The sequence below is a fragment of the Homo sapiens genome, chromosome 6 (assembly GCF_000001405.40).
Source record: "Homo sapiens chromosome 6, GRCh38.p14 Primary Assembly".
Lineage (NCBI taxonomy): Eukaryota > Metazoa > Chordata > Mammalia > Primates > Hominidae > Homo > Homo sapiens.
This window is the reverse complement of record NC_000006.12, coordinates 2,610,538-2,819,787: the sequence shown is the minus strand read 5'-3', so window position 1 is coordinate 2,819,787 and position 209,250 is coordinate 2,610,538. Positions and strand designations below refer to the sequence as shown.

The 209,250-nt window shown below is 43.4% G+C and overlaps 2 protein-coding genes and 4 long non-coding RNA genes across 16 annotated transcripts, besides 19 other annotated features; 4 read left to right on the top strand and 2 right to left on the bottom strand.

The window, feature by feature from the left end:
• The first annotated feature begins 7,033 nt into the window (after positions 1-7,033).
• On the top strand, positions 7,034-28,597 carry LOC124901241 (uncharacterized). Of its 2 annotated transcripts, XR_007059408.1 has the most exons (3): positions 7,034-15,191; positions 17,456-17,557; positions 28,302-28,597. It is a non-coding gene; the product is annotated as an uncharacterized LOC124901241 (long non-coding RNA). The 2 variants fall into 2 exon arrangements; XR_007059407.1 differs by having other exon boundaries at positions 7,034-17,557.
• Positions 8,916-10,115: an enhancer, noted in NCBI's record as "P300/CBP strongly-dependent group 1 enhancer chr6:2809907-2811106 (GRCh37/hg19 assembly coordinates)". NCBI's record gives its function as "activates an origin of replication core promoter dependent on BRD2, BRD4, P300/CBP, MED14 and CDK7 cofactors, with strong dependence on P300/CBP, by STARR-seq in HCT116 cells {active_cell/tissue: HCT116}" and the evidence as "EXISTENCE:reporter gene assay evidence [ECO:0000049][PMID:35650434]".
• Positions 17,192-17,692: an enhancer, noted in NCBI's record as "H3K4me1 hESC enhancer chr6:2802330-2802830 (GRCh37/hg19 assembly coordinates)". NCBI's record gives its function as "activates a minimal SCP1, AML or CMV promoter by ChIP-STARR-seq in naive H9 embryonic stem cells {active_cell/tissue: H9 hESC(naive)}" and the evidence as "EXISTENCE:reporter gene assay evidence [ECO:0000049][PMID:30033119]".
• Positions 21,884-21,988: a silencer, noted in NCBI's record as "fragment chr6:2798034-2798138 (GRCh37/hg19 assembly coordinates)". NCBI's record gives its function as "represses an EF-1alpha promoter that drives an FKBP-Casp9 reporter gene in an ReSE screen in K562 erythroleukemia cells {active_cell/tissue: K562}" and the evidence as "EXISTENCE:reporter gene assay evidence [ECO:0000049][PMID:32094911]".
• Positions 28,259-28,553: an enhancer, noted in NCBI's record as "tiled region #6984; HepG2 Activating DNase unmatched - State 12:CtcfO". NCBI's record gives its function as "activates a minimal TATA promoter and a strong SV40 promoter by Sharpr-MPRA in HepG2 cells {active_cell/tissue: HepG2}" and the evidence as "EXISTENCE:reporter gene assay evidence [ECO:0000049][PMID:27701403]".
• Positions 28,259-28,553: a silencer, noted in NCBI's record as "tiled region #6984; K562 Repressive DNase unmatched - State 12:CtcfO". NCBI's record gives its function as "weakly represses a minimal TATA promoter and a strong SV40 promoter by Sharpr-MPRA in K562 cells {active_cell/tissue: K562}" and the evidence as "EXISTENCE:reporter gene assay evidence [ECO:0000049][PMID:27701403]".
• Positions 32,836-54,395, bottom strand: WRNIP1 (WRN helicase interacting protein 1). 5 transcript variants are annotated; one of them, NM_020135.3, is made up of 7 exons: positions 53,344-54,395; positions 50,906-51,097; positions 49,427-49,668; positions 40,296-40,525; positions 36,227-36,382; positions 35,385-35,464; positions 32,836-34,781 (listed from the first exon to the last, which is right to left on the bottom strand). In NM_020135.3, the coding sequence occupies exons 1-7, from the start codon at positions 54,163-54,165 to the stop codon at positions 34,506-34,508; spliced, it is 1,998 nt and encodes a 665-aa protein (NP_064520.2). In that variant the 5' UTR covers positions 54,166-54,395; the 3' UTR covers positions 32,836-34,505. The 5 variants fall into 5 exon arrangements, with proteins under 5 accessions (NP_064520.2, NP_569079.1, XP_047275034.1 ...); NM_130395.3 differs by having other exon boundaries at positions 49,427-49,593; XM_047419078.1 differs by lacking the exons at positions 49,427-49,668; positions 50,906-51,097.
• MYLK4 (myosin light chain kinase family member 4) lies at positions 49,412-156,151 on the top strand. Of its 5 annotated transcripts, none has more exons than NM_001347872.2 (13): positions 49,412-49,730; positions 70,382-70,652; positions 126,929-127,004; positions 130,832-130,937; positions 134,212-134,305; positions 134,383-134,492; positions 136,626-136,767; positions 139,497-139,567; positions 140,380-140,508; positions 141,416-141,568; positions 144,663-144,741; positions 148,440-148,512; positions 151,889-156,151. In NM_001347872.2, the coding sequence occupies exons 1-12, from the start codon at positions 49,675-49,677 to the stop codon at positions 148,485-148,487; spliced, it is 1,335 nt and encodes a 444-aa protein (NP_001334801.1). In that variant the 5' UTR covers positions 49,412-49,674; the 3' UTR covers positions 148,488-148,512; positions 151,889-156,151. The 5 variants fall into 5 exon arrangements, 4 of the variants coding, with proteins under 4 accessions (NP_001334801.1, XP_005249135.2, NP_001012418.2 ...); XM_005249078.5 differs by lacking the exon at positions 49,412-49,730 and adding an exon at positions 53,890-54,445; NM_001012418.5 differs by lacking the exon at positions 49,412-49,730 and adding an exon at positions 68,866-69,052.
• Positions 53,475-53,794: a silencer, noted in NCBI's record as "silent region_16831". NCBI's record gives its function as "represses an Ori minimal core promoter by ATAC-STARR-seq in GM12878 lymphoblastoid cells {active_cell/tissue: GM12878}" and the evidence as "EXISTENCE:reporter gene assay evidence [ECO:0000049][PMID:35858748]".
• Positions 53,965-54,424: a silencer, noted in NCBI's record as "silent region_16830". NCBI's record gives its function as "represses an Ori minimal core promoter by ATAC-STARR-seq in GM12878 lymphoblastoid cells {active_cell/tissue: GM12878}" and the evidence as "EXISTENCE:reporter gene assay evidence [ECO:0000049][PMID:35858748]".
• Positions 54,559-54,853: an enhancer, noted in NCBI's record as "tiled region #3960; HepG2 Activating DNase unmatched - State 1:Tss, and K562 Activating DNase matched - State 1:Tss". NCBI's record gives its function as "activates a minimal TATA promoter and a strong SV40 promoter by Sharpr-MPRA in HepG2 and K562 cells {active_cell/tissue: HepG2 | K562}" and the evidence as "EXISTENCE:reporter gene assay evidence [ECO:0000049][PMID:27701403]".
• Positions 54,585-54,634: a silencer, noted in NCBI's record as "silent region_16829". NCBI's record gives its function as "represses an Ori minimal core promoter by ATAC-STARR-seq in GM12878 lymphoblastoid cells {active_cell/tissue: GM12878}" and the evidence as "EXISTENCE:reporter gene assay evidence [ECO:0000049][PMID:35858748]".
• Positions 54,951-55,830: an enhancer, noted in NCBI's record as "H3K27ac-H3K4me1 hESC enhancer chr6:2764192-2765071 (GRCh37/hg19 assembly coordinates)". NCBI's record gives its function as "activates a minimal SCP1, AML or CMV promoter by ChIP-STARR-seq in naive H9 embryonic stem cells {active_cell/tissue: H9 hESC(naive)}" and the evidence as "EXISTENCE:reporter gene assay evidence [ECO:0000049][PMID:30033119]".
• Positions 55,015-55,104: a silencer, noted in NCBI's record as "silent region_16828". NCBI's record gives its function as "represses an Ori minimal core promoter by ATAC-STARR-seq in GM12878 lymphoblastoid cells {active_cell/tissue: GM12878}" and the evidence as "EXISTENCE:reporter gene assay evidence [ECO:0000049][PMID:35858748]".
• Positions 62,659-62,953: an enhancer, noted in NCBI's record as "tiled region #3200; HepG2 Activating DNase matched - State 8:EnhW". NCBI's record gives its function as "activates a minimal TATA promoter and a strong SV40 promoter by Sharpr-MPRA in HepG2 cells {active_cell/tissue: HepG2}" and the evidence as "EXISTENCE:reporter gene assay evidence [ECO:0000049][PMID:27701403]".
• Positions 62,659-62,953: a silencer, noted in NCBI's record as "tiled region #3200; K562 Repressive non-DNase unmatched - State 7:EnhWF". NCBI's record gives its function as "weakly represses a minimal TATA promoter and a strong SV40 promoter by Sharpr-MPRA in K562 cells {active_cell/tissue: K562}" and the evidence as "EXISTENCE:reporter gene assay evidence [ECO:0000049][PMID:27701403]".
• Positions 66,999-67,293: a silencer, noted in NCBI's record as "tiled region #12436; HepG2 Repressive non-DNase unmatched - State 20:ReprD, and K562 Repressive DNase matched - State 5:Enh". NCBI's record gives its function as "represses a minimal TATA promoter and a strong SV40 promoter by Sharpr-MPRA in HepG2 and K562 cells {active_cell/tissue: HepG2 | K562}" and the evidence as "EXISTENCE:reporter gene assay evidence [ECO:0000049][PMID:27701403]".
• Positions 85,328-86,018: an enhancer, noted in NCBI's record as "H3K27ac-H3K4me1 hESC enhancer chr6:2734004-2734694 (GRCh37/hg19 assembly coordinates)". NCBI's record gives its function as "activates a minimal SCP1, AML or CMV promoter by ChIP-STARR-seq in primed H9 embryonic stem cells {active_cell/tissue: H9 hESC(primed)}" and the evidence as "EXISTENCE:reporter gene assay evidence [ECO:0000049][PMID:30033119]".
• Positions 85,439-85,733: a silencer, noted in NCBI's record as "tiled region #934; K562 Repressive non-DNase unmatched - State 6:EnhF". NCBI's record gives its function as "represses a minimal TATA promoter and a strong SV40 promoter by Sharpr-MPRA in K562 cells {active_cell/tissue: K562}" and the evidence as "EXISTENCE:reporter gene assay evidence [ECO:0000049][PMID:27701403]".
• Positions 86,241-86,430: an enhancer, noted in NCBI's record as "active region_23872". NCBI's record gives its function as "activates an Ori minimal core promoter by ATAC-STARR-seq in GM12878 lymphoblastoid cells {active_cell/tissue: GM12878}" and the evidence as "EXISTENCE:reporter gene assay evidence [ECO:0000049][PMID:35858748]".
• On the top strand, positions 95,875-98,669 carry LOC124901240 (uncharacterized). Its single transcript, XR_007059406.1, has 3 exons — positions 95,875-96,144; positions 97,925-98,072; positions 98,635-98,669. It is a non-coding gene; the product is annotated as an uncharacterized LOC124901240 (long non-coding RNA).
• Positions 154,075-154,641: an enhancer, noted in NCBI's record as "NANOG hESC enhancer chr6:2665381-2665947 (GRCh37/hg19 assembly coordinates)". NCBI's record gives its function as "activates a minimal SCP1, AML or CMV promoter by ChIP-STARR-seq in naive H9 embryonic stem cells {active_cell/tissue: H9 hESC(naive)}" and the evidence as "EXISTENCE:reporter gene assay evidence [ECO:0000049][PMID:30033119]".
• On the bottom strand, positions 179,229-185,288 carry LINC02521 (long intergenic non-protein coding RNA 2521). 2 transcript variants are annotated; one of them, NR_149118.1, is made up of 4 exons: positions 185,033-185,288; positions 183,192-183,265; positions 182,333-182,851; positions 179,229-180,100 (listed from the first exon to the last, which is right to left on the bottom strand). It is a non-coding gene; the product is annotated as a long intergenic non-protein coding RNA 2521 (long non-coding RNA). The 2 variants fall into 2 exon arrangements; NR_149119.1 differs by lacking the exon at positions 183,192-183,265.
• Positions 179,856-180,371: an enhancer, noted in NCBI's record as "NANOG-H3K4me1 hESC enhancer chr6:2639651-2640166 (GRCh37/hg19 assembly coordinates)". NCBI's record gives its function as "activates a minimal SCP1, AML or CMV promoter by ChIP-STARR-seq in naive H9 embryonic stem cells {active_cell/tissue: H9 hESC(naive)}" and the evidence as "EXISTENCE:reporter gene assay evidence [ECO:0000049][PMID:30033119]".
• On the top strand, positions 185,185-197,875 carry LINC01600 (long intergenic non-protein coding RNA 1600). The gene is made up of 3 exons (NR_131168.1): positions 185,185-185,223; positions 185,996-186,183; positions 195,669-197,875. It is a non-coding gene; the product is annotated as a long intergenic non-protein coding RNA 1600 (long non-coding RNA).
• Positions 197,876-209,250: the final 11,375 nt, after the last annotated feature.

Here is a 209,250-nt window from a genome sequence, read left to right as displayed (position 1 = left end):
CGAGAGCACGTGTCTGTCTTATAGATTGATTTGTTTTCCTTTGGGTATATACCCATTAATGGGATTGCTGGGTCACTTGGTAGTTCTGTTTTAGGTTCTTTGAGAAGTCTCCAAGCTGCTTTCTACAGTGGCTGAACTAATACACATTCTCACCAGCAGTGTATAAATTTTCCCTTTTCTCCTCAGCCTCACCAGCATTAGTTGTTTTTTGCAAAGTCTGTGCTCTTACCCACTTTACTGCCCCCAGCATAACTCAGGCTGGTGAGGGAGGTGTGACACTTCTTCATGTGCTTAAGGCAGCCTGTGGCAGACCAAAATCTACTACGCATCTTGAAGATTGTTGCTCAGATCCACGTATTAATGTTTCTGAATACTGGAAACTGTGCTCGTGGCTGGGGACCAGGAATAAGTATAGTGGAGTCCTTGCTGGCAAGGAGTCCTTTAACAGAGGAAAAAGACAGGGCAGGGTATGACATAAAGACCAGATTCTATTTGGAGCTGTTGACTCAAAGAGCAAAAGGAGATGGCCGTTAGCGTATCAGACATAGAAGCCATATTCCCCATGGGCAAAAATGAAGAATGTTCTGTAAGGGTCCTTCAAGCTATACCACCCTGTGGTCCTCACTAGTGTTCATGGTCCTGTTAAGGGATGGGACACACTGGCCAAATGCTGGTGATCAAGCCAGCAAAGCTTCACCAGGCAGGCAAAACAAGGTATCTGGCATAATTTGGATACATCACATCACTGCAGTTCATTGTGCTGAGTAAAAATATTACACACAGACCAGGTTTGTAATAAAAACAAAATATAAAAATACAAAAGCCACAAAATGTCCCAGCTGGCAGAGACTGCACTCCAAATGGGAGGGATCCTAGGCAGGAAGCACAGTTCATATTTATGGAACAGAACGGGACAGCTAGATGCTTTGGTTCTTTGGGGGAAGTATTTAGCCTAACCCAATCACAACATATATATTTTCTAACTCAGGGATTCATGAGTTATTTTCATAGATTGCTCATGGTTATTACCGAAGGTTGCTCTGTCTCTTTGAAACCAACCATGTTGCCGGGCAACAGCTTCCTTGTTGATTTCATTTCTCCTCTTATCATTGTCTCAGTAACTTCAGCAAATCTATCCATATTCTGCTCTCTCCCACACAAAATAAAGTCCCTTTACATTCCTGAATTATGAGGCAGCAGAAGTAAAAAGTGATAGATTCATCAAGCTTAATTATAAGATAAGATGCTGGATATTTTACTGCTATTTCTGCAGTCTCAGCTTTGGTTTGAGTTTGAAGCATTATGGGTCAAAATTCCTAATGATTTTTGAAAATGCCACCTGTGAGGTCTGTGGCAGAGCAAGCAGTTATACTGGGGGAAAGCAAAAATAAACTTTCAGCGTTCAGGTTCATGTGCTGTAAGTGATTTGGTCAGAACTGGATTTTCCTGGAGAGCAGGAAGGTTATGATAACCTTTGAATTTTCAACACAAATCAACAAGGCGTGTTTCCTTTTTATAGTGGTAAAAATGTTGGAGGATTTGGGAACACTGAGTGTTTATTGTACCTGAAACCAGGCTCATCTAAGCCAAGAAGAAATGTTGATAGTCTATAGCTGTTCCCGGAGGAGTCCAGTTCCTCTGCTTCCGGAGATCTTGCTTATGTAACTCTGACTAATGCCTGAAATTCCATGGCTAAGCTACACCCTGTTACCTTAAAATCTTGAGTCTTCTTTACTATAAAAATGCTTACTACAGGAATGATGGTCTTTAGCCACCTTTTACATCTTAGTAAAGATTAGTCATTTATATCTTTGTAGGAATGAAGAATCTGAGAGTGAAATATGAGTGGCAAGAAAGACAGAATGAAGGCACTGCACTCTGGATAAAATGACAAAATAACAGGCCTGAAGCACAGACTTTGGAGAAAACACTGGCCCTAAGACTGTCCCTAATTTGAGCACCCTAGTTTTCTAATGACTTACATAAATACCTGAATGCACAGATACCAGACAATACAGACTTATTTTGATTCCTCCTTCTTCTTCACCAGCACCCAATCCTCATCAACCACAAAGCTATAAAGAACTACAGATTCTCTTCCTCCTAAACCAATTCTAGTCCATGCACATAACAAAAGATCAAAATACATCGAGCAAAAACTGAAAGAACTGAAAGAAGAGACAGATAAACCCACTATTATAGTAAGAGATTGTAGTACATGTCTCTCAATAAATGAAAGAACAAACAGACAGAAAATCAGTAAAGATACAGAAGACTTGAACAACACTACCAACCAAATTGACCTCATTGACATGTATAGAACACTCTGTCTATCCAACAACAGCAGAATACACATTTTTCTCAAGGTACATGGGACACTGAGCAAGATACACCATATTTTGGACCACAAAACGAGTCTTAATACATTTAAAATTATACAAATCATAAAAAGTTTTTTCTGACCACAATAGAATTACAATAGAAATCAGTAACAGAAAGATATCTAGAAAAATCCTCTATGTAAAAACCAAACAATGCACTCTAAAGTAACCCACAGGAGAGGAAATGAAAATAAATCAAAAAGCACTTTGAAGTGAATTTAATTTTTAAAGTGAAAAAAATGACATATCAAAATTCATGGTATGCAGCTAAAGTAATGCTTAGAGGGAAATTAAAGTATCAAATGTCTATGATAGAAAAAAGAAAGGTCTCAAATTGATGATCTAAGCTTCTATGCTTAGAAGTTAGAAAAGAAAAATAATCCCAAAGTAAGGAGAAGAAGGAAATAATAAATATAAGAGCTGAAGTCAATCAAATAGAAAGCAGACTAAAAAAATAGAGAAAATCAACAAAGCTAGAAGCTGGTTCTCTAAGAATAGAAATAAAATTGATAAATCTCTAGCCAGATTGAACAGGAAAAAAAGACGCAAATTTCACATATCAGAAATGAAACAAAGGACATCACAAGATATTCTACAGACAATAAGAAAATATAATTACAAACTTTGTACTAACACTAATTCAACAACTTTGATGAATGAGTACATTTATTGAAATATAACTATCAAAGCTCACTAAAAATAAATCAATACCCTAACTATCAATTAAAGGAGTTGAATTTGTAACTAAACATCTTCCCATCAAGAGAACTCCAGGCCCAGATACTTTCATTGCTGAATTCTACTGAAAATTTAAAGAATAAATAATAATTTTATATAAACTCTCCCAGAAAGTTGAAAAGAATGAAACACTTCCCACTAATTATACAAGGCCAATATTACCATGATACCAAAACCAAAGACATTACAAGAAAGGAATACTAGACACTAAGATATATTATGATGCAGATGCAAAAATTATTAGTTAGATTTTAGCAAGTCAAACACAGCAATATACAAAAAGATAATACCTGGTGATCCAATGGGGTTTACCTCAGGAATGCAAGGTTGGTTTGACACTCAGAAATCAATCAAAGCACAATAAAAAAAATGAAGGCAATTCACCATATTGACAGATTAAAAACAAAATACTATGTTCATGACTATCTCAATATGATCATCTGGATACAGAAGAAGTGTTCAAAAATTAAACATCTATTCATACTAATACTCTACTTTCAACAATCTAGAAAGAGAAGAGAGGGCATCTCTTCTCTTTCTAGTGGCTCATACCTGTAACCTCAGCACTTTGAGAGGTGGAGGTAGGAGGATTGCTTGGGGACAGGAGTTGGAGACCAGCCTGGGCAACACAGTGAGACCCTCTCTTTACAAAAATTTTAAAAATTAGCCTGGCATGGTGGCTGCACCTGTAGTCCTACCTACTTGGGAATTTGATGTGGGAGGACTGCTTGAGCCCAGGAGTTCAAGGCTGCAGTGAGCTATGATTGCACTTCTGCATTCCACCCCGGATGACAGACTGAGACCCTGTCTCTAAATAAAAGAAAGAAAGAAAGAAAGAGAAGAGGACTTCCTAAACCTGATGAAGAACACCTACCAAAAAACCTACAACCTAACATACTTAATGGTGAAAGATTGAATACTTTCACCCTATGATCGAGAACAAGGCAAGGATATCTGTTCTCATCACTTCTATTCAACATCATATGGGGGGGTTTTAACCAGTGCCACAAAGCAAGAGAAAGAAATAAAGGCACCCAAATTGAATAGAAAGAATTAAAATAGCCTTTATTCATAAACAACATGACAATCTATGTAGAAAATCCTAAGGAATATACAAAAAGCTACTTAGCAAAGTTTCAGGATGAAAGGGCAATATGCAAAACATCAGTCATAGAATCATTATTTCTATACATTCACAATGAGCAGTCAGAAGTTGAAATTTAAAAATATCACTTGCACCAGCATCAATATAAGATACTTATTAAAAGTTTGACAAAATATATGTAAGATTTGTACACTGAAAACTGCAAAACAGCTCAAAGAAAGGAAAGAAAACAAAACAAAAATGATGAGAATTACCATGCCTGTTGACTGGAAGATTCAATACTGTTAACATGTGAATTCTCCCCAAATTGATCTGTTGATTAATACAATCCCAGTCAGAATCTCAGCAGGCTACTTGTGGAAACTGAAAAGCTACATCTAAAATTTACATGGAAATGCAAAAGACCTAGAATAATCATGTCAAAGCAACTTTGAAAAAGATGTAAAACGTTAGAGGCTTTAAAATATTTTATTATTATTATTTTTAGCAGAGGTGAGGTCTTGCTATGGCACCCAGGCTGGTCTCAAACTCCCAGGCTCAAGCAATCCTCTCATCTCGGCCTCCCCAGATGCTGGGATCACAAGCATGAGCCACTGTGCCCAGTCTAAAATGCCTTATTTTAAGACATGTTATAAAGATCCAGTAATCAAGGTAGTGTGATATTGAGATTAAGGATATATATATACACACATATATATATGTATTCTATATTATATATACACATGGGGCAGAATAGAGAGTCCAGAAATAGACCCACACATATACGGTCAATTGATTTTTAACAAATGTGCCAAGGCAATTCTATGGGGAAAGTAAAATCTTGTCAACAAATGGTTCTGGGACAATTTGACAGCCATATGCAAAAATATGAATCTCAACACTATTCCTTGTGTATAATTTTAATATGCAAAAATGAACTACAGAATGAAGCATAGACCCAAATGCAAGAGCTTAAAAAAGCATAACTTCTAGAATAAAATATATAAGAAAATCTTAGTGACACTGGGTTTGTCAAAGAAATCTTCAGTATGACATAAAACAATCAAACTATTTTTTTTAAAAACAGTATATTGGATTTTATCAGAACAAAAAAACTCTTTTCTCCTCAAAAGCAAGCCATAGACCAGGAGATAATATTTGCAAGACATATATTTGACAAAGGACTTGTATGTAGACTGTATAAAGAATACTACATAATAAGAAGACAAACAGCCCAATTTATTTATGTTTTTAATTTTTATTTTTATAGATGTATGGGGTACAAATGCAGTTGTGTGATACAGATTTATTGCATAGTGGTGAAGTGTGGGCTACTAGTGTACTCATCACCCGAATAGTGTCCATTATGCCCAATACGTGGTATTTCATTCCTCACACCCTTCCTACCTTCCACCTTTCTGAGTCTCCACTATCTATTACTCCACTCTGCATGTCAATGTATATGCACTTTTTAAAAAATGGCCAAAAGATGTGAACAGACACTGCATCAAAGAAGATATATAGATGGTAAATAAGCACATGAAAATATGTCCATACTTAATGGTACTTTACTTTCGTCCTATGATGCCCATACTTTCATCCTGTGATAAAAAACAAGGCAAGGACCATCATTAGTCATGTAATGATCGTCATTAGGGAAATGCAAATTAAAACCACCATGAGATGTATACCCACCAGAATAGTTAGAATTAAAAAGACTGATCACACTAAATGTATATTCTGGGGGCAATGTCAACTATTACACCACTTTGGAAAACAATTTCTTTTTTTTCTTTTAGAGATGGGGTCTTGCTATAGTGCCTAGGCTGGTCTTGGACTTCTGGCCTCAAGTGTTCCTCCTACCTCAGCCTCCCAAAGTTCTGGGATTACAGGCATGAGCCACTGTGCCTGGCTTGGAAAACAATTTACTAAAAAATTAAATATATACCTGACATGTGACCCGGTCATTCCACTTCTATTAATAGGTGTTTACCAGAAAAGAAAGCATAGACCCACACAAAGACTTGTATGCACAAATTAATAGTTTTATTTGCAATAGCCAAAAACCAAAAACAACCAAAATGTCAACCAATAGACGAATGAATAAACAAATTGTCATATATTCATACAGTGGAATACTACTTAGCAAAAAAAAAAATTATTGATAAACTTTACAACATGTGTGAATCCAAAAATACCTATGTTGAGTGAAAGAAGCAAGACAAGAAAACAGGTGGGGCGTGGTGGCTCATGCCTGTCATCCCAGCACTTTGGGAGGCCGAGGCAGGTGGATCACGAGGTCAGGAGATTGAGACCATCCTGGCTAACACGGTGAAACCCCATCTCTACTAAAAATGCAAAAAATTAGCCGGGCGTGGTGGCGGGCACCTGTAGTCCCAGCTACTCGGAAGGCTGAGGCAGGAGAATGGCGTGAACCCGGGAAGTGGAGCTTGCAGTGAGCTGAGATCGCGCCGCTGCACTCCAGCCTGGGTGACAGAGCAAGAATCCGTCTCAAAAAAAAAAAAAAAAAAAAGACTAGAAAAGAGTATATATTATAGAATTCTTGTAATTGCTAACTAGTCTGCAGTGACAGAAAGCAGGTCGATGATTGCCTGGACTGGGGAAGGGAGGGAGGGATTATAAAAGGGAATGAAGAAATTTGGGGGGCTAAGGGATATGTTTGCCATCTTGATTGTGATGATGATTTCACAGGTGTATACATATGTCAAAACTTAGCAAATATATACCTTAAATATGGGCAGTTTACGATATGTCAATATACCTCAACAAAGCTGTTAAAGAAATCTCTGTCTCCAACCCATTCCTTCTTTTTTTTTTTTTTTTTTTTTTTTTTTTTGAGATAGAGTCTTGCTCTGTGGCCCAGGCTCAAGTGCAGTGACGTGATCTCGGCCCATTGCAACCTCCGCCTTCCAGGTTCAAATGATTCTCCTGCCTCAGCCTCCTGAGTAGCTGGGATTACAGGACTGTGCCACCACACCTGGCTAATTTTTGTATTTTTAGTAGAGACAAGGTTTCCCCACGTTGGCCAGGCTGGTCTTGAACTCCTGACCTCAAGTGATCCACCCACCTCGGCCTCCCAAAGTGCTGGGATTACAGGCGTGAGCCACCATGCCCAGCCCATTCCTTCTTTTCCATTCCCACTGACACCATCCTATGTTCAGGCCCTAATTATACCCCACCTCTGTTAACATCTTCATTGTTGTTTACTGTTGCCCTAACACCCTCCAATCAACCATTCATCGATGCCACAAGATCCAGCTTCCTAAAATCCAGCCATACCAACATACCAGTACACCAACGGCCTGCTCCAAGATCTTCAACAACTCCTATTATCCACTGATTTAAGGAATGATGATAGCTCTATGTGCCAGAAACTTTACATACATTATCTTATTTAATCTTTTCAGTAATCTTTCAATGTAAGTGTTATTACCCTCATCCCCGTTTTCAGGCAGGACTTGCCCAGGTTTGCACAGCAGCACCAGAAAAACCCCGTGTCTGTCTGACTGTATGACCCTTCGTCACCTCTTTACAATACATCCTGCTGTAATCTAGGCCGCTGGACATTCACAATGGCTCTCTAGTTCATCTTTCTAGCTGTGTCTATCACTACCTATATCTTATAGGGTCTACATTGTTGAGCCATATAAAGGTGCCATTTTTGTAGGTCAAAAATGGTGAAGTGTGGACAATTTCAAGTGGTTCAACTATATATGTGTATATATATTGGTGTACATATACATTTATAAAGATACATGTACAGTTTTGCATATTACATATGCATACATATATGTGCAGTAAGTCTTCACTTCACCAATAGGTTTTTGGAAACTGCAATTTTAAGTGAAACAATGTATAACAAAATCATGTTTTTTTCTCCTTTACGTTATAACAAAATGATATGAATGAAATGATATTATTGGAGGACTTGCTGCACATTATCAGTTCTCTTGAAGTCAAAGTGCCGTGGACAGTTACTATATATATATATATATACACACACACATACCCTCATATACGTGTCTGTGCGTATATATATTCTGTATCAGTATCTCTCACCCAAGGTGATTTTTCCCCCAACCCCAAGGTCAATTGGCAATGTCTGGAGACATTCCGGGTTGTTACCACTGGGGTCGGAGTGTCACTAGCATCCAGTGGGTTGACAGCGAGATGCCGCTACACAGCCTACAGCTCACAGGACAGCCCCCACAACAAAGAATTATCCGGCCAAAATGTCAGTCATGCTGCAGCTGAGAAACCATTTCCTCTATTGAAGAAGAGCTGTGGATGCCCTGTCTTCTTTCTGGAATGCTGATTTCTGCCATCTCCACCTGTTGAAATACTGCTTACCCTCCAAGATGCCTTCAGTGCTCTTTGCACCTGGATCTTTTGCTGGTGGAGAGGCATCCTCGCTCATGTCCTTGGCCCTCCACTGCTATTTAACATGCACCACATATTACTTCTTTGAGTTACCATTAGCATTTCTGTCTTAAAGCTGAAAATATAATAGACTTACCGTAAACTCCACAAGGGCAAATACCCACTTCTTGCTTATCTTTGTACCTTCTTTAGATCCTAGTAATTTAACTAAAATACAAAGCAGACCATGAAAAGTAATGGAATATTAAAGATACTGTACTAGCCTTATTGGACTGTACAAAAAAATTAATTCTGGTCAGAAGACTTCTAGGAGATGGCGTTGAACCTGCCCTGTTCCTAGCAAATTTTCTCTCTGACAAAGTACCAACTCTTTTGCAATTATGTGTGAAAGTGTTTAAGCTTCCAACCTGTGTGAGTATTTAGGGATCCTTAAGACTGCTAAGTTAATTGGGGTGATGGCTTTTCTGAAATGCTAGGTTTTATAAAATTAAGGACCACACCTGAATTATACAGCACAGTGCAATGTCCGAATGATGACCGAAGCCTGCCTCTGTGGGTGATAAGGCATAGCATTGCCTAGGTGGGGAGTCACCGAGGCCTGCAGTATTGACTATGTTATGATGATTGTGAAACAGTCTCTACATATTTAAGAGGCACTCCTTTTCACAGAGTAAGAAAAGCTAACCCGTAGGACAGTCAGCCACCTCCATTACACAACTGTAACCTCAAGCATAAGTTTGTAGAGTTCCCAGAATTACCCTCACCATCCCTCTTGGGAGTTCCCCTCTTTCAAAAACCTCTGGACTCCTTTCTGTCTCAGCAGAGACTGAAGGGAGGGAGGGAGATGACCAAATCCTTAATCAGAAACTTCCTGACCACACCTGTGCCTTACCGGCTCATGAGTAGCACCTGTTCCCCAGGATAGACACCTGAGTCACCCTCTTACTAATTCTCCTCTGGCCAAACCCCAGAATCTGTCAATCCCGCTCTGTCCTCACCCGCCTTCATCGTGGGAGATTTCACCTTCTCTTGCCCAGCCCATGGGAACAGCCCATGATTCAACTCCACTGCAGCCGCAGTTCACAATACAGAATTCTAATCCAAGGAAGTCGCTCCTTTGACTGAAAACCTTCCATGACTCTCCATTACCTACCAATCACTAGAGCACAATTATAACTCCAAGTACTAATCTGTTTTCCCCACACCAGGTGTTCCTCTGTCTTCTCTCCCACCACACCCAGGGAAACCCCTGGTGTCCAGGAAACCAAAGCTAAAGATGAAAAACTTCTGACTTTGATGTCGTGGTTTCCAAGTGCAGCCTAAGGTAGAAAGATTTGGAGGCATATTTGAGCCTTTCTGATTGCAAACCCTTGCTAAGACTGGCCTGGGCTGCAAGACAAGATACTGTGAGTGGTGGGGGAGGAATTGGCACAACTGAGGAAGGCGAGAAAGGAGTCAGGTGAGTGAGGTCCTCGGTGCAGTAAAAATGGGTGGAGGAACAAGAGAGCAGAGATAACTTGGGCCCAGTTGTCCTCAGACTAGTCCATTGCCTTGGACAGCCTGTTCTCCCATAGTCCTGGGTGCATACAGAGTCCTGAATAGAGGGACTTATATGGGGAATCAGGCTTGAAGGGGAGGTTGTGCTCGTCAATGGAAGTTGAACAGAACGAAGTCGGTAGAGAATTGATTTTCACTTAGGATGGGTGAGGATTTAGCTCTCGGCTTCCACTATTCCCTTTGCTTCCTATCACCATCTTCTTTGGTTATAATTTTGGATTAAATAACATTTGGTATTAATATTTTTATAATCACACAAGGGTTATTCACAACTGAGCAGCATCATAAACTCTGATTGGTCCCTTCTTGCTTTGATGTTTTTCCTGAGGATAATAGTTGCCTTGTTTTTCATTGCTCAGTTTCTTTGTGCCTGTAATTTTCCCCATGCTTTTCAATAGCCTCTCAGTGCTATTCTCAGCAAGGTCAATAACCTCAGTTAATCAGCTGGGTCCACTTTGTTTGTGGAGATATCCTCCGCTGCAAACCTCTTTACTCTTCTGTCTGGAATGATTGCATAGGTCGTATCCTGGGACTTCCCTTTACATCCCCCCAACCCAGCTTTATTGAAGTATGATTGTCAAATAAAATAAAATATGTATATACTTAAAGTAAATAACATATGTATGCCTTGTATTCCTCAATCAAGCTAATATATTTATCACTTCACATAGTTATGTGTGTATGGAATTTCAAGTGTACAGTATATTATTAAGTGTAGTCACCATGCTGTACTTAGATTCCCAGAACATATTCATCTTACTACTGCAAGTTTGTACCCCTTGACCAACGTCTCACCATTCCTTTCCCTGCTTCCCAGCCCTTGTCCATCCCCATTCCACCTGCTGTTTCTAGGACTTCTTTAGGTTCCACATATAAATGAGATCATGCAGTACTTGTCTTTCTGTGTCTAGTTTATTTCACTTAATATTATGTCCTCCAGGCTTATCCATGTTGTCGCAAATGCAGGATTTTCTTTTCTTTTTTTAGGGATAAATCACATTTTATTGTATATATACCACATTTTTAATCCATTCGTCCATCACTGGATCCTTAGATTGTTTCATTATCTTGGCTATTGTGAGTAATGCAGCAATAAACATGGGGCTGCAGAGATCTTTTATATCCTTTGCATATATACACAGAAGAAGGATTGCTGGATTATATGGAATTTATTTCTTTTCTTTTCTTTTTTATTTTAAGAGACGACCTGTCACTCAGGTTGGAGTGCCATGGTGCAATCATAGTTCACTGCAGCCTCGACCTCTCAGGCTCAAGCAATCATCTTGCCTCAGCATCCTGAGTAGCTGGGACTACAGGTATGTGCCACCATGTCCAGCTAATATTTTTACTTTTTGTAGAGGTAGGGTCTCACTATGTTGCCCAGGCTGGTCTTGAACTCCTGGCCTCAAGCAATCCCTTCTGCCTCAGCCTCCCAAAGTGCTGGGATTACAGGCGTGGGCCACTGTGCCCAGCCTCTCATAAGGCAGTTTCATTTTTAGTTTTATTTTTGCAGAGCCTTCATACTGTCTTCCATAGTGGCTGTGCCAGTTTACATTCCCGTCAACCGTGGGAATGTTTCCTTTTCATCACATCTGGCCACTTGTTATCTTTTGATTTCCCCCCAGCTGTATTTAGATATGATGAACAAATCTTTTTACTTTAACTCATGGAATTCCTTCTGCCTTTTTCCTGCTTGGATTCTCTGTTTCCTGGATCTCACATCTTCCTATTTTTTGACTTTATCTCCTTGGTTGGTGGAGCACATCCTCCCATTGTTTCATCCCAGGGAGGAGGTGGCACGAGGCTGAGGAGGCAGTGACATCGATAGTGGCGTGCTGCCTCAGAGTCACACGGCCTGTTCTGGCTGGGGTGCCTGCTGTGCCCTACACTTATTTGTCATTGCAGAATTTTTTATTGTTGTTCAGCTGAAGATTTACATCATCCTAGAGATTTCCATTTCCTTCTAGGTTGGACTTCTTAATATTCTATATTCCATGTCTTCCTTTATCTTGGCTCATTCTCTTCTTTGGGGGAAGCTACCCTCTGGCTGCTTCCTGGAAAATGATATGGGCAATTACTTTTGTTGTTGTTGAGAACTTACATGTCTGCACCTGTTTTGTGCTGCCATCAGATCTGCTCGATAGTTGTGGTTAGAATTCTACTTGGGAAATCATTGTCCTTTTGGGTTTTGAAGGCAATACTCCATTGCCTTCTATTTTTCCAGTGTTGACATTTGCAAGTCCCCGATCCTTTGTATGTGACCTGTCTTTTTCTTCGGAAATTTGAAACACATTCTCTTTACGCTCGGTATTCTGAAATATCATTTTTCTTGGGCGTCTGACAATTGGTTTTCCTGGGGCTAAGAGTGGGGGACTAGACAACTGATTACAAGCTCTGTGCACCTAGGCGGTCATCGTCAGCTTGCAGCTTATTCTAGGATGGACCATTCTCAGGGTCTCTAGGTTTTTCCTCTTTCACTGATTAGAATCCCAGGGGAGACTTCCAATTTCCTGCCTAGATATTAAAGATCTGGCTGCCAATGTTCTGAGAAGCAAGTTAGGAAGAAGGAAGTGAGTTTCTGCATTGGTATTTATATGTACAGGTTCATTTAATCTCCACATAGGCCAAAGACCCTCTGTTCTACTCTTTCCAGACTTCTACTCTGGGCAGCCTTCCTGAGCCTTGGAGTTTAAGTGCCCAGTGGGTTCCTCTTGCCTGCTGTCCAGACAGAGTTGATTTATTAAGGCAAGGAAGTTGAAACAGAGAAAGAGTTTTGCACACGTAGAGCTGGCTGAATGGGAGGTCAAGGTTTTATTATTCCCCAAATCAACCTCCCTGAAAGTCGGGAGGTTAGGGTTTTTCAAAGATTGTTTGGGGTAAGAGAGGAGTGGTGGCTAGGCTGGGTGTTTCCTGCTGATTGGTCAAGGCTGCCATCACTGGGCTGTGGGAAATGGTTCTCCTGGCGCTGAGTCACTTCTGGTTGGGGCCACAGGAGGGGTTGGTGGGTCCAGGTGGGGTCATCAGTGTCAGACATGCAAAAAACCTGAAAAGACATCTTAAAAGGCCAATCTTAGGTTCTACAATAGTGATGTTATCTTCAGGAGTCATTGGGGAAGTTACACACCTTGTGAACTCCGCAATAATGTCTGGTAATAATTTATGTGTACACCTTAGCAGAATTTGGGCTCCTCTCATCCTCCCAGCTTGGTGGCCTTTCATTAGTTTTACAAAAGCAATTTTGTTTGGAGAAGGACTATTATCATTTAAACTATAAGCTAAATATCTCCCAAAGTTAGCTTGGCCCAAGCCCAGGAATAGTTAAGGGCAGTTTGAAGGCTAAAGGCAAGAAAGGAGTTGGCTAAACCAGATTTCTTTCACTGCCATGATTTTCTCACTGTTATAATTGTTGCAAAGGTGGTTTCAGGGGGACTGGCTCACAATGGACTCTGGGCTTCTGTTTTCTCTTGCCACCTATCTACAAGCAAGAATCCCACTTCATGTAACTAGATTTGGGGTGGGGTGGGGATGGCGTGTTCTGTCTCACCAGACTCAGACAAGTTGTTAACCAGTTCCCTGTGAACCTACTTCACAAAACTGGCCCAGTGAGCAGGGTCTGGTCTGACAGGACCATGGCTTCTTGGCAAAGTGGGAGGGTGGTACCCCTCAGTACCCAGCCCAGGCAGAGACATCAGCCTGGGGGTGCAGGGGGCTGGACATGAAGCTGGAAGTTTTATAGAGAAGGAAGGGTGATAAGTGGAACAGAGGTCACCCTCCCTACACACACAAACACACACACACACACACACACACACACACACACAGATGAGAGAGAGCTGGCTGTAGGGACTGACATGGGGAGAAAAGAATATGGAAATGAGAGCATGGCACACAACCCCCTGGTTGCTGGGCACTCATGTGATCACTCATTCCCGGGGCTGGAGAGTTCAGGAGTGGGTACGCAGGTGGACCCTGGGGTACCCGAGAGGGAACCCGCATGCACAATGTGGGTCTTCACAGAAAAGGAGAATTTGGATCTAAGGGACAGATGTGGGCAAAATGCAGGGGAGGCCATGTCGTGGCTCTCTGGGATAGCTGATGAGAGAGGACAGAAGAAATGGTGCAATTAAGGGTGGGGACAAGGTCTCCAGGCCCCCACCATGCTCCTGTCAAAGAAGAGAAAAATTAAACTGATGCCATCGGCAGGTTTGAGGACAGACATGGCGACTGACAGTGCCTATTTGCTGTGGGTGGGGCCCTTTGAGCCATTTTGGGCACAGTGACCACGGTTCCCACCTCTGCACTGTAGCAGGGGTCCCAACCCCCTGGGCCACAGACTGGTACTGACCTGTGGCCTGTTAGGAACCAGGTCGCACAGCAGGAGGTGAGCATGGACGAGGGAGTATCACCACCTGAGCTCCGCCTCCTGTCAGAACAGCGGCGGCATTAGATTCTCACAGGGGCACGAGCCCCACTGTGGACTGCGCATGCGAAGGACTTAGGTTGCGTGCACCTTACGAGAAGGTAATGGTAAATATAATGGGCTTGAATCGTCTTGAAAGCATCCACTCCCCTGTCTTGGAAAAACTGTCTTCCACAAAACCAGTCCCTGGTGCCAAAATGGTTGAGGACCTCTGCATTATAGGCATCGACACTTGGGCTGCTGTGGCACAGAACGTCACACCACCTAGACGGCATGCCCTCACAGCAACAGCGGCGCAGATCCACTCCTGCCTACCACCTAAGCTCCCCAAGCCCCAGTGGGGTGTTCAACAAAAGCAGTACTGAATGCAAAGTGGAGAACAGGACTTTGCGTTAATTCTGATAAAAATGTTACAAACCATTCTGTCGCAATGTGACGGTTGACTTTGGCTGGTCAAAAAGACCTTCAGGGGATGGAGACCAACAACAGACTGTTGCAGGCTGAACGCCAAGGCCACTTGGGCAGGAAGCCAAAGAAATATCCCAGATGCCATCAAGCAAAAACTGTTGGCCTGGCAGCATCCACTAATCAAGAGGAGGTTCCATAGCAGGTAGGTCTCTTTGAGTGCTGGAGACAGCATATACCCACCTTGTGTTCTTTTGCCCTCCTTAGTCAAGGTGACAGGCAAAGCTGCCAACTTTGAACAGGGCCCTTTGTAATAGCAGGACTTGGAAGTCACTTAACAACTTTTGTCTGGGGCACAGCCTTTAAAACTTTTAGAGTCTGCTAGCCCAATGGAATTATAGGTGTCTGCCATCTCCACACGTGCCAATTGGAGCCTCTTGCAACAGGAAACTGCCACTGGGGTGCACCGGCCTCAGGTTTTGGACACGTAATTCCTAAAGCAGCCCCCAGATGTACATCTATTGAATGGCAACTGCTTGATTGCTACTGGGCAGTGCAGGAAACTGGACATCCACATGTGATGTTGCAACCTGAACTGTCCAACTTGAATGCTTACAAATTCCACCAATAAAATCAAACAGGCTCATCAGAGCTCAACTGTTAAGTGAAAATAGTACCTTTAAGATTGGATCCAGCCAGTATCCAAGGGGCCGGTGGGCTTCATGAATAATGGCTAGCTTGACAGAAGGTACCATGTGAGCTGACAGGGGTGCTTCAGCTCCTCCTGGGGCTACCTGGGACCCAAGATTCAGATTCAGAGACTGGACTGCCTATGATATGGCATGGCTTACTGACAGCTCTGCAAAACAACGAGCAGACAGGGTCCACTGGGCTGCGGCCACTGTCCAGCCAGTGAATGGCTGTCTTTCAATTGAGACTGCACATGGATGTTCTGTCCAACGGGCTGGACCACAGGCAGGGGTGATGGCCATGCAAGCCACCACCATATCTTGTTAGATATTCACTGATTCATGGACTGTGGCTAACAGCCTACATGACTGTTCAGGAGAATGGCTACTGAGTGGCTGGACTATTAAAGGGTTTCCTGTTAAAGGACTATGACAATAGCTTGCTGCCTGGAAGGGACACAGAGATGTCACTCAAGTGGATGTTGAGACTACCATGGCCGCCCTTGAGAGGAGCTTCTGTCATGTTTTTGGATATCCCGGAACCTCACTCTGCCCAAGGAACATCCTTCACTGCCTTAGCAGTATAACAGTGGGTGCGTACTCACGAAATAGGATAGACTTTCCACGCGCGCTGTCACCTGCAGGCCAGCGGGGCTGCTGAATGATGGAACCATTGCCCACAACGAAACCGAAGACAGGACATCAAGATGGCCTGCTAGCGGGGTGACACCATCTGACTAGGGTATTATGGACCCTAAACTCTGTACTCCCGCACAAGGGAAGTGCCAAGACCAGCTCAGTCAGGGAGACCCTAACCCAGCGGCGCTAGAGGGAAGCGTGACACTGCAGGGCACATTGAGAGACACTGGGCTTGTAAGGGTGACGGTGATGGGGGGGCGGCAGGCAGCCACCTGATTAGGCTGCACCTGTGAAATCCCAATCTCAGCATTCCCAACCATTCTTTTTCCCTTCTCCCTTTAGAGTGCATGTCCTGAAGGTGGTTTGTGGTTCAGGCTGCCATAGTACCCCAGACAGGGCCCCCAACTTGAACCTGGACTCAATACTTCCCCTGGGGGTCTCCCCTCTATGGGGTCCCACAGGAGTGGGGATGGGACCAAGGAATACCAAAGCGCTAGGGTCTCTCTAGTGGCAGGGGGAACATCTGACTTTCCACTAGAATGGGCAACATTATCGGACATGTTGTTTGTACAGGACGTGATACCCTTTCCTGGACTAGATGACTGAGGCCTGAAGGTCTGAGTCATGCAACAGGGGCCATGGGTGCCACAGAGGTAGTGGCCTGGGCTGGGGCAGACAGACTTGGTCACTGCAGCAACTCAGCCCACCCTTGTCCACAGGTGGGGAACACCTGGAACTGCGAGTGGGGGAGGGGCACTAATGTGTCTGCTTTTCCACAAAGACGTGGGAGCAGACGCCCAGGAGCCCAATGCCTTTGTCAGGCTCTCTGAGCTGTAGCCCTCCCAGGCAACCTGGCAAACTGCTAGATCTGCCCTTCTGGACCTCGTTCTGTCCCTGACCAGAGCAACCCTCTCATCCCATCAGCGGTGAATGACATCTGTGTGTCTGACACCACCACACACCCAACGGGGCCTGAGCCCTGGCTGACGGAGGGAGGCTCTGGCACCCAGGCATGGGAGGGAGCTGGAGGTGCCATGTTTTAACTTAACCGATTCTGCAGCAAAATGGCATGAACACGACTAATAAGCCTCTCCATGGGCTGGTCCTTTGACACACCACACTCCTTTGTTTCCATGGACAGGAGGTGTCCCCATGCAATAAAGAAAATAAGAATTGGATTAGTAGCAGCCATCTGTGCAGGGGAGACTGAGCTCCGCAACTCTGTGTCCATGAGGCTTGGCTGGTGAGTGCCAGTGCCTCCACACCCCCAAGTAGGCACTGAGCAGTAACGTGGGGGAAGGGCTACACCTTTCTCTGTGGGCAGCCCTGGGATGGGCAATGTCATGCCAGCAAAGCTGGCAGATGGTGGGATCCTGTACACTGGGTGTGCTGGGAGCAACCTGGCTATCACCCCTGGGAATGGGCCATACCATTGGGCCAACAATCTGGGGCTTTACACCAGACTTGCTAGGGACCTGTCAGGAGGAGTAACAGACCGGGTTTATGTCCCCTAAGGGATCTCTGGTACCATCGTAGGAGTCAGTGCTCATGAAAAACAAAAGAAAATGTGGCACATATACACCATGGAATACTATGCAGCCATAAAAAATGATGAGTTCATGTCCTTTGTAGGGACATGGATGAAATTGGAAACCATCATTCTCAGTAAACTATCGCAAGAACAAAAAACCAAACACCGCATATTCTCACTCATAGGTGGGAATTGAACAATGAGATCACATGGACACAGGAAGGGGAATATCACACTCTGGGGACTGTGGTGGGGTCGGGGGAGGGGGGAGGGATAGCATTGGGAGATATACCTAATGCTAGATGACACGTTAGTGGGTGCAGCGCACCAGCATGGCACATGTATACATATGTAACTAACCTGCACAATGTGCACATGTACCCTAAAACTTAGAGTATAATAAAAAAAAAATTAAAAAAAAAAATTTAAAAAAAAAAAAGAAAAAAAAAAGACACCTGTCCCTGAGCATGGCAGGTATCACTGCCTCCACCGCCTCTGCCTGGGCAGCCAGCCGCCAGCCCTTGGCTCCTTCTGGAAGGCTGCTTCAGATGACAGGATTGTTCAAGACTGTCTTCCCTGACCAAGAAGAGTGTGCATGTCAGGGATTGCAGAGACACAAGGAGAGGAGATCTGGAGGCAGACCCACTGGGTCACAGTGGGGCCACCTAAGGACTCTTCTCCAACTTCGTTACCTGGATCACTGGGATCCTGGGCCAGACTGCTGCTCCCAGCAGGCCTGGCCATCCTGCTGTGGTTGTGGTCCCCCGGGCCTGGTGAAGTGTAACCTGGCTATGGCTCAATGACATTGCACTGAGCCTGTGTCCGTCAAGGTGTTACATCAACCTGACAAGACACGCCTCCGTCTCCAGATCTGGAGAGGTCGGAGGGCAGAGGCAATGGACTGGCTTTGTGGAAGGGGCTACCTGGGTTGGGAGGTGGACTGCAGGACAGCTCTCCAGGTGACCGTGGACTAACCCAGTTCTGCCCCACTTCTCACTCATAGCTGTCAAGAATAATCATAGAATATGCTGGAATGCTGCATCCCGAGATAGGGAGGGACTGACTGGGCCTGCCTGGGCTCTGTCCCAGTCTCCCCTAGAAACAGGACGTCCTTCAACACTGCAGCCCAGTGTGTCCTGTGACCCCAGGGTATAAAACCCAGGGCAGGCTGCTTTCTGGGGGTCCCTCAACTGTGGTGCAAGTAGGGTACACACAGATGAGACTCCACCCGCCCCGGGCAGCTTTCCTGAGCCTTGGGGACCGGCTTGCAATGGAGCCATGGCTTCTGCAGTCCCTTGCCGTTCATCTGTGAGTAAGAAATCCACTTCATGGTGTTTGTTGAATTTGACTGTGTTCTATCTCACCAGGCTCAGACACGTTCATAAACAGTGCCCAGTGACACTGCTTCACAAACCCCTTCTAGACCTTTCTCCAGTGAGCCTGGACCATCCACAGAAACTCCGAGGGAACTAAATGGAATATCACGGGAAGGCATAGGGTCAGCGGAGGAGCTACCTTGGTCTGTTACTCACGTACTTAGTGAAGGCAGTCAGGTTTCCAGTTAAATTCTCCATATCTGTAACCTATGGTCACTGTGCTAAAAATAATGTGCCATTTTTTATTTGCAGGCAGTGGTATTATCGAGCTGATTAGATTAGGGATTGGTGTTTACTAGCTATATTAATGGAAAAAGTTATGATCAGACACATTATCTGCCAAACTATCTTTGCTTTTGATCTTTCCTGTTCCCACCATGGTGTTTCGGTCACATTGTCAGTGGATGACACGTGGTTACTGTGGAAATTGGATTAAGTGACTCAGAAGTTCCTTTCCAGTGCTGTGATGCTATGTGACATGGTGTTGATTATCTGCAAGTGGTCTAGTCTTAGGGCTCGAACGCAGACCGTCACCCAGCTCCATTTACTTATGTATGTTCTAACAACACAGGAAAAAGGACCTCCAGAAGTGAATGCCCCAGAACGAGTGTTTGACACTCCTGACTTTGCAGGTGGACAGAAAAACCACATCTGTCCAGGCCCCAGCACAGGAGTATGATCCTGGCCACTTCTAAAAATACTCAGGATCAGAAAGAAAAATCTTTACTTTGACTAGAAAGTGTTATTATATAGGAGACTTTCAAGATCTGTAGCAAAACACCTTCTATGTGCCATGCATTTTGTATTCATTTTTGAACTCTCTGGTCCTACATGTAGGTGTCATTTGCTCAGTTTTACGAATGAAGGATGGAGGTTCAAGGTGTGGCTGCAATGAGCCAGGACTGGAAACCAGGCTTAAGTGCAAAGCCATGCTCTCTCCACAGCCTCTGCCCCTTAGTGAGGGATGTGGTATCAGGGGATGGGGCCTGATGGAGAGGGACAGAGGTAAGGGAGGAGCAGCTGCCAAGCCTGGCTGCTTCTGATTGAAATTGAAGCAAACAAACAAACAAAAACTAGAGTAAAAGGACGTTCCCACCAGACTTTTATAGTTCTTGAAGACAAAGACACTCTGCTTACCTCCATTTCAAAATACATTTTGAGTTTCCTTTTTCAATAGAAAATCCAGGCTGGCCACAATGGCTCACACCTGTAATCGCATTATTTTGGGAGGCCGAGGAGGGCGGATCACCTGAGGTCAGGAGTTTGAGACCAGCCTGGCCAACACGGTGAAACCCCCTCTCTACTAAAAATACAAGAATTAGCTGGCCTTGGTGGCGGGTGCCTGTAATCCCAGCTACTTGGGAGGCTGAGGCAGGAGAACTGCTTTAACCCAGGAGGCAGAGGTTGCAGTGAGCTGAGATCATGCCACTGCACTCCAGCCTGGGCGACAGAGTGAGACTCCATCTCAAAAAAAAGAAAAAAAAAAAAAAGAAAATCCAAATGCCCAAGTTCCCAATAAACCAAGGTACCCCAATGGGTATGAGGTTTCTGGGGCTGCGCTCCACCCACCCCGACAGCTACTGAACCCGTGGCCTCATGGGCCTCTGCACGGCTGGAACCCACCTGGCCCGGCTCCGCCCCCACACTAGCCCTGCTGTTCATTGGTCATAACTCCTCTTGGTTGCCAGTTATTGAAACCCAATTTAAACTGGATTAAGAGGAAACAAAAGAAGGGATTTTTGGAAGTTTCAAGCTACCACAGAAATGGCAGGGGTGTGGGGGGTGTCAGAAACACCTGTCACTAGGCCTGGCATGGGCCCTGGCTGTCTCCTCCTCTCGGCTGGGTTCTTCCCAGCCTTGTTTCCTCACACTGGCTTCTTCACGTAGCGGGAAACACATGTTCACATCTCTGAGCGTCATGACCAAAGAGTCAGGGCTTGCTCCTGTGTTCCCAGGGAAGAACTTAGACCAAGAGCCTGTCCTTGGACGGAGTGACTAGGGCCTGAGGAAGGGGCAGGAGAGGAGGCCACCTGGAGGGAGTGTTCCTCCCTGTGCTGGGCGGGGCAGCCTGGGCCTTGAGGAGTCCACAGCTCCCCTCACATCACACACTTGGAGGAAGAGTAAATGTCCCCGGAGGAAGAGTAAATGTCCCCGGAGAAAGGGGTTGCTGTCATGCGTACGCGAATCCTCCATGCCTGCGGTAGCCAAGCAAGCAGATCTCTGCAAATGTGTCTCCATCCACGGCCCAGGAGAGGGGCCACATCACCGGGCATGCAGCAGGAGCTATCTATTTAATATATTGCAACTCACTGCATGCAATGATTCCAATCAATAGGGGGCTTTCTGTGAATTTTGTTTAAAATAGTATTTATTTCAAAGTTATCACTACCTCACAAGTATTTTAGCAACTATTTATTTAAAAGTATCTTCTTGATGCAAAAAAAAAAAAAGACAAAGAAAAAGAAACTGTGAGCTTAAACATATTTGAATGGAGAGGAGGAATTCATTTGAAGTTAGTTTGATGGATTAGCTTGAAGTCACAGCAGAGGCTGATTTTAAAGTGACAGCAGCTCTCTCCCCATCTCCTCTCACAGCCTGCCCAGGGCAGCATGGAGGAAGGGGAGGAGTAGGAGCAGGGGAGGAGGAGGAGAAGGAGGAGGAGGAGGAAGAGGAGGAGGAGGAGGAGGAAGAGGAGGAGGAGGAGGAGGAGGAGGAGGAGATCTGCCTTGGGTGAGATCAGGCCAGGGCTGAACCTGTGAGATTCAAATTGGGGCTTCGTTGTTTGTGTACATTCTTGTGAAGTCATTTCTGGGACTTCGTCCCTCCCCACCTTGCTTGCTGTTGGCTGTCTCAAGGGATTTCAGGGACCTGGGAACTGTGAAGAATGTGCTGCTTGTGAACTTCACCTGTCACATGTTCTGGGAGGGGAGCAGGGAGGGAAGAACAGCTGCACAGTCCTGCCGAGGACACATTCATTCTCAGTTCTTGCCTAAGTTTCCAGGGACTACATCACTGAGGGCCACCCCCTTCTCTCCCACCCTTGCCACTGTAGGAAACTTCAGGTGTCTTGGTCCACCCAGCATTCAAACTCCTGGCTGGAAGGAGCTAGCGAAGGCCTGGGAAGCTGCAGGAAGGGATCTGGTGCTGAGCCTCCAGGCCACTGAGCCCAGAGTCACACCTGGCCAGCTTCCTCTCATTTCCTTCCTTCTGTGCTGAGGCCTCAGTTTCTCAATTCACCAAGACCACTTGCTGCCCCAAGGGGCTTCCCTTGTGTCCTTGGTCCTGCAGACAGAGCACAACCCTGGAGCTGCCCTTGCGGGCTCTACCATGTGTGGCTGTCCCACGCGGCTCTTCCCTACGCGAGGGCCCTAAATCCAGAAGGAATGGGTGGGCCCAGAGCAAAAGGTGTGATGGGATTTCCTCATAGACATCTGAATTGAGTAAGAGTCTTCTCAGTGGAGAGACATCCAGCCTTCAAGAGCTTTGGACATTTCCTTATGAAAGAGACTTGAAATTGAGGAACAGCAGGGAGATGAGAGAGGACTGGACTTGTTCTCTAGAGAGCAGCTTTTGGGTTGGTGACTGGAGGTGGGCACAGGGGAGGTGCAAGAGCAGCCCACCCCCTCCTCCTTCCTGCCCTTCAAAATGCCCAGTGCTGCCCTGCAAACGCTGGAACTGTGGGATGATCAGCCAGCCCTTGCAAGGCCTCTGCTTCCAGATAAAAGAGAAGGAGAGTCCCAGTGAGGCACTTGAGGAGAAAGAGAAGAGCCTGGGGAAGGTGATGTGCTGTTTTGAAATTATCTGACAGTTACTGAACCATGTGATCCATTTCCCTGACATTCTGACACAAAAGTCTTTGAGCATAACTTACAATATTGTTTCGTTTTTTTTTTTTTTTTTAGACGGAGTCTTGCTCTGTCGCCCAGGCTGGAGTGCAGTGGTGCAGTCTTGGCTCACTGCAAGCTCTGCCTCCTGGGTTCACGCCATTCTCCTGCCTCAGCCTCCCGAGTAGCTGGGACTACAGGCGCCCACCACCACGCCCGGCTAATTTTTTTGTATTTTTAGGAGAGATGGGGTTTCACCATATTAGCCAGGATGGTCTCGATCTCCTGACCTCGTGATCCACCCGCCTCGGCCTCCCAAAGTGCTGGGATTACAGGCGTGAGCCACGGCGCCCAGCCAATATTGTTTCTTAAAATGAAGGAGGCATAAAAAAATCTCTTGAGCTTTTGTTCACACAGATTCCTTAGCAATTCCAGCTGAGTTGGCCGAGCCTGGGCGTCGCGTTCTGCATTTCTCATGGGCTCAGGTTGCTGGCTGCTGGTCCGGGCACCGCACTCTGGGCAGCACTGGCTGAAAGCGTGGGGCTGGTGGTCCTGCGGGGTCGTAGATGTGTCACCCACCTGGAGGGCAGCTCGTACTCCTAGTTCAAGCCTGACTTGCGGAAAGTTTTGCAAAGATTTCATAAGCCTCGCTGTTGTGACACCCCGTCTGTTCTCTTTCCAGTTCTGTGTCACGGTGACAACCCACAGGTCAGAGGAAACTAGAAAAGAGGTTTCTGGTATGAACTGTCCTGAGGGCTCCTCTCCTCTGCTATTTCACGATTTCCGCACCATCACCGGGTTCAGCAGTATTCTTTGATGATCCTGAGTTCTCTAAATTTAGCTTCTCAATCAAGCCTGTTTCTGGTTACTGGAATGGGCAGATGGAGTGGGAAGACAGGCAGTAACAGACCCTTCTAAATCTACCAAAGGGGCCAAGACAACTCCTGCTTACAAAAGGCAGCACGTCCATCAAAATCTGTGGCCATCCAGGTCTGCTCTCTCCCAAGGAGGAAGGAGCCAAGGTTTCTCCAAAGAGGAAGAAAAGGAGACAGGGGGAGAGGAAGGCACAGGGCACACTGCTCACTTTCCCACTGGAGTTCATTCCATGCCCATTTGAATATCATGTGAGCTAATGAAACAATTCTGACTTCCATAGCATCTGGCTTCTGAAAACCGCTAATATTTCTTAATGCTTTCCCATGTAAACAGTCAAAATAATCGTGCCTTAATTTAAATAGCACTTGACAGTTGATAGTATATTTTTATCTGCATATCTTACTTGATTTTCATAAGAAACTTCCAGTGTAAAAGTGGCCCTGCCAAAAAATAAAAGTGAACCTAGAAGTCATTGTTATACCCACTTCCAAGCTGAGAAAATCGAGGCCTGAATGAGTGAAGTGACTTACCAGAGATTGAACAATGGCCTTGTCTCAAAAGCCAGTTTTCTCAACATGGAAGCTTGTTGGAAGGATGTAAAATATGTATTTAATGACTCATTAGCAAAATGGAGATTTTCCTTTAAGTAGTTCTTATGATACAGATAACAACTATGTTTTGTTGTTGTTGGTTTATTTATTTATTTATTTATTTATTTACTTACTTTTTTGAGATGGAGTCTCACTCTGTCGCCCAGGCTGGGGTGCAATGGCACAATCTTGGCTCACTGCAAGCTCCGCCTCCCAGGTTCAAGCAATTCTCCTGCCTCAACCTCCTGAGTAGCTGGGATTACAGGTGCACGCCACCATGGCTGGCTAATTTTCGTATTTTTAGTAGAGACAGGGTTTCACCATGTTGGTCAGGTTGGTCTCGAACTCCTGACCTCACGATCCACCCGCCTCAGCAACAACAATGTATTTTTAAACTGCATGAGTTTGTAGAGATTATTGTAATCTATCCTCCTTTAAGAGATAAGGAAACTGAGGCTTAGAGAGGCTGAAATACTATGATCCAGAAGTTGTCCAAATCTGTTTTATGATTTATGACCTTAAGCACGTTAATTATATTTTAAAATTCTACTTCATTAAAACATCATGGGAAGGTACAGCAACACGACATTTGCAATGAGGTTATTGCATAAACAATCATAAGGCAGAAGGGATGTGAATCCTGTTTTTAGTGCACTAGTAGGAAATTCATACCACATCCTAAGCTACTCCAGTCATTCCACTGTGCAAACCAGAGCATGAAAAATGATCTCGGCTCATGACTAATCCACTGCCCTGAGCCTGGGGACGTTCACACCTACACTATCTGTGACATGGAATTGTCTATTCTTGAAAAGCATCGTCTTCTGTAGCGGGGAAAGTCAGTTAAGCAATTACTTGCTGAAAAGCTACTAGGAGCCAAACATTGTGGAATGAACATGACTATGACTATGCTTGCCCTCAGAAGGCTTATAACCCACAGCCAAAAAGACAGAACCTATGCAGTGTGATGTGAGCAGAGGAAGGAGAGACTTAATGAAGTGGATGGTTAGGTGAAGACTTCACATTTTTTTTATAGATCATGGGGGCAGAATTTCAAAAAAATTAGAGAATGGAAGAAATATGGAATTCTAATTCAGATAGTTTCTGCTTCAAAGTTGGCTAGTCATACAGATGGCAGTTGAGTAACTTCATGCAGAGTAAAGAAATACCACACCCAGGACTTTGCAGGTTGCTCAAGCAGATGGCCACATGGACCCTGGCTTCCTCAGAGCCTACTGTGACTAGAGCACAACCAGTACAAGTGACAAGAGACCCGCCCCATGTGTGCACTTGCTACTCAAGCTTCTGACATTCACCATTCCCCACACTTGGGGAATCTCATACCAGAAAGTCTATTCTTGGCCCAACAGACTTTCTGTTCCACTGTACTTGTCTCAACTACCTGCAACAGTGAGGAGGCGATGAGACAGGTAGAGAATTTGCAGGCTACGGAGTGGAATTCGTATATTTTATTCCTCAGTAAGGAGCCAAATGAGTAAGAAGGCGTGTTTTCACCGGAAGCCACAAGCTAAAGCAAAATAGGCAAGAAGCATAAACGGACTTGCTCAAAAGCCTCTCTCTTTCCTCAGAGCCCAGCTAGCCCACGTGTGCCTTTGTGAGACAGAAAAAGACATCCTCTCCTCTGGATTTCTGCCTGCTCACTGTCGGCCCTCAGCCAGGCCCCCTGGGCCTTGCCCTGCCCACACAGCCACACAGCAGCCATGTTCCCCACCCATGCAGCAATTTCAAGTGTGGATGACAAACACCTGGAGAGAAGCAGCAGCTGGTGTCAGAAGGAATGACAGGGGAGGGGGACAAAGGAGGCAAGCCCAGGTGGCATGGAGACTCAGGACCTCCTTAAGGCCTCATAAGTCACTGAATGTGTTTAGAGCAAGGAAGAAAAGATAAATGACAGCTACAGGTAGAGAGGCAGGAGATGAGTCTGAAAAGAGCCTGTTTGCCACCAAAAACTTATTTCTAGGCTATTGATGGCAGGTCACATAGCACGGTGAAGTTGTTCTCAAAGTGTGGTCCGTGTGGACCAGCCCCGTTAGCACCACCTGAGAACTTATAGTTGGAAACACAAATTCTTAGGCCCCATTGAAGATGGACTGAATTAGAAATTCTGGGATTTTTAGCGAGTCCTCCAGGTGATTCTGATGCATGTAAGAACCTGGAGCCACTGGCAAGGTGGCCGGGCAGGGCCGGCTCTGGGGGTTTCCATCCTGCTGACTCTCAGGAAGTCACTTTGCCATCTTAAGTTGTGTGCGCCTTTTCTCCATGTAAAATAGACGTACTAACAGCACCGGCTTATATAGTCTTTTTGGAAATTGAGATCACATATGGAAAACATTTTGCATGGTGCCCAGCATATGGCAGGCAGGGAATACATGTTTGCAATTACTGCTGCCAGCCAAAATGAAGCAGCAAGTGTGCTTGGAAGACTGCAGGCCTCCGCAGTCCCCAAGTTCAGCCTGTCCCCTGAGCGAAGAAAATGAAAGAGATGCAGGCTGGCGTCCAGGGAGAGCCCAGAGGGAGAGAGCAGTGCCCGGTCCATAACCACCTAAGGCCCTGGAACACCACAATGGCTCAGAGCCCAGGTGAGCAATAGCACCTGGGGCTGCACAGCGCTGGGCTGGGAAGCTTAGCCTGAGGGCTCAGCGCAGGCTTTGAGAGGAAAGCGATGCTTGAACTGGGGTGGGGAGAATGAGTCATGGCAATACCCAGCATGTATGGACTGTGTGCCGGACATGACTTTGAGCAATGCCAGATTTGAATCATGTAATCTCCATTGTGATTAAGTAATATTTTGATACCCATTTTAAAGATGAGGGAAAAGAAAATAACCTTGACCAAGGTCACGGGGTGAGGTGGCTCAGATAGGATTTGAACCCGAGCAGACAGACTCCTGGACCCACGCACCTCACCAAGTGTGGTTGGCTAGCGAGCCGAAAGAACCCTGGAGGCAGGGTGCTGAAGGAGGGGAGAGTGGTGTGAGGCTCTCTGTTTCTCTTATTAAATCCAGTTCTAGGCCGGGCACGGTGGCTCATGCCTGTAATCCCAGCACTTTGGGAGGCTGAGGTGGGTGAATCACCTGAGGTCAGGAGTTCGAGACCAGCCTGACCAACATGGTGAAACCCTGTCTCTACTAAAAATACAAAAATGAGCTGGGCATGGTGGCAGGTGCCTGTAATTCCAGCTACTCGGGAGGCTGAGGCAGGAGAACTGCTTGAATCTGGGAGGCAGAGGTTGCAGTGAGCCGAGATTGCACCACTGCACTCTAGCCTGGGCGACAGAGTGAGACTCCATCTCAAAAATAAAATAAAATATAATAAATAAATCCAGCTACTAGGTGTCTGGTGTGTCCTACCCTCTGTGGATGGCACGGCTGGTGGGGTGCACCACCGGAAGGGTGCAGCTCCCTGGTGGTGGCTCCAACTCAACCATGAAAAGTCATACGCTAAGAGACTAATTCTGCATGTAAGAAATCATGTGAGGGGGTGAGAAACAGCAAGCTATAAACAGATGGTGTAGTCATACATACACACACACACACACACACACACACACACACTCATTGGAAAAAATTCCCAAAGGACATACACTAAAATGTTTACAGTGGTTATCACTGAGAAAAAATATTAAATGTTAAAGTTGATTTTTACTATCTTTTATCTGCTTTTTTTTTTTTTTGCATCTGCTCCTGTACCTATGTGCAATGATCATGTATTACTTTTGCAATCAGACAAATACATAAGCTCTACTTTAAAACTGTTTATTTATCTACCAGGTTAACGACAAATACTGAAACTCAGTCTTGGCCTGAACCTGGTGACCTGGAGCTGGTGGAAGGCCTGGTGAGAGACAGCTCAGACACTGGCTCACTCTTTCCTGGCTGAAGCCTGACTCCTGGTGGACAGAAACATCAGCGACAGACTTCTATTTTCAAACGTCTACATACACATCTTAGGGAAAGTTTATTTATCCCCTCATTTTGTCATTCAACAAATATGTACTGATCACATTCTACATGCCAAGCATGATGGGAATGTAAAAATAAATTTGAGATGACGTCTTTGAGGAAAACGGCTTCTCTCTACTTTCGTTCGCATTTTCTTGTGTTTCAATAGTAGGGTATAGTGTGGTAGTTTTCTTCATGTAAGTCCTACTCCTCAGTTACAATTCAGTTTCTTTCCAGGTTGCTACTGAGAATGGAATATTCTTCTTGGTGTCTTTTCTGATTACAGTAGTGGCCCGGAAGCTATGGATTTTCATGGGTTGTTTCCATGTGGCCACTTTACTGGACTGTTAGCTGTTCGGACTCTTCTTCTTGGCTCTCAAGGTATACAATCACACAGAAAGAATTTTGTTTCTCCTAAAATAGAGCAGTAGTAGTTCTCATTTCAGAGATCTGTGCACACTGGGTATTCTCCACCCTTCTCGCCTGGCTTTTTAACCAGGGAAACTTCTGGTTGGTCCTGCTAGTGGGAGGGACTGGCAGGAGATGAGGGCAAGAGAGAGAGGATTCAGACCATGCATTTCCTTCTCCTACCCCCAGGTTCCCTACTCAAGAGGTGCAGCAGCTGCTGAGTTCTTTGCCTCCACTCAGGGCCGCAGTTCCTGTCTGAAGGCTGCCGGCCACCTCCTGCTCTCCCAGGGCTCCCTGCCTGCTCCCACCCCTTGCCTCTCAGGCCTTGCCAGGGAATTGCTTCTCACCTTGTGTTGGTCCCCTGAACCTCCCCTATACCTCTCTAATACTTGTGATCCCTGATTAAAAGTTTCTCAGTGGCCTGAGGGGATCATCTGCATCCTCCCCGGAGCCTGACTGGCTTTAGAGCTTCAAAACATTTAGTTTTAAATGATTGGTTTTTATGAAGATTTGTTAACTCTATTAAAAATATTTACTTCTGTTTGGTTTCTGCTTAAGTTATAAATGCCTTTGTGGGCTCAAACTGCCTGGAACTGCATCTATGAATGTGTAGTAGTGCTTTCAAACTGTAGTCGCTACACAAAGGTTAATTCATCAAAAAGTAAGAGATCCATGGCATTTATATGAAAGTATAGGAAAATCATCCTTTCTAATATAACATCAGTATCAAAAGGCCGGTTCTCTCATTTGGAATTAATTGATAACATTGTCCAGGTTTGATGACTTGTATCTGGAAAAGATGAGTTAACATCCATTCTTGTTGTAACAATTGGAACAAATCTCTGCAAGTCACTATTCTTACTGTTCTTAAACTCAGGTTTGGCTGTTATGAGGGTGAACAAAACTACCAAATACACTTGGAACATAAGGAATAAATTGTGTTTGGTGGTTATGTTGCTTTTTCAGAATCAGTACATAACTTGTGATATTTATTTATTTACTTATTTATTATTATTTTTTAAGATGGAGTCTCACTCTGTCACCTAGCCTGGAGTGCAGTGGCGCGATCTCGGCTCACTGCAACCTCCACCTCCCAGGTTCAAGCGATTCTCCTGCCTCAGGCTCCTGAGTAGCTGAGATTACAGGTGTGCGCCACCACACCCAGCCAATTTTTATATACTTAATAGAAACGACGTTTCACCATGTTGCCCAGGCTGGTCTCAAACTCCTGATCTCAAGTGACCTGCCCGCCTCAGCCTCCCAAAGTGCTGGGATTACAGGTGTGTGCCACCGCACCTGGCCCATAACTTGTGGTATTTAAATGGCATCATATGGAAGGGCTGCCCCCAATTGTTGAATACTACTGTAAACAGGCAAGAGATGTGCCTCCCTCACCAGAAACTCTGACTCACTGCATTAGTTTTTCCCAGGGTTTAGCTAATGGTGTAAACTTTCAGTCATGCTCACTGTGGTATGTGAGAGGTATTCATTCAGGCAGTGAATATCTGCTTTAAAAACTTTAAAAATCTGCTTTCACAAAATAAGATTCTTTGAAACCAAAAAACAAGCATTTGCAAACTTTCAAGCTTGATTTTACAGTTACAGAAAGTTGGCTGCTCAGTGCCCCGCTGCTGGATACAGCAGAAAGTGTGCTGCAGGCTCTCCCCAGCACCGCGTGCTCCAGCACAGGCCCCGTGTCCGCGTTACACACTGTGTTCAGGGCCGCATGTCTAATAGGATGATGGATCTCAAAAAGCCCTCATCACTTATCTGTTGGCTTGAGTTACGATGCTCACATATCGTCCTGGCATAAATTCACACCTGTGCCTTGACCACCACTGGGATCCGTCCCTTGGGAAACTGGCAGGAGTGAGTCATGACGGAAAAGCTTGTTGAGGAGTTAATGTCACCTCCGGTTACATCACAAGCACACTTCTTATTTGGAAGTAACTCCATCCCCCAACAAAAATTTTTTTTTTTTTTTTTTTTTTGAGACGGAGTCTCGCTCTGTCGCCCAGGCTGGACTGCGGACTGCAGTGGCGCAATCTCGGCTCACTGCAAGCTCCGCTTCCCGGGTTCACGCCATTCTCCTGCCTTAGCCTCCCGAGTAGCTGGGACTACAGGCGCCCGCCACCGCGCCCGGCTAATTTTTTGTATTTTTAGTAGAGACGGGGTTTCACCTTGTTAGCCAGGATGGTCTCGATCTCCTGACCTCGTGATCCACCTGCCTTGGCCTCCCAAAGTGCTGGGATTACAGGTGTGAGCCACCACGCCTGGCCTGTAAAAATGTTATTTTTAAAGAATCAAAATTGGCCAGGCACAGTGGCTCATGCCTGTAATCCTAGCATTTTGGGAGGCTGAGGCAGGCGGATTGCCTGAGCTCAGGAGTTCGAGACCAGCCTGGGCAAGACAGTAAAACCTTGTCTTTACTAAAATACAAAAAAATTAGCCAGGCGTGGTGGTGTGTGCCTGTAGTCCCAGCTACTCAGGAGGCTGAGGCAGGAGAAGTGCTTGAACCCAGGAGGTGGAGGTTGCAGTGAGCCGAGATCGCGTCATTGCACTCCAGCCTGGGCAAAAGAGCACAAGCCTCCGTCTCCAAAAAAAAAAAAAAAAAAATCAAGAAAAAACTGGGCTATACATTTCTTAATGAAATACTAGTAAAGATAATGGATTGGACCCACATGTGATTTTATTTCCTCCTAAGCCTCCACCAAAAATACAGTAAAGGAATCCTTAAAATCCATCAATCCTTGAAAGTGAGGAGAACAAGTGAGATAATGGCAACATGATGCTGGAGGTGGAAACATGGCGGGCAAATGGTAACTGACCTGGCAAGTCGAGTGGGGAATGCCAAGGCATCAACGTGGCAGACGTCTCAGAGGCTTGGGAGGTGGCAGCAGGTAAGGAAGAGGAAGATGGGTCTCCAGACACCCTCTCCTACTCCAGGCCAGGGGAAGATCTCTGAACCAGAGGGGCCCAGATAGAGCCAGGGGCTTGGGTACCATTTCAGTCAGAAGATCAAAGTGGTAGGCACATACTGAGTGATGTATGACGACTTTCCTCTTTCCCCACCTGGCGCTGAGAACGCAGGGAGCCATGCCTTGACCTACTTGACTGAAAAGATGAGCCTGACCCTACCTACCGTCTAGTCCCAACACTGCGGCAAGGGATCCCTATAACATCAAAGTCTCATCATGACACTCTTTGAGGGAAACCTTGAGTAAAAGCCAAAGTCCTTCCCATGACCTAAAAGGTCCCACCTTATCTGAAGCTCCATGATCCTCGGCCTCGACTTCTACCACTCTTTCCTCCCCTCCGGCTAGACTGGTCTCCTTACTGGATGCTGAACCCACCCAGCCTTCCATCCTCCCTCGGCGCCTTTGCACTTGCTTTTCCCTCTGCCTGGGATGATCCTTTCCCGGGTGTCTGAAAGGCACATTCACTTCCTTGAAGTCTTGACTCAAACACTTTCTTGGTGAGATCCACCTTGGCTACTCTACTAAAACTGCACCCATACCTCCCCTTTCCATATTCAATCTTTCATTCATTTTCTCCTTAGCATAGCACTTATCACTATTTGGCATATTAACATATTATTTTTCATACCATAGGCTTTAAGAACACAGAATTTTTGGTCTCTTCTGCTCACTGATGTGTTTTAACATCAACAAGAATGCTCAGCATAAAACAGGCACTCAATATTTATTGAGGCCGGGCGCGGTGGCTCACGCCTGTCATCCCAGCACTTTGGGAGGCTGAGGTGGGTGGATCACCCGAGGTCAGGAGTTCGAGACCAGCCTGACCAACATGGTGAAACCCCCGTCTCTACTAAAAATACAAAAATTAGCCTTGTGTGGTGGTGTGCGCCTGTAATCCCAACTACTTGGGAGGCTGAGGCAGGAGAATCGCTTGAACCTGGGAGGTGGAGGTTGCAGTGAGCCGAGATCGCATCATTGCCCTCCAGCCTGGGAAAAAGAGCAAGAGTTGGTCTCATAAATAAATAAATTTATTGAATAAAAAAAGAAACTTCCCTAGAACTGAAAGGAGTTTCCAGATTGAAAGGCCCAACAAGTACCCAGTGCAGACTTTTAAAACACGGGGAGCAAAGACAGAAGAGTCTACAAGTTGATAGAGGTTACAAACAAAAGACCACACACATCAGGATGCCTTCAAACTTGACAACAATGTGGGAAAGTGTAAAACAATGCACAAGTAATTTCTTACCTACAATTTATTACTAGCCAAACCCTCAGACACGTCTGAAGGTACAATAAAAGCATTTTGAGTCTCCTGAGGTCTAAAAATACTTTTCCTCCACACACCCCTGCTCCATAAAGCTACTAGAGGGTACATGCCACCTGTGCCAGAAAGCAGTCAGTCCTGTCATCAGATGGGGTGCAGGGAGAAGCAGAGGAAAGCTCCAGGGTGATGATGAAGGGAGATTCTGGGGATGGCAACTGCACACTGCAGTGCAACCACTCCAGACAGAAGGAGGGAGGCCAGTCGGGCCAAGCCTCTGCAACATACAGTCCCTCCAGCCTGATAAAACTACTAGAGGATGGGTTGCACTGAAATAGCGGAATAAACCAGTAAGGCGGGATGGAGCATCCAGAAAATGGGCATCTCACTCAGAATAAAGGCAGAGGACGTCCCAGGCCAACAGCCGGCAGCCTTCCAGACATGGCAGGAGGACCCCAGGAGGGATCACGCAACAGCAGGAGGAGAACCGACTACCTGAAGGGGCCATCCTTGTGGGCATATGCACGACATGCAACTAAGGAGAGGGAGAGGAAGTAGCAGTAGGGACAAATAACTCTTAACTGAGCAGAAGGAGTGGCGTATTTTGTGTTCAGGACACACATAAAGTAAAAGAAAAACGACTGTTTAGAAATATGGAGCTGCAAGAAGAAACCAGGACAAGTGGGAAAAAATGGGCATGGGACTACTGGAGTCTTCCACAAGCCATTTAAAGAATTCCTTTATGTATTCCTTTAAAGAGATCAGAGTTAACTTTCAACAAGATAACACTGACTTCTTAACTTAAGCTCCCCACTCTTCCCATCTGGGGTGATTTCTCCTTCCCAGTATCCACCCACCAAATGCAATGGTGACAACGCTGGTACCTAGCATCCAGGCAGGAAAACCATGACAGAATCGAAGAGTACTTTGAAATAGTTTTATTGGCTCGTAAGACCTTTGCATATAAAAAAAATACCCAAAACACTATGCAGTATTAAATCACAATTACATTTTTTTACCAATTAAAACTACCCAGAATATACATTTTTTAAAGAAAAGAAAATCCTACAGAACTGAATTCTGAAATGACATTATGACTTAAATACTATGACAAAATAGATAATTCCTTATAACATTAATTCATTGCACAAAGCTGCCAGGTATTTTCATAAGCATAACCGCTGCACCGAGTGCAAATGAACACAATTTCAAAGTTACACATTTATTCGAAAGAACTGCGCCTCCACCTATGGAACTCTTAAATTTCTGGCACAAAATGTTGGTCTGTTCTAACTTCCACCAGGCAACCAACTTTGCAATCCACTAACTTTCTTTCTGGCCCTCCCTTAAAAAAGCAACATCCTTCTGCTGTCGTGCCCTGAGGAGTCAGCACCTCCTCTGCTTGAAGAAATCTACCCCCCTCAACTCTTCAGGCAGGTACTCCTGATCCACAGGCTCGCTGTACATGGGGTTGTACTTGTAGCCTTTGCCATAGCCCAAATCCTTCATCAGCCTAGTGGGCGCGTTCCTCAGGTGCAGGGGCACGGGGGGCAGTGGCCCCTGGTGGTTCCTCAGGCAGGCTTTGACGTTGTTGTAGGCGCTGTACACCTCAATGGACTTTGGGGCTCTGGCAAAGTAGACCACACACTGGGCCAGAAGCACCTACCAATGACACAGAGGACACATTTTACTAGCAAGATGCCAAGCTTCTGTTCTGCAGAGCCCCTTCTGATACACAGCTCTAGGTAATTCTGAGAAGATCCCCACATGCTTTTATTATCCCCCTTTTGCGCCTACAGTCTGGATAACCACCTACGACAGACAGAAGAAATTCTCATGAGGTGAAACGAGAGGCAAACCAGGTGAGTGGTTTTCATTTTTTTTTTTAACTGAAGGACTTTTTACTACATTAAATTTTTCTTAAGCCCCCAATATATAAAAGAGATGAATATGAAGCTGCTCTGGGGGCGAACTTGCAGAGGCTTTGCTGTTCAGCTCCTTTAACCTTTCTGCTCCCTGGAACATATGGAGCATGTGCTCTGAACCCCGGAATCCCGAGAACAGTTTGAAACATGACCTCGTTGACACAGAAGGTTTCCCTCTCTAGGAGTCTAAGAGTCTACAATTGGAATTCCAAAGCCAAGCAGCATACTCAGTGGGTCCAATACACCAATGGTGAAGGAGGGACATTTATTCAAATCTACAAAGGGACAGAGCACGAGAGAGAAAAGAAGTGATTTGCAAGAAATGAGCTGATTACTTTACCTCACATTCAGGCATGCCTATAAAATGACAGCCTTGGTAGGCAGCAACCGCTTGTGTTAACGCAGACGGGTCTGCCAGACCTGCCACACACAGAGACAAAGGAGAGTTTCAGTCATGACACACACTGTCCTCCTGGCCTATGTGCAGGCGACCACAGACCACCACTGCTTGTACACTTGGTGACCAAAACAATCCCATGTAGCAAAACAGCCTGACTTAGCTCTAGTCTCTGATCCCATGAACTTATGCAAGAAATATTGAGAGTGGTTACTGTGTGGTGTTAAGAACTGTTTCCTTGTGGATAAAAACTCTGCATCTAGAAAAACATGAGTCTCTGTATAACAAACATAAGAAGTGAAGGCTATGGAGACATTCACCAGGATGGAAACACTAAAAACAAAACATCCCCTAAGACCAAAGAAGAGGAGAGCTTTCCTGATCTTTTTCTTCATATAGTGTCTAGAGTCTTCCATTTCTACCTTGGGAGCTGTCCAAAGAAAACCTTGAACACCTGACTTAAAGCAAATTTAAAAGCAGCTCATCTATTGCAATACTCTGAATAGCCACTCATGTTAGTAAAAACATTCCCGAAGAGGAAACAGAAAATGGTGACTTTATGAACATAAACATTCAAAAGCACATACACCAGGAAATAAACGACTGAGCTCAGGCATAAAGTCTTATCTTCTCCTGCCAGTCTCACATAGCCCTGAGACATTCTTCCTGCTACCCCCGCCCACCCCGCCCTGCAAAAAAAAAAAAAAAAAAAGCCACGATGTAACTGTTAGCCATTTCCCCACCCTCATGGACATAGGACTCCGGGACCCTCCCATCACACTCACCTATGTCCTCGCTGGCAAACCTGACAAGCCTCCGTGCCACGTAGAGTGGGTCCTCTCCTCCCTCGAGCATGCGAGCCAGCCAGTAGAGGGAGGCGTTCTGGTCTGAGCCCCGCATGGACTTGTGCAGGGCGGAGATGCAGTTGTAATGCTCCTCACCTGACATCACAAAGAGCACCACTCACACAGAGCTCACAGGAGGGGCGCCCAAGCCATCTTCACCTCCGCCAGCTGACTTCCAGAAAGCCTGAACGAATAAAGGCCCTGAGAAAGCCGAGGAGAGGTTTGGGCAGCTGCCTTAACCGTGCTCTGAGTGGGGTGCACCAGCTGCTGGGGCTTAATCCCAGTCCTATTCAGGGGAAGAGGCTGCTGCAGCAGAAACCTGTGGCTGTCGACATGGAGTGCACGCACACGCACAGAGGCAGGAGGGAGGAAAGGTGGTCCTCCCAGCTGGTGGATTTGCCAGAGACAAGAGTGGAGGGGGACGAGTCTTCTGTTCTGGCTCTATCCCGTGGCCCACCATCTACTGGAGGAAAAGCAACGGTGGGCCTGCTCGGAGCCAGGAGGATGTAGAGCCAAGTGGCAAGGGCAGCTGTTATAGCCCATCTGTTCCTCAGTGTCATTTCCAGCTGCCTTTCTGATATCCGAAGCCTGTGGTCATTTAAACCTCCTTCTGCCAGCCTTGGTGTGGGGACACCTGTGTGGCAGGGTCCCAGAAGGACCGACACGTGGACTAACCAGCTTCCGCCCTGAAGTGGACGGAAGCCCACTCTCTCACCGCCTGGTCTTACTACTCCATTTTTACCCTAGATTCACATGAAATCAGTGAAATGTGCTTTAAAAAAAGGCATATTTAAGGGCAAAAAAATGACAGCTAAACAGTTCTCAGGAACTAAGCAGTGGCACCTGCATACATTTCACTATTCTCTGGCCATCGTCCCTTAGGTAAGTTCAAGGAGGGGGCACCCTCCTCACGAGAAAGCGGAGGATGGTGTTCCCGTGAGTCTCACTCCTCCCAGAGGAGCACCTGGTCTGTGCTCAGCATAAGCCCATGTCCACAATACGACTGGCGCCAGCCACAAACCCTGGCAGCTGAGCTCGCTGGTAAGATGACAGTTGGTCTTCAGGTGGAGAAGAGAGCAAGCGAAGATGCTGGCCTCCCACAGGGGAAAGACCTGCAGGACCCACGGCTCAGCCTGAGTGATTCTGGTTTCTGAGAGCCAGGGCAGATGGATGGGTCAGCCCAGCTACTGGATTTCTGAGAACAAACTGAGTGTCTCCTGTGCAGGGCTCCCCTGGTGAAGTCAGAGTGCTATGGACACTGGCCGAGAGGGTGTCCTGGATGACATCTGCATGGTTCTGGCCCACTCCCTCACCCTGCTGGCCCAGGCACTCAGGCTACGCTCTGCTCCTCTGCAGGGTGGAGGAAGGCGGGGAAGAGGGTAGCAGGTAACAGGCCTGGCTAAACTCACGGGCATGGGGGCTGGAAGAAACTACCCACACCACTTTATGTCAAATTTAAACTCCCCCTACACAGGTTAGTCATCTTTTCCCACTTTGTCAATGCCAGGGGCAATACCACCAGTATAATGGACAAGAGCACAGGCTCTGGGACCAAACAGCCTGGGCTGGACCCCCAAGCTCATGGGCCATGGGCAAGTTCCTGATCCTCACTGTGCCTCAGGTTTCTCATCTGTAAAATGGGAAAAACGAGACCACTTACCTCACAGGGCTGTATTAAATAACACACGCCTGGCACAGAGCAGGCACTGTAAAAAGATTCTTTTGCATCAGTGATAGATACTAGTATTATTCTATGCTACCTTCCATGTTTGCTTTTATTACACACTGCTTTATAACCTGAAATCTGACGACTTCTATAGAACCCCGATGTCAATGCATGGCAGAGAGTTTGCTCTCATTTAGAAATTCCTTCACTCTGATGCAGAAACATCACTGGATCCTACTAGTGGGTAACTATGAACTAGGTGGCATATACAAAAATAATCACAACTCTGGGGGTGGGTCTTTGTCTCACTGGAGTTATAAAAAGGCCCAAGAGTATAAGCTAACAGGTTTCCAGGGCAATGCTTCCACTATCCCTATTTATAGAGCAAAGCCTGTAAAAGCAGCTTTCTCCAAGATCTGAATGATATTTATGTGTCTGCGGATCCACTGTGGGGCAGACATGTTGCACTGGGGTGGGGTGTGTAAACACACTCATACTGGGAAGATGTATAGGATGTGGGGTTCTTAAGGCGCTGGCACTAGGCAGCGGCACTAGGCAGCCTCCACCACCCCCCAGCTCCAAGCTATAGACAAGGTGATCCCCACTGTGCAGAGCTCTGCAACGTGGAGCTCAGGAAGTGGGATTCCTAGGACTGAACCCCTCCAAGATCCGCTCTGTATGTGCATGGACGGGTGACCCCTCTCAGGAGCATGATGTAATGGGTGAGATCAGTAACAGCATGGCAAGGCTGGTGTGGAGGCAAATGCGGACGGGGGGAAGGACAGTCTTGGGAACCAGTAAGACCTGGATTTACGGGTCAGTTTCACCACTTGCTTTGTTATCTTAAAATGGGGGTAATATTAATAGCTATCTCCATAAAGCAATTTTGAGAATTTAAAAAATGAATACACCTATAAAATACTCAATGGCTGAGTGTTAGTGAATGCCATGTTATATGGATCTCAAGTGACAGTCTGATAAAATGTCAAAGAACAGTCCTAGTCGTTCCAATCAAAACAAGGCAAATCCTTTGGGACACCTACAAGAAGAGAGAGAGAGACCGCTGCTGCTGCACTTCAGAAACAATGGCGATCCCGGCATGGTGAGATTTTTTTAATGTCTTAAAATCTTTTTTCTTGTTCATATCTACATTTTTTCTATTTGACCAAAAGTCAAGCAGGGCTCTACACACCTAGAATGTGTTGCTTTTCAGACTTTGCAAGCATTCACGTCATGCTCCAGAGCACTAGGGAGAGCCAGCCATCTGAGCAGGCCCCGCTGAGGCACATTCACGTCACAATGTAGACAGGATTATTTATTCAACTTGCCAGTGTGTCCTTAGCACTAATGAACACCCCTGAGCTACCATCAGCTGAGGCACGCTAAAGCCAAAAAGCTTTGGTCAGCCCCCCTAGGTCATGCAGCGAGTGTGCTCACCCACGAAGAGGCAGCGCTTGGAACCAAAGTCATTCTTAAGCCCCTCCACCCCTTCTCTAACCAGTAAGGACTCTCCATTGTCACGTGGCACAGCCTACGTGAGATCAGGAACATTCAATTATCAGCCTCCTTTTCTGGCAGAGCTTTGAAAAGTGTGGAAATTATATTCCACAGTTACTGCAACATGATTCCATCCAAAGTCCCACAAATGCTCAAGCAGCAGAAGTTTGCTAATCTACAGTATGTTATATTCATCTCCCACTTCTTTTATAAAAAGATGCAAATGTGCTGTGCTAATGACATTTAATATTGCTAAGTCACAGATTTAATAAGAGCTGGTATCAAATCTGCTATCTGTAAATGCAGTTCTACAAAAACAGATAAGTGCACACAGCAAAATTAAATTTTTGAAAAAGCTACTACATAAAATAAAAACTTCAAGATCCATGACTATTTTTTAGTATAGACTCTAGAAATAAAGCATTTTAATTCTCAATTAAAACTAATAAGTCATTATGACAAAAGTCCTCTTTTTATTTACTGCCGTTGTAAATGATCACAAAACATATTCATTGTCAAGTGAATGCACAGGCTTTCAAAGGTGATTGTATTCTGCAAGGTGGGGAATAGCCAACTACCTTCTAAGGTGAATGTGCAGCCTGCCATTTCCAACCCCAAAACTCCTCTAGATTCTCAACAGGGCAGCTTCTGCTTCATGCCTCTCTTCGGAAAGGTCAGCCCTGTGTAGAAGGCTTAATACCAACATGCAGATCCACCTGAGAATCACTGGAATGCTCTGGACCCAGCTGGAATGCTTCCGGAACCCAGTCAGGCTTCCGGAAATGAGAATGTGTGCACACACTTCTTTCCGTATGGTTTCACTCTTTCCACAGGTGAATTACTTACCTGCCCGGTCATATAAAATGTGGGATCGCTGTAGGCCCTCCTTCACGTCATTCTCTGTGATCAGAACTCTACTGGGAGAATAGGATTGCCCACTCTTCTTACAGAACATCTTCCTAGAGCTTAACCTAGCCAGCACCGCCAGCTGCAGTCCGTTCAACCCAGCTCGGGCGTCACCGTCACTGAGGTAAGCCAGGGTGTCTACTGCTTTATCCTCTATGAACATGGCGGGCCTGAAACACAAGCAGGGTTAGTTACGGTCACACTCAGGCTGCATACTTCTTGTTCTGCACATGTCTTAGAAACTCATACTTCTCAGCAAGGACACTGAAGAGTTCAAGGCCTTTGCCTCTTATTCTCACCTTTGTCAATGTGCTTAAGCATCATCAAGACTACGAACTGACTGGGGCTCCTAAGTCACCAGGTTATCGCCCTGTATCTTATGAGTGTCGAGGGTATCTCACTGCATAGGTTCATACATCTAAGTCTGTGTGAAACAGACACTGACTGGCCTGGAAAGTCACTGTTGACAGGTGGTCTCTCTGGTTCTACCCTGCACAACAGTGAAAACTTTATTAGAAATGCTAGCACCTCATTACCGTGTATGGAAAACATGTTCCAAATGCAGCCTACATCCGATGAGACAGATGTGCTTAGACCACTTTCCACACAGGGGAGAGTCAGCATTATATCTGAATATTAGCTCTGAAGGGCTCCAGATCATGCAGTTCAATTCCTTCATTTTAAAAACAACAAATTGGGTCCCTAGTTACTCTGAGCACAGCAGGTCCTAGAAGCAGGTCTCAGGATTCTCTTGGCCTGGGGAATCTTGGGATGCTGCAGTAGGTCATCTCATAGTGGACACTAATCATGCAAAATCCGCACAGGGTAGCAGAGAGGTCATTAGCCTGGGAAGCGACGAGAAGACTGCTGGTACATAGCCATGAGACCCTGGGTAAGCCACCTAACCTCTCTCTGAACATCAGGACTAAAACTTACAGTCACATTTCTAAATTTGGACCCTCATAAATAAGATCTAACTATGATCAGAAGGCTGACTCAGTAAAATTTTCTATCCCTAGTTGAGTTAAACAAGACATCTAACACATTTCATAACTTAGTGGGGTCTTATTCCTGGCTGAGCTGCTAGCTGCACATTTGTGAAGCAAAAAAATAAAATTTTTCAGTTACAGTTCACCCATGTCATCAACATTCAGCTGAGAACATCTACAGTAAATAATAAGCCCATTAGGACTGTCCGAATCAGCTACCTGGAAAACAATGTACAGGCACCAACGGGGCTGGGCCGGGGAGGGGTGGCAGTTTCCGAAGGGGACCCAGCTTGCCTGCTGGATCAATGCAGAACTCCTCAGCATACACCCACTCACTGACACTACTCTGCTCACTGAGTAACCCAAATAACACCAATCTGCATTTCATTCACGGAAGGATTTGTTCCCAATGCCTTAAAGATGCCTCATCTCACCCCCATATTTACCAAAGTTGATTTCCAGTTATTCCTTGTGGGTCTCTCACCACACCTAAGACAACTGGCCAGCCCCAGCTTTACAACAAATGACTCTCTCCTCACTCATGCCAACTGCCTGGGCCCCAGAGCCAGTGGTGCAGCCTGGAGACCCATCTTCCTCTCTCCTGATGGTAGCATTCTCTCAGCAGACCTCACCAGAACAACAAAAAAACAAACACCGAGGCCATGTCACTGGCACTCTATAAAGCCTGGGGATCACTGCTCAACCAGAAATTAGTTAGCAAGTCTTCTGGAAGATGATTTAGAAGATAATGATGGACAGAACATATACTAAAGAAAATGTATGGGGAAGGACCAGCATCACAGGGGTGTAGCAGTACGTGACATGCCTGAGAGGGAAGGGTGCACTCTCAGCCCCTTACTGCACTCAACCTGTGTGGGAAGACAGGTAGGGAGAACAGAAACTGCTTGGGCATCTCATTTCTGCCTCAGAACTAGTAAAAACAATGGATTCTCTCTCCTTGGAAAGCTGCCTAGCAACAAAAAGCCTTCAGGACAATTGAGGGAAGAAAAAGGAGTCAAAGCAGGAGCCCCATTGGATCCTAACGGACTGAACTAGCCTATATCCTGCACCATGGGTTGGATTGTGTGTTGATTACATTACATTCATCATCCCTACTATGCGGAGCACCTCAAGGAGAGGAATATTTTATTCTTTGTATTCCCAGACCTGGTAGATGATAGGCATCCAATATTTGCAAAATGAATGGACTAACTTCAGTTTTATCATAATCTCAGAGTGAAACCTTTACTTCTTATAAATTATATGGAAAGTATAGAGAAAACAAAAAGAATCCATATTTCCAGCACTGAGAGATAAAAATGTACTTGATATTTCCAGCAGAATGAAAGCTACTGTGCCAAGTGCTGACTTTACGATCCACTCACCCATGCAACCATCAACCTTACAGCTAACCTAAAACAAAAACTGGGACCATATTTTACATAGTTTTACATCCTTAACCATTAAATAATTGTTTGAAAAACAAGCTACTCAGACCTGTCAACATTTACTTTAAAAAAATTTACATTAAATTTTAAAAATAGACAAAGGGAGAAAATTCACCTTCTGCTAGACTACCTTGACGTTAGTATTTTGGTATGTATCCCTTCTCCATGAATTTGTCTTTTGTATGTATTTAGGGGCATGGCATGCTCTTTGGACAGTGACGAGATGGGCAGCCTTATATACCATGGTATTTACTAGTATAAACTGCCTCATTTCCATTAGTCCTCATATACAGACAGGGAGGCAGGCCTTATTAATTAGGACAGAAGCCAGCTAGCCGTCTACTCCATTGATTTATCAACAGTATGCTGTGAATAAGTCTTTAGCAATGATTATGTATTTTATGTGGTTGGAAAATAAGGTCTTCCTTTGGCTTTTAAACTCCTGACCAAAGTACAAGTGGTTCCACACTTCTGGTTTGGAGTCATGGGGAATGGAGGTGCTGCCACAACGAAAGCTACCTGAGCTCGCGCCACTCCCTTCTTCTTCCTCCCCTTGGGTATAATCCACATTTTAAATTTCACCCCGTCCAAAAGAAGAAAGTATTTCGAGGCCCAGATCAATCTGTCGGCAACTCTGTCCAAGTAATACAGGACCTGCTGACAGCACTCACAATGATCACACAAGAAAATTACAAAATGGAGATTCACTGTGAAGACGACTGAGCAGGGAAAGGTTCCACTTAAACACCCAATATATCTTGAACTCCCATTTACTAAGTTCTGAAGAACGAAGTAAGATATACTAAAATACCCTGAGATCTTAGAATGGGAAGCCCATGAGAGAACTCATGCCAAGAATGATGAAGGGATAGTTGTATTGATATTGGCAAAATCCCTCAGCAAACTGCGGCACAAACTATTTTGAAAGAGTGTTCCCAGTCTAGAGAATTTACAATTATTTTTAAATTTAAGCATATATTAAAATTAAGCATATATTTATAAAGTGTTTTGCACTTAAAAATAACCTTCCAAAGGTAGAATACAATAAAAAGAGGTAAAATCTATTCTGGGGATAGACTGCCCAAAATGTCATAACATCCTACATGGAAATAAACAATAGGAAGTAAATTATGTTGTTATAATAAAACACTATTTATAATAAGGGAAAATTGGTTAAAATAAATGCATTGGAAAAGATTCTATTTCTAGTTAACAAAACCTAGAGATAGAAACAGACTTAAGAGAGCTTGGCTTCTCCAACTGATGAGAAGGGCTTTAATTTTAACAGAAGAATATAGGAAGCTCTCTTCTTTCCTCTTCCAGGTGCCTAAATCCTGAAGCTTTCTACACATTGGGTAATACTGGAATTTGGAGGATACTACTTAGACAGCTGGATATGTAAGTTGGAGAAGGAGTGCAGTAAGTAAAAATGTACCTGTTATTTCAAGGCAGAATGAAAGAATATGCATGGCTTGGTTAAACTCTCCCTCTCTAAATTACAAACCAAACCCCACAAATCTCTTCCACTAAGGAAAAGGAACATTTCATGGTCAGGGTGATAACTGCTGTGTAGAAGTTTCAACCAGGGATATGCATCAAGTTAGACACAAATACAGCCACATGTACCTTACCTACCATAGACTGAGCTCAAATCTCCAGGGGCAGACCCTGGGCAAGGCATGTTTCTAAAATGTATCCCAGGGAAGTGTGATGTGCAGATCTGGTTAAAAGGCTCTCCTGCTGCTCTTACACAAAGAAGTGCCAAGAGAGAAAAGTCAGAACAGAAAAACCGAGCAGTGGGTCCATCCTCTGTAAACTTGGCACCTCCACCCCTTGTAGCACTTGAAGTCACTGAGAAGACAGAGACATGCCTTAAACACTGGCTCCATCACATTGAAGCTGGTTGGTCTTGGGCATGTTACTTAACCTTTTTGTGCCTCAGTTTCCTCATCTAGTAAATAGGAGGTAATGAGATCTACTTTGCAGAGCTGTATTGAGGACTGAATGAGATTAAGACATGTGGAATGCTTAGAGCAGTGCCTGCCATGTCATGAGACTCGACAAATACTGCTTTGGTATCAACAGCGAGGAGAATCACCCTCATCAGACTGTGCAACAGCATACTCTCCAGAACTGCACATATCCAAGGCAGAGCCCCAGATGCTGCCGCTTCCATAACATCAGAGTGAAAGCAAAGCAAAACAAAACTGACTTTCTCCACAAAGAGAGAAGGTACATTTCAGATGACGACGTCTTTCTGTTTAATCCCATGGAGGCACATGTCTTTCCAAATTACATTATACTTGGTAGGGGTCTGTAGTGGGTTGAATAGTGACCCCAAAAGATGTAAGTCCTAATCCCTGGAACCTGTGACTGTGACTTTATTTGGAAATAGGGTCTTTGTAGATGTAACTAAGGGTCTCAAGATGAAATCATCCTGGATTTAGAGTGTACCTTAAATCCAATGACAAATGTCCTTACAAAACACAGAAAAAGAGAAGACGTAAGGACACAGAGAAGAAGGCCACCATGTGAAGATGGATGTAGAGACTGGAGTGACATAGTCATAAGCCAAGGAATGCCAAGGGCCATCAGATGCTGGATGAGAGCATCGCCTTGTTGATACCTTGATTCTGGTCTTCTGGCTTTCAGAACTGTGAGGATAAAGCTCTGTGTTCTGAGCCACCCAGTTTGTGGCAATTGTTACAGCAGCCACAGGAAGTGCATCCAAGGACCATGAGATCTGTGGTTCTGGCTGCTGGTGCTTTTATGGCATTATTTTAATGCACCCTTGTATTAAAACAGCTATGTTAATGTACTGTATTAATGTACTTAAAAAATTTTTAAATAAAAAGATTGACATCTACTCTATACCAACCATTTATTCTGGCCAATCCCTTGTATTCTGGAGTTCCACTACCTTTCTTTCTATTCAATGGCACAAAAGGTTATTTAAGACACTTTAAACTTTTATAAAAAGAAGAATCCATAGCCACCTTGTTTGGGGGCCAGCTTGTCAGGGGCTCTCCTCTCCAGATGATTAGAGAAAAGCCCCACACCCAGTTACGCCACAGCCCTTACCCAGGGACAGACGCCACTTTCTGTCTTCCAACCACCTCTCGGAACTCAGCCTAGCTAGGCAGAGGGCAGTTATGGCTTCTCATTTCACTCTCTTGATCTCCAAAGACTTGTATACTCTATCTGGTTCACAAATAATTGATTCTTTAGGAGTGTTTTTGACTATGTATATATTCTATGACCTAGGAATCTATATTCCTTCAAAGCAGCAAGTAGTGCAGGATGACGAAATGCTAGCTTACTTTTTCATTTTCAGCAGCACAAGCTCATTCTTCGTATCATGAATCATGGACATTTTTTTCCTGGCCTCCAAAATTAACCCAGAGCAGACAGAATCTTCACTGTTTGTATCATGTGATCCAAATATTTTTGGGAGAGCAAAATACCTGAACACTACTGCTTAGCCATACAAACCAAAGCAACTATGGCGTAGACAATGAGCTTTCTATTTCACTCAGTTAAATTCTGCTTATCCTTCAAAACTCAACTCCGCATCCCCTCATCTAGGAGGTGAAATACTGGATTTCACATATTCTGAATGCTGCTTCTCTACGCCCACTGCACTTGGCGTATAAGCGTGGCACTGGAAGTGGACCTGCTCCCCTAGCCTTCATCATACTGCGCTCCCTCTGAAGGCACAGGAACAAGCTTTTCAACCCTCAGCCAATGCCTAGCATATGCAGGAGCTTCAATTTTGACTGAATAATAACTACAGGAGGGAATTTTTTTTTAAAAAAAGAACACTTATTTCACTTTAATGGGAATTTATCACTTACATGAGTATACTGTGTGACAACTCACAATTCCTCAAGTGCAATCAAGAACGGCTAAGCGGCAGCTTGATTAGTTTCCAAATCCAGTGCCCTGCTCACCTCCTCTCACGTGCAGTTCAACAGCCTGGGACTTCTCTGTAAATGTTCTAGTTGCTATCTAGGGCACCAAAACATGACACAAGAATACAAATGCACACCAATAGCTTCCTGGAGAGAGAAAGTAAGTATATGGGGTTGGAAGTCTTTTCTTTCAACTAGATTAGTGTCACCAAATCTGATTTATATGCACAAGGATGTATATAGAGCTGTCAACAGGGATTGGAAAGCAAAATTTTACCTAAAACAACTAAAAGACATCCCAATCCACTCTTAATTATCCCTGACAGTTGGGGTGGCAGGTACTTGTATTCGGAAATCACTTGTAAGAGTTCTTTCTGTGGCCTATGATATCTCCTAACTTAACTTCTTGTTAGAATTGCTAACAAGTTGACCAATTAATGGTTTTAAGCTTAACATTCTTTCATTTTACTCTGCTTGCTGCTGATGAAAAGGGCAATAGTATTAAAGAAAAAGGCTCTTGATACCTGGGTAATTATCCCTTATGCTGGATAATGCAAAACATATTAAACTACTTTTCTCATATCGAAAGCTAGGATTTATTCATTTCCAAACCATTCACAAAGCACATAATGTGTGCCAGGCACTGTGCTGGGGATATGAACAGGGACAAGCTCCTGTCCTCACAGTCTTCCCAGGAAAGCGGGGGACACAAGATAGCAAATATAATTGGGATCAAGTCTAAGCAAGCGGTAGTGGAAATAGTAAATCATTTACTGGATATGGGAAGTTTTCTCTGAAAAGCAATTTTAGCAGATAAACAATCTCTAGCTCATTGTTATATCAGTTTCAATAACTAAATCTTAATTATTTCACTTGATCTTCTCAAACTTTAATGTGCCTGCAAATCACCTGAGGATTTTTAATAATAAAATATAGAAATTCTTCTCACAAGGATGAGCTCCTTGGCTGCCGCCTTTCTCATTTCCTTTAAATTCCTGCACGGCAGTGACTGGGGAGAGGTGAAAAAACCTGAGGGTATCTGAGTAACAACTGATTATTATTGACTTCATGTCATCAATATTAATTATTGATTTCATGTTCTATTTCATGAACTGATGACATGAAATCAATAAAAATCACCCCAGACAAGTACACATGCAGAATATTAAGTTGCAGATACATTACGATAACCAGTACACAGAGCAAAGAACACACAGAAACATGAAACATGTTAGGATTTCCCCCCTTTTCTTTCAATTTGTCTTTACCATGTGGTTCTATGCGTCTGTAATGAGAATTCTGTTACGGGAAACCTACACATGAGTATCCCACATCTGAAGTGCCTGGGACCAGAAGTGGTCTGAATTTCCTATTTTTTTGATTTTAGAATATTTGCATTATATACTTACCAGATGAGCACCCAAAATCCAGAAATCTGAAGTGCTCCAATAAGCATTTCCTTTCACAGCATCATGAAGGTGCTCAAAAAGCTTTAGATTTGGGAGCATTTTGGATTTCAGATTTGGGATACTCAACCTGTACTACATATGAGGAGCTGGCAGCCCCCTTAGGCTCTGACAAATGCCCACCACATAAAGCACTTCTGAGTATGAGTCCATGTGGCTGATACCACAGGTTCCACACACTGCTTGTGGCCACAGATGTAATGGCTATCCCCATCACAACGGTATTCCAAAACAAGGCCACTCTGTCCTACCCAGTGGTCCACGGGCCAAATGTTTCAATGCTTTCATTAGACACAGCAGAATTCTCCCTCCATCTCAGACAGGAGCAAATGGGGCCAGACACATAGGGAGAGCCTGGTGAAACCTAAACCCTGAGCCTAAACTATGCCTTGTACTTTAATCCTCACAGAAAAGTGGCTCCAGAACTTGGCCTCAGGGCAGGCACGAGCAGCTGCAGAGTCCACAGCAGGAGGAGGTGGGCAATAGCCTCTCATCACACCAGATTATGTTCCATGGCAGTATTTCAGCCAACGTATGAACAAATACCATCTGAAGAATATGTTCTAATATTAAAAAAAAGGAAAACCCCTGACCCAAGAAATCAAATTATCTATGATATACACTTGGTGCATTAACGAGCTCATGTGGTACTCATGATGCAGAAATAGGTCACTAAAAGGATAGGGACAGCCTATAATGTCATATTCAGTTAACATTCCTTTACTTTCATGAAACTGAGTTTCAACTACACAAAAAGGATTACATAATTTTAAGGTTACAAGTTAATTTTTACTTGATTTTTTTTTTTTAACAAAATGCTAAACTGCAGGTTAAAAAGAAATTGAAACATGAGTACAATGCTCAAAAGAGTTGTATGGTAAGTCTAGAAAGTATTTATCTATCTATTTGTTCTATTCAATGAGGGACATAAAGCCTTTCAAATCATCAATAAGGCTTCCCATAGAAGCCTAAGCACAAAAGCAAACACCCAAGAACCAAAACAACAAAGCAAAGTTAAAGCTTGAAGAATTATAGAAACACATATTAGAGGCTGGAAAATGCATCTTCAAGTGTGCAGGGATAACTTTGTTAGGTATAATCGAACATTTCCCTCCTCTTTTATTTTCATTACGGGCGGATCAACATTTCTTCTCTGTCCCCACCCTCTCCTCACTGACGCCCGGCCCTTTCTGGCCCCCTGCCAGGAGACTCTCTGGGAGGTGTGTGCCCCCAGGACGCTGCACACTGTCAACTTACTCTGAGCTGCTGTTGCTGCTGTGGCTCAGAGGGTCAGTGGGACGGCTAGAGTCTAGGACGTGGATTCCCAGGGAGTTGATCGCTCGCATTAAAATAGTCACCATTGCCTCTACTGGAAGCTTCTCAAGAACAATCACTCGACAGCGGCTCAGAAGAGCAGCGTTGACCTGGAAGGAAGGGTTTTCAGTGGTTGCCCCAATCAGAGTGATCGTCCCACATTCCACGTGAGGAAGGAAAGTGTCCTAATCATGGGAGGAAAACAGAAAAAAGTGATTCCAGTCAACAGCCACCTGCAGAATCCTATGTAAGTTGGCTATCCCTTCCTTCCTTTTCCTCATTTTTATCTTTCGAGTTCAGGAATAGCAGCAGCCTTATATTCACTGAATATAGATGCAATATTTGGGGGAGTACAACTCTTGCTTTTAAGTCTGAAACACATCTTCTGGAATGCCCGTCCAAGCCTGATCTCTTGCTGGTAGACTAATAGCTTTAAGTAGAATTCTAGCTTAGTTTCAACATAAATGATTTCTTTACTCAGAAAACCATCTTCTACCAAAGGCTGAACTGGCACATAGCTTATATGTAACAGCTATTTATTTATAGACAAGAACACACAAAAACATTAACACTTCCAGAATCTTCTTCCACAGCAAGCACTCAATCATATTATTATTATTCCTATTATGCTGTTTTATGGGGAAAAAATACTAAGATGAGTCAGTGGTCCAATATGAAACCTAGAATGCTAACGCCTCGTCAGAACTTTAAAAGGGTCTTTTTATTCAAAAAGGTTCAAAAAAGGCTCAGTAGAGTTTTGTGAAATATTCTATGTATGATTAAAAAGTTACAAAAAAAAATTTTTTAAAGTTATGCCTAAAAATTTAATTTTTTTTTATTTAGAGTATAGCTCTCAGATCTCAGCCCAATAAAATTTTAATGTTTATTTTTTTTTAAATCCCTAAGTGGCTTTGTTTATAAAAATAGCTTGTGTCCTTTTATTTCAGAAACCCATTTAAATAAACAGTAATCATTAGCTCTTCCAACATTCACCTTGAAGACAGAGCCTGGAGTTACAGAAAATACCGATTGTTTAATTTTCAAAATAAAAATACTGTTAAAGTAATTTTTAAAAACCCATTAAAATAATGACCTTAAAATCATTATTTTACTGTTCACAATGACTCCTAGTATTTAGATTAAAAATTCCTAAAACTGGAAATTTGATTCAAAGGTGCTTTTCTGATACGTATAGCTCAGGGATATGCCAACCATTTCATTTATCAGATAGAGAAAGCATTTTCTTGTTATCAAAAAACACTAAGAAATGTATGGAGAAATAGGCTTGAAGGAGATGGGTTCACAAGCCTACGCTTCTTTGTAAACAAAGCTCGTAAGTCTCTAGCGTTTGTATAGTGATCTCACACACTTTATATTGTTTGATGTTCACAACGACCAAAAGGTAGAAGGAAGTTAATATACCTGCTGAGATTTATTGAACCGATGAATCTCATCAATAAAAAGGATGGTTTTCCTTTTGAAAAAGCTCTTTTCATTTTGAGCTTGTTTTATGACATCTCGCACATCATTTGTCTTGGCATTTGTTGCAGATAATGTCACAAACCTTATGCTATGTTTCTTGCTGTTGCTGGCTATGATGTGAGCCAGAGTGGTCTAGAAAAGATGACATACATGGAGTTTGAAAAGCTGGTAAGACACAGAGAGACCAGCACCCATGGGAACCACCACACGCAGCATCACTATTTACCAAAAGCAACTTGACCTCGGAAGAATGCTGAGCAGCACAGAAACAATCAAAAATACCACAGGACATTTAAAAACAACAACAACAAAAATATTATAAATAAAACAGGAAAGTAGCTAAACCTTAGGCTAATCCTGACCTTTTCTCCTCTGTCCCTAACCACCTTTGATTCCTTTTTGGGTGACTCTTTAAGATCTTTGGAATCCCAGTAAAGAACGGCTGTCTTGATTTAGCAGAGTGACAGCTGTGACCTCTCACCAAAGAGAAAATTCTCCCTCCTCTAGCCGAGACAGCACGGAAGGATCTAGGTGCAGAACTCATCGCAGAACCACAGCCCGAACTGGAAGCTCAGGACAGCTGAGAAAAGGAGAGTGAGGGAGCATTTGCCTTGAGACCAATGACATCCACCTAGCATTTGAGATGACTGTAGGCCACTTCTGCATGTTCACTCTGGTAGGAGATGAAGGGCAGCACTGTGGTCACATTAGCAATTACTAGAAAACCAAGGAGACCCAGGTAAAGCACTTCTTGGGTCCTCAACAAATATGTATATGCTGTTATTAATATGAATGTTGTTATTAGTACTAAAGGATGAGAAGAAAAACTGAAGACTGTTTAATGACTGTGACAAATCTGCACCTAAATGGAAAGGTGGTACTTTCTTTTCTAAAAGTTGTAGAGCACCCATTCTGTGGCTGCTTCTTTCAGAAATCCCCGCCTGCCTGCCTTTTGGAATCAGGCTCGCAAGTCACAGATGCCTAGGCTTGCAAATGACCAACGCCCATCTCACTGAGCAGCCTGGACCACCCAAACCTCTTGCCTGGCATTTGGTAGGTGGGATGAGCTCACCCACTCGTCTCCCTAAGGACCTTCTTGCTGTCTGGGGCCACCAACAGCTGATTATCCATTCTCATGATCTTATGTAAAGACTTCACAATTACTAAGAATGATACTGCTCAATCCCTTAAATGGGGTTAACAACTAAATCCATGGGGACAGACGTCAACAACTCGACCACCATCATCATAAGATGTTATTTGGGATAGATGTGGTTTATTCCTGGCCAAAGGGAAGGCATGAGTGCAAACAAGAAGGCACAAAAAGGGCAATTCATTCCAGGAACTGGAGTTAAAGGGGGTGTGCTTAAGTTGTGGGAGATAAAGCTAGAAAGAAAAATAGGAGAAAAATCATAAAAGCCTTGTGTGCAAACGAGTCTGAATCTCAAAGCTACAAGAACTCTTTACAGTTTGATCCCTGAATTCTCCCTTTCCCTTCCTGATGCTGGTTCTTCTCCCTTATTATGGATAAAAGCATCCTGTATTTAAGCACTTCTTAGCTTTCTCTGTTTTCTGGCTCACCTCCTCCATTTTTTTCTCAAGTGTTTTTCCAATGACATGCTTTCTAGACTCACAATATCCTAACTGCCCTCATCTGGAACGCTAACGCCTCACGAAGGGACACAGAACTGGACACCAAAATGCACGGATGTTTCTTCTCTAGAGTACAAGGCATTATGAGAAAAGTTACGGAAATACCGGATGAAAATGACTTGCAGATGAAAAAGTTTTTATGTTAGTTTTGTAAATACATGAGTATATTTAGTAAAATCAATATATTCTCAAGAATATAAGAATGTTAAATAAACTTATTCTTAAGAATAAATACCAGTCTGTTAAACCAACAACTAGTGGAAAAGGAAGGAAGCACAACAGAATTAATTTGATTTTTTTCAAAGCTGAATCCGTTATTATGTACAAACGGAATATACAAATGTTTCTTTACAATTTAAACATGCTGATTCCTTGCGAATTCGGTTACTAAATCAAAGTCTGGGGAGGGGGCGGGGAGACCGATGGAAGATAAAGGCAGATCAAATCTAAGAGTCCACATCTTGTAAAACTATGGATTCACAGACATCGTCCTTTTGCAAACCCGGCAAGCCTGCCTTACCAATCTGGGGGTGTGTGCCCTTTTCACACCCATCACAGACTCCACCTGTGGACCAGGCACTGCCCCAGCCCAGCCCAAGTCTGCACCCCCTTATCCAGGAGAGGCAGGCGGCTTCTTTCGAGGGCAGCACACCCGGCTCTCCGACCATCAGCTGCATCCACCGCCGAGATAACTACGGAAGCCCAACGGCCAAGGCCGCACTCACCTTGCCGCAGCCCGGCGGCCCCCACAGGATAAGCGAGGGGATTTCGTTGGTCTCCAGGAGCGAGCGCAGCAGGGTATCCTGGCCCACGGCCTTGCTCTGCCCGAAGTAATCCTGCAGCGTGTCAGGACGCATCGTGTCGGCCAGCGGCTTGCCCTGTAGCATCTGTCGGATCTCCTCGGCAGCCAGCGCCCGGGGGTGCGGGCGGCCCCCGCCACTGGCCCCGAAGGCGGTGGCGGCTTCGGCAGCGTCCGCGTCCCAGTGCCCCGGGTCGTCCTCGCCGTCCGCGTCCGCGTCCCCGTCGCCATCGCCGTCGCCCACGGCCTCCTCCTCCTCCTGCGCCTCCGCCTCGTCCCAGCTGCGCGGAGACGCGCTCCCCGCCGCGGCGGCGGCCGCCGGCCTCTTCCCCGACCCCTTCCTCCCGGGGCTGCTGGAGCGGGCCACCGGGAAGTCGGGGATAAGGCGGGCGCCGCTGGGTGTGGGCGGCGCGTCGTAGCTCTCGCGGCTCTCGGTCTCGCCGCCGTCGTCGCCCTCCTCACCCTCGCCCTCGCTGCTCTCGGCTGCCGTCGGGGTGGCTGGCTGCTTCAGCGCCGAGCTCTCCGACAGCCGCCGCCTCTTGGCGCCGGGCGGCGAGGGCCCCTTGGCCCGCTCCCCGGCGCGGTGCGACCCGGCCGCGGGCTCCGCGTGCCCCGCCGGGTGGAGCAGCAGACAGCGGTCCAGGTGCGAGTTGATGTGCGCGGCGGGCATCATCTGCTGGCACACGGGGCACTGCACCTGGTGCAGCTGCGAAAGGAAGGGGTCGTCTTCCGGCCCGCTCACCTCCATGGCGGCCGCCGCCCTCCCCGGCGCCCGGCGCGGCCGCAGCAACCCGTGCGCACGCGGAGGCCTTCGATGCCCTCCGCTAGGCCCCGCGCCGCGAGACCCTCGCTCGGGGAACCAGCAGGACGCTCGCGGGCCGGAGGAGGGCGCCGCTCATGCCTCACGTCCGCAGCTCCCGCGTCCGCCCGCCCTCGGCCGGCCGCTGGCAGCGCCTCACGCGGCGTGTCGGGAAGTGTAGTTCGTGGCCGTTTGCCCCGGCGGCGGAGGCGCCTCGCGCGGCATGTAAGTAAGTGTAGTCCGTGGCCGTTTGCCCCAATCACCGCCGAGAATACCTCGCGCGGCACTTCGGGAAGTGTAGTCCGCGGCCATTCGCCCCAGCTGCCGTGCGTCCATTTCCGACTCTGAGAACAGCCTTTGCGGGGGCGGGGGAGGGGCGGGGGGGGGGGTTGCGAGGCGAGCGTGGTGCGCGTGCGCGAGGTTGCGCGGTGGCGGACGCAGCCCTCCGCCCAGGCCTGCGAGTCGCGCGAGGGCAGGGAGGAGCCACGGACTGCGCGAGGTTGTTGGAGCGGCGAGCGCCGCTTTCCCGGCCTTCCGTGCTGGGCTGTTGAATGGGCCTGTGGGGACAAGCAGGAGGCGGCCGCAGCGGGTCGTTTGTAACGAAAGGGAAATGGGGGAAAAAACCCAAAAGCCTCCAATAGAAAACCAGTGTTCTATTGGACGTGAACAGCAGAAAAAATACAAACAAGTACGCGAGTGAAAGAAATGCTCACCTCAGTAGTGGTCAGGGAAATGAAAATAAAGCGTCCCTCGCCCCCTTTTAGATGTGTTGGCGTTTAAGTCAAGGGCGGTTCACCTACAGCGCGCTTCGAGCCAAGAGATGCTTCTCGCGGGCCGCTGTGTAATAGTGGCAAATCGGAAACACCAGCCTTCTGTCTCCTTAGCAACCAAATGATGGGAGGCGCCCGTGTGCAATTACGTCCTAGACGGATAGAAATGGAAAGAATATCAGATTAAAACAAGTGTGGTAGTCTGCATCTTTGAATGAATTACCATGTTATTTTTTGCTTTTGTCTAAGTCTCCCGTTTTAAAACATGTATCTCAAAACAGGCATTTTTGGTAACTAGAAGAGGTAAATGAATTGAGGGAGAATGAAGACTTTTCCGAAATTTGGCCAAAACTTGAATTTTTATTTCATCTGGGCAAGAGCACATTGAGGGTCTCACTCGTTCTGTCGCCCAGGCTGGAGTGCAGGGCCGCGACCAGAGCTCACAGCCTTGAACTCCTGGGCGCCCGGGACCCTTCCGCCTTAGCCTTTGGAGTCGTCCTGGGGTTACAGGCTGAGCCACCACGCCTGGCTGGCTGGTTAAGAGTTGTTTCTAACTAAAAAAGTTAGGCTCAAAAATAAGATTAATAGAAACGCTAGAGAAACAAGTTAAACTTTAATCATCATGTAACGTGAAACTACCAAAAGAGGATCGTGAGCTTTCATTATTTTTTTGAGACGCAGTTTCACTCTTGTCCAGGCTGGAGTGCAATGGCGCAATCTCAGCTCACGGCAACCTCCGCCTCCCGGGTTCCAGTGATTCTGCTGTCTCAGCCTCTCGAGTAGCTGGAATTACGGGCGTCCGCCACCACACCCAGGTAATTTTTTTGGATTTTTAGTACAGACGGGGTTTCTTCCTCGAACTCCCGACCTCAGGTGATCCGCCCACCTCGGTCTCCCAAAGTGCTGGGATTACAGGCATGAGCCACTGCGCCCGACCGTGAGCTTTTTTTTTTCATTTGTCCCTCAGCAGTGAGAGGTGACAGCATTCTGGCAGCCCTCTCAGTCCTCGCTCGCTCTCAGCGCCTCCTCTGCCTTGGCGTCCACTCCGGCCGTGGTTGCGAAACCCTTCAGCCTGCCGCTGTACTATGGGAGCTCTTTCCTGGGCGGGCCAAGGCCGGAGCTGGCTCCCTCAGCTTGTGGGGAAGTATGGTGGGAGAGGCGCGGGCGGGAACCGGGGCTGCGCGCGGTGCTTGCGGGCCAGCGCGAGTTCCGGGTGGGAGTAGGCTCAGATAAGCCTCGCGCTCGGAGCGGCCTGCACCACCGGCCCAGGACGGTGAGGAGCTTAGCACTTGGGACAGCACTTCTCGCCAGGCCGTAGTTGCCTCCACGCAGCGCAAGGCTCAGGCCTGCCATGCCTGAGCCTCCCCCCAACTGGGGACTCCTGCGCGGCCCAAGCCTCCCTGAGAAGCGCTGCTTACTGCCTCACGGCACCCAGGGCCGTTCACCACCCCAGAGCTGAGCAATGCAGGCTCATTACGTGGGACTAGCAAGCAACTCTATACTGCAGCCCCAGTTCAGAAATTAATGGGAGAAGCCAACTGGGTTTCTGAGTCTGGTGGGGACTTGGAGAACCTTTATGTCTAGCTAAGGGATTGTAAATACACCAATCGGCACTCTGTATCTAGCTCAAGGTTTGTAAACACACCAATCAGCACCCTGTCAAATCAGACCAATCAGCTCTCCGTAAAACAGACCAATGGGCTCTCTGTAAAATGGACCAATCAGCAGGTTGTGGGTGGGGCCAGATGAGAGAATAAAAGCAGGCTGCTAGAGCTGGCGATGGAGACCCGCTTGGCTTTCTTTTGCTTGTGTGGGTGTTTTGTTCTTTTATTTTTTGCATTAGCTGGTGTTTGGGTCTGAATTGTCTTAATGAGTGGTAATACTCACTGTGGAGACTTGTAGCTTTATTTCTGAAGGCAGTCAGACCACAAACCCACTGAACCCACTGGCAGGAACGGCTAACTTAAGAGATGCTGACCTAAGACCTCTAACGGTCTCCGGGAAGGTCTGCCAGTTGATTTCTGAGCCGGCGAGATCAGGAAGCTACCAGAAAGAAGAAACTCTGCACTGTGTTTAAGAACTGTTAACAGTTTCCGTGAGGGTCTATGCGTTTATTCATCAAGTTAATGAGAGTAAAAACTCATTGACTGCGAGCACATAAGGATTATTGCAGGAGCATCACAGAAGTGAATACTTGCAAAACAAGTTTTAGGGCTGATCTCAAAGCAAGGTTTTCAAGAAAAGTGTTACTAAATGTGGAAATACAGTACACTGATTTTAAACATTTATAGAGATAACGTGGCCACATGATCAATTAACCCATCCAAAAAATTTTAAAATGGAAACAAATTTCTTGAATCTCTTAATATAAGGCCTAAAATTTCTTTTTTCAGAAAATAATGCTGTGGAAAATCTACAAGTCTACTTGTAATCATTGTTAGTATTTTGGTACCTTAAGTCTCTTAGGACGTGTTTCAAGATTAGACAGTAGAGTTGCATATAGACCTAATTTTACGTCCAACTTTATTGTTAATAGGGTTTTCAAAAGTATTGTCATGGGAAACTTGTGTACTATGGGAGTAAAAATTAAGAGAGATAGAATTAATATAAACTCCGGTAATCCCAGCAGTTTGGGAGGCTGAGGCGGGCGAATCACAAAAGGACAGGAGTTGGGGACCATCGTGGCCAACATGGTGAAACCCTGTCTACTAAAAATACAAACATTAGCTGGGTGTGGCGGTGCGAGCCTGTAGTCCCAGCTACTTGCAAGGCTGAGGCAGGAGAATTACTTGAATCTAGGAGGTGGAGGTTGCAGTGAGCCGAAATCACAACACTGCATTCCAGCCTGGCGACAGAGCGAGAATCCGTCTCAAAAAATAAAAACAAAACCTAATGTATATAGTATAATGCCATTTCCTTTTTCTACTTGTGCTTTTCTATCCTATATTATGTAAATAATAAAAAGGAAAAATACAAAGCAAAGATTGTGTGTGTGTGTGCATGTCTCCCACAGCTACATACATGGATGAAGTTGAGCTATTTGGATGACCTATGAGGTGAAAATGACTCTAGACCTTGACTTCAAGAACCTGGGTTTTGAGCTGTCCATAGTGTGACCTTGGGCAAGCTACATAACTTCTCACACTCAGTTTCCAAATCTAAAGGAGGAATAAGAATGCCTACCTCACGGTCTGTCATGAGAATTAAGTGAACTTGTCAATGTGAAAGTATTTAGTAAAGTGCCTGGCACCCAGTAGGTCCTGTAGTAATATTTTTTCCTGAACCCTAGTCCCCTCTGTCTGAAGTTCAAGGTTTTCTCCACTAGGTGGTGATGGTAGAAAAATAAATGAAAAAAACGTACTTCAAAAATCACCCCTCCTCTTAGATTGCTTTGCCAATCAAATTTAAACTTTCTTTTCAGATCAGCATAAATACAAATAAATTTAAACTCGTATAGTATAAGGTCCCAGGAAATGAAATCAATGTAAAGCAGAAACCTAGGCTTCCATTTTCTCCTTTAATACCTCACTGTTTAATTGTCTGCAGCTGGCCTCGGTGGTTTACTTTTAAGTGTGTAACTATCTTCTCTGTCTTCCTTCCCCACAGTCAGAATGGGGAGGATAGATTCGGTGGTGACTCAAATAGACCTGTCAGTAACGACAAGTAGAGTCAGCCTGGCTGCAGTGCCTATGAGCAGGTATTTTATAAGCCATCTACTACTAGTGAACCTTTGGGCATGATCTTGCGCACCTTCATGTTCATACCTAAGGTATGCTGGACAGTTGAGTCCAGTTAATCCCACATGACTCACATCCCTGCCATCTTTAGTCAGCATCTTAAAAGTTAGTCGTATGGTTATCTATTCTTCCTACTCTGATTACTGCCCCCTAACCCAAACTCATGTTCCTCTCTCTTCTTGACTTTCCACTACATCTTCTGGAATCTATGCCACATTTCGTATTGTTTATTCTAACACATTTTATATATTTCCTTACTATTGTAAGTAGAACCTTTTATTTACTCTATTTTCTTACTGCCCTTTATTGGTATGAAAGAAATGCATTGATTTTTTGTTAATTTATTTCATACTTGGCCTTTTTGTGAACTCTTATTAGTTTTAGGTGATTTTCCATTGATATTCATAGTATAAAAAGGAGTATATACAGCCTTTCTCCCTGGCTCCTGGCAGAGATCTTCAGAATCCCGTGGGATTTCCTGAGTGCTAGGAGTGCCTATATAATGCTAATGAAGCAACTCCTAGTGGCTCCCTAAGGTTGGAACTTGGGACCAGCTCAATCTCAGGGGCTAGAAATTGAATTTGATTGCTTGGCCAACAATTTAATCAATCATGCCTACACAATGAAACCTCAATAAAAACTCTGGACATAGAAACTCAGTGGAGCTTCCTGGTTGTGAACATGATGATGTGCTGGGAGGGTGGTGTGCCTGGATTCTACAAGGAGAGGGCTTGGAAGCTCCATGTCTGGGACCCTCCTGCCCCTCACCCATGTGTCTCCTTTATAATAAAACTTATAAAACTATGCACATACTCCCATATATTTTAAGTCATCTCTAGATTACTTATGATACCTAATACAATGTAAATGCTATATAAGTAGTTATTATACTGTATTGCTTTTTTATTTGTATTATTTTTTGTAACCTATGCACATATGCTCATATATTTTAAATCATCTCTAGATTACTTGTGATACCTAATACAATGTAAATGCTATATAAATAGCTATTATACTGTATTGGTTTTTTATTTGTCCTATTTTTTATTAATTGTACTGCTGTTTCTTATTTTTTCCCAAATTTTTGATCCACTGTTGGTTGGATGAGAAGGTGCAGAACATGTGGAAATGGAGGGCCAACTGTATTGTCAAATTATTGGAAAGATCAGTTCTCTGTATCTTATAAAGTGGAATGTGAAAGGACATTTGACAAAAGTCTACTTCAATCATTGATTTTTAAAAATCTCTAGTAAAATAGAGAAAGTTATCTTCTTAACATGATGATTTTTGTTTTTGCCCTCAAACCAGCACCATTATCATGTTGAATGGTAAAAACATCATTGATGAGGGGAAAGGTTTATTTTTTAAAAAATAATGCACTAACCGTAAAAGGAAAAGATTAATACATCTTACTACATGAAAATGAACATCTATTTATTTAGCAGAAGATACTACAAGAGTGAAAATACAAGGAACAGAAAGGGAGAAGACATCTTAAACACACATTACTGTCAAGCACAGTGTGTAGGATGTAGAATAAGTCCTACATAATGATAAGAAAATAGGAGAAAATGTAATTAAAAGTGAGTAAAGAACATAAATATGTACTTCATGAAAAACAGAGACCAAGTGACCAAATATGTATTTGAGAACATCTTAGCTGGGCACAGTGGTTCATGTCTGTAATCCCAGCAGTTTGCGAGGCCAAGGCAGGAGGATCACTTGAACCCAGGAGTTCAAGACCAACCTGGGCAAAAAAGTGAGACCTCCATCTCTACAAAAATTTTTTAAACAATTAGCTTGGCGTGGTATTGTGCACCAGTGGTCCTCACTACTCGAGAGGATCACTTGAGGCCAGGAATTCAAGGCCACAGTGAGCTATAATTGTGCCACAGCACTCCAGCCTGGGTGACAGAGTAAGACCTGTCTCTAAAAATAACAACAAAAGAGAAACCCTTCAACTCTTTAGTAAGAGAAATGAAATTTAAATTTATAAATGATATGCTATTGCACACCCAATAGATTAGCAAAAACTAAGTGTTTTTAAAGCTATAGAGCAACAGGAGAATTCTTATAGTGCTGGTGGGAGTGTAAACTTGTGTATACATTTAAGTGTGTGTACTTCATGTGTGCACATTGGTGTTCATAGCAGCCCTAAATGGAAAACAGCCAAATGTCTCCATCAGTGAATAAACACATACATTTTGTAATATTCATACAACAAAATATTATATAATAATGAAAACTAAAGACATCTATACACACTATATACAACAATATGATGGGTTACAGACAGTTTTAACTGGGAAAAAAACTAAGAAAATAATACAAACAGTATGAATACATTCAAACAAACTAAAACTGCCAAAACGAAGCTATATATTTAGAGTGCACATGTAAATGGTAAAATTGCAAGGAAAATCAAGGAAATTATTGAAAAGATTTAGATTAGTGGTTAGCTTGGGAAGGACAAAAGGATGGGATTTTTGAATTTGGGGATTCTTGACCTGGTGGTGGCTTTATGAGTATTGCTTTTATAATTATTTATTAAATAGTGTATGGTTTTATATACTTTCCATATGTATATCTTTCAATAAAAGATACATATATCTTTTATTGTTATATATCTTACATATTATATGTCATGTATACTTATAACATTTTTGTTATTTATATTATCAAAAATATGTATTTCATATATACATATGTAATATATATGTAATATATATGTCCTGATAAAAGAAAAAATATTATAAATTACTGTGACTTCATTTCATAGTTGTTAAGGCCCTGGTATACAATAACAGTAAGTGATGTTACACTGTTGATTAAGAAAACTGAGCTACTCCAGAATATTTTTCGTCTTTAGAATCTTGGCTCTAAATTTTTCAGCCAAATAATCTTTTATTTCTTAGGAGATCTGATAACATGAATAACAATAATATTACCAATGATAACCATAAAGGCTATTATTTATTAAGTTTCTCTAATGCATCAACCATTTTTATCTCATTGTTTACCCCTCAACAACCCCATAAGGTAAATGTTGTTATCCTCACTTAACAAATAGGAAGCACTGAGTTTCGGGAAGACTGAGCAGCTCTTGAGTCAACACAGCTAGTAGAGCTTGAACTCAAGCCTAGGCTGTGTGTCTCCAATGCCCATGACTTTCCCACTAGGCTGGGAAATTTATTTTGGCAACCTTTTTACATTAAGAAGGAAATATATGTTTATTTTAGAAAAATGGATAACTCCAGGAAAGCACAAACCATATTTGGTATAGCAATCTTATCTATTTAGCTATGGATCTCTGTATTATCATTCATCTGCTATGTATTGACAGTGCATCTTTCTTTAGTTAAAATTCAGATCCTATTGCATCTACTGTGCCCGGATCTGTCCCTTTTTCCCTAACTATGAAATTGACACATAACCAATAACCCTAGTTTTTTTTTTTTTATGGAAGTATCCTATCTATAACTCTTGTACATAGGTTCTATTTCAGTGTTTTATATATAACAAATAATGTTATGATGATATCTTCAGAGATAATATTTTGTGTACTACTCTGTTTCTTTGAGGTAAACTTCTTAGAAATGTGATTGCAGGGTCAAAGGGCATGACCAAGTTGCCTTCCATAAAAATCAGAGCAATATGCATTTTAACCAGAAGTATACAAGGCTGCCTATCTGCCCTCTGCCTCCCAGGCTTCATTCACACTGAAGATGTTTTCCATACACTAACTGGTGCTTATAATGCTTTTTACCATTTTACGAGCTGCCATGGTCCTTTTGTACCCCAGATTCTTCAATACTTTTGGACATGTAGAATAAAAGCTCGCGACCTATTATGAGTCATTACATAATAGCTCAACTTATTTTCTACCTAAAAATACAACTTTTATCTTTAATTAAAAAAAAAAAAAGCACACCTCTGAGAGTTCACCAAACTGCCCATCAGCCATTAATGCACGCCCTATGGCAGTGTTTTTCCATGTGGAAAATTTCTCCTCTCAACCTTACCCTCTTGGGACAAGGAGGCCAACATTTGGTCAGAAGAGCATGACTTGGACTTTGCACTTCTGTAATTTCATGCCTTGTTACTATCATAAGCTTATTCTAGCTCTGAAATCTACTTCCAATTTAGAAGGTAGGAGAGCATTCCCGAGAACATAAACATAAACATTGTTCCTCCAGTTCCTAAAAGTAGAAAATGATGATTCATGCTGTAGCATGGGATTTTTAAATATTGGAAATGAATATCCTTAGACTTTCCTCAATTGTTTAGAATGGATAGTCACAACAGTAGTATGAATTTTACCTTGTAGCAAGCATTTTATTTTGTGTTTTCTCATGTTTAAAATTTTTAGGCTTAAAGTATCAGTGGGAGGGGGTTACATATGTGGTATAGGGAAAGGGCGGAAATAATCCTATGGTGTTGGTTTGGAAATAGAAATATATCAGTATGAGTGTGAACTCATGATTTTTTAGAAAGAATTATATTTCCTCTCTCTGTCCTCTGAAGTGTCTACAGTGACACCCCCGTAGCAAAAAACACTCCTGGTGCCCAGGGCTTGATTTCTAAATACCATTCTGCCTAAGAGGAAGGAGGGCTCCTTGAAGAAATGGCAGAATTCAGAAACAGGGTGAAAACAGTACTGAAAGTAAGGAAGTACTCAAAAAATAATAATGACATATCAAAAGTACATAGGAGCCAGCTTGAAGGCACTTCCGTTGGCCAATATGGGACAATTTGAGCTTCAAAATAAAGAATATAGGGAGTGTATGTCCATTTTTAAAAGGCCATAAGCTCATCCTGATACTAAAGAGAGTGAGGTTCAGGATGGGGATGGAAAGCTCTTCTTTATAAAAGAATACCAATTAATAAGTATAGAAGAAATGGCAGAATTAGAAAATCATTTCACAGTCTCTGTGGTAATCATTGATTCTCAAGAATAGATACTGAGAAACGTTGGGTGATGCATTGTTGGGGAACATGATACCTATAAATTCCCACAAGTTATTTATCAATCACAAAAATAAAAGGGTTAGTTTTACATTTGAGAAGTCTGGTGGACACAACCTTAATCAGATCACCAAATTTAATATCACGAATAATGGCACAAACCGACATCATGTGCCACCTTTTGTGATGTTCTGAAAAAGATACAGTGTCACTTCTGTAGTTTTCATGCTCAGGTATAACCTGGTTCCAAGCATGAAGACACAATCAGGAAATTAGAATTGAGAGACATTTTATGAAACAATTTGTCCAAAGACTTCAAAAATATCAATGTCATGAAGGATTACAAAAAAGAGAGAGAGACTAGGAAGCCTCATCTCCACAAAAAATACAAAACTTAGCCTGGTGTGGTGGTGCCTGCCAATAGTCCCAGCTACTTGGAGGGCTGAGGCAGGAGGATCACTTGAGCCAAGGTCAAGGCTGCAGTGAGCTGTGTTCACGCCACTGCACTCCAGCACAAGCAACAGAGTGAGACCTTGTCTCAAAAAGTAAAATAAAATAAAATAAACGGAATGACCATTTCCTAAATAGATAAAAGGAGACTAAGAAGACATGGTGATTAAATGCGCTATGTAATTTTTGAGTAGATTCTGTTATGTGAGAAAGTGTCTTTTTTCTCAAGAAACATACACCAATTCATATAGGGGTAAAGTTTCATGAGATATGCATCTTACTCGCAAAAGAGAGAGAGAGGGCAAACATGGAAAATGCTAACATTTGGTGAATATGGGTGAAGGATGTATAGGTATTCATTGTACTATGCTTGCAAATATCCCTTAGAAAGTTTAAGGGATATAATTAAAGGAACAATTTGTGTAGCCACTGTAGAGGTAATAAACTGAAACTTTATGTAATATTTCTGAAAAATATTAATTTTTAAATGATCCAATCCATATTTTTATCTAATTTTTAAAACCTGTTTTATTTTCATTTTTGTATTTCGTAATACTTAGCTAATTGCTGTCACTTAGAAGTTTTAGTGGTCTAATATCAAAATTTCCTGTAAAGAAATCTGGATATTCCATAACATCATTATCTTTCTTGCTCAAAGTATCCTATCTCCAAGCAGAAAATAAAAGATAGAAATTACTTTTAAAATTACTATTAATTTTTCTATTAATTACAAAATCTTATATTGCATGATATTCATGCCAGGAGAAGAAAAGCGTGAGACTCTTAACTGTCTCCTGCTCACCATTCCTTTTCTTTGGCCCTAGGTGACCTGGCAAGTGTGGAATATAATTTATGTTTCCCTGGATCCCAGCCTTGGTCACTGGGGACAGATGACCACAAAGTGTTCAGTTTTTTCCTCTCCTTTTAACAAGCTACTTTTTGTTAATCATATTATTGGGTTTTCTTTTTCTTAATGACTCTATTGAAGTATAATTTACATATTATAAAATTCACCCATCTCAAGTGCACAATTCTGCATTGTTTTAAGAAACTGAATGAGTTGTACAGTCATCACTACCACACATCATCGGGTAAGATTCTGTTTACAATTAACCCCCATTCCTGCACCCAGCCCCCGGCAACCACCAGTCTGCTTTCTACGTCTATAGATTTGTCTTTTCTGAGCATTTTATACAAATGGAATCATACAATCTGTGCTCTATGTTTCTGGCTTTTTTTTTTCAATTAGCACAGTGTTTTCGCTCATCCATATTGTAGTAGATACCAGTATTTCATTCCTTTTAATTACGTAGTATTCCATTTGTATGTGTATACCACATTATCTTTTCCCAGTCTCCAAATCATCCGATGGACATTTTGGTTGTTTTCAGTTTTTGGCTATTGTGAATAATGCTGCTGTGAACATTCATGTGCCATGGTTTCTGTGTTCATATGTTTTCATTTCTCTTGGGTAGATACCTAGGAGAAGAATTTCTAGGTCATATGGGAAATAACTTTTTAAGAAATTGCCAACCTCTTTTATAAGACACCTGTATCATTTTATATTCCCATCAACATATTTGGTGAGGGTTCCAGTTTTTCCACATCCTTGTCAACACTTGCTTTTCTCTGTCTTTTTTTTTTTTTTTTTGGTAGAGATGGGGTCTTGCTATGTTGCCCAGGCTGGTCTCAAACTCCTGGACTGAAGTGATCCTCCTGTCTTGGCCTCCCAAAGTGCTAGGATTACAGGTGTGAGCCACCACACCCAACCTATCTTTTATTTTTTTCATTATTATTACAGCTCTCCTAGTGGGTGTGAAATGATGTTTCCTTGTGGTTTTAATTTGCATCTCCCTGATGACTGATTTTGAGCATTTTTTTTCATGTGCTTATTAACCATTTTTATATCTTCTTTGGTGAGGTCTGTTTTAATCTTTTGTCCATTTAAAAAACTGGAATGTTTTGTCATATATTATTAAGTTGTATATGCTAGATGCAGTCCTTTGTCAAATATGTGACTTCACAGTATTTTCTATACATCTGTAGCTGGTCTTTTCATTTTCATAATAGTGTCTTTTCATTTTCCTAATAGTGTTTTTTCAAAGGCAAACGTTTTGAATTTTGAAGAAGTGCAATTTATCAATCTTCGTTTTTATGGGTCGTATTCAGTGGTGATTTTTGAAAGTAAGGAAGTTCTATTGTAATGTGGGTAACAGGGATGCAGTAGCTTTTTATTTGCATTTGGGTATTTGTACTGTTGCTCCGCTTTTGTGTGTAAACATTCAAGAGGTCTTGTTCTGGAAACATTCAGAACGCTGTGTAGAAACAAAAACTCTTAGTGTAATCCAGCCGGGTTTCAATGCCAACCCGTAGACAAGAGCTGTCGACGATGTTTCTTCATGTGGCTCCTTTGACAACACAGTCTCTTACTCAGCTAATGGAAATGTCCCTTGAAAAAAATCAAGGGATTCTTTTCCATGGCTCTGTAGGGTGCTGTTTTCCTGATGTTGGTATTTTTTAGAGAAGTATAACTCCAAAATATGGAAATACTGGAAAAGTGTTCCTGGGCCTGCTCATATTCCTCACTAATGAATTTTTCCGGGTATAAGAGCATCTTTAAGCATGCAGAACATTTTATGGGTATGGACTTAGGATCCTGAGGCTAGGCTGATAGACCAGAATGAGTATGCATGTATAACCTGTTTTTTTGTGGTCAAGGGTTGTGCCAGCAGTGTGCTTGTCCTGTATGCCATCGGAAGCTGGGAACAGTGTGATGCAGCAGAACCAGACAATCAGTCACTTTTAGCATGGATTATTTTAATTGACTTGCTTTTTAGGGCAAGTAGACACAATTAAAGATCATTCTATCTAGTCATTAATCAAATATGTATTGAATGTATATTGTGCATGGAAATGTCTATATGTGGATGCCTTCCAAATTCTTATCTCCAGCCTACACCCCTCCCCGGAACTCCAGTTTCTATCTCCACAGCCTATTCAACTTGAACGTTTAATGGACTTGCCAAAGACTTCATGCCTGACCTTTCCCTCCAGAGTTGCCCTTCCCACAGCCGTCTCCATCTCAGTTAATGTTCACTCTGTCTTTCAAGTGCTCAGAAGAAAATATGCAAAGGTGTCTACCATCTTTCTTTCATACCCCATACCCAATCTATCATAAATCCTACTGATTCTAAATGTACTGTGGAATCCTGCATGGGATTCTGGAACAGAAAAGGGGCATTTGGGGAAAAAAAAAACCCAGCAACAATAAAGTATTGAGTTTAGTTAATAATAACGTTCACCATGGTTCATTAATTGTGACAAGTATACCATACCAACGTAAGATGTTAAAAACAGAGGATTCGGGGTGCAGGGCAAGGGGAACTCTGAACTACCTTTGCACCTTTTCTGTAGATGTAAAACTACTCTAAAAGGAAAAGTTTATTACAAAAAAATAAGCTAAGGAGCAGATTCTCCTGGCCTCTGGCTCACTCAAGCCTGTGGTTGGTTTGCTGGAGCCAACGAGATAGGAAGTCTGCTTTTGCGTGGTGGTGGTCCGGGTGGAGGATGTGGTTGGATCAGCAGCAGCCCACACACATCTTGCCTCTGGCAGGGCATTTGTTGCCTTATCAGTACTTCTACACAATTTAATTATACTAACAAAATTGGTAACCTCAAACCAGCTTAGTCTTTGTATAATACTTTTGTCAGATAATTTATCTCCACAAATTTATAGTTCCACTTCATTACTTTTGCTGAAGAACAAAGCTCTCCAATCTGAAAAATAACAAGCGTTTTGTGTTTTAAAAAAGATTTTGCTGTAATTCATTAATACTACATAAAATGGAAAAATATGTATTTTTATTTCACATGGAATGCATCGATCTGAATTAAAAATAAGGTTTTTTTTTTAAAAGAAGCAGAAGAGCAGCAGAGGCTGGTGTTAGAATGGGGCATAGAGGGGCTAACACAGGCTCCAAATAAGAGGTGACAATTGGCCAGGCCCTGAAAAATTGCAGGGTTTTCAAGACTGCAAAGTCCAGCCTCTGGGCAATCAAAGTTTTATGCCACTTCAGTGAATCTAGGGATGCACTACTGTGAGAGTCGGGCAGGTGGGTTGAAATTCCCCTTTCTTGGTCTGTGCAGAAAACTACGGATGAAGTCCTAGTGTTGCTTAAGGAGAATTTATGAAAAATTTATTCCTGTTTCCTGGATGCCTGTGCCTTTGACCTTTCCCTAGAGCTAGAAATGGTTGGAGACTTTGCAAACATCTTTAAGAACTGAGAAAAATAAAACAAACTTGCTAACTGCTTTCAGAAGATCTTCTATATTGCAGTTGGATATGCTCAAAGCGTAAGATGGGCAAACAGAGGTGGCTGTGGGGTTGCCACACCTGGCATTTTCCCTACTGGGGGAAATTTAATGAGCACTTAAATAATCCTGAGTCTGAAAGGGGCAGAAGGTCCAGGCAGATGATTGCCGAGGACAAATCTAGCTTTGTAAATCCGAGAGTATTGACACAATGATACGAGGGAAAGGTGAAGGTGATATTTCATCCAGTGTTCCCGGTTCATCCTCTCCTTACCTGACCTCTGAAATGGAGCCATTGGCCTTGAAAAGCCTGGTGTCTAAAATTAATATTCTTCCCCATCTGACTAAGAAGGCAACAGCTGAGCAACGTGAGATCAAGAGCCATATTAATTTAAACAGGGGCTGAAAGTGGCATTTGAGAGAGAAGATACTTCCTCTCGTAGTGGACACTTGTCTTTTCAGAAGATTTATACGACTGAGAGTCAAAACTTTTACCAGAGACTTTCATAGTCAGTTTGAATTCTGCAAAATTTCTCTTTATCTTCTGGAATGTATGCTCTAGACTTGGAGTGGCTCAAGCTCTTCGATGTGATCCTATCAATGGTAATTATCTTTGTTTATTGTTATAACCTCTCAAATCTCCTCCCCTTTTTTCTAAGTTACCTTCAATAACAAATTGTACCAAACTTCAGGTAGAGCTTAATGTTTAATATTTCTTTGCAAAATTATTGTATCTTAATCCTAAGCTTTTGTTTTAATACATTAATTTTGTGTGGCTTCCTGATCCAACTTGAGTTTCATCTGCAATTAACCATAGTATTTTAGTCGTAGTTTGCCTTAGAAATAGCCATGCATTTGTTTCCTTATTTTAATAATTTTTTCAGGGCAATTTGAAAGAATGCTAAGAATGATCTGTAATATATCTGTAGAGCTCTGGTTGATAGTATTAATATTTGCATTTTTATTTGTTTGAATGTAAGCTCTTTATGTGGATAAGTATAATTTGTTAGAGCAGTGAATTTTAAACACTTTGGAACTCAAGAGTATCATTTTACTATAGGAACTGACAAAACAAAATATTAAGTTTTCTGATGAGAATCACAATACGGTTTTTAAGCGGAGAAAATGCTCGAAGAGGCGCTTTTCGGAAAATCTCCACCAGGGGGCCTCAGTTGTCAGCCATGCGGAACTAGCACAAATTCAAATGTCTCTCCCTCTCCCTGCCTCTCTATGCAATCAAGTGATGTGTACATATAGACATGCGTATATGTCTCTAGTATCAAAGCGAATTATGTATGCTGCATTACTTCATTTGCGAGGAAAGTATTTTAAGGAGAGTGAAAAGACTCTGAACTTCTCGGTACATAGCTGTTAATGCAGATGCAAGGAAAGGTATCTGGGAGTGCTGTCCACGTGAGAAGACTGTAAGGAAATAAATTTCTTTTCACAAATAAACACCACACATTTTAAGGCATAGGTAGAGAAGAGTTCTGGAAAAGGACTCATTCGGGAGCGATCCCTCTGCAGAGGGAGGCCAGGGGAAGCAGAGAGACCCCTTCTGTGATAAGCCCTTCCCACGGGGCTGCAAAACCTGCGGTTCCAATTAAACCCAAAGATACTTTATAATTTACATCCAAGCTGGCCACTTGATCTACGGCTTGTTTTGTGCAATAAGGAGCATATTTCATCACCAGTGAATCTTGACATTGCTTCTTACTGTTTGCTTTTGTAGTTTTAAAGTGAAAAAATTTTTTTTCCTTTTAAAGTTCCAATGTTGGAAACTCAATATGAATGTTAGTATTTCTTTTCCTGATTTTGGATCCTCTCTCCAGTTTAAACAGAAGGGACTTCCAAATTCTCACTGGTCATTTTCTCAAGAAGTCAAATGCATGAATACGTGATGAGAACTTTTTGTGTTTCCTTTCTTTGCAGTCAAGAGAAAGAAGCACTGAAGAGTCATAATTGTGTCCTGATTTATAAATCGGAGACAGAGGGAGACGAAAACCACACTCCAGAAAGTAGCTTAATCGGACTCACTACTAAGATGTTAAAAGTGAAGAGGCTGGAAGAATTCAACACGTGTTATAACAGCAACCAGCTGGAGAAAATGGCCTTTTTTCAGTGCAGGGAAGAGGTGGAGAAAGTGAAGTGTTTTCTGGAAAAAAATTCTGGGGACCAGGATTCAAGATCTGGACATAATGAGGTAATCATGTTCTAATTTAGTCTCCTAAAAAGTATTCATTCTATCTTATCTTTTCTAATGTCATGGAGCCGCTTGTGAGTACAATTAAGGAAAGTTTATGAATAGGCATCATTCCACTTTGCTTCAGTGAGAATTGTGTGTGTCGACTATACAATTGTGTTTGGTAAATAATTAGGAGGCCTTTGAAACTGCATTTCTGCCAGCAGTCGACTTCACTTTTAGTTAGTGGCTTAGGAGTTATACAGCCAGCTTGCAGAAATGAAGAAGAATCCTTTAGCATGATGGATTTGGGCTTGAAATTCAGAAAAGGGCTCTGAGAGGCACACTGTTCTGCAGAAAGAAGTTTCTCCTTTTTCCTTCAGATCTTGAGTTCCTCACGCGGTAGACAGCAGAGCTGTTGATAGTGAAGTCCAGAGAAGGGACAAGAAAGACTTGCTGATGGCACGACGGTGGGGCTTGTACCCTCCTCTGTGCAGAACGAGAGTTCTGAGCCCCATTCCAGCTGCTCGTTCTTGGGAAAAATATTAATTTAACCAAGGGCTTGCCACATCTGAATTAGTGAGATAATAGCAATTGTGAAAATTAAGTGTGATCACGTCTGTAAAGCACTCCGCCTAGTATCTGTCACTAGAGTCAGCATTTAATATGTGTTAGCGGCAGCAGCAATTACCTCCCCTGCCTTGGCCCAGTCAGTTCCTGCCCATCATCCGTTGGCTCCTTGCCCGGTGGGAGCATCAAGCATTTTGCCCGTGCCTTCATTCCAGCACATGTGGTGGTTTTGAACATGTTGATCACCTTTCTCTAGACAAGGCTCCTTAAGGTTGGGAAACCTCGTGTTATTTGTTCATGTTTCCTCAGTTGCTTTCCTAGTAACGGAAACAAATAGGCACCAAAAGTGTTTTTGGAATGCACAGATCTATTTAAGTGAATTCTGGTTGAGGGCTGGGAACCATTATTTTTGATAATCAGAGCAAGTGATTCTTATCAGGCAGGTTTGGAAAACATCCTTCTTTGCCCAGCTACTGTTCTAAAAAACACTATTCAGGTAGGAAGGGCGTTTCTAACAATGCAATAGACAATGAAATAGAGAGATTGTATATAAAAGGTCTAGGAGGCTTTTTATTGTAAGTGAATAAGAAATGACAAAATGTGCTGGAGAGAATAAATGAATCAGATTGAAACATTTTTTTGAGACCTCTGCTTTCCCCATGAGTTCAATATAGACCAAGGAGAAATATCTACAGGCAAAATTAAGTGAGACATGACTTTCTCATTAGGGTTTTCAGTGGTACAAACAGGATAATTTTTTCTGTTTATTAATTTCGGTAGGACAGAGAAGACAAAATATTCTTCTTGGAGAACTTTGAAATCATCAACTAACTGTAATAGTTTATATGAATTTCATTATCTTTCAAGTACTGTTTTTCTCCAAAATCTATGATACAATTTTTATAAATGGGCAACACTCTAAAGAGTGAGATAAGCAGGACACATGGCTCATACCTGTAATCCCAGCACTTTGGGAGGCTGGGGCAAGAGAATCACTGGAGGCCAGGAGTTTGAGACCAGCCCAGGTGACATGGTGAGATGTCTATTTCTACAAAAATAAAAAAATACAAATAAAATAGCGGGCATGGTGGCACACATCTGTAGTCCCAGCTACTTGGGAGGCTGAGGCAGGAGGATTGCTTGAGCCCGGGAGTTCAAGGATGCAGTGAGCTATGATCACACCACTGCACTCCAGCGTGGGCAACAGAGGAAGACCCTGTTTCTGAAGATAAAAAAAAAGAGTGCGATAGTGCTAAGTTGGAACATAAATATATGTAGGGATGTTACTTTTGTGCAGCCAACTACATCCAGAAGTTGATGATTTGGAAGTTAAATATTTTTAGGGTGTTTTTGAGGGAAAAATTGAGACTGCTATTTAACCCCTAGAAACCATCAGAGAATGTCCTTTATAGTAAGTCTCATATCCCTTCTGTAACTTGGGCCTCCTGGCTTCCGTCCTGCAGTTGACACCCTGTGGAAGGTGGGAAGGAATCACTAGGAGCTCCATGTGTCCCATTCAATTTCTTACTTGTAAATGGAGAAGGGCCTAGAGATGTCTGCAATAAATTTCCCTGTCTCTCTCCGTCCACGTGGAGAATGGATAGGTGCATGTGTCAGAGGCACAGAGTTCTCCTTTCCATGGCCTGGAGCCCCTGCCTGCCTAGTTGGTGGGTGCCAGGGCAGCCAGCAGGCTTGGCAGCGGGTGGGTGGAGAAGGACATTCCAGCAGCTCAGATGTCTTCAGGTATGCAGACAGAGCTAGATTAACACGTCTTCATCTTCTGCTGGGGCAGCAGTAAATCTTTAAAATGCCACGCTTTTCTCTCCAGGGACTATAAAAACATGCTTGTCGATTTTCTCCACCTATTCCCCTTTCTCTCTCATCCCTTCTCTCTTTGAGGGGATTAGCACGGCTAATCATAGTAGAAACATCCCCTGTGGTGCACTGGAAAGAATGTACTCTGAATTTCAGACTCTGGTGACATGAAAGCTTTGTTCTGGAAGCTTGCAGTGCAGTTTCTTTAGAGTCTGGAACTACTCTCCAGTCCCAATAGGGGAAGAATTTTATATAGATTTAACAACTTATATTTGTTAAAATAGTTTGATAAAACTCAGATTCTTTTTGTTTTCCTGCTCTTAATCAGATTTTTCTATTTCTTTTATTTTTCTTCTACTGAATTCATTTTTAGCCATCTTCCTTCTTTCCTCTATGTTTTACTGAGTTTATGAAACACTTCATAGCCTTCTTTTCTTCCTTCTACTTAAGTAGTTCTTGTTCTTTTAATTTTTCTTTCTTTCTTTTTTTCTTTTTTTCTTTTTTTGAGACGGAGTCTTGCTCTGTCACCCAGGCTGGAGTGCAGTGGTGCGATCTCAGCTCACTGCAACCTCCGTCTCCCAGGTTGAAGCAATTCTCCTGCCTTAGCCTCCTGAGTAGCCGGGATTACAGGCGCACGCAACCACGCCTGACTCATTTTTTTTTATATTTTTTTTTGTATTTTTAGTAGAGACGGGGTTTCACCACATTGGTCAGGCTGGTCTCAAACTCCTGACCTCATGATCCACCTGCCTTGGCCTCCCAAAGTGCTGAGATTACAGGCGTGAGCCACCGTGCCCGGCCTTGTTCTTTTAATTTTTCTTGTTTGTTTGTTTCTTTTTTTTTTTTTGAGACAGCTTCTCACTCTGTCGCCCAGGCTGGATTGCAGTGGTGTGATCTCAGCTCACTGCAGCTTTGACCTCCCTGGCTCAAGTGATTCTCCTGCCTCAGCCTCCCAAGTAGCTGGGACTAGGCATGCACCACCACCCATGGCTACTTTCTGTATTTTTTTGTAGAGACAGGGGTCTCCATGTGTTGCTCAGACTGGTCTTGAACTCCTGTGCTGAAGTGATCCTCCCACCTTGGCCTCCCAGAGTGCTGGAATTACAGGCATGAGCTGCTGTGTGTGGCCTATTTTTCCTACTTTCCTTTTTATTCTGTTTTCTAATGACTTTTCTTATTCTATTATGTTCCAAAGGCTGTTCAAAATCACCTAAATTCTACCTACTGTGTAAAATTTTAAAAGTTTTCAGCAGATAACCATATGCCATAATAAACTAGATCTAAACATACGTACACGGTGTGGTGTTGAAATCAAGTAAAATTTACAAGACCAAATTGGTCTGACTCATATGAGTGATGAGCTCGATAGCTACTGTGTCCATACCATTAAGTTATAAATGATGAACAGGTTTCATAACTATAATTAGTATTATTTTTGTACAGTTGAATCTGGGTTTTTTTTCTTTTGTCAGTTCTCTGTTATCTATATAGTAAATAGCCCTCGTGTTGTATTTCCCCCAGATTTACTTGAATATTTAGTAGGATCTCTGTCTCATATACACCCCCACACCCCTTTGCTTAATGAAACACAAATGTGCCTGGTGATATTCTCAGCCAACCATTCGGCCCTGCGTGCTTCTCACTGCTTTCCTCGGTGTACCACCCCCATCCCTGCTCCTGAGGCCCGGGGTTGTCTGTGCTCTCCTCCTCCTCCGTTGGTTTTCCCCACCTGCCTGTTCACCCCTAGTTACTCATCCTCCATCCAAAAGGCATGGTCCCAAGTATAAAAGTAGGACACAGGTTGTGAATGCTCACTCTACAAAAATATGTCAGCATAGCCCACCGTTCCACATCCGCGCCTGGAAGACCCCTAAGCAAATCATTTCTGAATTTATCCTAACCCTTGTTGATTTGTGTTTGAAAGCCTTCCTTCATAGGGAATAATTCCTTTTTAAAACCTGGCTTAAGTTCTTCCATATCCCAACCAGGGGGTATCCCAAAGCTGTGGGGGTAGAAACAAGCATGGCCCCAGCAGACTCGGGACCCCACTGTCCCTGGAGTGTTTAAATGCCCGGTACAAATGCTCCCAAGACCAAGCAAAGCAAAATATTTATTAACAGGATGTGCAGAGGGACAGTGGGTTGGAGTAAAGTGTGGATTTTCCTATTTTGATTGCAGTTGGTGGATTTAACACCAGGTGGCATTTCCTGACCATCTGCTGTGAAATTGTACCATCAGCACCATCCGTAATGACTATAACTTAGATCTCAAAATAACAAGGCTGAGGGCAGAGGTTTTGTGATTTTTCAAGTTGCATTTCGCCACCTCCATCCCTGTGCTCCTCACCCTGTAAGGGCAGGAGAAAGCTCCCTGGCAGTGGCCCAGCCTCGGCAGCCAGCAGTTGCCAGATACAGTGGTGCTAATTGTCCTTGAACTGGGAACAAATACGCATTCACAGCGTCGTAAATTATTGCCAGCAGTCTCCCAATGCCCCTACACCTGTTTCAGATCTGTCACACAAGGCCATCGTATTTTTCCTTTTAAAGAGGCAGATTATTTGCTGATCACGTAACTGGAGACGTCCAGTGCAGGACTCTGCAAGAACCCTCTGTAATTCGGTGACACCCACTCCTCAGGGCAGAGCAAAGGGTGACACTGCTTGAGAAGTGCTGGTGCTAGATCAGGGCAGGGAAGGAACATATAAGCCAAGCAACATCCACAGCTGCTCCCAAAGAATGGACTTCACACTCAGAAGAAAAGACGTCTGGGTTGTAGGTAGCGTGTGCCTTCTCTCGTCTTCAGTTCTCTGGTGCTTGATCCGGTTCGTGATGACCCGGGGAGGCCACTGGCAGACTCCTGCTCTTGAGGACGTGCAGGTAGTAAAATCACCTTTATCTAAGACAGATTCATTTTGTTCGAATGTTTCCAACCTGGGAGTGACGCTTGCCAAAGTAAATGGAATGCATGCCCTGGCTGAATCTTTGCCCAGGGCCCTGGTCTTAGGGGCAGTTGAGGTAATAATAGTGGCATGTGGCACATTTCAAACACTTGCACCAACTTTTGGGGAACCTCACGGGCAGGGATTCCCTGTGCATATTAAAGTTAGTGATCTGTTTTTGTTTGTGAGAGCTAAAAATAATGTCCGTATCTCTTCCTTCTCCTACTTCTTATATGACTTATGAAAAGAAAATAAAACAGAAGCAAAAGTGCTTCTACTCTTACTAAGAAATCGATTGCAAACACAGCACCTGCAGTGATCAGCCCTTCTGAGCATAGCCTTCTCTGCTTTCTCCTTTGAGCTGTCGCCTGATAATGCATTTCATGTAACACCATAGCTATTCCAGGAATGGAATTCAGTCAGAAGCGTAGCAGAATTCTGGAAGAAGACAAATAATTCCTATTCTAAGAATTTTAGCACTTTTCAAGAGAGGGTATTCATTTTGGGGAAGACAGCTCTTTGCACATATTTGACTCTCTTATCAATTAGCATATGATAAATTATTTTTAAAACAATATACAACAGTTTAGAAAGCACTATGGAAAACAGTCTGAATCATTGTTCCTGTCTGAAGGTGGGTTTATGGCGGTGTTTCTCAGCCTTGTTTTCATTATCATCCACCCCCTCCTAGACTTTTTAGGGTTTTTTCCCCTTAGTTGACTCCTCCCATTAAATTTTAATACCACATGTATACTGCATAGCTGTTGATGCATTGTTTGTACCTCTGTGCTTTATACGTAAAAAGAGTAAGATTTTCTTCACATGCCCCCAGAAGAACCAATTTTCATTCCTTTGGGGTGCTATTGCCCCATTGACAATGCATGCAGTTAAAAAAATTTCTCTAGGGGAGTTAGACAATCTATCCCTACACCTGTGTATAAATGCCTTATTTATTTATTTTTATTATTATACTTTAAGTTTTAGGGTACATGTGCACAATGTGCAGGTTTGTTACATATGTATACATGTGCCATGCTGGTGTGCTGCACCCATTAACTCGTCATTTAGCATTAGGTATATCTCCTAATGCTATCCCTCCCCCCTCCCCCCACCCCACAACAGTCCCCAGAGTGTGATGTTCCCCTTCCTGTGTCCACGTGTTCTCATTGTTCAATTCCCATCTATGAGTGAGAACATGCGGTGTTCGGTTTTTTGTCCTTGCGATAGTTTACTGAGAATGATGATTTCCAATTTCATCCATGTCCCTACAAAGGACATGAACTCATCATTTTTTATGGCTGCATAGTATTCCATGGTGTATATGTGCCACATTTTCTTAATCCAGTCTATCATTGTTGGACATTTGGGTTGGTTCCAAGTCTTTGCTATTGTGAATAGTGCCACAGTAAACATACGTGTGCATGTGTCTTTATAGCAGCATGATTTATAATCCTTTGGGTATATACCCAGTAATGGGATGGCTGGGTCAAATGCCTTATTTATTCTTATTCAACAAGAAGCCACCAACTCGGCATCTTGTTGGTGTTCAGAAGTCGGAGAGCTCTAGGAGTCAGCCTTTCCGCATGGCCTGCGCCTTTCCCGGGGACCTTTCCACAGCAAATATTTCTGGAGCATCAAGTTCATATGAAGAGGAATTGCCCAATCTTGGAATGGCTTGTCAATCATCTGATCTGTCTTAGTTGAGGACAAAGTGAAAGAGATGGAAGAAAGGAAGAGTTTTTTTTTTAAGTAAGCAATCATAAAACATTATAATTCTCTTTAGGTCTGACCTAACATCATAGTTAAGTCTGTGTTTTTAGGCAGTCACTGTTGCCCAAGTGTTAATCATTTTTCGCTGTTTATCGTATCTCCTGTGGGAGATGCCAAGAGGACTACATTTCTCCTATGGGAAATACTAAGGGCTTTCATCTTCCATGTGGAAAAGAATGTGTTACTCACTCAAGCTATGAGATTGTAGCCCTCAGAGCATTTCCCAGTGAAAAGGCCAACAAGTTGTGTGAGTTAATTAGGAGTATTGTGGATGTATATTTCAGAATGTTTTTGCAACTTTTTAGCCATGAAGAAAATCTCTCCTAAATTAGAGTGTACAACATGTCCTCATAGCTTTTCTTATTGCTAATGAATATTTAGAAATGTGAGCAAACTATTGTCTTTGAAATATCTACAAGCACAGCAGTTTTAAGAACTGTCTTTTCTAGAGGTATCAGTGAATCCTATTTATGATATGAATGTGCTCTATATCCATTCAAGACAGAGAGCAGTAAAAAGGTTTTCCAATGTACTGTGTATAGGTACCTGCCCATGTAAATTCTGAGTGTCCTTGACCAAATGCACAGATGAGTCAACTTATGTGTATGTTGTTTCAGCTTCTTAGAGTAATTAAAATTATGATAGTTTTATGCCATTTCTGTTGTTTTAATATGAGAAAAAGACCTTTATTTGCTCTCCCTGAAAGTTAGAACAACGTCGTCAAAAATACAAATGTGGCAAATCAAGTCTGTGTACCTAAGTAAGAGAATGGTTAGCATACTTGATAACAAAATTCCTAAATATAGATGCCCAAACTACGATCCTATCCACTTACCTAAAACATAATGGTTATAAAAGGCACATTTATCTATTAGTTTCCCAGATCTTTTTTTCACACACCACTATCATGATTTTTGCTATATTTACATGCTATCTTTATTCCTATTAATATTTTTCATATGAGTCATTTAAAACATTTTTAGCCAAAGCAAAAATAAAGTGAAATCATGGTTTTGATGTTTTATTTATAGATTTCTAATGCACAGTAACACACACATAAGTTTTAAAAACGGTTTGTTACTGTATGATCTAAAACCACCTAAAGTCTCTTGCAATGAAGTGGCCCAAAGTCAGTCTCTGGACATCCGACTCAGGAAGCTATTCCAGGTCTTTGCCCTGTGGTATTTGGCCCTTTCACTTATTTGTCATTTTCTGCCCACCACATGGTGACAACAACAAAGTCCACTTCCTTCAAGAGAGCAGACATGGAGAAGACTGATCGTAGGCAGCGTTTAGTATAGAAAATGAGGAACAGGTAAAGTTTATGTAGGATTTCTTATGTGCCCAGCACCATGTCTCTACGATGTCATTCCTGAGTTCCTACCAGAAAGCAGAGCCCAAGCATGCGTGAGGGTGGCTTGTTTTGTGAACTGACTCCAGGGAATAGGTGTGGGGGCTGGAGGAGTATGAAACAGGGAAGGAAAGAAGCCCCAACAAGGTTGAGTTGCCAAACTGGCTACTTCAGACAGGATGACCTCAGAGCCACCTGCCCATAGGACTGAAGCAGGCAATTGGCACTGATTCCCCGGGCGCCATCTCCACCATCGGGGGTCTTGTGGAGTGACTATCCCCCTGGCATTTTCAGTTGCATATGCATAAATGCCAGTTCCCAAGAAGGTCCCGCAGCAATGCCAGAGAACCCTGGGAAGAAGGCGTAATGCAGTGGCCTGAGGTGAAGCACTTTCAGACTAGACCTCTATGGAGCTGGTTGCCACAGTACTGGCTGGAGCAGAGGTGGGGGAGAGCATGCGCGGAGGACAAGGAGAGGTGCACCTATTCTGATGCCTTTAAAGTCTCACTGTCAGCCATGAGGTAGGTACTATTTCCTCCACTTTACAGTGGAGACCCAGGAAGGCTCACTGACCTGCCCAAAACCCACATGCAAAAGAGCTGGGCTTTGAACCCCATGGTGGGCACCTAGCTTGCACTCTATGCCACCATGAAGGATTGTCCTGCTATACCCAACTTCGTGCTTCACAGTTAAACATCCTGTTCAAGCTGAATCACTGGGGTCAGGAGATGCAGCTTCCAGTCCTGGCCCTGCCCTCCCAGTGGAGTTCTTTAAGTTCTTTACACAACAGTATATGCAGGTCAGTTTCTGCAGCCCCCTCTACTGCACAGGGTTGCTCTTAGGGCCAAATAAAGTACCATGCATGTGTGAAAGTTCTTTGTAAAATGTAAAATGCTGTATGTTAGTACTGCTATCAGTACATTTCTCTTATGTGCTTAAGTATATTTAGGCCCTAGGTCTTCTTAAATATGGAGATACAACCTGTACAGTGCCTCCTGGCATTTTGTATTAATTGTAATGATTTTTTAAAACCTCATTTGCCATTTTTAATGGGGAAAAGTATCTGATTTGCCAGTCCATTGAGGGTGATAGTATGCTATGTGCTCAATTGGATACCAGTATAAACATAATCCATGACTCATGGCTGCCTCCACTTGGGGTTTCAGATGCACACAGGTTGTCATGGCGTTTCCATAGTGAATGGGACACTGAAGGCTGTGCTCTGACCCACAGGTTGTAACTCAAAGATTAGGGACCTTAATGCGTAGGAACTTCGGGGGTCAGCTCATTCAAACCCTTCTCTGAAGAGAAACTGAAAGTCCGGGAAAAGTCAGATGGACTCACCCAAGATTCCTTAGTGTCTCAGCTTTCCTTTAAATATTTATGCCTAGATTCTGTATTAATTTACTCAGCAAATCATTACTGAGCCACCACTGCACAAAAGACACTGTGTTGGTTCTGGTCAGGCTCTCCAGTAGTGATCTGCCTGCCTTGGCCTCCCAAAGTGTTGGGATTCCAGGTGTGAGCCACTGTGCCTGGCCGAAGTTGGTAGAATTCTTATCTCTACCTTTTAGGTGAGCAAACTGAGGCTTAGTGAGGTCAGGAATTGGCTCAAAGTTATGAAGCTATATACCATCTGATCTTTGAATGCATTCGCTTGCCCAACATATGAAACAGGTGCTTGGGTCTCTTTGTAGAAATTTTAACTGAATTCAAAATATTTATCAACTATTAACAATCCCAATAGAGTGGGACATATTTTACAATGGATAAACTTACATTAACATATCATTATCACTCAGAGTCCATGGTTCACATTAGGGTTCACTCTTGTTGCTGCACATTCTGTGGGTTTGGACAAATATATAATAACATGTATCTACTGTTATAGTAACCTAAAAATTAAAAAGTGTCAAGATGAAACATTATTTGAAAACAAGCGCTATCAGTGATGAATTTTCTAAGGACAGTTTTTTGCCACATGATCTGAAGTATGTTTTAATGATTGTTGCTTTGGTTGGTTGGTTGATTTCTTTAAGCAACTACAGCCAGCCTAGATAGATGAAAACGTCCACTTTCTTTACCACCACAAATTGAGGTTCTTCTCTGCAACTGCAAGGTGACAGTGACCTCCAGTGGGGAAAAGCTGCAAAAGTTACTGCGGCAATGCAGTGAAGTCCCAGCATTTTAAGCTAATCCTAATTGTTGGAACGAATGTCAGGCCACTCTCAGCTCTCTGTTCGTAGACACAGAAGCTGCTAGGAAAGACTACACTGGAACTAATGATTCCCTCATGCATATAGAATAAGGCTGGAAGATTATAAACTAAATGCAGTTTGCCAGCATGCTCTAAAATACTTTGTTTCATTAAACAATGTATTAAGATGTTTCCTATGCTCAGTACTCTGTTAGTCATAAGTCTTGACTACAGAGTGGAACTGACATTTCACTAAAGATAGATCAGGAAGGTGGGTAATCCAAAATTTATCCTGTTTAGCTTTTTATAGTGTCACCCACTTGCTAGTTTTGCAGGGTTGCCTACTCACATGTTTTGCCTAATAATGAGAAGTTATAATGTGACACATTCTTACTGTGCAATCTAGTTTCACATAAGACCACCAGCTGGAATTTCGTTTCTGCCTCTTGCTACTTCTATGACATCAAGGATATTATTTAGCCTCTCTCAAGTATTTCCTCATCTGGGGTTAATAACATTGACCACCCCCCCCCCACCCGCCCCCGGCACCCCACCCCCAGCAGAGTTGTTGTATAAAGCAGTTAACACACTGCTTGGCTTAGAGAAAAAAAAAAAAGCTACATGAACAAAACAATACACTCTTACTACTAATGTAGCTAAACTTTACACCATCTACCATTCTAGTAATTTATAGGGCATATTGTCTGTGACCCAATATCTTTCCTGCTCAGAGTCCTACAGATCTAGTTTCCTGAAGGACATTTTCTTCTTTCATGTCTTTCCACACTTAATTTCTTTCTGTGGGTGATGCTGTCAGGTTTCTCAGGCACTGGCCTGGGATCCTAGCATCTTGATGCCACATTGCCTGGAGCTATGGACTCCCCCTCCCTCCCTGTCATATTCTGTCAGATACCAAATTCTGCACATGATTTCTTGAAATGTATCTTACATCTCTCCTTTTCATTCCTACTGGTATGACTGCAGAATGTGTTCGTTCCTCCCCACCCCAACTGTCCTCTAAGGATGTGAACAGATGAGTTACCATCAGAGACTGAAGAAGGAGAATGGAACTTCATCCAGTCCAGCAAGAATAAGATGCCCATGTACTACCAAGGTCACAGGTGTGAAAATGCCTTGGAAAATCAAAAGCATTAAGCAAGGCATAATGGTAGGATCGTTTTATTGTTATTTTTTGTTATTTTCTGAGATGGCGTCTCGCTCTGTCGCCAGGCTGGAGTGCGGTGGCACGATCTCGGCTCACTGCAACCTCCGCCTCCCGGGTTCAAGCGATTCTCCTGCCTTTGCCTCCCGAGTAGCTGGGACTACAGGCGGGCGCCACCACGCGCAGCTAGTTTTTGTATTTCTGGTAGAGATGGGGTTTCACCATGTTGGCCAGGATGGTCTCGATCTCTTGACCTCGTGATCTGCCCACCTCGGCCTCCCAAAGTGCTGGGATTACAGGTGTATTATTTGATGTGCATAAGAACTTAGCAACATAGGCTTCGTAGAACATGAGAGAAGGCAGAGACTATTTTATTGGAGGAACGCAACTCAGTATGTCATGAGAGCCAGGTGATGGATGGCTACTTTACACCTGATGCAGACAGTGTACAAAGATTTATAAATTAGGAAATTACAGCAGTTACTAACAAAAGGGGCAGGAGAGATTCCTTTGGTGTCTTGTCCAGAACCTTTGTGTCTTAATATGTCAAATGCCAAACCACCAGACCTGACTTACCTAGCTGTTAGATACCACAGCAGAAGCTGTGTTTCCACCTTCCAGTTTCTGTCCTTTTCCCCTGAGAATTGCCACAGTCTGTTAGAGTGTATTTTTAAATGAAATTAGCTGGGGATGTCAGGAAGAATGGAAAGCCACCAGGCATACAGTCTAGCTCTGAAGCTAGTTCACCATAACATAATGACTTATCATTGAAACCCATCAGAGTCTACTTCCCATTATCTATTTCAGTATTATGTTTTTGCATGATCAATATTCTCTTATGTGAGATTTTTAATATTATTCCAACACATAATATTAGAGATTTTCAATGCAGGTTAGAGTGTTAAAGGCCCTGAGAGGTTTCTGTTAAAAAATTAGCTGGGTGTGGTGGCAGGTGCCTGTAGTCCCAGCTACTTGGGAGGCCGAGGCAGGTGATTTGCTTGAACCTGGGAGGCGGAGGTTGCAGTGAGCCGAGATCGCGCCATTGCGCTGCAGCCTGGGTGACAGAGCGAGACTCCATCTCAAAAACAACAACAGCAACAGCAATAATAACAAATATTTTAAAGCAAGCACACGGGAAGCATGTAATAAATGTTAACTTATATCTGTAACAGTATTATTATTTATCCTGAGAGCTTTCAAAATTTATTTGACTTCTGACCTTTTCTTTTTCCTGACTCATTATTAACATTTTAGGGAGCTATGAGATGTGCTTTGGGGCGTGCTGGTTTAGGGTGGACTGATGATGGACTTTGATATCAAACAGGCCCAAATTCAAATCCCCTTGGAGACCACCTACCGGCTGTGTGACCTCAGTCATTTAGCTTTTCTGAGTTTCAGTTCTTGGTTCACCAAATTGGTGTAATAATGCCAACCTTGCAGGATTATTGGGAGGATTAAATTAGCAATTTGTCTGTTAGAGACATGATCCAAAACCTTAATTTCTGTTCCGCTTCATTGTTTCTCCCCAAACCTGCTCTCATTCTCTCTCCTCTTCTATGCCTTTTGAAATCCTTCAAGGCCAGATTTAAATCCCACCACAGTTGATTCTAATTTTACCTCCCCAGTTTGCATCGACTACATACGCTGAGCCAGGTGTGTGCATAGTTTTGGGGCCCTGTGTGATAAATACTATGTCATGGGTTTGGACCTCCATTCCTGAAAAGCTGCAGCTCCGTCCCCATGGGGATCATTCTCTGTATTTCTTTGTATCCTTCACATGAGACATGTCCATTCTCAATTGTGTACTAGTTATTACCAATACATTTTAGGCATAATTTTGTCTTTGATGTCTTAGAAGTGAGGATAATGATTAATGTACTTATTTCAAATATTTAAACAATGTGATGAATAGGGCCAGCCTTCATATAGCAGAATATTTGGAATAATATAGCGTTTGTATATTTTTCCCAAGAGCTTCCAAGATTGGAATTTTAATCATTTCTAGACTGGCAGAATCAATTTTAAGCAGTCAAAGTGGCCTGACATGCCCTGGCTTTCTTCATTTACCTTCAGATCAGAGTATCAAAAATGAGAGAAAAATACCTGTAGTTCTGGGTGCTTTCTGTCCCTTTATGAAGAAGAAGGCAACCTGATTCTTGTATGTCAGGACTTGTCTGTTATTACTGAAATGGCTCTAATACGGGAAGAATTGTTTGTAATGATGGCTAAGAGGCATTGCCCAAATTCTGAAGTTCCTTCTGAATCATCTAAGAAAGAGTGCCTTAATTTGAACTTAGTTTTGTTTGTTTTACATATTCTAAGCTTTGACAGGTGCTGTTTTATGTGTGATGCAAACATCATCACAAGCTGGAATCTGATTGCTCAGAGTGGCTCCTGCCTGGGCCTCAAGCATTCCCTGGGAGCTGGCTACAAATGCAGGCTCTCGGGCCCCATCCAACCTGCTGAATAGGAATCTGCATATCATCAGGGTTCCTGAATGACTCATGTATGTGCACATCAGAGTGTGAGAAGCACTAGAATATTCATTAACCCCTGCAGTCAGATGATGAAGTTTACTTCAAAAAACTGCTGAAAGAAAAATAAAGGTAACATACTACTGCAGTTGTGAATATATGCTTACCTAAGTAATATTCATATGCATATTACATTTAAATACACACACATATATACATGTATGTGTATGTGTGTGTATAATATGTATATGTGTATGAGTGTATATTATATATATATATAGTCTTTCAGGCTATTCCTTGGGAACCAGGCAGCATCCTTTCTTGAACATTTTAAGAGCATATTTTCCTTGATAAGATAAATATTTCTAATAATAGTCCTTTCCATTAGATTTCCCAGGCCGACAAAACACAGAACTTGTCCTGTGGCCAGTTAGATAAGCCCGGGTGAGAGGACGTGTGAAGTGGCAGCACTCCCTCTGCCCTGGGAGGGTCACATTGGTCTCCTGGAGGACAGGTCTCAGTTCCAAGTTCCTCGCCCAATCAAAGGGTGGTGGCCCTGTGACAGACGCTGACAGACCGCAGCATGGAAATTCCTTGGTCTGTCCTTGTCAGCAAAGCAGCAGATGGTTTAGCGAAAGCCGCATATGTGCTGGGTAGGGGAACAACCTGTGAGATTCCATCCTGTAACAGAGTTGCTTCTGGCAGGTGCCCGCTAGCAAGGGTTTGCAGACATGAGTACGTGTGGCATGGAGCAGCTGAATACCATTGCATTCTACTGTCGCTGGTTTTAGCATGTTTTTTGGCTCATACGTTCCCAGGGTTGAATGGAAAGGTCACTAGTGTCTGGAGTCTGTGGTCCGTTTGGGCTTTGGCACTCACGTTAGATAAGTGACCTTGACTTTGAGCAAGTTTTGGGATGCGCTGACATTTATTATTTATGTATCGGGGATGAGAACCACTGTAGATAAGAATCACCTGGGGTACTAGGTTAGCATCCAGATTGCGAGGTTCCCCTAGTGCCACCAAAGCAGCGTCTCCGCGGGCGAAGCTTGGGAATCTGTGCTTTGGATAACCCTCCAGGGGTCTCATGAGAAGTGTGGTTCGTGCTGTTGAAGGGAATCCACTTGATTGCTATCCTCTCACTTTCCTCCTTCATCCTTCTAAACTCACCCTACCAGGAGGTGCCAACTGAGAGCTGAGAGAGTGATATTGTGTCATTGCTAGGGATTGGTTAGACCTTATAATAAAAAACGTATTAAATTTTAAAACATTTGAGCTCTATCTGGGCTGACTACGCATTGCCCCTCCCTCTTACAGCTCAGTCTTGTGACCACGTAGGCTTCCTTCTCTGTGAGTGAGGCTGATGACGCACACCTCCTCGGTGGTTCCTCATTCTGAGTGAACACTCCATGCTCATTTTGGCTGATACCATTGAGTTTCTAGCTCCTCCCATTGCTTGGTTGGTTTCTGAGGTCTGCTGGTCTCTGGGGATTATGAATTCACAGAAAACTGTAGGGACTGTAGTTTTTACACATGTATTTCCATTTCCACCATAACTCTTCTGCCTTTGCATCAGCTGTGCTATGACTGAAATGGGAAAAATTTTATGGGGATAAAAATTTGGTTCTCTTATACCTAGTGAAGTCAGAAGCCTTTCTCTGACAGAAGGCTGGCTTCTTTTACAGTTTGCATAAAAGGCCTAATATGTGGTTGAAGTAGCAAAAGCCCATTTTTGCAGGGTAAAAACAACAGATTATAAATAATTCAAAAAGAAGAAGGATATAATTTGACAGTTTAAAGAAGAGCTGAGACCATTTTTGTTCTGTGTGAAAGCAGATAGAAGGGCCATTCTCTGCCTGAATAGTTATAATAAAGTCAACCTTCCTTGAATCGACTTGAGAAATTGAATGAAATCCAACTCCAGTGTTATTTAGCTCTAAGCACGTCCACAAATAGATCAAGGGAGCAGATGGGGACAGAGGGTCAAGGAAGGTTGTGAGTGAAAGAATGTTTGGAAGGAACAGCCAGGGCTAGGTGGAGTGAAGCCCAAACTCTCTGTGATGTAGGGTCACTCCCAGCAGAAACAAAGCACAGTGCAGTCCCTTTGGTCGTTCCTGCAAACCCTCTAGATTTTCAGTTTTAAGGCATCAGAGGAAACTACAGCAACCACCCAGGATGTTGGTCTGACACCCTCCTCAGGCTCTCTCAGCTCCAGTGGGTCTCGGGGGTCACTTGGCATGATAGGCACAGTGTGATGTTCCTAGGGCCACTGCAGAGCTGGCCGATAAACTCTGTCAGCCCAGGATCCACTCAGGCTGACTCTGTGGCTGTATGTGTAGACCCAGGTGGAAGCTTCTGTAAACAGAAATACAAGGACTTGTTCTACCCTGCTCTGGCTAAGTTGAGAGGATTTACTGAGTGCTTCCTGAGTGCTCAGGTATCCACTAGGATCTATAGAAGAGGCCAAAGAAATGGGGTTTCCAGTGCCCATCACGATGAGCTGTTGGACCTATGTAAATCTCTGCAGCTTGCTGAGTGGGTATTTGAAATATGGGGTTAGCGCCATTGTTCTCATCTGGGCTGCTGTGCAGGTAAATATATACTGTGCATAAAAGGCTTGGACTGTGCCTGGCTCAAGGTTAGCACTCACTAAAAGGTAGCTAAAATCATTATTAATGGTATTGTTACCATCACTCCAGAAGCTTATCATTTCGTGGAAGCTGGCATGTCTGATTACGTGAATCAGGAAGAAAACAAGGCTGGCCAAAGGCCAGCATACGTCTTAGAGGCTATGATCCTCCAGGTGCATTTTGCAGGTGTATGAGCAGGCTGGTCCAGGTCAATTTCCAGGTCTGTTTAGGCTTCCTCCCTCTCACTTAAGTTTGTGCAGAAATGGAGTGCACTCTCTGCTCCCTGGAGATGGTCAGACTGACTGCCTGTGGATGGCCTCCCCACTACTCAAAGAATGATGCCATGGTCACCTACTTGCTGCCACTTGCTCTTCCTCACCAGTCTCCTTAAAATGTCAACTTTGGAGCCAAATCTCCAGGTCCTTTTATAATAAAAGATAACCTACGCATATAAAACTGGACTCACAGAAAATAGCATTGATTCATTTTACCAGTATTCATTAAGCACCCAACGGGTGGGTGTGGGCTGGATGAGTAAGGGAGGTTGAATACAATGATTAATGAAAGAAACAGTCCCCTCCCCCACCAACCTTAGAGAGAATTCAGCAGTGGAAAAGTGTGCTCAGGGTTAAGACCAGAGCAGGTGCCATAGGAGTCCAGAGCAGGGGAATTTTATCTAATCTGTAGGGATTAAGGAAGGTATCTCTGAGCAGGTGAAGTTTCATCTGCACCTGAAGGATAGCAGGGACTAAAGCCAGGGCACATAGGAGGCGCTCAGCAAAGGCTCAGCATGGGGTGAAGGAATGCGGCCAGGCAGAGGGAGAAGCACCTCCAGCAGCCATGGCTCAGTGACCAGGTTTCAGACCTGCCTACCTAGAGTCCAGAGAAACTGGGGCCCCTTATCCAGCCCCAGAGCCGAGACACCAAGGTGCAGCCTGTTTCCATCCTCTTGTCAGTTCCCATTTCCTGATAATATTCCAACCATTTTTTTTGTCACCCCTAAAAGTTCATTCTAGCAGTTCCAGGATTCATTCCTGGGACTTCTTAGAAACGAAATTATGCTTGGTACCATTTCCCTTCCTTCTGAAATTACTGTTGCTGTATTTTTAGTATGTTTTGGGGGACTGAAAAGCATTACTTACCTCTAGTTTTCCATATAACCTCTTCTGATGACTACCCCTTTTAAATCTTTTTTTTAAAAAGGCTATCCAGCCTGAATTAGCTTTTCTGTAAGAAAAGGTCTTTCGTGGTTTATAAATTTTAATGCAGGATGCTAACTGCCAGGATATTTTTGGACCACAACCAGGGGTTTAAGCAGCCTCCCGTAACAGATGAAATGAGGCCAGGCTGAACTGCACCTGGACACAGTGGCCCTTTCATCCTTCACGTTCAAAGTCATGACACCTCCCGCTTTCAACCTTAGGATGTCAAGAATTTTCTTTTTAAAACTCGTTTCCTGGAAATAGGTCTTTGCTGTGCTAATGGATAATTTTTCACTTCGTATTTTTTTAAGATGAATAAATTCTATTTTTTTTCCTTTTGCAAATAAGAAAAAAAAACAGGGTATGAGGGGGCTGTGGTAAGCATCTCCTCTGTATTAAATAGCACAGGCCATTACTGTCCTGGATTTTTAAATGTTTCATTAGCAACAGGGGATTCCTACACTGCCCTATTCATTCCTCCTCAGACACTGGACTGATTATTTTGATTAAAAGTGCTGAGTAAGAGAATGTTGCCTGGAAATTCGCCTGTTAAGTGAATGCCAGGGCCTTTAACCACACGGGGACCTGCTCTTGTGGCTACTTACAGCCCCTCATTCAATGCTGCAATGAAGGAAAACTGGGAATTTTCAGGTTCAACCACTTGCCCCTGTTTCTGCATCCTTCCTCCCGCTATGCTGGACAATTCTCCAAGAATAATGTATCACTCCAAGCCAGCAGGCACAAAATTAAAAGAGGGGCTCCCTTGGGGGCAGTAGATTGGGAGGGATATCCTTCTACGTGCCCTGTTGGCTCACATCTTGGCCAGCTGACAGCGCTTCCCCTCCTTGGGTTTGGCCAAGGGAGCACACGCTTGCTTTCAGCCCCTCACCTCCCCAAAGGGCAGCTCCATGGAGGGTGTGAACTACATGCTGCAGGCAGATGGCCTGCGGAACGCTTCCCCAGCACGCTGTTCTTAGCTACCTGTCCATTCATTATTGTCGAACCACTGACATTTTATCTGAAAGACCCCAGATCATGAAGTTTTAAAGGAAGTATAGTGAGTTTTTCAGTAAGGCGATGTGCTTTAGGGAGAAAATCCAGCGTTTGAAGACCGCCAACTGTGTTTCTGTCTGGATGGAGGGAAGAAGTTGCTTTCGGCCCAGTGGCCCAGCTGGGAGGGATTGCTCCAGCCACCCTTCTTGCTTATATAAATGAAAAAAGATCACAGAAGCCACTGCCTTCATATAGGTCCTAACAGGGTTCTTTGTAGGTTGTCAGAAACTTCTCTCCCAATGGTCTTGGTGGGTAAATGCTGAAAAATGCCTCCTTGAGAGAAACAGCATGAGGCCTTCACCCCCTCCCCAGTGAGGTTCAAAGTCACTAAAACACATCTGATCCACTAAAGTCCAGTCTGGAAAGCATCCTGAGAGGCAGAAGAGAAACACTCCTTGAGGGAGCCTGGCCCCCTGCGGCAGGCAGGGTTTAGGGTTGGGGAACTAAGGGAAAAAATACAGGGCCCCTTGGTGAAACTGGAATATCAGATAATGGTGGATCGTGTTTAGTATAAGTTTGTAATAATCAGTACACAAACCAAAGTTATTTGTTGCGTATCTGGAGAGGTGCGAGCTCCTTTGCCACGATCTCTGTGTCCCACAGCCGACCTGCCTTGGCATCCTCGTCTCCTGCCACTTCCTGTTTTACCCCATGTGCTTGCTGGTCCCTGAATTCTCTTCCATCTGTCTTTCCTCATCCTCCTGGCCCCAGTGGCTCCCCAGCCATGCCCAGAGAGGTTGGCACTATAGCTGAGCAATAGAATGGAGTCTTTGAAATTTGCTGCATATCCTGTATTTTTATTTGCATGATAATAGGGGCATGGCCTGTAAGTGGGGCTGGCACATGAAGTGTGTGTCATAACTGTGGCTTTGCAGGAGTGTGAGCTAAAGAGCTGGAACCTTGGGATCCCAAGCGTGAGCACAGTTGGTGGACAGTGAGCCAGGAGGGAGTGGGTATCTCCTTGAACCATGGCATGTGTGTACACATAGCAACCAGCAAAGACTCCATTCTATTGCCAAGCCCTATGATAGCAAAATGGGGAGGTAGCAACAGAAGGCAGAGACACAGAAAGCCAGGATCTGCCATCCACCGTGGAGATTCTCAGCTCTCTTTCCTCTGAGGTCAGCAGCAGAGATAGCTTCTTGGGGTGGGTGTGGATGGAAGAAGAAAGAGATGCCAGGGACCCTGTTATTGGGAGGTGGGTGCTTGACAGATTGGTTTGACAGATCAAGTCAAAGCAGATGTAAATGTGCTTGGTTTCCAGGTTGGTGAAATTTTGGTCACTGTGATAACTAGGACAGAAGGACAGAAGGAAAACACATTCTGTGGCCTCCACGGGCCTCCCAGCTGCAGCCTCAGCTGGAGTGCCAACCTCTCTGGGCATGGCTGGGGAGCCACTGGGGCCAGGAGGATGAGGAAAGACAGATGGAAGAGAATTCAGGGACCAGCAAGCACATGGGGTAAAACAGGAAGTGGCAGGAGATGAGGATGCCAAGGCAGGTCGGCTGCGGGACACAGAGATCCTGGCAAAGGAGCTCCCACCTCTCCAGGGCTGGGCATCATCAGACTGTTTTGTTTTTTTTAATAAAACTCTTCAGACAATACATGATGAGTTAAATAAAAGACACAAAAGTGGTTTCTTCAGAGAGACGGGGACTCAGACCCCTCTCATTCTGTAGAAAACAGTAAGGTTCCCCTGCACTGCCTGTGTCTTACATACGAAAAACACCTAAAGACAAATAAGGAGAAACATATACAAAGTCCTGCAGCAGTATTTGCTGCCCAATGTCTGATGCCATTTGTTGGGACCTTTGTTTTTCAAACTGTGGTACCTGGATCACTTTTAAAAATAGAGATATCAGCTCTGCTACCTACTGCCTCAGTGACCTTGTACTCATTACTTATCCTTTCCGTGCCTCAGTTTAATTGTGTGTAGAATGGGGGAAAATGGAGCCCATACAAGGTTGAGGTGAGCATTAAATAAGGGCTATACCAGGGCTACTGTAAGCCCTAAGTAAATGATAGCATTTTTTTTTTTTTTTTTTTTTGAGACGGAGTCCTGCTCAGTCGCCCAGGCTGGAGCGCAGTGGCGTGATCTCGGCTCACTGCAACCTCTGCCTCCCGGGTTCAAGCGATTCTCCTGCCTCAGCCTCCTGAGTAGTTGGGATTACAGGCATGCGCCACCACACCCAGCTAATTTTTGTCTTTTTAGTAGAAACGGGGTTTTACCACATTGGCCAGGATGGTCTCTATCTCTTGACCTCGTGATCCGCCCACCTCGGCCTCCCAAAGTGCTGGGATTACAGGCGTGAATGATAGCTATTATTAATAATAATGATGATGATGAGATATGAACCGTCTTATTAGTTTTTATTTTAGAACCCTGTTCCAGGCCTATGAAATTAAAACTTCTGATCCTTCTGTCCAGATGCAACCTCGAGCGGTTTGTAGGCACTCTACAATTTTGAAGTATGACTGTCATTTTCTATGAAGAGCGGCTGTCTTTGGGGGGGTTCCCACTCACTTGTGCATGGGGGCAGGGATCAGGGCCCCTCCTGAGACTCTAGAGGAGAAGGCAGAGTTTTTCAGTGCCTCGGCCTCTAGCTCTGGGCAGCTCTTTCCGTGGCATTCCTCCAGCTCTCCCAACTTCCATTTAAGGCTGACAGCACTGCAGCGCTTTCCGGGGTCTTCTCTTTCCTTGTGGGCAGAATCTTACAGTAGTGGAATCCAGGTTTTTATGTTGAAGGCTGAGCAGTGGCTTCATTTTGCTTTAAAAGGGAGCAGGCTTTGATTGACTTAGTTAATGCAGCCACTTCTTTAAGATCTGTGAAAACTGACAGTGAGACCAGAAAGAGCAAATCCCCTAAGTTGGATTCCACCTGTTCTGCCCACATCTCTGAAGCCACACAGTGGGCTGAAAAAGGCCACCTTTCAGATGGCAGAATCTGACACGTTCACAATGTCAAAGTATTTTGTGTCACAAAACTGATCTCTCCCGCTGTGAGATAATAATACAGTTTTAAGATATTTACACAGAAATTTGTTTTAGCCCAGGTAATCATTTGGTTAATTATATAGTAGGTGCCCGGGCACGGTGGCTCACGCCTGTAATCCCAGCACTTTGGGAGGCTGAGGTGGTGGATCACCTGAGGTCAGGAGTTCAAGACCAGCCTGGCCAACATGGTGAAACCCCATCTCTACTAAAAATAAAAAAATTAGCCTGGCATGGTGGCGGGCGCCTGTAATCCCAGCTACTCAGGAGGCTGAGGCAGGAGAATTGCTGGAAGCCGGGAGGCAGAGGTTGCAGTGAGCCGAAATCCCGCCACTGCACTCCAGCCTGGGCAACAAGAGCAAAACTCTGTCTCAAAAAAAAAAAAAAAAAAAAAAAATTGTATAGTAGGCACACAGCTAAGGATGTGGGAGCTACTTTAGTTTGGAGTTCCCTGGCTTCTCACTTTGACTTCTCATATTTGGTAATGACCTAACAACTCTGGGCATGGTTTTTGTCTCCTCTAAGTTGGAGTGAGTAATTTTCTCAGTGACTGAAAGGATGCAATTTACGGAAGCAGCCCCTGCACGCTGAGATCTGGTTTCAGGCCAGCTACTCGCCTAACAGTCCAGAAACCCTTAAAGCTACTTCCTGGCAAAATGGCTACGACTCTGCTGGCCCTGGGCTCCTTCTCTCCTCTCACCTACTACATCTTTCTGCTTTTTATTACATTGGTCTATAACCCAAAACATTTTCCTTTTTTGCGATTTTGCTGTTAGAGAGTCTCAAGGTAATCTTTGGACTTTAATAACAGTATATGTTTTCCAAACACACTGGATATGTAGATTATTTCTCAGTCTTTTTAATGCCTTAACTCCATGAGATGTTTGCAACTGATAACGAGAGAAGTCAGCCAGACAAAGGGACGACTCAGCGCTGTTGGCCACTGCTTACTCCTTGGAAAACCCCTCAAAGTCTGTCTTAAAGATAAGAGACCAGGGTTATCTTACTCACCTTGTTATATAAAAACAGACCTTCCAAACACTGAGCTTGTTCCGTGCTAGAGCGCCTTATGAAATAGAGAGCTCGTGGCTGGATGATCGGTTATCAGGTATATTATTAATATCACAGAAGGCTGAGTGAGAGGCACTCACGTGTCCCTCCAAACTGCAGGATTCTTTGATTTTTAAAAATGTTAAATTTGGACGTACTTTGAATTCTGATGTATATTCTCCCAGAACACATGAGGTTATTTCAAGAAGTGCTCTGCCTATCGATAGTTAAAAGATAAGCTTTACATTCTACTTATCTACAGGATATTCTTTTTAAAATTTTTCTTTCTTTCTTTCTCTCTCTCTCTTTCCTTCTTTCTTTCTTTCCTTCTTTGTTTGTTTGTTTGTTTCTTTCTTTCTTTCTTTCTCTTTCTTTTTCTTTCTTTCTTTCTTTCTTTGTTTCTTTGTTTCTTTCTTTGTTTCTTTTTCTCTCTCTCTGTCTCTCTCTCTCTCCCCCTCTCTTTCTTCCTTTCTTTCTTGAGATGGGGCCTTACTGTGTCACCCAGGCTGGAGTGCAGTAGTGCAATCATTGCAATCATAGCTCATTGCAGCCTTGAACTTCTGAGCTCAAGCGATCCTCCTACCTTGGCCTCCCAAGTAGCTCAGACTGTAGGTGTGTACCACCATGCCATGCCTGGATAATTGTTTTAATTCTTTTTGTGGAGATGGAGTCTCCCTATCTTGCCCAGGTTGGTCTTGAAATCCTGGCCTCAAGCAATCCTCTCACTTTAGCCTCCCAAAGTGCTGGGATTATAGGCATGAGCCACCATGCTTAGCCCCATATTCTATTTTTGTTTGTTTTTGAGGCAGAGTCTCACTCTGCTGCCCAGGCTGGAGTGCAGTGGGGCTATCTCGGCTCACTGCCACCTCCGCCTCCCAGGTTCAAGTGATTCTTCTGCCTCAGCCTCTCGAGCAGCTGGAATTACAGGTGTGTGCCACCATGCCCAGCTAATTTTTCTATTTTTAGTAGAGACGGAGTTTCATCATGTTGGCCAGGCTGGTCTTAAACTCCTGACCTCAGGTGATCCGTCCACCTCGGCCTCCCAAAATGCCCAGCCTATTCTTAATTATATATAGTTTTACTATGCTTGAGTTGTGTTATGGGCTTTAACTTAGAAAATTGTGCTTCTTGAATTAATAGAATACGAGGTCTCCCTGTCACATGATCTTAATCATCAAGACATTCGCTAATTTTCTATTTGTGTGTTGCTGTGCTATGTACAATATTCAGAGACAGACCGGGCTGGGCTCTGTGTTCACCGCATCATTACAAAATGAATTCCCTCAAAATATCCTGCAAGAAATGCACTTTGGAGTAGGCTCAAATGTCTTGGACTTTTTAGCAACTGATCATAAAAGTCTGAAGGATGGATTTCTGTAGTGTGATTTTAACTTGGGAGTAAAAAGCTTTATCCTTCCCTTCATGATTTCCCTTTTGGCTTTTACCGACCCTTCACACTTCCTTTCTCCAGCACCAAGTGACGAAAGGTCCCTGCATACCTTTCCCCCTGCGTTAGTGATTGATTTCTCCCTGGCCGGATCCAGTTGGAGGAACCCTTTCATAGCTCCTATAGATCTGAACCCTCTGGGATTTCTTAATGTGCCCCTATCCAGGACAACTCCTTTTTGGAACCTCAGGAGCAGGAACACTGGGAGACATGGGTTTTTGGTGACAATGACTAAGCAGTCACTGGAAAGTCCTCTATGTGTATCGCCCATCTGTAGCAGATGCTGGGTAAGGGAGGGAAAACAAGGTCATCTTTAAAATAATCAATCAGCCAGGCATGGTGGCTCATGCCTGTAATCACGGCACTTTGGGAGGCTGAGGTGGGTGGATCATTTGAGGTCAGGAGTTCAAGACCAGCCTGGCCAACATGGTGAAACCCCGTCTCTACTAAAAATACAAAAATTATCCCAGTGGTAGTGGCACGCACCTGTAATCCCAGTTACTTGGGAGGCTGAGGCAGGAGAATCACTTGAGCCTGGGAGGCGGAGGTTGCCGTGAGCCGAGATCACGCCACTGCCCTCCAGTCTGGGTGACAGAGTGAGACCCTGTCTCAAAAATAAAAAATAAAATAAAATAAAATAAAATAATCAATCACCAAAGCCGTTGTGAAGGGCATTAGAAACTGACAAAATAACTGTGTAGAAGACAACCAAGTTGTCTTAGATCCCAGAAATAGTGGGGCTCCAAAGTGCTGCCAACCTAATGAAGGGTGTCTCTTTAGCCAGAGATGACTGGAGGCAGAGCTACCCACAGCCCGACCACTTCTACCTGAGCTCTTATTGAGGATGCAAAAAGCCAAAACCGTAAGTTTACAAGGTGCTCTGATGGGGCCATGAGTGAAAAGGAAATATGGAAAATTGATTCTAAGTGAAAGAGCAAACGCAGACCCTGGGGTGCCAGCGAGGGCGAGAGAACCTCAAGCTAACTCAGTGTGAGGGACGTCAGCAGTTTTTTTGAGAGATCTTTGCATCTGTTTTATTCCCCAATATTTGAATGCTCAATTGCTTCAGCAAATTTGTTTCAAATTAGAGCTTTAAAATAAACTCTTCCCCATGTTTCACAAATATGGAGAACAGAAAGTTTTCAGTTAGAACCTTACTGAATTATCTTAATAATTATCAGCACTCACATAACTTTTTCTTTTCTTTATTTTTGAGACAGGGTCTGACTCCGTCACCCAGGCTGGAGTGCGGTGACGTGATCTCAGCTCACTGCAGCCTTGACTTCCCAGGCTCAAGTGATCACTGCACCTCAGCCTCCTGATTAGCTGGGACTACAGGCATGCGCTACCATGCCCAGCTAATTTTTTTGAGTTTTTGTAGAGATGGGATCTCACTATGTTGCTCAGGCTGGGCTTGAATTCCTGAGCTCATGCAATCCTCCCCCCTCAGCCTCCCAAAGTGCTGGGATCGAAGGTGTGAGCCACCATGCCCAGACTCAGCTTTTTAAAAAAACTTAAAAAAGCAAAAATATGAGAAGCTGGTATATTATTGAAAAAATGCATATTAAGGTGATACAATAGGTTCTCAAATTGTCATGCTAAGAATTGGGGCAATTCATTCATAATTAAAACATTATATATAGGATGTATAAAATATTTTTACTTAAAAATCTTTGTATTTTTATATTCGTTATCCATTTACATAATTTGAAGAGTTATAATGTTTTACAAAGCCTTTGCTAAGACACAGCAGTTCCTACCCATTCTGTCTCCATTCCCCCTCACCAGAGGTAAACATTTTCATTTCCTTTATCTGATTCTTTTGTTATTTACCTCCATGTGTCTAAATAATATGCATGTGTTCGTTTTTCTTTTCATATTTGGGTTTTGAAAATTGACTTCTGTAGAGAGAAAGATGAGGATTAGGTCTCTTCTATTTTCCACCTCCAACACACACACACACACACACACACACACACACACACACACACACTCCTTTTATGTCCTACTTCCTGCTCTCATTCTCTCAACATAGTTATATTATAATTTTTGGTTAAATAAAAAGTGCTTCAATGATTGTGATTTTGAAAATGTTATTATTCATGGCTGAAAGCTATGTAAAGCACTACTATAAATTTTTATTTCTTGCTCAGCTTTTTCTTTTCCCTGGAGTTATTGGTTGCCTTGATTTTTAAAAACTTGCTTATTTTTGAAAGACGCATCTCATACTCTAAACCACACTGTATACTAATTGTCAAAATCCTTTCTACATGCCTTCAGATTTATTAAATATTCTATCAATTTTATCTTCTTGAAGAAATTTCTCCAAGAGACTTCTAACCAATCTGGGCTTTATTCTGTTCCACAGTAGTTGCCGTCTAAGTCTGAAGCACAGCTGGTATCTGAGGATTTCAACTCTCCAACAGTCTGGAAAGACCCTGTCTCTTTATGTTGCATCACCTCTGTTAGATATCTTTTGCGTTCCTTTCTTATTTTACTCCCTGTTTAGATGTCATACATCTTCCAGTAGTTTTCTGAGAATGATGGAGGATTGTATATTTTTGAGACCTTACATTTCTGAAAGTGTCTTAATTTTATATGTACACATTGATAGTTTGACTTTGTTTTCTATTGTCTTCTAGCTTTCATGCAGCTGTTGAGAAGTCCAAACAAGTTCAGAATCCTGATCTTTTGTGTGTGGCCTATATTTTCTCTCTCTAGCAACTTGGGAAACCTTCTATTTGTCCTTGTATTGGGAAAAGTTTCTGCCAGAACCAAGAACCACTGTCCGTAAGTGGAGGGAAGTTCAGACTGAAGAAAGAGGCAAAACCACTTTAGGTTGGTAGGTAGTCAAAGGTTTATTCAGGAGGAACTTACATATGAGGCAGTCTTGGGTAGCAGGAAGAAGGGGTAGATCTCTGAGCTTGCGATGCATGCCTCTCTAACCTTTTATAACACAAAAAGAAAAGGGAAAGAAAATAAAAGTCATAGACGGTGTGTTAAACCATCCAGTTGCTTTCTTAATCTATTTACTTTCTACTGAAAGAAATTGGATCCCCTACAATCTGGTCAACACTCCTAAAGCAGGGGCAGTTATTCCTGGCAGCAGCAGTTATCTTGGTCCCCCAGTCACTGTGTCCTGCAACTCACTTTGAGGTCACGTACCCAGAATGCATTTTCATAACATCTGGATTTTCTGAAATTTCACAGTGGTAGGCTTTGTATGAGTGTTTCATTCATTGTGCTGGACATTTGCTGGGTGCTCACATCCTTCAGTCTAGGAACCTTTCTTGGATAGTTTCATGTTCTCTTATTGTTTATTTATTTATGTATTTATTTATTTTTGAGACAGAGTCTTGCTCTGTCACCCAGGCTGGAGTGCGGTGGTGTGATCTTGGCTCACTGCAACCTCTGCCCCCCAAGTTCAAGCGATTCTCCTGCCTTGGCCTCCCGAGTAGCTGGGACTACAGGCAGGTGCCACCACGCCCGGCTAATTTTTGTATTTTTAGTAGAGACAGGGTTTCACCATGTTGGTCAGGCTGGTCTCCAACTCCTGACCTCGTGATCCACCCACCTCAACCTCCCAAAGTGCTGAGATTATAGGTGTGAGCCACCACGCCCAGCCCACATTCTCTTATTCTTGTTCTGGAACTCCTATTATTAATATTTGGATGTTAGATCTCTTAGTCTAGTCCTTTACGTTTCCTGTCTTTTTGCTTTTATTTTTCTTTTCTATATCTAGTGGCTCTGCTTTCAGGGAGACTTCTTTACTCTATTGTGGAAACTTTCTTTAAATTTTCTTATCTACTATCATAGTCTTAATTTCCAATAATTTCTTTTTATTCTCTGAATGTTTCTTTTACACGAATCCTATTCTTGTGACATAGATTTAATACATTTTCTTATTTCCCTGAAGATATTAGGTTGGTGCAAAGGTAACTGCAGTTTTTGCATGACTTTTAATGGCAAAAACTGCAATTTCCTTTGCACTAGCCTAATATCAATGAGTAATTTTTAAAGTTCTCATTTCCCTGCATAATCTCTGTTGTCTCCAACTTGCTTTGTTTCATTAGTTTTAGTCTCTGCTTTTTTTTTTTTGTTTTTAGATGGAATCTTGCTGTGTCTCCAGGCTGGAGTGTAGTGGCGCGATCTCGGCTCACTGCAACCTCTGCCTCCCGGGTTCAAGCAATTCTCCTGCCTCAGCCTCCCGAGTAGCTGGGACTACAGGTGCCAGCCATCACGCCCGGCTAATTTTTTGTATTTTTAGTAGAGATGGGGTTTCACCATGTTGGCCAGGATGGTCTCGATCTCCTGACCTCGTGATCTACCCGCCTCAGCCTCCCAAAGTGCTGGGATTATAGGCGTGAGCCACCGCGCCCAGCCTAGTCTCTGCTTTTTTAAAAAAAATGTTAGGACAGTGGTCCCTAAACTTGTCTGTGTATTAGAATCACCTGGGAAATCTTTAAAAATTCTAAGGACCAGGTAAATTAAATTATAATCTCTGGGAATAGGACTGATTTTTGTATTTTTAGTAGAGACGGGGTTTTGCCATGTTCACCAGGCTGGTCTCGAACTCCTGACCTCAGGTGATCCACCCGCCTCAGCCTCCCAAAGTGTTGGGATTACAGGTGTGAGCCACCACATCCAGCCCAGACTAATTTTTCTGATGACAAATGCTGCTTGTTGATGTGAATTCTGATATGGCACACACTTGAGCCTCACTTTGTTAGCTATTAATTTGTGTTACTGAATTTACAGGCCTGGAATACAATTTGTGCTTCTTTTTAAATAAATTTCATACTTTTTTTTTAATGGACTTGTAATCTACCTGAACTTGAATTTGTTGAGGGTTTACGCTAATGAAAATAACAGAAAGACAAACTGTGAGATATATCATGCCATTTATAATTAATAAATCACCAAACAGAGGCACAAACTTCAAGGGCTATAAAATGCCACACATTTTCACAGACAGTTAATAGTAAATTATTTGGCACAGACCCTTCTGTAGCTGGGTAGGAAGTTACTGTATTTAGTTGCTTTCAAACTCGTAATTTTACCTGTGGAAGGGTGGCCCTCTTTTGACTCTTTCAAGAACTATTATAAAACATGAGATGTTTGTGTGCATGTGTTGGGGGGATTATGCCTTACCCTTCCAGTTTACAGAAATGCTGCTGGTTTGTTTCTTTTTAATACCATTGGTCTGGTCCTCCTCCCCTCCCCACCTTTCTCACTGATAAAAATTCAATGTACTGGTCTTTATGAGTGAAGCTGACGGGAGTGTTTTTTCGTGTATGTGGGTGGATGTGATCCAGGAATGTAACCCAAGATTTAGCTGCATGTCCTGCCCTTTGAAGAGCCTTTTGTAGAGAGTTCTAGCTTTCCCTAAGAAGCCCTAGGACTTTTGTTCAAAATGAGCGCCCCGTTTTCCCTCATTCCTTGCTAATATGGTCTGTCTGCAAGAACAGTCCAAAGTAATGTCAGTGGGATGGTGGAAAGAGGACCACATCGTGAGTCCAGATAACTGGCCTTAGAAAGTTACTTTATGGATCAAAGGAGACTCGTGACTTCTAGCCATATCTAAAGGCGTTCTTAATGTAAAAGAAAAACATTCACAGACTTCCTTATCATAGCAGCCATACTTCTGTTATTTCCTGTTGAGAAATTACATGACTAGTAGCTATTTTTATTCAGTTGTTCTTTTGAATAAATTTGATTCTTACTAACCACACCAGTATAAACAAACATCTGAACAATGGTAATACATTCAGTAGTGCTAATATTTAGTTAGAAATTGTATGCAGCTTCTAGAAACAGAGCTCTATGCCTGGTGGATTAAATATTATACATAAAGATATCGGCCCTCACAATAAAGAAGTCCAGAGGTGTTGGTTTATAGCCAATGTCTCTGAAATTCTCTGACCTTTTCTTCATGGTCCCAAAGTGGCTGCTGGAGCTCCTACCATATCTGCTTTTCCTGCAGCTTGAAGAAGGAAGGATGATGGAAGGGCAAAGAGTTTTCCTTGAAAGGTTTTTATAATTTTTATGCTTATTTACCAATGGCTACCCCTTCTTCAAAAGAGGCTAAAGGATGTAGTTTTTTTGGAGAGCACATTATCCAGGTATCTGTTAGAATAGAAGAAGGGAGAAGGATATTGGCTAGGCTACTAGCAATCTATGACTCACTCAGTCTGTAGACAATGTTGGAAGTACATCTGGAATCATGAGCATGGTGGGGATTCTTGGTGTAGGTTTGGAGACCGCAGCACTAGATGTCTAGGATTTTCTTTTCTTTCTCTTTTTCTTTTTTTTTTTTTTTTTTTTTTGAGACAGAGTTTCACTCTGTTGACCAGACTGGAGTGCAATGGTGTGATCTCGGCTCACTGCAATCTCCACCTCCCAGGTTCAAATGATTCTCCTGCCTCAGCCTCCGTAGTAGCTGGAATTACAGGCATGCGCCACCACTCCCAGCTAATTTTGTATTTTTGGTAGAGACGGGGTTTCTCCATGTTGGTCAGGCTGATCTCGAACTCCCAACCTCAGGTGATCCGCCTGCCTCGGCCGCCCAAAGTGCTGGGATTACAGGCATGAGCCACTGCACCCGGCCGATGTCTAGGATTTCTTATATCTCTCACACAATGATTCTATGAAGCCGACATCCTGGAATGCTGAGTTTAAAGCACTTCTCAGAGGAGACAGCATGTAGCAGTGAAAAGAGCACTGAATGTGGAGTCAGAAGACATGGATCTAAATCCTGAACTATTATCAGGAACTCAGGCAAATTTCTGGACTTCTCAGAGGCCCAGTTTTTCTCCTATAAAAGGGAAAAAATAATGTCTACCCACAAGCTTCTGCTGAGGATTGGATGAGGGCGTCTTAGTGCACTATCTCAAACATATAGGTGTTTATTCAGTGTGACCTTAGGTTGAGAAGCCCAAGATTACAGTCTAATCCCAAATCTCGGGAGAGCCAGGGAAATGTGACCTTCAGGACCAGCCCCACTTAGGGGGTGCTGAACTGGATCTCCCAACGCCCAACAGCCATATTGTACGTTCCCTGGCCCCAGAAGCAGGTGTCAATTGGATTTCGAGAGGTGTGAGGCCTGCTGCATTCTGCATGTCTGCTCTGGAGGTCTGCTTAGGGACCTGCTTTATATTTCAGATTTTCATTTTTTATACTAGCTCATTTACAGATGTTTGATCAGGTGTGAACTTCTACCAAGAAGACCGTAAAAAGGAAATTTAACAAGTGAGTCTGAAATGGCATAGGAAGGGTCAGACTTTACACAAATTACGTACTGGACTTTCAAAACGAACAAAGCTGCTCTTTCTTTCTCATTTCCTCAAGACGTTCCTGGAAGGAAAGTTCAGGAGTTCACCTTGCCTGCAGTGGCTGCTAACCAGGCAGTCATACCAACCTGTTTCTGCTCATACTGTCCCCTTCTCTTGGAATGCCCTTTCCCTCCTCTTACCTGGCAGAACACCACTTCTCCATTAAGGCCTAGCTCAAGCAGCATCTCCACTTTAGAGCCTTGATACCCCAGGGCCCAGACTGAAGAAATCCTTCTTCTATTGGTGTAATGCCTGTCTCTTATCTTTACTATAGTAACATCAGGCATTATTGAGAGCTCACTATGTTCCAAGCACATCCTAACTGCTTTACATATTTTCATTCATTTTATATTCATAAAAACTCTGTCAGATAGGAACTACTATCCTCATTTTACAGGTGAAAATTGAGGTACAGAAAGGTATAGCTTGTCCAAGATCACATGGCTAAGAAATGGCCAAGTCAGGATTTGAACCTAGGTTCTTGACCAATTACAGTACACACATGGTAACTGATAATGTGTGGATCAGTTTCCCCTACTAGGTTGTAAGGAGTTTTCTGCCAGGGCTCTGTCTTACTCCTCTGAGCATAGCCAGGTCTTATCTTGAATGAATGAATGAATACCACATACTAGCATGTGGTAACAAATTCAAACTACAGAAAATAACTGAAATAGAATACTCGATGCCCCCGATTTAAGTTTCTATCTGCATAACAAACACAGTCAATAGCTTCTTGTGATTTCTTTGAGATGTTTTAATGCACACACCAGCATATATGTATTTTCCTTAAAGGATTTACCCAAACAGGATCACACTTAAACACATTCTGCTCCTAGCTACTACATACAGGTATAAAGATAATTTTCAACTTCTGACAAAGTGAAAACCCTATGAAGGGGTGATTTATGATGTTTTGGTTAACTATGATACTTGAAAATCCTTTGATTTTGTGTCCATAAAAATAGTTGTCCTGACCACATGGTAGTAACCTCAAATCCTTTGGTGATGAGGGAAAGAAATTAGGAAAGAGAGATAATTATCTGTCTTAACCAATGTGCTTGTCCACAATGTTCAGACTCATTAAAGGATTCTTCCTGTATTTTCTGTTACTCTGTATTTACAAAGAAACATTTACTAGAGTTTAAAAAAAAAATAGGCAGCAGAGAGCTTTGACCAGAGTGCAAAGGTTCTGGAATCCCTGGGGCAACAGTCGTGGTAGCCTGGGTGGTGGCAGTGCACGAGGAACCGTGGAATCCTGGTCAGCACGGAACAGGTCCCATAAATCTTGGACTTTCCAAGGGCCTGGAGTTTCACACGTGTTCTGAGTTATTTGACTATGCAAACATTTCATCTCCTCTGGCAGGGAAAACCCTTTCATATTCCATATGCTACAAATAGGCCCCTCTCTCAGAAATGGGGAGACAGCAAGAATTTCTGCATTCATGAACCTGAGACAAGCATGTTTGCTAGCGGTTTTGACCCTCACCTGTAAGCCAGACACGTGAAGCAGGACTAGCTAATTCTTGGAAGTCAACTTTGATTTAGATGTCTTGTAGGGAGATGCTCCTTTCCCCTAGATCCAACAAGTCCCCTGTACTCAGGTAGGAGGGAAAAACCTCCTGCTCATACAACAGGTAATGTTAACACCACGCTTTTCTCTGCCCAACATTGTTTGGATCAGCCAATTTTCTTCTCAGAAAGGTTCCAAACAGCAACATAGATGAAATTGGCTTTTATGACTTAAAAAAATTGTAGTAAAAGACACATAACATAAAATACCGTTTTAACCATTAAGTGTCCAATTCAATGATGCTAAGTACATTCACATTGTCGTGCAGCCCGTCAGCACCATCCATCTCCAGAACTCTTTTCTTCCTACAAAACTGCAACTCTGTACCCATTTTTTTTTTTTTTGAAACGGAGTCTTGCTCTTGTTGCCCAGGCCAGAGTACAATGGCAGGATCTCAGCTTACCGCAACCTCCGCCTCCCAGGTTCAAGTGATTCTCCTCAGCTTCCTGAGTAGCTGGGATCACAGGCGCCTGCCACCACACCTGGCCAATTTTGTATTTTTAGTAGAGACGGGGTTTCTCCATGTTGGTCAGGCTGGTCTAGAACTCCTGACCTCGGGTGATCTGCCCACCGTGGCCTCCCAGAGTGCTGGGATTATAGGAGTGAGCCACCACGCCCAGCCAACTCTGTACCCATTAAAGACCAACTTCCCATTCCCTGACCCCAGCCCCTGGCAACCACTGTTCTACTTTCTGTCTCTATGAATTTGACTACTGTAAATGGAATGACACAGTATTTATCTTTTTGTGTCTGGCTTATTTCACTGAGCATAAAGTCTTCAAGGTTCATCCATGTTGTAGCAGGGATCAGAATTTCCTTTCTTTTTAAGGCTGAATCATATTCTATTGTGTGTATATACCACATCTTGTTTATCCATTCAGCTGTCAGCGGACACTTGGTTTGTTTCCACCATTTGGCTATTGTGAGTAAGCTGCTATGAACACACGTGTACAAATAGCTCTTGAGATCCTTGCTTTCAGTTCTCATGGATCTATACTCAGAAGTGGAATTGCTGGGTCATATGATAATTCTGATGCAGGACAGGCGAGCCCCCAAATTGGGGCTATGCCCAGGAAAGAATTCAAGGATGAGCCAGTGACGTTAGTCAGCAATCTTTAATCAAATGGTACTGCTCTTTGCAGAGCAGGGCTGACTCATAGGCAGTGCATCCAGAGTGCAATGTGTGGGGTATTGGCAACTGTATTTACACTCATTCAAACCCACTTTCAATTACATGCAAATTAAGGGGTGAGTTAATGCAAATTGAGGGGCAGTTTACTTAGAACTTTCTAAGAAGCGGGGGTAACTTCTGGGACGTTGCCATTGCATTTGTGAACTGTCATGGAGTCATGGGCTGGTGAGATGTGTTATGCTAATGAGCAATGGGGCCAGCTGGGGATTCCTTTGGTTGCCATCTGCTGGTTTTGGCTGGTTTCTTCACTTCCTCTGACCGGGTCCTGGAAACAAGTCCTGCTGGTCTCCTACCTCAATTCCATGTTCAGTCTCTTGAGGAACTTCCACACTGCTTGCTGTAGCAGCTGCACTATTTTACATTCCAAACAACCGTGCACTAGGGTTCCCATTTTTCCACATCCTTGCCAACGCTTGCTATTTTCTTTGTCAGTAGACATCCTAATGGGTATAAGGTGTTATCTCATTGTGGTTTGGGCTTGTATTATTTTTCACCCAAGAAAAATCATTCTTCATCCTGGGTTTGAGTGGGAGTGGCCATGATTTATTTGTGTTTTGAAGAGGAATTTTTACCAAGCCGGTTTCTCTACTGAATGGGAGCTCAGGGCAGCTTTGCCAGCCTATGCGTAGGCCTAAATATGGGATACAACCTTTAAAAGGTACTGGCTGTACCACCTGGCCCTGCTGGTCCTCAATGACCTCCCCAGGGCATTGCTAACAGTTAAATCCTGCCCTGACTCATGGGATGGGGAGTGAGTTCTCTTTAACGTAATACCAGGGCAGCTTTGTGCCTCCTGTTACGTAAAGGGAGAGCGTTGTTCCAAGTATCAGGGCCATGCATGGATGCGACTCCTATTTCACCAAGCAGTGGCAAAGACTCCACACTGAGACACACACAGAACCTTCTCTTTTGGCCATGGAGAAAGGATTCTGTGCACTGCTCCATTTGTGCAGAACTTGAAAATGCTTGCTGAAGGAAAGACTAAATCAAGTTAGTATTTATGTTGCTTTTCTTTTCTTTTTTTCTTTTTTTTTTTTTGAGACGGAGTTTCACTCTTGTTGCCCAGGCTGGAGTCCAATGATGCGATCGATCTTGGCTCACGGCAATCTCTGCCTCCTGGGTTCAAGCGATTCTCCTGCCTCAGCCTCCCAGGTAGCTGGTATTACAGGCATGCACCACCATGCCTGGCTAATTTTGTGTTTTTAGTAGATATGGGGTTTCTCCGTGTTGGTCAAGCTGGTCTCGAACTCCCGACCTCAGGGGATCCACCCACCTCAGCCTCCCAAAGTTCTGGGATTGTAGGCATGAGCCACCATGCCGGGACTATGTTGCTTTTCTTTTTCCAAAAGCGCTTTCACATGTGTCACTGTATCTTGGCCTCACAATAATCTTTGGATCCAATGGAAACTGTGCCCATTTGACAGAGAAGCATAGTCTTTGAGATGTTAAATGCCTTCCTCAAGGGCACATGTCTGGTTAGCAGAAATGGGATGAGAACCCAGCATCCTGGCTGTAGATCAGTCCTTGGTTTTGAGAGAGAGGATCCCATCCAGGAGTTAACATTTTGTGGATTTAAATGGCCTGCTTTCTTCAGGACTTTTCAGGGTTTGAAGCAAGGTACTCTGTTGAGTGGGGGCAGAGAGTAGCTTGTGTCCAGTTTTTTCTCCATGAAGTCTTGATGTGTGAAAGCCCGATGCAGCCGTCTGGCTCTGTGAAGAGAGGCACGTCTCATTTGGGCCTTCTGAACCTCAGTGGGTCCCACTTAGTGTACCTCAAAATCGTTGGAGGTTCTGTTTGTTTGATTCTGCTTAGCTTAAGTTTAGAAGCTATTGCTTATGACTTTTGTGATCACTAAATCTGTTTCTCAAAACATGAATGTCATAGACTAGTGAATTTGCTGGGTTTTCATTGTCACCATTGTTCTGTTTAGTGCAAGTCAGAGATGACCTTTTACATCACTGGCGATGTACTTTGAATGCCTGTTGGCTCTCTACTTGAGTTTAAAGGGCCTGAAGTAGACACATGGGTCTGGGCAAGCCTACCCATATGTGGCCTATCTTCTGGAATTTGCTAGCCAGGACCTGCATGTCAGAGAGAGTACGTGAGTGCTACTGAACACAGCTGGTGACTGCCGTTGATGGACAAAAGGGAGCCAGCTTAGATTTATAGCTTCTCTCCACAAAGGTCATTTATCATCTCAGGTGGCCTCTGCTGAACATGAGCCCCGGAACATGATGAAGCTGATGTTAAGGGAGAGTGGCATCCGTGCTTGAGGACTTTAGATTACAGTGAGCATTAGTGGAAACATGGTGGTGCTTTTTTTGAATAGACCAGTTAACAGCAGTCCGTCTTCTGCTTTAAAACAAAAGATGAGAAAAATCTACTTCAAATGGCCAGCTCTGAATATATCCTGATACATATTTACCTGCATAATGTATAACTTGTATTTTCATGATTTACATCTTTACAGAAGCACCTTTTGTCAAGGATATCATGGTTGGAGGAAAGAGCTTTAGTTATTTTGAAAAACATTTATCATTTGTATGTTGCTTTTTTGGATGAAATGCTTAGAGCCTACTTTAAAGTTATATACCTTAAAATTTGCCTTTAAAAAAAAAAGATACCCAACTTTAGCATTGTTAAAAGTTGTTTTCAGTTCATGGATAATGTCACATACTAAATGTGTGTCTCAGATGCCTTTCCAAAACATCTTTGCACTTCTTAGCTTATCGAATAAGTGCTGCCCCATTAAAGTGTGTTGCTGTGAGGTCGTGGTCCTTCCATAGAGCTGACACCCCATAGCAAAGCTCATGCAGGATAAACAGAAAATTGTCCTCCTATGTCATAGTAGTGCAAAGTTTGAAAATACAAGGAGCATCTTCCCCCCATTTCATTTTATCTTTATTGAGCCATAGGCAAGAACATTTAATGAGGAGATTCTGAAGTAATTGGAATCTAAGAATATTTAGAACATGGAACCACCTGAGTGTGAAGGTAGGAGGATGCTAACACATCCAGAACACTAACAATAATTTGTAACTTGAGTTCATTAAGAAAATATCATGCTAAAGTCATCTTACTTCCTTTTCTCCATGGTTACTAAACTAGTTGTTGATGGTAATACCATGATTAGATTAATTTCTGCAATTGAGTTTCTTACCATGTCCTTGTGGGAAATTCAGAGGCATGGAAACTGGATAACAACAGCTGGGTGAAACTGTGGCACTGATACGTGTTAATTAATGGACTGATATGAACCTGAGCAGCAGTTCTTGCCATTTTCTGTTGTGGCACACACGGAGGAGGATGTTCCCACCCTGGTCTCATGTACACAGCTGTGTGTGGTTATGCGTAAGCCAGCAGAATGGCCACAGTTCCTCCCCTGTGTCTCCCACTCAGGAAAACACTCCTGGAGACAAGTGAGTGCAAGAAATGTTATTATAAGGAATAAACTTGAAACCACTGATTTGAAAAAAGAAAGGCTGGCAAATTTTATTACCTCGGACATTGCTGATAACAAATTATTGGTGATAGTATAAGCTACTGTAAGACAGTCTGTGCTATGACACAGCCCTTCATCCTGTTCAGGCTTTTAAACACCAACTTTAAAGAACACTGAAAGCCATGTGTCTAATTTTATTGCTGGAACACCAGGGGTTTGGTCTAGGTCTTGTTTCTTGCAGCACAGAAAGCCTGTCACTGAGATTTTGAGTCTTGCCAGGGAAGAAGGCTTTATTTGGGTGCTGCAGCCAAGGAGATGGGAGATCTGTTTCAAATCCATCTCCTCAACCAGCTGAAATTAGGGGTTTTTATAGCAGTGAAGAAATGTAAAACAGGAATTAGGGAGGGGTAAGGAAGCAGAGCTGGTCAACAGAAAGGAGGTAGTTGTTTAAGCAATCATGATGGATAAGGAGTCTGGCATTTCATTGTCCAGATGTGGTGACCTGGTGAGTTTTAGTTCTTTGATACTGTCTGGGAGACCTGATGGTTGGTTTCCTGAGAAAGGAACTCAGAGAAGAAAAATGTAACTTTTTTAAGTTTTAAGACTTGGGGAGGGAGTGGGGGCTGTAAATTTCTAATAAGACACTATGAACATCAGTTCTGTGGGACAACTGGGCCTATTTCAATCTCCTAAGGAACCACATGGCTTGAGAGCTTTAATACCAATGTTGGGGGATCAATTTCTATGTTTATTCAACGCAGCCTGCAGGAGTGAGGCATCATTGAAAACCGGAAGCAGCATTCAATGTCAGAAAACTTACAAGTGAGAGAAGGTTTATATTAGTACTTAAAAGCTATTAATTTTTAAGAATATATTTTTGATGCCTCCATGTAAAAGGGTTTTATTTATGTTTTATTCCAAATGGACATCTCTCATAAGTAGAAATGTCAACATAGCCAATTACTACTTAAATATTTTTATATTTTAAAGAAATGATTTCTTGTTTTAATAAAATATATATTCAAGTATGGAAGATTTTATTTTATTTCAGCTCCTGACTGTTAGTTTCTTGGGGACAGAGACAGTATTTTGGGTTTATTTCTCTGCTGTCAAATCCTAGCACCTCCCAACACCTACTCTTAAAGTTTGGTGAATTAAACCATCATTAACCAAACCTGAAAGGGAAATCTTGGCTGGGGCTACAGAATTCACTTTCCATTTAGCACAAGCTTTACAAATTAGAGAGATCGTACATTAGCAAGCTAACCCTAGGGCAATTGTTCTCAACTCAATTCAATCTGTGACTGAATGTTGGAATCACATAGGTTGCCAAAGAAAAACATGCAGAACACTAGTTCAAATGGAATTGCAAACAGCGTTTCTCTGGGTTGCCATGTGCTGTACTTGCTTGTTTGTTGAATTCCTGGTGCCATTCATGAACCTCAGTCCTGGGGCTTGCTGTGGCCCTGAATTCTAAGGTGGTGAACCTCCTTTGTGAGCTATGCCCAGTGGGAAGGTGCAAGGCACAGATCTGTCTGTGTCTGGCTTTGAGTGGGACACCATGCCTCACGGGCAGATCCACAAGTAAGACGCAAGTCTCATGGCACCACTGACAGAAACTGAAACAACGGGAAGGCAAGCTAATATGGAGTGTTAAGATGTTGATGTAAAATGATGTTTTCTTTTTGATATGTAAAGTTTGAGATCCTTACAGCATGACCAGATGTTAAGATCTGCTCATCGTTGTGTGATAGAAATAAAGACCGAATTTTGGAATGATTGGTGCAGAGTTGAATAGAAAGGGCTCATGAGTTTTCCAAGAGGAAAAAATCTCAGTTCACTGTTCATAGATGACTAGTAGACAGTAGATGAGATGACCGATAGAGGGTTATGATGGCCAAAGTGGGAAGAAATGTCAAATAGCAGTGAGTTGTTCTGATTAAACATAAATGATGAGTACCACTAACAGGATAAAGGCCATAGCAACCATGATCATTCTGTTATTATCATGCTGAAGAAGGCAAAATATCTTCTAAAAGAATGGGGACAATCTGAAATTTTATAGGTACATGGCTTGAGAAGGGAGGTTAAACTTTTTCAAATTTTAAAAATAGTAGCTTATTTAGAAAGAAATCAGATACTGTGTTCAAGGCTATGAGAGAATATACGGAGACGCAAAAGGCAGAAGATGAACCCAGGCTTTCCTATAATGTTGACTTCTGCCTTGAAGAAACGATGTTTCTTCATGGGAACTAGGACTTTTAGTTATGAGTCAGAGTACAAAGTGATAGGCCAAAAGATTAAGTAGACTAGAACATATAGTCCTGGGTGTAACCAAAACAACAACCTTTGTGAGAGTTGAGAGCTGCCAGAATCCCTAAGCATACTAGAATAGCCGATTTACTTTGGGGCTGCCTGAGACTAACAGTTTAAGTCAAAGTAAATATAGTTTTTTGAGATTGGATAATTTCTCTACTTTGTTAGCAGAGGAAATGGAAAGGTGAGCCACGATTTTTTTTTCTCCCATAGCCAAAATGATGATGAAGGTTACATTGTATGGCAAATCTGTGAAGATGAACTTTGATGAACAAAGATCAGCACTTTGGTATTCTCTGAAAAATCATTCCCAAACCCAGTAGAGGAGAATGTAACAAAATGTAATGCTCAAAGGCAAATTTTTAAAACTGAGGTTTTCATCAGGGAATAGTACTCAGAAGCACACATTTTTATTTCTGAGTATGAATATGTTTGTAGATTCAGTGTCAACTTTCCCAACTTTTATTTTGGAGTTGGTGTTCTTTGATTATTACTTGAACTTAGTAATGAAACTGACTTTAACATTATTAATTATTAAAATAAAACATTGTTTTGAGAAAGTGTGTTTCCATATAAGGTTGAGATTAATACCATCAAAATTTCTATTTTTGAGTTTTAATAAAGATATTAAATCATCCAGGGGAAAAGATTATATACACTCTGTGAATGTGAATATGGTTAAATGAGTATTGATGGGAGCAATATTTTAATAAAAATATGATGCTTATGAATGGTATGCTATTTCACTAAAAATACATATCCATATTTTATAACAAACTAGTCTTAGTTACTTAATCACTTGAAAAAAAGTAGATTTTAGGATTTTGATTTGTTGATTTTTTTTGCATCTGAAGTCTCAATTTTATAGAATGCAGATTTTCTTAGGTGTTGTAATCCTTATTTGGTTCGTTTTCTTTAAAATTCAAAAGAAAAAACACATTTGACTTTGACATTTATTGTCACAACTTTTAGTGGAGAAAAATTTGGGGGTGATACTAACTGAAAGTCGAATTCATAAAATGTGCTTAACACTTTTTATAGCATCTACCTGGGAACTGAACTTACTTATTTTAAATAACACTACTTCTCTATTAGGAGAAGTTCATGCCAGTATGATTAATTTTGTGGGGGTGAATAGAAAATGAACAACAGCAAAGTAATAGCATGCGAACTTTTCATGTTGCGATTTGACTGATGTTGCTGTAGTAAGTTGTGTGTGCGTGTAAATGTGCGCCACCAATAATGAGATCGGTTTGAAAATATATTGCTGTATAACTGAATTAAATCAAAATGAAAAATTTTACAGTGATTGTTAAATGCCAAATTGAACTGATCTCATTAAATGTGAAATTCAAGTATATTTATACTGTGGACTAAATTTTAATACATGAAAATAATGAGATATGGCCATAATAGTTGGAAAAAGTTACTATTCTTAAAGCAGTTTTTTTTATTTCACAGTTTAGATCTATTTTCTGCAGTTGGTTGAAATAGCTTAGGACCTGAGTATGGAGTATGTAATGTCTCTCAGTTAACAGAGGAAGAAAAACGTATACTGTCCCGTGTTGCTTTGTGCAGGTATGTTCCTGTGATATTTACTTCAGGTTGCTACCTTTATGTGCAAGTGGACGTTCACAAAGAAGAAAAAGTTCATTAAGCACTTTGAGAAAGACGCAGCTGCATGTAGTAAATACAGATGGAGCCCCATTTTATATGGGGCTTCTAACTGAAAACAGACTTTAATTCTGTTCTTGGAATACCCATAATTGAGCTTTCCATCTGTGATCATGTGTTTCTGCTGCAGAGGCCAGCTGTCACCTCGTCGTAGGCATTGATTTACTTATTACTGCTCTGAGTGTAGTTTAGCATGTTCTCCGTGAAGGAGGAAGAGCCAGTCTGCATTGCTGTGGCTTCCTATGGAAATGCACGCCCTGGGTGATACTGTACCTCTCTCCTCCTCGAAGAATTTCAAGTGGGGCCCTCTGCCAATCAAGGAAGTAAGCCAGCCCCTCCTGGCTCCCACACGCTGTGTAGTCCAAAGCTAAAGTTTCTCTTTCGATACCACAGGTGCTAATACAGTTTTCATAATCTTGTCCATTATTATATCTATATTAAAAAAAGCTTCACTGAGGTATAAATTTATATACAAAAAATTACACGTATTTAATATACACGTTTTGATGAGTTTGGACAAATGCATACACCTGTGATACCATCACCACCATCAAGTTACTAAACTTATCCATCACCTCCAAAAATGTCCTTTTGTTCTTTTGTGGGGTTTTTTTTCTGGAAAAAAAAAAAGTCACTTTAGAGTGACGAATAACGTGCTTCTCACTATAGCGACCTGATACCAAAACATAAATTAATTCTTATGCTTATACAAATACCTAACACAAATTAATCTATAGTTGCCTACTCTTCTAAACATCACAGAAAACAGTATACAATAACAGATAGAATATTCAGAGCTGTGTGTCTTTGAAAAATGCATTGTGATGGCTGGATGTTTAATGAGAGAAAAGATCATATATTGCAATGTCCTATGACATTTTTAAAGATGAAAGTGTGGGAAAAGATCATCAATATTATTCAGTGTTATCGACGGTCATCCCTTTTGGCAAAAACATTTTAAACATTATTAAAATTTCCTGTAACTAGGTGAAATTGGGTAGAATCTCATTTCAAGTTGAGCTGATTGGGCTACAATGCTCTTTAAGGTTTTTTTTTTTTTTCCCCCGAATTCAAATGGATTACATAATTTGAGAAATTTTCCCTTTCTTTGTCTTATTTTGAGCTTCTAAAATACTATGTTCTTTTGTGGTAAATTGTATGGTTGGGAATACAAAACAGTTACCTTTCTAACCCAATGGACTGGGAGGCAAACTCCTTCCATTCCCGTAATTTCTTTGTAATATAAAATTTAAATGTGATGTTAAATCTAAGTTGTTTTTTCAGATTTCTTCTTGTTCTGCCTTCAGCCAACATGGAAAATAAATGGCTGATTTACACAACAACAAAAAGTGCTGCTTTTTGGATTTGTTTTGGTTTCATTCACCAAAACAGCAATTTCCTGCCTTGGAGAATAAGAGATTGTTATTCTTATTTGAATCAGCAAATCAAGCTCCCTGCTTAAACAGGGAACACAGGCTCATTGCCATGGATGACTGGGACCAGGAATTTGAAAAGGACCTGGAGGGGCATGTGTTACAAACTCAGACTCTGTATACCCCCATCCCGCTTCACTCATTACTACCTCCAAGCAATGCTTGAGAAGAAACTTGAGAAGAACCTTGAGACTACTCCCATCACCCTCCCTTCCCTTTGTAGAAAGGGGAATGGGAAACTTTGTTGAGAAAGTCCTCAGTAGAACGATTTCCATGTTGACAGTTCCTAATGCAGTGAGGAGAACCTAAGAACTGAACCCAAGTGAAGGCCTCACCTGCTGAGAAATGGGGAAGAACTAAAAACACTAAATAAATCAATAAGAAGCACACAGCCACCCAAACAAGCATCTTGCTTTCTTCTGCGATCTGTTATAAAGACATTTTTGCTTAGCAATCTGGTTACCACTAAATCATAATCACAACAGAAGACAGATTCCAAGGGTGGAGATATTTGGAAAAGCACCCGAGAATCGGTGTCTTGCAACCATATAAAGTTTCTGAGGATGCTCCTTCGCTGTGCTAAGCTTTCTTCTAGCTCCTGTGACATCCTAGAACTTTAAAGCTGAGGGGACATTAGAGTGATGGATATGATGTATAATTGGACTGGCTACTTAGTTGCCATTAGAAATATATTGTAAAGGACTTTAATAGTAAAATGCAAAGACATTATTTAGCACTTGATTTGATGTTGGGCTAGGAGATGTGCAAAGAAATTTAACCAGACATTTCAAAGGAAAGAGCTACTCCCTGCTCTTGCCTTCTGGAAAAATTAGTTTCCATAATCATAATAAAGTAAAATGTGGCAGCAACAATCCCTAACTCTAACCTCATTTCCCATGATCAAAAGTATTCATGAAGTATCTCTCTGGGCAAACATGTTAAAGCATGCTAAAGAAGTTACGGCCAATGCAGAAATATGAATAATAGATCTTAAATATATACACTAAGCAAATGAATGTTTATAGTACATGTTCTGATTTTTAGTAGGTCTAAGAAATTTGAGAAGGTGATCAAATGGTAAATTACTTCAAAAACCATACTGAGGATAGAGTTTCAGATGCTGCTGGTGACACAAACATTTGAATTTCTACAAAGGTCTGAGAAGACTTAGCTTTTCTTCCAGAGGTCCAGGACAACAGATTGCGCTGCATGGACGTGGGACTTGTAGGTACCACAGGAGTCTGGGAGCTGGACATCAAAGTGTGATGCTGAGGAGGATGTAATAAAGGGCATGTAATGGCAGCCCTTGACAAAAATCTTCATACAGGTGGTTGAGATGATCAGTAAATACAGCCTGGCATCAGTTCCCCCAACCCGACCTTCTAATCAACAAATCAGTCAATCAATCAGTGTTTGTCATGAGCTGACACTGAGTTAGATTCTAGAGATACTGAGATGCCTTGAGGGAGTCAGAAATGCAAACAAATCATTCAACACAGTGTGATAAATCCACGAAGATGTGTGGCCAACAGAGGCAGAGAGAAGGTGGACTCCTCTTTAGGTAGAACATATGGGAGGGGAGTGTTTAAGAAAGAATTCGCCTGTAATCCCAGCACTTTGGGAGGCCGAGGCAGGCAGATCACGAGGTCAAGAGATGGAGACCATCCTGGCCAGCATGGTGAAACCCCATCGCTACTAAAAATACAAAAATTAGGTGGGCGTGGTGGCACACGCCTATAGTCCCAGCTACTTGGGAGGCTGAGGCAGGAGAATCGCTTGAACCCCGGAGGCGGAGTTTGCAGTGAGCCGAAATCGTGCTACTGCACTCCAGCCTGGCGACACAGCAAGACTCCGTCTCAAAAAAAAAAAAAAAAAAAAAAAAGAATTCACAAAGGGAAACCTTCCTGAATTGGGTCTTGAATAATGGGTAGGAGTTCTACCTGTTTTCTCAAAGTAGGGTCACTGGACCATGTGCATCAGAATCACTCCCAGAGCTCATGAAAAATGTCCTTGGGCTTCAACCCAGACCCATAGATTAAGAATTTCTGGGGAAGGAACTTTAATAATTTCAGGGCCACCGTCCCAGGGCCTAAGGTAGGTAAAGGCATTGCTGGTAGTAACTCTTTTACCTCTCTTCACTGTTGTCCATTGCTCTCTCCTTGACTTTCAAAGCACACTTTGATTCCGTACCTAATAATGAACTTGCAGGGATAGCGTAAATATTTTTAAAAACTTCTTATTTAAATATTAAATATTACATGGCCAACAGCCTGTTGTTGTGGCCACATGCCTTCATATGATACTCTTTTTCCCTGGTCTGTACACTAATAACTGGGAGTCCACAGTTGCTCACGTATCAAGGTGTACTGCATTGGACCAGGGTCCTGGGGGCCCCCTCCATGCTAGATATTGACCCTATAGTTACTGGTCTTAGGATGGTCCTGAGGCTGAGAGGAGGCGAGGTCGGGAGGTTGGAGGAGCTCCTGGGAGTCTCAGAAAATCCCCTATTTACCAGCCAGCATGGAGGTATTTCCATGTTTTAATAACTAGGATGGTACCAGCATACCAGCTGAATATTTCCCCCACGTCCACAATCAAACAAAGGACAATGAGACAAGAACCCGAAGAGTTCAGCTTGGTGTTCATGTTCTTCATATATTGAGGGCTTAAGCATATCTTAGGAGTAAAACACAGACCGATCGGGGGTGTTGGAGGGTATGTACTAGCTGTGTACTTAACATTTTTAATTAATTTATTTCTAATTGACAAATAACAGTTGTGTATATTCCTGGGGCACGGTGTGAAGTTTTGATCTATGTATACATTGTAGAAAGGGTCAATCAAGCTAATTCACACATCTACCACCTCCCCAACTTAACACTGTTTTGTGGTGAGGATGTTAAAAATCTATTCCTTTAGCAATTTTTAAATATGTACAGTATGTTATTAACAACTGTGGTCACCAAGCCGTGCAATAGTTCACTAAAACTTATCCCTCCAGTCTGAGACTTTGTACCCTTTAATCAACAGCTCATCTTTCCGCCTTCCTTCCCCACCCCACCCTTCAACCTCTAAATTTTGATTTGTAAGAACTATGCTAGACACAATACTTTTATTTTCTTTCAAGTTGATAGTCACCTTTATTGTAGCCAGGTTACAGCACTTGTATTAATTCTAACTGTATTCTTTGCATTAATCCTGACTGCCTAATTTGCATTTTGGGGCCCATCAGAATACATTCCTAATTCTCCAGAGCTTGGTTTGCCTTGGTTTTCATCCTGTCTTTGGGCCTTAATGTTGCTCTTCTCTGAGGCCTGAGTTTGGGCAATCTGTCAACCCCAGAGATTAGTGGAAAGTTCCAGGCACATGATACCTAGTTATGCATGCTCTTCCCTGAGCTCCAGCGGGAGTCCTGGGCCTCCTGAGCAGCTCACGGATGTTCCACACAGTGCTGGGTCTCCACCAACTGCTGCCAGCAAGGCCAGCGGCATGCGGCCCCCAGTGAATGCTGTCTCGACTCCCTCCCCGCTCCTCACTGGCTTCCCTCTGAGTTTACCCAAGTACGAGATTAGCTCTTCAGACGCCTTGTGGATGGAGGCAAGATGTAAATAGACACACGAGGCTGGGACACATATTTTGTAAAATGATTCTTCGCACCAATTCATGACGTATATTAACTAGGTCAACGCTTCTGAAATTCTAACATGTATGGGAACCACCTGGCCATTGGTTAAAGAGCAGATTTTGATTGGGTGGGTGGTGGGGAGAGGCTGAGGTTCTGAGGTTCTGCATTGCTAGCAGGTTCCCAGGAGATGCTGCTGCTGCGGATTCACCAGCCCACTTTGCATAGACTGGACCAGGCGACTAAATGTTGGGGACAGTCATAACTGATTAGTTTTTTACCTACGCAGTTTGTATTACAGACAAATTCATTCATTCAGAGACATTTTTGAAGAGCTTTGTAGTATCTCTTTGCTTTTCAGAGGTAGCTTTTCAAAAGTCACTTTGCTTTGCAGTGTGTGTTTCCTGTGTAGGGGAAGATGCAGAAAGGTAAACCATTAGGAGGTTAAGCATTTTACTCCTTGAGTCTAAGCGCAGATCTCTAAATATTCCTGCAGTCCAGGGGACCACACCTCGCCTCACATTAGGAAACACCAAGCCCCTCTGAGCCTCGGCCGGCGTGCCCCACTGCAGGGAGGCAGTGGGGCTCGGGGAGGCCGAACTGAACTTAGGCTCAGAGTGGGAGACAGGAGATGAAGTGATAAAAAATGATCTTAAAATAAAAATTAAAAAGCATACCGAGAACCCCATGTGAAATGAAGGCTCTTAAAACTGTCTGCGGCGGGAAGAAATCAAAGAGTTTTATTGGGTGATGAAGAAACACTGTAAACTTCATGCGAAAACATTCCAAGGTTTGGACTTGCGTTATGAAAGGGAAATTTTACAAAGTAAGACTCATTTTAATGAAATGAACATGAGGAGCTGTGATTCCATTTGAAGTCGGTTGACACACACATGCACTCACGCTCTCAATTTCTTAGTAGCCTCACTGCACAGTTTTTGAAGTGCTCAGGTGCTATTCTGGTGACGGAATCCCAAGAAGGCAAAGCATCCCTTGATGTATAGTTTTTAGATATACTTTTACGCAAAGTGCTATAAATACTTCTATGCCCTGAAAGGTGATATTTCTCCACCTCAGCCTGAGTCCTCCTCTCTTCTGCTTACCTCCATTTTAATGGAGGAATTAAATCACTTTCAATTACTAAATTTTGGCCAAGAAGCAAGGCAGAAAGCTTTCAGGCAGAGGACCAGAGGCATGGTTGGCAACGTTGGATTTTTTATTTGTTGCCCTCCCAGGATGCCCCATAGATCATTTTTGGAGGGAGGTTTTATGGGTCTCAGGGCCGTTTACCTTGGCCTCATTTCCACACACGTATCCCTGGGTGGAGGATAAGGAGGAGGCAGTGGTTTGCTAGATAGTCCATCCTGGATAGGATCAAAGACCTTGCTTATCGGGGGGAGGAAGAGGGATTCCAGTGTTGTTATAATTGCTCCAATCTGTGACCAGAGGGAGCCTGGCTGGTAAGAAGGCCTCAGAACAAAGGCCAGAGTGACCGGAGGCGACAGAGGAAGTGGGTCCCCTCCCTTTTAGTACTTTACAATCCCTGGGGTGTGGGTGGGTTAAAAAACACTGGTGTTCTGGCCCCACTCAAGACCCAGTTTATCAGAATCTTCAGGGGAGGACCCAGGCATTAATAGTGTCCAACATCCCCAGATGGTTGAGAGCCACATATTAGAACTTAGAACAGTTTGGATAACAAAAACAGGTGGGGTGGTGGGGCGGCAGGGTGAGCAATGCGAGTTTGAGAGGGAAAGAAAGAGCGGCCTCAAGTCAGAGGACTCAGCGTTTTCTCTGTGGGGAGGACAGGTAAGGTGGCAGTGGGAAGAAAATAACAATATCAGACTCATTATAAGGTGTCAGCACATCCAATGGGTATAAGATGGGGGAAAATAAAATCTGTGTTATCGAACTACTCACTGTGGCCACATAGGTAGGTGAAGATTCTTAATTTGTTCATTTTAAGTGGTTGTTTTTAAAATTTACACAGACAGGCTGGATAGAAGAATGGAGGAGAGAGAATATTTGTAATAATTTGTAGCTGTGACCCACAGCCTGGACCCCCATGGTGGCCAGTAGATGTTAGGGGTTGGCCACCCCATCTTACAGTTCTGTCCTCTACCACCAGGCTCAAGCGCTGATCTTTTCAAACCTCCTCAGCTCCGAACATATAACCCTTTCTACAACAAGGGAGTTATCAGGATAAGAAAACTTGGAAGTATATTTATAAAAAGTTTTGATGTCAATAAGGAATAGCCTGATGGAGTAAATTTGACCATCCTGGGCTCCACACGGTCTTTTCTTGCTAGCAGAGGCTGTTAAATATGGTAGCAGCTGGGCATGGTGGCTGACAGCTGTAATCCCAGCACTTTGGGAGGCCGAGGCAGGTGGATCACGAGGTCAGGAGTTCAAGACCAGCCTGGCCAAGATGGTGAAACCCTGTCTCTACTAAAAATACAAAAAAAAAAAAATTAGCCAGGTGTGGTAGGGGGCACCTGTAATCCCAGCTACTGGAGAAGCTGAGGCAGAGAATTGCTTGAACTCGGGAGATGGAGGTTGCAGGGAACCGAGATTGCGCCACTGCACTCCAGCCTGGGCGACAGAGAGAGACTCCATATCAAAAAAAAAAAAAAAAAAAAAAGAAAAGAAAAGAAAAGTGGTAGCATGCTTTCTCTTATGATACAGCTCAATGTATATTATAATAAAATAAAGTAAAATTATCCGTGCATCTTCATTCAGTGGATGATCCAGTTAGGCTTTCCTAAATCCACACCTTTAACTTCAGGCTCTTTCTTGGTCTATGTACTTGGAGGGTCCCATTTACTTGGCTTCCGAGTGAAGCACTGTGCACATAATTGTGGGTGCATGGAAAGGCTTTAATTTTCCTGGCGGGGTTATTTTCTCAGGTGACTGACTCCACCTGATGTCATCAGCAGCCTGGGGAGGATCCACTTACTGAGTTCTGAGAACAGGTGAACACTTTCCCTTTCTGGATTTGGTCAGTCAGTTTCTGTCCTGCCTTGAGCCATGCCAGTCCCCACAGACCATGAAACAGGCTTTGCTTAGTGAGAATTCCTTTTATCACCCAGGACTTCAGGGTTTTCTCGCTTCATACATGGAGAGTTTGAGTGTGTGCTGAGGTTGAAGGGAAATAGATTTGCTTTACAAACAATCTCTAGAAGTATCTTCTATGCTCAGGCAAGAAAATGTTTTCATATTTCTTCTGAAAATTCATCTCTTTGTATTCTTGTAGGATTTATTTATTGTTCTCTCCCCCATTAGGAATCTAATCCAAGTTTAATAAAGTCATTATAAATTGTTATACTTTTGTTTAGATATTTCTAGAACTTAGGTAAAATGGCCAAAAATTGTTCATCTTGGCATTTCCACAAACAGTAATATGCAAAACTGTTATTCAGGGTACATGACCCAGCGTCCTCTGCTAGCAAGAAAAGACTCTGCGGAGCCCAGGACTGGTCAGATTTATTCCATTAGGCTATTCCTTTTTCACACTGAACTTTTAGAATTTAAATACACTTCCGAGTTTTCTTATCCTGATAACCCCCTTGTTGTAGAAAGGCCATGTGGGTGATACGTTCAGAGCTGAGGAGGTTTGAAAAGACCAACACTTGAGCCTGGCAGTAGAGGACAGAGCTGTAGGACAGGGTGGCCGACCTCTAACATCTACCTGCCACCATCAGAGTCCAGGCTGTGGGTCACAGCTACAAATTATTACAAATATTTGTTCTCCTCCATTCTTCTATCTGGCCTGTTTGCAACAGTTTTAAAAAGAACCAGGAATTCTCTATATGTTATGTTATGAACACAATTTTCTGCAGCAACTGTAATCCCAAAATGCATGGCCGTTGATATTGCTGGCCATCGGCTATGTAAATTCAGGGCTGTGGATATGAGCCACCGTGGCAGGGATGCATCTGAGATGGCCCCCAGGGCAGCCTGGCTTTTCAGGGGTGCAGCCTGATGACAGAGTGTTCTCACAGTGAACGTGCCATTCCAGAAAGCACTGTTTTCTTCATCACGCATTGCTTCACCAAGCACTTCAGAACTTTACCCTCTGTTCGGTGCTGGGGAAACGAAGGGGAAGAGAAGGGTCCGTATGCCAGCGGGCAGACAGACACATTGAGAACGCTGCAGTAACACGGAAAACGATGGTGGCATTGTTGAGGTCCAGAGGAGCAGCCCTTATCTCAGCCTTTATGTTCTTTCAAGGACAAATCCGTTTTACCATTGATTTTTTAAATGATTTTTATTGAATGGGAATGAAAGAAGGATTAGACGATGTTGTTCAGTTGAATGAATTTCCCTTTCAGCTATTCCGCCACTCTCAGGAAAAGTAGGGTTTTGATGTAGTACTGGGACAGGTCTGTGACGCAGGGCGAGAGCGCACTCATGCCCAGGTAGCCGGCACACGCCTGTGGACCGATGCCGCCCTGCTGTTCAAATCTGGATCCTATGGCAGTAAATGTAATGGTTAACGGAGAAAAGAGGATAAAGTGCTGACTTGAAATTGCTTAAATAATCAAAACTGGCACGCAAGCGATGAATACTGAACTCTTAAAAGCAGTACTTTGCAGAAGGAGAAAAAGAGTTTGCAAGAATTGAGCTGATAGTTCTAATTATGTTCTTGCACTCAAACCGACTAATTAGAATGATCCTGCTCCAAAACACACTTCAGAAAATCAGAGTGTGAAGCACGGTGTTATCTACAATTGTCTCCAAATTATTTTGATTTTGTGCTGCCATCAGTAAAATATTTTAAAGCACTCCGCGATATATTTATTTATAATTATATACATTGATAACCACTACATGCATTTTATTTTATTTTATTTCATTTTATTTTATTTTTGAGACGGAGTCTCTCTCTGTTGCCAAGGCTGGAGTGCAGTGGCGTAATCTTGACTCACGGCAACCTCCGCCTCCAGGGTTCAAGCAATTCTCTTGCCTCAGCCTCCTGATAGCTGGGACTACAGGTGTGCACCACCAGGCCCAGCTAATTTTTGTATTTTTAGTAGAGATGGAGTTTCACTATGTTGGCCGGGCTGGTCTCAAACTCCTGACCACATGATCTGCCCACCTCGGCCTCCCAAAGTGTTGAGATTACAGGTGTGAGCCACTGCGCCTGGCTGCACTTTTATTTTTATAAATAACATTTAATATGTCAGAGATACTTTTATATGTGTCCAATTGTATCAATATATTTTTAAAAACATATGTAAAATATAAATGTTAAAAGAATGGTGTCTTAGCTTGGGCTGCTATAGCAAATTATTCTGGACTGGGTGGTTTAAACAACAAACATTTATTTCTCACAGTTCTGGGGGCTGAGAAGTCCCAAATCAGGCTGCTGGCAGATCCAGGGCCTGGCGAGGGCCCCGTTACTAGTGTGTAGTGGGCTTCTCCCCATAAAGAGTGAGCAAACTTTCATTTTGGTTCTTATAAGGGCACTAATCCCATTCATGAGGACTCTCCAATCATGACCTAGTCACCTTCGAAGGCCCTACCTTTTAATAGCATCACCATGAGGGTTAGGATTTTAATATATGAATTTGTGTGCGTATATCGTCGGGGGGGATACATTCAATCCATAAGGAATGGAATAAATTGAAATGAGTTCTAGCATGTCCTTGATACCCTCCAAAGGACTACTATGGACACTCCCTGGGTACGTATATCCCACTTACGAGACCAGTCTAGGAAGCCAGACAGAGTGGAGAGAGCTAAGCTGTGTTTTGAATACTTGGACATCTGGACCACTTAGCCTTTCTTCCCTGTGTCATTCTACATCCACTGATAAATTATTATAAAAGGAATTGGTAAATAGTTCCAAAGAAATCCATATGCAAATATAGAAATATTTTTAAGTGAATTTGCATGAAAGAGGTCCTTAGGTTCATCCCAGCCATCGATGTGAATTCAGCAGAGGAATATAGTCACTGACATGGTTTTCATCCCATTAACTGGGGATGGTCAGGATTGGGTCAGAAACTTAATGCTTAAGAGCACTGGTCCTGTGCTCTTTAATCGGTAGAAGACATGTTTCATTTTTGGACAATAAACAAGGTGTATCTACAAACTTGAGCTTTCTATTTTAGCAACTTCTAGGCATAACTTAGAAATACAAAGTAAAAATGTTTCATATTTTTGGTTGCAGTCCTGAAAAGAAAAGGAGAAATACAGCGTCTGTCCTGGAAAGGACAGGAGAATACAACTTCTGTTTGTTGGAAACTCTTCGGTTCAAAGTTCCTCTAGATGTCAGTATTACATAGGGAAATGAAACTATAACAGCCTTTGGCAATGAATAAAGGCCTTCTTACATTATTTAAATGGAAAAACATATGTGATATATAATTACTAAAGAAAAAAGCAACCTCTCTTGGAAGCTGGCTTCTTATATTCCTCAATACTGACAGCTTCTCCTGTTGGTCAAGTCCAACTCCGAACCCAAAGAATATTGGGTTAGCATGTGGACTTTTCCACCTGATACTCAGATGGCCTCAGGGGCAAACGTGGATCTATCAGTGCTCCATGGAGTCTTACAGCCAGCTGCTCAATTTTATATACTTTTATGAGTAGAAATTGACTGATACATACCAGTTTTCATTATTAAATCCACGTATGCTTATATCATTGCATTCATGCCACACAGAATAAACCCAGAAGCACAATGTCTATTGATACACCAGAAGTTTTCATTTCAAAAGGGAAGAACTGAAAGACAGTTATAAAACACCTTAAACACAATTTGTTAAACTGTCTTATTCGACTAATTTGGATATATGCTTTCAAAATTGGACTTAAATTCTCTCCTTTTTTTGCTTCTCTTCCATGTTAATTGTAATCTTTCGACAAATATTTATCTCTTCACTCTGCTAATTTGTTTTTGATTTATGACCTTCTCTCTTAATCATTTTTCTTATCTCCTGTGGTGCCAACTATGTAGTAGATCTCAATAAATAGGAATCATGTAACTTGGCTATAGTCTTTCTATCTTTTTTTTTCCCCAGAAAGACAGTATAGGGTGGTAGTTAGGTGCACTGGCTGAAGTAGACAGCTGGGTCAGAATCCTAGCTCTACCATTTCTAAACTTTATAACCTTGGGAAATTACCCAACTTCATTTGTACGATGGGGCTAATAGTATCTATCTTAAAGGGCTGTTAGCAGGAGCAACCAGTTAAACAAAGTGCTTAGAAGAGTGGTACATAATGTGTGTGCACAATACATGGTAGCTGTCACCACTACCACCATCATCACCATGACCGTCACCATCACCACTACAACCGCCATCACCACTACAATCATCACCACCACCACCACCACCACCACCAGCAGCACTACCACTACCACCACGACTACCACCACAACCAACACTACTACCACCACCACCACCACCGCCACCACCACCACCACCACCATGACCACTACCATCATCATCATCATCATCACTACGTACTGGTCTCTGAAGTAATCACCAGGGAGTCAAAGATGAACCAGTCTTTTTGCCCACTGGAAGTCCACAGTCTAGTGGGAAATTGACAGGAAAAAAGGCTTAAAGTGTTATAAGGGACACCAGGGGTGGGGATATGTGCTGAGTTCTGTGCAAGCACAGAGGAGGGAGCAATCAGCTTTGTTTGAAGAGGCGGCAGCCCATTGTCCCTGCAGAGGGAAAAGTAGGCAAGTGCCGTCTCTGGACTTTCACTTAAAGAGAAACTCTGAAGCTCTCACTTCCAGCCTTGGCTTTCCACAGATTTACTAAACATGCCTTTATGTTTTAAGTTCACCATCTAAAAAACGGAAATACTCTGAATCCATGGAGCTGCCCCCTGCATTGTGTAAAAGCACATTTGCAGCCGGACATGTTGGCTCACACCTGTAATCCCAGCACTTTGGGAGGCCGGGGCAGGCGGATCAACTGAGGTCAGGAGTCCAAGACCAGTCTGGCAAATGTGGCAAAACCCCGTCTCTACTGAAAATACAAAAAATTAGCCAGGCATGGTGGTACATGCCTGTAGTCCCAGCTACTCAGGAGGCTGAGGCAGGAGAATCGCCTGAACCCGGGAGTTGGAGGTTGCAGTGAGCTGAGATTGCGCCATTGCACTCCAGCCTGGGCAACAAGAGCGAAACTCCATCTCAAAAAAAAAAAAAAAAAAGCACATTTGCAATTTGTCTTGATATCTGTGCTCTGAACTTACATGGTGTTTCATGCTTGCAAATCAGCTGAAGGCAGATTATGTTGTGTTTCAAAGGGGAAATAAATACTTTTTTTGGACATCCACACAATGTCATTAATTTATAATGCAAAACTTTAGAAGTTGTGATAATTTGGGTGGATTGGGCTAATGTTTCCCTTTTATATGGGGTACATTAGCTAACGGTTTGCTCAACTAATTCAGATACTCCAGGACTGTGAGAAGAATGTTTATCCACTTAGGAAAAGGGCCATCTGTTCTAAGCACTGTAAAGGTTCCATTTATAAAGCTGACTTTCATCTCCTACTCTCTGGTTTACAGAGCCCATTCACATGTATCCTCTCATTTCTATTTGATTTATATGTCAACCATATCAAGACAACTTACACAGAGGTCAAGGGTGATGCACACATTATTAACATCCTTTCATCTATTCATGAAGATGGGCTTTTTCCCATAATGACAGTTTTACAGAATTTCTTTGAAAATAGTGAGCTCATTTCAGATACTGTAGTCTATACAGGCTTTCATTAATTCAGACTGTTCTGCCCTCTACATTACTATTAATTTTACTGGGCTTTTTTCTATGTTTGAATCATATAATATAGTAGTTTTCAGCCTGGGGTGACGGGTGATTTTGCTCCCCATTTATAGATCTCTGGAGACCTTTTTGGTCATCACAACTGGGAGGGAGGGTGCTACTGGCATCTGGTGGATAGAGGCCAGTGATGCTGCTGTCCTGTAATGCTCGTGACATTCCCCACCACACGGAATCATCCAGCGCAAGTGTCAGGAGTGCTGAGGTTGAAAAGCCCAGATGTGATATGTAACTTCAATTACTCAATTGTGCCTCCACAGGCGAAGGAGGTGTGGTCAAACGCCGACCTGACGGAAAGGATGCCCGTCAAAAGCAAAAGGACATCAGCCCTCGCAGGTAACATCTTTAGAAAAGTAGATAGTTATGGATGAAGAAAGTTCCGTTATAAAAGTCCTGTTGTTATTCAGAGGAAGTTGCACATTCATAAAGCCCTGTGCAGGAAGAAGTGATGTTTATAAAAAAATGCCCCCCCCCCCCTTTTTTTTTTTTTGCTTGTGTTTGGGTCTTACTAGTTACAAACAAGAAAATCTTTTGGAACCCAATTGGTCATATTTCCTTCTACTTAGCTTTTAAAAGCTTATATCTGCTGATAAAAAGAAACCTGGATAAAGATGCCATTATAGAAAGCCAAAATTATACTGATCACCTGCATTCTCCATTAAAATATTTTGTGTCCTATGGTGGCTTCTAGAGAGATCTACCCAGAAGAATCAGCTCTCCTCTGAGAAAGAAAAGGTTAATAAACTCAACAAGAAAAATGCTGAGAAGACCAATGCCTCTCTAGTTCATAGAAGTTTTGCCATATTTCACACAAAAAGACAAGACAAAGTAGAAGATTTTGCTCCAAGAAATTCTATAAATCCAAGAGAGAATATAGATGGAACAGACATTTCATGCACAGAGAGCCTGAATACACAGGAAAGTGATAGTGCTGGGAATGAACAGCAAGACACTGCAGATAAAAATGAACACCCAGTGTTTGAAGAAGAGAGAAACGGGTTTCATTCTAAGGAAGATACTAGTGGATAAGAAGCTGAGGAGAAAAGAGAACTGGCAACTGCACATGAGACAGTGCTGGACCAATGTCAAAATAAAAATCAATACGTGTATCAAACTAATGGTGACCAATTTCACGAAAGGTAGGGTTACAGCATTGCGTATCCACAGCAATGTTTTCTCTAGAGCTATGTGCCATTGCGGTTTAAGGCCTTATTGAAAGGATAAATGAAGAGAGTTTGAAGCAATGATTTATAACTTGGTTTTCCAGCTTATATGAATTTTTCATGGCCACATTTTCTAGCCATTATTTTTTCTTCTTGCCTGTGATATTTTCAGGCATTTTGTTATTTTCTATGTTTTCTACCAACTGGTAGACAAAGATGATGATTAATAGTGCCCACAGGAATCAGTATTTTTTAAAGATGAAGTAAAACAGTTTCATTTTTAGCAATACAGAACATATCCTTCCTAAGGACAAGAATTAAATAATGACTAGATTTATCCGTAAGTTAAAAACCTAAATCTGAAAAAGCTTACCTACTCCATTATAAATAATAAATTGCCTATTTTCCCAAATATTGTGAGGATGAAGTAAGACATAGATTATTGAATGACTTTCTTTCTCAACTACACAGTTTCACTTATAGATTCAGGTAATATTATAGCCAATTAAAATGAACTACTCTAAGTTATGAGTAATCACATATCACAGTATCTATTTGGAACCAAAAGTATCAAACCACTTGTGTGGTCTTTTTTAGGGATTTAAAACATAATTCTTAGTTCATTTTTTAATAATGTATCTGAAACCTCATCTTGGAGAAATTTAATTTTCCAAGAATTAAGCATAAATATTAATGATTGCTAAGAAAGAAACTTCAACACTGCCAGATGTGTTCAGTAAGGTCGAGAGCTGCTGAGAAATGGAAATTAGGTCAATTCTTCCACTGATAAAGGTTTAGTCTCACTGCCGTTAAGATTCAGAGAGATTGGCTGGGTGCGGTGGCTCACGCCTGTAATCCCAGCACTTTAGGAGGCTGAGGCAGTTGGATCACGAGGTCAGGAGATGGAGACCATCCTGGCTAACACGGTGAAACCCCGTCTCTATTTAAAAATACAAAAAAATTAGCCGGGCGTGGTGGCGGGCGCCTGTAGTCCCAGCTACTCGGGAGGCTGAGGCAGAGAATTGCTTGAATCCGGGAGGCGGAGCTTGCAGTGAGCCGAGATCGCGCCACTGCACTCCAGCCTGGGCGACAGAGCGAGACTCGGTCTCAAAAAAAAAAAAAAAAAAAAAAAAGATTCAGAGAGATTATTGCTTCTTTTATCATGCTATAATTTAATAATTTCTCTCTAAGGAAAGGAAGTGAAAAAATGAAGATCAAATTAGTTAGGTATTCATAAAATGACGGCTTTTGTTAAGTTCCAGTGGAATAACTTGGGGTCACGATTTGGCCAGTGGTGAGATTCCCTGGGACCCTGGTTCTCTACACCCATAGACTTGATGGGGAGCGTGCTGCTCCATTTCCTCCCCAAGCCCCGAAATGGTCACCTCTATCACGGAGCTCACGTCCTCGTCACCAAAACACTGTTTTAAGAAAACCTTCTTAAAGAATTTCCACCATCTGAATGTTTTCTTCTTGAAACTTTGAGAGCTGCAACTGGACTTTACTTCCCAGGTGTGTCAGCAGCATAAGGGCCATTTCTACCCCCACGAATCCCTGGAAGTTCAGCAGTAGGATCCATTTTCTGGAATGCTGACCAGACAGAGTGCCCGGGCAGCAGTAAGCGTGGAGTGGCAGAGGAGCGCCTCGTCAACGAGGACAGCAAAAGGCGCAGAGTAGACATAGTCGGCACAGGGGAAGAACACACGTGTCAGAAGACACAGGCAGCCAGGCAAGCTGAGGAGCTCCCGGGGCCGACTCAGGGAGTCTGCTGGGATGAAGACCTCCCGAGGGCAAGACGGCCTGACCCCACTGGGTAGGAAATGGCTTTTGTATGGGCCTTTTAAGGCTTTTTAACCTTCTCCAGCAAGCATTACAGACTAAATTTCATTTAGTCTAACAGCCTGCAGGAGATATAATGCCATTTCGATGCCGCTTGTGTATTTAACTCCCTCTATTAATCTGAAACAGTGAATGTTATCAAGATGCTTCTCTGGTGACTTCAGTTTTCAGCATATTTAGGCTCTGAGAGGTGATGTCCATATCAAATCAGATTCCCAGAGATTTATATTATCTGAATTTTTAAAAATATTAACACTTGGCAGAGTGCCTGGAACAAGGTAAATGCTCAAGAAACATATGTCAAATAAATGTAGAGTGTTTTGAAAGCAAAGCTGTTATTTACTTACCTCCCTTTGTATTCTTATTGTATGCATGCAGTCGCTGCTTAGTAAATGAATTAACGAAGAATGAGCAGGTTCATGGCAAGCCAATTTCAACAGCAGTAGTCATGGAAAGGTGAAAGAATACTGGGAGGAATATCCCTGAGTAATTCTGTATGTTAGAGCTGGTGCTGATGTGGACGAGCGTTTAAACACTTAAGGTGGAAGGGGAGAAAGTGGGAGAAATTTGATCTCTGTTGAATACACACTTACCTGGTTTTATTGGGTGTTTTATTTCCAGCCAGCCAGGAAAAATTCATCTTTGTGCCTTAAATGTGTCTTAAATAAAGTCTAAGACATTTTGGAAAGTAATATATAATATCAAGCATTTCAACAACATGAAGAAATGTTTCATTTTTCTTTTTTGTCTCTGATATAATTAAAATAATGGATTATATCAGTAATGCATTTTAAAAATGAATCAAACAATTTCTCATGTTTGAATTTGAATGGTCTCAGGCTTGGAAGTATTACCTGTTTGGACTGTGTTGGGTTGGAAATTTTCAACTATTTTGACATTTCTAAAAGTGATCCTGAAGATGGTATGGACAACCATTGAGCCGCCCTGACACTCTTTCTCAGAGGTGTCAGGATCACCTTTATGAGTCACAGCTCATAATCTCAAGTGGAAATCTATATCCCTGGATCATTAGGAATCAAACAGATGGCTCCTTGTATTTTATTATTAAATGAGCACATTTTTACTATGAGGCCCAGGCTTGCTGCCTTAACGAGGTCAGACTTCTTGACAGATTGCCCTTCTGTTTCTCTCACCTTCTAGTTGACATCCCGGCTCCTCCGGCCCCATTTGATCATCGTATTGTGACAGCCAAGCAAGGAGCGGTCAACAGCTTCTATACTGTGAGCAAGACAGAAATCCTAGGAGGGTGAGTAAGGCTGAATGTTAATATTCTCTCAACAAAAGAAGAGAGCGTGCAAATGACTTCGTAAATGTCTGCCTGTCTTGACCTGAGAACTAGAAACATTAGAAACAAACATTTTAAGAAACAGTAACCATTTCTGAAAATTGTCACTGATGCCAGAAAGGTTAATGTGGTGACTAAACTCCACATTTATTATCTGCTTTACTTCCCATGTTGTAATGTCTAAAAGAAAGAAAAACCCATTGTGAGTCACCAGAAGGTTGACCAGCTGTCCAAAGCCATAGTGCAGCCTCCAGGAGACAGAAGATAGAAATGAGTCAACAGCGTGTAGTTTTTGTGGCCTGTATTAGGTCTTTCTGTCATTGCTGCTGGTTTTTCATTTATGTTGTTACTATATTAATTACTATTATTCATTTCAATTGATTACTTTGCTCAGCAAATAACTTATTTTAGGGACATTTAAACACACATTCTCCCTAAAGAAGGAAGATTAAAGGCCTTGCGCGGTGGCTCACGCCTGTAATCCCAGCACTTTGGGAAACTGAGGCGGGCAGATCACTTGAGGTCAGGAGTTCGAGACCATCCTGGCCAACATGGTGAAACCCCGTCTCTATTAAAAATACAAAAATTAGCTGGGCGTGGTGGCGCATGCCTGTAATCCCAGCTACTCGGGAGGCTGAGGCAGGAGAATCGCTTGAACCAGGGAGTTGGAGGCTGCAGTGAGCCGAGATCAGGCCCCTACACTCCAGCCTGGTGACAGAGTAAGACTCTGTCTCAAAAAAAAAGAAAAAAAAAGAAAAGAAAAAAAACCAGAAGGAAAATTAAAGTCCATCAGGGACCCGCTTCCTGCTGGGGGTGGGGAGAGGGTGTTCTTCTTCGTTTACTTCTTTCACAACCCCCCGTGATATCTTGTAACTCAAAGTCTAAATTATAACGTTTGCTGCCATCGGCATGTCTGTGTAAAATAGGAAGAGGAAAGCAGAACATCTGCACGTATACATACAAAATGTACTCACCAACACAAGGAAAGCACGCATCGCTACTGCAGTTCAGGCGTCTGCAAGTGGTCTTCAGGGAGTCCTTGATATTTGTGAAGTCCCTTCCTCCTCTTCCCACTCCGTATTTCTTTGCCCTGTGCCGAATGGAACCACCTGGACTTTCCCTTCCTGATCTGGCTGATCTCATAGAATGCCCCATGAGACTGCGGGGATGGGCTGAGGGAGAAACAGGAATTCCACAGCATGAACTGGCTCCATGGAAGCCTGAGGTATTTGGGCCTTCAGGGACATCAGTGGCAAGCCAGCAACTATTTCTCTAACCGAGAATAGTTATTTGCAGAAGAAGCTTTGAAAGAATTCCCAGGGTTTGTGCTGTTTTTCTGGTCAAGGTTTGTCAATTGCTCCTTTGAAACTTCCTTTCTGTCTGTTTGGGCACCATGGGATCTTCTCTTTGGTACTGCAGTCTAGACCAGCTGCCCGTCAGCTCTCGTTATGGGCTTCACCAAAATTGGCAGCCGTAATTCACTCAGCAAATAAGTGAGAGGAGCATGATCAAATGTGCGTGGATGCCTTCAAAATGCAGACATCACCAAGTGCTGCACCTCCTTTTAAGTGGTAGCAGGTTCAAGATGTAGCAACTTATCTTTTACTTTTGGCAGAAATATTGCAACATGCCAAGGACCACTGGATCCCAAAAACCCTGCCCACAGGGGCAGGCCCCTGAATTTTCCTGGGAGTTCGTCTCCTGCCCTGTGGCCTTGAGGGTATCCATCATCCCTGCTTGCCATGTTCAATGAGCATAAGGTTATCACTGTGTTGAACCAGCATGAATCCTGGGAGTTGGCCTCAACCTTCAGGGCCCTTGCACAATAAATCAGGGGAAAGAGTCAGAAGGTTGAGGGAGCCGGGAAGTCAGACAGTGATGGGCACCACTGCTGGCTCAGGAGGTTCTGCGGCCATTGCTAGTGAAGGGGAGAAACCATTTCCATAACAACCAATTAAGAGGTGGCTGGGGCTGTGTCCGTGTGTTCCCATAGAGACTCTATCTGGAGCAGAGGTTGGAATTGAAGTCACGCCGTGGCTACGTTTATGGTAATCCTGTGTCATTCTCCAAGATTCATCTGCCTCTGTGCTGGGTGTGCAGCCCCACAGTAGGATGCAGCGGCCGCCAGTGCCCCTGCATCTGCCCAGCGTTGCCATGACTTTCATCGCTGAAGTCCTCTGCCTTGTCATAGGGCTTGCCTCGGGTTCACTGTGTTGCTAGGGAAGCTGTTCCTCACTCCCTACTGTGACATCCACCATTGCAGAGCAGGGACACGTGTTCTAGCTTATTTTACTAAATAAGAAATCAAACTAAGCAAATTAAATTTAAAACTGCTCACAAGTGTGCACATCTGTATGTGATTACGTAGGTAAGAAGCTGTCTTGTGTTTATATTCAAGCTCATAGGTGACTTGGCAATATGCAGTCTTGACTATATGGATGTATATGCAGTATTGTTACATATGCAGTTTCCAAAAATAATTTTATATATCTGAAGGTGGGCTCTCTTGTTCATATGCTGGCAAAGCCCAGCTCATAACATTCATATGTATTCAGAAGGATTCTGCATTGTCTGTAAAGGTGGTTCTCAAATGTGAGGGTGCATATGAATCACCCAAGAAATGTGCTGAAATGCAGATTCTGGGGCCTACCCCTGGATTCCTGCCTCAGGAGGTCTGGGGTAGGGCCCAGAATCCTGGATTCTTTTTTTTTTTCTTTCTTTCTTTCTTCTTTTTTTTTTTTTTTGAGATGGATTCTTGCACTGTCGCCCAGGCTGGAGTGCAATGGCGCGATCTCGGCCCACTGCAACCTCCGCCTCCTGGGTTCACGCCGTTCTCCTGCCTCAGCCTCCCGAGTAGCTGGGACTACAGACACATGCCATCACATCTGGCTAATTTTTTGTATTTGTATTTTTAGCAGAGATGGGGTTTCACTATGTTGGCCAGACTGGTCCTGACCTCGTGATCCTCCCGCCTCGGCCTCCCAAAGTGCTGGGATTACAGGTGTGAGCCACCGTGCCCGGCCGAGACCTGCTTTCTTAACAGCTCCCAGGTGATTCTGATGCAAGTGATCCACACACCACATGTTGACAAATACTGCTCTAGAAGTTTACTGAAAGAACTCCTCAGAGGGCTGCTCATCCAGACTCAGCAGGAGAAATACTGGGGCCACTGTGCGCTGTCCACTCGGCAGCTGACCACAGGGCCTCATGCTACGCCGCTTCCTCTTTTTGGCAGAGGGCGTTTCGGCCAGGTTCACAAGTGTGAGGAGACGGCCACAGGTCTGAAGCTGGCAGCCAAAATCATCAAGACCAGAGGCATGAAGGACAAGGTACAGCCTGTGGGAGGTGGTCCCCTCCCTCCCCGCCCCATCTTGACCACACTAATGCACTGTTTCCTGCTTCTCAGGAGGAGGTGAAGAACGAGATCAGCGTCATGAACCAGCTGGACCACGCGAACCTCATCCAGCTGTACGATGCCTTCGAGTCTAAGAACGACATTGTCCTGGTCATGGAGTAGTACGTATCCCCTCCGCCCCCTCCCTGACCTCCCCAAGGGCACTCATGACCGTGACCGTGCCTCAGTAGCTCCGTCCTGCTGTAGCGGGACCAGAACCAAGCTCGCCCCCGCAGACTCTGATTCGCGCGGATCACACAATCACATCAGTTCTAGAAGGGAAACACTTGGGGTTACAAATCTCCATATGGGATTTTATTGCTAAGAAGTAGTGGGACCAAGTAGATCTAGCTTTGTATCTACGCTGTTTGTCAAAAATCAAGCTTAAATATTAGCCAGGGCAACCTGGAGGAAAGTGGTTTTTGAGCTACATCTTACTTTCAACATATTCACTAATACAAAGGTCATGTCAACAACTGGTGATGATTAGGGCTAAGAAGCTTCCATTTAAACTCACCTTTATAAAAACATAAGGACTGGTTAGTTAGAAACCGAGTACAGTCATTACTTGGTATCGGAGAGGGATTGGTCCCAGGATCCCTGCAAATACCAAAACCGGAGGACACTCAAGTTCCTGACATAAAATGGCATAGTCTTTTGCATATAACTTATGCCTATCCCCCCGAGTACTTTAAATAATCTCTAGACTACTTACAATACCTGATAAACTGTAAATGCCACATATACAGTTGTTATACTGTATTTTTTAAAAATTTGTATTATTTTTGTTGTTGTATTGTCAATTTTTATTGTTTTTTGGTCAAACATTTTGATTTACGATTGTTTGAACCTGTGGAAACAGAACCCACGAATAGGGAGGGCCGACTGCAATTCCAACACTGAATCGATATTGTGATTCCGTTTTGTTTTTCATTCCTCAATAAGGCATTTTGAATAAAAAGTATAGTATCGTGGTCCTCCCTTGCCCACACTTTCACTTTCCATGGTCTCAGTTACCCAAGGCCCCAAAATATTAAGTGGAAAATTCCAGAAGTAAACAATCAACAGGTTTTAAATTGCACACTGTTCTGAGTAGCCTGATGAAATCTCCCACCGTCCCGCTCGGTCCCACCCAGGACGTGAATCATCCCTTTGTCCAGCGTCTCCACCACTCCCTGCGGTTAGTCACTTAGTAGCCGACCGGGTCATCAGATTGACTGTGGAGGCATCGCCATGCTTGTGTTCACGGAACTATCATTTGACTTCATAATGGCCCCAAGACACAAGAGTAGTGCAGCTGGCGTGTTGTTATAATTGTTCTATTTTACTCGTAGTTATTGTTGTTAATCCCTTACTGTGCTTAATTTATGAATTAAACTGTATCGGAGTTATATGTCTATAGGAAATAACATAGTATATACAGGTTCAGTACTATCCACAGTTTCAGGCATCCACGGAGGGTCTTGGAAGGTGTCCCCAAGGATAAGGGAAATTACTGTGTCTAGCACCAGCCACAGAGAAGCACTTTATCCCTGAATTCAGTCTGGAGACTTAGAGGGCTGAGACCCTGACTACCTTCAGTCAGGGCTTGGAGTTCCCCTCCTGGAGTTCTTAGGATCCTCTTTCTCTTCAACATCTTTAGAACATGATACATGTGGGCTCACCCCAGAGCTGAAGACACTGAATAAAGGGGCTTTGAGGGCCGGTGTGGTGGCTCCCACCTGTAATCCCAGCACTTTGGGAGGCCGAGGCTGGTGGATCACTTGGGGTCAGGAGTTCGAAACCAGCCTGGCCAACACAGTGAAACCCATCTCTACTAAAAATACAAAAATTAGCCGGGCATGGTGGCGCATGCCTCTAATCCCAGCTACTTGGGAGACTGAGGCATGAGAATCGCTTGAATCTGGGAGGCGGAGATTGCAGTGAGCCAAGATCCTGCCACTGCCCTCTAGCCTGAGCGACACAGCGAGACTCCATCTCAAAACACACACACACACACACACACACACACACACACACACACACAAAAAGGTGGGGAGTTGGCTTGAGGATTTCCATTTGTGAGATTAAAGGTATATAAAATACAGGCCTTCAAGATAAGAATCATCTAAGTAAGATAGTAAAGAAGGCAGAGAAATAACTGCACATACACCTTTCAGAAGAGGTAGCAGAACTTGCACGACAAGTCACTACGAGAAAAGCACATGGTGGTAAGGAAATCGGGACTGAGGGTTTCAGTCCTCTTCCCTCTGCAGTGTGGATGGTGGGGAGCTGTTTGACCGCATCATCGATGAGAGCTACAATTTGACGGAGCTTGATACCATCCTGTTCATGAAGCAGATATGTGAGGGGATAAGGCACATGCATCAGATGTACATTCTCCACTTGGACCTGAAGGTAAGGGTGTTTTGTATCCTGTGAGACGTAAGCCCTTCCCAGCTCTTGCACAGTGGGCCCTGTCTGCTATTATATGCCAGCTGGGGAAATTGGTACAGTCATTTCAGAAATGAATAAACATCTGAATTGTTACCCTCATCTCCTTATTCTCAGCTTCTGTCACTCCCTAATATTTGCATGTTCCATCTTCAGGGGTGATATTCAGATTCTTGTAACTTGCCTGCGTTAAGGAAATCTATATGGCAATGGTTTCCCTAAAAGTTTAGAATGAAAACAGTCACCACCACCACAGCGGTATCCACGTGGTAGCCCTCTCATCAGGACAAGTAGGTGAGAGGATTTTAGCTAACTCAGAATTCCCTAAGTAGTAGTCAACCTTTCCAGGTCTCCAAGAATCGCCGGCAGCTCCTCGAGTCACTCAGGAAGCTCCAGACTTTGGGACTTGTTTTTCTGTGGGTTTGCTGCCCTGTGGAATAGAATCCTATGGAGAATGCAGCAGAGGACAGTCGGAAGGATGGGGCCAAAGTGCTAAGGAGAAGAGAGGGTGGGGTGGGCACCCCACTGCCAATGGTGGAAAGCACACAGAAGCCAAGCCGCCTTTCTTTCTCCTCCTATTGATTGCCCCTTCCCTCTTTACCTCTCTCATGTCTCATTATGAAGTTCCTAGAATCGGACTGTATGTAGTCTTAGTTACAACCAATAAAAGACCTAGGCCCAACAACCCTGATCAAGTCCCATATTGGGACTAAGTATCATAAAGTACGTCTTGTGTGGCTTGGTCATTTTCTCATTTCCCTGTTTGCACAGCGTGACAGTAACATAAAATATACAATCTATATAACATCCCATCTATTGCATTCACTAGGGATTGCATAGCTAAATAAATTTAGCCTCCTGAAATAGGTTTCCATGGGCCTCTCTTCCTATAACTTGGCTTCCCTCACTGTCTTGATTTATGTGCCTTGCCTTTCCCATTCACTTTTGAGCAGGAGGAGAGCAGGAGGAAGTGGTTTATAAAATGACAAAGTCAGAGGCTAAAAATCATTAGCAAAACCCTCACTATGAACTGAGTTTGATAATGCATGCTTTCATGGAGCATTTTCATTGAATGTAGATATTCTGCAGATATCCCTACAGGGATTTGATTGGCAACTGGAACTAGGAGCAAACCTATTGTAAGTCAAATGACTCCATATGAGGCTTCATAACATTGATTGAGGACCTGCAGTGGGCAGTTTTAGTTATGGCTTGGATGCAGAGATCATCATAAAGGTGACAGCTGGATGGGTCCTTAAGGAGCTGCTTTTCTGAAAGCTCCTTGGAAGGAAAAGGGCCAAAAATATTGAGTGATTGTCAGTATGTGGGGGGAGATTATAGGTGACTTACAAACAGTCTGTTTTATATTTTTCTGTTTTGCAAAATTTATCCAATGAACATTGTTTAATTTTATCGTCATAAAAAGGCTAACTTATTGAAATGCCCTCAAAACGGTTTCTCTATATCCTGCAAACTTTTTGATGCCACAGTACTCCTTCACAATTGGACAGCTTTATACATGATCCATCAGTGATTTAAGCATGAAACCAAATGGTTCACGTAGCACCCCCTTCTCTATAATGACTTTTACTCACAAACATCTGTTTTAGAGATAGTTTAGAAAAGGGCTTCCAAAGATATTCTGCCCAACCAAATGTACTATTGAATATTGATAAGGAGACATTATGTCATTTCATAATGTGTTTCTGAATTTCTGATCTCATTGGAACCTCTTCTCCACCTGGACAGGTTGGGGAGGGGAGCCTGATCCCACTAAAGGCTGAGGAACGGGATCCTGGGCATTTGGCTTCTGGGATGGTGCCCTCCAGCTTGTAAAGAATTGGGACTGAGGGTTCTTAACTCTGAAAACTTTTTTTCTCTTTTATAAATGGCCTTGACTTTAAATCAAATCTCTTACTTTCCCAAGACCTCTGTTTTTCTACCCCAGTAAACATTAGGTGCACTTGTAAGGCATTCTGTGAACACTGAGTGGCTGCACTACACCCCATTTTCTCCCCCTGCACCCCAAGACTGTCAGGTCAGCAGGCTAAGGTCTTACCAGGGCCTAGCTCCAAGGGAACACTTAGTCAGGGGTTTTAGGCATTGAGACCAAACTCAGCAAAACCTTGGAACTGCTGAGACTGAAGAACGACTGGAGAGAAAAGCCCTCCTCTGCCGTGCGACTTTCCCATAGGCGTTGAGCAAAGGGAAGCTCTGGAGGCCGGAACGTTCACGTGACAGTGCATGTTCAGTGTGGCTGTTTGAATGGAGCAGGTCAATTCCCTTGGAACTCATCAATCTTGGGAAAAATATTTCTCCAAGAAGGGGAAATTCATACTGAATAATTTAGAGGGGCAGATGTCAGGCCTGAGCGGGCCTCCACAGCACATTTGGGAAGGACTGAAGCAACCTCCTTTTCTTGCTCCCCTCAAGGCCTCTGCCTGAACTCAGGCATTATGGTGAACTGTGAAGCCGTGCAGAGGACAGGCTGGATAATGCAGGGTTGGCAGGATACCCGCAACCTCATCCACCACATAATTAAAGGAGAAAGTACCCACACGGACAAGCCCGCCCCGAAGTGAAAGGCCTGATATGTTTTTTCTGAGCATCGTTGTATTTTTAGTTGTGGTTCAAGGACAATTTGAGTGAATGATGGTTGTTTTCATTGCTAATGTGTCTCTTTCTCCTGGCAGCCTGAGAATATCCTGTGTGTGAATCGGGATGCTAAGCAAATAAAAATTATTGATTTTGGATTGGCCAGAAGGTATGTCTATTTGGACATAGGTGTACGAATGGAGCTGGGGGACATGATGGTTGCCCTTCCTTTGCAAACATATATCTGATCTGCTCTTTGGTTTCATGATCTCATTTATAATTAATTTAACAAAAATTATGTTTGGCCTTAACTTGCTAAATTTGAGACTTGAGTGTTTAGAAGTTTCTATAATGCATGCAGTAAAAAGTATAAAAAATTAAAACCTAATACAGTGAAGTTTATTAAATTAGAAGCCATTAATTTAGCATTTGCAAGAGTTTGTCCCCTCTTTCATATTTGATCCATCTGTACAGAGAAGATTTACTTTAAAAATATTAACAACGTAAGCAAGTTTGCAAAGGGTTCTGGCACATAAAAGATTCTTCAGGGAACAAAGAGTTTACGTGGACACATTAACAATTCAGCACATTAACGACACATATAAAATGGATGTTGTAAATTATTGCAGTACTGTGTTTATTCATTTTACAGGCTTATTCACATCATCCCCATGTCAATGACTATATCAGTTTTCCTCTTGTCATCTTCTGTAATTCAGATGTTCTCATTATTCACAGCAGCTTCTCCAACAACTGGTTCAGCTTTTAAGGTTTCCTAGTATGAATTTTGACTTTTAAATTTTCTGGGGCCTCTTTACAAGTTTTTGAGCCTCTTGCTTGATTGTTTGATTTCCTTCAATGTTTGTTTGTCTGAAGTTTGCTGTATGGCTGAAGTCATTTTGTCTCATAGACTACATCATTTCAGTGTTCACGATTTTTGATCGACACGTCCATCCTTCCACTTTGTCTCTTAAATTGCAGATACAAACCCAGAGAGAAGCTGAAGGTGAACTTTGGAACCCCAGAATTTCTCGCCCCTGAAGTTGTGAACTATGATTTTGTTTCATTTCCCACTGACATGTGGAGTGTGGGGGTCATCGCCTATATGCTGTGAGTAGCTCTCCTCTGTCTCTGACCCTTCTCCAACTCCATGCATATTTTCTGAGGTTTTGCCGTTTTAAATAAAAGCCCCAATTGGGGTATTTAAAAAATAAATAACACTGTCCCATCCTCAGTTGCCTTCTAGGTTTTGTTGACTCCTGTGGGTGAAAGGAGTGAATTCTTTCCCTGCACATCATTTGGAAAAGTAAATGTGTGTCCTCTTCATTAATCACTTTAACTCCTAGGACACAACCTAAAAGCCAAAAATTAATTTAAAAAGCTCACATGGCCTGGCGCGGTGGCTCAAGCCTGTAATCCCAGCACTTTGGGAGGCTGAGGTGGGCGGATCACGAGGTCAAGAGATTGAGACCATCCTGGCCAACATGGTGAAACCCCATCTCTACTAAAAATACAAAAATCAGCCGTGCGTGGTGGCATGCACCTGTAATCCCAGCTACTCGGGAGGCTGCAGGAGAATTGCTTCCAGGAGGTGGAGGTTGCAGTGAAACGAGATCACGCCACTGCACTCCAGCCTGGTGACACAGCGAGACTCCGTCTCAAAAAAAAAAAAAAAAAACTGATCTCCTAAATGACTCAGGCTAGCCTCACCCCTCAGAGGTGACATGCCTAGCGTTTGCCATCTGAGCATGTAGTAGCACTTTGCAAGCTGAAAAGTGCTTTAAAAAGGAAGCTGATATTCATATTCATATTCTGTTATTGCTGCAGTTGTTCAGTTAGGAGTTGGGTGGGGGCGGCAAGCATTTTCTTGATTACAATAATATGTTATAAAATTATGCTTCAGGATTAGGTTATTTTCCTTCTCTCACCTTTAAATGGCACAACCAGAAAAGCAATCTGTATGGAAAGGGGTTGAGGCTGTTTAAAAAATACTCACTCTGGACCCCGTGTCCTCCAGACTTAGCGGTTTGTCGCCTTTCCTGGGTGACAATGATGCTGAGACGCTGAACAACATCCTGGCCTGCAGGTGGGACTTAGAGGATGAAGAATTTCAGGACATCTCGGAGGAGGCCAAGGAGTTCATCTCTAAGCTTCTGATTAAGGAGAAGAGGTAACGCAAGTTCGTCCTGTGCTCCGGGCGCAGTAGGGATGATAAGGAAGCAGGGCCTACCACCAGGGCTGTTCGAATTTATTCTCTTACTAACATCTGTGATGCTTGCGCAAAGTCATGGATAGAATGAGGTTTGAGCCTCTTGACCCAGTCTACTGAGATCTGGGACTGCTTTGGTCATGAAGCTACACAAACCTTTCTCTTCCTGCCATTTATCATATGGCCATACCAGCCATGGACTCCTGCTGGGCCTTAGTTGACTCACTGTCAAAATGGAAGGCTTGGGAGAAGTATTTCTAGGATTCCTTTCACCTCTACTAAGCTGTATATGGTTCCGTGTAGCTGAATCTTTAACTACCATTTCATTTGGGAAACTACTGTGGGCCAGATCATGCCAAGTGCTTTGTAGACATTATCTCTTTTAACTACCACCCCTGACCCCAACTCCATGAGGCAGAAATCGGGTAGAAGATCCCACGTGGTTTGCCCATCATCATACCGCCAGTAATTGGCAGAACAGAGGCTCAAACAGATAGTTCTCCTTCCCCAACGGCCGCACACTTGGCTGTTATTTATTACATGGCCCTCTATTTTCTGTTATGCTAAAACCACATTAATTCAAAATTCAGTGAATGAAAAAGAGTGACATTGAAATATAGGGATTTGCATTTTAGAATCATAGAAGGGGAAGGGCATTGTGATTAACCCATCAAACACGCTGTTTCAGATGGCTTTATACCTGAGCCGTATAATGATTGAAGTAGTTAAGGTTTTCAGGGTCAATAGCACTTGCCTTATCGTTTTATTATCTTTATGGCTTTAAAGTCACTAATACACATGGCTGTGGATCAACAGGTAGAAGGGTGTCACAGGGAGTGGGGAAACAGTGTGGGCAGTGGGTCTGGCACACAGCTTGGCAGGAGATGCTTTCATTCAAGTGTTGATCACCTACTGTGTGCCAGGAAATGTGTCATGTGCTAAGAATAGAGGCACAAATCCAGTCCCTGCCTATAGTAACTCACCATCTAATAAAAGGGATAGATATTTTTTAAAAAGATGTAATAAAATGTGGTTAACACAAAGATAAGGCCATCCTTAGAGGATGAAGAGAACCTAGCCAGGCTAGGGGTATCAGTCCGACAGGAGGGACAATTCACAAATAATGGATTAATAATAATAATAACCTTGGCTAGTATTGTGCCTTGATGGAAAGGCACAATAACAGCCAAGGTTATTATTATGAGCACATTACTCTACCCAAGGCAGTGAACAGATGGAAACTGTCAACCCTTTCAAATCTTTGGAGGACGAGAAGTCCACATTTACTGTGAACCTGTTTTACATGTGTACTTTCATGTGTTATCTTATTTGGCTTCTGGATAATCCTGTGGTCTGTGGAGACCATCATTTTACACATGGGGAAACTGAGGCTGAGAGCAGTGCTGCAGTCACACGGCTATCTCAGAGCAGATGCAGAGGTGGGCCCAGTGGGCTCCAGTGCCGCTCACTCCTTCAGTCTGAGGGCTTCATGAATGCCCAAGGAGCATCAGATGCCCATTTGGGCCGATGGCAACTGGCTTAGAATTCCAGTCAATGCTTGGATGAAACTAAAGCCAAAAGCCAAACACCACTATCATAGAATAAATTTCTGGGGTACAGAAATAAACTTGAAATGTTATTAAGTTTAATTATTAGTACAATGTTATTGTTAACTTTTTAATAGCCAGATTTAAGAAGTTCGACACTAGAGTACAGAATCATCATTTTTCACCTTGGTCAGCCATTGGAATGCTCTGGAGATCCAGTACTGAAAATTTATGACACTAAGCAGAACCACACTTCCAACTGAGGTTGATGGAGGTCACGAGGTTTTTAAAAATTACCTCTGCCTGTTTTTGGCACTATAATGGTGATGTTGTCACCAAGTTCATTGATGTAATAAAGACTTATCTCCTCTTCAAATCTTATACTTAAATATTTTGGTATCTGATGAAGCGATTGCATTGAAGCAATCCTACAAACTGAAGCTTCATTACTGCTTGAAACTGCCTCTTTGACTTCAGATTGTTACATTCACTTACAGGTTTTTTGTTTGTTTGTTTGTTTTTTCATTTTTTTTTTTTTTTTTGAGACAGAATCTCACACTGTCACCTAGGCTGGTGTGCAATGGCACGATCTTGGCTCAATGCAACCTCCACCTCCTGGGTTCACGTGATTCTCCTTCCTCAGCCTCCTGAGTAGCTGGGATTACAGGTGTGCCCCACCACACCCAGCTAATTTTTTGTATTTTTAGTAGAGACGGGGTTTCACTATTTTGGCCAGACTGGTCTTGAACTCCTGATTTCGTGATCCACCCGCCTCGGCCTCCCAAAGTGCTGGGATTACAGGCATGAGCCATTGCACCTGGCCTACAGTTTTTATTTTGAAAGGTTATTTGTTTTAATGTGATAAATGTTAGCACATCAAACAAATGTATAGAACTTAGAATTTAAATATGGTAAATCTATATTATTCTTCCTCATATTATTTCCCAAAATCTTATAAACCTTTGCTGGCTCCAAAAGGATATTGTTTCTTCATAAAAGTATCTAATGGTCCCTCTCTTAATAATTACATCGACTCTATTTCCCTACCTATTTAACTCAAAACTTCTCAATTCAAAAGTTAGTAATATTTATTATTCAAAAGTTTTAATACACAAATTGCTTTGGCAATCATCAAGAATCATTGTAGCATTTTGTTCTTACAATAATAAATATATATTTATTTTTCAACTGACTGATAGGAATCCACTTTACTAAGCTCAGATGTTATACTACAGAAATGGTTACTTATATTTGAAAGTAAATGTTCAGTTATTAACAAGAATTTTTATTATTTGCCTTGTTTGTCTTTACTAATGTTATCCTGATTGGATTCGATAGTCACCTATGCCATCATTGATAGCACACAATTCAAGAGAAGGCAGAATTGACCATGAGTTGACATTCGGCCATCTGGTCTCCCGAAGGCAGAAGCTGGAGTTGAGATTGAACAGCAGATACAGGCCTTCTTCGGTGTGTTTCTACTAATCACCTTCTGAATTTCCTTCTAGTTGGCGAATAAGTGCAAGCGAAGCTCTCAAGCACCCCTGGTTGTCAGACCACAAGCTCCACTCCAGACTCAATGCCCAGGTGACCACGGCTTCTTGCTCTTCCTCTTTTTCTCCTGTCTGCCTGTCTTTTGAAGATCAGATGCTGGAGTCATCTTAACCTTAAATAAGATTCTTTCTCATTCTTTTTCTCACAGACTGCAAATCTTGTGCAGTATTAAATTACTTAAAATGCTTTTTTAAAAAAAATTTTTTTTGAGGCAAAATTTCACTCTCGTTGCCCAAACTAGAGTGCAATGGCACGATCTCAGCTCACTGCAACGTCCACCTCCCTGGTTCAAGCGATTCTCCTGCCTCAGTCTCACAGGTAGCTGGGATTACAGGCGTGTGCCACCATGCCTGGCTAATTTTGTAGTTTTAGTGGAAACAGAGTTTCACCATGTTGGTCAGGCTGGTCTCAAACCCCTGACCTCGTGATCCACCCACCTTGGCCTCCCATAGTGCTGGGATTACAGGCCTGAGCCACTGCACCCGGCCTTAAAATGCTTTTTTGAGCAGTTTACATTTTAAAAATAATGTATTTGTTGTTTAACAGAGTATTTTCAGCATAACTGTTTATTATTAAATTATTGTATCCATTATAAAATGAATTACTTCATTGTCTTATGTGCACATACATACACACATATAACCTATAAACATATAAAGTTCTGGAGAATATATAGTAATGTTCATTCAGGAGAAATATGCCTCCTTAAAACAGAATTCAGAATTCTAAATTCTGTGCTCACCTGGCTTGATCTGCTCTGGGCACCAAATCTTAACTCTAATACTCAGCTTAGTCCGGGTATCTATACAAGTCTATGTGTGGGAGACTCTTAGACTACAGACTGAGTATTGTGAATAACCTAGCCCACTCTCTGTAATAACTTCTTACAATGAAATCTTCACCTACTCTCATTGCCTTAATTACCAGATGTTTATATTCCGACTTCCTCATCTGTCTCTTTGGCACAGATATCTTTCCTAAGCTGCAGATCCATATGTCCATCTGTGTACTAGATGTTTCCACCAGGATCTTCCCATCCCTAAACTAATCTCATCTCCCTGCCCCTTGCCTCACCATCAGTGATCCTCTTAGGGAAGGATGCCCATGGAGCGGCCCCAGCCAGCCCCCGTACATCTTCTTTGCTTCCTTCCTCTCCCTCGAGCCCCCATCTCATGTTTAATTTACCTCCATGTTGTGTACATGATATCCCCTAATTACCTCTGGAAGCTGTCTGTTTCTCTCCATTCCCATGGTGACCGTGGCCTGGGACATGCCTCCCCTGAGTGACTGCAGCCTCCTAACTGGCTTCTCTGCCTCCTTCATGTTGTCTCCATCCAAATAATTGTGGATTATATAATTAACACAGAAACAGATGTGTAATGCCCAAGTAACTTTACTGAACATCTAGGATGTTCAACTGGCAAGATGCATATACAGGCAAGACGCCATGCCAACCTTTGGGCCCACCAGGACCTGTCTGATGTACCTATCAGTTAGGGTGGCTGGTGCCCTGCCCTGGTATAGCATGGGTTTGATACGTTTTTGTTTCTTCCACCTTTGCTCCTCATCCTCTCCATTTCCTGAGGTTTTGGAATGGAACTTTTTCACTGACCAACAAACCTTGGAATGACTATGCCTTAGGTACTCACTTTTTCCACATCCAGTTTTTATTGAAATTAACTTTACTTCTAAATTCAGCATCGGCACTAAGTTTTATTTGTGTCTGAATATACCTTTCCTTGATAATTGGTACTGATGTCAAGTAAAAATAGACTTATTACCTAGTGGGTACCTCACCCAGACTACATAAACTGCTTATTAGGGTTACTAACCTATTTTGAGCCAATTTTCCACCGATGTATTTTTATCCAAGCTTATTGGTGTCCAAATACACTTTGACATGGCAGGATAGTATAGAAACCACAGCAGATAATTAATGACATTGTACAGTTTAAAAAGTGTTTAAGAATATTTTTTAAACCATATAACAACAAGTAAAATCACCTTTTGTATCCATCCATCTGCTGGTACCTGAGGTGAATAGATAGTTCAAGAGTGATGATGGGTTTTTTTTAATGAAAAATAAATTTCATTTTATAAATCTAGTTATTACAGCTATAATTATACAGTATTGTGGAGGTACTCTTCTAACTGCTTTACAAAAAATAACTCACTGACTCCTCATAGCAACGCACAAAATGGGCACATTAGTGTCTGTAGCTGAGAACACTCAGGACAGGGCTGAGCTCTGGAGTCCGGGCAGAGCCTCACTGCTCTGCTCTCCTGCCGGTGATGGGCTGCTGGGTACAGGGGACCTGAGCGATGCTTCCAGAGCCTTTCTTGTACCATACAGTTTTAGTGTTACTGAAAATCAATATTCAAACTTAGTATATCTTACTTTTCAAGGAAATATTGAGACGAAAGTTTTCCAGAAGGCTTATTTTTAGATTAATATTGGTTCTACAAAATCAGAATTTACTTTTAAGTTGAAAATTTAATTCTGATCCAAAACTGTTTACCATTTCAATCTAAATTCTATTTTTGAGTCTTTCGTATATTTTTATTTGTCTCTTTTGCTTCAAGCTTAAAAGCACTTACTATTTTGTAACCACTTGAGTAGCATATTGACTGTCACTAAATTTAAGAAGGATTTTTTTTTCTTAGAAGTTAACATCCGAGAGTTCTCTGCCCTCTGTATTATGCTCAAGGTGACATGCGATGGTTTGCAGCCTTTCTTACGTCCCCAACCCTCTGTGTATAACCTGTTTCCATCAGAAGCAGCTCTCAGCTGGGGTGGGGCAAAGCACTCCCAAATTAGGAATCTACTAGAACTCAGCACCTACTGCAGAATTAGCCAGGGTTCTGGGGCCAGAGGAAGGAACACGACACAAATTTGACATGTTTTCTTTCCCCCAGAGCTAAGAAGCCTCTGACCCTTCCTTCCCATTCTCAGTGTTGTGACCTCGGCTCATGCCCTCTCAGTGAACTAATAAAACAACCCATGAGCTGATATCCAACCTCTACTCACCCTCTTCCCTAATCTATCAAATCATTAGTTCCTTAATTACAGCTCAGACCTTGACTGAAAAAATCTTCACGCGTTTCCCATTGTCCACACTAGACCCAACCCGGTTGCAGTCAGGGCCTGCTCCAGGACACCCCCAGCTCTTCTTTTGAGTCTCGTCTTCACTGCTGCCTCTAGAGCAGCCCACAAGTCAGTACTTGTCTAAGGCCTGTATTAAATGCCCCAGCTTTTCCAATCCTCAAACTGGAGACTCTTTCTCTGTCTTCTTGAATCTCTTTGTGGAATTCACATTACCGTTGTCTACTCAATTTGAAAACTTTTGGAAGAAGCCATTTCTGTGTCTGACTCATCTTTGCAGTCATCGTAGCCCCAGTATCGCAAGTGATAGAGCATTCTTGTGCTATACACGCGTGAGTTTTTGCAAAACATACCTGAGTGTGATGAGGTGCTGAGCTGTTTGGCCCTGACTCTAAGTGAGAAGGAAGGGTCGTGTGACAGGGGCCTCAGGGGAGAGTGGACTCTGAGATGGACTCTGAGGTTGGCCGGTGTGTCTGCCAGGGGGTTGTCGGGAATGTAGGCTTCAAGAACTTCTCTTGAAGAGCACCTTCTCCTCAGTAGCAAGTGATTGTCTTTTCATGTGAGCTCATAAGTCAGGACCTGAAGGAAACAGTCCTAATCCTTCCCATATGCCTTCTGCTTTCCCTAGAAGAAGAAGAATCGTGGCTCTGATGCCCAGGACTTTGTGACCAAATAGTCTACAGGAGGCAGCCATTTGGAAGGTTAGTCTTGGGTCTCCTGAAGAGGTGTCTGTGAAGGCCTTAAGAGATAGGAATAAGAAATAAATGGAGCATTTGCTCACAGACTATGCAGGAAGAAGAGCAGCGTTTTGGCTGGCGTGGAGGGCCCTGAAATCAGACTGCTGTGTTTGCACCCTGCCTCTGCTCTTTCTTACTGGAGGAAGCTCAGTGCCTGACTTACGGGTTGGGGAGAGTCTCACTTCCTAAGCTTGTTGAGTGGCTCCCACGAGATCATTCAAGCAAAGCCCCGAGACCAGAGCCTGGTGCGTGGGAGGGATCAATAACCAGCCCAGGGGGTGCTGGTAACCGTCTAGGGGTAGTCCTTACGACAATGTGTGAGATCAGAGGAAGTGACACCCTCTTCTGTACAGATAGGGAAATTGAGTCTCAGAGTCTCAGAGACTCAGAGACACCCCCACGGCCATGCAGCTTGTAAAGGGTGGAGTGTGGTTCCCTCGGGTGTTTCTGAAGCTGAAGCCCATGTTTTTTAATCCCCTGAGCTGCTTCCTGATCTTGGCCTGCTCTACGAGCCCAAAGAATACCACCTCCCATACACCCTGACACATGCGGACCTCCACCTAGCTCAGGTGTTTTTGGAATTATTGAGAGATGGGTTTACACATGAATACCTTCTTTGATATCAATAATCTAGCCCAATGTAGCCCTAAAGGAGAAGACTAAGAGGCACATGTACTTATGAAGGACTCTAAGAAAACCCAACATTCATGTCCTTGCCGGGGGCCTAGACCCTGCAGCAAGTCAGCTCCCTAATCTTGGGTGGGGAGTCCACAGCCATTTTCACAGCTCCATGCATGTAACTGCACAGCGTTGACGACTTGTGAGTGAGTTCTTGCTGCTCACTGTTGTTTGTTTGTTTGTTTGTTTGTTTTTTGAGATAGAGTCTTGCTCTGTCACCCAGGCTGGAGTGCAATGGTGCGATCTTGGCTCACTGCAACCCCCACCTCCCAGGTTCAAGCGATTCTCCTGCCTCAGCATCCTGAGTAGCTGGGATTACAGGCACCTGCCACCACGCCAGGCTAAGTTTTGTATTTTTAGTAGAGATGGGGTTTCACCATGTTAGCCAGGCTGGTCTCAAACTCCTGACCTAAGGTGATCTGCCCGCCTCAGCCTCCCAAAGTGCTAGGATTACAGGCGTGAGCCACCGGGCCTGGCCTGGTCTTAATCCTTTCTTCTGATAGGTATGTTTCTGGGCCTGAGGTTTTTGCATGTCTTTTTGATTGTACATATTATTGTAAGCTGCCTTGAATTTTTTGTGGAATAAGATGGGGTAGAAATGAATCAGTACCTCATAGTAAAGGCCACACATCAGTGCTAGGAAAACACTTGGCCTTCGGAGGAAGGGACGCTTACATGTGCCCTGTCACTTATTTAGAAATCCACAAAAAGTGAACAGGAAGGCTTGTGCATTCCATTTACAAAGACCATTCTTCTTTGTTAAAAACAGCAAGGACATGAAAGTCTCAATAAGGTAGGAGAGAGTTGTTTCTTGTGAGGACAACCTGGAGCAAGAAAGGACCCTCGTGCCCCCAGGCCTAGGTTATGGCACTCAGCGAGGTGCCCCAGTCCTGCACCGTCAGTTCCTGGATCCACAGACAACCAGGCTGTGTCCACTCCTTCTCTCCCTCGCCTTCACCCTCACCCCCAGAAGCAGTTTTGTCCCTAGCGACCACAAACCCCGAGGGTTTGCCACAAACCACCTTCCCACCATAAGGACCGGAGCCACTCTGGAGGCCTGGTGGGAATGAATTCACTGGGTGCCAGGGTTGCATTCCAAGGCGGGCCTGCTGCCAGGGTCTGGTGGGGGAGGAATGAGGAGGAAATGGTGATGGGAGGGGGTAGAGTCCTTCCACACAGACATGGGTGCCTCGAACCCAATGTGATGGAAGACCACAGCAGCCTACGAAGCGATGGCTGTGCAGAGGACGCAGACAGCAGCATTTGGGCTGGCCACGCTGGGGCAGCTGGACACAGCCTCTGCTGGAACTGCTTGAGGAGGGCTGCTGACAGCCATGGAGCTGGCTGCCTTCCTTTCCTGCACTCTTCAGCCCCATTTGGCCTCAGAAATTCACCTGAGTCACACTACAGGCCAAGGAAGAATCATTTCAGATACACACAATCTGGATGCTTCCTAGTTTGCTTTCTGTTTTGTTTTTGTTTTTTTTTTAATTAGAGACAGGGTCTTGCTGTGTTACCCAGGCTGGAGTGCAGTGTCATCAGCATAGCTCACTGCAGCCTCAAACTCCTGGACTCAAGTGATCCTCCTACCTCAGCCTCCTGAGTAGCTGGGAGAAAAGGCTTTCACCACCACGCCTGGCTAATTTTTAAATTTGTAGAGATGGGGGTCTCACTATGTTGCCCAGGCTGGCCTTGAACTCCTGAGCTCAAGTGATCCTCCTGCCTCTGCCTCCCAAAGCACTGAGATTACAGGAATAAGCCACCATTCCCTGCCTACCTTCTTACTTAAAAAAATAAATAAATAAATAAAACTTAACATAAGATTTTAACTCTGGGAGCAGCCTCATTTGAGAAGTTAGGAAAAAAAAGATTATTCTTCACGATAATATTCCCTGCCAGGATGAGATGGGTTTATGGCAGGATGTATTATGATGGAAACCAAATTTGAGATAATATTGATTTTAAAAATCTGGTGGCTGAAGATTATTCCTGTTGTAAAAGAAAGAGTTCCAGGCCGATAAATAAGGCATAATTCACAATGTCAACTGAGGCATATATGTCTCCTACAATTTGTTAGAGGAAACATTCCCAAAATCAACCTGGTGGCATTTTGTTTCTGGTTACCTCTGTTATATCTTTTGCCAACTTATGGGATATAAATTTAGGGTACTCCTCAGAGCCACAGGAATGATGGCAGGTAGCCGTGTGCGGGCCCCAGGTCAGACGTGGTCATAAAGCACATGGAAACCTCCCCACACCTGAGGCCACATTCTCACTTTGATGCTGGGATCAAGCTGACCAGATGGACGGAGTGGCTGTACTTCAGACGAAACAAAGAGGCCTTGTCCTTCAATATTGCAAATAGTACTAAAATATCTTGCACACATGTCCCCATGTAACAAACCTGCACATGTACCCCTTGAACCTAAAATAAAAGTTGGAAAGAAAAAAAAAATGTCTTGCACAAACTGAAAAATAAAAAGCCCAACTCTGGTTGGTGGTGGAATCCATCAAGAGGTTTCTTTTTTTTTTCCCCCGCTCATATACACACATATGTTATTAAAAAAAATCATCTGTGGTTTTCCTAAGGGGCACAACCAACTAATTATAATTTTAAAAACCCTGCTGAATTAACAAGATTCATATTTTGTTTGCTTTGCAGGAAAACTGCTGTGGTTGCTGCTGCTTCGAGAAAATTTTTTGAAAAATCAGCAGTTCTGATGCCTTGACCCCTGTGATGACCTGGTAGTCTTAGCAGGGGGAGCCCTCGACCCTGAATGTGAACTTGAACTGGAGTGCCTCTGCTGCGCTCAGAGGAACACCCAGCGCTGCGGTCTGGTCTCAGGGCGCAAACACATCCCTGCACCCGGTGGTGGTGATGTTGGGAAGATGTTTCCCTGCCATCTTGAGATTTTTTACTTTTTTAAAAAAATTTTTTGATCTTAGTCACTGGGGCAGGGGGTGCATTATGTCTGCCATTTCTCAAATGACTACAGCTGTGACACTTAAGATTGATTGGAGATTTTAAAACTGGAGGATGCATTTAGAGGGAGAAAGCTACTTCCAGCCATTAGACTATGCCTTTGGAAGGGGCAATTAGATGGCCAGAAAGAATTCTGACTCCCATGCACCCTTGGAGACTTAGTTTCACAGACTCTGTCATTTTGATTTGGTCTGTGGTCACGTGACTACAATGGATAAATAATTTGTTTGCTGGAACAGAAGCCGTCTTTGAATTCTCCAACAAGAGGCATCAGCCACTGTGTCTTTCATTTATTCTGAATTGTCCCCAGCGTGCGTTTTCTTCCATGTAGCTGATTCTGTTTTTCACATCTATACTCCCTGCACCCTTCTGACTGACAGTTCATCCCCACAAAACACATTGGTTTTGAGAGGTGATGCAAAAAGTATCTGTTTATGGTTGGACTTTGAAATTCTGACCTTTGAAATAATGTCAACAGTCACAACAGGTTTCCTCAAGCCCCATTTGTCAACTAAAAGAGACGGATCTGCACCTCCTGGAGCAAGATAGCACTGAGCTTTCAACATTGAAGTGACTTGGGAAATAACATTCAAGCTTCTGGGTAAACACATACAAACAGTGGCAAAGACCAAGTACAGTCTCTCGCCTGTGCTGTCTCATGGGACTCAATGGTGGTGAAGAAATCTCAATCGGACACCAGAGGTGGGGGCAACTCTGCAAGCTCACCTGCTGGACGTGAGAATGTTGGAACGTTCCAGTTGGAAGGTTCCTATGCCTAGCCTGTGTGCCATTTCATGGCAGATATGTAAGAAAGGAAATGGCCCTACTGTAGACAGCTTATGGGGCCCAGAAAGGCACTGGGCTTTAAAGAGCGAAATGAGTGTGTCATTTCCACATGAAGGAGAGGCAAGGAAAAGCCCCACAAAATTCCTGTTACCCGCTGAACTCCAAGCTCACCAACCAGATTCATGAGCTTTCTCACATTTTCCATTTCCAAATAACTGTTGTGTTGAATCAGCTGTGTTAATGCCTTTATTCTTTGTTTTTTTTTTTTAGACGGAGTCTCGCTCTGTCACGAGGCTGGAGTGCAGTGGCCCCATCTCGGCTCACTGCAACCTCCGCCTCCCAGGTTCAAGCGATTCTCCTGCAGCCTCCCGAGTAGCTGGGATTACAGGCGCACGCCACCACGCACGGCTGATTTTTGCATTTTTAGTAGAGATGGGGTTTCTCCATGTTGGCCAGAATGGTCTCAATTACTGTTGTCGCAATAGCAATGAAAGGCATAAGAATTACTTGGTGGCCTCATGAGGGATGGCAGTTTCACTTTGCATCAGCTTTCCCCCATTATCTCTCAGATCCACTTAAGGAATCCTTACAGCATGCCGTGAATGTGTGCAACATCCTTATTCTCATCTTTAAGGTAAGGAGGAAGTAGAGATAGAAGGAAATACGTGATTTGGTGAAGGCCACATGCGAATTTTGTGGTCGTGTTAGTTATAAAACTGACTCCTTTCCAGCCTTTGCTCTTACATTATGATGCGTTTCTTTTTCTCCTTTGGCCTTGCATTTATCCGAGGTTGGTTTCTTATGTTCCTGTGATGTGACTATGCTTAAGTGTTTAATTTAGTTTGCTTAAAACACACACACCACACACACACACACACACAAAACCCTGTGACTGGAGTGTTATATTACTATGCTATCTTTAGCTGATGATATTCATTGAGCCTGGAAAAATACAAGCCAGTGCATGCATTAATACTTAGTTAGACCGCAGAGAGCTGGCATTCACTCAAATGCTAAACAGGACACAGGGGTCTGATTTGAAGCCCCTCGTGGCAGGGCGTTTTCTGTCCTGTGGTGTGCATTCTCTACCAAATCAAGCAGGAGATCTTTTGCACGACGTGCAATTTGCATCCACCTTCCCTTCTGACTCAGGTTGGCAGATAAACTGTCCCCAGACCCTGCCACACATGGAAGAGACAGCTCAGGCCAAATACAGGCATGATTTCTTTGCCAAGTTAATGCACTGATGACCCTGCAGTGAGTGGGTGTGATTTTTGTTTTGTTTTGAGGTTTAGAAAGGAGACTGTACTTTGAAAATGGATCTTGTTTGATTCTGTAGTTAAATTTCCACATTTGGAATGGGAAGGCATCTCCATGCCAGCAGGGTGCCTTTTATATGAGTGCTGAGGGTAGTTTGCATTGCAGAGTTCATGATTACAGTCTAGAGTTACTTGAAATGGGAGATTATCAGTCTAGTGTTCATCCCGCCCCTGCTCCATGTCCTTGTGTGGCTGCTCCAGCGAGAGCTGGTAACTAGGTAGACTGCTGCTCTAATGGGGAAAGGGGGCTTTGCAAAGCCGAGGAATCAAGCCAGATGCGAGCATGGACTCAGAAAAGCTGAGTCTGGCTAGACCAGGGCTATGGAGATCAATTTTTCCAACAGGTCATTAGGATTTGGGAGGCTGTATTTCTCCTCCACCCTCTTAATGGATGGTATGGCTTTGCTCACTCACTAGGCAGTTCCCACTTTCTTTAGCAAATGGAGGAAATTAAGCACCGATGTAGCACTTCCCACTGCCTGGAGAGAAATAAACCTCGCAAGTTATTAAGGAGAAGGCATGCCTCATTGGTAATTTGGAAGACACCAACACTTACCCAGAATCTGTTGCTATTTAAAAATCAGGGAGAGGAGGGCACATGTCCCCATTTGCTACATTACAAACTTTGGACGAGACTCTCATCTGAACTAACTTGGGGAAACAATTTCTAGGTTGAAGCTGGTAACACTCATGTCTGTTGAGTGCCATAAGTTTGTTTTCAGTTATTTCCTCTAACTTGATATTAATTTGCTTTCTTTCCTCAAAAATGTAAGTAGGCATGTTGCCATTGTTGTGGCTTGCTTTGATGTATGTTTGGAAAGATGTGTGAATACTTAATTTTTATCCATTTTATGGAAATTAGCTTAGCAATTTTTTTTTCTCTTTTAAGAATCAAAATATGGATTTGATACTAGGAACAGAATCTGCTCTTTATTTCATTCCTTTTTTGTCTCTTCTGCTTCCTCTGCCCCTCCCCCAGCCACGCAGCACGGGTGCCAGTGTGCATGCGTGTGCTGGGGGCCAAATGACAGAACCCCGGTTGAAAGTCCGCTTGTAAAAGCACAAGTGAGAGGCAGCATCAGGCCCCTGGAGGGCTGTGGTCCTCGGACTCGGTTCTTTCCTGTCCCCTGGCCGTCCTGTCATCCCTGTGTGCTGCAGCATCACCACGGCCTACTTCCCAATATCCACAAAGCTTCGCCTTTGCTTTTGCACTCTCTTTTACATTTTTTTACTTCTTTCCTTTTTCTTAAGTTCGGATCCAAGTTTGTCTTCTTATCCATCACCATGCTCCCTGAAAGCCTTTTTGAGATTAAGAAATTTTCTTACCAGGAGGCAACTTTCCGTCTGTCCTAAAGGGAAGTGGGTGCTGGATTTATTAGATATTGGGTTCCTGGATTAAGATGACTTCCTCACATAGCTTGGAGTCTGCAGTTTCTCAGTTAGAAGTGTTCTATATTTCTTTTTGCTCCATTTTAGTGCGCTGTGCTTTGTATAAGTGGTCTTTCTATGGGCAGTTTCACCTTCCATGAAGGCTTATAACTCAACCACTACTACCCATTCAGAAGAGCAGAAAGCATCTGCTGTGTGAGCGTTCATATGTTACCTAATGTGTATTTTGCTGTCGTCTCAGCTGATAGATGTCAGTGAGTCTTTCTGACTAGGTTTATTGGTGTTGATAAGAAATTAAAAAAAGGATTCATAACGTGGTGATTGTGTCTATCATGTATATTTTAAATTTCTGAACGTACTTTCATTTAGCTGTTTTTCTTTGCTTTCTAAAGATGTATAACAATCATGTATATGTATTATATTGAAGAATAAACATGGACCTTATTTATCTTTTGATTAATGGGCTCAATCATTCAAAGACATTGCAGTAGTCTGTTCTCGCATTGCTATGAAGAACTACCTGAGATTGGGTAATTTATGAAGAAAAGAAGTTTAATCGGCTCATGGTTCTGCCAGCTGTCCAGGCTTCTGCTTCTGAGGAGGCCTCAGGAAACTTGCAACTCCATAGAAGAAGGTGAAGGGGAAGCAGGCACTGTCTTCACATGGCCAGAGCAGAAGAGAGAGAGAGAGAGACAGACAGCGAAGGGGGAGGTGCTGCACACTTTCAAACCACCAGATCTCATGAGAACTCACTCATTACACACTTTCAAACCACCAGATCTCGTGAGAACTCACTCATGACACACTTTGAAACCACCAGATCTCGTGAGAACTCACTCATCACAAGAACAGTAAGGGGGAAATCCACCCCCATGATGCAGTCACCTCCCACCAGGCCCCTCCTCCGACAATGGGGATTACAATTCAACATGAGATTGGGCAGGGACACAGAGCCAAACCATATCAGACGTGGACTTGGCAAATACAATGCAAACTCCTTTACTTCAGGTCTAACATGTCAATTCCTGTGACATTCAGAACCCAAGCTACCTAAAAGAGCCTCACACTTATAGGGGCCCCAGCGCAGTCCACGGTGACACTGGCCAGCCACGTCGGGGAAAAACAACTCTCCCATTTGAAAACATGGTGGTTCCAATGTACCAAGACAAGGTTCAGGGTGTTTTTTTTCCCCTATTAATACAAAAATATTGACTGAGATTTATGTAAAGTGTCTAGTTTCAGAGGGTGTTTAATAAATTATTAAGGCAATTAGTAGCAATTCAACCCTATTCATGTCCGTTAGTGATTATTCCTTAAGCACTGAAAAGTGTCTGCTTCCAAAGTCCCAACACTGAAGGACCTCAGTATAAAGCGGCCACCACAGGCCACAGGATCACTTTCTGGGCCTGTTTCTTGTCTGGAGACGGGACTGTTCTGTCCCAGGCCTGCATGTGAGTCTGTGGTTGACACCTGGATCTAGGCCAACGCTCCTCTCTCAGCCCAGCAGTGGTCAGCTCTCCCAGCGGCAACAAGACCCCCCACCCTGGTGGGGCTTGAGGCAGGCCCACTGGATTTTCCATTGCCCATGTTGCAAGCAGTGGGGAGGGATGGAGCTTTGTGTTCTCACATGAAGCAATCTCGTCTTGAATCTAGTCTTTTCCCACTCAAACTTCTAGGTGAGGCATTCTGACATCTTCCCCAAAGTGAGGAAACCTTCTTGGCCCTCCCTCCATTATTGGTGCAGTTCTAGCAGATGACCACACCCTTTCTCGGGAACAGATTCTCAGTGCTGGAGTTTCAGAGCCTGCGACTCAGAGAGAAGGGTCAGCCATCTTCTTCCTCCCTGGCCCTTCTTGGCCTCTCCCGGGGTAAGGTGCATTGCAGGGGGTCTCCCTCACCATGCCCACAGAGGGAGGCGCTGAACCCCTTCACCACTCGCCTCCCCACTCCCCATTTGGAAAGGGGACACCAGTCCCACCCCATGATCCGGAGCCATTAGGAAGACTGGTTCTCGGTCCTCGCCCTTCAGTCATTCCTCTCTCCCACTCCTAATTTAGGGTTTCCCTGAGAGCTTGTAATCAGCGCTCTCCAAACAGCACTGTGGGGACATAGGATCTCATGAAAGATACTCATCTGAATTTGGCTGGCTCAGGACCTCAGAGCTCACATGGTTATTACTAGAGACCTCCAAAATATTCTAATACAAGTCTAGCATCCAGTGTGTCAGAGAGAATGGGCTCTTCTGGCAGGATACACTCCCACCCCCTGGGCACCTCCCTGGCCACTTTCCCAGTCCACCCTGACAGACACAGCCCCCCCCGACAAGGGTGCAGCTTCCTGGCATCCCCCAAGAGGCTGGCCCTCAAGGGAGCAGCGATGCTGTATTTCCTGGAGTCCCTGTCAGGCTAATGCTGCATGCATAAGCCAGGCAGAAGCGCAGAGGTGCCCACCACTCAGCCTTGCTCAGACAGACTCAGGTCAACTGTCTATCACAACTATTAGAATCTTCTCCGGAGCCATGGGAAGTGAAGGCAACAGATCTCCCCCCAGCCCCCACCATCTGCCTGCTAGGTGGTGTTTGGTACAATGAGGGCAAGGTTGAATTCTGCCAGGCTGACTTCTGCCACACACCCAAATGATGAGTAGTCAGGACAGCCACAGTTAGACAAACTGTTGGGGGAGCCTAGTGAAGCCTCCGCTCTCTGGCCTTTTAGCCCCCTCTGACAGCATCTTGCATGAAAGGTTGACTCCTGCCTTGTGCACTCAGGAGACCATGTTTTTCTCAGTCACCAGTTCACAGTTCATGGCTGGGTCAGTCCTGATGATATCCTACACTCTCTTTTCATATTCTACTAAATTATACTAGGATATTATTTATCAAATCACTAATAGCTACTGATGTTTAAGTACTTTACTATGTTTCTAAGCTCTTTCTCCATGTTACCTCCTTTAATACTAACAAGCCAGCGAGACAGTTAAACCCAATTTACAAATAAGCCCCTGATAGTGAAGTTGAGTAACAGACCCAAGGACATATAGCAAATCAGTAGAGGAACTGCAATTTTCATCCGGTGAGTCTGACCCGAAAGCTCATGCCCTTTACCCACAGGAACAGTCTCTCACACTTCAATGTGCGTAAGAATCACCTGTGGATCTTGCTAATGAAAAGATTCTGATTCAGAAGTTCTGGGCGGGGCCTCAGACTCTTCCTTTTTAATAAGCTCCAGGTGACACAGCTCTGGCAATATCTGTTCTGAGTGAAGCTTGCAATTCTGATCACAAAGTCCAGCTACCTGTCTAGTAGGATCAGATGACAGCATCCCCTATAAATGGCTGGACATAGGACTCCATGGAATTCTAAGGCCTGGGACCTCTCCCAAGACCATAGGCTCCCGAGCTTGCCAGATTCTTATTATATTAAAATTATGTTATTATTATTATTACATTTTTATTATTCATTTCAGGGTGCAGGTATCTGTACAACATTTCTAGTGCATTCAAACACTTTAAACTCTATTAATATTTCACAAATTTTAAAAAACTTATTTTTTATAATTTTCCAGTGTTAGACATAAGGAGAGAAGATGAGATTGTAAAACCCAGTCTGCTTATGCTAATTTTAGATGCTACCTACCAGCTGCTGGAGTGTACCTTCTTGATGAAGTTGACATTCTTTAAATGCTAACTAACTTCTGTGCCAGAGCATTTTATAACAAACCATGGACAAACTCATCCTGTTTGCCACAGCACCTCGCACAATCCTTCCTGAAAAAAGCTCTTCAGCTCTGCCTTTGGCCCCTCAGGTAGCGGGTTGAGGAACACACAAGTCCCTGAGAATGGGCCACACATCTCTTTGCTCTTCTTTCACTCCCGTGAAGGCTTGTTCCCCCAAAATACACATCTCAGAAAGCCCATCAGGCCTGTCTGAATCCCTGCCCTTTACCTATAGTGCCTGTCTGCTTTCTAGAGTCAGCTGGCACCCATGAGTCACCACAGAACCATTCCATACGAGCACTTGCTGTCATTCTTAACAGTCTGATGATGCAGGCCCCTCAAGCAGCTATGAAGCAGCAAGGAAGGATCTAGGGCCATGCCCATCCCTTCCAGAGGACTGGCCCTTCTGAGTTCCCATTTCTCTTAAAACTAAGATCTCACGATTTTCTGTGGAGAGCTGAACTAGTGATGAGCAAATACCCTCCTCAAGTAACCGTCTGGCTCCTTCTTCTCCATCCCTCATCCCCCATTTCGTTGTTGGGGGCCCTGGCTGGGATACACTCATACTTCATAGATCTCACTGGACTTCATCATTGGTGTACTGGACTGCTGTGTTTTTCTTCTCCAGTCTCCTCCACACTGATGATCTTTTTATTTTTAAAAGACAAATCTAATCAGATAACTTTAAAGGTCAGAAACTTAGGCTCAAAAAATGTTGAATTTCTTAGCGTCATGTTTAAGATGCCTGTTCATGCAGCTGGCCTTACTTTTCAATGTCATTTGCCAGATGTTTCCCATCCTGCTCCACACTAAAGACACAGGAATGATGTCCTAGGCCTCCAGCAGGGTCCTAATACGGCATCCCTAGCCCAAGTTGGCCTACAGATGTGGATCTTTTCGGACACCATGACTGCTGAAATTTCGGATTTGAATGCCTTTAGAATATTCAGGCACTAACAAAGGCTTCGGAACAATTTGTAGTGTTATTTCTCTTTATCACAACTAGTGCCAACAAAGACCGTGACTGAGACAGGAGGATCCATTTCCCAGATGGCTCGCTTGCATAGCTGGCAAATTGATGCTGAGGTGGTTGGCAGGAGGCCTCCCTTCCTCACCAGGTGGACCTCTCCATAGGGCTGATCGTGTGACAGCTGGCTTCTCAGAATGAGTGATCGAGGAGAGAGTAAGACAGGAATCTCCACGTTTTTATGTCCTAACCCCAAGCAGCCGTCACACTCTCTGATTTCCATGATGCCCTATTCAGTGTGGGAGGGGACTATACAAGGTACGAAAAACAGGAAGTGAGAATCACTGGGGACTACTTTGTAGGTCAGTGATCATTGTCTATCCCCAGCTCCCCAATGACACATGTCCTTCTCCATGCAAGGCACGGTCACCCACTCCTGGATCCACCCTCTGGACTCTCGCTTTCACCTTCTGAGTCATTCTCCCTTTTCCATGAAGGCTAGTCTCTGCATGTGGCAGTGTAGGTTTCTCAACTTACTTCCTGCTGGTGGAATAGTTTGGGAGGACAAAGGCCTCTTTTCTCTTTGTGGTTGTTGCCTGTGTCAGTCCAAACTGGTGGTGCTTCAAGCAATGTAAATCAAAACTTTCTAGACCTCCTGCGAATTTTACTGAGGTTCACTTCATTAGAGAAGGACTGCACTCACCATTCAAGATAAGCTCTTCTTTACCTTGGACTTCTGCTGGGCCTGTTGAGGGCCAACACCCTTAAACACCTTGGAAGCCCTATTGTTTGACTGAATAATTCTCTAATGCACTGTCTTGAATATTTCTGAAGTCTTAACAAATAATTTTAAATTCTTGGCTTCATGTTTAGACCATGTTTTCTTTAGCGTGTCCTGGATTTGATCTTTACCTGGAAGTCATTTCTTAATTGTACCATCATTTGTTGTCCCTAGAGGTTGGAATTTTTTTTAAATATATTTTTTCTTTAAAAGTCCTTCCTTTAGTTTATCTCTTTCTTCTCACATTTTATTATAAGCAGCAAAAAGAAACCTGGAAGAGTTTCAGCACTCTCTGGAAACATCCTTAGTTAGATCACACAATTAATTAGGTAAATTTTCTACTTTCTCTATTATTGCAGATGACAGTGTTGCTAAACTTTCTACCACCAATATAACAAAAATCTTTTTTCTGCAGTTTCAAATAAAATTTTCTTTACTTTTCTTCAAACTCTCACTCACAACCTCCTCAAAGATCATTAAGATGTCATGAAACACTCTTCAAGCCTCTTCAAGCTTTCACTAATACTTTTCTCAAAGTCTTTCCAGCTTATTTCCACAGCCTAGTTCCAATGTCTCTCCCACCTTTTAGGTTTTTGTTATGGTGGTACTCTTCTGAGTATTGTCAAATCCTGACAACATCAGTACAATAGTCTTGTTTATAATTCTCAAGCTTTATACATCCTCTTCTCTTTGTCTAAAATATTTTCCACTAATCTTACCTGACAAACACCAAAATCGCACCATCCTTCCCAACCCGGGGTAAAGTCCTGATGTCCTTATCCATCTCCTATTAATATAGGTTACTTTAATAGCATTTGTCACATTATTTTCTAACATTATGCTTTTTAATTTTGTCCTGGCTTCCCTCCCCACCATAAATTCTTTGAGTACAGAAATTGGGGTATTATTTTTGGCATATTCATCCGTTTTCCCCCCAAGTCTCAACAGAGACATTCTTTGAGTGCATATCTTTATTTTGCTGAATTTGAAATGAGAACATTTCAACACTACTAGCAAGACTTATTGAATAAACTTCCAAACTGTTTAGAATTATTTTTTCTTTTGATTTAGACATTTTTGTTCTTTCCACGTCTCATCAGGTGATTGATAACAAAAGTACAGAATGTTATGAATAATGTTTTGTTTTCCATGTGTATCCACAATTTTAAAATAGTTCCTTTATATACATATGCTTTAAAATACATCAACTTGAGAACAACCTAACATGAAAATTCATAATTCTTGCTAATTAATGTCTGAACTTTCCCCCCCCCTCAATTATTTCACACACCTGTTCACAGTAAATTTTCTCAGCAATTTTCATATCATATTAATACTACCCAGAACTTGGACGCACACCTGAAGTTTTTCTGAATTTTAATTATTTTCAAATTAATTTTAATATTCTGGATAATTTCAAGCTAACCCATATGTTTAATAAAATTGAACTTTATATTTCAAAAAATGATGAAGTATTCCTAAGGTTTCAAAAGATCATGTATGGTCTGCTTTTAGAAATGCTTTTAAAATAGTTTAAAAAAAAATTCTTTCACCTTCCTATTTGTCCCAAATCTTATTGTTTCATGATTAACTTAGCAGCTTGTCTTGTGTGCAGTAGCTCACAGATTTCCAAGATGAAACATGGTTTTCGCTACCCTGCCAAACCTACCTTCTGCCAACTTCCCTTAAGTCAGATTCCACGGTCTGGGTCACTCTTCTGCTGCAACAGTTTTCACTTTCCTTCTGCCTCACTCAACAGTTCTATCACTCTAGGCTGTGCTGTCTTACAAATGTGGCTAACATCCAAATGTTTTTTAAAACATCAGATGTTGCTCGGTTAAGGTGCTTCACAACATTAGAACATTGTTAATACCATAAAGAGGAACAAATCAGATAATGCTTGTTCCTGTTGTGACAATCTATTGGGACTTGTGATTTTCACAATAATACCGCTATAAAGTATAGGATAAGAGGAGGTCTTGTTTATATTGGCAAAATGAGGTTTCCATTTGCTCAGAGTAAGTAGTAAATCGTTTATTGCTTAGCCTTTATACAGTAGTTTATATTGCATAGGAACTTAACAGTCATTTTTATTAGTGATTGCTACCTATTGTGTAGTAATAGTACAGAGACACCTAGGGAAGCAAAAAAAAAAAAAAAAAAATCAGGCTTAGAGGGTATATATGGTACATGGATTCTCTGTCTTTAAAAAGTTTATTGTATTTCTTGTATGAACTTATGCACATACACATACATACCTACACTTATGAATAGAAGGTCTACTGTTAAAACTGTGGAGAAAAATTCAATTAAGATCAAATAGAAACTGATTTAATCAATATAAACTTGAATTAAAGGGCCAAACTCCTAGACCAATTCTTGCCTACTCATCATTTCCAATTTCTGTTTATTGCAATAGAGGCTGATATAATGATAACCACCTGGAAACAATGAGATTTTGAAGATACTTACTTTGAAATATGCCTAAAACCTATACATTTGAATGACTTGTACTCAAAATAGTCATCCTTGATGGCTAGGTACTTAATCCGATTATGTTTTCTCTACTTCACACATATTTGAAATTCCTCTACAGGAACCACCCTGTGTTCTGTTTTGTAAACGCCTCTTTGGAAATCCGTATAATTTATTTAATGACCACTCTTAGTGTTTAGCCCAACAATGGGATCATGAGCCTCACTAATCACCTTATTCACTAATGCATCTTCAAATTACTTATGCTTTCAAAAATTACATACAACATTCAAATGTAAAGAACTACCATCATTCAAGATGTTTTTAAAACTATAATGGCTACCCTAAAAATTATTCTGGAAAATTTCCAAAAAAGTTTTCAGATATAGTAGTACAATTGAACAGATGTAACTTGCAAGTTACTTCCATAATGGTAACCACACTCATTTCCAGTACGTGTGTTTACAGATAGAAGTTTCCCTTTAACCACTGCTTTAGCTGCATCCTGTAAGTTTTGACATATTTTGTTTTTATTTTCATTCATCTCAAAGTATTTTCTAATTTCCTTGTGATTTCTTTTTTGGCTCCTCGGTTATTTAGGAGTGCATTGCTTAATTTCCACGTTTGTGAGTTTTCCTAATTTCCTACTGTTATTGATTTCTAGTTTAATGGCTTTGTGATCAGAGAACATAATTTCTATAATTTCAATCCTTTTAAATTTATCGAGGCTTGTTTTCTGGCCTAACATGTGAACTGTCCTGGAGAGTGTTGCTTGTAGGCTTGAGACAAATGTGTATTCTGCTGCTATTGGATGTGGTGTTCTACAGATGCTTGTTAAGTGTAGTTTGTTTGAAGTACTGTTTAATTCTTCTGTTTTCATGTTGATCTTCTATTTGTTTTATTTATTATTGAAAGTGGTGTGTTGAACTCGCCAACTGTTATTGTGAATTGTTTCTCCTTTCAATTCTGTATGTTTTTGCTTCATGTATTTAGGAATTTTATTGTTATGCATATATAAATTATAATTGTTATCTTCCTGATGGATTGACCCTTTTATGATTAAGAAAAGTCCTTTGTTTTTCTAGCAAAAGTTTTTGTCTTAAAGTCTATTTTGTCTAATAATGGCATAGCCACTCCAGTTTTCTTTGGGTTACTGTTTGTATGTATATTTTTTCATGCAAACTGACTTTTAATCTAAAGTTTGTCACTTCCAGACAGCATATAGGTAATCATATTTTTTAAATGTCATTCTGCCAATATCCACCTTCTAATTGGAGTATTGAACACATTTGCATTTAATGTCAGTACTGATAAAGCAGGATATACATCTGTTATTTGACTATTTGTTTTCCATATGTCATAACATTTCCATCCTCTATTTCTCTATTACTATTTCATTTTTTATTAAACAGATTTTTTTTTTTTTTTTTTAGTGCACCATTTTGGTTTCTCAAAGTTTTAGCTACATTTTTCTTTTCTTTTTTTTCTGAGACAGAGTCTCACTCTGTCACCCAGGATGGAGTGCAGTGGCATGATCTCAGCTTACTGCAACATCCGCCTCCCAGGTTCAAGCAATTCTCCTGCCTCAGCCTCCTGAATAGCTGGGGTTACAGCTGTGCACCACCACATCCAGCTAATCTTTGTATTTTTAGTAGAGATGGGATTTCACCATGTTGGCCAGGCTGATCTCGAACTCCTGACCTCAGGTGATCCGCCCACCTCAACCTCCCAACGTGCTGGGATTACAGGTGTGAGCCACCATGCCTGGCCAGTTTTAGCTACATTTTCTGAATTATTTTCTTAGAGGTTTTTCTGGTGATTACAATTAACACCTTGACTTACAACAATCTATTTTAGATTAACATCAACTTAATTTTAATAATAAATAAAGCTTTGCACCAAATAGCTCTATGTCAACTCTCTCTTTTATGTTCTTATTATCAAGCAAACTATTAATATGTTTTTATACACTATAAGCCCATTAACATAGTTTTATAATTATCACTTTACACAGCTGTCTTTTAAATCAGGAGACAGTATATTTACCTATGTACCTCTACTGGTGTTCTTTATTTCTTCATATAAATTTGAGTTACTGTCTGGTGTCTTTTCATTTCAGCCTGAAGGATTCTCTTTATTATTTCTTGTAGGGAAGCTTGGCTAGTAATATATACTCTCAATTTTTGTTCATCTTGGAATGTTTTACTCTTTCTGATATACAGATCACCAGATGTAGAATTCTTGGTTGACAGTCTTTTTCCTTCAGCACTTTGAATATGCCATTTCACTGCTTTCTAGACTCTGTGGTTTCTGAAAATAAGTCAGCTGTTAACCTTATTGAGGATCACTTGTATGTGATGAGTTGCTTGCCTTCTCTTGCTGCATTCCAGATTCTTTGTCTTTGTCTTTTGGCAGCTTGATTGTGATGTTCCTAGGTGTGGATCTCTTTGAGTTTATTCTACATGAAGTCTTTTGAGTATCTTAATGTTTTCCATCAAATTTTAGAAGTTCTTGGCTATTATTTCTTTATTATTTCTTCTTCTCTCTCTCTTCACTCTCTCTCTCTCTTTCTCTCTCTCTCTCTCTCTCTCTCTCAGGTCGGGCTCCCATTAAGCATATGTTGGCATGCTTGAACAATCTCCACAGATATCTGAGGCTCTGTTCATTTTTCTTCATTCATTTTTCCTTCTGTTCCTCAGACTGGATAATCTCAGTTGATCTATTTTCCAGTTTGCTGATATGTTCTGCCACCAATTCAGATCTGCTGTTGAGCCCATCTCATTAAATTTTCACTTCAGCTATTGTAACTTCTCAGTTCCAGAATGACCAATTTTAAAAAATAATTTCTATCTCTCTCTCTTTTTTTTTTTTGATGGAGTCTCGCTCTGTCACCCAGGGTGCAGTGCAGTGGCGCAATCTTGGCTCACTGCAAGCTCTGATCTCGGCTCACTGCAAGCTCTGCCTCCTGGGTTCATGCCATTCTCCTGCCTCAGCCTCCCGAGTAGCTGGGACTACAGACACCTGCCACCATGCCCAGCTAATTTTTTGTATTTTTAGTAGAGACAGGGTTTCACCGTGTTAGCCAGGATGGTCTCGATCTCCTGACCTCATGATCCGCCCACCTCAGCCTCCCAAAGTGCTGGGATTACAGGCGTGAGCCACTGCGCCTGGTCACTATCTCTTTATTAATATGTTCTGTTTGGCAAGAAATAATTCTCACATTTTCCTTTAATTCTTTAGACATGGTTTTCTTTAGCTCTTTGAATACATTTATAATAGCTTTCTAGTAAGTCCCCAAGTCTGACTTCCTTACGGATAATTTCTATTGGTTACTTTGTTCCTTTATATGAGTCATACTTCCCTTTTTCTTTCAGTGTTTTATGGTTTTTTGTTGAAACAGTAACATTTTAAATAATATAATGTGGTTACTCTGAAAATCAGATTTCTCCCTCCTCAGGATTTGTTGTTATTGCTGTTGATGATAATATCTGTTTAGTGCTTTCTTGGACTAATTCTGAAAAGTCTGCATTCCTTGTCATATATGGCCACTTAAGTCTCTGCTCAATTAGCTTACTGATTGAACAGTGATTTTAATAAATTTCTTAAACAATAAGCCTTCCACCCTTTGTTAAGGGTATTTTCTCTGTGTGTTGGGGGCACATATTCAATGCAATAACAGTTTAGATCTTCATTTTCTGTTTTCATGGGGCCTCAAGGTCAGCTAGAGGTGAGAGGTTGGGGCCTTCTCAGATATTTTGTAGGCATGTACACAGCCCTACAAAGATGCATAACTTTCTAGATCCCTGGAATACGGAAGAGTTTTTCAAAACCCTTATGAATGTTTTATTTCTCACGTCTTTCTTTTAATTTTTTTTTGGCCGGTCTCTTGTTTGTGCCAACTGGTAACATCACTTCAGGCAGTTGAGATGTTGAACAATTGCCATTGATTGTTTTTGACAAATGCCTTGGGGATAGGGCTTTTCCTACTGAGTGAGCTCTGAGTCAGGCCAAATAACAAATGCTCCATTGGGGATTTTCCCAGAAGCTGTTAGGTCTAATAGTGACAATACTCTCATGATGGAACTTTTTGAGAAACTTCAAATCCATTGTGTTCCCCTCTATAGTGGCTGCTGGTTTTCAAGACAACCATGGAAGTGGGGAGAGGAGAATGGGAATAGTGTGAGTTAAAATGCCACAAAACTGACCATTCTTATGATAGTTAGCTGTTCTTCTTGAATAAACATACCTTGCAAAGTTGTAAGCCTTTTATTAATTTCCAGAGTTCTGAAAAAGCTGATTTTGACAATTTTTGCCGAAGTTATTGGATTTTTTTAAATTAACAAAGCAATGGATATTCAAAGTCCTTATTTCATCATTCTGGGCCACACCCACTTTGATGCTGTGACCCCAGATATTGTGAAAGGAGTTGGTTGCTCCTCTTCCTTTTTCAGACTCTCTTGCAGACACAATTCTGATCAATAGAGAGCAATTATGCTACAGCAGTGTTTTTCAATCTATAGTTTGTGCTCTTTGTTTTAATTTTCAATGCATTTCAAACTGATATGTCTGTGAATTACAGAAAAAGGTAATTACTAACAAAATGAGAAAAAACAAGACATTCAAAATACAAGTCCTAATTTTTCATTATTAGAATCAACAGACATAAAATTTTACTTTTTTTTTTTTTCAGATGGAGTCTCACTGTCACCCAGGCTGGAGTACAGTGGCACAATCTCTGCTCCCTGCAACCTCCGCCTCCTGGGTTCAAGCAATTCTCCTGCCTCAGCCTCCCAAGTAGCTGGGATTACAGGCATGCACCACCACGCCTGGCTAATTTTTTTTGTATTTTTAGTAGAGTTGGGGTTTCACCATATCGGCCAGGCTGGTCTCGATCTCCTGACCTTGTGATCCACCTGCCTCGGCCTCCCAAAGCACTGGGATTACAGACATGAGCCACTGTCCCCGGCCAAAATTTTACTTTTAAAAATAAGCAGAATAAACAAAATAGAAAAAAAAAAGATTTATAAAAATCTATACACATTGTGCTTTGAAAATATGCATATAGGCAATTCATAAAGAAGATAACCAATATACTCATGATTTTAAGAGTTTTATTGAGATATGATTAACGTACAGTAAACTGCACATAAAGTATACAATTTGAGAAGTTTTGAAACATGTATATATCCACAAAATGATCACATCAAGATAACACACATAGCCACTACGCTTCAAACTTTCCTCAGGCCTCTTTGTAAGGCTTCTTTACTGCCCCCTTCTAAATCACATCCATGTCCACATTCCAATACAAATCCTGAAGTGTTTTCTGTCACTATGAATTAGTGTGTATTTTCTACAATTTCATATAAATAGAATCATATATATGTATTCATTTTCTGTCTGGCTCTTTTCATGTAAGATAATTATTTTGAGATTCATCCATGTGGTGTCAATAGTTTATTTGTATCGCTGAGTACTAATACATAGCATGGAAATACCACCTTTTTAATGCATTCACCTGTTGATGGACATTTGGATTGTTTCCAAATTTCGGCTATTAGAAATAAAGCTGCTGTGAACATTCATGGGCAAGTATTTGTATAGACACATGCCCTCATTTTTCTTGGATAAACACCTACAAGTAAAATGGCTGAATCATACAATAAAGGAATATTTAACTTCTTAAGAAACTGACAAACTGTTTTCCACACTAATTGTGCCATTTGGCATTGTCACCAGTTTCTCCACATCTTTGCCAACACTTCTTATGGTCAGCCTTCTAAATTTTAGCCATTCTAATAGATTTGTAGTGGTAAATCATTATTTTATTTTGCGTTTCCTAATGACTGTTTAATTTGAGTATCTTTCCATTTGCTTAAGTTCCACCTGCCTATCTTCTCTGATAAAGTGCCTGATAAGATTTTTTGTCCTCTTTTATTGAGTGGTTTCCTCTCTTATTATTGAGTTCTGAGAGTTCTTAATATTTTGGCTATAGATCCTTCATAAGATATACAATGTGTGAATATTTTATATCAATCTGTGGCTTTCTTTTAATTTTCTTAATAGTATCTTTTAAGTAGGAAAACTTAATTTAATTTTATTATTTATTATTTATTTATTTATTTAGAGATGGAATCTTGCTTTGTCACCCAGGCTGGAGTGCAGTGGTGTGATCTCGGCTCACTGCAGCCTCTGCCTCCTGGGTTCAAGCGATTCTCATGCCTCAGCCTCCCGAGTAGCTGGGATTACAGGTGCCCGCCACCATACCCGGCTAATTTTTGTATTTTTAGTAGAGATGAAGTTTCAACCATGCTGTCCAGGCTGGTCTTGAACTCCTGACCTCAAGTGATCCACCCACCTCTGCCTCCCAAAGTGCTAGGTTTACGTGAGTTAGCCACTGCAACCAGCTGGCAAAAGTTAATTTTAAAGTCAAATTTATCAACTTGTTCCTTTATGACTTGTGCTTTCAGTGCCATAGCTAAGAAGTCTGCCTAACCCCAAATCCTAAAGATTTTATCCTATGGTTTTTGCTGTTTCATTATTTTAAACTTTATATTTAGGTTTATAACACATTTTGAGTTAAATTTTGCACATGGTGAAAAATATAGATAGAAGTCATTTACTTATTTACTTTTTTTTTTTTTTACCTATGGCTATCCATTGTTCCAACAGTATTTCCAGAGAGAAAATCTTTTCTGCTTTGTGCTAACTTTATGCCTCTCTCTAAAACCAGTTAGAAAAGACCATATGTGTGGTCTGGACTCTCTATTCTGCTCCATAAATCTACTTGTCTGCCTAGATGCTAGGACTGCTCTGTCTTGATTACTGGAATTTTATAAGAAATCTTGAAATCATATATTGTTTGTCCTATAACGTTGTTCTTTTTCAAATTGTTTTAGCTATTTCAGGTTCTTAACATTTCCATATAAATTTTTGAACCAGTCTGTTAGTTTTTACAAAGAACATCTGCTTAGAGTTTAATTGAGATTGCATTAAGCCTACAAATTAACTTGGGGAGAACTGAGACCTTGAAAATACTGAGTCATCTGACAGATGAACACAGTGTATTTATACATTTAATTAGATCTTCTTTAAGTTCTCTCACCAGTGTTTTACAGTTTTCGGTGTGCTAATCTTTCATTCTTGCTGTCAGATTTTATCACTAAGTATTTCATATTTGTTAGTGCTACAGTAAATGTATCTTTAAAACTTTAGTTTCTGATTTTTTTTTTGCTATTTAAGAAATACTTGATTTTGTATGTTGATCTTGCAATGTTATGTCTTGCAATGTTATATCTTGCAATGTTGCTGAGCCCAATAATTCTCACATTTTTGTATATTTTATTAAATTTTCTGCATAGAAATCATGTCACTTATGAATAAGAACAATTTTACTTTTTTCCAATCTGAATGCCTTTTATTTCTTTTCTTCTCTTATTATGGTGGCCAGAGCCTCTAGTACAATGTTGAATAGAAGTAGTGAGAGCAAATAACCTCATCTCTTTCCTGATCTTACAGAAAAGCTTTCACTCCTTCAATATTACACATAATGTTGGCTGAAAGTTTCTTATAGATGGTCTTTATCAGGCTACAGAAGTTTCCTTCTATTCCTGGTTTTCTGAGAGTTTTCATCAGTGCTGTGCAATGGATTTTGTCAAGTACTTTTAAAAATCTATTTAGATGATCATATGGCTTTTCTTTTTTAGATTGTTAATATGGTGAATTACATCTATTGATTTTTAAATATTAAACCAATCTTGCATCCCGGGAATAAACTCAACTTGGTCATGGTTTATCTCCTTTTATGTGTTCTCAGAATCAACTTGGTAAAATTACATTAAGAATTTTCATATCTATGTTTGTGAAAGATATTATACCATAGTTTTGTTGTCTTTTGGCTTCAGGGCAGTGCTGACCTGACAGAAAAAATTAGGCAGCATTTCCTCTCTTCAGTTTTCTGGAAGAGTGTATGTAGAATTGATATTATTTAGTGAAGCCATCTTGTCTAGAGTTTTCTTTGTGGGAAGGTTTTTAAACTACAAATTTAATTTAATTTTTTTAATAGATACAGAATTATTCTGGTTATCCATTTATATTTGAGTGAATCTGGTAGTTACTGTCCTTTAAGGAACTTAACTGATTTTTACCTAGGTTTATTGACATAAAGTTGTTCATAATATTTTCTATGATCCTTTTCACATCTGTAGAATCTATGATGATGCCACCTCTCTCACTTCTAATTTGTGACTTACCTCTTCTTTCCTGATTAATCTGACTTGAAGTTTAATCATTTTACTGATCTTCTCAAAGAAGTAGATTTTGCATCATTGGTTTTATGTATTAATTTTCTATTTCATTGAATTATGTTCTTTATTGTTTTCTTTCTTTAGGTTCAGTTTGCTGTATTTTTTCTAGTTTCTTAAGGAGGAAGCTTAGATTACTGATTTGAACTATTTTTTCTTTTCTCATATAGTCATTTAACATTAATAATTTCCTCAAATCCTGTTATAGCATTAACCCCAAAGTAGTCTGTGCTACAGTTGGGGAGCGACCCAGCTTACAATATAAAACAAAATACCAGCACTCTCCCAATAGCAGTGCCTATGGGATCCACTCCAGGGCATCTCCTTGGAAGCAAAACTGCATTAACTCCTTCATGGCCATGCTCCTTTGGAAACAATCCATGGCAGAGTACTGTTGCTGAGTTTCATGCTGTCATGTACCGTATTAAAATAAAGTCCTAATGTGCTGCCCAAAGAGGCAGGCTGGCCCCCAAGACAAACAAATCAAGGATAGTTTCAAGCACTGGTGCTTATGTTTGTAAAAAATCATCTGGTATACCATGGGTTCATAGTTATCATCATTAATTGAACAGACACTTTGTGTCTGACAGTGTGCTGAGAGGTTCACCCTCACTATTTAATTTAAACTTTATAACAAACTTTGCAAAATGGTATGTCCTGCTGTAATACCAACTTTCTAGATAAGGAAACAGTCTTTTACAGCTAAGTGTTACAGCTAAGTTTATTCAGTGAGAAAGCAGCCAAGTTGAGATTTACCCTAAGAACTTTCTAACCCAAAAGCCATTCCATTTCTCTCCTCCAATGTCTGTTCACAGGCATACCTGCAGCCTGTGGGCGCTGACCTGGTGAGAATGCCATCGAAACTGTGGGGCACAGGAAAGACCGTGTGAAAGAGATCATTTGAGAAATTTTGAAAATCTCTCTATTGTGAAAAATGCCTCTGCTTAGAGGTTACTGGAAAGTTGCTCCTCTGACCCATGTCACTGCAGCAATGGTAGCTGTGGTCACAAAAGCAGCCAGCACCAAAGTGGCGCTTATGGCATCAGACAATCTCCTTATGTCTATGCTCCCTGCTATTATTTTCTATTCTCTGTAAACTCACATACACCTACACCCATGCACACCTATACACACCCACACACTACACACACTCACATCTAAGCCCACCCATCCACTACACACACACACTCACATCTAAGCCCACCCATCCACTAAACACACACCCACGTGCACCTACACTCACCCACCCACTACACACACATGTGCACATGTACACCCACCCACCCACTACACACACACCCACACACACCTACGCCCACCCTCCCACTACACATGCACATCCACTCACACCTATGCCCACCCATCCACTACACACACACCCACGTGCATCTACACTCACCCACCCACTACACACACACATGAACACATACACCCACCCACCACACACACATCCACTCACACCTATGCCCACCCATCCACTACACACACACATACACCCACCCACTATACAGACACACACACACATGCACACACACAGTGTTTCACTCTCAGAGAAAATGTAAATAAAGGTTAAGCTAAATAATCATGAGTTCATAGGTAAAATACTGGAATCCAGTAAAGTTGGCTTAAAGATGGAAAATTGTTTAAACACACACACACACACTCACAACCTGCCACTGCCTTGCACCTGTCATGAAAGGCCACCATTCCAAGTGGAAGGCAAGGAAGCACATTTGAGCTAACATAATATCCCAGCTTTTTCCCAGGCTAGGTCAATGTCTACCAGATAATTACTCATTGTAGACGTGTCTGTGAGCTTGACTTTATCTATCATTTATGTTTGAAAATCAATCTGTTCATTCAAAAATGAAAGTGTTTCATTCCTTTTTTACTTTTCCTTCCAGTCTGAAATGTTGTCCATATTGTCAGCTATTCTGGAGCTGTTTAAATTAGTGCAGGTTTTTTATTGAGTGTCAAATACACTCTGGGGATAGGCTGGCCTCACAGTTACCCAACGTGCTCAGCCAGGTCCTGGGAATTTGTGAGACAGGGAAACACCATTGTTAATAAAAGGTTTTCGTTATTAAGAGCTTATCTGAGATCCCTCCTCTTGCCTCTGATTTGCCCTCTGTGAGCTGGCTGGGGGGTTTTGTTCTCCTCCTTTGGGAAGGCAAGAGTTTTGTTCCAGGATGTGAGCTTTTCAGAGAGTTAGAGACATTTACTCAAACCTCCAGCTGGAATGACCTTTATAGAGCAGGCAGGGCACTGTCAGCTGATATTTCAAAAATGGCAGAAACCTGCTGATTCTTGCCTGTCTCCAAAGAAAAATTCAAAAAGCAGAGTGTCCCCAGGCCATTTGGCAAGTGTTTGGTCACCCCAGGAGCTCTTATTACACACATGCATACCGTGCACACCTACCCCAGGAATAAGGCTGAAGTATCAGATTGTCTCAAATACACCTTGTCTTCCACTTAGATCCAGGGCCTTCATTGCAGGTGCAAGGCAGAAGGGCAGGAAGTGTGCCCCCAGCTTGCCTGGCGGGAACTGGATATGATTAAAGTTAAACCATTAAACCTCCACATGTGTGTTTGTGCAATGGCGTGGTCCGAGTCTCAGGATGACAGGCACGTGGCAACAATCTCATATCTCTGTTTCTTCCAGGGTTGAGGAGACCTACACCACCAAGGTCCAAGAGAATCAGAGGCCAATGGCAACCTAGGCATGGCTGAAAGCTCACCCCCCTTCCTCCGAGCAGTGCTGAGGGGCACCCAAAGCATCTCCCAGAATGAACTGTCCATTCCACCCCTCCCTTTCCAGAGATGTTGGGTTTGCATCTCTTTTAGCAGAAAGGTTGTCACCCCCAGCCACCCTCCTTTGGACCTTGGTGCTGCAGCTGGTGCCACACCACTTCACCAACCTGGTTTCCGTGCCCCCCACATGTGTGCGTCAGGGGTCTCTCTTCAGCCCCAGGACTTTCTCCTAAGCCTCAGATAGTAGCTTTGTCCGGGCACACACAGCCCTGGAATGGGGACCCTCAACCAAGGGGAGCCGGAAGTCAGTGGGAACTACCTAGCTTTCTGCCCTTGGGAGAGAGAACTATGAGGCGTATTCTTTCCAGTTCCTCAGAAACCCTCCAGCAGAGCTGAGCCGCGTTGCCCACTGCAGTAGCCAGCCCGATAACATAGTCCATGTTGACTTTCTTCCCTTTTGGTCTTCTGTTTCCCACTGCTTCCTGCGATTACTTTCCATGGAAGCTACCTGCATTCACACGTGTGTTTCAGGCTTTGCTTTCAAAATAACTCAAAACAGATACCACCCCAATGTCCTTGAGGTTGGGCCTATGTACATGTGAACAAAATGACCAGTTGGCCAGGTCGCTTCTGCTAATTCTCCACCACTCGATGAAGTGGAAGAGAAGGTCAGTCAGTGGTTATTTGAATACACAATGGGCCCAGTTATTTGAATGAATGGTGGTCTTGTATTTATTTTTAATGCAATGGGAGGATGAATGTTGCTTCCTCTGAGTGGTTTTCCTCCCTGCATGTGTCCCATTGGACTTGAGATCTGCTTCGGGAATCTCTGATTCAGGACCTCCCCTTTCACTCGGCTTCCACCATGTCTGTCTGTGAGGCTCCAGCCATCCAAGTCAGTGGCCAGAGCTCTCTGAGAACAGTAAGGGGTGTCTAACACCTCTCTACCACCAGCCTCTCTTCCTTGAGCACTGACCCAAAGGGCAGCTTCAGTCCTGCAGCTGCTGGTTCTTCTGCTGGAAACAGAAGGCTGTCACACTACTGTTGCTCCCCTGGCCAGTGGAAGACACAGCCACCCCCTTAGAAAGCACAGAAGTGGTAGAGCCATGCCAACGTGATCCTTAAACTCAACCAAGTGCCCCAGAAGTAGGTAACACCAGCCATGAGTGGAAGTCAGCAAATACGGTCTGCCCAAAGATAATACCATAATGATAGTATTAAAATGGATGTTGCGTGAGGGACAATTCATTTAAATGTTTTTCTGGCTTTATTGAGGCATTATTTACATATAATAAAATTCAGGCATTTGAAATACACACACGGTACAGTTAACACACACTGTAGTGCCCGGTATGGTGAGTTTTGGTTATTTTATAGAGCAGCCATCACCACAATCAAGATCTGGAACATTTTCATCACCCTAGAAATTTCCTTGAGTCCCTGTGTAGCCGATCCCCTCTCCTGGCCCCAGCCCCTGGCAACTGTTAAGGACCTTTATGCCACTATAGCTTTGCCTTTTCTAGACTTTCATATAAATGGAATCAAGTGATATGTAATGCTGTGTGTTTGACTCCTTCACTGAGCAGAATGGTTTTGAGCTCCATTCATCTGTGGCTTGTGTTAATGCTGTGTTCCTTTCTATTGCTCAGTAGTTTCATTGTATAGATATCCCAGACTTTATTTATTTAGCAGCTGATGGGCCCCTGGGTTCTTTCCAGTTCTTGCTTATTTGAATCATGCTGCCATGAACGTTCGCATTTGAGTCTTTGCATAAACTTAGCAGTCATTTCTCTTGGGTAAATACCCAGATGTGAATTTCTGGGTCATGGTTAAGTACATATGGCCACACAGTTTTCCAAAGTGGTTGTGCCAATTTGCCATGAGTATAGAAGAGTTCCTGTTGCCCCTCCTCCTCATTAACACATGATATACTCAATTTTTTAACTTTAGCCATTCTAGTAGGGGTATAGCGCTATCTCAGTGTGGCTTAATGTTGAGTACCTTTTCATGCACTTACTGTTCAGCTAACATTGTTGTTAAGCAATATCCTGAAATATTCTTTTTTTTATTTTTTTGAGACAAGTCTTGCTCTGTCACCCAGGATGGAGTGCTGTGGCATGATCCTGGCTCCCTGCAGCCTTGACTTGGGATCAAGCAATCCGCTCACCTCAGCCTCCCTAGCAGCTGGGTCTAGAGGCATGCACCACCACACCTGACTAATTTGTGTATTTTTTGTAGAGACGAGGCCATTTCATGTTGCCCAGGCTGGTCTTGAACTCCTGGGCTCAAGCCATCCGCTGGCCTCAGCCTCCCAAAGTGCTGAGATTACAGATATGAGCCACCATGCCCAGCCCTGAAATATTCTTAAGGGATGCACCGACCCTAAGGCCGATGTTATTCCCCTCAATTTGCAGATAAGATCTGAGGCACAGAGTGGCTGCACAATTGCCTTGCATTCCTTTTGGCAGAACTGGGGCTGAAGCTTCCTAGACTGGGCCACATGTTCTCCACTGCTGGGAACAACTGTTCTTAAAGGGCCTTGCAGACATATTAGTAACCTCAAATGGTGACAGACTGGCTGCACATTTTGACATTAATATGTTGTCATAGTTTGACATAAATAGAACTATTCAATATTACTACTTTTTTTCTTTTAAGCTGTGGAGCCTCTAACCATTCCTACCAGACTTAATAAATGGCACTGCCACGTGCTTAATTAGTAAGTGTTGAGAGTTACTTTGCTGTGAAGTATTCCCCTCCACTATCTTGGCCCATGTAGCATTTATAGGAAGGAAGCTTTCCATTTGTCCTCCCTTATCCTGGGAGCACACGGAAAAGGTCCAGGTCACTCAATCCTCCCTCCCCTCTTGGTTGATGGCCAAAATGCTTTCTGCCCTGGTAGAGTTGATCCTTTAACTAGAAACTGTAAGCCCAGTGCGAGTAAATGCCTAACATTGCAAACAGAGATGCTAAAAAGGGAACCTTTGTGACACACGCATCCTGCAGGATGTAGGGACGAGTGAATGGAAGAGAATGGGGTGGGGTGAGGAGTGAGTTCTACCTGCAGGAATGAAATGAAAGACCTGAAGCTGCTGGGCTTCCCAGCCAGCCACTAGGAAACACACTGGAGCCAGAGGTAGGTGAATATTTCTAATCTCCTAGAAAAGGCAATTAGGAGTGTGGGAACCACGGGAAAAGAAATTTCCATCTTTTTTGACTCTCTGTTCTCTCCCACACTTGTCATTCCTACCACCTTGTCTATTTCCTTGTTTTTTTTTTTTTAAGTTCTCTGAAATGAAAAAGTCTTATAGACTTGTTTTTAGGAGAAGTTATAGGAGATGAGCCCTGGGATATAGCTAATTTAGGGGGAAGAGCAGATGGTTTTAAAAAGGCAAAAAGGAAACTAACCTTCTGAGACTTGAAGAAAAGAGGCGATTTATACCACGGTGATTAGGAGAGCAGCCTGCTGTCCTAGTCATGTTTGTGCGTGCGTGTGTGTGTGTGTGTGTGCCTGTCTGTGTGTGTGCATGCATGTGTGCATGGTGTACATGTGGATGCGTGCGTGCACCCTTGTGTGTATGAGTGCAAGCATGTGTGGGGACGTGGGTCTACATCTGTGTGTTTGTGCGTGTGTGTGGTGTGTGCATGTGTATTGATGAGTGTGGAGAGGAGGGGTCATGTGTGAACATTCCAGAAAACATATCACTTTGGTTCTCAGTGGTGATTTACTCTTTGGGGTGAATTAACTACATTCATACATGGAGAGCAGTACTTAACGAGGATGGAGGAGGAAAGTTCATGGGCACTGAGTGTTGAGGAGGAAACCAGATGGCCGGAAAGGCTTCAGAAGACTCTCCTCTCGGTTTTGGCTTTCAGGTCTTTGTGGTTATATTCTGTGCTTTTACTTTAGAACTGCCTAAAATATCACGACTCTCTCAGAAATCCACTAGTCACTGCCCAAAGTCAAAGAATCTTTGCTCCATTATTTTCTTTTAAAATGTTCGTTGCTTTTGTTCCCTATCTGCATGGTTACATTTACCCTGGAGCTCCGTGTACTATGGCCTGCTAGGCGGCTGTCTCCACCCAGTACAACTTGAGAATCCACTAGGGAGCTTTTGCACACCCACCCCAAGGGTTGGGACCTGATGACCAGTCTGGGGTGCACCCTGGGCATGGCTGGGCATGGAACTTTGAAAATCTGCCCAGGGGATTCTCAGAGATAGCCGTGGTTGAGGGGACCACTGGCTAAGAGAAAGGATGAAAGCAAATGCAGGCGTTGATTCCTGAAACCTGGGGAATGCCTGCAGTGAGGGGGAAAAGGGTAACTTGGATTTCCTACTAAGTCTCTTTACTCCTTTGTCGTGCAGGTATTTGGATGCCCCACTGTCCCAAGACTATGGGATTATCTTCCTCCCACTGTCATTCATATTTACACCTCTGTGGATGGGTGAAGCATTAATACAGACTTTCAGTGAACTGAACTGAGCAGTTAAAAACAAAGCCGGATGAATGACAAGATGTGAAAAGAAGCAATCCCTTCAGATTCTTTTATCTTGCTTGCTTTAAATGTTCAAACACCCAAACAGGCTGATAAATTAAGATTTCATGGAAAGCTGTGCGTAGCTTTCAGCCACAGCAATAGTCCGAGGTTCTAGTTCTCTGGTGCCAATAATAAAATCATTTCAAATGCAAATAAAAAGTCAGTGTTGAAAATGACCAGTTTAGAAAAATTGTGCTATAGTTACCAGCTCTCATACAAACAGTGCCTGAGAAAGTCAGATCGCAGTCTATAAACAGGCTATATTTAGATGACTTCCAATCCCAGTGTGTTCCCAGACCTGGTCAGAGCTAGGCAGCTTCCCACTTGGTCATTTTTGTCCAACAGGGTCTTGTCCCCTTGTAATCTGTGAATCCTCCCTTTTCCCAGGCTCCCAGGGAGACCGTCGTGTGGTTGCCCATCCTGCAGAGCCCCACCCAAGCAGGACGGCTGCCAGCCCCTGGGCAGTGCTGGACCTCGGGCTGTGAGTTCAGCTGAGCTGCGTGATCCAGATGAGCTGCAGATTGTCCACAGGCTGCCACCCAGACGCTGGGTCACAGGGGCTCCCCCTGTGCTTTATTGAGACTGGTCAGCCCTCCGCCACTCCTAAGAAAGAAGATCCTTGACAGGTCCTCGACTTCTTCTCCATCACTGGGCCATGGTGTGTCCAGATTTTGGAAAGAGAGAAAAGAGAAAAAAAAAAGTCCATCCACCATCTCAAACGTGTCTGCACCTCGCTTGCAGGTGGACAAAAAGCTCCTGTGAGGTTTCCGTTTTTGGCATGTCATCTCTCTAGAGACATGGTCCCTCTAAATGAGGAGGTGATCTGGACCCCTGCTGGACCGAGGCAGCTCCCCACTTTGCCGAGGCCTAAACAAACCCAAACAGGACATGCAAGATCAACAAATGCCAACCAGCCACACAGCTGAAGCAGAAACGCAGAAAGCTGTGCACCAGGAAGAAGCGTGACCTTCAAGAATCTGCCCTCGCGTATACAAGCGACATTGGTCCTGCCTGACATGACAAACACACAACCCCCCACACACAAACACACAAACACACACACATGCACACAGACATATACACACACACAGAGACGGACATACAACCGTGGTATAAAAACACACACACACCCAGGCTGCCCCTGAGGCTGCGGGGTTCTGCGGCTGCCAGGAAGCCCCTCTGGGAAGAGAGCAGCCCATGGCCATACAGGCAGGCCAGCCCTCGAAGTCACAGTGGGACGATCTCAGGGGAGACTCATCCACACATCACCTAGGCAGGACTGAGACAGGGATCCCGCAGTGCATCACTGGGGCTCTGATTGACGTTTGTTCATCCTGGTCGGCCCTCTGCGACTCCTAAGATCCCAGGACCATCCCGGCGACACCCTGGAAAAAACAGGCCACAGCAGCACGACACTGAGGCACTGCCACAGAAGGCTCCTGCTGTGCTGATCCTCAGGAACTCACCCTCAGGCAGCGGAAGCAGGCGCTGTGACCAGGCTCTCTAGCAGGTGGAGTGAGTGTGTGTCTCCGAGGAGGTATAGAGCCATTCCAAGACTGACGACCCCCTCACCAATAAAGTGAAGGAAAGGCCAAGCACACCTGAGGACCCCAAGAGGGCCACACTGGGGTCCAAGCCACCTTCAGGGATGCCTGCCAGAAGACCCAAGACGTTCCTGTGATGTGCCAGCCACTCCCACCCCTATGCTGGTGACAGCACACACACCCTCAGCTGCAGCAGGCCAACCCTCAGTCCACTTGGCTCAGTGAAATCCGTGGCAGTCAGAAGACTTAGTGCTGGGAGGCAGTCCCACCCGGGAGCAGAGGGGCTGGATATCCCTCAAGAGTGGCGAAGGCACTGTAGATGCCAGGAAACTCCACCTTTCTTAGAAGGCAAAGGCCAGCCACGCTTGGCTACCGCTCATCCTATAGGGTCATGCCGCCGTCTGCTTGAACCCTGGAGACCAAGGGAATGTCTGTGTGGGCGACAGGTATGGAAACCCAGAGCTCCAGGATCCTCCCACCTGCCCAACCATGCAGAGAGAGGTTTGGAGAAGGAAAAAAAGATCCCGGATGAACTGGGAAATGTGGCTGGTTGAAGACTCTGAGCCAGATCAAGAAAAATTGAGGCCCAGCAGGAACATGGAAGACAGAAAAAGGGTGAGGGCAGTGTAGACAGAAAAAGAGCAAGGCAGAACGCAGCAAGGCCACTGCCGTGTGGAGCTGGGAATGAGTGCCCAACCGGCGGCCTAGCCAGAAAGGCCACAGTTGGAGGAAAAGAGATCCTTGCCAAGTTCTCAGCTTCTTCTCCATCGTTGGGCCATGATGTGGCTAGATTTTGCAAGGAGAGGAAAAGGGGAAAAGGAGTTCCATCCACCACCTTGGACATCTGTCTGAACCTTTCTTGAAGCTGGACAGGCAGCTCCTCTGGGGTTTTGGTTCTTGCGTGTGTCATATTCCCTCTAGAGAAGTGACCCCTTGGGATGGGGAGGTGATTTGGACCTTCACCCAACGGACGCAGCTCCCCACTTTGCCACGGCCTAAAGAAATTTTTTTTTTTTTAGATGGAGACTCACTCTGTCACCAGGCTGGGGTGCAGTGGCGCAATCTTGGCTCACGGCAACCTCTGTCTCCTGAGTTCAAGTGATTCTCTTGCCTCAGCCTCCCGAGTAGCTGGGATTACAAGCACGCACCATCATGCCCAGCTAATTTTTGTATTTTCAATAGAGACGGGGTTTCACCATGTTGGCCAGGATGGTCTTGATCTCCTGACCTCGTGATCCGCCCACCTCAACCTCCCAAAGTGCTGGGATTACAGGCGTGAGCCACCACACCCGGCTGGCCTAAAGACATTTTAATGGGAAGCACACGATAAACAAATATTAACCAGCCACACAGCACGAGTGGAAACGCAGGGAGCAGAGCATCAGAAAGAAGGCTGGCTTGAAAGAATCCGCCCTTGAGTATACAAGACACATTGGTCCTGCCAAACACCCCCCACCCCCGCACGCGCACACACACACACACACACACACACACACACACAGAAACACACACACCCAAACGGACATATAACCGTGGCACAGGAACACACACATACCCAAGCTGCCCCTGAGGCTGTGGAGTCCTGCTGCCGCAAGCAAGTTCCTCTGGGAAGAAAGCAGCTCACGGCCACACAGGCAGGCTGGCCCTCGAGGTCACAGCGGGGAGAATCTCTGGGATACTCATTCACATACTGTCTAGGCAGGCCCGAGGCAGGGATCCCACGGCGCCTCCCCAGGGCTTTGCTTGACCTCGGGGATTCAGGGTGTCTTTCCTCTACCGGCTCCCAATCTCCCTCTAGGTGGTGAGGGCTGGCAGGGCCGTTTGTGGGGGGCAGAGCAGAAAGAAGAAGTATAGTAGAGGTTGTGACTCCCTGGGAAGGTGAGGGCTCATGTGAGCCTATACTGAGTAGATACACTGAGTAGATTCTGACTAAGGACGTCCACGAAGTTATGTTCTTTCCTGAGATGCCACAAAAAGTCATCACCAGTCTGTAAAACTCCCAGGCAGAGGGTGTGATCGTCACATTAATCAAAAAGCAGGCAGCTCTACCACCTCGTACTCATCAGGATGGCCTCTGTCAAAAATCCAGAAACAACAACGTTGGGGAGGACGTGGAGAAAGTGGGCCCTTCGGAACCGCGGGTGGGACGGAAAAGCTGTGCGGCCGCGCGGAAATCTGTACAGTGGCTCCTCCAAAAATTAAACGGAATCACCACGTTATCCAGCAATCCTCTTCCGGGTATATATCCAAAGGAATCGAAAGCAGGGTCTCAAGGAGTTACGTGTACACCCGTGTTCACAGAAGTGTTATTCACATTAGGCAGAAGGTGGAAACAACCCAAGCGTCCATGGATCCATGGACAGATCAATGGATAAGCAAGACGTGATGGGTGCGTATGATGGAACGCGACTCACCTTAACAGGGAGGGAAACCCTGACACGCTACAACGTGCATGAGCCTGGGGGACATCCTGCTAAGTGTAGTAATCCTGTGATAAAAAGGATAAACGTTGTGTGAGGTTCCTAGTGGTCAAATTCACAAAGACAGCAACTGGAACGGGGGAGAGAAGATGGGGAGTTGGTGTGTAGTGGGGCCAGAGTTTCCATCTAGGAAGAGGAGAAAGTCCCGGAGATGGATGACGGTGATGGTTGCATAGTAATGTGAATGTACTTAATGCCATTGAACTGCACACTTAAAAAAGGTTAAGAGGGTCCATTTTATGTTAGGTGTATCTTAGCAGAACTAAAGCAAAACAGAAGGCAGTGTTAAAAACAGTGGATGACGAGCTCTCAAGGTGGTGGAGGCCATCGCCCACTTCACTTGGGGGACCCCTGCTCTCAGAAGCACACACTTCACGGGGTCACCTGGTGTTCATGCCGGCGACCTTTCTCTCCCTGCCTGTGGCCTGGCCCCAGGTCAGCATTCACCAGGTGGGGAGAGTCTGTGCAGCGCGGCGTGGGCCTTGCACGCTCCTTTTTGTGTTTGTTTGGGTTCTACTTTTCCGGACTGCGACACTTATAACTTCATTAGAAAATATCACTTTCTTCAGACCCACACATTCATTTATTAGGCACTTACGCTCCATAAAATGAAATGCACAGCAAGGCCGCTTTCATGCTTCCTTGAAGTTCTATCAACTTATTTTGGGGGCAGATTTGACCTGTCAGAGCACTTCCTCCGTGGGAGCTCCATATCTAAATATGTGCATATATAGTTTTCTACTTTACTGACGGTAGCTTTCATAAAGCCGCTTGAAGTACTTACTAAAAATCCATCTTAAGACTCTTTCTGCATTTTGGGAGGCCGAGGCGGGTGGATCACCTGAGGTCAGGAGTTTGAGACCAGCCTGGCCAACATGGTGAAACCCGGTCTCTACTAAAAAATACAAAAAATAGTCGGGCATGGTGGCGGGTGCCTGTAATCCCAGCTCCGTACTCCAGAGGCTGAGGCAGAAGAATCGCTTGAACCCAGGAAGCAGAGGTTGCAGTGAGCCAAGGTCGCGCCATTGCACTCCAGCCTGGGTAACAAGAGTGAAACTCTGTCTCAAAAAAAAAAAAAAAAATCTTCCCCACACATAATGTGGCAGGACAGGAAACACTAGGATTCCTCCAGTTTATGGGGAGATTGGGAGAGCTGAGGCTTCACAATGACACAGCCGGGTATGGAAAACACCAAAAGAAATATGCCTTTTTGGATGACAATACTCCACCCCAATTTCCAAGTATGCTACAACTTTTCCTCAGCCTCGATGGGAGGTATTTACAGTGAGTGGTAGAAGCTTTACTGCAATGCCCTGGTAGACACAGGCTCCACCAGGCTTGGCTTCTACACTCTCACTGGGTCTATGGATGAGCACAGAAGCCAGGTTTCTGGCTCACAGAGAACCTAAGTGCTGAGTTTATATATAAAGTGCACAGTGTGAATAATTAAATATGAAAACGTGTACACACCAAACAGGACATTTTTACTTAATGCCAAAGAAGCACAAACGACCCTTTCTTTTGGGAGTTTCACAAGCATTTCTGCTCAACAGTAATCCCCCAGTGACAGTGATAGTAGTGGTTTCAATATTTTGTTTATAAAAAGCAACATTATAAAATGCCCTGAAAGGTCTTGGCTTCTTTTGTGAGCTCTGAACTATTCAGAAATTCAGCTTGCTATCTGGGGACAACAAATAAATCCCTACTCTAAAAAAATGGGATTCGGGTTTTTCTCCTGTGCTGCTTCCTGGCCTTAACGCTTCCTGGGGACTTACCGTCATTTGCTCAGTTACGGTTTCTATGGGATGAGTGGGGAAGCCGCGTGGTGAGGAAGCCTGGCTCGCACCCGGCCTGCGCTCTCTCGGGCCTGGCCGCATCGGCCACCAGGGGGCAGTGTTGTCATTCGCTGGCGACGCCGCCCCGCCCCGAGCGGATGCCACCCCGTTTCCAGCCTCCGGTGCTCACCGTAAGCTCTGTTATTATTATCTTTTGATTTATAAAGCGCCGTTCCTCAGCAGATTCCCCGCCCCCCAGCTGCTTCCGAGAAAGCTCGCAGAAGCGTTCGTGCGCAGGCGCGGAAGCCCCGCACAGCACGCGGTGGGCCCGGTTCGGGGGGGCGCACGGCCTGGGGCGTCGGGAAGAGGCTGCGGGCAGCGGGGCCTGCGGGCGCGGCGTGGCGGGGCGGGAAAACGGCTCTGTCCCGTGGGGCGCAGGCAGGAACGTGTTCCCATAAAAGACACAGGGAAGACCAACCCTGGGCGTTAGCCATCCAAACCTTCCCTCCCGTGCGAAACCCGCTGCCCTGCGGCCAGGACTGTGAGGGAAGCGATGGGAGGAACCCGGGAGCCCGCGAAGGCCGGGCCCCAGAGTCCGGGCGCCCCTGAGCGGGGCGGAGGGGACAAATAGAACCTTTTTAAGGACAGCTGAAAGAGATTATAAGCGCGGTGTGCTGGGACTTTGGAAAGGGCGCGAGTCATTAGTGGGGGCGAATCAGAGGGGAGTATGTTGACGGGATAATAACAAAAATAAAGAGGCTTGATAAGAAAGACACGGCTTTTGGAGTCAAAGGGAAAATCCGGGACAATGAGGGTTGGCAGGTTCCTGGGACACAAACCAGGAAAAACAGGGCCACACCGGAGCGGCCTGCCTGGCTCCAGCACAGCCGGTGCAGAAGCTAATTTTGTTCCGAGTCCTCCTAGCTCAACAAACATGCCGCCATAGCACCTATTTTCTTTTAGGTAATGCTCACAACAACCTAGCAAAGTGGGGATCATCTTCACCACTGTACAGATGAAGAAATTGAAGGTCAGACATTCAAGGTTATGTGGCCACATGAGAGAAATACCAGAGCTGGGATGAAGACTCAACGGCTCTCAGACACCAGGTTGCTTCTTGAGAGAAGCCGGATGGATGTGCATGCAGGGAGGTGAGCCTCAAAGCAGGTCCAGCTTTCTCCCGTGAGTGTTCCAGTGGCTTAGGGTTAGGGTTAGGGTCCAGAGGAGGAGAGGCGTCCAGAGCTGGGGCCGTCTGCGTTTTGCCTTGCTGTCCCAGAGTGGCAGCGAGGAGTGGCCTGGCCTAGAGGGTCTTTGTCTTATCTTGTGACTTGCTGTTTCTCCTCTGTCTGCAGGAGCTGGGGGAGGTTGGAGAAGCCGCAGCCCAGAAGGGGAGGGAGGACACCATGTCAGAGCTTGCTGGAGCAAGCTTTGGAGGAAGGCCACAGGGGACATTGTCACCAAGGGCCACGGCAGCGTGCACCCTGGGTTAGAGAAAGGGGCAAATTATGGATATGAAAAATGCTTCCCTCAATGAAAAGGACCCTGCTGAGACAGGATGGCTGTGGGCCAAATACCCCTACAGTGCCTGATTCTTTTATCTTATTATTTATTTAAACAAGACCAGCATTTTGCTTTAGATAGAAAATCTCTCTCTGCTACAAAATTGCAAGCCCTGGGAAAAGTCTCCAAGAATGGCTGATGCCACAGTCAAACAATAACATACATGTCGGGGTGAAACAGTGCACAGAGGATGAAAAAAGGGAAAAGCTCGAGGCCCCGGGAGGAAGGAGCTGGGAGGGTGGAGGGCGTGGAGGTGTGAGGGCCCAGAGGGATTGCCCAGGAAGGTATGGAGGACCGAAAATGGATCACCAGCCCTCATGGACAACTTAAACTAAAGGTGGAAAAGACAGAAAAGCTGGCAGGGGGAATTGTCTCCAGCCAACCTGTCAACTTTTGGAAAAAGATGGATCACAAAGAATGGGAAGTGGAAGAGAAGGAGAGGAGAAACCAAGAATAAAGAGCAGACGCTGTGGGCAGAGCTGTGGGGCGCCCATGCTGGCAGAGCTGGGTTCTAGGGCCCTGGTTTCGGCTGTGTAACCGCTTGCCCAGCCCTCATCTCATCCCTCAACAATGAGGGCCTGGCAAGGGAGGGTATGCTGGCCTATTTTTGTCTCATGTATTTGTGGACTCTGTCCAGAAGCTCTGAGATGCCAAGTTAAAATGGAGAAGGTTTGAGTCACCGCCACCTGGCCAGAGCCTCAGTGAGTGGGACGCCAGGGCTGGGGTCGGGGGCTGCAGAGTTGCTGTTGATTCACGCGGCTTCTCTGGGGTCTGGATCTCAGTTTGGCTGTGAGGCTAAGCCCTGAATGGGTGCATAGCAACGTTATTCTGGAGTGCTAACAGCCTACCCTTGCCACCCACGTCTTAGAGACATTAGAAAGTTGGGTACAACATTCCCCACCTCCCTCTGATTTTTCTGGAGTAGACTGTGATGAGGAGATGGTCAGTCTCCAATAAAGTCAGCACCTTCCATGAAAAATGACTTTCCCTGAAAGTTGTTTTGGAGTGTTAAAGAAAAATATCTTCAAAATTCTTTACCACTTTTTGAGCCCGATTCCAGATGTTTGGCATATCCTAAATTATCCACTTTAAGCTTTGATAATCCTAGGAGGTAGATACTGTTATTCCCGTTCCGCAGATGCAGAAACTGAGGCCCTCATTAATGCTGGGACCACTCATGGTCACAGCTGGTGGTGGTGGAATTGGGATTTGAAGTCAGATCTCTGACTCAGAACTTGGGTACTTCTTTCATGTTTCCTTTTCCTCCTTTATTCAAAGTAGCTTAATTGCTTTTGTAAAATAAACGTGAACATCACCCCAACTGCCGCCGTCCAGGGATAACCAGGAACAGTTTAATGAATGTCCTTCAAGACCTCTCTCTCTTGCATTAACTTGAATTCAAGCTTGTCAATACCCAGATTATTCCTTCTTGAAAGTCGGTCCTATGCATTTAATTGAATTGAAGTTGGTGGCTTTTCCTGCTCTTGACATTTGCCTGAGTTGGCCTCGGGATTCTGTAAAGGAAGCGCCTTCTGGGCTGCAGTTTTCTCTTTCCCTACTCCCCGTGGTGTCTGCTCCTCACCTCAGTCAGATAAGACCTTGGTCCTCCTTTCCATGCCCCCAGAAAGGACCCAACTAGCTCTTCCAAAGATGTGCTTGGAATTCCCGGACAGCTAAGGGATCAGCTGCCAGGACGGGGCTGTTGCACGGTTGGCGTGTGGGGGCCAGTGTTCCGTGGAAGGTGCCTAGAGATGGGCCGCCTCCTCCATCTTCCCCAGGCCTCCTTCACCTGTGGGCAGGAGATGTTTGTGACGTTCCTTCCGGTCAGCAGGACTTCAGGAAGAGCCGCCGCTAAGCCTGGGGGCAGGACTAGCCAGGCTCCCTACTGAGGCCTTCTCATGTTCCTGACAAGGCCGAGGGTAAGCTTACTCACCCATTTTCCACCTGCGGAAATGGGTTCATAAGTTCAAACATGCACAGCTGCTGGTGGGTGTCAGGATTTGGGATCTGGGCTCAGAGCCTGCATTCACATCACAACATCACCACACTTCCCTGCTTCCCTTGGCCACATCTCCATCACATCTGAAGGGTTTTGTGTTCAAGGAGTCTTTTAAAAATAACAATTTTTGACCAGGAAGAATTAGGACTGAGCAAGACTTAGTCATAACAAACAGACAGACACATCCACGCTCCACACCCTGGGCTATGTAGATGTGGCCTACCCCCTTCTTTTTGAAGTGCCTGTAAATAAATAAACCTGTGCCAAGCTGAGCTCAAAATTGAGTGGTTTACCCACGTTTGACATCCAGCGCAACCTGTGAAAGCTGTTTTGTTTTTATTATTGTGCAAAAAGTGTTCTAATTACAATATGCTTTTCTGAGTCAGAAGAGAACGGTAAACCATTTGGCTATGGAGTGATATTTGTGAAATCCCACTGGAAGAGATTATAAGCTGATTTTAATGCACTTTTACTAATGGTTTAATAATCCTAAGGAGAACTGACTGAGCCCTCATAATGAATGAAGAATTTTGATGGCAGGATCCGTAAATGCTGATGTTAGAGAAGGTCAATGGATTAGTGAGTCAGATGCTTCCAGGGGCTTGTATGAGTCAGGAAAAACAGGTCATGCTGTGGAAACAAACCCCAAGGTCTCAGTGACGTAAGAAAAGTTTACCTCTTGCTCATTAAAGGCTGGGTCAGGCAGCTCTCCAGGCCAACTCTCCTCGGGTGAGCGGGATCCTTGCCACTTCCATCTTGTAGCTGGGCCGTCTGGAGCCCCTGGCTTCCAGCATTGCTAAAGTGAGGGAGAGAGGGTGAGAGGACTGGCGGGAAGGTCTAAGACCATATTCTAATGTATAAACTAGAATGTATACATTCTACTGTATAAATTTATTCTACCCAAGAGGGACAAGGGCTGCTTAAGAGCTGCTGTGCAGGTCAGATAGAGTCATCACACCTTTATGTTGTGTCTTCATTTTCTCTCAAATACATTAACATATTTTTTTAGAATAGTTTCAGAATTTTCGAAGCAAAACTGGAGTCTGTGATGGTAAGCACTTGTCATTGGATTTAGGGTCCACTCTGATCCAAGATGATCTCATCTCCAATCCCCAACTTAATTATGTCTGCAAAGACTCCAAATATCATCACATTCACAGGTTATGGGTGGATGTATTTTTTTTGCGGGGGGACACTATTCAACCCACTACAACCACCGTCTAGAAAGGACAGATGTTAGCATCCTATCCTAGGTGACCCAGGTATTTTTCATAACAAAATTCAACATTCGAGAGAGGATGAGAAGTATAGTTTGAGGACTTGGCTCATGCCATTGTGGGGCTGGCAAGTTCCCACAGTGCAGGTTTAGCTGGCAGGCTGGGGACTTAGGGAAGTTGTCTTTGAGTCTAAAGACCATCTGCTGGGAACATTCCCTCTGGCTCAAGGAAGGTCAGTCTTTTCCTTAAGGACTTCAAATGATGGGATGAGGCCCACTCACATCATGGAGGATACTCTGCTTTGCTGAAAGTCTCCTGATGTAAATTAATCCATGAAAAAACACCTGCACAGAAACATATAGAATAGTGTTTGACCAGATGTCTGGGTACTGTGGCCTAGCCAAATGAACACCTAAAATTAACCATCACACAACACAACATTTAAACCACGTCCTCATACAAGTTTCCTTCCTCTAGGGGTGTGTTTTTCAGACCACGGTTCACGAACATGAACGGATCACAAAATAAATGTAGTGGGTCCTGACTGGCATTTTATAACTTGTCAGATGGACTTGATCCTGTAGATAACAATTATGACTGTTTCAGTACACAAGTAATACAAGAGTACACAGTCTCTGCAAAACCAAAACCATATTGAGAGACAAACAACACAAACTGATATTGTCAGACTTTTTAAAATGTGGCCATTTTGGCGGGGCACGGTGGCTCACACCTGTAATCCCAGCAATTTGGGAGGCTGAGGCAGGTGGATCGCCTGAGGTCAGGAGCTCAAGACTAGCCTGGCCAACATGGTGAAACCCTGTCTCTACTAAAAATACAAAAATCAGCCAGGTGTGGTGGTGCACGCCTGTAATCCCAGCTACTTGAGAGGCTGAGGCAGAAGAATTGCTTGAACCTAAGAGGCAGAGGTTGCAGTGATTCGAGATCACGCCACTGCACTCCAGCCTGGGTGACAGAGTCAGTGAGACTCTGTCTCAAAAAAATAAAAATAAAAAAAGGAATGTGGCCATTTGAAGGGTGAAAAGGGCACTCCAATTTCTCAATTTGTGTTTTCTTGATTATGAAGAGCTTGAGTGTTTCTTTGATTATTATTGATTAATTGGGTTTCTTCTGAGCATCACATTCTTTAAAGATCAAGCTGGAGTCAAGTCCCTTTTCCAGACCCGAGACAACGTCTGTCCCCTGCCCTTAGAGGCAGCTCTTGGAGTGTTTGGCTGGGCTCCTCCCTGCAGCCCCAACTCCTTACCACGACCGGTCACATTCACACTGAGCATCAAACCTCAATAAGCAATAGTCCTCTAGCTTCACAAATCAACTTTTAGGGACTCTTCCTACCCACAAACATTTCATAAATCTCGCTGCACCTCTGTGACCTACTGATAGTGCTAGGGTGCCCACTTTCCTCTCCTTCCCCCGGCTCCCACCTCTTCCTCCTAGTGCTAGGGTGCCCACTTTCCTCTCCTTCCCTCGGCTCCCACCTCTTCCTCCTACTACTCCCTGGCTCGCTTAGTTCGGCAGCTCAGTGAGGTTTCTCACCCTCAGCACTTCGGACATCAGGGCCAAACACTTCTTCGTTATGGGTGCAGTCCTGTGCGGATATTTAACCGCATCCCTGGCCTCTACCAAGAGGAGATGCCAAGAGCACCTCCTCCCCAGCACTGATAATCAAAATGTCTCCAGACATTGCCAGATGTCCCCTGGGCAGACAAAGTCACTCCCAGTTGAGAACCACTGACTTAATTAAAGACCAAAATTAAGTGCTGGTGGCAGATACTCAGAGAAAATACTTGTCCGTCCAGCAAATACTGAAACCGAAAAGAGAGAAGATATTTGAACGCGTCGCTGACCCACCTGATTCAGTCCCTTCTAGTGTTGCCTGCTTTCTGGTTGCTCTAAATGTTTAGGCTTTGGCCAGGGTTTATTTCTCTACCTGGGTACATATGTAGTAGTAGTTTCAGGAGAAAAATATTATGTTCATGACAAATCGAGAGCAAATATAGAAAGGATCTGTCTTTTATTTCTACGGCAGGAAATGATAGCTACCTAAAGGGGAGGTTTGCTTTAATTTTCTGTCTTTTAAATTGAATTTTCTCTTGCTTTCACAGTTGGGACTAGGCTGCCAGATGTTATTAGTGTATTTTGCCTTTTGATGTTAAGGGAAGCTTAAGGCAACCAAGATAACACAAGAATAAGTCCTCCTTCATCCACAGGTCAGATATATGTCAATCATTACACTCTGAGACCAAGTTGAGATCCTGAAAGAAGCAAAAATATTTTACAAAGTGCCCAGATGCACATCATGGGGTGCATTGCCAGGGTATTTTTGACCTTTACTCACAGGGAGTCTTTCTCCACACTGGGACTCCTGGTTGAGTATAATTCTAACCAGTTTGATTATTGGCTTCCCCTGCAGTCATTAGGAAAGGGTAGATGCCTCAGGCGAGTGCATTGAAAGTAGATAAAAATGACTGCCTACAACCTGATGGAGGAAGACAAAGAACAACAACAAATCTAAGGGGAATACAAAAACATCTCCAGACCTCAGAAAGCTTAGCATCCTGAGGTTACCCCATATTTTGGATAAGGTGTCATAAACACTTCATTCATCCCTGTGAGTGCTATAATGACCCAGCACAGGACTGGATATTTGTAATCATGGCACAAAACTCATCAGACAAGGTTAATTTATGTTTAAAATAATCAGTTCTTATGGATGGTGGTGATGGTAGTACAAGACGAATATACTTCATGACTCTGAACTCTAAACTTCAAAATGGTGAGAATAGTAAATTTTATGTTTTGTGTATTTTACCACAATAAAGAAATCAGTTCATAAGAGAGTTAGGAACTTCGTAATATATTTCAGGAAAAAAAATGTAACCAAAATTTCTAAGATTAAAAATAAAAATGTGCTCCTTCAAGAGTTTGCAAAAGTTATCTTAATGATTCACTCATAAATAGTCTCTCCTCCATCAAAGATGCTTGATAAATGTCACTGGAATTCATTCATTCAAAAAAAAACCAAACAATCATATTTTGATAGAAGGAATTGGATGTCATGATTTTTGGGGATTGGGTCTTATTTTTAACTCTGACAATGAAATATGGCTGCAAATCTTGTGGTCTGATAGTGTGATTTAAAAAAAAAAAAAAATCCCACATTGTAAGGCTGGGCTCACTCTGTGGCCCAGGCCCAGCCTGACTCCTCTGATGAGTGTTGGCTTAGGGTTTCCACATGAATAGCCAGGGTTGATGGATGAATACATTTACTGTCTGGACTGATAACAACGAACAGATTCCTGGTGGCAAGCACTGGACACAACCCTCACAGGCCTCTAGAGTAACCGCGTTGATTCAGCAACATGGCCATTTGAGTTAATTTTATCAGAATGGCAGTGGCTTTGAGAACTTACTCACACAAACCCACAGTTTGTCATGTTCCCAAGACCACAGCAGGTATGGTCTAAGACCGTCTGTCGAATGAGAAAATTCGTCATTGTCTGTTTCCTGCTCCCTAGTCGTTAGCAATATGCTTTCCTGGACATTTTTGCTTTTCCACATTGGAATGGGAAAAAAATCTGTTAGGAGAGGCACTGAGTATTCACCAAGAGATGGTACTGTGTTTGGAAAATTAGTTGGTTTGTACAGATCACCTGCTTTCTGGTAACTGCTTTTTAAGATAGATAGCTTTGACTATTTTGGTGGGGAAGTTTGCGCTGAAATTCTTACCTTTTTTGTTTGTTTTGCGTAGTGAGAACGCTAATATTCTGTAAATGAGTCTAAGCTACATTTTACTTGATGCGGGCAAGTATTATAGATTCCTTTAAGAGCCTTCATTTTTATCACATGCAAATCACGCAACCCATTTTTCAGTTAGGGTAAAGGAAGCTCTAAGAATAGGCCGAGATCTTCCACTCAACGGGTAAATAGAATTTGGACAAGAGTTTGAAAATATCAGCCATCAGTTTGCTGGGAAGTTTTGGGCAGCCAACTTGGATGGAATTCTCTGAGAAAAGAAAGGATTTTTTTCTGAATCATTTCCTTAGGAGGGAACTAACCACACCAATTTTAGTCTCAAACTTTCTAAGTTATTTCTCAAAGTCTTTGGAGGCTATTCAAACCAGTTCCAAAAGTTTTTATAAAGTCGAAATGGCTCTGAAATCTCCTGTCCAAGTACTGAGACATATGCTAAATGGATAGGGTGTGAGGCAGTTTTCTGAGAGTTTGTTTGGATTTCAGGAAGTGGACAAGATAAGCTGAATGGCCTTTTCCTGCTCTGACTCTTAAAAAAAAAGAAAAAAGAAAAAAAATCTCACCCAAAGATGCTTGAAAGAAACCATGGACATTTCCTAACTTCAAAAGAGTAGAAAATCTGCTAGGAAGAAAAGAAAAATCACTATCATAGGCCCAGGATGTTGCAAAGACGAATCAAAACAGGAATGCAAATCGGGACAGAGCTGGAACAAACATACAAGTCTTGAGGTTGTATTTTTATGTGCTGTTTGTTTTTGTACGAACTTCCCTGTGAAAGAGGACGAAACAGAAACACACCTGTGTGGTCTGAAGGGTTTCCCTTTTCCTTCTGGCCTTGGCTTCTTTTCTTTGCCATTCATGTTCAGGAATAGAGATAATCTCGGCGGTGAGGGATGTGCCATTTTGAAGATTGTCTCAGCGCAGTTTCTTGTTGGGAACATAGATGATTGAGAGCCCGGTGCATTTTTGCTATTTTTAATTAAATGAATGGCAGCATGCTGCTATACTCATTGTATGGCAAACTTCAACATGGGTCGATTTTCCAGGGGGAAAAAGCCACTGCATTTGCTTCCTGGGCAGCTCCAAGGGTGAGTTTTCACTTCTGCAGAAACATGAATGCATCGTGTTCACCTTGTTGGAGGTATTCAATGTCACAGGGCTCTTTGGATCTCCCAGCCCTATGTCTAGGCCCATCTGGCAGGCTTGGGGAGCTGCACTGGGCTCTTCTCTCAGGAACAGGAAAGAAAATTTGGATCCTTCAGTCCTGGGACAGAGACTCAGAGGATCCCAGATTCCCCATTCAACAACAAGCCCTCTCTCAGGCCCTCAAGATGAACACGTGGCCCGTTCTCAGTGCACCATGCTAGAGTAGAAACCTGTGGTCAGGAAACTTGGGATGAAATCCCGCTACTGGGGGAAATCTGCTAACCCCTCTGAACCTCATTTTTCACTTGCATCAAAGGGGATAAAGTGTCCTGCTTCTTGCCTCCGGACTGTGGGCATTGGTGGGATTGGATTGGGTCATGGGGAGCCGTGGGGTGGCACTGGGGAGCTGCATCAGCCACCAGCATCTCTGAGGCCTTTGCTTTCTCTGAGGGAAGGCCCAGTTTGATTTAGGTCCTGAGAATCCCAGAATGGCCATTTCTGGAAAAATAACCAAAAGCCCAGATTTCCCTTTTAATTTTATCGCACACAGGCCAGCACTACGCATAACAAAATATTCCATTTCTCAAAAGGAAGTCTTAGAATATTGGACGAATGCACTGTGTGACTTGACTTCATTCACAAAGCACCCATGTCCCTTGGATCCCTTCCGCTCTCCCTCCCGCCCCCACGCTGCCCTTGTTCTGGGAAATTCAACTCTCCAGGAGTAGCCAGCACAGAGGCCTGAGCCCTCCTAAGGCTGGGCTCCCAGCAACGCTAGTCGTTCACTGTCTGACTTTAAATTCTCTGAGCACTCGTCTGCTCGTCAGTAAAATCCAGAGACGAATCTGCTGTCTAGGGCAGACATGAAATCAATGTAAAGCGCCCGAGCACGGGCGTGTGGCTCTGACCCACGCTCTGCCTCTGTCTCCCTTTTCTGCAGGGAAGTTGCCTCTGAGGAACGGCCTACAGTGGCTTACAACTCCCGGGAGGGATGTGGAATCTATCCCCCCAACAGCCCATGAAGACTTATAAAAGCTGACAGATGCAAGGTTTTCAGCCATGCCTTTGATAAGATACTATAAAAGTAAAGTAGCTTCTGCCCTAAAAGCTGAGCGCTATTTCCAGAAAATCAACAATGGAAATGATAGGCATTTCTTTTGAAACTGGCACATTCATAATGGACATAGAAGAATCAACATAAGAAAGTAGCAGGTATTGGTCTTTCCTGTGGTCCCTGATGATCTATCCACTTGACCTCTTCAGGAACATTCCCTGGAAGCAGGGGAAGTGCTTTGCTTCCCTGTCTCCCGAGGGAGAAAGGGCATTTGATGGCATGGAGCCACTCTGCCAGCCAGGAGCCAGGCCCGCTCTAAGGGGGCTACAGCATGCCTCAGATTGCTACAGGCTCCTCTCCCCTCCCGGGTCCGGCCTTGTCGGCACCAACCCCTCAGTTCCTGCCCCATCTCCCCACTGCGGTTGCTGTCAGGCCTGGAGCATTTCCTCCTTCACTTTCACGGGTCCCACACCCTTCAAGATCAACAGTGACCAGGCCACTCCCTGCCATCTGAGAAGCCCAGAAACCATCTTCCGTCAGAGGGAGATTAGCAATGAAGCTTTCTGACGTCTCTCCCTGTACCAGGCTCAAAAGGAATTTCATCCTTTCTTTCCATTCACTGCAATGAGCTCTCACACTCATTTGAAATGTGCGGCCTGATGACCCACACACCTCTCAGGGGAGCCATGGCCCCACGGCTGTCTCCCCCTGAAGATGTCGTCCCTGTCTGAGCCCCTCCTCATTACAGGAGAGAACGAGCACCTGCCAGCACCGGCAGCCCCTCGATCCTAACCTCAGATGGCACCCTTTGGGTGCGGAGTGGGAAAGGAAGAAGACTCAGCTGGTGAAGGCTCAGTACTTTTCCTTTTCCGCAATCACTAAGTAATTTTCTCATCCTTGAAAGCAATTTTCTGCTGAAATTCAGAAAGAACTTATTTTGAAGTTACGCCAGTAAAAGCTCTGGAAACTGTGATGGGAGCTTGTGCTGGAAGCCGAGGACAGAGCTCCATGCTGATTCTCCATTCCTCTTATTTATTTGCATGATCTGAGCTAATTTCTCAGCTGTAATCTACACCACCCACCACCTAGAAACTTCCCAGAAACGTCCAGCAGGGGAGGGGTGGGAACGAGAAAGAAAGCACCCAACGCTCTGGCAGGGTCTGCGCAGCCGCCAGACTCTGTTTCTAGACGGTCACGGCCGACTTAGTAATTCACTTAGAAGATCTCCTGAAATAAGCACAAAATGTTGGCAGCAAATGGTCAAAGGGAAATGCCCCAGTTTTCTTAGGGGACGGACCCTGTTACTTTATCAGATAGCAGTGTGAGCTGAAGTGTGAAGACAGGGCAGACACTAATGGTATTTTGTTCATCCTGAATTTTTTTTTTTGGCATTAATTTTGATCTTTAAAAAATATTGCATTAGGAAATGTAAATGCATATGAGTAAGTGAAAGAAACCAATCTGGAAAGTCTACACACCGTACGATTCCAGCTATATGACATTCTGGAAAAGGCAAGAATAGAGAGGCAGTAAAAAGATCAGCAAAGAGTAAAAAATAAGTCGGAAAGGGACAAATAAGGTTCTTAGGGTGTGGAGACTACATCTGTGTGATAGTACGATGGGTGGGTACATGGCATTATGCATTTGTCCAAACCCACCGAACGGACAACACCAAGAGGGAACCCTGCTATAAACTGTGGCCTCTGTGCGATCATGATGTGTCAATATGGGTTCATCAGCTGTGACAAATGAACCCCACAGGTTGGGGATGTTGACATGGGGGAGGCTGTGCATATGTTGGGGAAGGTGATATGTGGGAACTCTCTATACCTTCTGCCCAATATTATTGCGAACCTAAAACTGCTCTCAAAAATATAGCCTAAGAAAAAGTAACTTTAATCTTGGGAGTTATTGTTTACTGGGTACAGAGTTTCAGTTCTGGAAGGTGAAAAGAGTTCTGGAGGTAGATGGAGGTGATATTTGTACAACAATGTGAATACTTAGTGCCATTGAACCGTACACTTAAAAATAGTTCAGACGGCTAACTTTATGTTGTGTATGTTTTACTGCAATTAAAAAATGTTACTTATCTTAATGACTGAGTTTTTGGTGCTCCCTTAAACTTTGCACTGACGGCAAGTGCCTCACTCATTGCACCCCAGTCCCAGCTACACCTTTCCTGACTCCAGGAAGCTGAGGCTGTGGGTGTCAGAGGAGAGCCAGCCACATCACTGGGAATCACCTGTTTACACTTTACACAGTCAGCGAGCTGTTTTGTTATATTTTTCTTAAGACACAAAATCTTAAGTGCCAAAAACTTGTTATATAAATATGACTTCTATCTTAAAACATATGAAGGGCTCTCCTTTTAGACCTCGACAGACAAAATTATTCTTGTGTGTCTGGCTTACTTTTTGCTTTTTGTACATCAGTGATAGAGAATGAGAGTGAGGTGGAAGGAGAAAGACAAATACAGGAAGACACAAAGGTGGCTGTGTTTGTTTTCTATTGCAGAGTAATCAATGACCACAGATTTAGGGGCTTAAAGCAATACACACTTCTCTCTTCTTTCTCAACTGTTTCTGTGGATCTGTTTCCATTTTATTTTATTTTATTTTATTTTATTTTAGATTTGGGGGGACACATATGCTTGTTTGTTACATGGGTATACTGCCTACTGGTGGGCACTAGGCTCCTAGTGTACCCAATACTCAAACAGTGAACATTGTACCCACAGGTAACTTTTCAGCCCTTGCTGTCCTCCCATACTGTCCACTTTTGGAGTCCTGAGTGCCTATTATTTTCATCTTTATGACCGTGAAGCATCTCTTATCTCACAGTTTCTGTAGATCAGAAATCCACACGGTATGGCTAAGTTCTCTGCCCAGGATAAAGGCTGAGGTCACGGTGTCAGCTGGACTGAGTTCTCGTCTGGAGGTTCTGGGGGAAAATCTGTTTCCAGGCTCTTTCTCGTGCCTGGCAGAATTTGGTTCCTGTAGCTGTAGGGTTGAAGGCCCCATTTCTCTGCTAGTTGTCAGATGGGGGTGCCCTCTGCAATTGGAGGCCCCTTCCTTGCATGTGGCCCCCCCATCTTTAAGTCTGCAGTGGCGCACGGAAATCTCATGTTCCTTCCACTTCAGACCCCCTCCACCTCGGGCCTCTACACCCAGGTGTGAAAAGCTCGTGGGGCTGGTGAGGCCCACCAGGCACCCTCCCTATCTTGTCAACTGATTTGGGACCTTAATTACATCTGTGAAACCCCATCCATGCCTCTGAGAACACGAAGGAGAGCAGTGGATTCTTTCTCTGTTCCTGGTCAGTGTGAACCCGGGCCAGGACCACCGGCATAGGTGATAATTGTGACAATTTCTTTTGAGATCAGATTACTGGCTGACTCTCTCCCCTCCTGTCAAACTCGGCCCCCAAACCTGCCTCACATGGAAGTGATTTTCAGAAGTTGAGTAACTGGGCTCCAGAGGCAAACCCCTTACTAGCTAGTTACAAATACCATTTGGCATCAGTTCCCGCATATTCTCAAAGCATGCAGTATATCTTAGTGACATGCGTGATGATTGCGCTGTGATATGGGTCATAGGTGCGTATCATGCTAATGGAAATAGTACAAAGAGAAGGAAAAGTGTGCAGATTACCAAATTTGAGATTTGGGTTGGAAGCATTAACTAACATTTACTTTTATTCTCTCCAAAGAAAGGGGCTCTGTTAATAGTGTAAATGTGGTAGAATATCTACCTACTTACAGTAATAAAATACTCTAAACAATTGAAAACCATCTCTAGGTAGTTCACATACTAACTACAAACCTTGAGCTTATTAAATGAAGTTCTTGTTGCTGCCTGCCTGCTCAGGCACCGAGAAGGCAGCTCATCCTGCTTGATTCTTCATTCGTTTATTTTGGATAAGATTGGCTACTACCATCCAGAAAAAGGATAAGGAAAGGTTTTCTTTCCAAAAACAGGGTCTAGGGTGGGATGGATGTATGGTCTTTCTCTTCTCTCCGCATTCCCAGTGACTTTCTTCTGTACTGAGTCCCTTGTTGTAAAGCAGGGAGCCGCTGCAGTGCCAACCTTACCATTGAATGTGAGCCATTCAGTCGGCAGGGCACACGCTTCCTGGGAGCCGCCCTCGCTGCTGTCCTTCACCTTTTAGCTGTTTTCCATTAGCCCCAGCCACTGAAGTCCCAGCCCTGCTTTCGTGGTTCTCTGCGTACTGCTGGCCCCTATCACCCTGGAAAAGAAGGCATTTTTTGGACAGCGTATTATTTCAAACTGTCTTGTGTCAAAATTTGCTAGAATTCCTCCAACTACTATGCACAGAGTTTGCCTATCTTCCTTACCGTCCTCTCCTCTTCCTCCTCCCCCTTCTCTTCCTCTCAAGATTCTCTCAGCCTTTTGTCAGCTCTGAAATGAGCCCCATTTTGATAGGTGCACTCAAGTTCTCCCCCAGCCCTGTGGTTCCATTACTTCTGTGGCCAGTGGATTTTTCCATCCCAGTCCATCCTGGCGTCTCTTCCTTTCATGGCGTTGAATGTTATGGGATATTCCAACATTCTCTACATCTCTGCTCCAAGTCTCTGCCATTCGGCTGGGTTGGCATGTGGTCTAGGAACAGCAGCATATGCATCCCTCGTGGTCTGTTCACTCTCTCACGTCTCTCTGATAGAATATTCCCATGGCTTGGAAATATGGACTCCTAGTGAGGCAATGATACAGTGTCCCAGCTGGCCATGTTTCCTCCCTGGGAAAGCCTGACACAGCTGTGCATGGAAATGTGGTATTTTTGACATATTAACCCATGCATGCTTCTTCCCTCTGCATCTGTGTTTTCCTCTTGCTCTCAACTCTAGCAGATATCTGCCAGGGTATCCTCATTGTCTCGAAGGAGGTGATGTCAAATCACAAAGAAAAATGGTCTAGGAACACTTTTGGCTTTTCAGTACAAAAACTGTAAGTCATTAGAGAAGAAAAGAGTTAGGATACAGGCAAATGCACTGGCCAAGAGCTGGAGTGTATGATGTACAGATTCCCCCACAGACTAGAAGAGACTCTATGAGGCTAGGAGCACAGTGGGGAGGGAACCGGCAGGTTTTCCAGGAGACCCCAGGTGGAATGGTGCATTTGGGCCACTGAGCCATTGGTACCTCTCCAAGACTCCAGGGCCCCTGTTGTGGCCAGAACTGGAGCTGCTCAGCTGTCCTGGAGGCCATGGGAGGGACCCACCGATTCCTTCCTAGTAGTTTTAATGGAAGAGATGTTTGCTGCGGTATTAAGGACTTAATTAAAAATACCATTAGCCTGTGTCTAATGACTACTCTTGCTTGAAAGTAATCATATCGCTTTTTTACGAGGCTATAATTCAGAATTTTCATTAACTTAAATCACCCTTCTTGCTAACTATTTGGAAACGATGCAACTTTCCTACAATTTTCTAGCAACAGAATTTTTTAAACACACTGATCAACCTTCGTCTGTACATTATGTCATGCTGGGTTATGGCAGGAGTCCTTTAATGTGACTTTGGAGCTTTTACAAAGCATCCTGGGAAACCTGCCCTATTTTGACTTAAGAAGAGCAACTCTGTCTTTTTACCTTCTTTTCCAGCAGAACCACCTTACTCCCTGAAGACATAACCAACTTGCTGAGCCAGTTGAAGATGGCCGCACACTCTTGGCCACCCCTTATATTGGGAATGGAATCTACTTGCTCTCCCTTAGAATCTGGGCTTTCATCTGGAAAGTACAGAGGGTTCTCAGGCCTCCTGCTCCCTGCAAACACATTCTCCAATTATTACATCTCGCACTAAGGGTAGTACAGCCATTACAGTTAAGGAGGTTGTATCAGTGCATTATTATTCACTAAAGCCCCCGTTTACATTAGGATTCACTCTTTGTGTTAAAATTCTATGGGTTTTGATAAATGTATAATGTCCAGTATCCACGATTACAGTATCATACAGAGCACTTTCACTGCCCTAAAAATCCTCTGTGCTCTGCCTGTTCATCCCTCCCTCCCTCTAACCCTTGGCAACCACTGATCTTTTTGCTGTCTCCATAGTTTTGCCTTTTTCCACAATATTGTATAACGGGGATCACACAGTATGAAACTTTTGCAGATTGGCTTCTTTCACTTACTAATATGCTTTTGAGGTTTAGGGGCAGTATTTTAATGCAGCAACAGATAATCAAAATTCTTGGAATATCAGGAAAATCCGTTTACCAGTCACTGAGATAACCAAAAAATTAACAGAGGCAAATTAATCATTAATCATGACTTATAAGAAAAGGATTATTTTCTTGACATTTCAGTAGTCTTGGTTATATAGTTCATTTATCTAGAGACATGTTTCAAGCCACTAGCTTGTTCAGAAATAGAAAATTTATTTCATGACTGTCACCAGATTATTCTCTCTAGCTTTTAACATTTTGGTCACTTTCCTGTATGCCAGTCACTGTGCTTAATGCCTTAGCTGCATTTTCTCAACATTCTCAGTAATCTCTCATTTCAAAGAGAAAAGACTGGAGGCTTAGAGAGGCTGCACATCAAACATCACATATTCAGCAGGTGGTAGAGTTGAGATATGAGCCCGGGTTGGTCTGCATCCAGAGTCTATGTTTTAACACTTAGCCTCTTATTGAATATATATAGGAAACATTATTTTGCATACCCATAAGTAGAGCTGAGGAGTCCCCTGAGCCTGGGTGGATCTTCAGAATGTAAAGTCACTCTGGAAATTCTGTCTCAGGTCTTGTGGCATTGTCATGCCCCTTGATGTTTCTGCCCCTTGTTAGGTCGTTTTGCTCCCAGCTTTTTCTATCTGGTGTGTTTCTGCTGCACGAATACACAATGACGTTTAAGGCTTGGAAAGGACAAAGCATGAGAAAATCCTCAAACAGACTGACTTCCTCAGGATGCTGCTTCCGCTTAGAAATGCCTGGGAGCCAATAGTGCCCACCCACGGCTTAACTTTAGGCTCCCTGAATGCCCACATTCCCTAGGGAATCACTGCATGATGCTTGTAAAAGTCAAACTGCCCTCAGAATTAGCCACGCCATTGCAAGGACGGCTTGTTCAACTGAGATCATTTTTCTTCACTGCTTTTTGCCTCAGGCTAAATTGGGAAACCTCTGTGTATTTTGTTCATCCATTGCTATAAAGGAATACCTGAGTCTGGGTAATTTATACAGAAAAGAGAGGTTTATTTGGCTCATGGTTCCGCAGGCTGTACAGCATGGTGCCAGCATCTGCTTTGCTTCTGGGGAGGCCCCAGGAAACTTACAATCAAGGCAGAAGGCAAAACAGGGAGGTGGCATTTCACATGGCAAGGGAAGGAGCAAGAGAAAGAGGGGAAGATCTCAGACTCCTTTAAACAATCTGCTGTCGTGTAAACTGTTATAAGAGCGCCAACAGAGTGAGAACTCACTCATTGCCATGCTGAGGGCACCACAGCATTCACGAGGGATCCCCTCCCGTGGCCCAAGCCCCTCCCACCAGGCCCCACCTCCAACCTTGACACATCAGTATCCAATTATCTATCAAACATGCTTGGATTCTTCTTTTTGTCAGATACTGGAGAATGTACAAGTAAACAAATAACCATAATACAAGCCCATGAGTGCTAGAGTGGAGATCAAGATGGGTATGATGGGCCAGGCATGGTGGCTCACACCTATAATCCCAGCACTTTGGGAGGCCGAGGCAGGCGGATCACTTGAGATCAGGAATTCGAGACCAGCCTGGCCAACGTGGTGAAACCCCATGTCTACTAAAAATACAAAAATTAGCTGGGCATGGTGGCAGGTGCCTGTAATCCCAGCTACTCTGGAGGCTGAGGCAGGAGAATCGTTTGAATCTGGGAGGTGGAGGTTGGAGTGAGCCGAGATCACACCACACACTCCAGTCTGGGCAACAGAGCAAGATTCTATCTCAAAAAAAAAAAAAAAAAAGATGGGTACAATGGTGGCACAAGGGAGGGATTGATTAATTCTGTCCCAGCATCAGGGAAGGCTGCACTGAGGAGGTGATGCTTGAGCTGGAATTCAGCAAGTGTAGAAGAGATGTGTTCATGCAGAGAGGTGGAGAATATCTAGTGAGATGGGAGTGCAAACAGGTGGCCCACCTGATGAGCACTACTGTCAGGCATGTCTGGAGCCTTTTTTGAGGGAAGGATGGGAATATGGGATTTGAAAGGTAGAGGCTAAGGAGCAGGACAAGGAGAAGAGAGCACAGAGCTAATGTACATTTCAGATATGAACTTGAGGAAGCATAATGTTTGCATATTAAAACCTTTACTTCTCTCCAGAATGTCAGAAAAATTAATTTAAAAAAAGTCTTTCTCTACTCTTCTTCTTGTCCTTGACATCATCATCAAAATTCTTAAATGGAGTGTTGTTTATCCTACTTTTTCTTGGCTACACACACACACATGCACGTTATTTTCCCTACAGATGCAGGAAGTTCAGCAGCTTGAAAGAGAAAAATTTAACTTTTAAAACAAAGAGTTTCCTCCACTGAGTTTAGAACCCAGGAAAGTGTGATGTGAGTCATTGGTCCCAGGCACATCCTGGCTCTGCCACTGACTCGAGGGGTGGCCCTGGCAAGTCACCTGAGCCTCCTGGGCCCCAGTTACTCCATTCAGAAAATAATAAAATAGAGGCCAATGATCGTTATGATCTCTTCCAATTCTTTAACTGAATGGCAATTTCCTCAAATTTACTGACCTACACACTAAACACCCTTGAGAATCAGTTGCCCTCTGATTTGTGGACATGGTATTCTATGTGCTACAACCTCTTACCTAAGTCAGTTGGGATCTATTACGAGAAAGCCAATTCTTAGGTCCCAGGCATCTTAGCTACCAAAAGGGAAATGCTGGCGTGGTTACGTCTCTGTGGCCCTCGGTGGCAGGCCTGCTTCATGAAAAATCTGTCCATGTTTATTCAGTGCATGGAAAGCAGAGGTCATGGGCTACATTTTTTCTTTAGCAAGAATGTTCTTTTGGAAGGAGTTGTCAAAATATCACGTTAATTGACAAACAAGGAGTTACATGAAGTATATACAAGCAGAACTGAATAATTCTGGCTGTGCAGAGATTTCAAACAACAGCAGAGGGGCTATTGTAGTCATTACAAAGTACAGCAAGGCTGATGGACTCTCACTTTTATAAACTTTATTTTTTTACATGTGGCCAACAAGCATATGAAAAAAAGCTCAAATATCACTGATCATTAGGGAAATGCAAATCAAAACCATAATGAGATACCATCCCACACTTGTCAATGGCTATTAATAAAAAGTCAAAAAATTACAGATGCTGGCAAGGTTGTGGAGAAATGGGAACACTTATATGCTGTTGGTGGGAGTGTAAATTAGTTCAACCACTGTGGAAAGCAGTGTGGTGACAGCTCAAAAAGCTAAAAACAGAACTAACATTTGATGCAGCAATCCGGTTGCTGGGTATATACTCAAAGGAATAGAAATCTTTCTATCATGAAGACACATGGACGTGTATGTTCATTGCAGCACTATTCACAGTAGAAAGACATGGAATCAACCTAAACGCCCATTAATGAAAGACTAGATAAAGAAAATGTGGTACGTATACACCACGGAATACTATGCAGCCATGAAAAAGAATGAGATCGTGTCTTTTGCAGAAACATGGGTGGAGCTGGAGACCATTATCCTTAGCAAACTAAGGCAGGAACAGACAACCAAATACAGCATGTTCTCACTTACAAGTGAGAGCTAAATGATGAGAACTCATGGATACAAAGAGGGGAACAACAGACACTGGGACCTACTGGAGGGTGGAGCTGGGAGAAGGGAGAGGAGCAGAAAAAATCGCTATTGGGTACTAGGCTTAGTACCTGAGTGATGAAGTAATCTGTACATTCAACCCCCTGACAGGAGAGCAAATGTGACTAATTTTAGGAACAAAGTAAGATAGCTCAAAAAATCTCTCTTCAGAGGAAGAATTTTAGTTATATTTTCGAAATCTTCCTGAAATAGCACCTCCAGAGTTAATGTATCAGAGTGTATTAACACTACATCTTAAGTATCAGGAACATTTTTTAAAAGGGCAGGTAATGAGAGTATCATAATAGACATCTTTAACAACACTAACTTCTTTCTCTTTTCTTTCTTTTTAATCTGAGATGTTATATTTTTAGAGAAGAACCTTGAGTAGTTTGTAAAAGCTCAATTTCCCAAATCTTAAAATAGTTGGTCTGACAATGCTTAGCAACCCTGGCCTTCTCAGTGGCCTCTGCAAACCATTTCGCCTCTTATTGTTAACCTTTTTTGGTGATCATTAGCAAACCTCATTAAGTCAGACAGTGTCTGATTTACCATTTGTGGAAAGCAGAAGAATGGCCCCCAAAGATATCCACATCCTTGTTCCTGAGACCTGTGAATATTTTATCTTATGTGGTAAAAGGGACTTTTCAGGTATACTTAAGTTAAGGCTCCAGAGAGGGGCAGATGATTCTGGATTGTATGAGTGAGTCCCATGTAATCACAAGGGTTCTTGTAAAAGAGAGGCAGGAGGGTCAGAGCCAGAGAGAGTGATATGGCCGTAGAAGCAGAGTTTAGAATAATGGGATGTGAAGACTCAACCTGCCATTGTTGGTACTGCAGATGGAGGAAATGGACCACAAGCTGAAGAACTCAGGTGGCCTTTAGATGCTGGAAAAGACAGTGAAATGGATCCTCACCTGGAGCCTCCAGAAGGAAAATCATCTTGCTGATGCTTTGACTTTAGTATAGTGGAACCCAGTTCAGACTCTGACCTCCACTCTCACACAACAGACTCATGTTTTTTTTTCTTTATGTACATATATATATGTATTTTTATTATACTTTAAGTTCTGGGGTACATGTGCAGAACTTGCAGGTTTGGTACATAGTTATACATATGCCATGGTGGTTTGCTGCACCCATCAACCCATCATCTACATTAGGTATTTCTCCTAATGCTATCCTTCCCCTAGCCCCCCATCTCCCGACAGGCCCCAGTGTGTGATGTTCCCCTCCCTGTGTCCATGTGTTCTCATTGTTCAACTCCCACTTATGAGAGAACATGCGGTGTTTGGTTTTCTGTTCCTGTGTTAGTTTGCTGAGAATGATGGTTTCCAGCTTCATCCATGTCTCTGCAAAGGACATAAACTCACCCTTTTTATGGCTGCATAGGATTCCATGGTGTATATGTGCCACATTTTCTTCATCCAGTCTAGTGTGGAGATTTCTCAAGGATCTAGAACTAGAAATAAGATTTGACCCAGCAATCCCATTACTGGGTATATACCCAAAGGATTATAAATCAGACTTGTGTTGTTTTAAGCCACCAAGCTTCAGGCAATTTGTTATAGCATCAGTAGGAGACTCATATACCCTGGGACCCTCAGTGTAAGCCTACCACCGGGCAGAGAACGTGTGCTCAATGTTTATCAGAAGAATACATGGTCCAGGATGAAAATAATACCTAACACTACTTAGCACATAGCAGAAACTTCACAAAAAGTATGCCATTCAATCAAATCCCTATGTAACTGATATTATTATTATCCTTATTTTTAAATGAAGGGGCTGAGATAAAAAAGGTTAGATAAGTAGTCCAAGCTCATGCAGAGAGTAAGTGGCAAGTCGAGATTTGAACCCAAGCAGGGTAGCAGAGCAGATATGGGTGTAGGCACTGAAACCGGACAGCCTTGGGTATGTTCAGCTCTGGGCAGGGCTAGGCACAGTGGCTCACGCCTGTAATCCCAGCACTTTAGGAGGCTGAAGTGGGAGGATTGCTTGAGGCCAGGAGTTCAAGGCCAGCCTGGGCAACATAGAGAGACCTTGTCTGTACAAAAAATTTAAAAATTGGCTGGGTGTGATGGTACATACCTGTATTCCTAGCTACTTGGGAGGCTGAGTCGGGAAGATTGCTTGAGCCCAAGACTCCAAGGCTGCTGTGAGCTGTGAGCCCTGCTCACGCCACTGCACTCCAGCCTGGGCGACAGAGTAAGACCCTGTCTCAAAACAAACAAACAAACAACCTCTGGGCAAGGTGTCATGCTTTGGTCTTCTCATCTGTAAAATGGGAATAGTAACAGTCCCTGCCAGAGGTTATTATAAGGGTTAAATGAATTAGTCCAAATAAAAGTCATGGAACAGAATTTGGAACACAATGAGGGCTCCATAAATGTTAACTACGATCATTACAAAGACAAAGCTTGTAAAGAAGGTCCCACAATCACTAGATGAGGAAACATGTGAAGCCACTTTGTATGTCTAATGTGCATAGAAATGTAAATTGTCACTATTATTCTTCTTAATCATGATTGTCATCACATATCAGTAAGTGGCACAGGAACTTGTCCGCTATGATCAGGAGAATGCAGTTTACAAAATCCAGAACTAAAACTGTAAATGTACCTATAACACTTGGAGAAGGGGAGAGAGCTGATCTCAAACTAATTGATGTTAGTTTAGGGGGATTTGGTTTCTTGAGTTGATGCCTATTTCCTACCAATACGTTGGACACAGAATGACAACTGGGTAGAAATCCAGTTTCCTAGTCCCCCACACCACTCAGCTGGTCCACACGAAGCCAGCTGGACTGAGGGTGGAGATTTCTTGGTACCATTTACCAGACTCTGAGACACTCCTCAGAAGGAAGTTAAGATATGAAAACATTGACAGTGATGAATCACTTGCTGGCCAGGCTGCAGCAGCAATGCTGGGATTCAGAGCAATCACTGCCACCTGGAGCCTCATGAGAGGACATTGCTTGTGTTGCTCCAGAGCCCTATTATGGTCATTTACTAACATTTGCAAAGCTGTAAGTGAAAAAGTTATCAAGGGAATGAGAAGACATGCCACAGACTGTGAGAACATACTTGCAAAAGACACATCTGAGAAAGGACTGGTATCCAAAATAGACAAAGACTCTTAAAACTCAACAATAAGAAAACAACTCAATTAGAAAATGAGCCAAGAGACCTAGCAGATCCCTCACCAAAGAAGGTATACAGATGGCAAATAACTGTATGGAAAGATGCCCCACATCACAGTCATCAGGGAAATGCAAATTAAAACTATGAAATACCAGCACACAGCCGTTAGAATGGCCAACATCAAATGGTGAGAATGTGGAGCAACAGGAACCCTCATTCATTGCTGGTGGGAACGCAAAACAGTACGACCACATTAGGAGACAGTTTGGCAGTTTCTTACAAAACTAACATACCCTTATTATATAATCCAGTAATCATGCTACTTGGTATTTACCCAAAGGAGTTAAAAACTTATGTCCACACAAAAACCTGCACACAGATATTTATGGCAGCTTTATTCATAATTGCTCAAACTTGGAATCAACCAAGATGTTCTTTAGTGGGTGAATGGATAAATAAACTGTGGTACATCCAGACAATGGAATATTATTCACACTAAAGAGAAATGAGCTA

Bases quoted from the DNA above. Each gene is read 5' to 3' on its own strand.
- MYLK4 (XM_005249078.5), top strand. From the start codon at position 54,315: ATGCCTCACGTCCGCAGCTCCCGCGTCCGCCCGCCCTCGGCCGGCCGC. The intron at 54,446-70,381 runs GTAAGTGTAGTC...CTTTCTTTGCAG, and splicing joins GCGCCTCGCGCGGCATGTAA to TCAAGAGAAAGAAGCACTGA. The intron at 144,742-148,439 runs GTGACCACGGCT...TGCTTTCCCTAG, and splicing joins ACTCCAGACTCAATGCCCAG to AAGAAGAAGAATCGTGGCTC.
- WRNIP1 (NM_020135.3), bottom strand. From the start codon at position 54,165: ATGGAGGTGAGCGGGCCGGAAGACGACCCCTTCCTTTCGCAGCTGCAC. The intron at 51,098-53,343 runs GTGAGTGCGGCC...CATCTTTTCTAG, and splicing joins GGCCGCCGGGCTGCGGCAAG to ACCACTCTGGCTCACATCAT. The intron at 34,782-35,384 runs GTAAAGTAATCA...TGTCATTGGTAG, and splicing joins TAGGCATGCCTGAATGTGAG to GTGCTTCTGGCCCAGTGTGT.